General features: G+C 39.2%; 8 protein-coding genes across 13 annotated transcripts; 2 read left to right on the top strand and 6 right to left on the bottom strand.

Annotated features, from left to right (window-relative positions):
* Nucleotides 1-1,102: 1,102 nt before the first annotated feature.
* Nucleotides 1,103-13,979, bottom strand: LOC109042158 (protein TFG). The gene is made up of 8 exons (XM_019058749.2): nt 13,822-13,979; nt 9,124-9,237; nt 8,634-8,775; nt 7,385-7,657; nt 6,798-6,893; nt 5,628-5,774; nt 4,552-4,669; nt 1,103-2,730 (listed from the first exon to the last, which is right to left on the bottom strand). The coding sequence occupies exons 2-8, from the start codon at nt 9,226-9,228 to the stop codon at nt 2,637-2,639; spliced, it is 975 nt and encodes a 324-aa protein (XP_018914294.2). The 5' UTR covers nt 9,229-9,237; nt 13,822-13,979; the 3' UTR covers nt 1,103-2,636.
* Pus10 (Pseudouridine synthase 10) lies at nt 10,958-13,815 on the bottom strand. Its single transcript, XM_019058748.2, has one exon. It carries the CDS (start codon nt 13,468-13,470, stop codon nt 12,031-12,033), a length of 1,440 nt encoding a protein of 479 aa, XP_018914293.2. The 5' UTR covers nt 13,471-13,815; the 3' UTR covers nt 10,958-12,030.
* Nucleotides 13,980-17,237: 3,258 nt separating the features above from the next.
* On the bottom strand, nt 17,238-32,919 carry LOC109042224 (regucalcin). 2 transcript variants are annotated; one of them, XM_019058866.2, is made up of 6 exons: nt 32,448-32,919; nt 26,038-26,233; nt 24,658-24,864; nt 23,695-23,907; nt 19,651-19,763; nt 17,238-18,833 (listed from the first exon to the last, which is right to left on the bottom strand). In XM_019058866.2, exons 2-6 carry the CDS (start codon nt 26,201-26,203, stop codon nt 18,603-18,605), a joined length of 930 nt encoding a protein of 309 aa, XP_018914411.1. In that variant the 5' UTR covers nt 26,204-26,233; nt 32,448-32,919; the 3' UTR covers nt 17,238-18,602. The 2 variants fall into 2 exon arrangements, with proteins under 2 accessions (XP_018914411.1, XP_018914410.2); XM_019058865.2 differs by lacking the exon at nt 32,448-32,919 and adding an exon at nt 28,666-28,822.
* An 11,965-nt stretch (nt 32,920-44,884) lies between these two features.
* On the bottom strand, nt 44,885-189,620 carry Sytalpha (Synaptotagmin alpha). 4 transcript variants are annotated; one of them, XM_019058874.2, is made up of 10 exons: nt 189,291-189,620; nt 181,429-181,668; nt 156,546-156,724; nt 122,545-122,669; nt 119,029-119,354; nt 106,855-106,956; nt 77,271-77,391; nt 72,871-73,070; nt 62,481-62,598; nt 44,885-46,355 (listed from the first exon to the last, which is right to left on the bottom strand). In XM_019058874.2, the coding sequence occupies exons 3-10, from the start codon at nt 156,719-156,721 to the stop codon at nt 46,066-46,068; spliced, it is 1,458 nt and encodes a 485-aa protein (XP_018914419.2). In that variant the 5' UTR covers nt 156,722-156,724; nt 181,429-181,668; nt 189,291-189,620; the 3' UTR covers nt 44,885-46,065. The 4 variants fall into 4 exon arrangements, with proteins under 4 accessions (XP_018914419.2, XP_072156428.1, XP_072156427.1 ...); XM_072300327.1 differs by lacking the exons at nt 156,546-156,724; nt 181,429-181,668; nt 189,291-189,620 and adding an exon at nt 146,958-147,244; XM_072300326.1 differs by lacking the exons at nt 156,546-156,724; nt 181,429-181,668; nt 189,291-189,620 and adding an exon at nt 128,684-129,050.
* LOC109042230 (vesicular glutamate transporter 1) lies at nt 127,644-137,005 on the top strand. The gene is made up of 10 exons (XM_019058877.2): nt 127,644-127,816; nt 129,270-129,441; nt 130,324-130,557; nt 132,320-132,494; nt 132,961-133,094; nt 134,170-134,290; nt 134,667-134,797; nt 135,195-135,337; nt 136,308-136,428; nt 136,805-137,005. The coding sequence occupies exons 1-10, from the start codon at nt 127,770-127,772 to the stop codon at nt 136,964-136,966; spliced, it is 1,440 nt and encodes a 479-aa protein (XP_018914422.2). The 5' UTR covers nt 127,644-127,769; the 3' UTR covers nt 136,967-137,005.
* Nucleotides 137,236-150,695, top strand: LOC109042229 (sialin). The gene is made up of 10 exons (XM_019058875.2): nt 137,236-137,366; nt 137,933-138,104; nt 138,905-139,138; nt 140,127-140,301; nt 141,323-141,456; nt 142,581-142,701; nt 143,608-143,738; nt 144,363-144,505; nt 145,216-145,336; nt 149,029-150,695. The coding sequence occupies exons 1-10, from the start codon at nt 137,320-137,322 to the stop codon at nt 149,206-149,208; spliced, it is 1,458 nt and encodes a 485-aa protein (XP_018914420.2). The 5' UTR covers nt 137,236-137,319; the 3' UTR covers nt 149,209-150,695.
* Nucleotides 189,621-197,180: 7,560 nt separating the features above from the next.
* Nucleotides 197,181-225,456, bottom strand: LOC109042199 (glycoprotein-N-acetylgalactosamine 3-beta-galactosyltransferase 1). Of its 2 annotated transcripts, XM_019058830.2 has the most exons (11): nt 224,988-225,456; nt 217,323-217,391; nt 212,289-212,331; nt 207,766-207,904; nt 206,752-206,876; nt 206,298-206,450; nt 204,910-205,048; nt 204,359-204,477; nt 203,814-203,921; nt 203,072-203,229; nt 197,181-202,245 (listed from the first exon to the last, which is right to left on the bottom strand). In XM_019058830.2, the coding sequence occupies exons 3-11, from the start codon at nt 212,302-212,304 to the stop codon at nt 202,069-202,071; spliced, it is 1,134 nt and encodes a 377-aa protein (XP_018914375.1). In that variant the 5' UTR covers nt 212,305-212,331; nt 217,323-217,391; nt 224,988-225,456; the 3' UTR covers nt 197,181-202,068. The 2 variants fall into 2 exon arrangements, with proteins under 2 accessions (XP_018914375.1, XP_018914376.1); XM_019058831.2 differs by lacking the exons at nt 212,289-212,331; nt 217,323-217,391; nt 224,988-225,456 and adding an exon at nt 208,895-209,070.
* A 982-nt stretch (nt 225,457-226,438) lies between these two features.
* Mettl3 (methyltransferase like 3) lies at nt 226,439-239,336 on the bottom strand. Its single transcript, XM_019058899.2, has 12 exons — nt 239,126-239,336; nt 237,740-237,883; nt 236,404-236,472; nt 235,816-236,035; nt 234,587-234,750; nt 233,945-234,196; nt 232,889-233,057; nt 231,295-231,458; nt 229,936-230,080; nt 228,251-228,398; nt 227,527-227,705; nt 226,439-226,688 (listed from the first exon to the last, which is right to left on the bottom strand). The coding sequence occupies exons 2-12, from the start codon at nt 237,864-237,866 to the stop codon at nt 226,577-226,579; spliced, it is 1,749 nt and encodes a 582-aa protein (XP_018914444.2). The 5' UTR covers nt 237,867-237,883; nt 239,126-239,336; the 3' UTR covers nt 226,439-226,576.
* Between the last annotated feature and the right edge of the window lie 350 nt (nt 239,337-239,686).

Here is a 239,686-nt window from a genome sequence, read left to right as displayed (position 1 = left end):
CTACTGAAACATGTCTGATGATAAAGAGGTCACGGCATTGGAAGTTATTAAAAAATTTGCTCGACTTTTTAATCATTGGCGAGACACTTAAACTCGAAAATGTAATTTTCAGCCTGCCTTCTCAACAAGTTCAAATAATTCAGAAATCATGCAAAATCTGTAAAATTTTTAATTTCATTTCTAAACACTCAAATTACGAACCATTCAAAATTTTTGTTGCCCTGTACCAACAAAAATTTTATTGAGTCATTATAAAGTACAGAATGTCTACAGACTTGACCGACATAAATTCCCTGACTTGTCCTGGTTTTCTCTGACTTTCCACGAGGAAAAAGGAAAAGGAAGGTGTTTTGATGAATCTCAAAATCTGACTTTTCAACCTAACTCGACAAGAATCGTAGATAGAAGAATATTAAAAATTTTACCCTCGGGTACTAAGATCCTGTCCATCATGGATGGTCATAAATAATGTCATTCATTAAATTAATATTATGTAAAATGGATAGAAGGTTATACCAGTGCACGCACATTTCTAAGAAGGTATATTGTATACCTAGGTACATAAGGATCAGCGTTGTGGATGCATTTCAGACCTTGGCCCTTTCTTCAACACAAAATTAGTATACTTGAAGAATTACAGAAAATTAGGCGAATAATGACAAAGTGCGTAGTAATATGTCAAAATATCCAAAGCGAAATGGACAATAAGTTAAAAATAAATTAGGTACTTAAAACAAACAAATAAAAATTTGAAAGCAAAATATGTTCCAAAGGCCAACATTAATAGCTGAGTAGATCCACAATATTGATCCTTATGTAAAAATAAAATTTATTACCTTAAACTCGTGGACTGGTGTTAACCTCCTAAGTATCCATTTAGTTTATGACCTTAAGCATGATGCATTTCAAAAACTGATTTAATGTGATTTGTTTATAAGTAATTATTTAATTTCATTAAAATTAATCCCATTAGCGGTAATTCCTCTTTATATAATGTAAAGAAGTAACCTTTCAGAAAAAGAATTTCATGAAAGAAATTTAATTGAATACAAGTATACAAAATATTAAAACAATAAGTAACACATCAAAAAATAAAAATGAATAGGTATAGGAAACATTTTATTAATTTATAAATTTGAGGAAAAACATTTAATACAGAATGCAAATTAGACAAGATAATTACATGCTACAGATACTTAGATCACTTCTTGAATAGCAGGGTTATTTGAGAGACCATAAATTATACACTGAAACCGACTAGTAATTGTTGAGATAAAAATTTTAAATTTGTCAAGATATAAAACCAATCAACGATTAGTAAGTCAGCAGATATTCACTCAGCTGCAGTTGATGACAGATTTTGGGTAGATTCTCTCAATTCTATCTCACATCTCTGCAGCACGCTTCTTACAACCTAAAATTTACATTTATTGCTCACCTAAATTAATGATAAACATTAAAGATAAAAAAAGGATTGATTCTTTCATGTTTGTTCTGTTTTATCATTGATTTAACAAACAGCAGTGAGAGAGGACTCAAATTTTCTCTGTACAGGAATGTGTTTTAAGTATTAATTGATAAAATTGAGTAGACGGCCCCTCTAATTTTTTGCTTTAAGAAAGTAATGAAGTAAAACGCATCCATCCAAGATAAGTAGCATCTTTCATTTACCCTTCCTATCAGGTTTCCTTAACCTTCTGTCAATTGAATTTTCCATTTTTACTATTTCTTATGCGCATTCAAAATACAGTAAAGCTTGAGGCTCACCTGATTTCTGAGGCGCTTACATATTTAACAGCAAAATGATACAACCACAGAGTACTAGGTAAAATTTAATTGAAAAAGTACACCACACGCAACTCAGCACAACGCAAGAGGAACATTCATATGCAGTCGTTAAAAATAACTGATAAATTTTCTGCTTTCAATTGAGTCTTCTGCTTAATTTCCTGCCTCATGCCATAAAATGTAGGGTCAACGCCTGGGTCTATTTTTCAACCCTTATTTGTTCTTGCTTTGGTTATTATTGACAACTGCTCATTTTCTTCCTCCCTAATCCTTTCAAACTTCATCCGTTCTTTAGCTTTTTGCTCCTTTTTTTCATGAAAAAAGAGAACATAAGTTAATGCCAGCACCTAAAGTTGCAATAAACTCTGAAAGTAACATGCCTTTGACTAAAGTTTGCTCAAGTTATTAGCCTTGAATACGGCATGTTGATTGCCGATTGATGTCATAGTTATTAAAATGGGCAATTTTTTATTCCATCCCACTTTTAAAGAGGACATAAAATTCTATATCATTGGTAGCCAGGGTTTTAAATTATCAATGGTGTACCTGCACATCATACTGATGACTACATAACATGGCATAGCATTAATTGGATTGCTTCAAAAGTATTAGTTCTTAGGACAAGGTGTAGGTAACATTACAAATTATCCAAATCTTGTTTAACTTTTCAAGGTAAAATTTTTTCTTCAAAGTTATTGAAACAGAGTGAAAAACTTGATACATTTTCTTGAATATTTACAATATGTTAGATGGAAGAAATGAGAGAAATATTTATAAAATTAACATCACGTACTTTAGAAATGATGGGTAAGATAGAAAAAAATCTAAAATTTTTCAGAACAGATACATCATTGCGGTTGTGGCGGCACATTATACATGGTTTTCATAGTTGTTTGATCTGTGTAAACTCCAGAGGTGACAGGCGGCATAGATGTTTGATACCTGAAAAAATTAAATTCTCATGAATGAAAAAATCACAAAAATTGTCAGGAATTACAACTGCTCGGTTCCTATAAGCATCAAATTAGATTGTAAATAAATTTTTACAAAAAGCTTGATACTTATTTCTAGTGATGACTTGTTAAAAAAAGGGAGAGTGCAGCGCAGAAATTTCAAGACGCGCCTTAACTTAAAGCCTTCTTCAGTGTTCTTTTGGTGCATTTGAATCCTTAATTCTAGGATCGTTTTAAGATTATTCCCGGTTAGAAAAAATAGTAACGGTCATTTTTAAATTCCGCTTCACGGTTGAATTACGAAGGTTTCCCAGCAAGAAAAGAGTTCTAGAGTCTTCTCTTGTTTTCCTGGCAAACTGTAAATGCTAGGAAAAAAACCAATGATAACATTTAATTTTGAACACTTGTAGCTTCAATTTGAGCCCTTCTTTTTACAAATTGGAATACAGAAATCCTCAGGAGAGTAATTTTCCTGCATTATCATTGCTTTTATTACTGGGTTTAACTCTAAACTGCTTCAGAAAATATGAAAAACAAAAACAAAATTATGAAATCCGTGTATGAATAGCATGAATGGAAAATTTCATTGCAGATGGTTTTTTCCTCTCTTTACTTGCCAAAGTATCTGTCATCAAGATCTAACAACGGGCCAGTTGCGCTTGTCACAGAATTGTGTTTTCATGCTTGATTCTAGTAGATTACCTAAAAATATTAAGTTCTGTCCAAGCCGCAACTTTCTACGTTCAATATTAATCAAGATATCGGCCTTTGAAAAGTTGGGTTTTTGACGTCTTCGACCGCGGTAGTCCCCTTGGCTCTTGGTTTCTTCCACCTTGCTTTCATCCGCATTTCACACAGAGTGACCAGTGTTAATGTGTGTCTCCCCCGCTGATAAAACCAAGGTGAAAGAAACCAAGGGTGTCACTACCGCGATGGATGACGTCAAAAACCCAACTTTTCAAAGGGCGATATCTCGATTAATACTGAACGTAGAAAGTTGCAGTTTGTACAGATCTTAATATTTTCAGCTAAGCTACTAGAATCAAGCATGAAAACACAATTCTGTGACCAGCACAGCGGACCCATTGTTAAAACCATGTCACAAGCTTGTAAATCCTTTAGTCAAAGAATCCAGTTAGTTGATTGTCGGACCAATTTATCGGACGACTTTGCACTTCCTCATCAATCTTCATCCATTATCTTAGACAAGTTTCTTATAATTTTGAAATAATTTTTAAACTTTTTAATTTTTTTCTTCTTTTTTTTTTTGTAATAGATGAGAGACTGAAGGAGAAAAATATAGACTTTTAGCAGAAAGTGGGAGAACTCACCCGCAGAAGATTTGAAGCAAAGGGAGAAAAGTCCGATTTCCTGATAAGCCCCAGATTATGTAAGAATACTAGCGTTGTGAGGCTCACCGGCAAAATGGACTTTCTTTTCTTCACTTCAAGATGCCTCATTTATCATAGTTGGTCAGTTGAGCTGCAAACGTCGGGGCAGGCTTAACGTCCAATAGATGTATACAACAAGAGGGGAGACTCTGTAGACGATTCTGTTTTACTCAAATCAATTTACCAAGACAACTTGCTGCCAGTCAATAGAAAATGAGCTGTTCTTTCAACTGCTCCCACAACCAGCTTGCTAGCTGCATACGTTTCAAAGTTATTGCACCAGACCCGGTGCTCTAAGGACACCCTATGTAGTTCAGTTTCATCAAATAAGATCAAGGTAAGCATTTTCACAAGGAAGAGATGGATTAAGTCTAACAGCTGATGGAGTAAGAGTAATAGTAAAAATGAAGGTAAAATACCAGCTCTGAATGTAAGGTGATGAGGAGTATCCCATATTTCCTGTGTGCTGAGGTGACTGAATATTTTGAGTGTAGTACTGCATCTGTGCACTTTGCACCACATTACCAGGTGGAGGAGCTAAACGAAAACAAAAGAGATAGAGGAAGCTTGTTTATATTAGATTCAACTACAAAGGTTAACTTTTATAATTAAGTAGGGATAAAAAAGAGAAAAATAGGAATACACAAAATATGAATAACTAAGGCTAAAAATGAAATGATTTAAAAGGTTTGGAAGTTTCGAGGTCCTGACAACTCCAACATTAACTAAATTTTAAAACATCTGATTTTTAGCCTTAATCACCCATATTTTGTGTATCTGTTTTTCTAGTTTGTCATAGTTGGGAATTATTGTGCCGTTTTCATTCCTCAGTATTTGAGTGTGTACCTCAACAAGCATTTCTAAAATGATAACAAATGAAGACCGAAATATTTCCTCCTTACCAATCAAAGTCTTTGGAAATAATCTGAGTCCATGGACCCTATCTCGAAGGAATAAGTATTGATTTTTGCAGAGAACTATGATTAGTTCCTATAGTTAGTCTTTCCTTTTAAACGTTCTCAAACATTTTTTCACATTTTTAAAATAGATTCGCTACTCAAGAGGAGGAAAGAGCCAATTTTATTTTCGATTCTAAGCTCTAACACAAAGGGCATTATTCTTGAGGGTGTTCATTACCTAAAATTCATTTGAGTAAATACGTAAGGTAACTTGGCAACAAAAGATCTGGTAAAACTCGAATAGAACAATTCAGAGCGAAAATTTCAAACGATGAAAAAGCAGTAAAATATTCCTATTCCTACAAGAAGACAATCAGAAATTTGACGCAGTCATAGTTGACGTATCTCAAACATTCCTCCCTCTTTTATGGAAACCATTAAGCAGTTTTAATGGGGGAAGTAAGTGAGTGAGAGGAGTTGAAGACTAGGGTGCCTAACCTACTGGAAAGTTTCATATGAAAGAAACAGGAGGAAGCACATTAAATAATCTGTTTCTCCTGTTAAAAACTTATTCACTTGAAAAAAATTGTACGTACTTGGTTGAGGAGCTGTTTGCTGCATCTGCGCAGGAAGCTGTTGATCTTGGACAGGGTAGTTGCTCATGTTTATAATCTGCGGACTTGGAGCTGATTCTTGAGTTTTAATTTCCTCTTCTGAAAATTTGGGTTTTGTATCGTTTAAATCTGCAATGAAATAAAGTGAGATGTTTAAGAGCAACTTCCATTCATAGTTCAGCAAGTATTTTGAGGCATTACCAGCTTTATTGAGCTAGTCATCTCTTTTGAGGCAATCAAATACACTTTTGGGCTCATTGTCAGATCAATGATATATTTCATACTTCTGCAAACTCTACAGTCATCACTTGGTCCAAACTGTCAGTTCTGCACCTACCGGGTGATCCAGACCACCCGTCCCCCATCTCTATACAGAGAACCACTGAAGGCCAGGCCCGCCACAAGGGTGGGGATACTGGGTCTAGGGTACCGGAGCCCGGGCCTTGGACCCAGTATCCCCATCCTTGTGGCGGGCCTGACCCTCAAAACTCGATTTTCAGTTGTTTTCCGGCTAGAGATAGTGGAAGGGTGGTTTGGATCACCCGGTAGGTGACAGATGCTGTGCAACCTTGCCTCAACTCCTTTAGAACAAAAGGCACCGCATATCCAACGCCATAGAGAGGCTATGTTTGTCGTAAAAGAAAACTTTTAAAAATGCCTGAAAATTCACTTTTCAGCTCTGATTCTTTCAAAAATGGGCACAAAGAGAGTTTAATTTTAAAAAGGATCATGCTAAGTAGATTGTAAAGAACATCGTTTCAAATAATGAGAAAATTTAACCGTTGCCAAATTTCTTGATTTCCCATGCAGGGTCTTTCAAAAAAGAACATCGTTTCAAATAATGAGAAAATTTAACCGTTGCCGAATTTCTTGATTTCCGATGCAGGGTCTTTCAAAAACAATTAAAACAGAGCAGCTGTTTCAAATCATATTACATGGATAGTAACAGTCTATTCATTATTATTGGAATATTGAGGCTTGATTTTCATTTAAATTCCTTGTTTTATATTCATTATACCTAGTGGGTAAAGTTTAATCCTTACTTCTATTCAAGGTACAAGAGAACAGCCAAAATAAATTTCTGGAGAATACTTGCATGAGTCAGGAGTTGTTATTTTCATAAAATTAAAAAACAAACCAACTGTGATTTACCCTTTGTATTCCTGTTTAAAACTGTCGAACTGTCAGCATTGGGGACTGTTTGTAGAGGATCAAATTCTTTGCTGGCCAAATTCACCTCTGGTACACCTAAGATGAAAGAATAGAAATATTATGAGCAGAAAGTAAAAATAAAAGAATGTTCATTAAGAGAGAAACTGTGCTTGATAAATTTGCTACAATATAAGAGGATAAGGAAATTTTATGGTCAGTAAAATAAATGCGAATGTAAAATAACAATGTGATGATAGATGTTGCTGAAATATTCGACTACTAATGCAGTGCTAGATTGCTAAATTACTAATACATCTTTCAGAAAACATATCAATTCAAGATAGTTAAAAATTTCCTTCGTGCCTTCAAAATGAGGAGTAGCCTTCAACCAGTGTTCTTCATGGGATCATTATGACCCAAAAGGTTGAACTAACCTGAAGTGCAGATTTATTTTTAAGGCACATCCAGTGCTTACATGGCACCAGTCATATTTTATTACGGACCTCTAGATTTGTAAAGGCATTCAGTTATAAGAGGAATGAGGCACAAAATACAGGCAGACAACCTAAAATAAGAAAAACTCTTACTCTGCTCGCTGTTTGTATTTGACTTAATTTGTCCATTAGATGAGTTATTCTTATTCGTTGGCTTTGATGGGGCAGAAACACTTAAAGTATCCAGTAACTGATTTACACGATCTCTGATGAACCGTAATTCTCTTTGAATGGTGTCTAGTTGTTGGCTCTGGCAGATGTTTTGATCTTTAGAACTGTCCAGGAAGATTTGTAGCTTCAAAATCCGGCTATACTGAACAGCGTAGGATAAATCTGAGCTGTCAAATATTGTAATCATATCACCATCTGAAAAGAAAACAATTCAATATAAAGCATGATGATTTAAGGAAGAAGTTTTTTAAATCATGTATTAGTAAGAATTTTTAGGAAATAACAGGAGGCTTTCAAATACATTGACTCGTTTTCCAAGGTGAGAACAGAGTACGACAGGAGGTCTGCAACTTCGCAAAGAGATGCATGGTTTTACACTTCAGCCATTGATAAATATTAGAAATACCTGCGGTAAAATATAAATTGAAGGCCCTGAGGGAGGTATACAAACTTACTCTTATAAGACCTTAAAAAGCATTTTTTAGATCACGGTTGATTTTTTATTGAGTGCAGCTTTTTGCCACTCTTGAAACCTCTTGGCATGAGGTTGCAAAAAGTGATGGCTTTAAATTGACAGTGAAACACGTAACTCATTCATACACTTTATCGATGCTGAAGAGATTTCTAGTTGACTACAATAGGTTCTAAGAGGCACTTGCATTCATCTAGGTATTTCTTTTCCAAAATGCACCCCAAAAATTGCCTCTTTATTTTGATAATTAGCTGCTGGGTTTTCAAAACTACCACCATAGATGAAAGGCTTGGAGGACAAGAGGGAGAACTGCATTTTTTCAAGAAATTAAGATATTAAAGATTTCAACTAAAACTAGATAGTCTTGAAATATATTCTGTGAAAATTTCACTACAGTAATCCAATTTTTTAAGCATCAAGAAGTGAGTTTGAACTTTCTTGTTGCCATAAAGCTCCATGTAATTGTGACAATTTAAAATGTATTCCTTGAAATAGCAAAAACTGCACTTATCCCAGTTGTCTTCGAAGCCCTTAGATGAATTTTAACACTCCCAACACAGTAGGTGTGGATTCGTTGCCAACAGATCATTTCTTAAGGACGTAAATAAGGCGGTGCAGCCTTTCACCATAAGCAGCTATTGAACCCAAATTGGCCCTGTCCGAGACAAAACTTAAAACAAAAATAAAAAACCAAATTACCTTCATCCTTGTACTTAATGGTAATGTCATCATTGCTGGACAATTTTCCTCTAAACACACGCTGCATCATTAGTACTAACTCATCATAAGTAATATCATCATTGTGAATTGGAATACGCCGAACATCATCTCCTAATCGAACCTGGAAACGATAAACTGACTGATTATAAATCCAAACAAAAACTAAATTATAAAAACGAAAGTTTACTTATTGGTCTGAAGAATCAAAGAGGTTGGTTGATTTAATGGCTATTTTATGGCTTGAATGAAATTTTTCGACTTCTCAAAGGACAAAGTACATTAAAAACTATTCATTACTGTGAAATGATTATTGATAGGTAGGTACACTTCTCAAAAAGCTTTTGTTTCAGTGAGCTAAAGTATTTACTTCTATCCTTTTCTAGATTTCGCCGGATCACTGAAAACTGAAGTTAACTTGCTTGTAAAAATCAGTTTTACAGATATGCAGAACATTTTAAGAAAAACGTACCTTAATTATAAGCTTGCCACTCAAGTCTAGTTGTTGGAATGGTTGGTCAATGTTCACTTTTGGGTAAGACATGGAATTCATTTCTATGGCTGTGGACGAATGCATTTACTCGATCTGAAAATATGAATGAAATGAAACTTAATTAAAAGAACAGTGAAGTGAGATACTGCTATTTTATGGCAGCAGTTTCAAAGCTTCCTTGGACTTTTTGGTATTTTCCGAACTGAAACAGATAAGTAGGTACCTATGTCTGAGTTGGGTGTTATAAACACATTTTTAGCCGCATATATATAAATAAACAAAATAATAAATGGATAAATAAATAAATAAAAATAAAAATAAAAAATAAAAAAAAACTGTTGAAGGAGTCTTAATTTGAGGATATAGGTATCATGTGTATAGAAAAAAAATTGCCCATTTCTATCGGAGGTTTGTTAGAAAAATTTAGAGGGCAATCTAATAAGAACTCCAGATATACGTTTGCAATACCTACAATGAGGGAAAAAAAAAACTATTGATGCACTAAAGAATATTGCATTTAAATGTTTTGTGAACCAAAAAAAATTTAATGGGACCACAATCATTCTGCTGTCATGGGTTTGAAAATTAATTGATTCTGAAACAGAATTTTGATACTTTCTTACAGTTCTGAAAATGCCAACTAATCATGTACAGTTATTTTTAAATTATGGCTCAATTTCCAAGGGGGAATGAGGATTATTCATATTTTACAGAAAAAACCAATTTTGAAAGTGAGTGTCGATACTTCGATAAGATAATAGTGCAAAAACTTAGTAAATTGTAGGAAAATAGGCATTTGGTGAAATTTATCATTTCAGTAAAAGGCTTGTGTTTCCACTTTCCAATCCTCATAATCTCTTTTATAGCCGAGATAAAACAAATAGAGCTTGCAAAAGAAGGGAACTAGAGACCCTCTCTGAGATTTCTACGATTTTTGAGCTTATATAAGTATTCAACAATCTTGGATTAAACCTGAAGGGTATCATTGATCAATTTTTTTAACAGACAGAGGATATCAATTATTCTCATGAGATTCAGTAAAATAACACTACCAAGTTAGTATTTTTCACTAAAGGCATATTCTCCATGAAATATTTCAAATTTCTTGGTCACTAATATGAAAGAAATATTCACTCCACTTAAAATTTTGGAGTGACTTTCCGCATAATTAGTTGAATTTAAAATTTACAAAGGTTGAAAAACGAAGAGTCACATCGTTGATGGGCCACCAGCCCAAAACGCATCAGCATAGAAAATGAAATTATCGTCATTGCTTAGTGACCTTTTTCCAGTAACTGACCTTTATCTGTGAAATTAGTTTGATTAATTAGTCTTTCAGCATTTTTAAAGAAAATAGATGTATTTTACAAAAATAGATTCTCATGGAATGTAAGTGCTCCTTCCAGAAAAGAAACTTGAGCATTTTTCAAAACATATACCTACTTAAAAAGAAAGAGTTTTTAAACACACCTAACATTTTTAATGCCTGAAGACAACTTGTAATTTCATCAATGTTACGGTAGACACTTACTTTAGAAGATACTTTCTACTTTAACTTGCGACTCTTTTCTCTGTTTACAGGAGGTGAAAGTTAGAAAAGTTGACACCCTAAATTTTTAATTTTTTTTCTTTGTCAGAGGAAGATTTAAGATTGGAAAGAGGATTCAGATTTTATACTTTAGATGAAATGATGGATAGTTCTTTGTCATTCAAATATTATAAATGTAAATTTCTCATGCTGATAAAAATTCAGTTTATGGTTGAATGAAAAAGGAAAAATTTTTGGGAGGCCAGAAATTAAGAAGCGCTGAGATTAACAAGACATTTTTTTATTATTTATTAAGTTTTCGGCATTCTTTCCTCATGGTTTACAAGACGCACTGGACTGTACTCCTCATAATGCTCAGTTTCCATTACATGTTGCTTTTTAATAGATCATAATTTACATTGTGGTAGGTGGGTATTACACACAAGAGCTATGAAAAAGTTTGAAAACTTTTCACATTTTCACCTTGAAAAATGTATTTACAAGACACAAGATAAATTCTTATCATTTAAATACAAACATATTTTATTGCAGAAACAATAGGTATTAAATGAGTTTCTGATGATCCTTTTATTCATTTGTTGAGCTGTCAATCATTCTAAATGAAAAGGGCTGAAAAATATATCAACCCATTTTTACGGAGAGGAAAAATAATTAACTGCATATAAAAAAATCCCTAAAAATAGTACTCACATAATTTTCAACTGAACACTTCAGTTCTAAACAACTGAAAACAAAAGAATTTAATGGCACTTAGTAAGATGTCTCTGAAAGTGCTTGCTGACTTGCTCTCATATACCAGACAGCCTTTGAAATGGAAGTTGACATGATGCAAATATAATTTGCCAATAAAGATTCACGTCTTAAATTAAAGCAACACAAAGCAGTTTTACAAGAGGTGTGCAACACAAAAGAAGGCGGCTAAAAGCCGAAGTCAGGAGAGCAGTTCAATCTATTGCTGAAGGGTTGATTGGTTTTGCGAATCTGGGACTTTTGAATGTACCATTGTGTGCGAGTTTTAACCCTTAAGCAAAACTCCAAGCTAGTAACTAACTCCACCCCTCAGCCTTGACTTTTCATGTCATAGACTATGGTTCAGGTTGTTGTTTCCGAAACTAATCTGATTACATTATGAAATTTAATTGAGTAAAATTGAGACAGCCAGATGACATTATGAATAACACAAAATTCATTTAAGATTCACAGCTGATTCAATCTCCTCGATGAAAAATGTCCCGCTTAATTAGCACTAGATTTTACTTGGACTGTTTATACTACAAGATAGTAATATGTCAAGGCTCTCAATATTTGTAAAATTTAAAAAAAAAATAAACAACCTTCTACGATTCTGTGGGTGGCCAATCGAGACAAATATCAATCACATCCAATGCGAGAATGGAAACTTTGATACCACCTAAGAAGTGACCGAGACTTGGTTTCGTGCGACCAAAGTCACTATGAACAAATTCTTTAATGTAAGTGCCTGCTTGAGTCGTTATGTTTATTTTAAAAAAAGAGGGTCCATCCGGCAAAGTTTCTTTTCCAGGGATACCACACAGCTCATAAACAGTGCGTAACCTTGTCAACAGAGGTCTGCGATGCAAAACTCGTAGAGGTGTTTTCTGCTCTAAGTCAAAAGGTGTTAAGGAACTTAAGTGTTTTAAATCAGGCATTGGTCCCCAAACAACACAATATGCACAGTAAGACTTCTTTTTCTCTTCGTTATCTTTAATAAGGGCTAACTTTGATTTATCAATCAACTGAAGGTGATGAATCCTAATTAGGTCTCGCCCCAGGGTGTTGATTTCCTCTTGAAGGGCACTTAGTTGCTCTTTTGTCAGTTTGGTGACTTGTGGATTGATCAGTTCTATGTAAAAAGGTCTACCACGCCCCAAACACCTCACATCCACATCCTCTCGTCCGGAGGATCCGAACATAGTTTTGGTAGCTTTAAAGGCTTTTTTTACCAAATCAGTTATTAATTCTTCCACTGAGCTTTCCGTCTTTCTTTTTCCTTTAATGAGCCATGGTGTTTGAGACAAATTCCGTGACCATTTGTTGTAACGTCCACCGCAGTACACTGAGAAGTGGTGCAATGATACGTCCTGGAACTCTACAAACTTATTAGGCACCGGCGGTGGGGAAGGGAAGTAGTCTTCAAAAAGCCATTGTCTATAAGTACCTCGTAATATTTTATCAACAGCAGATTGGCTTATTTCATTATTTTTACGAACTTGCGAAAATTTACTGCAAAGAAAAAGGCATTCTTTCTCATCATCTGCGTAAACAAATTTAACTTTAATATCAAGTTCGGAATTTAGATCAAATTTCCGATTGACTCTGCTTGCTATTTGGGGCGCAATGATATCTTTCCATAGATTTTTCACAGAATTTGGGGGCCAAAACTCAATTGCTGAACAAAGTGCAGGCCACCTCTGACGCACAAAAGAGGAAAGAGAGTAAGACCTGAGTAAAAAACTAACTGGTAATGTTAAAGACACATTGAATGTGTCAGAGTCATGTCCCGAATCTAGAATGAAACTTGAAACCCTTGTTATTGTTTCTTCACAGATGGAGGGACGAAAAAATCCAAGACAGGAGATGCATGGGCTGTGTTTGACTTGCTTCCGTTTGAGCGGTTCTTCGTCTCCTTCGATCCTCTGATTTGTGATACACTTTTCATACACCGTTACATCCTTTTCATCAATGTATCGTAAGGCACAAAAACTACACATGAACATATCCGTAAGTTCCTTGAACATATCAGCTTTGACATCCATGCTTAAGTACTTCTGGAAGTTTGGAATGTTGAGAAGTCTACAAACACAGAGGGGGTTTATCACTGAAACTTTAACACAATCGAGTTTTGGAAAAGACAATGCTTGCAACACATGCTGATTGATCTCTGTGTGATTTCAAAATAGACTTGAATCCGAAGAATAATGAGTAACAATAAATTAGAATTAACAGAGTTGCTTGAACAGACTCCTGTGTGTCAAGCAAGCTTTCTAACCTCAATCGCTGACGAAATTTTGAGTGGCACGTTGTGAATTTATCGCGAAATAAACAACTGAAATTGAAGGGATGTTATAATTAAATAATGACGAGGAAATATAAATTGAAATATTTACCAGAGTTGATGAGAACCAGAATTGAATTGAACAGATCACGGCTGATAAAAGACTATGTTTACATTATGCAATGTTCGACGTTGTCAAGTCTACCACAGTGCGCAGTGGTGCCGGGAAAATTTCAAAATTAAGTATGTTGTATGCATTCTCATTTCTCCGGCCCAGAATTACGCATTTTGGGCCTCCATTAACCATTACTTACGCATCCTCACAATTTTGGCCAAACTTATGCGAATGATTAAATAAATCTACCAGGAAAAGTGTGTGACTTCAATTGTGCACACTTCGCAATTCGCGGGTTCCAGATGAAAAAAACAAGTCTCCGAAAACATGATTTTTCAGTAGAGGGAGAGAAATTTCTATTAAGTAGAATAAACAATTTTTATGCCTCCACGCCAGGGTCGGGTCTAGGAGGTGGCCACATGGGCCGCGGCCCATGGCGGCAAATTTTGCAATTTTTTCAAATATACGTATCAAAAGAATAAAAATAAAAATCGGATTCAGAAAAAAAATACAACCGAGATTAAGGTGATAAAATCTCTCCTTTCATGAGAGTTAAAGTATAGTCATTTCTAATTTGTTCGTCTTTCGGTGATACAAGAGACAGCACCTTTCATTAGTCGAATTAAGAGAGAAACCAAACACGCAATTTGGCCTGGAACGGCGCGGCGCAGAGAGCAATAATGACGAGGACTTGAGATGAAATGGAGAAGCCCTCGGCGCCTCGGCACGCCGCGCTGGTCGGTATGAAACACATATTAGCGCCCATGAGAATCCATGAGTACTTCACCCATTGCGTTAAACACAGTCTTGCACAGTGCGGTCAGCAGCGGGTGCCGTGAAACGCATAGCGCCCACAAGAGTGCAGGAATACTTCACGCATTGCGCCTAACGCACAGCCCGATCGCCGGTTCCCTCAGCGCCTACAAGACTGCATGAATACTTCACGCATTGCTCCAAACACAGTGCGGTCGGTGCGGTGGCGAAAGTTCACATTAACAGCATTCATGTTTACTCTTTCATAATTTGTTCGTTCATCTCTCATAAATGAAATGCCTTGTCCACACAGAGATAGGTTTATGGAACTTAACTTTCGCGGAAAGTTCCGTGAATTTTAGCTAGTGTTGACATGGCTTTCGCAAAAAGTGTGTCCAACACAAGTAAACGCGTCTTATGCACCCCTCCCCCTCCGGCACGCTCACTTGAAGCAGGTTTGTATTGATGTTTTAAAACGAATGAGAAGGGGACGGAAAAATTCAGGCGGCCAATAGGCGGCAAGTAGGTAAATCCGGCCCTGCTCCACGCCATGCCAATCTTACATAATACGTTGCTTTTAATAATGCTCATGCAGTAAATATGTGTAACAAAATGTAGTATATTTTTCAAAACCTTGAAGATAATAAATAACTTTTGGTCAAAAATATAAAATTGGTGTATGTCCGGCCATCTTCGATCAAAAATTCAAAGAGTAGGTATTGCGAACAGTGAACTGATTTTCTTTGGAACCATTGAATCAATTTTTTAAAATAAAACCCTAGCTTGTATGATAATTTCATTTTAAGTCTCATGCATAATTATATGCATGAGACTTCTGTGCTGTGAAAATGTATTTTCACTTCCAAGATTACTCTATCTCTTCATGTCTCGTCGAAAGACATGGTTAGACTTTTTTTCGACAATGACCCAGCGAGAAGGATCATCAAGCAAGAGGAACTTGTTTTTTACGACGAAAGGAGTCGTCATGTAACTTAACCACATACTGGTTATGTTGCGTGGTCGGGGTAAAATCCCCTTCAATTAGAGTTACTGCAACATGCCATACAAGAGCGATTACTGTAAACTGCCGTCCAAAGTATCCACGCCGGATCCCCATTCGACATTTTTTTGATATTTTTCTGACAAAATACTATTTTAAGAGGAAAGGGACAAACATTCATCCTTCATCCTTTATTTTTCTAGTCCATTTTGACATACCATTAGGAACTCAAAATTTAAAAAATGAAGCCTTGTCACACTTGGATTTTCTTTTAATAGAACAGTATGTGTGGAGGAAAATTACAAAATTTGTAATGGGGTTACGGCGTTTTTGCTGTGGACAGTGGCGTGGCGTGCTTTGCGATGTATCGATTGTTACGCCACTTAAACCTATGGTTAAGAATCGATTATTAAGGTGTTCGCTGCGAACAACCTGTCTACCCATTCTTTTCCATAGTTTTAAATGACTTAACAATCGATATATCGCAGTTCACGCCATGCCACTGCCGTGGACGGCAGTTTATACGATGAACAGCGCCTGTTCTGGGAATAGTTTTTTGAAGTCGAATAGAGTTCTCGTATCCACAAACACAAGGCATTCTCATCTCTTAAGACGGTGCCATTAATTTCTTCCTTAGAGGCGCTGACACAGATGGATGATCTCTTGTATAGGTAGAGTGTAAACATGCGGACGAGAAAAATAAAAAAATATTCACAATGAGATACAAATGTCCACGACAATAGGTAAAAACTAAGTGAACGATGGGAGAAATTTCTTCAAACGCATTGGGAAAATATGCTCTCTCGTGAACAAAACTAAGGACGAGCTTTGTATGAATAAAACAATGGTATTTTTTTAATTTTTTTTTTATTTTCTTTTTACACCAGAAACAAATAATATGTGCCGTTTTTGTGCAGTCACTTGCGAGTACATAGACTTTTTCAGTGAAAAAACCGTGAATGAGTGGAGTTAAGTTGCCGGCAAACAAATTCATGGTTTCGAGCATCGAAAGAAGATTTTCGTATGTGCGAATGAGGGCGTTTGCCCAAGTAAGCGGAGAGATGCAAAAATGGTGCGAAATTAACGTGATGATAAGCAGAGACTATGGCACTTAAAGTTTTCTCTTCCTTAAAATATTACACAATTTTTGTAAGTTTTATGAAATGTGCTGTGAAATCATTCAGCATAGACATTCAGTACTGAATACCTGGTAAAAATTGGCAGTAGAATCTGTGTTCCAAAATACCATAGACCTACAGCCGGCTGTAAGATTTCCAATAGCTTCTATAGCCGGCAACACAATTTCTTATAGCCTTTTATAGCCGATGGCGATTAAGCAACAGCTTGGCGATAAAGTGTATGCTGAACGTTACTAATTACGGATGCTAGGACTTAGTGAGTATTTGGACTACCGCTCTCTTTTTGGGCCGCAGTATCTTGATTTAATTTGCGAGGAAAGCTCCGTACTTTTGAAGGATGCCTGACATTTCTAATATGTTGGAGCGCCTTTAATTTCGTATGATACTGTGCAATACCTCTGGTGTGAAATAGTTGCTTCAAGCGCCGCGGTACGCTGCGGCGGGCGGGCAGCCAGCGCTGAACGCGCATTGGCGCCTGCAAACCTAACAGGGATACTTCACGCATTGCGCAATGCGTGTAGTTTCCCTGTTAGGTTTGTAGGCGCCAGTGCGCCGCCGCGCCGCGCCGCTCCGCTTTGTGTTAGGCTCTAATATTTAATCTCGCGGAGTCAGCGTTTTTCAACTAATGACTTTGAAATGTTTGCACACTCTGTATGGATTATTCTCATTTTAATTGATGAAAAAAAAATATGTAGTAAAGGAAAATATAATGTGAGTTTTGTAAATATTAAGGTGATTCCGTACAAACTTTAGGATTTACAAAGCACAAGAATTTCTACACAATTTCTTAAAGCCTTTTATAGCCGATGGCGAAAAAGCAACAGCCAGGCGATAAAGTGTAAAGCCCGGTGATAGGAACTATAGCCCGGCTGTATAATATTTTATCGCTTCGTGTAGCCCGGCCGTATGATTTTTTCCACTTTCTACAGCCAGCTATATGATTTTCTATCGCCCTCTTCAGTCGGCTATAAGAAATCTTATGGTATTTTGAAACGCAGCTTCTATCGCCAATTTTCACCAGGGTATTGAAATCCCCCTTCATTATTATGCATTTTCTATACGCAAATACACAAATGTTCTACCGGGTTTTTTTTTCTTAACGATCTCTATATCTTCCCACCTTACTACTCACATCGAAATCCAACATCACTTCCACTGTCTTGCTGAGGTAAAAATGGGGGTTTCAGCACTTCAACCTCGCAAATTATTGCGCATATCGATGGAGAAACTGCAGCAGTGCGTAATTCGATTTTTGACGGTTTTTAGTTAGCTGCATCAACGTGTGGTTGAAGATGTTTTCTATCTGCCATCAACAGATTATAATCGAAAAAAAATGGGGAAGTCACCTAAAATCGTAGAACTTTATTCGCGTATCTCGGATGTCATTGCAGAAATGCTTTTATCGTGATCAAGTGGCAGTTTCCGATTATACAATGATTGATACAGCCGAATGAGATCAAACTAAAGCTTCTGATGAGGAATTTTAAGTGTGAAACTCTTTCTCCGGTCTCTATATGATCAAAAGTTACCACCAACAAGTTTAAAACACTATTTGCAAAAATGCGTATCCCGTGATTAAGTGTAAATTCTTGCTGCGAAAACGTGAATCTCGGGATTTCTGCCGTAATTTCTAACTGTTCGCAAAATTATTCAAAATGCTCATGAAGTCTAGACAAGCAACTTTTTCTTGCTATCCTGAAGAGTTACTTTACTTCTACTGACAATAAGGAGGAATGTAAACAGTTTTTTTGCTCTCTTGAAAAATCGTGTTTTCCGGAGATACGCACTCTTATTACAGTTTCACGGTTCACCAGCGCAGCGATATTCACATTCTTTAAATCAGAGTGCTCGTGCATTTCAACGACGCGACAGGAGAGAAATGTAGTTTAGTTCAGTTTAATCGAAACGCTGGGTGTGCCTTTGACACCGAGATTGGTAACTTTGAAAGTTTGTCCAGGTTGTGGGTATTTATCTTTCGGGTTGTTCTTGAACTGGTTTGCACTCGTGACGTATAGTTCGTCCAAGTTCGGACCTCCAAATACCACTGACGTCACTTCCCAGCTTGGAATTGGTAGCGTGTACAGGAGTTTCCCCGTGTCGGGGTCAACTCGGATCACCTGGAAATTTAATATAGATGAGAAAAAATTAGAATATGAAAATTCGTACATCCAGTTGAAGAGAAAGTCGCACATACGAATGATGAAACAGAGCTCAAAAATGTCCGGAGAATTAAAAATAATGGGTCTTTAAAGAACTGAAAGTAATAGAGGAAAACAGATGTGTGAACACATCTTTCTAATATTCATTCGGTGATTGAAGTTAGTGTGTTTCATTCTGAAAAGTAAAAGCGGATAGCAGAAACCGATCAGCAGCTCTCGGTGAGCCTTCATTTAGAAGATTATGCAATTAGCGCTCGGCGACGTTCAAATAGTTGCTTGTCGCGCCGCGGCGATTGATTTTTCTGCGAATCATTAATTTTTACATTGTAGTACTTTTTTTTCTCTTTTTTTGCAATTTTTTTCCTTTAATTTTGACTGTACATTTTTACTTTATACTTCAACTGTATTCCCAAATTCACCTCTTAAGGTCTATTCATTGCAGCGCGGTTAGTACTAAAATGAATACACAATCCGTTTCGAAAAGAAAATTAATGTTGTGAATTGAAACGAATCTAAGACGTAAGTCCTCAGGCTTCTAGGTTTAATGTGAGCGTTCATCAACATGTGTATGTGTGCGTACACAATACGCACGATTTTATAGTATGTGAATAATTTTGATTTCTAATACAAATATGTGTAAATAACCATAACTCTCAATCAATAATAATATTATGTATGCGTGTAAGAGAGATACACTTGTTTATTTTTGACGAATAGGAAAGCAGAGCTCATGATGAGGTGCTCTGTAAAGGTTACCCGTTGTAATGTTCCTCACCTTTGCACCGGAGTAGACAGCGACCCATAGTTTACCTTCGCTATCAATTGTCATGCCGTCCGGGAATCCTTCCACGTTATTCGCTTTAAAGTCGAAAACTGTCCTTTCATTACCTGCAAAAATGAAGGTGAACTGCGGAAGTTAAAACTTGTTTGAGAGTCTATAGAAAGGAGGGGCATTAAGAGGAGAAGAGATTATTAAGAATTTGAATTCCTCCGAAGAAAGACGACCTTCCGATCAATGTATCACAAGCGCCATACGACGGTTAAAAATGTCCGCCGTCATTTTATTTTCTTTAAAGAGAAATTTTTCTACGAAGCTGTCCAAAAATTTCACTAAATTTTCTTAGTGCTGCCGCTAAAATTCAGTGAAATTTTCAAACAGATTCAACCAAAAATGTCTCTGCGAAAAAATAAAATGGCAGCGGAAATGTTTAAACGTAGCATGACTCTTGTGATACTTTGGCCGGAAGGTGACGATGTGAAGGAGGGCTTGGAATTGACTGCCATAATTAGTGTATTTTCCGAAGGAAATACACCAGTGTTCGAAACTCACTGGCGCCAACGCTCCAAATGCGCCTAAAAAATCGGCCAAGGCGCCTAAAAAATGAAGGCTCTGCGCCAACGTGGCCCCTAAAAATTGCCCCCTAAAAATCTGAATTTTCATGTCAGGTGATTATTCGAATTTTTCAACACTATACAAGTGAAAGCTTTTACTATTCTTCACGATTTTATCCTTTGCGCTTTTGTCTTCCCCAAGTTACAGCTACTTACTAGTTCTGTTGCGAAAACATCTTGCAACTAACTTTTTACGAAATGCACCGTAATACATAGGCAATAAAAAGTCAATTTGGCCCCTAAAAAATCTTCAATGGCGCCTAAAAATCGGGCTTGATGCGCCATTTGGCTCCTAAAACTCAAAGGTGAGTTTCGAACACTGAAATACACTATTTTTTTTATTTGTATTTACAATTTTAGGATGCATGATATGCATCACATATCTACAAATCGACGGTGTGAGTCCGAAGCTACGTATCTCATTTGCGGTGTTTGAAAATCTTGGCTCCTATTTTATTTCTCGAAAGGAAAACAAATCGACATTATTCTTTGGAGTCTTTGCAAAGTTTTCTTCGCACATGGAAGTAAAATCAGGCCAGTTTTTAAGAATTGCCTTTGAGAAACTTTCTATCTAAAAGATAGAGTATGATAGAAAGTCTGCGACGTTGCAAACCGAGATAAGTGGTTCCGGACTTGTATTGTCGGGAGGCTCTACTGCGAATACTCCTGCTCTATGTTTATGTTAGGTGTGCGCTAACATGAATAGGAGTAAAGCATAAGACTAGTTTCTAGGAACAGATGCTATTTGTTTTTGGCACTCGCAATTTCAGGTTATTCTTAGAAGGAGCTATTATTCCAGGTCAAAAAGAAGAAAGGAAAGTTTGAAGTGACTCTGTTGAATTAAAACTAAGTAAGAATTTCGCCTTTCATTCTGGTAATGAAAACTCTTATAATCCACTACTCATCATAATTTTAGGAAAAATTCCTCTGTGTCATGCGTAATAAAACATTTAAATTTTAATTCTCGGATTCTCTGCAAAAGAGAAGATCCATGGACAATCTTTAGATAATTATACGCTTCAAACTTGGATGCAATTTGCATCACGCCACCATGTTCGAGGACGCGAAATTCTCAGCGTTTGTCCTTTTGTGAAGACGATATGTAATTTACATCTAGGTAGTTTTAAGATTCCTTACCACATCGTTTCCTAGACTTTTTAATTTCTATGAAAGAATATGCGACCCCATTCTTGCCCAGAAATGAATAATGGATACTTTGAAAAAGGGCCTACAATAATTTGAAGCGAGACATGAGGATTTAATTCTTTCTTCGTGACGGTGAAATTATTTCCACGTGGAAAATTACTACGAATAGCAAATCCGCTCACCGTCCTCTGTGGCGAGGCGTGATAGGTAGTGGACCATCGATACTTCCCAATTTGAAACTATGGTAAAGAATCGATCTTAAGAGTACTCGTTGTGAATACCCTGATGCTCGATTATTTTCTGAAGGTTTAAATGGCAGATCAATCGATTCATCCAGTGGCGTGGCGTGCTTTGCGATATATCGATTGTTATGCCATTTAAACCTATGGAAAAGAATCGATTATTAAGGTGTTCGCTGCGAACACCCTGTTAATCGATTTTTCCATTGGTATAAAAGGCAGATCAATCGATATATCGCAAAGCACGCCACGCCACTGGATTCATCCAAAAACACGACACGCCTCTGATTTTCTTGTATAATGAAAGGGGAAATGTCAGGCTTCGTTAGAATATTTTTGTAACATTTTTAAGGATTCAGGGGCAGTGAAGAAAAGGCAAAAATGAATTCTTCCATATATTTTTTTTTTTGGTCACAGCTGGAGGACTGAAAATTAACCGCTATAAAAATGTAATTTTCTTGTAAAAGGGGATAGAAAAAGTGGGCTCGATAGAATGAGTCTCCCGTTACATTTCTTCTTGGACGAATTTTCCTTAACATATTTTGATCCTCGCGCTTTGAGCTGTAAAAGGTTCATAGAAATGCCAAATATTTTTAAAAAATAGAAATCACCTCATTGATCAAAGTAAACCTCTCCTGGAATCACGTGTGTACACATTTTGCAATTGGGAATTATAATTTCTGCCTCAGTTTAGAAACAACGTATGTACCATTAATTTCTCTATGCACATAAATTATTTCACGGATGAGCCAGAAATTGCAGTTCCGAACTGTAAAATGTAGTAAACTTCTGTTTTATCTTCTTCCACCCCCTCTGCCAATTGAATCAACGTATGCGAAAACGTCCGATGTCCAAGACGGTGTCTCAGGATTTGAGTAGACAATTTCGTTGTAACTTACCCTGGTAAAAATTGGCAGTAGAATCTATGTTCCAAAATACCATAGACCTACAGCCGGCTATAAAATTTCCAATAGCTTCTACAGCCGGCTACACAATTTCTTAAAGTCTTTTATAGCCGATGGCGATGAAGCAACAGCCGGGCTATAAAAAGTATGCTAAACGTTACTAATTACGGATGCTAGGACTTAGTGAGTTTTTGGAATACTGCTCTTTTTTTTGGGTCGTAGCATCTTGATTTATTTTGCGAGAAAAGCTCGTACTTTTGATGGATGCCTGCCATTACTAATATGTTAGAGCGCCTTCAGTTTCGTATGATACTGTGCAATACCTCTGGTGTGAAATAGTTGCTTCAAGCGCTGCGGTGCGGCGGGCGGGCAGCCAGCGCATTGGCGCTTACAAACCTAACAGGGATACTTCACGCGTTGCGCAATGCATGAAGTATCCCTGGTTGGTATGTAGGCGCCAGTGCGTCGCCGCTCCGCTTTGTGTTAGGCTCTAATATTTAATCTGGCGGATTCAGCGTTATTCAACTCATGATTTTGAAATGTTTGCACATCCTGTGTGGATTATTCTCATTTTAATTGATGAAAAAAAATATGTATTAGAGGAAAATATAATGTGTGTTTTGTAGATATTAAGGTGGTTCCGTATCGAACTTAATGATTTCCAAAGCACACGAATTTCTACACAATTTCTTATAGCCTTTTATAATCTATGGCGAAAAAGCAACAGCTAGGCGATAAAGTGTAAAGCCAAGCGATAGGAACTATAGCCCAGCTGCATAATTTTTTATCGCTTTGTATAGCCCGGCCGTATGATTTTCTCCGCATTCTACAGCCAGCTATATGATTTTCTGTAGCCTTCTTTGGCCGGCTATTAGAATTCCTATGGTATTTTGAAACGCAGCTCTTATTGCCAATTTTTACCAGGGTAACGACACAAGATGGTTCAAGACGTTAGGAGTGTTGAACAATTTTATGAATAATCCCTTAAGTGTAATTAAACGTTTACAAAAGAGATCGACCCTATTCGTCAGTGTCGTGGGACAAAAGAAACACACCGCAATTATGAAACCCTGTATTGGACAACGGACTTTTCGCATGCGTCGATTCAATTACAACTTATAATCGTGCGTTACTTACTGATGGTACCGCTGGATTTGTCATAATCATATGCTTGCACTTTAAATTTAAATGAGTCGATGTAGTAAAATTTCGTGTGATCTGGACTCCACGCGAGTCCGTTGGAGATGGCGATTTCTGAGAGATGTCTCTTTGGCTTTGATCCTTTGTCAAAGCTGTACAGATGGGACGAAAAAGGGTAGTTATCAACTTCACCAAGGTGCAGCATTGTCCCTGAGAAAGCAAAAATTCATAATATGTGTATGGAAATAATGAAATTTAAGGGAGAAAAGGACTCATAAAGCAGATTTAAATGTTTAATATAAATGAATCCATACATTCGACAAAATTAAATTTTAAACATTGAAAGTGACGAAGTTCTCCAAAATAAATATGACGCCAAACATACTCTTGCAGTAGATCGTAGGATAGGACCTGTTTTCTTACATCCAAAGTCATAATTTGGTCCTTGAATTTTTGCAAGGGAGGAATGAAGTATCAAAACTTCTTTTCACGAAAGGAGAGAAAAACACGTATTCACCTATACGTATCCTGCGCGACCAACTCAGCGAAATATGGACATAACGCCTTGATGCAACTATTCGTGTTCTGTGGATGTGCGTGTTGCATACACGATTATTTGAAGGCATTTTGACTTTCCTTGCCCGTTCAGTCACCACGCGTGCTGGCGACGACGTCGCGTCGCATCTGTTAAAACACCTTGATGCAACTATTCGTGTTCTGTAGATGTGCGTATTGCATACACGCTTATTTGAAGGCGTTTTAATTTTCCTTGTCCGTTCAGTATTTATTATCCTTAAGGTCACCTTCGCTGCGCCTCTCCGGTGCAGTGCTTATTACAAATCATACATGAACGCCATTTGAGATTCCAGACGTTGCCACATTGATTCGATAAGATAATATCTTATAAAAAATATAAGTCTTTATCGACGAAATAAATAGAAAAGTAGATGTTCGACTTACCCGCCCACAACCGGCCGGTGGGGTCCACCTTGCCGTCATTCAACCGGTTTCGTCCCCGGTCTTCCTCTGCGCTGCAAAGGACTTTGGTCGCAGTCGGTTTGTTGCTTTTCAGGTCCCAAACCACGTGCACGACGTCCCGCTCCAGGCCAACAACAAACTCACTATCCTCTTTACCCTCAACAGGTACGACAAATGACACCGTTTTTCCTGTCGATATCAAAGCAAGTCATTAACCGGCATAAAACACCATTTAGATCATTGCGATTTGAAAATGAAAAAATCATGTACATTCTTGGTTCTAGAGGGGTCCATCATGACTGTGCTGGCGTGCTACGGAAGAACACCGTATGAAAATTCGAGAGTTGCCAAATCTACCAGGGTTCAACATGTATTTCTGAGGAAAGTTATGCATATATTTTTGCTTAGATTTTCAGATATTTTGAAGTTAACTGCAAAAAAAATTGCCTGACTTTTAAAGAGAAAGATTCGAAAATTTTCCACTAAAATCGGTTCTTTTGTCGGAGAGTGACGTTTCCGTGAATCTGAGATTGTCGGCAACGTCCCTCTCCGCCTCGCTATCGCGGCCCGAGCGCGCATGCGTTTGCGTCTGCGCACTCGCGGAGGCCGGCAGCCAGCGAGGCTGGTCTCGCGCTGGCGGAGCAGGAGCAGTCAGTCGGAGAAATGATCTAGCTGTGGCTCATGCCTGCGATCTTCCTTCACTCAATTTTCACAGCCAAAACCCTACCTCTCTCTTTGGTTTGTCATTGTCATCCGAATTTTAGCTAGTTGCTCTCTTCTGCCCTTGTTGGCTGCTTTCTTTCCTGATCAGGAGCTACGCATTCCGACGTTACGCTATTTGCGGCAACGAAACGGAATCGCGGCAGCTCTAGACAGGGGGCCCAGCCAACACTCCCGTAGAGCCCTGGTGATCCCCACGAGGGGGATCCCCACACTTTATTGAAAGAAATTTGGCAACATCTGAAGGCTCATATAGCGTTCTTCCTTAGCACGGCAGTGCGACTGCGAATCAATGAAGATTGCGACCTCTCAACAAAAATCAGTTAGCCATGAAAAACTAGAGTATAATTTTTTAGTGTCTTATTAATAATGTTGCTTACAATCATGAAAAGTGTGGGCTAATCTTTATTTATTTACTCACTAACGTTTTCATGTCAGGCGTTATGCGTTACGCGTTACTCTTATGATTATATATTATTCATTTGATTTATTTCTTCGTTTATCTTTTTCATTTGTGAAAAGTAAACTTTTTATAATATCTTTAAAAGAGAGCCTTGCTTCCGGTTTCATCGTCCACTCTTTGATTAGATGGGGGTATTTTTGGTATCAAAGGATTCAAAGGGAGCTGTGAGGTGTACTTGCCTTTGAGTTTGCAATGACTATGCTCATTTTTGTGCGGGACGTATCGATGTATTGCCGACTCTACAATGTCAACATAATACAAGGTTTTGGTCTTTTCATCCCAGTGAGGTCCTTCTCCGAGGCTCAGTTGTGGTCCGATTGGGGTAACTTGAACTTTTGATGACATTTTGATACTTTTAACTGTTAGATCGTTCACCTATAGACAGTTAAAAAAAATATTAAAATGTAAAATAACCTCATTTTCATGGCTACCTGGGTAAAAATTGGCGATAGTAGCTGCGTTTCAAAATACCATAGGAGTTCTTATAGCCGACTGAAGAAGGCTACAGAAAATCATATAGCTGGCTGTAGGAAGTGGAAAAAATCATTCGGCCGGGCTACACGAAGCGATAAAAAATTATACAGCCGAGCTATAGTTCCTATCGCCGAGTTTTACACTTTATCGCCTGGCTGTTGCTCATTCGCCATCGGCTATAAAAGGCAATAAGAAATTGTGTAGATATTCGTGTGCTTTGTAAATCCTTAAGTTTGTACAGAATCACCTTAATATTTACAAAACGCACATTATATTTTCCTTTACCACATATTTTTTCTCATCAATTAAAATGAGAATAATCCACACAGAGTGTGCAAACATTTCAAAGTCATGAGTTGAAAAACGCTGACTCTACGAGATTAAATATTAGAGCCTAACAAAAAGCGGAGCGGCGGCGCACTGGCGCCTACAAACCTAACAGGGATACTTCACGCATTGCGCAATGCGTGAAGTATCCCTGTTAGGTTTGAATGCGCTAATGCGCGATCGCGCTGGCTGCCCGCCCGCCTCGCCGCGCCGCAGCGTACCACGGCGCTTGAGGCAACTATTTCACACCAGAGGTATTACACAGTATCATACGAAATTGCAGGCGCTCCAACATGATAGGAATGGCAGGCATCTTTCAAAAGTACGGAGCTTTCCTCGCAAAATAAATCAAGATACTACGGCCCAAAAAGAGAGCGGTTGTCCAAAAACTCACTAAGTCCTAGCATCCGTAATTGGTAACGTTTAGCATACACTATATCGCTAGGCTGTTGCTTATTGTTAGTCGCCATCGGCTATAAAAGGCTATAAGAAATTGTGTTGCCGGCTATAGAAGCTATTGGGAATCTTACAGCCGGCTGTAGGTCTATGGTATTTTGGAACACAGATTCTACGGCCAATTTTTACGAGGGTAGAGACTAATAATTATTGTAAGAATGCGTATCTCTGAGTGCGACGTTACAAATCTCTGCATGCTCTTTGCTGAATTCCAAAGCTAAGCTAAACTAACCGATAATTTTTCTCAGAGTTTTCTGTGAATTTTCTTGATCTTTTAGAGGATACTACACTGGAAAAAAAACACATTGGATCTAGAATCCAGACTCTTGAAAACATCGACAAGAAAAAATACTCTTGATTCAATCATATTTAAGCTTAAATCAAAAGGAAATCCGCTCAAATTAAGAGGCTTGGTTCTTGATTTAAGCAAAAATCCGATTGAATCAAGAGTATTTTTTCTTGTCGATGTTTTTAAGAGTCTGGACTCTAGGTGCAATGTGTTTTTTTTTTCCAGTGTATGGATAGTTTGCTTTTGAAAAAATAAAACATGTATGGAGATTTTAAGACGTCGCAATTGAGATATGGTTTTTTATTCAGCCATCATTTTTTCATCCCTTTGTCTGCGCCTTACGTTTTTATTTTATCCGAGCCTTTTCTTGGTACCTTTCTTTTTTCCCCTTTTCACAATAGTAAAAATGTTAGCTTAATATAGAGTTATTGGTTGAAGACTGTCCATTACAACCCTGATGAAAATTCATTTGGACCGCGTTAACAGAAAGGAACCAACCAACATCAGCTATTGCAAAATTTAACAAGGCAATTTAATTTTTTACGAGAGAACGTTTGTGTGGCTTCCTTTGAAAATTTTAAGCAATTTGCTTCACGCTATGGAGAAAATCCACTGAAATTTGCACGAAAATCCGCTCAACCGTTTTCATGTAATAAATTAAATTGCCTAATTAAATTTGGCAATAGCTGATGTGGCTTGGTTCCTTTCTGCTTAACGCAGTCCAATTCATTTCCTGATGTATGCTCAAACGCGCCCTCAAAATAGTGCATATGCAATACCAAGACAGCATGAATACTCCTTAAATGAGACACTTATGCTACTGTTACACATTGAATTCTCGCGTGAGGCGTGTCTTGTACGTTTTGTAGGTACCTATGTTTAACCGAGGACAGTTACAAAATATTGCATAATACGCAAACGGCCAAATCGAGGCCACTAGTGTAAACAAGGGCGCAGAGTGATTGATTGAAGGGTGCGTAGTATGCCGATCCTTTCCCGCCCACGTTTTCGACACACACCGCATCGATTTCTTTCTGATTTACTTCCTGGGTTTGAAATATCTGCTAAAAAGAACCTACTACCTTTGAATCATTGACCCAGTATAAATCGATCCGGATCCCAACAAAACTAATAATCTGGACGTACCTTTCACAAACAGAATTTTGAGGATATCAGAGGTATGAAAGAAAAAAAGAAAAAAAACGAAAGTAAATTAAAATTAGTAGCAGGGAACAAATAACGACGGTAGAAGTAGTTTTACCTTTAAAAAACACCGATGGAGCCCGAGTAGTCTTGAAGATGATTCTCGAAGCATATACTTAGCAAACGAATTGCACACTAGACCGAGAACATGCGATCTAACTAAATAAACTAAATATTGATTCTTTTTCAAGAGAAGTATTTGTTTCGCTGTTGATTTATGGTCAGGTATTAATTACTTTATTTTATCTGCCTGTTGGATAGGAAAACATTGGTTTGAACTGCCTATCTAATCTAACGACCCGACAAACGTAGGTACCGACTGGTGCCTTGAAATACGCACCTCCAGTTAGGCGGATTAAACTTTAATGGTGAACTTTAAAGTTCAAGATCTTTTGTGTTCTTATTAAATGAAGCATGGAATCCGTTACGCTGTTTCAAAATCTCCATCTACTATTTATTTTTTCAATAGAGGTTTTCGTGAAAATGTAAAACTTGGTGTAAATTAATAGAATTTCAGACTTTTTTAATAGTTACTTAACATGACAACAATTCGTCAACTTTGCTCAAAAAGAATGGTTAGAATAAATCATCAAGTTTTTAGAATTCAAGAGAGTTAAACCTGCGAGATGTAAACCACCTGTGACGTAATATTTACAAACAAGGTCATTTTAGGTACTTGTACAAAGGGCTGGACTCAATGTGGAGTTTCTGAATGTCAATCTTATCTCTTTTTCTCCCTTTTCTGTATCATGGAAATTTATCGGAAGGAGATAGGGGTAACAAACTGCTGTGCATTTCGACGGCAAAATGTGAAACCACGAATCTCAGTTTGCGACGTTGCAGACTTTATGTCATAGGTACTTAGCTGTTTCATCGGAAAACTTGTTCTCGTAATTTCTTGAAAATGTCCTTGACGTTTTTCTCTATTTGCAGAATATTCTGTATGAATTGCAAGCTATAAAGTTGGCTCGTTTCTCACCGAAAAAATAAAATAAGGACCGAGCGGAAATTTTGAAGTACCGAGATTGAAATACGCGGTTCCGCACTTCGCTCATCGATATGTTTCAAAAACCACGCATAAACGTCATGATAAGCATGATAACCGTCAATTCAGTTTAAAATAAGTTGAATGAAAAGCAAATGCAAAAGTTTCCTTCCAAAATGACGTGCTTGCTCCGTAAAAGGATTCTATCAAGGAGCTAAAGTTGAGGTGAAACATTTTAAATTCAAGGTAATCGAAACTTTAGATCCGGTCTGATCAAGGTTCGAAGCCACCAATGAATACTTAGTGATATTCTTCTAACTTTGAAATCTTGATGCTGATTTCTTCAAATTAGTTTTCGTGGGTTATTTCCGAAGAGAATGACAAATTTTCCATCCAGATCAATATCACATGATAATAAACGCACGCTCTCGCCCATTTATCTATCCCAGCGAGGAACCGTAAACTGCAGTTTATCAGACGTGTCCGGCTTCCCTCTGCAATTCCCGAACATCGCAAATAATAGAGGGAAAAACAAAGCAAAAACTTTCACCAAACTTTGATACAATTGCTCATTTGGACGCATTCAAATCAAAAGGAATCGTATTTATTTTGACATGAGCCCTGTCGAGCATGTACTCTTATGGATCTCAGGGCTTGTGTCAGAATGGATATGGTTCCTTTTTATTTAAACACGTCCAAGGCACCTGACTTAAGTCCACCAGTTAGCGATAAGATCCATGATAAATTCGATGAGAAGTTTCGGGGGATGCAAAAAGTGATGTGAAATGTTGGGGGTAAGTTTCGGGGTTTTCTCTCTCCACTATACCTTTCTTCCTTCCCGCCCTCTACATCCCTCCTCCTCGTCCGTATTGTTTTTTTCCACCTCGGTTGCATCAGTGATGAAAGCTACAAACTCAATATGAGCTTACAAGATAGTATTGGGCTAACGAGCTCTAGTGAGTTTACTAGTTCCGGCAAACTCACTAAGTAAAACGAGTTCATCAGTTCTTGATAATGCCAAAGTTTTCATCAAATATTTTCATTTAACTTTCAGAAGTAAACATGTTTTGGTTGATGACTAAAAAAACTTGTTAGCAATTTAGGGAATTATAATAATTCTCAGTCCACGAAAAAAGTTATTCGACTTAGTTTTTGGAAAATTACAGATGCCCCAAACGGCCTGCAATTGGCTCCAAAAGGTGGGAAAAGTGCATTCTGCTCAGATTTTCTTACTGAGCCGCGTTGTAGATAACGGAATTCGTGTTTCAGATTCGATTTTCTTACTGAGCCGCGTTGTAGATAACGGAATTCGTGTTTCAGATTCACATGCTGGACTTTCGCTCATAATTAAAAATGTGACTCTTTGAAAATGTATTTGAACTTTTCTCTCGTTTGATTTTGAACATCCAGCAAATATATTCCTACAATGTAAGACTTCAAATTAGAAATTACAAAAAAGAAAGAAAAAAAAAGTAGGTTGCATATAGACTAAAAGGTGCGCTTTTTAGTGAGTAGACTGTGTGCAGTGTAGAAATTTCTATCGTTCGTATCAGATCACGGATCAAGACTGGATCATCAATTTTTTTTTAAAAAAAAAAATAGAGTTATAATATATTTTCGTCATCAAGTGGAATTCCTCCATCCTAAGAAAATATAGTAGACAAATGTAACGCCAGTAATGATGCGTACTGAGTTCCAAAAATCTGAAATTATATAGTGGAAAATGTTTTCCCCAAGATTTCCTTTCAATATCCTAATCCGATATACATTTAATTTCTGTAAATGAAATTAAAAGAACAAGATAAAAAAAATATTTAAAAAAAAAAAAAACTCAAGGAACGGGCCACAAATAAAGGGCTCGGGGTTGGAGGCATTCATAGGCACAACTAGACATTTTTGCACTAGAGGCGTCTCGTTATATTGAGCGGCTACATACTCATACACAGTCACATTTGGACGTATTTTTGCCAAACAGAACTATGTGCATTAAGACATGACCCCTGAAACACATAAGAATATATGCATGGCAGGGCTCACGTCATAATGCACTAGTTCCGTTTGGCAGAAATACGTTCATTTTTCAGGGGGATACCGCGCGAGACACTTCTGGGCGGAGATCTGCCCCCTGGGACCCTCTCAGCAATATACCCCTCCCCTGGGCTTGATGATTGAATCCTTGAGCTTATAATTTGTCCTTTTGAATTTATTGAAGTTCGAAAAAACATGTTGAATTTAATTACGCCTTATGCGAATAAAAATAAGGCGTCTTATAAAGTTTGTAACAATTTAATTACGAAAAATATGAAAACATAACATGCACTGAGAGCTGGCAGGTTTATTATTTAGACAAAGTCTTCAGACAGCTCGTTTCAGACTATTTGAAAGCTGGGAACACCGAAGCCCCATAAGTAAACGTATGAAATCTAACCTCACCGACAGTTCACTATAAACTACTAAACTGGATAAATCAACGATTACGTCACGTTGGATTAGGTCATTTTGAGTTACGTTTATCAGTACCAAATTGAAATAATATTATTACGTTTAAATACTGATAACATATAAAGCTCAAATTACCTAATTTATTCGTGTGAAATAATCGTGTTATCACCGTACCGGAGCCAGTTCAATGAACTTGAGAAAAGCCCGCCGGCCTATGCTGATCGCCGATTGGTTAAACGTTGAGGTGGGCGCGGTTTTTTAGTTTTGAAAATAAAACGGCGATCGCACTCGGTGATTCTACCGACCCTGACTCAACACTGCGTGACAGACACGCAATGACGCAAGGTCATGTTAATTTACCCGCGGGATCTAATAAGCTGAAATCTCGTATGTACTACTGCAGTGATACTTACCGCGGATAAAGCGAAATGCTCCCCTCGTCCGAAAACACTGAGGCTCCGTTATCACCGACACTTATTTAAACCCTTCTCGGGGCAGCGTGATAAAAAGTAATCAGCGAAGCCGCCTCGAATTTTAACTTGATAACCGTCGGCGACGATGCTCGTTTATTTTTAACCTTCCTTCGGGGAGTTCCTTCCGAGCGCGCTGCGTGCATGGAAAAAACGCGGAGATTCTTACACTTCGTTCCAGTGGCAAGTACACCCTCCACTCCCGGTGCTTTCGATGCTAATTGCTCTAACTGGTGGGTTGGAACTGGCCGACCGGTAATTTGCACCACATCGGTGATTCGTGCAGTTTTTTTCGCCAAGGCGAGATTGGACGAAACACTGGCGTGGCTTCTGCAATTATGTAATTAAAGGACGCAACGCTGTCCCGATACCGCGGATGCCTCGGTCGTCGCACAACTTGTCAACGATTTTTCCGACCAGCATCGTCGCCATTCATCTCCTAGCCGAGACGCAACGCTCTCTGGTTGAGCCTCCATCAAACTTTTAATTATTCATGCGCTGAAGCCGTTTTCACACGTTTCAAGTGGGAGCCGCAAATGGCTAGATAGCCGTGGCTGCAATCGATTTTCAGCTCCGCGCGTCATCGATTGCACCGGTGACTCCATTTGCAGCGCCTGCATGTAATGTGAGAGAACGGCTTATAATTCCCCAAGTTGCATGTGGTTCTATTTTCTGTCTAGCTTTAATTTAGAAATTGTCTATTTTCTAGACAGAAAATTAAAATAGAAAGAAAATGGAAAGAAAATAGATATGTGTAAAATAGAAGTAAGAAAATGATTTAAAAAAACTTCTATTTTCTTTCTATGTTCCGGACACTCAATACAAGGAAAACAGACAATTTTGTTGTCTACATTCTGTGTTTTTTTCTATCTGTTTTCTGAATTTTAAATGTCTAAGAAATAGATGAAGAAAATATCCAATTTTTCTCTATTTCCCATCAGGTTTTTGGATATTTTTTCCTAAGGAAATAGCCCTATCAATTTTCTAAACGGGAAATAGATCCATTTTGTACACAGGAAACAGACCTATTTTCTTTGGTGAATAGTGACTCTCACTTTAAGTTTTCTGTCTAATTTCCATATGCTAGCTACTTTTTCTTTATTTTCTAAATTTTTTTTATTAATTTTTTTTAATGAAATATTTTCATTTTCTCACTTGGGTCCTAGTGTCTAGTTCACACACTTAAAATAAGGGATAGAAATGGAGGTCATCGGTGCGCAGTCGAGTGGTTCCCTGACATTGCGTTTTTTAAGCCGCATCCATCGAAATAAAAATGACTTGGTAAAACTGAAATTTTGGGATACCGGAGGAAAGTTCAGGATAGTTGGATTATTTTTCGCGATAAGGAACCACTATCTCTAGCTCTTTCGTAAAAGCACATATCTGCAAAGGGAAGGCAATAGCATGTATGTTGTTTCTAGAATGGGCCAGAAATAGTTGCTCCATATGGCGAATTGTAATCCAGTTTTAAAGTCCCAATAAGCAGGGCCGGATTAAGGGGATGGCCACATGGGCCGTGGCCCATGGCGGCAAATCTAGGGGGCGGCAAAATTTGCACTTGTTTTAAATGTAGGTATAAAAAAAAATTGAATTTAGAAAAAAAATTACGAACGAGAAAAGGCAACAAAATCTCTCATTTCCTGAGAATATAGTAATTTCTAATTTTGTCGTCTTTCAGTGATACAAGAGACAGCACCGCTTTAATTAGTCGAGTTAAGAGAGAAACCAAACACGCAATTTGGCCTGGAAAGCGCGACTTAAAGAGAAGTGATGACGAGGACTTGGGATGAAAAGGAGAAGCCCTCGGCGCGGCGGTCGGCATGTAACACTACACATATTAGCGCCTACAATACTTCACGCATTGCATCAAACACAGTGCAGTCACTGCTGTCAGCGTGAAACGGATAGCGCCTACAAGAATGCATGAATACTTCACGCATTGCGCCAAAGACAGTGCGGTCAGCGGGAAACGCTCAGCGCCTACAAGACTGTCGGAATACTTCACGCATTGCGCCAAACAGCCAAACACAGTGCAGTCTGCGCGGCGCGGCGGCGGAAGTTAAAATCATTATACTACATTTGTGTTTGTTCTTTCATAATTTTTTCGTCAATTTCTTATAAATGGAAGGCCCTGTCCACACAGAGATAGGTTTACAGAACTTAACTTTCGCGCGAAGTTCCGTGAACTTTTGCTAGTAGTGTTGACAGGGCTTTCCTAAAAAATGTGTCCAACACAAGTAAACGCGTCTTCTGATCCTTCCCCCGCTGGCACGTTCACTTGATGATTTTTATTGATGTTTCAAAACGAATGAGAAGGGGGCGGCAAAATACAGGTGGCCCAATGGCCCATGGGCGGTAAGTAGGTAAATCCTGCCTTGCCAATAAGTTGGAAAAAATCTCATAGATTAGAATAAAACTGAAAAAATGAATATACTCATTGTTGTTACCATGATGCGACCAGAAATACTGAATACCTCCGATAAATCTTCACTTGACGCTGTAAATTTCGCTCACAATCAGAGAATGTTTCCGGCGATCAGCCACTGTAACCGGAAATGCTGAATACTTCCGGTAAATATTCACTTGACGCTGCAAAGCTTGTCTCACACAACCTTGGTATTTGATCGGTACACGATCAAAGTAGAGATCTCAAAGTGGCACTAATTCTTTAATTTCTCCGCCGATGGAGATGTTGCATGTGTGAGGAATTCGCGATTTGACTGTTGATTCGTATGTGAAAGTTCGCGAGAAACACGATGGTGCTACTGGTTTTTTCTGAAATCAACTCCCAAGCTCAAAAAAGCTCTCAAGGTGAGGCCAAAATGGAGGGGAAATCCCACCCTACCCTGAGAGTCCACCTATACATCAAGACAAACTCTCCGTGCAAAGATAGGGAGCAAATACATTAGCAGGGTTGCCGTGTTTTCAGTTGTGGAGTCCCCAAATAAAGTGGCAGCCCTGTCAATGTATTTACTCCTTTTCTTTGCATGGAGAGTTTGTCTTGATGTAGACGTGGACTCTCAGGGTAGGGTGGGATATCCCCTCCATTTTGGCCTCACTTTGAGAGCTTTTTTTGAGCTTGGGAGTTGATTTCAGAGAAAACAAGTGGCACCATCGTGTTTCTCACAAACTTTTACATAAGTATCAACAGTCAAATCGCAAATTCCTCACACATGCAACATCTCCATTCAGCATGAAATTCTTTGAAAATTTCAAGATGTGATTCATGATGTGTCCCAAACACATTGGTCACCTTCAAAGATCGTCGGGCCGACATGACAATTGCTAAGAGGCTAACAGTCTACATTGCCATCGATAAGCTTTTTTGAGAGCTCTGCTACTTTGATCGTGTGATACGGGGGCATATCTATCGCGCGTAATGCGAGAGAGTGTTTCCAGAAATCAGTTGAGTAACCGGAAATGCTAAATAATTTCGGTAGATTGTATTTGACGCTACTTTTTTGGGACATCACTTTTTTGGTATCAGGGGGAGGTACCATTGCACTGGAAGTACTTTTTCTGCCTCATTTTGAAGTTAGACATTTTTTTTCGGCATTCCACCTTTAGAGCCTAACTCATGGGCGGATCCAGCAAATTGGCAACGTTGTTTTTCTCCATTTAAATCTATGGAAACTTATCGATTCTTCGAGGGGCCAGGTGCTCCGACAAGAATCGATTATTTAACATAGATTTAAATGGAGAGATGCGGTGTTGCCAAATTGCTAAATCTGCCTCTGGCCGAACTGCAGTAGAGCGCCCCAGCTCCGGTAAGGCCAGCGAAGGGTTTTGGGATCAGAAATAAAAGTTCTGTCAATTTTCAAAAATAAGTCCATTTTTGAGTGGGGCACGACCACTCGGATCAAATCCCGTTAGAGGTAGGAGTAATCTTACTATACAGTTTTATTTGGCTGATCTCTATTTAGCTAAATTTTGTTCGTTGGTTCTGATTTTATCTAGCTCACCGACCGCCACCAGAGTGATACGGCTTAAGTTCGGAGGGAATGCATGCGAGTGGACAGTGTCTAGTTCAAAGTTTCCAGGTAATTCATATCACTGACGTATGAGTTATCAGTTAATTTATCTTAAAATATTCGAGAAATTCTTCTGAAGGTTGTTTACATCCAATGAAGTAAGGTATAACTACTAACAACTGCATATAGTGACTCTGATACGATTGCGATTAGCACCTATAAAACATTTTTGAGAAAAAAGATGAGATCTAGGTAAATTCTTGAGCTCGCCGAGATAGAATTTAAGAGAGACACTAATGAGACACAAAGCCTAAAGTGGGCATCGTTGTTGTAGACAACATTTATTAAAAAATACACCATAATAAAAACTTAACAATGAAGTTATATGTATAGATATATTCTATTAAATCAAAGTTCTGGAGGAACAGTTTTTTTTAAAAAAAAAAGATAGGGAAAAAGATAACATAATTCAAATTACACATACCAAAATAATAGGTACTCTTAAAATGTGAAGTAAACTTTAATGGATAGTTTAGAATGAGTTTTGATTAATTGACTGTTCATTCCTTTTACTTATATTCAATACTATGCTGCAAATCCTGATGTTAATACATAGTTTTTTGTTTTTGTTTTTTTGGTTTATTTTATTCTACATTATTCACCTCCTTACAGGTACAGAAATTAGAATAAATACAAAGTAGTTGTGACACAACTTCATTCTATTAGCATACAAGTATTGTCACTCCATTTATTTTTTTAAAGTAAGGTCTTTAGAAACTAAGGAAGTACAGCTCGTTCTTCTTTTCAAGATTTTTTTGAATTCAAAGAAGAACTTTAAGCAAGGACATCTGTAGATTTCATTTGGAAATCCATGAATATCCTTCAAATAGTATTTTGCAGCATAAGCTGTAGGGAGACTAAATTTTGCTTGATATCATGTAAGCAAAAGTTTTTTTTTTTTTTTTTTTTTTTTTTTTTTTTTTTTTTTTTTTACAATCTGAATTTATGTGAAACACTCAATATCATCAGACGTAATGTTAATATCGTACCATATCTGTTGGGACAAGATATCGGAGGTTACAAATTTTAATACAATGCATTCAAACGTACGTGATCCGAAAAAATATCCCTTTCATCCATAATTTCTCCCTAAGACGACGCAAAATCTTCGCCATTCAATACCTACACAGATATGTAGGTTTGATTACGAGAGTATATTACCTACCGATGCATGCATAATATGTTCGGTTGATTGATAGTGGGCCTCGTAGACTGGCGGTAACATAACGAGAGAGTGAGTATGTTTTGCCTTCAACCTCTCGTGACGCAAGTGAGCTCTCATTTATCTCGCACCGACATCCCAGGAACTCTTGCCATGACGTATCAAATTGGAGCCAAACATCTGCAGGTCGATTATTCAAATCTCATTATTGGAAGATAATACGGTGCGGGCAAAGGCTTTGACATACTGGTCCCTTTTAAATGTTATGTTGAGCTCATGGATCATCCCCATGAAAATAAATTGCTGTTAATAGCGGTCGACCTTTGATACCCGCAAAAGCGGAGGATCCGAAAAATACCTCCTTGTGATTGGCTCGGTCCTCACCATAACCCAATTTTTTTGTCATAGGAACAAGTAAAGAATCATATTTCTCGAGTTCTGGGATCTAAGTGCCAGTGTTCGAAACTCACAGGCGCCAAACGCGCCAAATGCGCCTAAAAAATCGGCCATGGCGCCTAAAAAATGAAGGCTCTGCGCTAACGTGGCCCCTTAAACTCAGGATTTTCACAGGAAGTCACATAAAGAGAGAAAAACAAATCTATTTGAATTGAAAAAAACTCAAAAATTTCAGCACTACAAGTGAAGGCTTGCTTTCTCTATTCTTCACGATTTCATTCTTAGTGCTTTTGTCTTCCACAAGTTACAGCTACTTACTAGTTCTGTCATACGAAAACATCTTGCGTCTAGATTTTCACTAAATGCGCCGTAGTATATAAGCAAAAAGTCAATTTGGCCCCTAAAAAATCTTCAATGGCGCCTAAAAATCGAGCTTGATGCGCCACATGGCTCCTAAAACTCAAAGGCGAGTTTCGAACACTGCTAAGTGCCATCATCGGTCCATATGGACGTATTTCTGCTAAACGGAACAATGTGCACTAAGGCATGAGCCTTGAGATGCATAAGAATATACGCATAACAGAGCTCACGTCATAATGCGCAAAGTTCCGTTTGGCAGAAATACGTCCGTTTGACTGAATGTAGGGATCAAAAATAATGCTCAGTAAAAGCGTCGCGCAGGGAGATGTGGTTGTTATAACTTCATACGTCCTTTACGGCTTTCCAAGTCGCGGCTCGTCAATATCGAAGAGCGACTTATCAAAGTTTCTGTTACCGAAGGCGGAGGGCCACATTCTTGCGAGTTTTTCCGCTTGAACGAAAAGTTTTTATTGGACAACTTCCTGCGGCACTCTAACGCTTCCCATCGGGGGTTGATGGACCTAAGATTAGTCGGAGACTTAAATGAAGGAACGAGAGCCGATGGGCTTAATTGCATTGGAACGTTTCAAAATTTTATCCGACTGCTTCTTCTGAAACAGTTAGGTATATATTACAGGTTTCTCTTATCAGAAATAAAGCACCGCATCACCGTTCTACGGCAACGATTTCTCTGATTTTTGCGGCTATCTACATCTGATAATCTCCGAATAAGCCCGCTTTTTTCAGCTTTTATAATTATGATCCAGGGGTTTTTTTTTTTACTTAAAGTGATAAAGTTGCAAATGTTTTCATTTTAGAATGTAAATGTTTTGTTTTTGTCACAGTTCGTTCCAAAAATTGACCATTTTAAGCTAACTCACGAGGGCCCGCAAAGCGAGCTGTTGAAGGGCTGGGCGGCGTAGCAGCTTGGCGACGTGCCCCCTGGGAAACATCCATTGAGCGAGAATGGTTGCGTAGGGTGTTATGATAGACAATGAGCTCCTTGGCTACCGGCTACAGAAGACGAAGGGCATCACGTCAATTCGCCGTTACAAAAACGCCTTCAACTAATTGTATATGCAATGTGGACATCCATGAGGTACGAATAGTTGTATCAAGGCGTTATTGACATTTCCGCAAATTTTCATCATCAGACACACGGATAACTGGACAGGTTTAACTGGGATCAGCTCAAGTACACCAGACATTGCCTATTTTGCACTCATATTTTATTTTTTGAAAAAAAAGCATCCCTGGTAAAAATTGGCGATAAGAGTTGCGTTTCAAAATACCATAGGAATTCTTATAGCCGGCTAAAGAAGGCTACAGAAAATCATAGAGCTGGTTGTAGAATGCGGAGAAAATCATACGGCCGGGCTATACGAAGCGATAAAAAATTATGCAGCCGGGCTACAGTTCCTATCACCGGGCTTTACACTTTATCGCCTGGCTGTTGCTTTTTCGCCATCGATTATAAAAGGCTATAAGAAATTGTGTAGAAATTCGTGTGCTTTGGAAATCATTAACTTCGATACGGAACCACCTTAATATTTACAAAACACACATCATATTTTCCTTTAATACATATTTTTTTCATCAATTAAAATGAGAATAATCCATACAGGATGTGCAAACATTTCAAAATCATGAGTTGAATAACGCTGACTCCGCCAGATTAAATATTAGAGCCTAACACAAAGCGGAGCAGCGACGCACTGGCGCCTACAAACCTAACAGGGATACTTCACGCATTGCGCAACGCGGGAAGTATCCCTGTTAGGTTTGTAGGCGCCAATGCGTGTTTCGCGCTGGCTGCCGGCCTGCCGCGCCGCAGCGTGCCACGGCGCTTGAAGCAACTATTTCACACCAGAGGTATTGCACAGTATCATACGAAACTGAAGGCGCTCTAATAAATTAGTAGGTAATGGCAGGTATCCATCAAAAGTACGGAGCTTTCCTCGCAAAATAAATCAAGATACTACGGCCCCAAAAGAGAGCAGTAAACCAAAAACTCACTAAGTCCTAGAATCCGTAATTAGTAACGTTTAGCATACTTTTTATAGCCTAAATGTTCCCTCATCGCCATCGGCTATAAAAGACATTAAGAAATTGTGTAGCCGGCTATAGAAGCTGGAGCCGGCTGTAGAAATCTTACAGCCGGCTGTAGGTCTATGGTATTTTGGAACACAGATTTTACTGCCAATTTTTACCAGGGATCCCGGATTTACTTGAAAGAGCCTTGTTAAAAATGGGTCGAAATTCGCCCCTTTTTAGACCCTCGATTTTGCAAACGGGAATTGCGCCAAATTGTTGCATATGATGCCCTAAGTCTCTGGTAAAAATTTCAGCTTGAGTTGAAAAGTGGTTTCGGAGATACGGCGGGGGGGGGGGTGAAGTGGGGGAGTTGAGCGGCTGGCGTGCGCTATTTCCGCGGCTGTTCCTCGCCAAATCTTCGTTTTGATGTCACCCGTTACATGTTTTTTTATGTAATTTTTCGCGTACTTTCCATTTCTGGCCTTAAAAATTACTTACAACCACTTTCCAAGGCGCTAGGGGGTAAAAATAGGGGTTGAGCGGCCAGCGGCGCGCTCTTTCCTTGGCTGTTCCTCGCCAAATCTTCGTTTTGATGTCACCCATCACATGTTTTCCTATGTAACTTTTCGCGTACTTTCCGTTTCTAACCTTAAAAATTACTTACAACCACTTTTTAAGGCGCTATGGGGTGAAAGTGGGGGTTGAGCGATTTGCGGCACGCTCTTTCCGCGGTTGTTCCTCGCCAAATCTTCGTTTTGATGTCACCCGTTACATGTTTTTCTATGTATTTTTTCGCGTAATTTCCGTTTCTGGCCTTAAAAATTACTTAAAACCACTTTTCAAGGGGCCATGAATTTTTTTTTTTTTTAAGTTTTTTTTAATTGATTTCGTATTATTCCCTAAGACCTATTCGTGCCGTATATTTTCACGTTTTCTCAGTGCACCTCCCACGTCGCACGAGAATATACGCATGATTTCATCGGAACATAAATGTTTACACGCCAAAATGGCATGCAAAGACGAGCGTTCGTAGAACGGAGATGGTAGAATAATGGCAGAATCATCAAGTGAAGCATTAAAGCTTTCAAGAGGGGGAGAGGCACATTTTTAAATCGATAAGTTGCCATAGCTCTTAATTTTTCATACTTCTCTTGACTTAATTAGGGTGACGATTGGTCTCTCAGCGTGAACGTGTAAATGTATCTGTGGTCATAATATCCTTAAATACGGCGTGTAGGCTGGTAATGTCTGCTTTTAAATAAATAAGAAACGAAGTAAAGGACAGATTGTTTATTAATCAGATTAATGTACTGCCCGGGACATATCTCAGATTTTTCCCCATATTTGCCATGTCATTTTGGCGTGTAAACGTTTATGTTCCGATGAAATCATGCGTATATTCTCGTGCGACGTGGGAGGTGCACTGAGAAAACGTGAAAATATACGGCACGAATAGGTCTTAGGGAATAATACGAAATCAATTAAAAAAAACTTTAAAAAAAAAAAAAATTCATGGCCCCTTGAAAAGTGGTTTTAAGTAATTTTTAAGGCCAGAAACGAAAAGTACGCGAAAAAATACATAGAAAAACATGTAACGGGTGACATCAAAACGAAGATTTGGCGAGGAACAACCGCGGAAAGAGCGTGCCGCAAATCGCTCAACCCCCACTTTCACCCCATAGCGCCTTAAAAAGTGGTTGTAAGTAATTTTTAAGGTTAGAAACGGAAAGTACGCGAAAAGTTACATAGGAAAACATGTGATGGGTGACATCAAAACGAAGATTTGGCGAGGAACAGCCAAGGAAAGAGCGCGCCGCTGGCCGCTCAACCCCTATTTTTACCCCCTAGCGCCTTTGAAAGTGGTTGTAAGTAATTTTTAAGGCCAGAAATGGAAAGTACGCGAAAAATTACATAAAAAAACATGTAACGGGTGACATCAAAACGAAGATTTGGCGAGGAACAGCCGCGGAAATAGCGCACGCCAGCCGCTCAACTCCCCCACTTCACCCCCCCCCCCGTATCTCCGAAACCACTTTTCAACTCAAGCTGAAATTTTTACCAGAGACTTAGGGCATCATATGCAACAATTTGGCGCAATTCCCGTTTGCAAAATCGAGGGCCTAAAAAGGGGCGAATTTCGACCCATTTTTAACAAGGCTCTTTAATCCATTTATTCCTTTTGATTGAGGGAAAATTCACGGTAAGTTTAAATGCATAAAAAAAATCCGGGTAAACTGCAAATGCATTAAGTACCTACTGTAGTTCTCTTTAAAAAAAAAGAAAAATAAAAGGGAGGAAATTGGGCAGTCTAATTTTGGTCGAATCTATGCAAGTAGCGGCGCCAAGTTCAGCGATTTCTATGATTTTAAAGCCCTTCATCGTTGCCCTTTCATCACCAAAGCACATCATTCACACCCATTTTGCATAAAGAAAATTCGCAACCGTTTTCGAGTAAATGAATACATTTTCAAACGAAACTTCGCAATGTTGCAACGCAATTAAGTCCGTCTGGCTCTCCCCCTCCCAATCACCCTGATCCTTGCTCTTCAGCTTTTTTCGTTACTTCCGATCAAATCAAGACTGTTACAGCCGTGGCATGCAGGAAAATATGGATTTTCGTTCGTTCGATTACGGAGGGCCCGAGGTTCATCAATCCCAACCCGTTTGACTTAACTTAATTACTTCGACCGGTCGCTTGGTGTTAATTAACCCTGATACTCGTGGTGTTAGGGAAAATGAGCCATTTTCGACGTATTTCTGCCAAACGGAACCATGTGCATTAAGACGTGAGCCATGGAGACCCATAAGAATACATGCATAGCAGGGCTCACGACGTAATGCACATAGTTCCGTTTGGCAGAAAAACGCCCATTTATGTTTCACAGTGTGCGAGTATGGACTCATGTGCAAGAGAAGGGTGAGCCTGGAGCCGACCGATGAACAATTCCTCGCTCCTCCGGCGTATCTCTATTTTCACGTAAGCCCCGAAAAGCATAGAGTTATATGGAGAATAGGGCTCACGTGGAAATTGAGATACGTCTTTACGTCAGAGGAGCGATGAATTTTCGGGGTCTTGTCAAAGTTGATAACTAATTTCGAGTTTGGGTGCCTTACTGCATAATGCGGCGCTTTAAGTGCATCCATCTCTTGCAGTTAACCTCTTTAAAAGTTCATTCTCAAACGACTGATGGCCCGAAAGCCATTGGCGGATTCAGCAAATTGGCAACATTGTTTTTCCCTCCATTTAAACCTGTGGAAATGTATCGATTCTCAGAGAGATCAGGTGCTCCGACAAGAATCGATTATTCAACAGGTTTGAATGGAGGAAATCCGATGTTGCCAATTTGCTGGATTCGCCTCTGCCGAAGGTATATCGACAGTGAAAATGCGAGGACGCGTTCCTCAGTTTGCAACGTTGCAGACCTCTTGTAATCCTTTTTTTCTGAAGGGGAAACTAGTGAATGTCGTCTTTTCAAAACGTTGGTGGTATTTGTTCTCTGTGTTGGGAATATTCTATGAAAATTTCAAGGGATGTTGTTGGTTCTGTCTCCTTTTAAAACGTAAAATAAGAGCTGGTATTTGGCAACACCGCCATCGAGATTCACGTTTTAGCAGTTTCCCCGTTGATATCGATGACCATGGCCGAAGAATGCGTGCCGTCGCTGCAACGTTTCCAAATCTCCAATTTTGTTTTATTTTTTTAACCAAATCCTTTAAAGTTACTATGAATTAATAATTTTGAGTTAAAAAATTCCTAGACAATTTTTAAAAAAAAAAGCTGCTTTGAATGGAGAATTTAAGGTTGCAGTCGAAGGCACGCATTTTTCTAATCAATATTTTACTCTGATACGTCATTCCTACATTTCTCACAGTTTTGACTTCAGAATGACGATCCACGCGATGCTCAATGTATTTCCCGAGCTTTTATATTGTAATGTGACTATTTTAGCAGTCAAAATTACTCAAGGACAATTATTCAATAATTTAGACCTGTTAATACAATTGTAGCGTTTTCACATTTTCTAGTATTTAAGCAGTTACACAATTAAGCGATGGAAAAGCATTTAGCAAAAAAGAGAGAGAAAAAATTAATTGATTTTAATTTTAATAGCGTCATTGAATCTCAGAGCAACTGATTCTTATTTAGTTATTTTCATTTACCGCGTCTTATTTCTCATCTAGCACACTGAGTGTATACGTCAACATAACACACAAATTGGATTTATTTCTGATAAAGGCCAAAAATAAGAACAATATGTTTTGATTTATTACAATATCCTTGCGTTTCATGATTAAAGTCGAAAAAAACGTAAGCATCTCGATTTGCGACGTTGCAGCTTTCTCTTAACACATGCTCATTAGAAAAAAAGAACACTGCGAGAAATGGTCCTCTGGGATTTTTAATTTTTTTTTTTTTTTTTCTTTTTTTTTTTTCCATTTCATACAGAAGATTCTGTAAAAATATTAATCAATATCGTTCATTCAATTTTCTTCGAAAAAATGAAAATAAAAGAAAAGTAGCAGATAATATGAAACTTCGCAATTGAGTTACGTGTTTTTGGATGTATACAAGCATCACTACATTACCCGTTATGCGTTACGCTTGCGATTTTACGCCATGGCAAACGAGATTATACGATAGGAAACGTTATGATCGGAACGTTTTCTCTAGCACGGAGAGTCCAGTGGTGTGGCGTGCATGATCGATTATCGATATTTCCCCATTTGAAGCCATGGTGAAGAATCGATTATTAAGGTGTTCGTTGCGAACACCCTGTGTATCGATCTTTTCCCATAGGTTTAAATGACAGCTCAATCGATATATCGCAAAGCACGCCACGGCACTAGGAGAGTCCACTCATTTTCGCATGGCCAACGCCTCAACACAGATTACACTGAAAACGGCCGTAAGGAACGCAGCTAACAATTTCTGTCGTCAAGGTTGATCGCGACAAAATAATGCAATAATGCGATCAATTCAGGTTAGCATTTGCAGTCACAACGCTACCTCTCTATTAGACCCGCTGGTTTTGCTAGGGGCTTTATGTCAGCCAAATTTTTTGGAGGCTTTTAACACTACAACAAATCTAAGAGAATGGTATTGAAAGATCAAAATCGCCCCTCGTAAAGATTAAATTTTAAATGCATAGAGGAAGCTTCTTTGTTCTCCCAAACTGACGCCCTTGTACACGGAGAAAAGAACTTCGTGCGTGGGATCCGAAGTTGAGGTCGTATGGATCTCTGAAGTTTTCGGATGACGTATCTAAAAACTTGAGGTCCAGCTGCCAAAGTTCGGGTCAGACATCTGAAGTACTTCGATGTACTGAAGGGTTCGGGTCACACATCTGAAGTACTCAGGTACATACTAAAATGCCTCGATGTCTGACCCGAACTTCGGCAGCTGGACCTCAAGTTTTTAGAAACGTGATCCGAAAACTTCAGAGATCCATATGACCTAAACTTCGGGTCCCACGCACGAGGTTTTTTTCTCCGTGTAGATATCAACGTAGCTTATCAACTCATATTATCGGTGACGGGACTTGGCCCTGGGGCTTTTGGGCCGGGAGTTGCGCTCGTTTCAGTCGGAGAGGGCGAGCCACCTGGAGGTGTCGGTGGTGCTGGAGATGTCGTTGAAGATGTACTTCTCGTGTTCGGGGACGATGACGGCCCGCCCGAGCTCCGAGGTCCCGAGGAGGCCGTCGTGATGGACGGTGAACTCCACTTTGCACTTGCTCAGCGTCTCCCGGTTCATCGAGAAGTGGAGCAGCTCGTTGAACACCGGGCAGACCGTGTTCCGCTGCACGCTCGTCTTCTTCTTCCGCTTGTCCTTCATCTCCGCTCCCGTGATCTGCACCCGCACGTACGGATCTGCCAAAAAAGACAAAAGGTTCTTAGCGTTCTTAGAGGTTCTTACGAAGCAATTTTAAATTAGATTTACTTAAATTAAAAAAAAGAAGAGCTGAGGAAAGTCGGCCACTGGACGCCTTTAGAAGGAATTAGTATTACCGACCCTACTGCCTTTTATGAATCTAGTGCAACTAATATAACTCTTGTCCGAATGACCAGAGAGTAATTTTTTCCATCTTTTTGTCCATCTGCGCTGAAAAAAAAAAATCTCGGTGTATTTACCAAGAAAAAGGTGAAATTACCACGAATTCAGGGTTCTATTTGATCCCAATTTTTTCTTGGTAAAATTACCATTTATGGAATTGGTAATTTTACCAAGAAATCTCGATAAAATTATTGAACTTTCTCGGTAATTTTACTGGACCTTGGTAAAAACACCAATATTTTTTATCGGCTGTGGTAGAATTACCGAGATAAAATGGCAAAGTTACCGGGAATTGATTACCAATAAAAGTGGTATTCTTACCCGAAAAAAACAGTAAATATACCGGTTTTTAGGTAAGCTTGCCAGTCTGTTTTGGTAAAATTACCAATAACTGGTAAAAAGAGTGAGATGGTAGAGGTACCAACGAACCTTGGTAAAAACGCCGAGAAATTTTTTTTCAGTGTGGATACAGGTTTCAGGACATTCCGTCAACGATTTTTTGTCCGCGTGAATGTTTTGTCCAGTAGTTTACGTCCACGCGTAAAATAAGAGTTGTGTTGAAAGAAACTATAAAAAAATGAATATAAAAGGGGAAAAAACCAAAAGATGAAAGAAATAATTAAAGTGCTTTGGGAATCATTAAATTTGACACGGAACCACCTTAATATTTACAAAACACAGTTTATATTTTCCTTTCATACATTTTTTTTCATCAATTTGAATGAGGAAAATCCACGCAGAGTGTGCAAAGATTTCAACATCATGAGCTGGAAAACGCCGACTCCGCGATTTTAAATATTACAGCCAAACAGAGCGGAGCGGCGCGCGGCGTGCTACCGGCGAAGCGCGAGACGCGCACTAACACCTACAAACCTAAGGGGATACCTCACGCATTGCGCAATGCTTGAAGTATCCCCTTAGGTTTGTAGGCGTCAATGCGCGTTAGGAGTTGGCCAGCCGCACCGCGCCGCGCCGCAGCGTGCCACGGCGCCTCAAACAACTACTTCACAACAGAGGTGTTGTACGGTATCAAACGAAATCGAAGGCGCTTCAACATTTTAAGAATGATAGGCGTCCTTTGAGAGTACGAAGCTTTCCTCGCAAAATAAATCAAGGTACTACGGCACGAACTCCGCTGCCGAAAAAACGCGTGGATATGAACTACTAGAAGAACCAGGTGTACGGACAAAAAATCGTTGTCGAAATGTCCTTCAACTTGGATACACGGTAATTATAAACGGATACATGGTAATTCCATTGATGAACAATGGCGATTTTCCAAGTTGTCAACACTGTTTTTCTCCATTTACATCCATTAAAAATATCCATTTCAGGTGAGGCATGCTGCTTCGCCAAGAATCGATATCTTTTACACACATTCAAATGGAGGGAAAACAGTGTCGCATTTCGGCATTTCAGCACACAAATCGCCGTTTCCTGGACGGAAGAATGTGACTCAATTCTGAAATTGCAAAATCGACTCAAACTGTTCAAGTTTTTACAAGAATGTACCTGTGCAATTTTTTCCCCAGATTTTTCTGATTTTTCCCCGAAATCAGACGAAATATCAGTAAACTTTTTCATTAGAAATGCCCAAGATTCTTCTGATAAAAATGCAATTTGCGAGGGAAAATTTGGCAACACTGAAATAAAGTTACGTTTTTCCCGCAAGAGAAACAACGAAATGAGCTGGACTGCTTTTAACTCACACTTAAAGGGACGGACGCGGAAGCATAAAGCAGTGGAGAGGCGTCAATTACTGATCGATAGTTCCCCATTTGAAGCTGTGGTAGAGAATCGATTATTGAGGGTGTTCCTTGCAAACACCCGGTTTACCGATCCTTTTCCATAGCTTTAAATGGTAGATCAATCGATATATCGCAAATCACGCCGCGCCACTCAAGCGAATTTCACTGAAAACTCAAATCCGATTTTTTTTTCAACCAATTCGATAAATATCTCTCCCCCATAAAAGTTTACTCATGGAGGCAGAGTCTCTTTTCCCTGAGATATATTTCAAACGCAATAATGAAAACTGAATTTTTCCCAACGGGATGCGAAGGGGATTCCAGGATGCAGGGACGCAGATTTCCGGGACCGGGGTAAAATCGTGGGAGGATCCCGAGCGGTGTGCAGGAGCAAGGCGACCGTTAATTTTACGCCAACACAATGAAGAGCCCGGAGGTCCCTCCCTGGGAGAAGCCTCGACAGATTTTAATTCAATGAAGGTGAGGGGTCCTGTCAGGGGACGGACGGGGGCGCAGGGAGGCTTGATTCATCCCTCCGCTGTCTCTCACCTTTCCACCCCGCCCGCCCCGCCGCACAGTGAATCGAGTCAATAAGAGGGGTCAGACAAACTTTAAACTCCTTATAACTCCGTTTATACGAAACTTTGAAGTTTTAAAAGTGGCCCCACTGGTTTTCTCATGAAATTTCCTTCAAGAAACACCCCTTGAAATTTAAAATGTGACGAAAAAAATATAAAAATTTGCAGTTTTAGTAAAAAATTTCGTGTCCGACCTCTCTGATTGGCTCGATCCACTGTGCGCCGCCCCCAAGTTTCTTTTTCAGTAGCCTACATTTTTCACGGCGCTTTTCAGTCAATTCCCAACGCCGAGACTCGAAAAATCTATTTCCACCCCGTTTTAGGCGTCCGTCATTGCATGATGGAGGGCTCGACTGACCCAGGCTAGCCATCGCCGCGCAAAAATGCTAACAAAAGTGAAGGCATAGGATATCGGGTCATCCGAGGTTTATGAAACTTCCCCCGTTTTGAAGTGGCTATAAAGTTGTGGTCAGCCGGGGGCGGCGATTCTAAGGTACTCGTGGTTCGTGGAGTGCGGTCGCCTAAACTGCCTAGCCAGAAACGCCGTATAAACCTCCAGACGTTGCCAAATTTCCTCCGTTAAAATTCGGATTTTCAGGGAAATCTGTGAGTATTTCTCCTCCGATTTATCGTAGAATTATAATCGCAATTATATCTAAATTATCTGAAAAGTTCGTGAGGAAATAATCATAACTCATCTTGAAAATACACATTGTACTGGAGGAAATTCGGCAACTCTTGAATGCTCATGCGGCATTTCTCCTTAGCACGGCAGTAAAGTGCTGTTTTATAATAGTGTTCTTTTCTATCTTTGTTTTATGTCGGTGATATAAAATCTTGATGGTGCTTCCGGGCGGCCGCGCGCGTCTGCGCTTCGAGCGCGAGGAAAGATGAATCGCCTTCAATTTTTCGATATGCAACACGCATGTCCATCGAGCACGAATAGTTGTATCCACGCGCCTTATCAGCGTCGCATATCCTGATCTCGTCCTCACGCGCTTAGTTCCTTTTCTGTCTTTTGTCCTTAGAAACGGACGATCGTCTCTTTCTTCTTTAAAGCGAAAATGTTAATGGTGATGTTAATTGGAGGTTCTGGCTTATATGAACAGTTAAAGTAACATTAAAAAAGAAAAAGGGAGAAAATTGAGATACTAATAATTTTAAAACACTGCACATGAAATATTGAATGTAACAAAGTTCATTTTCAGGCACAGACCAACAGTTTTAACGTTTTTCGGACCATAAAATCTCATTTCATTTTTAAACTTTAAGCCTGTCTTTCATCAGAATCACAAAAATATCGCCAAACATGTTCATGGACTCGACCCTTCAGTTTCTTATTCTTTTCAAACTAAAATCGAGAGAAAAAACACGAAATCTTTCACCCGACATGATGCGATAATTGTTCTCTTAAAAGAACAGCAACAAAGACAGAAAATTATTATTAGTGAAATTATATAACATCATTATTCGTCTACTATCTAATTTTCCTTTAAAAGCTCTTCCCTTGAAATATATTCTCGAGGAACATCAAGCGGTTATTCTTGGAAGATTATATTTATTAAGTTACAGATAAGCATACTTAAACTACCTTCCTCTTTTATACAGCGGCTGAAAACTCTATTCGCCTGCAAATAAAATCGCTGAACCTTTTTCCCATCCCGGTAGGTAAATTACCGATAATTTGATGTTTTACCTCGCGTATAAGCAATGTTACTTGCCGCAGGAGAATCTAGAAATTTGCTTTGGGGCTAGATGTAGACACGTGCAACCGGAAATTCGAAAAACATGATTGTTTAAGTGCGCTTCTTCCGCACAACTCGTCGTTCCTCTGATGTAAGGCAGTGGCGTGGCGTAATTTGCGATATATCGATTGATTTGCCATTTAAAAATATGGAAAAGGATCGATTAACAGGGTGTTAGCGACGAACACCTTAATAATCGAGTCTTTACCATAGCTTCAAATGGGGAAATATCGATATACATCGAAGCACGCCACGCCACTGATGTAAGGACGTATCTCAATTTTCACACGAGCTTCGGAACGCAGTGAGCTACACAGAGAACAGGGCTCACGTGAAAATCCAGATACGCCCTTACGCCTTACGTCAGAGGAGCGAGCGTGTGCCTAATGTTTGCTTTTTAATCCCGTTAATTTCGTGCCTACTTGACAACGGTGTATGCTTCCGTGCTAAGTAGAAACGCCGTGTGAACCTTCTGGCGTTGGCAAATTTCCTCTAGTAAATCGCTAATTTTCGAGAAAATTTGTAAACATTTTCCTTCAAATTTGTCGGATAATTTTGCTCGCGATTACAAATAAAGTTCCTAAAAAGTTCAAGAAAAAATACTCATGGCTTCCTTCAAAAATAAACATTTTATTGAAAGCAATTTGGTAGCTCTCGGATGTTCATACGGCGTTTTTCCCTAGCAGGCAGTATTTTAGACGCATCAAACCTCTTACCGCGAGGCATCGAGTCAGGGCCCGGTTTTGAAAGGAAAGTTCAATATTTGTTGAAGCAGTGTGTTTTCAAATCGAAGTTTTTCGATGAAATAAAATAGTCAATGCAGAATTACTGAGCAAATGTGAGTAGAAACTGGGAAATCAATGCAGGCTGCGGAGTTAAGTAGCTCTCCATGCTTTGGCCCTTCCTTCATCGAATGAGACTCTTGTTGACGGACCCTGGTAATGGAGGTGCGGGGCAAGCGAGCTTGGCGGCATTTCGAGAGTGAGTCTGGAGAGTGAAAGCGGGTGAAGAAGGGGAAGCGACAAAGATAAGCCGCCATTCTCAGGAATTCATGAGAAATCGGTGCTTTTACTGTCGAGAATTCGGGGCCATGTTTCCACATCTGCAGAAAAACCCCACGCTCCGCCATGAGCTTACAATGCTTCATTCAAATGACATCAAGTTTAGTTCTAACTAGGGGGCTATGCCCCTGGCCGCTACGTGGCCCAACCCACAGAGGGCGCTTCGCGCTCTCTTAGGCCCGCGTCGACAAAAGAACGACCGAAAAAAATTAAAAGATTTTCATACCCGCCTCTCATGTATCCAATCTTTCTCTGGCCGGGAGCGATTGGACCAAAAGGAATCGATTGAAAAAATCGGCATTTATTTCAAACTTCACGCCAAGACTGAAACGGAACGGTACGGGGCGTCGCTTGTAGCAAAGGAGCATACCTCCGATTCACTTACCCTCCTAGCAGACCAAGATTCAATATTTCCCGTTTGGTTCAAATTTTGCCCCCCTTCCTAAGCGCTCTCGTCTATTCTTATATAGAAAAAAACCTGGGTCCTATTTCCAAAATCTGATTAGAGCGGGCTCATCTGGGGCCTATCACCTGACGATGACTGAAAAAATCATGGAAATCGGTCCAGTAGAACACTCAAACACGAACTATGACAAAAAATAAAAATTTGCATTGTTTCAATGGGAGAATTTGCAACTTTATCACGTAATTTTTAAAAAAAAAGTGGGTCATTTTTTCAAAATCTGAATAAAACGAGCTCATCTAGAGACAATTGTCTCTTGATAGCCGCAAAAATCATGAAAATCAGCCCGGCAAAACGCTGGAACTAAATGATACCAGATATGCAAATTTAGGAGGTCTCGGAGCTTATAGTATGGATGAAGCTTTCGCATGCAGCAGGGATTTCTGGTACAACCATTCAACCCTTTGTAAAATTTCCCGGGAAAGGAAACAGTAACACAGGCTTGCGTTTTCTCTAAAATCAACTCCCGGGCTCAAAATTAACTCTCCTAGTTTAGGCCGTGATTAAGGAGTTAACATGCCCTGTAAATCCATTCGATTTTCAATTAAGCTCCCCGCATGCAGATGTAGGGTTGAATACATCAGTAAACTTGCCATAACTGATGGACTTATTTGGGAACTTAGTGGTTACCACACACAGTGGTAAAACCCTGCCAATGTAATTGGCCTCATCGCTAAATTGAGAGTTTAATTGAATGCAGGACTGGACTTTCTGCTTAAAGAGTTGGTTGGCCCATCATTACAGCCTTAACTTTCAGAGCTTCTTCGGAGCTTTGAAGCTAATGTTACAGAAAATAATTGACGTTATTGGGACGCAAAAATTACAGAATTGAACACAAGAATTGTACATAAGATTGAATTGAATCAGTGAGAACGAAAACACACCAACTCGGTAACTCGAAATCGCTCAATTTGAATTAAAGACAGTTAATTTACATTAAAGTCATTGAAGTTACAGCATATGTTCCAACTTGGACCTTTAAAGTGTCCATAAAAGCTTGTCTTTCGGCAGCAAAAATCTTTTTCTTAATTTAACTTCTCCACCTATTGTGCAGTTTTGTCTGTGTTTTAATTATTTTCATTTTTCCGAGTTGGCGTGTTTTCGTTCTCACTGATTCAATCGTTAAACTGAAAATCTAAGCTGCATGAAGAACTCTATCATACAGTCCCATTGTTGGTTTTTCAACGTGTAGATGGAAGTTTACTATCTGCCTCCTGTGAATTTAGATTCGAAATCGGACTGCAAAAAAAAATCGGATATGCTTTTTTGCTGCCCCACTCTACCTCCATTTTAAGAGCTCCAATGCTGAGGATCCTTTAGTTTTAATAGGACTTGAGAATTTAACAATGTCATTTGCAACTTTCGAGTTATAATTTTATTGTGAGCAATATTTAACATTCTGCAGAGCTGGCAATGTTGGGAGCATTGTGCTCGCGCATAAAATATGATACTGTTGGCGCGGGGCAAACGTAGGGAAAAACGAATATTCAAATCCTTTCTGCTATCTCTTGAACTAAGTTTCGATGGTGCATCTAGAGGAACGTGTTTCTCAATTATTTACGACTCGCAAATTCGGAATTTTCATTCCGGCGGAAAAAACTGACCCTACTGCTTTTCCAGTGTTTTTTGCCTCACATAAATATTTTTTAAGGAGCAATTCAGAGTCCCGCCTGAAAAATTTGCTTGTCGTGGAACTTACTTATTTGAACCGCGACTAAGGCGAACGGTTTAGACGTAAGAATGGTTCTTATTCTTAGAGGATGTCAATAGATAGGACACAATAAATGTACGTACATATAAAAACGTCCAAAAATGCAATAAAAACTATATAAAAAAAAAAATTGAATTTTCGCCCTTTCAAAAATAGTAGACTCAACTAAGCCAGGGTGTCTACTAAAACAGGCTGGCCAAAAATAAGTACTTTTACAGTAATTTTTCAGTACATTCTCGAGAAATTCAGTACCTCCTTCGACAGAAAAATTCCGTACTTTTTCAGTACCTCCATTTGACGAAATTAAAAAAATTTCAAACATTGGAAATTGCGCCAAAAATGAAAAATGACAAAAAATTCCGTACCTTTTTGCGGAATTTCCGCACTTTTTCAGTACTTCCGGATCGCCCTTAAAAAATCAGTACTATTTCCGGACTTGGAGACACCTTGTCAGCTTCCTGACTTATCTTAGAATCCCGCATCTGCATACAGAAATCAACGGCAGAGACGTCGCGTTTAGAGTTAGGCCTTGTCTCCACGGGCCTTCTCACAAGATTTGTCCCAGGGAAAAATCCCACTTACGAAGTTGGGAAAAATATTGCGTTAATCAATATTTTTCCCAGTACCAAGTATGGTCCTTTTACTCCTAGGACCCACTGAGAGAGGAAGAAGAAGTGTAAACGAATTGTGCGATATTTTGTTGAGTACTCCATTGTTCAGGTTTGTTTAGTTAAAATAATGTGTCTTATTGTCAATTGAGCGCGATTATCATTTTAATCCCGGTTGAATACTCGACTTTATCTAATTTATCTACCCGCGCAAACTAGTCGCAGGACCGTATGAGCCTCGTCCCGTGGAGACGGTAACTGGGAAAAATCCCAGAAGTTTCATTCCTGCGATTCGAACTTGGGACAAATCCTATGAAAACGTCCCGTGGAGACAAGGCCTTATGATTCCCTTTTTGTCGTGGTGTCGTCCGACAGCCGCCCTAAGCTGACAACGCGGTGTGCAACGACGCTTGGGCCGTGGGAACGATTCCACGTAATCGTCTTTGAATGGCGGAGTGGAAATTGGAGCAGATTTTGAGGGAGCAGTAAAGAAAGAACTGTTTGTTATCACGTAGCTCCTGGTGGTTGCCGTCGATGCCAACCAACGGCGGAATGGGCGAGGTTTCTGGCCCCGACTCCTCCGCGGAAAACAATCGTGAACGGGAAGAGAGAAAGGGAAAGAGAGGGAGAGATAGAGACAGAAAAAGAAACGTGCGGAGAAAGACACACGCGAGAGGGCGGAATTTTTTGCCGGGCAATTTGTTTTTACGCGGCTTCTCTGTTTCTTCCCCGGCCCGTTTTTCGCCCCCTTGTTACGACTCGTTCCGAACCATCGCACGCCGCACAATGGAATGAGCCTTTGCAAGAGATCGGAGAAACACATCGGCATGTAACACATATTAGCGCCTACAAGACTGCATGAATACTTCACCCATTGCGCCAATCACAGTGCGGTGAGGAGCGTAGCGGTTGGCGTGAAACGTACAGCGCCTACAAGACTGCAGGAATACTTCACGCATTGCGCCAATCACAGTGCGATCAGCGCGGCGCAGCTGGATTAATTTGGAAACTTTTAAAGGAGGGTTTCTCGATTACTGGAATGGTTTTGTCGCCGTAACAGACAACACATTTTTCGGTAGTAGTAAGGGTCATTACTCGAATTTGTTGGCATTAATCTACACGGGGCTACGTGTTATAACGCTTTTCAGAGATTTATCGCTCTACTTTTCAATTTTAATGTATAAATGGCCGAAAATGTGCTGTCTGTTACGCTGACTTTTTACCACTTAACAGACTGCACATTTTTGGAATTTACATGATATTAATTCAGAAGTAGAGCAATAAATTATTAGAAAGCAGGGCCGGATTTAGGGGGTGGCCACATGGGCCGCGGCCCATAGCGGCAAATTTAGGGGGCGGCAAATTTTGCAATTTTTTTTAAATGTAGGTATAAAAAAAATCGGATTCAGAGAAAAAACTACTAACGAGATGAGGCGACAAAATCTCTCATTTCCTGAGAGTGTAGTAATTTCTATTTTGTCGTCTTTCGGTGATACAAGAGACAGCGCGGCGCGGCGCAGAAAGCAATGATGACGAGGACTTGAGATTAAAAAAAGCCCTCGGCGCGGCGGACGGCATGTAACACATACCTAGTAGCGCCTACAAAACTGCGTGAATACTTCACGCATTGCGTCGAACACAGTGCGGTCAGCAGCGGTCGGCGTGAAACGCATAGCGCCTACAAGACTGCATGAATACTTCACGCATTGCGCTAAACACAGTGTAGTCAGCGCGGCCCGAGCGGAAGTTGAAATCATTTACCCCCATTAATGTTTGTTCTTTCACAATATTTTCGTTCATTTCTTATAAATGCAAGGCATTGTCCACACAGAGATAGGTTTACGGAACTTAATTTTTGCGCAAAGTTCCGTGAACTTCAGCTAGTAGTGTTGATAGGGCTTTCGCAAAAAATGTGTCTAACTCGAGTAAACGCGTCTTATGCACCCCTTTCCCTCCGGCACGTTCACTTGATGGTTTTTTATTGATGTCTTAAAACGACTGAGAAAGGGGCTGCACAATACAGGCGGCCCATGGGCGGCAAGTAGGTAAATCCGGCCCTGTTAGAAAGCGTTGTAAATCGTAACCCTTTCAAGATTAATGCGAAAAAATTCGAGTGATTATCATTTCTACTAAAAATATGACCGAAAAATGTGTTGTCTGTTACGGCGACAAAACTATTCCAGTTATCGTGAAACCACCCTAATGCTTACATCGATTACTAAAGTGCGACACCACGCACCTCAATTGCGGTGTTTCAAAATCTTTGCTCCTGGTTTATTTTTTTGAAGAGGAACAAGTCAGCTTTATAGCTTGAAATGTATCAGAATATTGTGCTGTCAGAGAAAAAAAATCAAGAAAGTTTTCAAGAAATTACGTAAACATATTTTCCAAGGAATAAACAAAGTAGTATCAGTCTATAACGTCGTAAGTAGCTATACGTGGTCGCGTATTTTAGCCATTGACTTTTTTGTTAGTACTTAGAAAAATCTTTGGTTTTTGAACCATGCTGTTGTGAGGTTAGGTTAGGTTAGGTTAGGTTAACACACCATTAGTAGTGGTGGATGAAATAGTGACTTTTGGCTTTTGAACCACACAGACGTATAGATACCATACCATTCTTATAACAATTGGGTATCTTTGTATGGTTCAAAGACCGAAACCACTACTAATAGTTTTCTATATGAACATTAGTATGGTTCATAAACTATAGATTTTACTCAGAGTGAGGAAGTTTAAAAGTGGCTCCATATAGGTTTTATCGTAAAATTCATATATTCAACACCCCCTATGATGGGGGTAAAACTATAAGAGCAACGCGTAACGCATAATGTCTGGCGGGAAGAACTTCGGAAGGTCGAACCGCGAAGCGGTCAGGGTGCGTAGCCCCCCTTTAAATTTAAACGATGTAACGAAATAAACATCAAAAGCAGTTTTGGTCCGACTTCTTCCCCAAATTGGTCCACTGTGCGCTAAGGGGACGGATTTCAATTCCTCGACTTGGTGAACTCCTCTCGCGGTGACGTCAAGTGAATTTCCATGGAAGTCGGGAAGATTTTATAAAATTGATATTTAGTCAAATACCAGCGATTTTCCATGCGCTCGTAACGCCTGACACCTTCGGGGGCTGTTCATGATTACGTCGCACCGAAATTCGAAATTTTAGTCCTCTCGTCCCCCCTCCTTCCCACCGCCCACGATCCTCATCCCGCTCTCCATTCCCCTCCCTTTCTCTCCCCCCTGTTGTTGCACCCTCCTCAGCAGGCCAACAACTCCCACCCCCCCCCCTGGACAATCCTACACGAAAAAATTTAAATTGCCGATTTAACAACCCAATTGCTAAAAAAAAGTGACTGCAATGTTTCAAAGTAGATTTTACAAAGGAAAAAAAATGCTACTTTCACCACCATTGTAAGCTAATTTAATATCAGTGGCATTTTTTTGTTGTAAAATCTACATTGAAACATTGCAGTCACTTTTTTCAGTAATTGAATTGTCAAATCAGCAATTTAATTTTTTCCGAGTAACATATTAGTACCTTGGAAAACAAGGGTCACAATGGGTCAGCTGCGCTGGTCACAGAATCGTGTTTTGATGCTTGGAAAAATGTTGTTTGGACAGATCTTCTTATTTTTAGATAATCTACAGAAATTAAGCACCGAGACACGATTGTGTGACCAGCACATCTAATCCATTAACATTTGGGCCACATTATTCTATTAAGACATACTAATTCCAGCTCACTTTAGAAACAACGTATGTGCCACTATAGTGTTCCTATGCAGATAAGTGTTTTTACATAGTTCTTAATTGCAAAATGAAGTCCACTCCTTGAAAAAATCTATTTATTCGCACTCTCATTGTACATGGAAGAGGCCTCGTGTGTGTGATGTAAAATGATAACCATCGCCAGATACGAGATGAACTCCAAACTTGCGATTTGCATGAAAAATGAGGGCAGTTATTTTGAGACGAAAATATGTAATTATAACCCTTTTGCTCGAAGCTTTTGATTTAACTTCACGCACTGCTAGATTCGTATCCCTACGTTATAGGGTAATTTTTTGGCATTTTTTCAGCATTGCACCGTTATACTTATATCGATATCATTTCCTACCATGTCATTCACCTGAAGCGTTTCTCAAAGAAGCATATTGCCTCATAATTCTTTTTCAAAGTTATAAACCAAAAGCTAGCAATTTCGTGCTTAACCACGTGCGCACGCATGCAGAGGCGGATCCAGTAAGTTGGCAACACTGGCCAATTTACTAACAAACTCTATTTAAACCTGCGTTGAATAATCGATTCCTGTCAGAGCAACTGGTCTTCCGAGAATCGATATATTTCCATGGGTTTAAAGAGAGAAAAACAATGCTACCAAGTTCTGGATTCACCAATGTACACATGAGGTACATTACAAAACTGTGAAAAAGCTCGGTCAATTTTTCATCGGTTCCGAGTAGCCTTGAACTTGACTGATAAGTGAAATTTTACTGGGTGTGTGGTTAAATGAGCTCCTACACGGAAGGATAAATTGAGATACTTCTTATTCCAAGCAACTTTGAACGGGAGACCAAATTGCAAATCGATTGCTCTCTTTTTAGCCGGCAATTCGAAAGTTTCTAGCCCTCTCTCTCGACAAAAATAACTTCCCAGCTTGAGTGGCGAAAAATCCCTCAAGTGAGGAAGTGACAGCTCGCAGGGAAAGGTTAGGAAGTTCCGAAAGTTTTCTCAATTTCAGCTTTATCTGTCTCCTCGTAGTCGCACATCGTTGACCTCTCTTCGTTGCGTGGGAGAAGATGCCTCCAAGAGCAAGAATATGAACCTTCAATTTCGCATTAAAATCGGAAACGACATATTTTTCGGTGACGTGGCGTGCTTTGTGACATATCGATTGATCTGCCATATTCAAACCTATGGAAAAGGATCGATAAACAGGGAATTTGCGACGAACACCTTAATAATCGATTCTGTATGACAGCTTCAAATGGGTGAATATCGATTTTCACGCTTCGCCATATTTCGTCTCGGGCGGAAGTTCAGTGGTTCTGAGGCTTTAATTTTTGCCAGCTGCCAGAATCAGTAACATTGAAAAGTATACCAGTGCTCCAGATCCAAAAAGTACCTAGCTCACATTTTCGAAAAACTCCAGTTATGGCGCTCTCGAAATCTCCATTAACGCTTCCATGTGTCTGGAAAAAATGGTAGCCCTATCTTACACCGGTTATGAGTTACGAAGTTTCAGGAATTGTGATTTACCTTGGAATCAATGGGGGCGACGCGTGGTTTTCCCCTCAAACCGCGAAAAGATTAGTATGGAGTTAGGTATCTTTTGGTTCTGGGGTACTGATACAAAGGGCGTCTTGCTCATAAATTTGACTGAAATTATGCACGTTGAAATTCACTAACCTATATTCATAAGCGGTTAACGAGATGTATTGATGAACCATATTTGAAAATATTTACAAAATACACGTTATATTTTCTTTTAATACATATTTTTTTTTCATCAATTAAAACGAGAATAATCCATACAGGATGTGCAAACATTTCAAAATCATGAGTTGAATAGCGCTGACTCCGCCAGATTAAATATTAGAGCCTAACACAAAGCGGAGCGGCGACGAACTGGCGTTGCGCAATGCGTGAAGTATCCCTGTTAGGTTTGTAGGCGCTAATGCGCGTTTCGCGCTGGCTGCCCGCCTGCCGCACCGCAGCGTGCCACGAGGCTTGAAGCAACTATTTCACACTATTGCACAGTATCATACGAAACTGAAGGCGCTCTAATATATTAAGAATGGCAGGCATCCATCAAAAGTACGGAAAATAAATCAAGATACTACGGCCCAAAAAGAGAGCAGTAAACCAAAAACTCACTAAGTCCTAGCATCTGTAATTAGTGACGTTTAGCATACACTTTATCGCCTGGCTGTGAGTTGCTTAATCGCCATCGGCTATAAAAGGCTATAAGAAATTGTGTAGCCGGCTATAGAAGCTATTGGAAATCCTACAGCCGGCCGTAGGTCGATGGTATTTTGGAACACATATCGACGGTGAAACTACCAAACCACGTATCTCGTTTGCGGTGTTTAAAAATCTACGCTCGCATTTTATTTTTTTGAGGTAGACCAAATCAATATCATTCCTTGAAATTTTCACAGAATTTTCTCCGCACGAAGAGGAAAAATCACAGAAATTTTCAAGACTGGACGTTAAGTAGTTTTTCATTTAAAAAATAAAGTATGACAGGAAGTCTGCGACGTCGCAAACCGAGATACGTGGTTTGGTAGTTTCACCGTCGATATTCTACTGCCAATTTTTACCAGGGTAGAGGCAAAGTAATCAGTGCCTTTTTACGTATTAATTTAATGAAGTACTATTTATTCACGAATGGCTTGCCATTGCCGGCAATTGCCAGTTGCCTGTGACACTTATATACACAAATTCTGAGCAGAGAATTGGAAAAACGGAATAAGTCAGTCTCAAACGATATCAGTCTCGGATGCATGTCATGCCGTGGATCTTTTGTGTCCATTTACTGGCATTGTTAGATATAGGTAGGATAAAAAGTCGTTTCATTTTCGTTCATTAATTTATTTATTTGTTTGAATGAATAATTTTTCATCCAGCTTTTGCCTTTTTATTTTCATCTCAATACCGAAGCTTTGATACAAAACCGCCGACTGGCCTCAGACAAACTGCGACGATTAGTTTACCGTAAAACGCGGCTCGCAGAGTGAGCGAACTTTTTTGAGGGCTCCAAGCCACCGATGATCCATCAGTGTCACAACGAGGAGCCTACGCTGCCGTCCTAAGTAAAAATGCCGTATGAGCATTCAAATGTTGCCAAATTCCTTCTTTGAAAATGTCTATTTTTGAAAAAAGTTATGAATAGGTTTCCTTGAAATTTTCAGACTTATTAGGTTAAATTACGAACGGATTTCTCTGAAAAATCGAGAGAGAAATATTCAAAAATTTCCCTGAAAATTCGTAATTTGTAGAAGGAAATTTGGCAACGCCTGATGGCTCATACGGCGTTCTACCTTAGCACGGAAGTATGGTGAGCCGTAATCATTCTATTAAAGCATCCTGGGATTCCGGGACCGTGGAATAGGGCGGAGAGTGGTGTTTCACAAAGGAATATGGGAGGATTTATCAGGTCCTCCACAATTTTGCTTTACTGAGTGACGGATTCAATTACAAAATAGCTAATCATGTCTCAATGACGATCAGAAAGCTCCAGCTTTGATTCTTCAAAGATGGCATTTTTGTCTTCCTCCATTGACACCCATTATGAATATCGATTATAGATGATGCAACCTATCTGACTACCGTTAAGCGTTACGCGTTACGCTTATGATTTTCATTAGCGGATCCAGCAAATTGGCAATACTGTCTTTTCTCCATTTAAACCTATAGAAATGTATCGATTCTTGGAAGGGCCAGGTGCTCCGACATAATCGATAATTTAGCATAGGTTTAAATGGAGGCAATCCGGTGTTGCCAAATTGCTGGATCCGCCTCTGATGATTATATACGATAGAGTGAGATTGTAGAGGCATCTTGTTCCTTTAAATTTTAAAATACTGTAAATTCAACACTTCTATTGACTTGGCCGAGCAAAAGAAACCCTTAGAAATAAAATTCAGATAATGCAAGGCAATCGAAAAACTAATTTGAGGACAGTAATTTTGATTTTCAGTTTTCCATGCTGAAAGCTCTCCAATTCTCTCTAACTTAACATGTCTACATTTTGAGCTATAATTTGCTTTATTTATTTACAGTGAATCGTTTTTAAGCACTGTAGCGTCGCTTGAATTCTCGGTTTCTTTTCTTGAAGCTTAAATTTTGTACTGAAGAATCAACATTCGCAATTTTTGGACGCTCTTCGCGCCAATGCGCTACATTATGCAAAAACTTCTCCAAATTACAATCGAGTTATATAATTTTTTTCCGACCTTAGCGGCCGTTTAACCCGACTTCATCACAAACAATTGATACTGTAAATATGTAGAACAACACAAACTTACCGGACGATGATCGAGTTAGATCTACTACTCTTAAATTCCTAGCTTCTATTATATTCACATTAAGTCTTTCGGCTCCGGGAAGATATGCTAAAGACACACGGAGTTCTCCTAAATCAACCTGCAAACAAAATTTGATTTTTATAAAATTTAGAGCTCATATTTTGAAAAAAATGAATGGTGAACAGTAAATACTTTTGTGCAACAAAACGAGAAACGCAATAAGGCTGATTTTGGTTGTACACATGTTGTTATGACCTTGCTGAAAATTTTCCCATGGAAAACTTTCCGTTCTAGTTGCCCTCAAAGATTTTGTCACACATCGATGACATAAGCTTAAAAATATACCTAATTTTGTCGATCTAGGTGCCTCCCTGAAAACTTTAACACCATTAGTGTCATTGTGTAACCATTGTGTATGGAAAATACTGAATTCTTCATTCCAGCTTTATTTAAGAAGTCGAGTCTCAAAATTTCAGTGCCAGAATGCTGAACCCCGAATCCTCATTTTTAAAGTCAAAATGAAAAGAACCGCGACTGGCAGGTACTCACCGAGTCACATTTTGAAAAACATTAAGTTGGTAGTGGTTTTCACTTTAATCAGTCGTAAATGTCCTCTTGTCGAAAATACGAAGTCGAGAAAAAATATTTTGAACGTGAAAACTGCCGTTAACTTTATCCTAAAGTTGATTGTGAGTTCTATAGAGGAATAGAACTTGAAACCTCGATTTCCTGCTTCAAACTTGTTGCGCTTCGGTTCGTTTCTGTTAATTTTGGTCCGAAGCGAGGGTAGCTTGTCCGCATGTCGTCACCTCCCGGCCAAAGTATCATAAGCGCCATGCGACGTTTCAAAATTTCCTCCGCCATCCCTGGTAAAAATTGGCAGTAGAATCTGTGTTCCAAAATACCATAGACCTACGGCCGGCTGTAAGATTTCCAATAGCTTCTATAGCCGGCTACACAATTTATTATAGCCTTTTATAGCCGATGGCGACTGAGCAACAGCCAGGCGATAAAGTGTATGCTAAACGTTACTAATTACGGATTCTAGGACTTAGTGAGTTTTAGGATTTTTCAGTTTTCAGAGCGTTGAGCGGCAGTTAATTTTTTGGTTTACTGCTCTCTTTTTGGGCCGTAGTATCTTGATTTATATTGCTAGGAAGGCTCCGTACTTTTGATGGATGCCTGCCATTCCTAATATATTAGAGCGCCTTCAGTTGCGTATGATACTGTGCAATACCTCTGGTGTGAAATAGTTGCTTCAAGCGCCGGGCACGCTGCGGCGCGGCGCAGCAGGCGGGCAGCCAGCGCGAAACGCGCATTGGCGCCTACAAACCTAACAGGAATACTTCACGCGTTGCGCAATGCGTGAAGTATCCCTGTTAGGTTTGGAGGCGCCAGTGCGTCGCTTTGTATTACACTGGAAAAAAAACACATTGGATCTAGAGTCCAGACTCTTGAAAACATTGACAAGAAAAAATACTCTTGATTCAATCAGATTTGAGCTTAAATCAAAAGGAAATCCGCTCAAATTAAGAGGCTCCGTTCTTGATTTAAGCTTAAATCCGATTGAATCAAGATTATTTTTTCTTGTCGATGCTTTTAAGAGTCTGGACTCTAGATCCAATGTGTTTTTTTTTCCCCAGTGTAGGCTCTAATATTTAATCTGGCGGAGTCAGCGTTATTCAACTCATGATATTGAAATGTTTGCACATCCTGTATGGATTATTCTCATTTTAATTGATGAAAAAAAATATGTATTAAAGGAAAATATAATGTGTGTTTTGTAAATATTGAGGTGGTTCCGTATCAAACTTAATGATTTCCAAAGCACAGGAATTTCTACACAATTTCTATAGTCTTTTATAATCGATAACGCAAAAGTAACAGCCAGGCGATAAAGTATAAAGCCCGGCGATAGGAACTATAGCCCGGCTGCATAATTTTTTATCGCTTCGTATAGCCCGGCCGTATGATTTTCTCCGCATTCTACAGCCAGCTATATGCTTTTCTGTAGCCTTCTTTAGCCGGCTGTAAGAATTCCTATGTTATTTTGAAACGCAGCTTTTATCGCCAATTTTTACCAGGGATTTTATTTTTTTGCAGAGAACTTGTTCGACAAAGCTTACTAAATTTTCTTTGAGCCGCCGATAAAATTCTGTGAACTTTTCGAACAGATTCAACCAAAAATTTCTCTGTGAAAAAACAAAATGGCGGCGGAAATTTTGAAACGCCCTATGGCGCTTGTGATACTTTAGTCGGAAGGTGCCGATGCACATAACTTGTTCAATCAATTTGGGGCGAAACCATTTTTAAGGCCGGGACGATGTCTTAAAATTTTAGTAGACGAGCCATCTTCATCCCCTTTGAGCGCTAATAGATACGCGGCGTGACATGTAAGCGCCCCTATGAGAGCGGTTTTTTTGATAAATGGAACGGCCATTTATTTTTATCCTCGATTCAGTGACTCGCATAGCAGCTGTCACCAGGTCTAACGAAGCAGTTACCCTGTCCTGCGGAGCTAAGTAATGACCGGAGGGTTTCAAACAAAACGCTCCCTCCAGACGAATATTTCCGCGCCATTGCTCTTCGAGTTAAAAACAAATCGCACGAAGTAGCGAAAGACAAAAGAAAAGTCGCCGTTTTACCGCAACCGTAAGTTTTTCTTCGGAGGAGCCACCTCCATTCTGACGAGGACCCTGTCATGCATGTATTCTCATGAGTCTCAGGGCCCAGGTCATGGAGTAGACAGTTCTTTTTTATTTAAGTGCCTCCAACTAGTAGCCGGCGTGTATCTCAGTGCCGGCAAACCGATGTTTCATCTGAGTCTATAATATACTTTGCAGGAGACCAAATGCGTGCAAAAAGACAGTGCATTCAGTGCAGAATTTGAGCAATAATCCACAAGGAATACTTTGTTCTCGCAACTTTATTCCGCTCCCGCTCTTCATTTGAATTTCAAACTTGTCCCGATTTTGCCGCCAATACACTAGACGATCTGAGAGGTGCACCTCTCAAAGAGAAAAAAACTTCGGTCATACGAACCGAGTATCTGGTGTAAATATTTTCCCCCAAAACTTTTAGACAATCTTGAACGCAGTTCACTCTAGAATATCTAAAAATTTCGAGGAAAAATATGCTTAAATGACGTCAAAAACACATGTTTTATTAAAGAGGATTTCGCAACTCTCGAATGTTCATACGGCGTTCTTCCTCAGTATGGCAGTATATACATCACGGGAAACGGTCCTAAAGATGCAAAAACCTCCTTCTTTTTCTCTATAGTAAGAGCGGCCCCTACCCATCCCCTTTTCCACCCCTGAGCCCGAATAAAAAAGGGTAAGAAACCGACCCGACAACGCGGAGGGATGGTTGGCGTAACGACTTGAGCTCGGCGAGCGAGAACAGGGATTGCTCTTAACCCAATGACCGCCGCGCCATGCCCCCGCCCCCGCCCGCGTTTGCGCAGCTTTGGCGAAGGGGCGTTTTTCAATGTTAACGTGAGCCCTGTTCTCCGTATATCTCTATGCTTTCCGGGGCTCATTTGGAGATCGAGATACGCCGTTATGTCAGAGGGACGACGACTTGCGCTCGCGGAATCGCGTTCGCCTGTTTTGTTTGCTCCTGTTCTCCGTGTATGCGTCGCAGCGCTCTTCCGCGCCACGACCCACGACGCTCGGCTTACATCATTCACGCGCTGTCTCCTGTCCATGCCGGATCTTTTCGTCGCCGACTGACAGTCGATTGGAAGGGATGCCCGGGAGGAGGGGATGAAAGTCCCTGTTATGGTTCACCATATGGAACTTCTCTCCCATATACCTTCCATAGGTTGCAATAAATAAGAAACAAACGCGGGAAATGTGATCCAAATGCATAAAGAAACAAGCAGGAAGCTCCAACGCATTCGCGTCGGAAAGCGGCTCTGGCGACGGTAGGTAGTTGTTACGCGTTTACGGTTTCCTTGGTAACCTTTGTTTGCTATCAGCTGATGTCGAATAGTATGACTAGGAAGCTCCAACCACGGCATTCTTCGAAAAAAGCGCGAAAACTTATAGATTTGAATTTTCAAATTTTAAACGTAAAGTACATTTTTTCCAGTGCGACATTAAAGCACAGACCCGTTTTGAATTATTGACAGTATCACCATGATTCCAAAAATACACTACACAACATAGCATTCGCTCACAGGAAAAAGATATCAATTAAAATAAAATCAGTCCCCCCTAAACAGCAGAAAATGGCGCCGATTCCCATCAACCAACACGCGGTCTCTCCAATGTAACATGGTCCGTTGATACTCCCCAGCTGGGACCGTCCGGAATAGCAGCTCTAGTGCAAGCACCAGAGCCGCTAAAAAAGGAGGTGTTTGCATCTTGAGGTTTGTTTACCCTGTGACGTAGGTCGGTACAATCTGGCCAGCGAGACCCGGAATTCAAAGTATGAAAAATGGACCATAATGTCCCATTTTTTTGCTTAAATCAACTCATGATATAATTTCAAGCACTTTTCATAGAATGACTTTTTTCCATAAATTACACCATTTCCAAGAAAATCGATGATAAAAGTCGCTGTGCCGACCTACGTCATCAAAAAAATTCTAAGAAGCTCGCAATGCAAACACCTCCTTTTTTTCTCTATGATCCAAAGCAGTTAGTTGCGCTGGTCTCAGGATCCTGTTTTGATGTTTTATTCTTGTAGATGAGCTAAAAAAATTAAGATCCGTCCAAACTGCAACTTTCTACGTTCAGTATTAATCGAGATATCGCCCTTTGAAAAGTTGGGTTTATGACGTCATCCACCGCGGTCGTGACACCCTTGGTTTCTTCCACTTTGGACTCATTCATCGGATGTACTCACGCATGCACCGGTTGTTTGACTTAAAACACGGATAAAATAAGGTGGAAGAAACCAGGGATGTCACTATCACGGTGGATAACGTCAAAAACTGAGTTATTCAAAGCACGATATTTCTGTTGTCCATGACTTGTGCCCCCCCCCCCCCCTCCCGTCAACGTCGCACAGTAGATCCAGTCGATGGGTGTGGTCGGACGAAATTTGGAAACCTTAAAAACCCATACCCCGTTTTTACAAAAGTTTGAGGTCTTATTTTAAATGGTCCCATTGGTTTTTTCGTAAAATTTTCTCTAGAAATTACCCCTAAAAATTCAAAATTTGACGAAATAAACATATTAATTTGCAGTTTTAGTAAAGAAATTCATGTCCAACTTCTCCCATTGATTCGATCCACCATGCGTCGCGTCGGTTAAAACCCCTTGATGCAACTATTCGTGCTCTATGGATGTGCGTGTTGCGTACAAAAAATTGAAGGCACTTTGAGTTCCTTGTCTGTTCAGTCATGCGTAGCACCGCCTCCGTTCGATTATACCTGTAGGCTGCGGGCTAGAGTTTGCTATTTTAATCCGAATACAATCCGATAACATGGCGCAGATTCCTGGATCAAATTCTTGAAATAAGCTAATACAGTTTTGCTGTAAAACCTAAATTTCCAATACTGCCGTGCTAAGGAAGAACCCCGTATGAGCCTTCAGACGTTGCCAAGTTTCCTCCTTCCTAAAATTGTGAATATTATTTTCCAAAATTTTCTGACAATTTTGTACGCGATTTAATCTAAAATATTTGAAAATTTCAAGAAAAAATATGCATGAATGTCGTCAAAAATACATGTTTTATTAAGGGAAATCTGGCAACTCTCGAATGTTCATACGGCGTTCTTCCCTGGCACGGCAGAATAGCCAACACGAAGTGTAAAATTGTAACATTTTTTACAGCTCGTGCGGCACCGCCGTCGCGGTCTGCCTCCGCTTCTCCCGCACCAGACGCCCCGCAGAACCGAAGAGGAAACGAGAAGAGAGTGTTGAAAAAGCATCACATTCAGCCGAGCGGAATATTATGAATTATTGACAGAGAAACACAGACGCCCGCAAATCCACGCACACACCCCCGCAGTATCGTTGTAAAATAAGAGAAATGTTGCAAGATTAAGCGCTCTTTTATCCTTTGATATTAACTGAGCTCGACAAAGAAATCAATCATGGATCTGCTGTTTATTATGTGATCACCAAGAAATAGGTCAACCTCAGAAACGCTGCTGCGCTCGTAAACAAACGATGCATATTGCTTCAGACGGCAGTGTATTGAACGTATATGTAACGCCAGCAGCGTGGCGATAGTAGAAATTGATAGACGAAGCGATAGACAAAGCACACTGAAAAAAAACTATGGTTATAATTACCATATTAGTGGTGTTCAACATGCACCCTTAATTAGTAGTGGCCATAACCAATAATAGTGATATTTTTACTAGAGCAATCGTAATTTTACAAGTGTCCGGTAGTAAAATTACCATATAATGGTAAAAATATCTCTTTTATTGGTTATGGCAACTACTAATTAAGAGTTCATATTGAACACCACTCTATGGTAATTATGAACATAATTTTTTCTCAGTGCAGATAAAAGGAAAATTGAGCAATCCATGTCGCACGGCAAAAAAGAGGTAGAGGTTAGGTCCCAACTGTTTGATAAATTGGGCATTTCCAGTTAATTGCGGTAGTACCCCAATAAAATAGGGTACAAACCCAAATGTTGCGGTACAACCAAAATTAATTGGATATGTCCACATCATCCGACAAATTGCGGTGGTACCACAATATTTTAGGGGATACCGGATACCCCCTAACACTTTTTTTCCATCCTATCCAATTGGTTGAAGCGGGTGATTGTTATAGACTAAGAGGAAAGTTATGAACTAACTATAGTATCTCTCGTGGGTTGCTGCTGGTTATTACTCACTTTCTCCATCCATTGCAACCACCTGCGGGCTGATTATTAAATTGATAGACAAAGCTATAGACATAGAGGACATAAGGGGGTATGGAGCGATCCTATTGGTTGAAATGTGGGGTTCTTATGGACTAAAGGAGAAAATGATGGACTAACTGTCGAGTTTCTCGTGGGTTGCCGTTAGTTAGTCTATTACCAACCCTCCTTGTCCATTGCAACCACCAGCTTCCACCAATAGGCTCCCTCCATATCCCTCTTGTCATCTTTGTCTATAACTTTGTCTATCGATTTCAATAATCGGCCCGCTGGTTCTACCGATTTTCCGCGCCGTTTTTTCTTTGCCTTCTTTGCCTATCGTTTTGTCAGTCAACTTCAATGATCTCGACACGAAAACGAATTTTTAAGTTTGGCAACTGGGAGGGGACGCAAGATCATAGTATTAAATTGTAATGTATCTTGGGCTGCGTTGTGTTCGAAAAATGGAGGGCAGGCAATAAAACTAAGCGCGAGCAAGATCTCGACAGCAGCGGGTGGTCGACGAGCGCCATATCATCTCCAAAAATCTTGAGCTCTCGTGTTAGACTCGGTGGAAGTCGATTATACTCAATCACTCTGACAACAATGGAACCGTAGTTGCTCTCTTGACACGGAGCGCAAAATAATCTACATGTTTTGTGAGACTATGGAGGGATATTTCCGATAAAGTATTTGACTCGGTATCGAGAAATTGAACATTGATGAGAGTTGACTACTTTTTGAACCAATCAGAAACGAGGACTGGATCAGAGATGGATCTTGGTTCAAAATGGAGGTTGAGGTTTAAAAAAGGGGGGAGTAGAATCTTTTAAGCTTTCACGCGCCTACCCGCCGGCTTCCCTGGGTTTTTCCATCGGCTTTTCAAAAACTTCGCGCACACATTTCAAAATGGAGGGCATTTTTTCTTGTTTTCTTTTGATTTTCGACTTTTCATCCCTTAAAATTGCCCCTCCTGCCACATTTATTCGCGCCCACACATGGGTGCATGATCGATACTTTTCGGCACACCTATCGAAAGTTATTACGAGATTGAATGATCAAAATCCACGCCACTCTCTCATCATGTCAGGCAAATCGTCGTCCTCCCCACGAAAGAACGTAAATTCTTTTGAATGTTGCCAAATTTTTCCTCGGAGATTGCATTTTTACTAGGAGAATCTTTGGCATTATTAACTGGAAATTTCACAGATTATTATTCCTATTGTTCATGCAAAAATAAGAAAAATTTTGGACAAAAATTGCATGGGTACTATTTTGCAAAAAATTGAATTGTTGGAGTCGATATGACAACCCTGGAATGAAGTTACGTTCTTTCGTTCGAGACAAGAACCAGCAGCAACACTCATTTGAGGCCAGTTACGGATCAAGGAACTCCTTTCCTTTCTCTCCTACTCTAACAAAATTTAAGGGCTTTGAGGAAAAGGAGCATAAGTGTAGTTTTTGAAAAAAATTGAGAACCTAATGATTTCGAGTAAATCTACTCTTAATGCATATTTTATGAAAAAATCGCTATTTGATTCTAATTTTTAAGCTTCAAAAAGTCGATTTGAACTTTCTCTCCACCATAAGGATCCGTGTAATTTCGAAACTTCAAATCGCGTGTGTCTCGAAATAGCAACGACTGCGCGTATATGAGGACTTATCTGTAACAATAGCGGATGTGAAAAATTACCTTTGCGAAACACATTCAAAAAACTGTTTTGGCATCGAGAAAATTTTGAGAAAATACTTGAGATGTGATCTTCGAGATCTGTACATTATGCCAGAGCCAAACATATTAAATTTTTGTGTGAACAAAACATTTTTTTTAAGCGTGTTTCGAAAAGGTAATTTTTCACATCCGCTATTGTTACAGATAAGTCCTCATATGCGCTTTGTCCTCCAAGTCCCTCAATTGACCAAGGAAAATTATTGAGAAAGGAAAAAGCTTTAAGAGTAAGAAATCCCACATTTTTCAAATATAGTTGGAGAGGGGTACATTCAGCAGTTCAGCACTGTATAAATTGAATTCCTTTCGGGGGAAAGAAACGGACAGGTACCTTAAGAGGTGTCCTTCCAACCGTGCAGAACTTAGAAAAGATCCCAACAATGATTAATTCATCGAGTTCATCTCGCATCAGACTCTCAAGAGATTGAGATTAATGGAGTTGGAGGAACTTCAAGGTCTGAAATCACTCCAGTGCAGAAGCTTTTTACCCTTCGAATTTTTAATAAACGAAGGGATCCAAAAATTATCTCTCCCCCGGAGTTGTTGAAACTCAGATTTTAATTTTGCATATAATTTTGTCCTCTTGCGTATCTGGATGTATTCAATTTTTTTATTATACACGGAAAAAAAAACCTCGTGCGTGGGACCCGAAGTTTAGGTTATATGGATCTCTGAAGTTTTCGGATTGAGCATCTATGAACACTTTAGGTCTAGCTGTCGAGGTTCGGATCACACATCGGAAACTTCAGTTTTTACATCTGAAGTACTTCAGATGTAAAAACCGAAAGTTTTTCGGATGTGAGAACCGAAGTTTTTCGGATGTGAGAACCGAAGTTTTTCGGATGTAAAAACTGAGGCACTTCAGATGTAAGAACTGAAGTTTCAGATGTGTGATCCAAACCTCAGCAGCTGGACCTTAAGTGTTCAGATGCTCAATCCGAAAACTTCAGAGATCCATATGACCTAAACTTCGGGTCCCACGCACGAAGTTTTTTCTCCGTGTACCTGTGCCCCGGGGCCAGCTGATCATGACATACTGTATTGATGTTTAAAACGTACCCATAGACTAGATTAATTAAATGACTTCATTCTTCACATGGAGATACTATTTCTGGCTCATTTTAAAAACGACGCATGCGTTATTTGTTTCCTTACGCAGATAGGTGCTTTTATGGATGAGTTCTAAAACTGTGGTTCCTCATTGCAAATGTAGTCCAAATAACAATATCTCTCGAAAAATGAAGTTTCTGCGTACCCGGATTACAAAGGTAAAATATGGTGATTGAAATCATCTACCGCAGTAACATAAGCGGATCTAGATGGGGGGCGTAGAGGGTGTGGGCTCCCCCCCCCCCCGCCCCCTTTTTGCCCGAGAAAAAGGGGGAAGAAAAAGTTAAAGGGAAAGACGGAGGAGGAAAGGAACGACGAACAAATGAAGGAAGGGCACCTTATTTGGTAATTATTCATGACAAAATTGACTCGGACTGCACGATAGATGCTTTAAAGTTTCGAAAATTTTCTGTAGGAAGCCCCTCAGACTCCCCTTGTACCATTTCCGTTCGAAGTGTCTTTATCCGTTCATGCTACGGTGAAGGAAAACGTACCTTGATGGCCTGATAGATGGCGCATTTTACTTCTAAGAGAAGGTTTATCCGTTTCGATTGCACGTAGAGACTCGTGGGTTTCGGAAGAATCTTCGAGATTTGACAACTAGAATGCGATCCCAAGAGTTGCATGTTCACGCCATTTAAAAACACCTACAGTGTGAAGAGAACTGCCAAGTTTTAAGCAAAAGAAAAAAATGAAAAATAAGACTAAAAACCATCAATGTGGTGAATTTAATACCTTTGCATCTGGCTCAGCGCACGGCGTGAGTTTTTTCCAAAAGTCAATTTTTTCCGCTAGATCTATTTGAGCTAAAGGTATCTTCATTCCGCCGATGGCTAAATGCCTGGAATAGGCATCAAAGTCATAGATAATTATTTCTAGAGTCCTCCGTGCAATGGTCGTAGGTTTCACGTCGAACACAAAGTCTTCATCAAAAACTGAAACGAGAAAAATAAGTATTCAATCAGTTAAATTTAGAAAAAAAAATATAGCTTTCGTGTCTTATGATGTCAAGGATAACTTTTATTCTTTCAAATGATTTATAAATAAAAACACAAAGATAAAATGAAGCTTGTGAAAATATCTTACAGAAATTGTTGGAACTGAAACATCAAAATTCATGTGACACGCTGTGAAAAACGAAAAGCTCCAAAAGACTGTCATGCACGAGCGATGTTCTGCGCGAGTAAAATTTAATTTCCCAAATTGTGAGCTGCGTTCTGCATAAAGTTTCAAGGCGGGACAGAAAATAACGAGTTCCAGATGATCTGAACGGTGGAAGCTCAACAATTTTACAAAAATTGTGCAAATACATTTTCCATTTCTCCAACTCGTGAAACCATACCACAACTCGACGATGGAACTACCAGACCACGTATCTCGTTTGCGGTGTTTAAAAATCTCCACTCACATTTTATTTTTTTGAAGGAGATCAAATCAATATCATTCCTTACAATTTTCCCAAATTTTTCTCCGCACAAAGAGGAAAAATCGCGGAAGTTTTCACGAATTGACGTTGAGTAGTTTTCTGTTTAAAAAATAAAGTATGACAGGAAGTCTGCAACGTCGCAAACCGAGATACGTGGTTTGGTAGTTTCACCGTCGAACTGTAATTAAACACTTGCCTCGATGAAAAATGCTGATTGATTTCCTATTTACTATTTTGGATACTAAAATAGATCATAATTTCATACGTTTTGATTCATTTCTTCCTTTAAAAAAATGCCGGAAAATGTATTGTAAAAATTGCTCTGATAAACCACCGATATATAAAAAACACATATTATACTATTATTCTCCTTTGATTTATACATATTTTTCCCCCATCAATTTATATGAGAATAATCAATGCAGAGTGTGCAAACATTTAATAATCATGAGTTGAAAAACGCTGACTATGCGAGTATAAATATTAAAGCCTAACAGAGCGGAGCGGCCCGCGGCGGCGTGCTGCCAGCGCGAGAGGCTCACCGGCTCCTACAAACCTAAGTGGATACATCACGCATTGCACAATGCTTGAAGTATCCACTTAGGTTTGTAGGCGCCAATGCGCGTATCGTACTGGCTCCGTTCAGGTATAGCAAGGTGGGAATTTCTTGAAAGATAATTAAGTCCTGTTACACCAAAGAGGTGCGTAGAGAGTTTTAGTGAATTTTGTCTCATGCCATGGAATTGACGCTCCCCCATTTTTACCAAAACTCTTAACTATATATTATTCTCCGTTGGACCAAACAGACAAAACAAAAAAACAAGCAAACCCTCATTCTTCCAAGACTACATTTTCATCCAAAAACGTCGTGAGCAATTGTCGTTTGTATTTACATGTGGGCCAATTAACTTTGGGTCTCAACTGGCACGTGGACCAAAACTCCCGTGCCGAAAAAACGCGTGGACGTAAATTTCTGGAAAAAACAGGTGCGCGGACAAAAAATCGTTGACGAAATTTCCTATAACCCTTGTGCATCATTGGAGCACTGGTTTGTTTCTACGGTTGAAACGATGTGCGGAGAGAAATTTTGAAACACCGCAAGAGAATAATACCCGGTCATACAGTTTCACCGCCGGAATGAGCTTTCCTCTTTGTGCTCTCAACAACGACACAAAAATATTGTTTACATGCACAGTGCAGCGTCCTTCCGGCACGAAGGAATTTAACAAATTCCCCATAAGAGTGGCTCCGTCCGTTCTGAACACAACTCAATTACGGTGTATTTCCTGGAAAATGAGAATAGATCGCCTTAACCTCTGTAAGTTGCACTTCCGGTTTTGCGCTTTTGAACCCGAGCAGTTTCTGTGACTCGTACCGTTTTTACTGTATTGCTCAGCGGCTGTAATACTTCACAGAGATGCATTGTACGAGGAGAAGAATATACGACCCAATGAAAAGAAGAGATACTATGAACGCATTAATTTTAAAGAGGCCTGTCTCTTTTCGTTTGCACCGCAGCGAGACTTCCTTTGCATGAATTCATATCTGTGCTCACTGGAGGGCACAATATACAGTGTGTCTCACGAAAAAGGAGCCACCTTGAGTATCTGCCGAACGCGTTGGATTTTTTTTTTTTTTTTTTTTTTTTTTTTTTCGATAGTGCAATGTTTAAGAATTTTTTTGGCGGAGAGTTTGGTTTGATACGGCAATTTCATTGGGCTTGGGGAATTTTTGAAAAGAGCATGAAAAAAATGTTTCAACCTCTGCCAATCACTGAAAAATTGTCCGATTTACATTCGGTTGGGACAGGGTGGCTTGTTTTTTTCCGTGAAATTGATTTTTGAAATAAAAAAGTAGGGGTGCCACTTGAAAAGTTCGACTTACGGGTGGGGCACCCCCCGCCCTACGTCCCTCCCGCGGTTTGAGAAAATGTCAAATACGCCAAAAGGTGTCCCACTCGATATAAACGAACACGTCTTTTACCGTTTTTCGAAATTCCAACGCGTTCGGCAGATATTCAAGGTGGCTCCTTTTTCATGAGACACCCTGTATTTAATGATGTGTTTCTTACACAAAAATGTTTAATAAGTCGTTTTATAAAGTTTTTTAAAGGAATAAGTATACATTCTCAACCATAATTTAGCCTCATTCGGTCAACCGAAATACTTTACGAAATACGACAACTTTATTCCATGAAATTTGAGTACATGTTCAGTAGGAACTCAAACAAGATTACGCAAATTTGACACAACTCTCAGAGTCGCCTCAATTTGAATTTTAAATTCATATAGGCCGTATAAACTGATTCCGCATTACAGAACAAGACACGGTGTAAATGAGGAAACTTTTGCATTCATTAGGGGAGTTATTTTGAGACAACGCTCGATGCTTGAGGGGGCACAGATAGAGTCAAAAGTGATGCCTCTCATCAGCAATAATAACAACGCCCCTTGAAGTCGCGCAGCCTGTATTCGCCGCTCGGCCGCTCCTCTGACAAAAGGGCGTATCTACCCCTCGGATGAGCCCTATTTCCAGCCTAATTTCATGCTTCCTGAGGCTCAAGTGGAAATGAAAATACGCCCTTTCGTCAGAGGGGTTACGTATTTCCACCCGTGCCGTGCTCACTGTCAGCAATTCTCTCATGATTCAAAGCGCCGCTAAGTGTCTCATCGTTCCGCTGATAGTGCCGCCACCGCCGCAACCAGCCCCTTCGGTTCATTAACATGCAAACCGCGTGACTTTCAAATTTTCCCGCTCACAAATATCCCGCCGAATAGGGCTCACCCCCAAGCTACACCGCAGTAATATTATTTATCAGACGGTTTGATCTCGGAATGAATATCCGAGAGATAAAGGTAAGAAAGATGTAGGTCAGACGTAAAGAGCGTTTGAATGAAACACGTGGTCAGCAAACTTCAGGGAATGGTAGCTTACGTTGTGAATATGCTGTGCACCGAGTCGAATCGATTTTTTGCATGGGAAGTCTATCGGACCGTTTCAAACTTGTTGCAAATGTGCAGTCCGTTTTTGTATGGATGGATTTTCGAGAGAATGTGCCTGGAAATATTAATTTTGATTGCACACATGAACGAATATCGCGCTTTTTCCCCGGGAAATTCGCTCGGTTGTTAATTCATACGAAAATAAACTATCATCGGAAATTTTGAAACGATATAGTGAACTCCCGCCTTTGTGCAAATGATTCAATCAATGCAATAAGGCATGGGGAGGAATGGATTATAACAAACGTAAAACTATGAAAATCTTTAAAATTTCTCTCAGACATTCCATAGCTAAAATAAAAATTAGACGACAACTAGACAAAAACTGGAGGTAGCATTCGTAGAAGTAAAAGAACTAGAATGATACATGAGTGAATCGTAGCACATTTTTCATACAAATAATTTGACTGCATGCATTTATCGTTAACTTTATGAGAATTATAATATTTTTAAAAATAAATTGAATGAAAACATTCGACTAACTAATGCCCATTTTTGAAAAGTCGGCATTATGAAAGACTTGTTAATCATGTGAATCAATACTTCTCAAGAAATTTTTAAAAATCAATGTACACACTGTGCTAAATTTGAAGAATTAAGATAAATTCCATGCGCGGAAAGAATTAGGTACAGAAACAATAAATGCAAGCTATCATATTTAAATTGAATTTAGTTTGGATCGGGAATGCAAGGGATAGACGTCTTACATGGATTTAATGTTTTCCGATGGATTCTTGTTTGCCAGACATTCCCCTTGTCGGGCAGCAGTCTTATTTTTGCGTACGGATCTGCCGTCCCGCTGAAATCTCGGGCTTGAAGATCTTGCGCCTGCAACAGAGGAAATTCAAACAATCAAGATTCTTAACATGAAAACAGTTTGTAATTATAAACCGACTTAAGTTGAATAAAACGACGATTTTTTTTTTTCAGTAAAAGAGTTTATTAAATGTGATCTTCTTAAACAGAAATATACACAATCTCTATATAATAGAACGTAATGTGATAAAAACATAAAACAGGGTATTACGTTATTCCTTTACGAGGTAAGCAAAAATGACGATTAATGCTCAAAAGTCTCCACACCAAACACCGGAGTAAAAACGCCATTTTTGCGCTGACGCAACTTCGCTCAGTCGCGAACGCCAAGTGTACGAAAAATCGTGTTTTGATTTAGGTATTTCAAAATTTGATGGGCTTGGAGGACAAGGTATATTTTTTTAAAAAAAATTGAGGTATTAATGATCTCAAATAAAACTAGTTATAATGCATAATCTAAGAAAAACTCGCTCCCTAAATCCAATTGTTCGGCATAAAAAAGTCAGTTTGATCTTTCTTTTCGCCATAAGGATCTATGTAATTTCGAAACTCCAAATACGTATTTCTCGAGATAGCAAAATCTGCACTTAGGTGCCTTGTCCTCCAAACCCCCCATTTCTTCTCCGTACTTCATTTTTCAAATGGCCATCATTGGAAATATTTTTAAAGACATTTTCCGAAAATATTCTTTCAGTCACACAAAATCTTATGCGATGACATTGATCACTCAAATTAAAAGGAAGTTAAATGTGACAACAAATCTGCAACGTTGCAAAATATAATACGCAGTTTTTATTGTTGGTCTTGCCCTCGAATCCTCTTTCAACCTTTTTACCAACATAATAGTTGTTCGAAGTGAATTTGCCATCCTATCGTCCTCCAGCAATCCAACCTCCCATTCAAGCATCCCAATGATGGACAGTGTAGAAGTAATTATTCATATAATTTGTACTCTCAGTGCATAAAATTATCATTTTCAAATTGCAGTGCACCTTCACTTATGGTAAATTTTTGCCCTTTTCAAACGTCAATTTGATTAAAAAAGGTTTTAATCACACGCGCCAATCCCTTTTATTCAAACGTCAATTTACTAGAGTTGACATTTTTATAGAATTCCGACCCCCAGGATAAGTTCGTAGGTTTGAATTAATTTTTAAACCGAATCAAGGAACTGAAATAAAGTGAACTCGAAGAAACAAGATATAAGAAGGCTTTGAGGGAAGTTGACACAAAGAATGCGGAAGGGTTAAGCTCGGATTGAGGTCAAAAAAAACGAGGAAAAAATGAAGTGGCATGTTGTATAAACAGGCCTTCCATCTGCGAAGTTAATTCAATTTTTCTGGTCTGCAGAAAGGAGTAGAAATGTCGGAGTAAATTATTTATACGAGCAGTGTGCTGGCAAGAAGGTGGTCTCGAAGGAATATGAACAATAAGCACAGAGACATCTGCGTCTGAAATGGAAAAATGCTTTGGAGCTTACTATAGATAAAAAAGTGTTGGCAGCTAGGGCACACACTACGGCGAGGACAAATACTCATCTGATAGTATGACACAAAACATATTTGCAGAATCCATATAGGTATTAAGATTCATTTCAGGCATTTAAATATCATTAATCACAGAGCACCCCAAAGCCGTATCCCATGTTGAGACCCCATCCCAAAATTTCAAGAGAGACTTTCAAATAATACTTCTTCTTAATTTTATTGATTTAAGTTAATACATTGGCAATCCGGCACGGACTGGTGTAAGAATAGAAATTATGACGAAGCGTGGTATAGGGATGTCGAAGTACAGAAAAGAAACCCATGGGGTACTGGGGTACCATCCATAAGTTTATCGATGGCAAATGTGCAAACCACGTATCTCCGATGCGATGTTTTAAAATTTCCGATCCCATTTCATTTTTTCGAAGTAAATTAAACTTTGTAATCCATACAGAATATTCTGCTAACCAAGAGGATAGATCAAGGAAGTTTTCGAGATTACATTGATTAGTTTTTAGGAGAAAATATGAAGTATGGCAGGACACCTGCAACTTCGCGTAGGGAGATACGTGGTTTTCCACTTTGGCCATCGATATATGCGGAGTTTCATTTTGGCATTCTGATTTACATCTCCACCTGAGCTGATTGTAGATGATTTGCAAATATCTTCGACTTCATAGTCAATCAGGGCCGGATTAAGGGGGTGGCCACATGGGCCGCGGCCCATGGCGGCAAATTTTGCAATTTTTTTAAATGTAGGTATAAACAAAATTGGATTCAGAATAAAAAATTATCAATAAGAAAAGGAAACAAAATCTCTTTTTCCTGAGAGTATAGTAATTTCTAATTCGGTAGTTTTTCGGTGATACAAGAGACAGCATCTTTAATTAGTCGAGTTAAGAGAGGAACTAAACACTCAATTTTGCCTGGAGCTCAGCACAGAGAGGAATAATGACGAGGACTTGAGATGAAGAGGACAAGCCTTCGGCGCGGCGGTCAGCATGTAACACATATTAGCGCCTACAAGACTGCATGAATACTTCACCCATTGCGCCAAACACAGTGCGGTCATGCGGTCAGGAGCGGTTGGCGTGAAACGATAGCGCCTACAAGACTGCAGGAATACTTCACGCATTGCGCCAAATACAGTGCGATCAGCGCAGCGCGGCGCGGCGGCGGAAGTTAAAATTATTAAACCACATTTATGTTTGTTCTTTCATACTTTTTCGGTTCATTTCTTATAAGTGGAGGATCTTGTCCACACGGAGATAGGTTTACGGAACATAACTTTCGCGTCAAGTTCCGTGAAATTTTGCTAGTAGTGTTGACAGGGCTTTCGCAAAAAAATGTATCCAACACGTGTAGGTAAACGCGTCTCATGCACCCCTCCCCCTCCGGCACGTTCACTTGATGGTTTTTATTGATGTTTCAAAACGAATGAGAAGGGGGCGGCAAAATACAGGCGGCAAGTGGGTAAATCCGGCCCTGTAGTCAATGCAAATATAAATTCTATGAAAAATGTAAACTTTCGGCACCAACTGGCACCCGCGAGTGAGAATATCTGGGGCTGCCGCTGCGCAAGTTCCGGGGTCCTCTGAAAGTTTACTCTTAGGGTTACAAAACTTAAACATAATTGCTGGATATCTTAATTTTGAACAATGGGGCTGAGACAGGAAAAGCAAGTATGAATGACGTCGGTATTAGAGAGCGAGCCCTCTTGTTTAAACTTCTCGACTTTACAGGGCTAGTCTCTCAGACTGAAAATTCTATAACACCCTCATCAAGACAGTTTAGCTGTCGCTGTATGAAATCGTGCGCACTCAGATTGAGGGATCAAATTTTATTCATTCATCCTTTTGAATCTTCCCCTTCTCTTCCTTTACGTTTCGCCCCCTCCTAATTTGGATGGCCATGTTTCTTCATACATGATGAGTAATGTGATACGAAACTTTCGGAGATGTTTCCGGTAAATCCTCGGCTCTCCGAAAGAGTTTGCTACTGGCGTTTAGATATTACCTGCTAATTTACATTTATACAGTCCCACATTATACGAAATTAATTCTAAGAGTGTAATAAATTCCGAATTAAAAATGCAAGTAAGGGCCAAAGAACTGTAACTAAAAGCTAAAAGGTTTGGTGTCCTAAATTGAAGGCGTCTGCCTAAAATGTGGATTGAAGGCATCCAGCAAGACACTAATTGAGAGATGTCAGCTGCCGAAAGATTGACAGATTCCCATGGCACTTCGGCGTCGCAGAGCGTCCTAGTGCGCTGTAAAAGCAATTAATACGTAGAATTGTACTTCACTAGATTTTAATTGATTCGAAAAATTAGGGGATAGCCATGGAGCAGCTCTTTTGCCTGCAAGGTATGTTACAATTGGATTACTTTTTGCAAAAACGAACCACTATCTCTGGCTCTTCCATAAAAGCACCTTTTTGCATAGGGGAACCAATGGCACATATGTTCTTTCTAAAATGAGCCAGAAATAGTGGTTCCTTATTGCACAATGTGGTCCAATTAAAAAACCGTTCGTCTTGAGCCTGGTGTTATATATATCATGACAAAATATTTATACATATCTTAATATTTAATTTGAAAAATAGAATGAAATTGTGAATCAACCACTGTACTAATTGCGAGGGGCGTTGGTTCATTTGAAAGGTGTTGTTCTCAATGCTTCGGGAAAACTATAAATTATTTTCTGGGGTTCGTCCCCGATTTTTAAATCCCTAAAAACTCATAAATTGGATGAGGGGAAGTGGGGGTTTTTTGTTTTTTGTTTTTCGGAAAAGTTTTGTTGCTACGCATCTTACTTTACTGTTTGCTGTCTTTTTATCAGCTGTTTTCATTCAACAATCATCATTAAGTGAGGTTACTTCCAACACTCAACTGCCATCAACTTACATTTTTCTTTTCCCGGGTTTTTTTTTTTTACGGTTTTTCATGATTGATTCCATCTTTTTCCTATTGCCAATTTTTCCTCATTAAGTCAATAACCTCCAAGTTTTTTTTCTCATTTCCGATCAGAACTTTTCACGCTGTTTCTTTTCAATGTGTATTAATATGTTTATTATTAATTTCCATTTTCATTTCATCCTTTTTTTCTGATTTATTTTTTTTAATTTAAAAATTGAACTTTTCAGTTATGATTTTGTTAAAATAATAATAATTTTTACTAATTTTAATTTTATATTTAACAGTTGTTATGAGTGGATTTTTTTTTTTGAATGAAGTTAAAACAGGAGCAGAAAAAGAAGAAGAACCAGAAGGAACAGCTACTGAAGAAGAAAAAGAAGAAGCAAAAAAAGAAAAGACAAAAGGAGGAAAGAAGAAGAGCAAAGTTGTAGGAAATATAGGAAGAAAAGCAGGACAGAAATGGCAAAAGAAGAATCAACAATTTAATCGAAAAAAAGCAAAGTATTTAAAAAATAAAAAAAGATCTTCTTTAAAATTAGTTTGAAAACAAATGTAAAACCTAAAAAATAATTTTGTATGAAGATTAAAACAAAATTTTAGTTTAAAGTTTACTACATAAAATTACAATTTTTGAAAACATTTGTTATATTTATTCTCTCAAAAAAATAATTAGACCCGATTCAAAGACAAAACAGAAAATTAAATGAAAATAAATAAAAAAAAAAAACATGTGAAAGTGAAAAGTGTACAGGAAAAATAAGGGGCTGCGAAGCAGCCCCATAAGCCCCTAGTAGACCTTTAACTAAGAAAATCAGGAATGCAGATGCAGAAAACTCGAAATTTTTCCGAAATTGTTAGTTACGGTTCTTCAGCTCTTGACTAATGATATATTGACGCTCGTATCAGTGTGTCTTGATCAGAGATTTATTGGTGTATGTTTCCGGAGAACGCATTATTATTAAATTAATTTTCTCTTTTAAATTGTATCCCTCATCGCAGCTAGAACATTACCCCCAGTAAGTCTCACGACCAAATAATTCGTCAATGTTGGTTCTGTTTTAGCACATTTTTGGGAGGAAAGAATAGCTGTATGTGAACGATTACTATCCTTTATTGAAAGGAGTGAAGCAACCAGTGCTAAAATAGAGCCGAGTACATTTTAATTCAAATAAGCACATCGCAATGAAACTATAGTGAACCACTTATCACGGTTCGTGACGTCGCGTCGCAGACTCCCTGTCATACTTTATTTTCTAGATGGGAAACTACTCAACGCCAATTCTTGAAAACTTACGTGTTTTTTCCTTTTTATGCGAACAACCCTCTGTAAAAATTTCAAGAAATGATGTTGATTTGTTCTCCATCAAGTCAATGAAATGGGAACGGAGATTTTTAAACACCGCAAACGAGATGCGTGGTCTGATAGTGTTACCCTCGATATGTTTATTATTGGTAGCCAAATCAATATGTGTGGAGCTAAAACTTCCGGGAACAATTATTGAACGATTTGAGCTACCTCTGAGTTTGGTTTCATTCAGCATTCCAAAATTTTGTCGCGCCGCGAGGAACAAAGGTCAAATTATTCAGCCTGGTCCCTGCTGGCCCTCAAGGCGGGCTAATGAATGCCACGCATAGCTACCAATTTTAGCGCGAGGGCCTGAATAGTCTCTCGTGGTCGCCTACTGAAATAATTCGATTTATTTGCAAAGTTTGACGGTCAGGGTTTCCCGGATAATTATACGCGTAGAGTCAAGAGGAGGGTCTCTCCCACCTTGTTTACAGGGTGTGTTGCGTGGTTGCGCTCATGAACTTTGTTCTCGATTAATTATAACAATTATTCTGATGAGTTCTTGTGGTTGACGGTCGGCCGAATCCTACTTTTGTTGTGGTGAATTGAGTATTTTGCCCTCTTTCACCTAACTTGTTTTTCTTAGTTCAGTTTTTTATTGCAACCACCGAATATGATGCTTTTTTTCTTAGGTAAAAGCGCATACACAAGTCAAATAAAAATATCAGAATCCGCCAGAACATGGGAAAGACAACAAAATAGTAACTCGCTTGGAAAAATATTTGAAGGACGAAAATATGGGGAATGGCAAAATGTAGAACGACGAATGATGTGCAAAAAATTGGGCATACGTTCGAAAATGTCCCGGAAACAAGCTGAAAAGCATGAAAAATCTGGATATCCGTCAATTTTGATGAAGGCGATTTTCTACTGGAATTATTTCAACGGAATAAATTGACAAGATCTTATCAAAAATAACGAAAGAGCGAGCAAAATACGCCATTTTTCAAGGGAGAGTAAGGAGGGAAGTGCTGTAAAACGCAAAACCGACGGAAAGAGGAGGTGCGGGGGTCATTTATGTCGGAGTAGCCATCACGGCCTATTCTCCAGCATCCCTATTCTTTCTCTCTTCTTCCCCTTTCTCTCTTTTCCTTTTTCGTTGAATCCCTCATTTGAATCTGAGTATTCAAGAGAGATTACTTGGATTATCATGAAGTTCCTAGTTCTAGAATTAGCCCCCGCGGTCAATTCATTTTACTTTTCATTAAAGTTTTACCATTTAAATTTTAGGTCAATTCCTCAGGGGTTTTTTTTTTGGCGACAGAAACTGAGCCGAAAAATATTATAGGCTCCCCTCCCAGTGTTTCATGCTTCTTCAGGTGCTTTCAGAGAGCATAATCTGGAGGATAGGATTTTAATTTTTATTTCTTCCGTTTGTTATTTCTTTTTCTAATCAAAATTGGTGGGAATTTTCAACCTAGAATTTTTTCTTTTTTTTTAAAGAAAAAATAACAGTTATTTATGGAAAGAATATTGTTACGAGACTTATCAAATGAGTAGCAAACGGAGGGATAAGCCGTAGGTCAAACATTAAAAATAGTTAGAACATTTCCCGAGGTTTAAACTCTGACGTCACCTTCCCGCGTGGACCAGTTGAAAACAAAGTTTGATCATTACTCGGCAGTAAATCTTTTTGCTGAGAAAAGTGATAAAAATTATAGCTTTCTGTGTTGAAATGGTTGTCAAATGACTTTTGAGCCTCATGCAAATAGAAATACGCTCCTACGTTGGATGATCGACGAAATCTGTACGCTAATTTTCGTTAAAACTAAAATTTTTAGACGCAAATTATTGTGACAATGGAAAAAATCGGGTAGTCCGCTCTTTTCCCTTTCTTATCAGGGTAGTAAAGTAAGCAATTCAATACACGACTGAAATGGCATAGATGTCATGATCAATGACAACTTTCAGTGGTAAGTAACCACGTAACTGGAATTAGAGGAAAGAAAATTGGTTGAGACGTTTAATTCCTCATTAAGCTCAATTGAAAGGACGCATCTCTGCCTACAATGTGCCCACTAAATGTTTTGCGGACTCTACGTTTTTGTAAGGGAAAATATAATTTATGAGAAGCTCAAAACCATTTGCAAACAGTGTTTTTCGAATACCATATGAGGGATTGAGAGCCCTAGAGACTGAATCGAGTTGCAAGAATTCAAATTTCCAACGAATATTTTAATTTTCTTTTCTTTCTTTTTTAAAACATCAAGGGTGTATGTTTTACACCGAGAATTTTAGGAATTTTTGTGAAATCACGGAGAGGATTTACAAGAATCTCATATGAAAAGCAATCGTATTTCGTAATTCAATGATTATTGAACTACACTTTGCAACGTCGGGATGCAAATGAAGCTGCTCCGGCTCTGATCCCTTCAAATGGTTTCCTTCCGCAAGGCGCTGTCTATATTAAACACAAGAAAACAGAAAATCAGGTTGGAAGGTATCTTTCCGCGCGCAATGAATCAGCAGGCGGCAATACGCGCACGGACGCCTACAAACCTAACGGGCTACCTCACGCATTGCGCAATGCTTGAAGTATCCCCTTAGGTTTGTAGGCGTCAGTGTGCACGGCGCTATGAGATAACTATTTTAACGCGTAGGAGTGCGTATTACATAATCGACGGTTTGAAGGCGATTTATCCGTGCGTACATGGCCACCTATCAATCTATCTTATGCACGAATGCACAACCCGGCTCCTCTGTAGCTAACAAGGGGAGCTTCCCAAGTGTAACCGGAATTTCGAGTTGAAATTTCGCATGAAGATACTAGAGATGATTTTAGGGATGCCGTATTTTTTCGTTTTTTCGAATGGGGTCGGGAAAGCCCTCAAAAAAAGGGCTAAAGATGCGGAAAAAACGCGTGCGCTAGCGGCACAAGGTAAACGTAGGTGATAGAGGCAATGCATCCTTATCAGTACCGCATGGCCAAACGGTAGCGCGCTCGCCTCGCAGGCGGGAGGTCCTAGGATCGAATCCTGAACACAGCTCGTAATTTTATTTTACTTTATGCTTGTTTATTTTTCACTTACTTTATTTTGCACCATTCGCTCCGCAAACCGACTTACGAGGTAGAACACGTAGTGACTGAAGATTTTTTACATATGCTGATAAAAACTCGAAGTTTCTCTTGGATATAATTGAATAAACAAAACACTCTAAAACTCACCAAATTTCGTTGCCAAGCTGAATTTCCGGAGTATCAGTCGAATCTGTATCCGTATCTGACTGATACTCCGGAAATTCAGCTTGGCAACGAAATTTGGTGAGTTTTAGAGTGTTTTGTTTATTCAATTATATCCAAGAGAAACTTCGAGTTTTTATCAGCATATGTAAAAAATCTTCAGTCACTACGTGTTCTACCTCGTAAGTCGGTTTGCGGAGCGAATGGTGCAAAATAAAGTAAGTGAAAAATAAACAAGCATAAAGTAAAATAAAATTACGAGCTGCATTCAGGATTCGATCCTAGGACCTCCCGCCTGCGAGGCGAGCGCGCTACCGTTTGGCCATGCGGTACTGATAAGGATGCAGTGCCTCTATCACCTACGTTTACCTTGTGCCGCTAGCGCACGCGTTTTTTCCGCATCTTTAGCCCTTTTTTTGAGGGCTTTCCCGACCCCATTCGAAAAAACGAAAAAATACGGCATCCCTAAAATCATCTCTAGTATCTTCATGCGAAATTTCAACTCGAAATTCCGGTTACACTTGGGAAGCTCCCCTTGTAAGTATCGGGCGAAATTCACCCCACTATCGCCAGCTACGCTCAGAGTAAGTTCACCGTACTAAGTCTTATTTATTGAATGCATTGCTAAACACGTCACTAAAAATCATCGGGTGGAAATTGTGCTAACCAATGTAACTTTTTCGCAGCAAGAGACCAAAGCGGGACCTCTGAAATATTTTGTCACTTTCTATACGTTATCTGTGAGAAATGAGTCGGTTAAAACTACTTTACATAATACTTTTTCATGCGGCAAAAATTATTGATGTGCCAATTTCTATCTTATTACAGGATGTTCTTACGAAACAACGTGATATTTCAAAAGTGAGTGGATGGTTGATGTGAATTTGTTAACCAAATAATTCAGTCTAAAGTTTTTTAAAGATCATCGATGGACTCACGGCTCAGTAAGTTGTGCTACAGAGGAGAGGTGTAAGAAAGTTCTAACGTTGCCAAGTTTTCTTAATGAAATGCAAATTGCCTGAAAATGTTTTGTATTGCTCTGCTTAAATTTCCCACAGGATTGATGCGTGATTTTGATAATAAATCAGCAAATTTCGAGGAAAAGTACTCATCATTTTGAAGCCGTCCATAAATGACGACTGGCATTATTCCTATGTCTTATTCCTCACCGCACATACTCGCACCTAGAGGATGGAAATAATTCCTATTTTTGGCATGTTTGGCACCTGTAGTCCCCCATCAGTCCTTTCTATGTGTCTTATGTCGTTATTCCTCCAAATTGAATGTTACATTCTAGGAAATTTGGCATTATTTGAGTGCTCATTCACTTGGCACGGTGGCAATGACAATCATCCCGACCCTTAAGAAAGTACATACCAACAGCAACAGGTCGATTCTTAATTGAATTCGTCGCTCCTTCCGACGTAAGGGCGTACGAGGGGCGTTCAATAAGTAAGTATCCCCCCCCCCTCTAAAATCCATAAAAATGGACCAATTTTAAAAAACTTGGGCTCAAAATCTTCCTTAGGATATTTTGAGTTCAACAAAACAAACCGCAACAAAATCGGACTATGTGCGGCCGAACGCGAGCCGTTTGAACGCGCCGAGGTGCTCGACGCTCCCGCCGAATCTGCGAGGATTTGAAGTCCGCTACGGGAGAAGAGCTTCTCTGCCAAAGCCTCAGTCGTTCATCACTGACGAAAAATCAAAGAAATTTTTGTAGAATAAGGGGCTTACCTCACTTCTCCACATAACCAGCTCGATCCAAGCAAGTCTGATACTGAGACTAAGACTAAGAGAACAGCTTTTGGATGCCTCGTGCGTGGAAGTCTTTCAGCTGACCGCGGATGAAAGAGTGGACGGCTTGTTTGACCTCTTCCACTGATTCAAAATTAACTCCTCCAAATTCAGATTTCAGATACGATAATAAATGGCAAACACCACCATTTATTCCCGTTCCTGAAATCTGAATTTGGAGGAGTTAATTTTGAATCAGTGGAAGAGGTCAAACAAGCCGTCCACTCTTTCATCCGCGGTCAGCTGAAAGACTTCCACGCACGAGGCATCCAAAAGCTGTTCTCTTAGTCTTAGTCTCAGTATCAGACTTGCTTGGATCGAGCTGGTTATGTGGAGAAGTGAGGTAAGCCCCTTATTCTACAAAAATTTCTTTGATTTTTCGTCAGTGATGAACGACTGAGGCTTTGGCAGAGAAGCTCTTCTCCCGTAGCGGACTTCAAATCCTCGCAGATTCGGCGGGAGCGTCGAGCACCTCGGCGCGTTCAAACGGCTCGCGTTCGGCCGCACATAGTCCGATTTTGTTGCGGTTTGTTTTGTTGAACTCAAAATATCCTAAGGAAGATTTTGAGCCCAAGTTTTTTAAAATTGGTCCATTTTTATGGATTTTAGAGGGGGGGGGGATACTTACTTATTGAACGCCCCTCGTATATCTCGATTTGCACGTGACCCCTGTGCTCCGTATAACTCTAAGCTTTCTAAGGCTCATGTGAAAATAGAGATACGCCCTCGGAGGAGCGACGAATTGATATCGAATGACCTCGATCGATATATCGATGACCGAAGTACGAGACCACGTAGCTCCGTTTGTGACGTTGTAGAATTGATGTCAGTCTTTATATTCTCTTTGGAAAACTATTCAGCATCATTAATTGATAATTTCCATCATTTTTCTCCTTGCTTTGCAGAATATTTTGTGTGAATTCAACCTAAACACTTGGCTTGTATTGTCTTTAAAAAATTAAATTAGCGCCAGAAATTTTGAAACACTGCAATAGAAATGTGTAGTTTTGCACTTTGGTCATCGATGTAGCATCACCAAGATATGGATTCAACAATGGACCCACAGTGATGATTCTTAGAGTCAAGAAAACTAACTTTCGGATTGTTGAATGCCGGTCAGTTTTCCCACTTTAAACATCTCATTTTCACCCCGTGCTGACAGCTCTCGGCTCGGGCAACGAAACCGAGAGACTAGGATTCCTTCTACAAATCTCCTTTTGACCCCTCGTTTAAATTCAACAACTGAAGAAATCTCATTCGAATTAGCATTTACGAGGGGATTTGGCCACTCCGCTCCCGCATACACACCAGGGCTGCCGCGCTAAGGAAGAACGCCGTATGTACATTCGAGAGTTGCCAAATTTCCCTCGATAAAATGTTCATTTTTTAGGAAAATTATGAATATTTTTCCTTGAAATTTTCAAACGTTTTAGATCAAATTATAAACATAATTATCTGCGAAATTGGTTGACAAAGATTCAAAAATTTTCCTGAAAATTAGTGATTTTCTAGGGGAAATTTGGCAACGCCCAAATGCTCATACGGTGTTTTCCTTAGCATGGCAGGGTGAGAAAATATACGGAGCTCCAGCGCAGCGTATAGCGCGCCCAGATCCCACGCAACGCCTTAATGCGTCAATTTGTTTCGCCCTACCTGCGCCAAGGCGCCACACTGCCCTGAATTTAAATTTGCTCCCTCAACGCCGCGCCGCGCCGCGCCGGCATTGGGACTAGATTGTGCTGAAAATTTAGCACTTTTCCCCGCTTACTTCAGCGTAAAAAATCATCATGTAATTACACAGCCTGACAACCTTGCGCGCCGGGATCTTTGGGAGGTAGAAGTGTAGTGACCCTCCACCCACCTCGTTGCACGATGCTCCGTTGGATTTAAAACGTAAAGGAGGCCATGCCGTAACTTGAAATATATCTATGGCCAAAATTAAAAATCACGTACCTCCAACGCAGTAATCCAAAATTTCTGCTCCTGTATTATTTTGTCGAAGAGAGACATGCCAGCTTTGCAGCTTGAAATTTATACCGCAATTGAAACTTTGTGAGGTAAACTTTACCTTATCTTTAAATGGTGTAAGATCGAGTTTAACTGAAAGGAGCCATTTATTGGAATCAAAGGGGTCAGCTTTTAACTGCATGGAGGAATTCTGCATGGTCGACACTAAGCAGTTAGCTCCTTTCTCCATTCACGTCATCATTTCATCAATGGAGAATCTGAGAGGGAGGCGTCCCACGTCCCTTTTTATTCTGAATATGTTTCACTTTTCATGCATTCGGACGAGAGAGACCAAGTTATAAAAAAAAAGTTATGGTTGCTTGATAGATACGTTTATTTAAAGGTGCTTTTAACATTATTGAAAATTTTACTTCATTGGTCAGATAATGACAAACAAAGCTCCTACAGTTAATATTAAAGTTTATACTTTCGAACACAAAATTTCATTTTTTTTTTTTTTTTTTTTTTACATTCAGAGGAAGGAGTCCAAGTTATTAAAAATTCAAAAAAAGTCATGGTTATTCTTGAAAATTTTATTTCGTTGGTCAGATGATGACAAACAAAGCCCCTGCAGTTAACATCAAGATTTATACTGTCAAGCACAAAATTTTATAATATTTTGGAAATCATACAAGCACACTGCTTGCCCCCCCCCCCCAAAAAAAAATGGTTCCTGTCTGTTAAACTGAAGTTTCTCCATCGAACATTACAAATTTAGTTCTCAAGTACGTCATAAGGATCAAAGCTCCGGATGTCACAGAAGAACCGTACAATAAATAGACAGGAGAAAGGGGTCTACTGGGCTGAAATTTTCCGTTTTCTGCTCCGCTGAACGAAACTCTGTTTTCATTTTTCCTGCCTCAATCACTCGGTTCGATCTGTTTCAATGGCTTGGAGGCACGAGATCCCCTGGTGCGGCATTATGCCTATTTCCCAGCTACCTCACAATGCCTTCAGGTGTAGGTGCACTTCACTTTGAAAAGGGGAGCGAATACTTTTTCCCTAGAGCATACCCGAGTCAGTTAAGGTCTTTTATTCCGAGTCAATTGAATAATCTTCAAAAATATGCATACGTATCATACCGCATCGTTTTTCAATCAAATCAAAACGAGCGTTGGAGTTGATCACAGAAACTTTTTGAAACGGGCACGCCTTATGGCCGAACTGATTCAAAATATTCCACCGGTGTGGCCAGAGGCAATATTTTTGAGAGACTCCGCGCTGTTACCTACCTCGTGATGTCAAAATCACTTGCGAAAGTCAAAGTTCAGATTCACCTAATCATAGAAAAAATAGAAGAAAGTGAAAAAAAAAGAAAAAATAGAAAAAATAGAAAAAATAGAAAAAAGAGAAAAAAGAGAAAAAAGAGAAAAAAGAGAAAAAATAGAAAAAATAGAAAAAAGAGAAAAAAAAGAAAAAATAGAAAAAAAAGAGAAAAAAAAGAAAATATAGAAAAAAGGAGAAAAAAGAGACAAAAAGAAAAAATAAAAAACAAGAAAAAAATGGGACCAGACCGTGCTCAATTGCACTGGAATTTTACCACTGGAACGCGTTTCGACATTTTAGATGTCATCTTCAGCCGCGATTGACCGCGACTGCGGTTGTTAGTAATTCTCAAGGGTTTTCTATACGATGCATTTACAATCGTGTTCACCATGAAATCCTCGAAATACGGATTCATTCGTGTAGCATCATAGCAGCGTTGTAAAATGGTGCAAATTGCGGTGATTTCATCGGTAGTAATATGCGGGATTGACATCCACAATATTTTTTTAGAAATTTTATTGGTGGAAAATTTACACCTTTGGATAATGCGGTCATGCGACACGCCACACGGCTCACCCAAACTCCAAGGATTGTATCGTAAACACGAGTGTATAAAGGAGAAAACTCTTAAGAACTAATAACCGCAGTCATCGTCTGGCTTAATAAAGCTAGAGCGCCTGCAATTGTTTGTGTATGCAACACGGACGTCCCGAGAACACGAATAGTTGCATCCAAACCTAACCATTTAAAAAGCCGGAGCGCCTTCAATTTTTTCCGTTTGTGATGACGAAATGTGTCACTAGTTCCGTTCATACGTCGCACACTGTGGTATTTGACCGAAAAACCTGGCCAAAACCTCAATTTTAAATTTTTTTTTATTGGAAAACCAATGTGATATTCGAAATCTACACTGTTTTTTACCCTGGTAGACATGTATATACCATTTTTCGAGTGGCTCAATTTCCCGCGAAGAGACCACGAAGTTACCTAATTCTCAGCGATTATTTTGATATGTTTTGGCGCGCTACTTGTCGATCAGTTTACTTCAACTGTGCGGCCATAAAAGGGAACTTCGGGGATGTGCAACACATTCTTAGGGGTATATTCTACACAACTAGCCACAGTATTTTCGAAATTTCCTTTTTTAGTGATTTTCACAGGAGGTTGAAAAGTGAGGTAAAAGTAAACGTTTTTTTCGAAATTCAGAGTCCGATTTCTTTTTGCGCTCAACTGCGCTCAAGCGGTTTAAGGCGGAATGTTATAGTCCAAAGTGGGTATTTTCAGGATTCAGGGGTGACAGACTGAGGAAAACTGAGGAAATTGAAATTTTTGACCTTAAAGATGGACTTTTGAGCGATTTTCACAAACATGAATGGGAAAAATTATGTCGATACTAACGACTAAAATTGTATTTTTCCAACAGCTCTGACCCATTTAGTACCAAATTGGGTGATATTTGGTCACGCAACCTGTTTCTCTGGCCCCTACGCCCTCGAAAGAGGGATAAAAAAAAATAATTTGAAAGCGGATGGGAGGGTCACTTTAAAGTCTTGCAAAAGTGTTTAATCCGTTATCTAACAATCTCTTCGTGCATTATCCTTGAGTATAGACATATTTATGCCATGTTTTACTTTTACAGACAAATTTGAGTCCATGCGGCCGCGGGGTGGGGCTTTAAAAGTGGCCCTCTGGCACCATGAAATTACGCTGAGAGGCACATTTGAAGCCTCGTAAAAGTGAGATATGTGGTTTTGTTACGAATTTCGCAGTGAAGTGCCCTCACTTTGAGATGTGGACCATGGGTTAGGAAGGAACCCATCAAAATGAATCATTTTCACAGGTGCTTTCTGCCCTTACAATCGTTCTTATTATGATAAAACTCATTTTCATCTTATAATTTAACCTCAAATCATCATATGGAGGTCCCGGCACTTTCATACTAGCACTAATTTTGATTCAAAACTATCAAAAATCTAATATCTAGAATGATTCATATTAATTTTTTTGAGAAATGTACAATTACTCCTCAATGTGAGAGATCGGCTGTTTCGTCAAAAATTTTGAAGTGACTTATGCTGTTTTTAAAAAAAACCATAAATGAGGTATTAGAAAGTCCCTATTTCAAAAAGTAGACCATAGGTGAAGGAGAAACTCGTCTAAATACACCGCTTTAGTCAGATACTTTGCGTCCTTTTAAAGGCTTTTTGGAGGGCTTCTTGCACCCTCTTTATAAACTCTCCGCAAATTGTCATATGATGTGTTAGGTGGTTAAATTGTGCATATTATGAATTAAGAAGAAGTACTGATTGTAAAATATTTTTAAAACTCGTCGATATCTGGTGATAAATAGTTTTGGCCAGCTTTTCAGGTCCAATACCACAGTGTGCGTCGTCGTTGCACGAGGAAAGGGCGGGAGGTTTGAGTGTTTAATAAAATCATATTTAAAAAAAATAGGAATCGTTTCCAATTTCTTAGAGAACTAGTACACTACGACAAAGGAAGTTCTAGAGCAAACTCCGGGAAATAACAAGGATTACTTTTTTTTACCAAAATAACAACTACACGACAACGATGAAATTTGCAACGCTGCAGAATCAACGAGCGTATCTTTCTAATTGTTTTCATCAAAGTTAATCATAAGCGCAGACGTGGTTACCCTCATGTCAACAACACATGACAAACTTGGCGGTTGAAATTCTCCACTTGTCAACTGGAACTTCCACACACCATTATGCACTGGAACCCCGTTATTAAACTACTCGTACATCGAGAAACTTTCACGGATGTTGATCGACAGTTGCACCTCTAACTTTTTTCTAACTTTAAAAGAGGATGAACGTGGTTGACCCTCTCATCCCTGTCAAGGCGTGAACTTTTAACCTCCGACACGATGGCGTCAGCGCTGAAGCAATCGGAAGGGTGGAAATGAATAACAACGCAAGGTCCCGATTTTCATGCGCCATAGATTCTTCATGAGCCTGGAGCCCCTCGGCACTCGAGGTATTCGTGCTTACGTCATTACTTACTCCCACTCTTCATCAACGATTCGAAACAGGTACGAGTGTTTCATTCGGGAAATGAACGGTTCTCCGCGTTGTCGAATCGACGAATCGTGAGTTCTTCACTGAAAAAAAATTCTCGGCGTTTTTACCAAGGTCCGTTGGTACCTTTACCATCTCACTTTTTTTACCAATTATTGGTACTTTTACCAAGACAGACTGGTATGCTTACCTAAAAACCGGTATTTTTACTGTTTTTTTCAGGTAAGAATACCACTTTTATTAGTAATCAATTCCTGGTACCTTTGCCATTTTATCTCGGTAATTCTACCACAGTCGGTAAAAAATATTGGCGTTTTTACCAAGGTCCAGTAAAATTACCGAGAAAGTTCAATAATTTTACCGAGATTTCTCGGTGAAATTACCAATTCCATAAATGGTAAAATTACCAAGAAAAAACTGGAATCAAATAGAACCCTGAATTCGTGGTAATTTTACCCTTTTCTTAGGAAATTTCACCGAGATTTTTTTTTCAGTGCGAATCGTGAGTTCTTGAGGCCGGCCGCGAGCTGAAAACGCCGCAATTAGCGACTCTTGTTCGTCCCAGAAGTTAAATTAACTAATTTTCAGCCACAGTGAAGTGTATGCGGTAAGTTTAAACAAAGCCGCCAGAAGGAAAATTGTTTTAGTGGGGCAAAGAGAAGACCCAAAAATGTTCTTTTGCAGCGGAGTAAAGCCACAAAAGGATTTCTACCTCAGAGTTTGGACATAAAAGACGAAATTTTTGACCTTTTACTCTGTGAAGAACGGCATGATTACTGATATGCGGACCAGAGGCGGTCACAGACACATCAATCTGATCTCGGGGGGGGGGGGGGGGTCTCAGGTTTTGCCCCGAGAGTGACAATTTCCAAACTTTTCGACCCTCCCGTCTCTTTCGCCTTTTTTTTCTCGAAAGACTGACTCTTCGTTTCTTCCGCCTCTTTTCTCAAAGGGCCTTTTCGCTTTTTTTCGCCCCTGTCCCATTCTTTTCTAGCTCTACCAGCCATGCTAACCACATCACGAATAACATATTTACGGAGTTCCAAAAAACAATTATGTGCAAAATTCGATTCTGGGTGAGCTATCTAACCTAAAATCGCTATCAGTGGCGAGCCGTGAATGATCGATCGTCGATATGTCCCCATTTGAAGCTATGATTAAGAATCGATTATTAGGGTGTTCGTTGCGAACAACCTGTTCACCCATCCTTATCCTTAGGCTTAAACGGCTGATCAATCGAAATATCGCAAAGCACGCCACGCCCTCTAACCCCTATTCATAATGATTATTTAAATCGAAGTAAACCCGGGTTGTAAACTTGCAAGAATCGCCACCGGTACGAATTCAAAACATTTCGAGAGTCTCGACCTCCCAAAACTTATTGAAGATTTTATTCAACTGGACGTATTCATGCCAAAAGGAGCTTTGCGCATAGGGTTTTCGCGCAACATAGCTCCTTTTCGCATAAATACGTCCGAGCTAGAATGAGGAATTCCATGACTCTGCTCCAAAATCGCGTATCTCATTCGCAATATCCATAAATATCTGTACATACCTGTACAAGAAATGGACCGCGTTCAGCTTAATTGGACAATTTAATCTTTTACATGGAATCGGTTGTGCGAATTTTCTGCATAGTGCGAGGCAAATCCATCAACATTTTCAAAGGGACTCGCACAAACGTTCTCTTGTGAGGAATTAAACTGCCCAGTTAATTTGCAATAGTTGATGTTGCTTGGTTCCTTTCTGCTGAGCGCAGTTCAAATGTCACTCTATTATATAAAATCTTAAGAGCAACAGGTAACGCATAACGCCTCGAAGAGTCGGACCACGAGGCGGTCAAAGGGCGCAGCACCCGCTAATGGAGATGTTGCATGTGTGAGGAATTTGCGATTTGACCGTTGATTCTTGTGTAAAAGGTTCGCGAGAAACACGATGGTGCTACTGGTTTTCTCTGAAATCAACTCCCAAGCTCAAAAAAGCTCTCAAGTTGAGGCCAAAATAGAGGGGATATCCCACGCTATCATGAGAGTCCACGTCTACATCAAGACAAACTCTCCATGCAAAGATAGGGAGCAAATACATTGACAGGGCTGCCACTTTATTTGGGGACTCTAAAACTGAAGACACGGCATCACTGTTAATGTATTTGCTCCCTATCTTTGAATGAAGAGTTTGTCTTGATGTAGAGGTGTACTCTCAGGGTAGGGTGGGATACCCCCTCCATTTTGGCCTCAACTTGAGAGCTTTTTTTGAGCTTGGGAGTTAATTTCAGAGAAAACCAGTGGCACCATCGTATTGCTCGCGAACTTTTACACAAGAATCACCAGTCAAATCACAAATTCCTCACATTATGCAACATTTTCATTTATCGTGTAGTCAACCATAGGAATATGATGCGAAAACACTATGCTGCATCATGGCAAAAATCCACCTGTTGGGTAACGCGTCATTAGGGTGCATCCACTCGATGGAATGGCAACGAGGCTATCAATCGGAGTAGCCGTGCAACAGATAGCTCCGAGTCGGAAGTGCCGTGGCGGGGGGGGGGGGGGGGGGGGGGAGGGGGTTGCTGGAATGCGAGCGTCGCGAATGAACTTGGCTCGGAAAATATTAAAACTGGAAAGTTAACTGGGTTAACGACAGCTCTCTCGATCCTCGATAAAAGACTCCCGAAGAGACACTTTCAACCACTGCGTCCGCCGCACCTCTATCTCCGCCGCCACCGCCCTGCCTGCGTCCACCCCATCATGGGGCTCTGTAATTCAACCCCCTCCCACGCCACCCCTTTTCATTCCTCGGCTCTTAGCTCACGCGTCAGACAATTTCGATTGTAGGGCCTCCATTGGAGGCCTGCTTTTCCCTTCACTACGTATAATATTTGAAGCCGTTCCTATAACAGCGGGCTGATTGTTGAACTTGGTAGACAAAGCTATGGACAAACAAGACACACGGTATGTAGAGGGAGCCTTTTGGTGGAAGTGAGTATTCCAAACGAACGGGTCGCTCATGGACAAAGGAAGAAGGTAATAGACTAGCTAAAAGCAGCCCACGAGAGACCTTACAGTTAGTACATAATTTTCCCCCTTTGTCTATGGAACCACCTATTCTAACCAATAAGATCGCTCCATTCTCCTTATATCTCCTTTGTCTATCACTTTGTCTGTCAATTTTAACCATCAGCCCGCAGCCCGTTTTAGAATTTGTACTGCAGTTCATTTTTAATTTTTCACTCCCACAGTACATATTTTGAGTTCCATATTCATCACCGCATATTTAGAAGTCGCTCCTACACACTCTGACGCGCTCTGACACCCAAACGCCACACATGCCTGACTTTTCAAAGCTTATAGGGCAACTTACATATTAGAATATCTTTGTTGGCGCCCTGCTGTCATCCTTTCAGATAGTAGGTTTTGTGCCGTTTCCCTTTAAAAATTGTTGCTCACGCCTGTACGCCTGCTCGTATCTCTAGTGTGCAGCAGACTCAATGGACTGATTCAACGAGAATCAGCCATGCTGTATTCTCCGCTGTTCAAAATTCTCTCTCGTGTTTTATTTCTCAATAGCATAATGAACGACATACAGCCTTGAAGCTCTTTGTAAATTTTTTCTGGATTCTATGACTCGGGAAACTGCATGTCAGAATAGATCTCGGTCCTTTGTTTTTTTTTTTTTTTTTTTAATTTATTCATTAAGTCAGAGGAAGTTATAAAAAGTTTAAAAAAAATTGCATCCTGACTCCCCCCCCCCCGTATCAACCTCTGTTAAAAAATAAACCCCAAGAAAAAATTAGATATCGTTGAATATAGTTAAGCTCATTCTGGTCCAAGCCATGCAATAAAATGCATCTTTATCTCGTAAGTATTACCTAACGTTTTACCTCTGCCCACGTTAATCCCGGACCAGCGAGCTGCCGAGAATCGATGAGAGAGAAAATGCCTGTTTTTATAACCAAATAAAAAAAGCAGTTTCAGCGTAAACTCAGTGGTTATTCCCCAAGGAAGGAAGCTGAATAGTGTTGGGGTCGGTGGTCGTTCACACGTCGAAAATTGCTCGGAGATTTTGGCGAAAACCGACGGACTTCGCCGCGGAAAAAAAGAAGAAAAAAATCGTTAAATACGCTTTTGACCCACTTCTCGATTTTATTGGAAGCTCTACAGCCGCATATTGCTGCTTCCATTTTATGGGGGAAAGAAATCGGGAGGCGAAGGGGGCTGTCAGCGTGCAGCGTGCTGACAGATGAAAGCGACTTAATCTCACCATTTTAAGATCCCCAAGCTTCGCCATGATTAACTTATTTCACTCTCGCTTACGATCACAGCCGTGAACCAAACTATTTGTAGCATCCGGATCAGAGGTGATTCTTGCAGGTTGGCGACCCTGGATAAAGGCATGTAAAACGATAAAAATATATTGTAAGATGCTGCCTAACCCTATATAAATTTTTGTAATGGATTGAAAAGGAAAAAACAGTTTTGTACACTTAAAAATAGTCACCGACCCGGACTTGTAAAAGTCATTCAATAGTTCCAATCGACGATGAAAGTCCCAAACGACCATAGAATAATGCAAATTTTTAAAAATAATGCTTATCTATTAAAAAACATAATTATTTTATCCAAAAATCAGAATCTCGATCTGAGCGAGATTATTTGACTGAGAGGCCGAGGCATTTGATAAAATGCCTGATTTGACTAATTACCTGCAATTTATTCACGTGGTACTGAAAACTTTGAGCGGGGGGGGGGGGGGGGGGGGCACACGAATGGCGCATGAATCTCCTGTTGAATTGGTACGGATATGGTACGTGAGAGGCAAGGAATCTATAACAGTCGCCATAACGTATAATATAAACTTGTCACGAAAACGGGGAGGCTAGTGCAGTATCCAATTACTCTCTTAGATTTCCCTCGACGAGAACCCAACATCAGTATCGATGGCGGATAATGGAAAGTGAAAAGTGGTGGAGGGTGTACAGTTTTCCGCGGTTATACGGAGTGGTCACAAACTCTCAGATGCCCTATCTTCGATCCTCTCCTTCCCTGCCTTGTTTACAACACTACCACGGGTCGATTGTCGAACCGATATCGAATGACCTTGATCGATAGAAAGCATTGGTATAAGATAGGGATTCATCGGATAGGATCATTCAATAGCGATTCAATTCAACAATACACCCACTGGTCTCCACGGACCATCCTTTTCACTCGTCGCAGATACATCGGTATAAAGAGTTATATAATATATCAATTTTTCGTTTTGAAATAGGATGGTCTCTGACTGGGTCTCCAGCCTGAGGCTAGGGCTCCATGAAATATGTGCATATATTTCTCTGAAAGTACGCTATGTTAAACGAGTTTAAAAAAAAAAAAAAAAAAAAAAAAAAAAAAAAAAAAAAAAAAAAAATCTGAACCAAGAAAACTTTTAAAAGTCATCGATAAATTAATATTTTTCTCACGCCATATGCATGGCGCGCTTAACGTAATAAGAGATTGTTAAACTTGGGAATGGAGGCACGCAAGACAAACGGATGAAAAGAGGCTGAATATACAAATAAAATGTAGGCCCGATGTCTTTATATCGAGATTCAATATACCAAGCAGAAGGATATACAGAAGCAGGTAGAAGGATAGCAGGAGGAGAAGGATATACTTAATACATTTTATTGCCAAAGGCTGACTACGCTGTATAGATCATGGTGATTGATTCAAAAATCAAGCTACAAGCCAAAAAATAAACAAGTAATACTTCAAACTTCTTGTAGCTTGATTTTTGAATCAATTACCATATTTATTAATTGTTTCGACAGAGTAACCTTGAGTTCAGTGCTTACGTCTCTTTTAAACTCCGTTCACCCTTGCCTAAAAACTAGATTTAAAAAAGGAACATGCAGTCTATGACTCATACTTTCAGTCGACGTCGCGTCGGTTTAAGGCGCCTTGATACAACTATTCGTACTCAATGGATATGCGTGTTGCCTACAAAAATATTGAAGGCACTTTGATTTTCATTGTCCGTTTAGTCACCATGAGTCGCGGGCTAGAGTTCACTATTTTGAGCCCCATATTAGTGAGACTATAGATTATCGAGGTTTAAGTTTCTTATTGACAGAGTGGAGATAAGCTTAGAACTTAGGTTCCATGGAAACTCCGTTTAGTCGGCTTTCACCAGACTATTCAGGTTTATTCAGTCCGGAAACTCAAGTAAATGTTCGTTCCTTTTATATAGTTAGAAGCTATATTTTATAAAGTTTTACATTTAATAATTATTACATTTAATTGTATTTTTACAATGAAAATACAGTGTTTTATATTAAACTAAATAATTTTGTTCTACGTTTAAGTGAACTGTTTTAAAACTTCAAAATTATCATAATAACTTCACTAATATGCTTTTACAAAATTAGACGTATTTATGCTAAAAGGAACTATGTGCGAGTGGAAAGATGGGGGGCCCTCGTGAAAGCTGGATAAGAAACAATGTGGCCAGTGGATATAGTTCCTTTTGAGAAAATGGAAAAGTGGGATTTTCAATTCAATAAAAAGGAACTGAGCGCTAACTCGTGAGCCGTGGGCATGTGACAAGAGCCTTGTGGACAGGGCTCATGAGTTAAAGACCGCCTTCCTGATCGTCGTTGCCGCTGACGTCACTGGCGCTTTATATTTCCCATTCATTCTTATGGCCCGACCACTAACGAGCACACCCTCTCTTTCCACTTCCACATAGTTCCATTTAGCATAAATACGCCCAATTTAGGTTAGATTTTAGGAAAGGACCTAAATTTAAATCACATGCGCAAAGAAAAGCAGGACAAGTAGTCTTAAGACTTAAAACCCTCAGTCAACGTCGCGTCGGTTAAAGAGCCGCGTTGCAAGTATATTCGTGCTCTATGGATGACGTGTGTGTTGCATATAAAAAATTGAAGGCGCTGGAGATCCTCTTGTCCACTTAGCATCACCGCACTGTTGAAGTGAGAGTAGGAGGAGAGCAAGAAGTAAGGGTGGCACGAACTTATTGAGCAGAGCTCAAAAGAGGATGTAAATGCAATGGAACGTGAACAATTGTGCTAAGCATTTGTGTCCCAGACTTGTAGAGAATTCAACGAACATTGGACATGGTGAGTTTAGCGCGTGTCTTTGCAAACATTGACTCCTGCTGCTTCCAATTTGGCCAGCAAGGCGGCCTAGGCGCTCGGGCCGACCGCTTTGAGCGTTGCTCAAACATCGGGGGGAAAACAAGGGAATCGAAAATGATCCCGTGACGCGTTTTTACGAGGATGTAATGTTATTAAAAGATACGTTCCGCCCATTTGAGCTCAAGCGTGGCATTATTTATTCAAGGATCATATTTAATGTTCGTCCCATTTTCGTTCCATTTCCAGGTTCCACAGTGCCAAGCCTCATCCTCGAACGCTCGCTCTTGTTTCACCTGTTTCTGTTTGCGGGCAACGCGTCCGTGCTGTTTTCCTCAATCAGACGCAAGGAGCCCGTTCGGAGATAAATTGAACGGAATTAAATCGAAGAGGCCTCTTTGCGTTTGTGGTTTGTCTACCCACGTTATTTCTGAGTACCTTTTGTTCTACAAACGCGTCATCTCGAGAAGTTTGCTCCGCGCTTGAGGTGAATTTGTATATTATGGGAATCCAGCGACCTACCGATTTAGTTCTGAGAAATCTTCAAAATTTCTTTAACGATAGCTTATGATGTATTTTTTTTTTTTTTGCATGTGTCCCTTTCCCTTACCTGACAAAACCCGACCTACCATCATTTGATCTAACTTTACGATCAAAGCTCAACCTAAACCCGAAAGAATTTATACTTCGACGGTGCGACTTACAAACCTCACATCGTCGTCTCCCTCACGAAAGAACGGAACTACATTCCATTGTTGCCAGATTTCTCCGCGCTAATTGCATTTTTACAAGGAGAATTTGAGAATTTCTGACTGAGAAGTTCACTGATTTTTCTTCTGATCCCAAGCAAAAATCAGACACATTTTCAACGAAAATTATGCAGGTTTATTCTCGTAAAAAATTGAATCATTTAAGTCAATTTCACAACCTTGAAATGAAGTTTCGTTTCCTCGTGCGGAAAACGACGATATCGTTTCCGGTGTTTAAAAATCTCCGTTCCCATTCCTCTTATTCTTCTGAGAGCGAATCATTATCATTTTCTGAAGTTTTCACAGATTTTCTTCGCACACAGCAGAAAAATCACGAACATTTTAAATAATGAACGTTCAGTAATTTTTCTTTTATAAAACTAAGTATGACCGAGAGTGCGCAAAGTGCGCAAAGAAACACGTGGTTTGGGAGTTTCAACCTAGGTTTGTTTTGTAGCATACCTACTCGTCATCACACTACCTGTGTTGAGCTTTTACTGTTTGAACATACCGTCATCGGCAATTAATGGCAATATGTGTTGCTTTGCTCCAATTTTGAGTTCATTGACCACTATGGTCTGGGGGCGCCGAATTGTGGCCAAAAATCCGATTTTTGAAAGTACGAAAATCTGGCAATCGAGCATATAATCCTTATCTACATCCTTTAGTAGGTGTGAAATGACCCATCAAACCTTCTGTAATTGTTTTTACGATCAGATACATGGTGGCGAACTTCACATCCTCGAGGTAAGTAAACAAACGTGAGAATTTAATGTGCACGTTATCGTGTCTTGCCTTGTGTCGTTTGGTGATAAGTTGGCGTAAATCCCCGATCAAATATGGAAAAGAAAGGTGAAAGTAAGTACTTTTTGATGGTTTAATCGTTTTTATTATTAAGATTAATTTTATGATCACCATGAGACTCCAAAGTTTTGTCCTAATTTAGGCAAAAAATTGCCTTCACCTTAAGTTTTAGTTACCAGTAACACGAGGTAACACGTTCTCATTTGTGCAAAAATGTTGCTCATATGTTCCTCTAACAGGATATCACAGGTTTTTTTGCGTATTTTTGCGTCTGGGGCCTTTTTTGGTCATTTTAGTGAAGGACTTATACGATTTTCTGCGCAATCTGATTTCATTGCAGAAGGAGATAAGAGAGATGAGACAAGGTCAACGTTTGATATAGGGTGATTCATATGTATTTTTGGCTGCTGAATCCGAAAATGATATCAGTTTTTTTCCAGCACTTGCCAGATTTCCGGAAAATAAATTTTTTTTGCAAAAAACCTCATTTTTAAGCAAAATAATATTTTCTCCGGAAAAACGACGAATGGTGGATAAAACTTAGGTTTTTTTTTTATTCTTTAGCCTGTATACATAATACAAATTTATTAACTCGGCCCGCTGTGGTGCGTAGTGGTTGGAGTGCTGGCTTTAAGATCAACAGGTTCCGAGTTCAATTTCTGGCTAGGCAACCCGAGAATGGTAATCCGCAAGGTTTTAGGGTCTGATCTGGGTCTGGGTCTGAAGGCCCCAGAGGCAAAAAGATGCAAAAAAACCTATGATATGCTGTTAGAGGAACATTATGAGCTACATTCTTGCACTGATAAGAACGTGTTAGCTCGTGTTAGTGATAACTAAAACTTAAGGTGAAGGCAATTTTTTGCCTAAATTAGGACAAAACTTTGGAGTCTCATGGTGGTCATAAAATTAATCTTAATAATAAAAACGATTAAACCATCAAAAAGTACTTACTTTCACCTTTCTTGTCCATATTTGATCGGGGATTTACGCCAACTTATCACAAAACGACACAAGGCAATACACGATAACGTGCACTTTAAATTCTCACGTTTGTTTACTTACCTCGGAGGATGTGAAGTTCGCCACCATGTATCTGATCGTAAAAACAATTACATAAGATTTGATAGGTCATTTCACACCTACTAAAGGATGTAGATAAGGATTATATGCTCGATTGCCAGATTTTAGTACTTTCAAAAATCGGATTTTTGGCCACGATTCATTAGGCCTAGAATCTTTATAATAATTCTAACCATGAAAATCAGCGCAGAATGGTTGACAGCCTCCAATGAGTATAAGAATGTCAAAGCTATTTAGGTCTAAGTAGTATTGAGTATATCTAGAAAACTTTGCTAGCAGAGTTTGATGATCAAAGAGTAAATTATTTTTAAAAAATCGCTAGAAATGAAAATTTTTAGGGACAATTTTTGGTTCGGGGAGGGGGCGCCCTAAAGGGCTAATGCCATATGTCTTGCTAACACGAATATCACCATATTGAATGTGCAATTTTTTAACTTACGCTCCAGTCAGGATCAATAGACCGAAAAACATAGTACTGACTTGATTCAATTTCAATCATTTCTTCTCCTCTTATTTTTCCGGATTAAATACGTATTTTTGGGGCTTCTGCCCTGATAACCTCTTGATCATTGAAAAATAGATTTCATATTATAGTGAGACAACCTTCAAAACATTAAACTGACATTCAATTTGGTATTCTAATCATATTTTGGCTTTTCTTCTAATTTTTTGGTTTCAAGGGCCTGCCGCCATCTTGGATTTAAGAATTTTGCAAAACTAAGGTCAAATTTGAATTCAGCGACCCAAAAAACATAAGTACACCTAATTTCATGATATTCTGATCATTTCCTGATTTATGGCCACAATTCGGCGCCCCCAGACCATAGTGCCCTGGATAGTTGATACAAAGTTACGTTACTGTCAGTCACTACTTCAACTCCACTTTTGACAAAATTGGATCTAAAAATAATGCCAAAGAAGCACTTAATATTATATTAAACAATTTTAGAGTCCTAGGTGTGTAAGTTTACGCAGTTTAAGACTGTCATCTGGATTCGATTATTTAATTTACATGTAAAAAAGACGTCAGCCGGTCTTTTGTTGCAGTCTAGAAGTGCGCAAACTTATTTGGCGTGGAATCTGGTGTGACGTCACACGATTTGCAAGTGCCATTGACAAACATGAGGTAAAAGCTTCTAAAGCACGGGTATTTTTTATGTGATCCTATACATAGCCTCAGGATCATTACCCTAATTACCCATCGAGCGTCTGGCGACACTGACATCAAAAAATATAATCAAAAGTTTACCTAAAAAAGTTTTGTATGACTGAGCTTAAATGTTGGATGCGAAGCGTGGGATGCCAATGTGAAGTTTGATAATCAGCATGTTGAAACTTAATTAAGTAACTCTGCGAAGAATCTTCATTGTGCTGGTTCATCATTTCCAGCTTTTGAGATGTTAAGAGGATTAGTGAGAATTGAAAAGAGGGTAAAACTCGGCTGGCTCCAAATGAACATACCCACCGGAAAACGCAACTCAAGGAAGAAACCAGGAGAGACTAGCAAAAGTATGACGTCTAGATAAATTGAATCACCGCAACGTGCGTAACTGTTATAAGTGCGGATTCACTATAAAATTTTACGAGGGATTTCACGTTGCATCGAAGAGATAGGAATAAAGGCAATTGAGTGCTGAGAAAGAAATAGGTTGGGGAAATTTTCGATACATGATCTGAAGAAATAAGAAAGTTCCAAATTCCTTTCTGCCTCTCCTGCCCCCCCCCCCCCCCTCGAGACGAGTGCCTCGGCTCGACGACCCCAAGCCCAATGTGACGATTCTCGCAAGTTCGTACCACAATATTTTCTCCATCTAATTCCACTATAAATAATCGATTCTAGGTGGAGTAATTTACATCGATGAATATCGATTGTTTTACATAAATTTGAATGTGAAATCTTCACCATGCCACTTTGTGAGGAACGCCATTGCGCGACCAAAGCGACAAAATGCTATCTAATCAGGATGAATGGTGACAGACAACTCGGATTTTCTCAACAGAAACTCTTCGACAAAATTCTCCTTTTTTTAATAACAAAAAAATAAATAAAAAATAAAAAAATAAAAGAAGGAAAAAAGGGTACGGCATTTCCCCCTTCATTTTCTTTTCGACAAAACCGCAACTCATGGCACCCCCCTGAGGTAGTCAGTTGGAAACGCTATAAATATGCATTGCGAGATCCTCTATAATTGGTTGCATTTGATTTGCAAATGTTCGCCGAATTAAAGCGTAGGATGAACCGAGATCCGAGCCAAATGTGACGGAAATCTCAAAACTTATCGAACTTCTTTTGTCTACATTCAATTACAAAATTGTACGATAAATTTATAACATGGCAACATTGTTTTAAAAGGCGAGAATGCACCGCGTAAATTCATTAAGAGCTGACTCTAATCTTTGATAATTAAACCGTATTGCGGCACACTCTGCATCTTGATTTACTATTTGAGAAATTTATGATCAATTGCAAAATTTTCAGATAAATCTTCTGAAATTCAAATATGTTAGCACTGTTAGCACGAGCATTTATTCAAAGTACTACAGTTGACTTTTCCCATCGTCTAGTCGAGATGAAGTACATGAAAATTTGTACTTCCTGACACTTAAAATTAATTTTCGCAAAGTCTGTAGAAAAAGAGTGGCAATTAAAAAGCTGGACTCACCTCTATTAGTCTGACTGAGAGGTTTCCTGAGGTAGGGTCGTAGAAAATAGTCAAATGTACCGATCCTCGATACTCCTCCGGTTCGCTCAACGACTTTTGAGGCTTGAAAAATAAACAAATATTTTAGTAAAATGGCGAATCCTTCGTCGATTCCCGTGCCGAAGAACGTAATTTCATTTCAAAGCTGCAAACTTCCCTACACGAATGATAATTTTACCAGGAAACCGTTGAGCATTTCTAAGAGAAAAATTCAGCGATTTTTCTTTTAGCTTGTACGCAGAAACTAGGAAAATTTGGGAAAAAATTAGGGGAAAAAACAGAAATTGCACAATCACGTTCTTGTAACAAACTGAACTGATGTAGGCGATTTCGCAACCTTGGAATGTAGTTACGTTCTGCACCTGGAAATTAACAATTTTTGTTAACATACAAATATTAGTTTAGAAAGCCAACACCGAAGATGTTCTGGGGTTAACGTGAAAAAATGTAACGGGCAATTCGGTAAAAGTCAAAGTAAGAATTTTTTGTTCTTTGAACATGGGCTTAAAAATTAAATTCAGCCCAGTTGTAGGAGGGGCGTTTTTCAACTATTTGTAATAATGAAGGGACGTTTTTCGGGTCTTTAGGTTCCATCTTCAGCCGCGACTCGACCTATAAGGAATCTAAGGACCCGAGACGCGTCCCCTCATTTTTAAAAATAATTACGCAAGTGAGCAAGTAGGTGTTTATCAAAACTTTTGTTTTTTCTAAACATTGAGAACTTTTGTAGCCCCCTAACGATGTTCCTCAGTACTTTTTCCAGACTTGCCTAGCCCCAGGATTGCAAAATTTCATGAAAAGTAAAATTTTGGAATTTCACGTGAAATATTTCACGACATTTCAGAAATTTATAAAATATGTTAAAAAATACTGGTTCCTTTTCACGTTTCGCAAAATATAAAAGTTGTGACTTTCTTTTACATTTGTATGTTTGAGTGCGGGTTGCATACTGCCGTGCTAAGGAAGAACGCCGTATGAACATTCGAGAGTTGCCAAATTTCCTTCGATAAAATGTTTATTTTTTTGGAAAGTTCCTTTCCGCAATGAATCAGTAGGCGGCAATACGCGCACTGACGCCTACAAACCTAAAGGGCTACCTCACGCATTGCGCAATGCTTGAAGTATTCCCTTAGGTTTGTAGGCGTCAGTGTGCACGGCGCTATGAGATAACTATTTTAACGCGTAGGAGTGCGTATTACATAATCGACGGTTTGAAGGCGATTTATTCGTGCGTACATGACCACCTATAAATCTATCTCATGCACGAATGCACAACCCGGCTCCTCTGTAGCAAAGTATCGGGCGAAGTTCATACCTCTATCGCCAGCTACGTTCAGAGTACACCGTACTAAGTCCTATTTATTTTATTGAATGCATTGCTAAACACGTCACTAAAAACCTTTAGGTGGAAATTGTTCTAATCCTCTAAAGTAACTTTTCTACGCTGCCGTGCTAAGGAAGAACGCCGTATGAACATTCGATAGTTGCCAAATTTCCTTCAATTTTATGTTTATTTTTGAGGAAAGCTATAAATATTTTCCCTTGAAATTTTCAGAGACTTTAGGGGAAATTGCGCACAAAATTATCTGAAAAATCGAAAGGAAAATTTTCATAAATTTATCAGGAAATTCGTGTTTTATCGAAGGAAATTTGGCAACGCCTGGAAGTTCGTACGGCGTTTTTCCTTAGCACGGTAGCATACTCTAGCTCCTGAATAATATGAAATATTTCACAGCCTCGTGAAATTTCATGAAATATTTCACTAAAATTTCCAATCTTTCATTTCTTTCTTACGTTTCATGCCACCCTGCCTAGCCCGTCAACACTCGGCAAGAAGAAAACCGCTGGTGCGCGCCCTGAGGGCCTGCCCGAATCCAAGCCGCAAAATTAAATTGGCGGAACACTTTCGAGGTGGAAAATGAGAGACTCGGAGGGATAACAGTAAAATATTACGAATGTAAAACAGGGTTTGGCGCCCGACGGGATTTAGGGAAGGGACGTGGAACGGACGCGCGAGAAGCATCGCAGCTCATCACCCTGTTCTGTCGGGGAACTCACATCCTGCGGGATAGGCAAAGCGCACCATTAAGGGGTAATATTCCGCGGTAGTTGCGGCGCAGAGCGGGGCCTAATACAGCCGTTCTTAGGGAAAACCCCTTATGAGCATTCGACCGTTGCCAAATTGCTCCCGATTAAATATTTAATTTAGGCGTTATCTATGAAATACTTAGTTGTCTCATTTACCAATTTCACGATGTAACGCCGTGTGCTGGTTTTTATTTTAATTTATTTTTTATTTTTAATTTTTTTTGCAGTTGATAATGGTGCCGTAAGGTACCGAAACGTCCTGCCTTTATATTTTGTATTTTAGCCTTGTTTCCGCTTTTTCCTGTGTTTTCGATTGTCGTTTCCGTTTCGGGCTGCTTTTACATACCCTTTGTTTTCCACTCTATGAATATTTTCCCTCGAATTTTTCAGTAAATTTCCATATAATAGAGAATTAAGTTCTCTGAAAAATTGGAAGAAAAATATTCACGATTTACCTTAAAAAATTTCGTATTTTATTTGGGGAGATTTGGCAACACCCGATCGCTCATGTGGTGATTTTCCTGAGCATGGCAAGATAGGTCCCTCACTGAGGCTTCGTCGGCGAGACAGCGAAGGATAAAAGCTTTCGATGATCCATCTGAGGAATATAAAATCTAACTACGCTTAAGGTACTTACGTTACCGGAAACCTGTCGCTTTTTCCGGCCTACGTGCCGAGGCGAGCTTACACGGTTTGACACATCGGCGGAGAAGTGCCCTTAAAATCTCATGGGGCGGTTTCAGTTTCTGTTACCCTGCTTTTAATATGAATCTTTACGGGGAGTAAACACTAGTACCTTCCTTGGGAGGACGGCATGAACATTTGGAAGGTTCCGCGATGGCACCGCTCATGCCATGGCGCCTTCAATTTTGCGGACGCAACACGGACATCCATCAAGTACGAATAGTTGTATCTCTGCGCCGCGCCGTCATCAACGCGCGTCCTTTCCCTTGCTCTATTTCCATAAAGTGTGTTTTCGTTTGTCTTATTTGGACTGCATTTTGCAATTTGGACCTATAAATTCTGGCTCATCTGAAAAAACAGTTATGTGCATAGGGAAACTAATGGCACATATGTTGTTTTTAAACCGGGACGGAATTTATAGGTCCAAATTGCAAAATGCAGTCCATTTGTAGTGGCGCCTCAAAGGCGACGCGAGCAACATGAACAAAAATCAAGGAAATATTCCAGAAATTACGTTGACTAGTTTTCCTCGGAAACATTAAAATGTGACAGGAAGTTTGCAGCGTGGCAAACTGAGAAACGTGGTTTTAATTTTCGGCCATCGATATCTTGTTTAGGAGTTGACTGCCAGACTTTCCATTGTGCGCTTCCTTTAAATCGTGAAATTTTAAGAGAAATTGGACCGCGATGAGCAGAAAGGAACACCAAGCCTCATCAGCTTTTGCCAAAAATTGGGTAATTTAAAATAAGTTATATAATTAAATTAAGTTATATAATAATTATTAGCTGATGTGGCTTGGTTCCTTTCTGTTTAACGCGGTCCTTTTGGAAAAGTTCAAAAGGTCTTTACCGATAGCCACCTATGCTTAAAAATACATTTTCTTACGATCGACTCTTTCATGTTACTATTATAAGCAAAATTCATTGGCAAAAACCTACACACATTTTTGCCAAGTCTTTTTTGATGTTTTGTGGAAGAATTTTAGATCTGGAGCATTGAAAAAAACAAATTGCCGGAATTTGCCGTCAGGAGGAGATTTCTTTTGAATAAAGAATAATATCGCCTCAATTAAGCAAGTTTCTGCTTGACATAACGTCACTTCTCTGGCGTGAGGGCGTAGGTATTGCATGACTAAAAATAGAAAAGAAGAAAAAAGAAAAATAGAATTGAAAACAAGCTGCTGGTTCCAACACTACTGTGTTGGAGAGCTCGCCTTTGGGAAACTATTAACAACTATTAATGCTTTTTTCTAAAATTGTATACGTATTAAATGAATCTTTACCCAATTATCAGAGGTTACATGCCGATGCAAAATGTTATGACGTAATTTCATAAGTCAAATTTTTCACATTTCAATAAATAAAGAGAAATAAAGAGAGAGAAATGGAATTATCTTTTATGAATGTGATTTTGCGGCAAATGTTGCAATGGCTATTTTTGCCATCGCATTTTTGTTTCTGGCTTTCATCGTTGATAAGCTTTTTCTTAACTTGTCAACAATGTAATGAAACCATATGATTTAATTTTAATTTTTTTTTTTTTTAAATCAAGTCGCCAACTTGAATTAAGGTTATACTTTGTTAAGCTGGCAGTCTGAAATTCTGAATTTTTATCGGCACAGAGTTCAAAGAAACTATAATTGAGCACGGTTCGGAGGAACGTTTCTGCCATAATTCTTACACAATACTTATGGTATACACTAAGAGCGGAAAAGGAACTCACTTGAATTTTAGCGTGGAGCTCGAAAGACCACTTCAAGTCTTTGTATGCGAGTGGCTCAATGGAGCACATCACGCCTTTGTATGTATGCGGTGGCTCAATGGAGCACCTCGCGCACTATAAATAGCACGGAGCTCGAAAGAGCACTTCATGCATCTGTATTTTAAGGTTAAAACGAACTCTAAAGAAACTCAATGCGAGGCTCAAACGAACTCTCAAGCATTCTTAATGCGAGGCTCAAACGAACTCCCAAGCATTCTTAATGCGAGGGGCTCAAACGAATCCTAAAGCATTCTTAATATGAGGTTTAAACAAACTCTGAAAGGATCCCAATGCGAGTCTCAACCGAGCTCTCAAGCATGCAATTATTTTGAGGTTAATTAACCTTCTATGGTACCAATAACGGCAATCTTAAGGATTATCCATTAATTATGCGCAAATCTCAATCTTAGTCTTAGTAACTTAAAATTAATTGAACAAATTATTAAATCACGTCGAGGTCACCATGTTTTTTATTTTAAGAAATAATAACAATTGCAAGTACAACTGCACACAAAAACTGCATTGAAAAGATAAGAGGATGATAACATACAATTAGGTAATTTGCTATAAAACCATAGCAACATGCTATGATATACTCGGCCACTGGAAAGTGCTGCTCTCTAGTGTAGCAAACGAGGAACAATTAATCCTCAGTTGAATGAGGGAACGGAAATGTTCGACGGAGGAAAACTGTAACCCGCGAAAATTCAACTTTTAGACCTTGAAATCAATGGGATTTTGGCCGTTCCTCCGACGGCAACGAGAACCATCCATTTGTCGCCACGGACACTACCAATGCTAAAAGAAATCGATCGCAAAGAGCTCTCCCGAGTGGGCGAGCTCAAAATAGAGATACGCCCTTACGTCAGAGGAGCGGCAATACGCGACTTTCCTGTTGTGATGAGCATCTTTTCTGTGTGATGCGAGACAAATTTCTTCTTGGCGGCATGATTACCGGGACCAACTTTTATATAAGCGCTTTATCTTTACTTTGTTTTAAATCAAGTAAATTGAAATTTTTGAAAATGAAATTAATGCGATTTTGAAGGCACTCTCCCCGGAATTGATTTTCATTCTATGCAACCACCCCACAACCTCCCCTTCAACCCTCCTCCTACACGCAGACGGATATTACGAACGAACACGTAACAGCTTAGTTGAAAATAACTCCAAGAAGACTTTTCAGCAGAGGAAGGCTCTAAAGGTTGGAGTGGGAGACGGGGGTAAATCTTTCCGGCGCCGGGAGTTTCAAGTTGGTAATCTTGAGATAGCTGTAAAAAAGTAAGCGCGTTTACCAGTGTAAGAAGGAAATGTGTGAGCCAAGAAGGAGTCCACCTCCCCGAATGCTAATGAGCGCAAACGTACGTGAAATTTTAATTCTGTTGCATTTGTCCATTGTTGCTCGCTCTACGGTTTGACCTAAATTTGAACCTTCTGTGAACTGGCAATGGAAATACGGACAATGAGTCAATTTGATCACCAAGTTGCGTGTTTTAAAAATGCTTAAAATCCAAAATGAATTAATGTTTTTTTTTTTTTTTTTTTTTTGTTTTTTTTTTTATTCATTTATATCTTGGACAGGGCCGGATTTAGGGGATGGCTACATGGGCCGCGGCCCATGGCGGCAAATTTTGCAATTTGTTTAAATGTAGGTATAAAAAAATATCGGATTCAGAATAAAAAAATTACAAACGAGTAATAGCGACAAAATCTCCACTTCCTGAGAGTATAGTAATTTCTAATTTTGTCGTTTTTGTCAATATAAGAGACGGCACCTTAAATTGGTCGAGTAAAGAGAGGAACCAAACACGCAATTTGGCCTGGAACGTCGCGGCGCATAGAGCAATGATGACGAGGACTTGAGATGAAAAGGAGAAGCCCTCGACGCGGCGGTCGGCGTGTAACACATATTAGCGCCTACAAGACTGCATGAATACTTCACGCATTGCGTCAAACACAGTGTGGTCAGCAACGGTCGGCGTAAAACGCATAGCGCCTACAAGACTGCATGAATACTGCACGCATTGCGTCAAACACAGTGCGTTCAGCAGCAGTCGGTGTGAAACGCATAGCGCCTACAAGACTGTAGGAATCCTTCACGCATTGCGCCAAACACAGTGCGGTCGCTTTGTTCTTTCATACTTTTTTCGTTCATTTCTTACAAGTGGGAGGCCTTGTCCACACAGCGATAGGTTTACGGAACTTTACTTTCGCGCAAAGTTCCGTGAACTTTTGCTAGTAATGTTGACAGGGCTTGCAAAAAATGTGTCTAACACGAGTAAACGCGTCTTATACATTCCTCCCCGCTGCACGTTCACTTGATGGTTTTTATTGGTGTTTCAAAACGAATGAGAATAAGGGGGCGGCAAGTAGGTAAATCCGGCCCTGATCTTGGAACCAATACTTGAAGCTGTGTTTTGTTTTGACCGTGTTATAAAAGAAACATTTTCATATCAACATTCATCTCGTTTTGGAAAGGTACGACCGAGTACTAAGTTTTTAAATAATTAAATTTTGATTGTTTTTTGTCAATCTGAAGAGGGCTGTGGTGTTTCCAGCCGAAACGTCTCGGTGTCATTCGTCTTTTTAGCTTTGTTACCCGCTGCTGTAATTATTTAAACGCTTTGAGCAATTATCTTGTCAATATTAGCGAAGAACACAGTAGGACCGAGTCTAATAGGGTAGAACTAAGTCGCATTAAGATGAATCTAAAGGGGAGATTTGGAGTTGTATTTCTCCTGAAGAGTTGATGTTAGGGATAACGTTCGAAACTTTTTTTTCCAACTCTGAATTTTTGACAGGAGAAATTGTGTGACTAGCTTAACTCAATACCTTTTGTAACTCGTTTCTTTCTTGACGTAACTTGGTACTTTTCTGATTAGTTTAGTTCATTAGTGCGACTGGTTTTTTGGTGCAAATGAAACGTTCCTGTTCGTGAATCGTCCTCAAATATGAGATCGTAACGATCGGAAATTGGTAAATTATGGTTAAATTATGGATAAGCGTCCACAACTGCAATTAGCCAAAATCATTTTGCATAGACAGGGCTGAAATCATGCGCAGGGTTGCCACGTCGTTCGTTTCATGAAAACTTGTTGAAAATGTTATAAGTCGTCCAATTTTTTAATCTTCTACCGATTAAAATGCGCCAGATAGTACACTGTTAATGTTTATGTTCATAATGTCCAGAGATAAAAAAAACTCACAAGTACAATAGTATATCAAATGAAAAACTCTGCGTATAAGTTTTGGTTATGACGCCATCGCTGAAAAATGTGAAAATTGATCTATACGATTGAGTACATATGGCAACCTCGCAGGTTAGTAAGCTCATTAATTCACTGGTGATGATATACAAGCCTAGAATGACATATTTTGTATCTCAGCTGGCAGGGGATCAGCCTCCATGACCGCGAGATAATTGCAAGTGATGTTCACGAATGCACCGCGACCCGTCTCTGTTGGTTAATTGCTTCATGGCTCCGCAAATCCCTGTTGGGGCTTTTCATAAAATGCGAAACGCTGAAAATCGGGGGTTTTTCACTTCGACCCTCCCCATTGTAACATGTCTTCATCAAAGTCTACACTATGAACCAATTGGCATCGCTGCTTCTTGAACTTCCTCAAGTAGCTCCTTCAAGCATCTTATTCAACATGTCTGTTGTCCTTGGTTGCGTCGTCCCAGTTGAAGGCGATTATCTCTCTCTCTCTCGCCGTGAAACGCAAGACTCTGAATTTAAACTGTGCGTGCACTGAAAAAAAATTCTCGGCGTTTTTATCAAGGTCCGTTGGTACCTTTACCATCTCACTTTTTTTTACCAATTATTGATAATTTTACAAAGACAGACTGTTAAGCTTACCTAAGAACCGGTATTTTTACTGTTTTTTCAGGTAAGAATACCACTTTTATTGGTAATCAATTTTCGGTAACTTTGCCATTTTATCTCGGTAATTTTACCACAGTCGATAAAAAATATTGGCGTTTTTACCGGGGTCCAGTAAAATTACCGAGAAAGTCAATCATTTTACCGAGATTTCTCGGTAAAATTACCAATTCCATAAATGGTAATTTTACCAAGAAAAAACTGGGATCAAATAGAACCCTGGATTCTTAGTAATTTTACCCTTTTCTTAATAAATACGCCCAGATTTTTTTTTTTCAGTGCGGTAATTTTTTCTCAGAGTTCCCTGGAAAAGTTGGTAGAAAAGAAACTCCAGGAGTCATTTCAGTCGTTTTTGCAGGTTACATTCGCTTCGATCTGGATCTGTCGCAGATTCATGGACAAATCTAATTCTTGTCAAATGTCCGCGGAAATAATCAATGATTTTACGTTTGATTGAAATTCTGGATTTTTCTTGATTTTTAGCGAAAAATTGTATTAATATGTAGATAAAAACTTTTTGTTACAGGCTTGATCAATTTATGATTGTTTCTTGAGTTTTTAGCACTAAATAAAAATTCATCTCATAATTAATTGCTTGATGCTCCATACGATACAGATTAATTAAAAATGCGACGGTAAAAAATGATGATAAAAACTCCGTATTGTCAAATTTCAGAAAATTGATATTTTAATTAATTTTTCCTCTCTAAAAGTGCTAAAGTACTAAAAGTGCCTCTCTAAAAGTGCTTTCTCGTTAAAAACCAACAAAACTTGATTAGTATTTCTTAAAAATTGAACTAATTTGCCCAGACACTAGACAAAATGCCTGATTTGAACAATGCGAACTGAAAATTCATAGCGTATATTCTGGCAATCCTCTCAATATTGATTAACAATCAAGAGTGAGCATTGCACACAAGCGAGTCAGTGGTGCAGCGAGAATGATCGAATATCGATTTTTACCCATTTTGTGCCATGGTAAAGAATCGATTATTAAAGTGCTCGTTGCGAACACCCTTTATCGATCCTTTTACATAAGTTTAAATGGCAGATCAATCGACATATCGCCACGCCACTGAGGTGAGTTCTCACAATACGTCGTTCCTCTGACGTAAGGGCATATCTGGATTTTCGCATGAGTCCCGGAAATCATGGGTTTATATGTGAATAAGGGCTTACGTGGAACTCGAGATACGCCCTTACGTCAGAGGAGCGACGAATAGTGGGTCGCCCTTCGTCGAATTCATTCTTTCCAGACTCGAATTCTCACGCCCGATCAAGCCCCGATGGAACGGGAAGAATGAAAGCGATAAGTGACCGGGAAAGTTTAATTAACTTCATTCCAAAACAATATTCGATCCCAGCTGGCGCACTGGGTGAGGCGGCAGAGGGGGAGGTGGACTGCCATGCTAAGGAAAAACGCTGTATGAACCTTCAGGCGTTGCCAAATTTCCTCTGAAAAAATCCGAATTTACTGGGGAAATTTTCAATATTTTTCTTCCGATTTTTCAGACTATTTTGCTCGCAATTTAATCTCATCTGAAAATTTCAAAGAAAAATAAGCATAAATTTTGTCAAAAATACATGTTTTATCCGGGGAAATTTGGCAACTCTCGAATGTTCATGCGGCGTTCTTCCTTAGCACGGCAGTGGGGGTGGCTTCGACGGGGGCAATCTGAAGTGGGAGCGTAGACGGCATTTGGAATGCCATAATGTGCTGTCATTCATTGCTCCGTCTGTGGGTTTGAGACTTCGATCGGACTTCTCAACTCGTATGTCTAGGTTTATGTCTCTGAGACGGGTGAACTGCCCGTAAATAAATGACTGGTTTCGAAAATGCTTGGCTCTGAAAAACAGATTCCAGAAAAATGAAAAAAAAAAACCACATGCAGCTAAAAAAATGTGACGGATGGACAGTGTTTTTGGCGCGTGTCATTCAGTTCCTTAAAAAAAAAACCCAAGTCATAAATATGGAATTATTTGACACATTTATTCTAAAAGATTGACGTTTCGAAAACCTCAGAGTTGGGAACTTTGTGGAACAAACGAGAATCTCTAAGACGAATGAGCTTTCTATAAATTAATAACTGGTTTCGGAAAATGCCGAGCTCTGAAAAAAAAATTCAAGAATAATTAAACCATTCCGCATTCAACTCTAACATTTTGACAAATGGAATGTATTTTCAGACGCATGTTATTCAGTTCCTGAAACAGCCCTAAAGTCAAACACATGAAACTTTCCGATACTTTAACACTAAGATATTAACGTTTCCGAAACCTCGAAGTTGGGCACTACGTGAAACGAACGAGAATTCTTGTATACAATGTAAAAAGAAATCACATCTACAATGTCTGAAAATTTCAAAGGAAAATATTCATGACTCTCGATTAAAAACCCCTATTTTACCGGAGGAAATTTGGCAACTGGAAAATTGGAGTGTTGAGGGTTATCTCCTAAAATTGTAGTACTACCCAAAATTGTTGGATGATATGGACATTTCCAATTAATTTTAGTATTATTGAAACCAGTGGCCAAGCGTGAATGATCGATCATCGATATTTCCTCATTTGAAGCTATATAGAATCGATTATTAAGGTGTCCGTTGCGAACACCCTGTTTATCAATCTTTTTCCATAGGTTTAAATGGCAGATCAATCGATACATCGCAAAGCATGCCACGCCACTGACCGCAACTCAGATTACGGTAGCACACAACAACATTTGGATTTGCAACCTAATTTATTGGGGGTACTACCACAGTAAATTGGAACTTTTCGAACTAGGACTTACTCCCTACCTCTTTTTCCGTGTGGAATGTTGATACTATGTTTTCCCTTAGCACATAGGAGCATGCACATGCCACGTTAACGACACCCGACGCACAGTGGATCGCGTCAATAGAAGAGGTCGGACAAAATTTGGAAACTTCAAACGCTTTTAACTCCGTTTATACAAAAGATTGAGGTGCTCTAATTGGTTCCATTGGCTTTCTAGTGAAAATTTCATCTGAAGGCTCCCTTTAAAGTTTAAAATGTGACGAAATAAATATAAAAATTGAGACACTGGATGCGAAAAGGGCACTTCTCGGTTGCAGTGTTTCAGTGTCTCCGTTAATATTTCATTCATTGTAAGGAAAGTGATTGCATCCATTTCACTAAAAATTCTACTGAATATTCCTTATGATTCTACAATAATCTATGGAAAGAATTCTGGCAAAACCACCCATTAAATTCTTCTCCAAGGGATTATGTAATTAGCACCAGATATTCTGAAACACTACAATCGAGAAGTGCCCATTTCGCATCCAGTGCCTCAATTTGCAGTTCTAGTCAAAAATTTCTCACGAGTGAGTAGAGTTAGCCGGTGAGTTAATCGCGAACCTTTTTTTCCAAATTTAGTGGAACCATTCCGGCATAATTGTAGAGCAGAAGCTTTTGCTAGATTTCTCGATGTTTGTGAATGAGGTGTCTCTTAACGTAGCTTCCCATCATTTACTTATTATTTTTCATTAATTTTTTACTCATTCACATCTGTTGAGGGATCAGATTCAAAATCAGAGGCGATACAATATGAGCGAGCTCATTTTGATACACTCGTGGGGGTTAAAGACGCACCCCCCCCCCCCCCCCAAAGTCAAAAATGTCACGTGCGACCCCTGGAAGTGACTGGATCCACTGTGCGACAAAGCAACTCGTGGTAAAAGAAAAGGAACTCACCTTCTGGTAGAGGGAAGTGTCGATTTTTCGGTAATCGAGTTTGGTGTGCATGGAGGAGACCTTGGGTCTCGGGGGTGCGGGGGTGAGGATGATGTGGCGGTCGGTGCCGATGCAGGGCTGGTGGTCGCTCTGCGGCTGCGGGGAGGTCGCCAGGAGCGAGGGGGAGAGGGAGGGCCCCGCCCCAACCCCGGCCCCGCTGGACGCGGACGTGGACGCCACCCCCGCCGCCCCCGGCCCCGCCGCGGACGACGTCGTCGGGTACGGCGAGGACGTCGACGGGGGAGGAGTCGCCCTGCTCGAGACGACCGAGCCGTGAATCGAGTTATCTGCAACCAATCGGTGTTTGCACAGCGTTAAACGAAAAGAAAGGCTTCGTTCAGGGATGTACAGGGTGATCTGAAAGCCCCGTGCCACCCCTACGCAGTAGCGATCATTGGAAGTTGGCAACACTGTTTTTCCTCCACTTAAATATGTACGTAAAGTTCGTGTCCCGCGATCACAATGCTGCCATTTCCCGGAATGAATTCCAAAATTCGGAACTTTTCAAATGATCGGAATTTTCCCTGGAATATTCTGAATCCCCGGAGGTTTCAGCTATTATCGAAATTTCCTCAAATTTTGCGGTTTTTCGCCAGTTTGACCAAATATTGGATTAAATTTACGGACTTTTTTTTTTTTATCAAATTTGACGAACTTGTGAACTAAATCCGGGCGTATTTCGGAATTTTCCCCCGGAATTTTGGAAAAAATCGGAATTTTTCTCGGAACTTTGACAAATTGGAACATGTATCCGGAAATCGGAATTATTTCGGCATCTTTTGATAAAATAAAATGGCAGCAATGCGCGATCAAATGAACTCATCAAATGCAAGATGGCGGAGATGCGTCCTGGTTTCCGCGCAATCAAAAGTTGGCCCAATCATTGGTCAAATTGATGAATCGAGCCCGTGCGGACTTGCTCGAAAACCAGTCCAGTACGCATCTCCGCCATCTTGAATTTGATGAGTTCATTTGGACGTATTTATGCTATAAAAACTATTTTGCACATAAACCCTAGCCGCATAGTTCTTTTCAGCATAAATACGTCCATTTGATCGTGGAACAGGGGCTGATATCTGTCGATTCTTGGTGCGTGCGCCTAGGTCAAACGAAACATACTTTTGGGATCCGCCAACATTTTAAGGGAATCACCTTAAAAAGGGGGCAAAAACCGCAAAGGTTGTAAGTGCAGTGGCGATTTTGAAAGTTGGCAACACTAATATCCCTCCATTTAAATGTGCGTAAAACTATCGATTCTTAGTGAGGCAACCTGCCTCTCATAAAATTGATATATTTCATGGATTTAAATGGAGGAGAAACAAATTTGCCAACTTGCAAAATGCCTCTGCCCCTATGAACCTTGGACGGCGAAACTGCAAAAATGTGTATCTTGATTGCGCGGTGTTTCGAAATCTCCACTCCTATTTTATTTTTTGAAATGAGACATAGTTTGAGGTTTTCACAGAATATTATTTTTTAAAGAGAAGAAAAAATACTGAAATTTTAGAAAAGTAACGTTCTGTAGTTTTCCACGAAGAAAATCAAGTATGACCGGAAGTCTGCAACGCCGCAAAGCGAGGTATGCATTTTTGCAGATTCACCATCGCCTAAGGTTTTTCCCCTTTGCAAGGTGATTCCCTTAAAATTTTTTTTTTTTTTTTGGGGGGGGGGGGAGTCTCAAGAAGTATGTATCTTTTGACCTAGGAGTGCGCACAAAATTTCAAAGAGCCGTATGCAAAAACGACATTTTTCGCCCCCCCACTAAAACTTATTCAAACTTCGGCTATCAGTTACTAATACTGGAGCGCTTCTTTCCCCAAATTTTCAGACCCCCAAAAATTTTTGGGGGGCGCTAGAGGGGGTGGAAGTCAAAACCTGTGAACCTCGATATCTTTCGAACGAAACAAGATATTAAGGCCCGGTTTGGACGAAAAATCGTCTTAAATTGCATACTTTAAGATTCTAAAGGTCCAAATCCCAAAATTAAATTTTTAAATTATCTTATGTGCTTTTTTTCAGTTTTTGAGGAAAAACAATTTCTTTTAAACAGATTAAACTGAAATTTCACATTTTTTGATTTAAACCAAAACCTTGGGGGTCTGAAAATTTGGGGAAAGAAGCGCTCCAGTATTAGTAACTGATAGCCGAAGTTTGAATAAGTTTTAGTGGGGGGGCGAAAAATGTCGTTTTTGCATACGGCTCTTTCTATCTCGATCTGTTTAAAAGTTACACAGGAGTAATGCCGATTGAGTGGCGTGGGACTTTGGGATCACCCTGTATAAGAAGTGGATTGAGCTTGGCAAATGGGAACCAGGTTTTTTCCCGGAAAAGAACACCTTAGCAAAAAATTGACATTACAATACTGCCGTGCTACGGAAAAAAACTAACTAAAATATCAGAAAAATGAGGGAGCTTTGTCTTTTCACATGCTCGAAGCGCAGACGCGGCCGCCCACAAGGACCATTAAGATTTTTTATCACCGACATAAAGCAAATATAGGAAGCAAAAATAAGGAGCCCTAGTATACTGCCGAGCTAAGGAGGAACGCCGTATGAGCCTTCAGGCGTTGCCAAATTTTCCCCCGGCAAATCACTAATTTTCAGGAAAAGTTTTGATTGTTTGTGTACCAATTTCTCAGTTAATTTTGTTCGTAATTAGAACTAAAACGTCTGAAAATTTCAAGGAAAAATATTCATAACTCTTCTCAAAAATAAACATTTTATCGAAGGAAATTTGGCAACTCTCGAATGTACACACGGCGCTCTTCCTTAGCACGGCAGTATATTACAGCACTTTACTCCCGTGCTAAGGAAAAACGCCGAATGAACACTCGAGAGTTGCAAATTTTCCCCGACGAAATGTTTATTTTCAAGGAGAGTCATGACTATTTTCTCTTGAACTTTTCAGATAATTTAGATCTAATTGTGATTGAAATTCTCTGAAAAATTGGGGGTAAAATTTTCACGAATTTCCTCAAAAATGTGTATTTTATCAAAGGGAATTTGGCGATATCTGAACGGTCAGACGGCATTCTTCCGTATCACGACAGTCTTGAACTTGAAAAAATGCATTGTTTTAGCTGAGAGAAATGAATTTAAGGTTCCGTAGCACAATTCTCTGAGTTTTTAAGAAAAAGTCACCTTGTATCTACCTGAGAATTTCACCACTTCCATGACACGGCAGAATAGTATTTTGGAACATAGCTCGGCTGTAAGATTTGTTATACCCCAAATGTATGAAATTTCTTATCCGTTGCCCCCATAGCGCGGCTACTGGATTTTTTATTGACTAAATTAAAGGATTACTAAGAAATACTGTCACCGCGGGCTGATGATGATAAAATCTTAAAATTATGACCATCTTTACCAGACTTTGGACAAAAAATATGTCTTCAGCACATTCTCTGAAAGCAAAAGCACTATTCTAATCTCGGCTGATATAAGTACTATTTACAAGACTCAAATGATATTGACTCACCATCGCTAGACTCGTCGAAATTTTCTACGCTGGCCTGGCGCTGAAGATTATGCGGAACCCAAAATTTATCGCGGCTAGGCGATCGACTGCTTCCTGGTTCGCTTTCGATCATCAAAGCTTCCTGACTGCCAACACAAGAAAAGAAATCAAAAGTTACCTTTGAGAAAGAAAAAAATTTGCATCATCAGACATCCGGTGCCACGTGAAACCACAAGGGTTCGACTTGGAAAAGTTGGAGGGGAGTTGAAAGTGCATATCTGAGCCATATGGCTGAACTGACTACACAATGAGGATATTCTTAGCGCCCGTCTAAATATATGCATTTATTCCCGGACAATTTACGTGGCTGTCTCTCGTCATTTCACGCATCGCCACCCTCGTAACCTTGAAAATGCACCTGTCAGTGCAAGCTATTATTCCTTCCCTTCGTACAATGATAGCCATGAGCGCTTTTTTCCCCGCGTTTTCAGAGACTTTTTTTTTGCTTTGAAGAAATTTTACAGTTGATAAATTCCACATGTCACAGATATTTTTTGATCGTTGATACTTTACTGATGAATATTGTAGATTTCCAGCCATGCGCGAGGTATTAATAATTTTTCTCTCCTCACATTAGTATGAAGTGGGAATATTTTCGGCTCTACAATAGGATATACCTTGAATTAAATAGTTTTTAGAAAATCAATAAGAGGTTCATGTTGTTAAACTACTTTGTCCGGAAATTACCACGGTATAGTGGAGAAATCTTTTGGTTCACTTTGATGATTTTTCAGTAGAGGCAAAGATTACTTGTCAAACGACTGCCACTACAAATAATTAAAGCCCCTTAGAAACTCCGTTTACTAAGCTGCCACTCCTTCCTAAAAACTAGATTTAAAAAATACAAGAAATCTCATGAATTAAAACCCTTACAATTAGTCAACATCGTTTTAGTTAAGGCGCCTTGATACAACTATTCGTACTCAATGGATGTGCGTGTTGCATACAAAAAAATTGAAGGCACTTTGATTTTCCTTGTCCGTTTAGTCACCACGCCACGACAGCACCGTTCGCGGTTACAAGTCACGGACTAGGGCCTATATCTTGAGGTATTCGTTATTAATTAATGATATACTATCGAGGTTCATAATTAAACTTTTCGAAGTGGAATTGACGTAAGCACTTTTAAAAAAGTGGATTTTATTATATTATTTTTTTAAAAAGAAAATTTAATTCCTTGACATTTGAAATTTTAATATCTCGATTAAACCGTATCCCAAAACCTCCATAAACTGATTACCATTCATCGATCCCCATGCAAAGAACCATATCTACATTCCAGGTTGCAAAATTGGCTCAAAAATTCATTTTTACGGGAATGTGAACATAAAATATTTCCCGTTTTTTTCTTCGGTGAAATTTTCCGTTGGGAATGCACTAGTCTCCTGATGAAAGCATAGAGAGAAAATTGAAATTCTAAGACTTTAAAATGCAGCTGCAATTTTCCGTCTGGAAATTGACGAATTTTTAACGGTAAGGAACCGCCCTCTGAACTTTCATTAGTCAGTTCTAACGATACGAATTTAAAAGTGAAAAGTTTCGACTCCTTGCAAACACAAGAGAAAGGAAACCGGCGAAACATTGCAACGTTGCATCGGATTGATGTTTCATTCATCCGCAGTTGATCGGTTCGAGGTTCTATTGGAACGCTTTTCATTGCATGGCGCACAAGCGCGCAAAGCTGAATTACAACTTACTCTGAAGTCTAACTACCTGTTGGACTTCGTCACCGCCCGCCCGCTGAGCACGCTATCTGAAATATTCAAATTGCTCCTTTATTATTTCCCTTTAATATTTGTTTTTCGGTTCGAAGAGCACACAAGATCACGCACGCGATTCGCTTTGATGTTAACAATTTGTGCTCGGACTTTTTAATCAATTTCTACGGCTAAACGTTGCAAATGATATTACGAAACCCATTTCTCGTTCCCGACACAAACTTTTCCGGACGGGAAAAGAGCCATTAGATCCGCTCAAAGGTTATCTGGAACAGACTTTGAGTTTCCCTGTCAAATCGTCGTTTCCCGCACGAAAAACCATAACTACATTTCAATGTTGCCAAATTTCCCCCCGCAAATTGCATTTTTACTGGGAGAATCTTGGGCATGTATAACTGACAATTTTTCCGTTTTTTCATCTGGTCTCGTGCAAAAATCAGACAAATTTTAGACTAAAATTGAACATGTACATTTTGGTTAACAATCGAATTTTTTTAGTAAATTTTTCAACCCTGGAATGGAGTTATGTTCCCTCGTCCGGGAAATGACGAAATGTGTAGAAATCGGTGGTCATTTTAAGAATATTTGGATCCGGCTCAAAGGTGAACAATAAATACGCATTCCGCGTCCTTCGATAATTATTAAATAAATTCCTGCTGTAACTAAAGTCAAAGAGTGAAAAAGTTCTGATACTGAAGTAGGTGCTGCAATTGCCTCTGTTAATCATGAAGAAAATATAACTTGCACTCTTTTAGAAAATAGACGGAAATAGAAAATATATTAGTTACAATTCCAGTTTTACACTCCTGAAAATCGGAGTGTACTGAAGTCAACTTAATTCGATCAAATTGGTTAAATTTCCTTTGTGCTAATTTTTTAAAAGAAATAAATAAGTATAACCACAGCGCATAGCGGCGTCGTAACCTTCGCAAAATCTAACAAAAGTAATTTGTCGAAAATTCTGTCGAAAGTAAAATTCTCATTGACAAATTAAGTTAAAGTCGTTCGATTCTTAACTGAACAGTGGACACTTAATAAGTGCAACTATTCGTACGCATTGGATGCCTATATTGCCTACGACCGAAATTGAAGGCGCCTCAACTTTCGTCGTCTTCGCAGCAGCAGCGTGGAACGCCGCGCCGCACAGTGGATCGAGTCAATGGGGGAGGTCGGACAAAATTTGAAATCTCTAAAAGCTGATAGCTCTGTTTATACAAAATGTTGAGATTTTAAAAGTTGTTCCACTGGTTTCATGGTAAAATTTCCTTCCATAAGCCCCCTTTAAAATTTAAAATATGACGAATGAAACATCCAAATTTGCAGTTTTAGCCAAAAATTTCATGACCGACTTCACTGATTGACTCGATCCACTGTGCGCCGCTTGGGCTTCATGAGTCACTGGCGAACTGTTGCTCCAGTGAATGAGGACTACCAGAGACGTGAGTTCAAAGAGCGGGGGGGTGAGAAAGGGTTGTTTTCGGCGCCCCTCGTACACCAAGCTCCGTGAGCCTCGCTTAATGAGAGTTGAATTTGACTTCGCGCTGGAGCCAAAATCAGCTCCTCTGCACACTAATGAATATTCCTCCTTCCTCGGTCTATTGACTCAGCGACAATTGCGCTGATTTTCGGTCCTAAACGAATTCAGCAGCAAACAGCGAACTCAAAGCGACATTAGAGGAGTTGCTTTATTAATTGTCACCCCCGCAGCGACTTTGGAGCCCGCAACCCTCCACCCGGTCAACGAGAGTGGAATAATGGTCCTTTCGCCCCTCCGCAAGGTCCTGAGAACGTTCTTCCCTTACTGTTTGAAATCATAATTAAAATCTAAGAAAAAAACTTTATTAGTATAGGCGCAGGTGCCTCCTCTCAAGTCTACGATCCACCCAAGTTTACCAATTTAATAAGAGCTCGGGTAAATGTTATAATTTCCAGTGCGCGATGCCATGTTCCCTATTTCAAAAGCATCTACGGAGTGTCACTAAAACTATGAAGGAAAACACGGAAATGTAACAATGTTTCAGGGAGACTTGGAAGTTTTCGGCGTCCACACATTTCGCCATCATCAACATTTTTTCCAATTGATGTGATGAGAACCAAGGGGGCTTAACTGCAACTTTACAAAGTTCCATGAAAAGTTCATGAAATGTCGTAAATTTGTGTAAAAACGGGCTAATATAAAACGCACGGCTGATAATGACTCAAACGATAAGTTCGAAGATAAAATTTTAAGTTTGAAATATAATGCAATCGGAAAAACTCTGCTGGCTCTTACCCTTTCGGAGGGATGGGAAGGGAAGGCGAGAGGAATTTGTATTAACTTATTTTATTTTATTTTTTTTAAATATACCTAAAATTTATCATTTCCATCAAGGCGATTCTTCATTCAAATGACTTCATCGTTCGTTTTTTTGTGCGTCTGAGCTGAGCTTCTTAATGACTTTTCTAAGAATGTGCGATCGTCATGAGAAACCTAGGATACTCAGCAGTCCGTGATGAGACATATGATAAACAAGTATACACCGGGTGAAAAAACAAATGAAACCAAAATGTTTCGGCTGGAAAAATCACAGCCTCCCTCAGTTGAACAAAGTATAATAAAATTTAAAATAATAAAAAACTTAGTACTCGGATGCACCTTTCCAAAACGAGATAAATAATGTTGGTATGAAAAAATTAATAGCACAGTCAACACAAAACACCGAAAATGAACATCGATGAAACAAATCCAGTGCTTGAAGTTTCAGCCAATAGATTGCGTGCTCATAAAGTACCGTGAAAATGGTGGAATTTCGACGTTCCTCATGCTTCACACAACCATTTACATAATACCGCTCCCTCTCAGGAAAATAACACAATAAAAGAATCTTGTTCATGTTTTAAGTAGGCTCGGATTAAAAGCCGCGGTACACGTTACATTTGAGTGGAAAATGTTTTGAACGTTACTTCCAACATAATGTTGCCAGAAGCAGTGGATACTCGTATACGTTTCGCCTTTCGCGTTTGTCAACTCTTACAGTGGTGTGGCGTGAATTGCGATGTATCGATTGTTCTGCCATTTAAACCTATGGTAAAGAATCGATTATTAAGGTGTTCGCTGCAAACACCCATTGCAAAGCGCGCCATGCCACGGATCTCTTAATTCAGTTTCATGCATGTTTTTGAAACTTTATCCCTTAAGATATATTATTGCATTTCGGATGAAGTCACTTCTCTTGGGTAACATCGAATTACATACACAGATGATAGACTTGAGAAAGTTTTGGAAGAGGATTTCCCGCCTGCAAGTGCTCGAGCTCGACTCGGGGACAGATAATTCATTGTAATCGTAGTTCAGTGGATTACGGACGGCTAAAATTTTCACCTGAGTCGATTTTAACTTTCAGCACGCAATCCACGCCTTGTGTTGTGATCCGATTCAGCGGTGTTTCAGGGTTAACCTACCCCCAAAGTCCCCCTTTGATTTCTAGCATGGAGTGCAATACTGAGACTGACTTGCTGAAATCTCTGACCCTTGGGTAAGTTTGGAATCAGCAACATTAATACAAAAGCACGACATTTTTTGGTACTTGCTCTAAAGCTGCTCGTGGATCTCTTTATTCATTGTTTTGTGTTATCATAATTTTTCATCAGAGCTCAATATATTTGAATTTAGAGAGTACCGAATCCTTTGACAGCTCTGTGACTCATTTTTCTGGGAGTGCCCTGTGCTTCTAATGAAGTGATTGTTCTCACAGGTTTTTTTGCTGATTTTGTTATAGCCCAGAAAAAAAATATCTAAACTTGGTACACTGGTATGAATGATTAGGCAGAATCCTGCATGTTAGCAGTTTATGCTCTCTTCCTCTCCTGGGAATAACCCTCAGAAACGAAATTTCAGGATTTCACTTAGCTCACTCTTGAGTTCACTCTTTGTGCTTCTAAAGAGGGTGTTTTTCAACGAACTCATTTTAATACAAGCTCTGAGTATCTGGCTACGCACTTTAAAGGTAGGAACGCGGTATTCAATACATGCGTTTTTCACAAAATGAAGGTATACAGGCGTAGCATCTAGTATACATTACAGAAGGTCAGAACGAACATAAGGTCACGAGCAGAGGGTACAGAGGGTCCTGGCGTACATAGCGCAAATCGAAAAATAATGGACCGTTTATTAGCTGACAAGGTTATCAATAATTGAACTGCAGATGAGCTACTTTCGAATCATGCTGAGTTTTCGAAAACCTCGTGAGAATATTCCATCCCGAATAGAGACGAATTTTCGTTAAGATTGATTTACATTATTTTATGAAGGGCCATGCAAAAAAAAAAAAAAAAAAAAACACTGGAGGAAGTTTATTCCGTTCTTTTAAACGCCAGTTATGTAACAACGAATTAGTACTTACTCGGAAAAATTTAAGCCCACCTCTTCATAGATAAAAACATTTGAAGGAGCTCAGCTTCACACTTATTTTAGACGGAACTCAGGGGCTTACGTCAAATCCATTTATCTTTATACTTCTTCTTAAGGAATCGGCCTCCGAAATATTTATACAAAATGAATGTCTATTCCCTATCTTTAGGAGGGATTTGTTTCTCATACTCATATTAATATTTTATGAAAAAACTGAATTGGAGAAAAAGTGCATACAGTACTTTAAAAGGATACATTGCAGATCAAATATCACTCCAAAAAAAGCAGTTTGAGCTACCAATGACGCGATGACTGCACATTTTGAGAACTTTCTTTTTAATACAGAAAAGTCTTCAAGGTATAATCTTGATTATTAACACTCTTTTAATTTTATTTTACATAATAAAACCACAATTCTTCAAATAATTGTATGATTATACCATTCAGAATATTGCCATTAGCCCGAGTTAATACTGTTATAAGTATACATTATTTTTTTCATCGCCAGACTGTTCCGTGTATAAATAAAATACCCTCTCCGTATGAAAACTAATTACTAAATTCCGTTTTATTTACAGTACAAAATGGTATATTTTCAAGCGTAGACGATATCTAGTGGCGTTTCTAGCTTTCCTTGGAATTACAAACATATATGCTATCAGAGTGAATCTGAGTGTTGCAATAGTAGCTATGACTTCAGAGCAACTTTCAGTCGTGAAGCTTGAAAATGGAACCACAATCTCTACATTGGTTTGTAATATTTTCAATCCGTTAAGTTTATTTTCCAAAGGGTAATGCATTTCTCACGTGAAGCTAGAAAAACATCCGTCTCACAATTTGCGACTTTGCAAACCTAGCAAATTGTCAACCCGATTGTGAAACTTCAATTTTTTTCAGGGGAGATTCTATTCATGTCGACAATGCGGGGCCGGTAGAATTTTGTTCCTCGTTAAAACCGCAACATTTCGCATAATGTGACTTTCTCGTTTATTCTGCCGCACAGCGCGGCACAAAAATAGGTAAAAGACACTTAACTTTAAATAATGAAGACAGTGGCACCGACATAGGAAAACCCTTTGGCACTATCAAAGTAAAACACTCAAAGAATAAGATAATATTCTAGCTCAAGATTTTTTGCGTATTTTTCGAGAAAAGTTAATTTGAGGTAGGCAATCTCGAATTAGCCCTATATTAACAATGTAAAAGCAACGTGAAACACCCAAACTTTAACTTCAAATATCTCTGATAGTCGCAAAAAGTCGCAAAATCTTTTTGTGGGAAATGAATTTGGATATGTGAGGATTAAGAAAATGTCAACCACCCACAGCATTTTGCGTTTCGAGCGAGGAATCTTCATTTAAAGTTGTCGTCTTTTCCCTGCGTATTCCCAACGGACCAGTGATTCTCGACCCAATTTCCACCCAAATTTGCACTGATTTTGGGCGAAAAATTTGAAAATGAACCATCATTGTGAGTTAGAAATATCTTTAAGATGACAAACTCTAAAAAGATATATTCAGAATTCCAGTTGTGGATTTTTTATTTTTGTCCACAGAGGACCGCACTGTGACCCGGTGCAAGAGTGAAAAGCGCCAAATTTCGCAGGATGTGACTTTCTCGTTTATTGCTCAGGTGCAAGAATTCAACTGGGACTCTAAACTGCGAGGTCTGGTCCTCAGCTCCTTTTTCTACGGTTACATCTGTACGCAGGCCCTCGGGGGTTACCTGAGTCGGCGGTTTGGCGGTGCCCGTCTTTTCGGGATTGGCGTTGCAGTCTCGGCGCTCCTAACTCTAATCACGCCACCTTTGGCAAGACTCAGCGTTTACTTCTTGATCCTTCTCAGGATTCTCCAGGGTCTCTTTCAGGTAAAAGTTCAACTTTCATCTCACACCGTTATCAGGCACGTAGCCAGGGGGGATGGGAGGGGGCTTGGGGGACTCAAGCTCTCCTCCCCCCGAAAGCAAAAAAAAGGAGGAAAAGAGAGAAGGAAAGAGGAGACAGAAGATGAGAAAGTGCGAGAGAAGAAGTTTGAGACCGTCATAGCTTAAGAACTTAGGGAGTCTTTAAGTAACGTAAGCCATGTAAAGAGAAAAAGATATGTGGATGGTGAAGATCAAAGTAAGCTTAAATTCGACCTTCGCCATCTATATATTTTTCTTTCTTTACAGCATCCTGAGAGTCTAAAATTAAAGATTTTTTAGTTGGTCGGAAAATTTTGCGAAAAAGATGTTTCTTGCGGTTTTTAAGAATTTTCGTTTCTTTCCATCCCTCATGAGCAATTTTAGACCACACCCGTGGTAAAAATTGGCGATAGGAGCTGCGGTTCAAAATACCAGAGGAGTTCTTTTAGCCGACTAAAGAAGGCTATTGAAAACTATATAGCTGGCTGTAGAAAGCGGAGCAAATCATATAGTCGAGCTATACGAAGCTATAAAAGTGTATACAGTCGGGCTATAGTTCCTATCGCCGGGCTTTACAATTTATCGCCATTGGCTATAAAAGGCTATAAGAAATTGTGTAGAAATTTGTGTGCTTTGGAAATCATTAAGTTTGATACGGAACTACCTTAATATTTACAAAACACACATTATATTTTCCTTGAAAACATATTTTCATTTCATCAATTAAAATGAGAATAGTCCATACAGAGTGTGCAAACATTTCAAAATCATGAGTTGAAAAACGCTGACTCCACGAGATTAAATATTAGAGCCGAACACAAAGCGAAGCGGCGACGCACTGGCGCCTATAAACCTAACAGGGATACTTCACGCATTGCGCAATGCGTGAAGTATCCCTGTTAGGTTTGTAGGCGCCAATGCGCGTTTCGCGCTGGCTGCCCGCCCGCCGCGCCGCGCCGCAGCGTACCACGGCGCCTGAAGCAACTATTTCACACCAGAGGTATTGCACAGTGTCATAAAAAATGGAAGGCGCTCCAACATATTAAGAATGACAGGCATCCTTCAAAAGTACGGAGCTTTCCTCACAAAATAAATCGAGATACTACGGCACAAAAAGAGAGCGGTAGTCAAAAAACTAACTAAGTCCTAGTGTCCGTATTTAGTAACGTTTAGCATAAACTTTATCGTCTGGGTGTTGCTTAGTCGCCATCGGCTATAAAAGGCTGTAAGAAACAAAAATCATGAAAATCGGCTCGGTAGAACGCTGGAACTAAGCGTTACCAGTTACGCAAAATTAGGAGGCCTCGGAGCTTATAGTAAAGATGTACAGCCGGCTACAGAAGCTATTGGAAATCTTACAGCCGGCTTTAGGTCTATAGTATTTTGGAACACACCTTCTACTGCCAATTTTTACCAGGGACAGTCGCCACCTTCATAAAACATTTCCGTCTACTTCTCCAGGGTGACTACAATTTTAAGTGTTGGATCTTTTCCCCCATTAAACTATATCGGAGCTATTCAAGCCTATTTAAAAGAAAGAAAATCGTTGTTTTCTTAAAACATAGCGACTTCCTTTACTTCTTAGATTTTCCGTCAAACGGCTTTGGTGACTTGCAATCGGCCGATGAATGACATTGTCTGCAACCAATCAATACTCAATATTTTATTTAACGAAATGACGTCGTCAATTAAGTTTTGGCCACTATATTCCGATTGTATTATCCAGGGAGTGACGTTTCCATGCATGCATGCTCTTTGGTCAGAGTGGGCTCCACCAATGGAAAGGACTCAGCTTGCGTCCCTAGCAACCTCTGGGATCTATGTTGGATTAGTTGCCACCAACCCTACTTGCGGAATCCTTACCGAAATTTTTGGTTGGGAGGCCGACTTCTATGTCACAGGTACTGAAAATAAATCAGATTGAATTCACTAAAAAAGAGACAAGTGCCTTCACGTATTCTTACCTGAAAATATATCCGAGTATTCTGGGCAACACTTCCTTTAACCCACTCATCGCTAACGTGGGAGAAATTCAGACCCAAAAATCAGAATTTTCACCGAGAGTGAGGTATGGTATATATTGCAATATTATAGCACAATTTCTCTATGATATAAATGATTTATTTTCAATATATTGCGAAGAGACAACCAAAATTTAAAATTTTGAGTTAACATTCTAAATTACGGTGATATTCATATTGTTACTCTCTCTGAGACGTATGTTCTAAGTAAACTTAAGGATCCAAAATTCATTGGGACAACTTAAATATAAAGTTGACCAAGATACGGTTTAATCCTGACTTTCTTCATATATTTTCTCAAATATTTCCCTTTTTAATTTGAACTTCCCCCCGCCACAATTCACAGGCTCCATTGCCTTGATATGGTCAATAATATGGTTCTGGACTGTCAGGAACTGTCCGGCGGACGACCCTCATATATCTACCGAGGAGTTGAAATACATTCATGATTCTCTCTGCAAATCTTCGTCCGATAGTAAGGTAACATATCATTTTATGATTGATTACGTTAGTGAGTGAATCAGCTAAATTATATTGGCATGCAGCTGCAAGAAAATATAAATATACTGTTATTTATTTACCGATGAATGAAATAGTAAGAGAAAATAAACTTTAAAATTTACATAAAAAATTTACATCATGATGGCACGAGATTTGCTCAAGCATAATGTGCCATGTAATAGTCTAGCGAGAACCTGAAGGATATATATTTCCATGTAACTTGTTGGATATTTATTTAACCGTAGGAAGAGTTTGACCTGAGGCATTGCCAAAAAATAAATCTGAAAAATAAATTTACAGAAAAATTCCGATGGAACAATCAATGTGGCATTACATTCAATTTTCCTTTTATCGAGATATAAGATTTTACTCCGATAATTTTGATGCGTGAAGGATAATTCAGTATCACCATTAATCGCTCGAATCTTCACCTCCCTGGCATAATAGCGTAACTACACTCTCCAATGAATCCTGCCGTCTATACAATTAAATACTATTCCGGGCTCATTTCAATGTGTAGTTACGCTCTTTTGTCTGAGCGACGAAATAATACTCTCAATCAGTTGCTGTCCCAGGAACAATTACGAAAATAACATGAAGCTAATCTGATTTTTGTGCATCCAATTTTCACTCTACTTCTCACAGCAAGTCCATTGAATGGAAAGTTAGACAATTAGAATTAGGATTATTTGCTCTATGGACCAATCCGTCGCCTACCTGACAAAAAGGCGTAACTACACTCTGTATTGAACCCAGTCTTCTATACAATTCAGTGCTTTTCCGGGCTTACCTCAAATAGTAGTTACGCCCTTATGTCAGCCAAGCAACGAATCGATATTAAACCGTCACATGGCATGACTTGTGATTATATCGAAGGCGATACATTGGATATGATGCATCTAGGATGTTTTTGCTGAAATATGCTATAAAACGAAGCCATGTGATGATTTTCAGCACCTTTTTCGGTCTTTTCTCCGTCTTTTCTTTTCTGTCCTTTTCTTTATGATTCTTGTCTACCTCCTGGTGATTTAAGTGACTGGTATTTTGACTTTAGATGCCAATTCCATGGAGAAATATCATAACATCCATGCCTGTTTGGGCCATTACTGTTGCTATGTTTACTGGAGATTGGGGCTGTTACACGTTATTGACGCAACTTCCAACCTTCATGAAAGGTACACATAAATCTTAACGTTTAAAGCTCTATTATCAATTATCATAACAGCTATTATAAGTGGCGAATTTAAAAATTGAAAGACATTTAAGTTGCGAAGTTGTAACATATTACAATTATTGCAGGTGCCTTCAAAAAGGAGGACAGGCAACTGGCAGCATTGTCCTAACGTGTTTTTACATATTTTTGCAACTTACTGTGATTATTATAGCGCCTTCAAAAAGGTGCTTAGGCAATTTGCGATATTTTTTTTAAGTTGCGCTATTTTATTGAAATGTATTATTTTTTCTCGTGCCACTTGGTCGTATATCGCTGAATCGTTGCATTCTTTATATCGTCCGAACTTGCCTAAAACTGCGTGTTTGTCTCTTTTGTAGAAACCTTGAACTTCAATTTGGCCGAGGCTGGAATTTTATCAGCTTTACCTTATGTGGGTATGGCTCTAGTGATGCAAGTAGCTGGTTTCCTCGTTGACTGGGTGCGGTCTAATTACCTAACAACGAAGCAAGTATGTACGCAGTTTACTTTAAATTTAGAACAATTTTTTCAATTTTTTATATATTTTTCAAAATTTTGTTCACGGCTAATCAAGTGAAGAATCCATTTCCTCCCACTTTACATTACCGACATTCTTTCAACATATCCCTGCTGTCCTCAGATTTTATTTTTTAAAAACTGCCTTTTAACGATTTTAATTTTGTAAAATTTTTAACTAAAATTCTTAGTTTTATATGAAGGTAGTGCATTCATTAAATCTGCTTTTTCATAAGTGAGTAACTTGACACTATCAGCGTATTGAAAATGAAACAAAAAATGTAGTTTATCTATAAGCGCGATGAAATGTCCTATGCTTAAAATGTTTGATTTATAACTAATTATGAATTAATTGATTATTCTTGTTATAGACGCGAAAGTTGTTCACTTGCACAGCTTTTACTTGTCAAGCCATTTGCATCTTTGCCGTCTCTTACATGGACACGTCTGTCGGGGTCGTTTCCTGTTTGATCATATCTTGCAGTATAGGAGCTTTTGCTTGCGCTGCTTTCGAGTGAGTAACTTGATTTTATTTCTTTTTATCTGCAAAAACTATTTTTAATTTCCAATTTTATTGAATACCTTATACAGTTCAAGAAATAAGCAAATTTCAAATATTTAAATAATGATCATAAAGTATTTAAAATCTCACATAAAAATTCCTAAATTTAATTCGAGACATTACCATGACCCCACGTAATAACCAGTTTCTCATCAATCATCCCACAGTATCAAAATGGACCGAGTTTAACAGATAGGAACCGAGCCACATCAGCTATTGCCAAGTTTGACTGGGCAATTAAATTTGTTACGAGAGAACGTTTGTTCGGATTTCTTTAAAAAGTTTAAGGGATTTGCTTCGTACCATGGAGAATTTTCACTGAAATTTGCACGCAAATCCGCACAACCGTTTTCATGTAAAAAATTAAATTGCCTAATTAAATTTGGCAATAGCTGATGTGGCTTGGTTCCTTTCTGTTTAACGCGGTTCAAATGAAATTTGTGCTCTAATTCATATTAACACTCAACTTGAGATGCAACAGTCGTCCGCCAAACAGCATTACAAAATTACCAGAAAGATTTTTAAAAAACCTATGTAATCTCAATTTTTTCAAAATAGGGGCGTTCTAGCGTCCTGACTTCGAAACGAATTTTGGTAGCTATACAGGGTGATCAAAAAGTCTCGTAACATCCCTAAGTCCCTTAGAGCTCTTGGTTTTTTTTTAAAGGGATCCCTTTAAAGTTAATTGGGAGCGAGAGAGGACACTAAAGTCATGTCTTTGACCTAGAAACACTCACATATTTTCAAGCGTCCAACTCGATGTGTTTAAAAGTTACAGGGGTAACGCATAGATGAATTCTCGTCATCAGGAATAAAGCAATTTTAAATTTAAGGAAGATAAATTTATCATCATAAAACCAATCGTATATTGGCAGTGTCTACACTGTAGATTAATCGCATATATATTTTGAATATGTTTTAGTATAAATAATTTGGATATTGCACCGCAGCACGCTTGTGTTATAAAGGGTTTAGAGAATACCATCTCTTCAATGGCGGGAGTGCTCAGTCCTACGCTCGCAGGATATCTTGTTCAGCACAAGGTAGGTTGTGATTGGATACGATTTCTTTGACATGTGGCTCACTTATTCAATCAAAAAATAAGAATACAGAAAATTCGATTTTGTTTTTTTATAAAGCGCTCAGGATGACAAGGCATGATCGACTTACAACATAGCTCGATGAATATAGGTATCATGCACTATTGCCCTCCACGCTAATCTAGTGCATTTTCAGGTACTAATGGCTTATTTTGAAGGGAAATTGTATCAAAGGACTTCGTATAAAACGCAAAAACTTTATGAAGATCAATGCCCCCACCGAAGTTTTCGAGAAGGTATGTCAAAAATTTAAACCGTAAAAAAGATATTTAGTAAAATGAAATAATTGATTTTTTTGTTTGTTTGTTTAATGAAACAGGAGTCATCCGAGTGGAGAAATGTATTCCTGATTACTAGCTGTGTTTACATGTTTGGTGCTATTTTTTACGGTATGTTCGCTGACGGGGAGATCCAATCTTGGGCCGAAAACGAAACGCAGTCAGGAAAACGCAAAGCTGAACCGAAGGTAGCAGAGGTGTAAAATTAGAAACTGCAATGGAAATGCATCCGTATTATTCGCCCCCTGTGTTCACCATGTGTTCTGATAATGAAGAATACGCCGCGCCGTATACATTTCAAGAGATACCAAATTTCCTTCGATAAATTGTGAATATTTATTCATCCGCTCATCGGTAAAAGTAATGTCGCACTTTAGTCGTCGATATCGCTCGGCGAGTACTCGATCAACTTGAAGAAAGATTAAATTTCAAGGGGCTGCGGGCGGCTAAAATTTAAGTTGAGACGATTTTTCCTCTCAGCACTTTACCTGCCTCTTGTTGTGATCGGATTGTGGCACCTCGCGCCACTAAAGTTTCAGTTTACTTGATTTTTGCCATGGAATACAACAACAAGACTGACCTTCCCAAACCTCCACTCCATGAGTAAGTTAGAAAATTAGTAACATTAAAACAAAAACATGATATTTTCAGAAAGTTATTTAGAGGCCACGTGTTTATTAATCTATGCATGTATTCATTGATTCATCTACTTATTAATTTGGTCTCAATACCAGTCATGTATTGAGTTCAGTCAGCACGTCTCAATTTTTTTAAGTCATTGAAATTGTAAATTTAAATTTCCTCCTGTCTTCTTTCACTCCACAAATATACGTATATTTATACCTTCGTATCTCATATTTGTCTCATCTCTTTTTTCCTTCTTTTGTGCGAAACTATGAAGTAAACATAAAAAATTATTTCGGATGTAGAGAAAGAAAAAAATTATTCTACAATCATGAACATTTCCAGCGCTTAGTGTACCTACATATATTTGGTGAAAGCCACGACTAGACAAAGTCTGTTAACCACGACAACAATAATAATTGAAGCGGTCTGAAGAAGATTATCTTATGAAACTGTTGTTCCTAACTACACCAGGCTTTCTCACGCCGATAACCAGTCGACCACTTTATGTAAAAACAGAACACTAATTTCCGTTTCATTTACAGTTCAAAATGGTATATTTTCAAGCGTAAACGGTATTTAGTGTCATTTCTGGCTTTCTTTGGATTCATGAACATGTATGCTATCAGAGTGAATCTGAGCGTTGCAATAGTAGCTATGACGTCAGAGCAAATTTCAGTTGTGAAACTCGAAAATGGAACCACAATCTCTGCAATGGTTTGTAATAACATCATTTACCGATTATCAACTGAACACTGGTGCCAAATGTTGCGTACTATTCCAAATAGGGCTCTTGTATGACGCGAGGATTTGCGATCTAAGTAAATTTTCGCGATTAACACGATGGTGCCACTAATTTTCTCTAAGACAGGCGCCTAGGCTCAAAAAATCTCTCAAATTTGAGACCGTCATTGCGAAAATCGTTCACATTACTGTGAGAGTTCACCTATATCTAGTCAGATTCTCCATGTAGAGGTAGGGAGCAAATACATTAGCAAGGTTGCCGTGTTTCCGAAGCCTTGGAGTCCTCAAACAAAGAGGCAACACCGATCATAAAATTTTACGTGAGTGAAAACTACTTAAATTGGAAATCCCTGTGACATGCGGGAGTTTTATTATCCCAGTTCCGCCTGTATTAGACGCACACACTATAGATTCACTGTATTCTATCTGCATTCTGCCAATTACCTACCTATCACCACAGAACGGAATTAGATTAATGTAATCAATTTGAATGAACTGATGTATTAATAGCATAACATGGCATTCATCTAGGAAAAGAAGATGAACAACACATTTCAAGGACTTTAAAACAGAAATACCCTGCATAACGAAGTCTATAGGAATGACCATACTCTGTCTATAAAGGTACTCTAACCTCCTTCCTCCCCCCTCCCCGGGGGATCCGCCTATGACTGTTCGAGGAGCGTATTCATTTTGGATTTTTGGGATCCTCAAGATGTTTGTCTTCGGAAGAACCAGATCACATAATTTGACTTTCTCGTTAAAATTCATAGGTGCAAGAGTTCGACTGGGACCCTAAACTACGTGGTATGGTTCTGGGCTCATTTTTCTACGGATACATCAGCACGCAGATCCTCGGCGCGTATCTGAGTCGGCGCTTCGGTGGTGCTCGCCTCTTCGGGATCGGAGTCGCAGCCTCAGCGCTGTTTACCCTGATCACGCCGCCTTTGGCCAGACTCAACGTCTACTTCTTGGTCGCTCTCAGGATTCTAGAGGGTATGTTTCAGGTAAATTTCCAACAGGCAACTGCCGCCATTCTAGCTTACAGCATAAGACCATTATTTTCATCAAAGGTGAAACAGATTTGGATCTTACCCCGCCAGAGTTGCATGTGTGGGGAATTTGCGATTTGAGAATTGATTCCAATGTAAAAGTTCGAGAGAAACACGATGATGCCACTGGTTTTCTCTGAAATCAACTCCCAAGCTCAAAAAAAGCTCTCAAGTTGAGGTCAAAATGGAGGGGATATCCCACGCTATTCGGAGAGTCCACCTTTCTATCAAGACGAACTCTCCGTGCGAAGATAGGGAGCAAATACATTAGCAGTGATGCCGTGTTTTCAGTTTTGGAGTCCCCAAATAAAGTGGCAGCCCTGTCAATGTATTTGCTCCCTATCTTTGCATGGAGAGTGCGTCTTGATGTAGAGGTAGACTCTCAGGATAGCGTAAGATATCCCCTCCATTTTGGCCTCAACTTGAGAGCTTTTTTGAGCTTGGGAGCTGATTTCAGAGAAAACCAGTGGCACCATCGTGTTTTTCGCGAACAGTTACATGAGGATCATTAGTCAAATCGCTAATTCCTCACGCAAGCAACATCTCCTCCAACATTGTCCATTTGTCGCTCCTCCAACGTAAGGGCGTATTTCGATTTCCGCAAGAGCCCCCGAAAGCATAAAGTGAAGTATATGTAAAACAGGGCTCACGAGGAAATCGAGATACGCCCTTACATTAGGGGGGTGACAAATTCTGATAAAAAAATTCAAAAGAAGGGAAGTAATTTTTTTTTAAAAAAAAAACACTAATTTTCAGGTCATTTACTATTTTAAATAAATTTTTTTCGATACGAAAACTTACTTTACCCTTTTCTTTGCCCAACACGAGACTTCGGGGACTCATGATTTACTGACGGTTGACATGCTTTCCAACCCATCAAAAACTCTGATTTCATTACTGAATCGCAATACTAACTTTTGATACTCTCCATTGTTTTATCAAGGGAGTGACATTTCCGTGTCTTGATGCTGTTTGGTCACAATGGGCACCGCCGATGGAAAGGACTCAACTTGCGTCTATTGCAACCTCTGGGATCTATGTCGGATTAGTTGTCACCAACCCGATTTGTGGGATCCTGGCCCAAATATTTGGCTGGGCAGCCGACTTCTACGTCACAGGTAACCAACAATAAGTCTGCGAGAATTCATTTGGAAAGACGGAGTGTCTTTCAGTTTCTTTCAAAGTGGTATGACTCTCAAAGAAAAATTCATGAAAAACAGTGGATTGTGATTCATCTTTTTACGCCAGCACGGTGTTGAGGTAAGAAGACACAAGCCTCTAAAATCAAATTACACAAGCATAGCAACACAACGAAATGAAAAATTCCTTTCTGATAATAATTGCTTACAAAAAATACCGCGAAGATTTTAAATTTTAAAAATATGATGTCTTAAATAGACACGATGCACCTGGTTCCCTTGCCGCAAAGATAATCTACCAATGAAATGATCCACAGGAACCAAAATTACTTGAGTTGACGACAAAATTCAAATCGGCAACGATCCGGTTTAATGTCTAGTCACTGTATTCCATATATGTATCGATCACAAAGCGGCCCTCCCCGCACGAGGAAACGTAACTGCATTTCAGAGTTGCAAAATTTCTCTTCGCAAAATCCTCGTTTATCAGAAGAGTCTTGGGCATTTCTAAACTCTAACTGTCAATCTCACAGATTTTTTTTTTCTGATTTCATACAAAAATTAAGGAAATTTTAAATGAAAATTGCGCAGGTGCATACTATGCACACTGTGCCATTGTTTCTAATCGTACCAAACATAGTGCCGCCGCCGGTCGGCACGAAACGCGTATTAGCGCCTACATAACTGCAGAAATACTTCGCGCATTGCGTCTAACGCAGTGCGATGAGCGGTCGGCACTGATCGCATATTAGGATCTACAAGGATCAAGCATCAAAACACGATTCTGTAACCAGCGCAACTGGCCCTTTTGACCTCCAAAACATTCAAGTTGATTATTTTGGATCGAGGGTTTGCTTTCGCTTTTTTTGAAAACTGTTCAGGTGCACACTTTCAAAACGTTGAATTATTTGAGTCGAATTTGCAACTTCTGGATGCAGTTACGTACCTTCGTCCATAAAACGACGAAATATTCGAACGTCTTTACTTTAACAATTTACAGGTCTCATAGCTTTATTTTGGTCAATAATATGGTTTTGGGTCGTGAAAGACCGACCAGAGGACGACCCTCATATATCCACCGAAGAGATGAATTACATTCATGCCTCTTTGTCCGGCTCTTCTTCGGATAGCAAGGTAATAGATCATTTTATGACAATGCCTTTCCACGGGGCTTGTATTACTGATCCAGCATTTGTCACGTTAAACTAAGTTTTGGTTTTTATTGGTGTGTTCTTTTCCAACACAAGAAAATCCAAGTTCTTTTAGTGCATGAAACAGTAGGTACAAAGAGCATTAACAAGATTTTATGAATCCGCAAGACAACCTGAGATTTGTTCAAGTGCACATTGACGGCGTAAGTCCGCAATCACACATCTCGTTTGCGGTGGCTGAAAATCTCCGCCTCTATGTTATTTTTTAAAGGAGAACAAATTGACATCATTCTTTGAAGTTATTTTGCAGAATTTTCTTTGCACAGAGAAGAAAAATCACGGCAGTTTTAAAGAATTGCCGTTGAGTAGTTTTCCTTTTAAAAAATAAAGTATGGTAGGAAGTCTGCGACGTCGCAAATCGAGTTATGTGATTGCCGACTTACACCGTCGATATGCTCTGTAAGAATGGTTGCCTTGCTAACATCTGAAGGGGGAAAGTGCATCGAAGAACCCAATTCTCACGGTTCAACTCTACCTATTTGAAAAATGGGTATATGTGACAGGATAGTAGAATAGTTCTGGGTCCACATTGCGGAGAATCAAAGCCAAAAAATACAAAAATCAGAATTGAAGCCACAAAATTATCTTCAATGAGTTTTAGTGCAAGAATAAGGGAGGAGAGTGTTCAGCTGATGTGTATGCGGACTTTGACGTGAGGTACGGACAAAGACCGCGTAGAAAAATACCGATAAAATCAAGAAACTAGCATCAAATTCAAAACTTTAACATTAATTTAACACTATACAAAAAAACGCTGTGAACAAACTTGAAATTGAGAATGGTACTTGGTTTATTCACGCAACTTTAACTTGTGAAATCTTACAATATCATTATTACTCAACTCATGTTTTCGAACCGACTCTATCTTACGGACTTGTGAGTGTCGAGGGTGATCCGTTAGATCCGAAACATAAAATCTATTTCATGAAAATATGTTCTGAAGCAATGACGTGGAATGATTTTCTACACCTTTTTCGTCTGTTCTTGGTTTCAACAAGATTTTTTTTTCCTAATCAGCGATTTAAATGAGTGGTTCTTTGACTTTAGATGTCAGTTCCATGGAGAAGTATTTTAACATCAATGCCTGTCTGGGCAATCGCGGTTGCCATGTTTACCGAAGATTTGGGTTTTTACACGTTGTTGATGCAACTTCCAACTTTTATGAAAGGTATACATCTCAATATTTAAACATTTATGAGCAATTCATTATGTTATGCATGATTTCCTCAGTCTGTATGTGTTACTGAACTTTTCCGATTTTCACACTGGAAAAAAAAAGACACATTGAATCTAGAGTCCAGACTCTTAAAAACATCGACAAGAAAAAGTACTCTTGATTCAATCAGAATCTAGCTTAAATCAAGAACCAAGCCTCTTAATTTTAGCGGATTTCGTTTTGATTCAAGCAAAAATCCGATTGAATCAAAAGTATTTTTTCTTGTCAATGTTTCCAAGAGTCTGGACGCTAGATAGAATGTGTTTTTTTCCAGTGTAAGACGAAATTGTGTTTTCAATTAGGATGTAGAAAACAAGTTTCATAACTGAATCAATGCGCCTTAATGCTTGATAGGAGTGAATCTCACAGTGATACGAGCAAATAGACTGGGTACATTTTACAATTATAGACGACAATATCTGGCTCATTCGTAAAAACACTTATAAGAATAGGAAAATTAATGGTACATGCCTTGTATCTAAACTGAGACAGAATTTGTAGCTCCTCATTGCGAAAAGAAGTCCAAAAAATCACAAAGTCTGCACTTTAGTTTCATCTTCATGCGATGTCCGCCATTTTTTTTTTTTCATCCTACGAGGTTCATGAAGCTGATCAAGCCGATAAAAATGAACCCTTCAGAAACCAATCTTGATGGGCTTCAATATTGCAATTATGGACCTTCAATATTGCGATTATTCAGAAAAATATTGAATAGCAATATTGACTAAAATATTTTAATAAGTTCACTTTTTACTGCGATTTTTTACCACTATGTTCTTTGGTCATATTTCACTTAAATCATTCCATTCTTAATATCGTCAGGGATCGTATAAAGTTGCACGTTTGGTAAATTTACAGAAATGCTGAACTTTGACTTGGCTGAGGCTGGGCTTTTATCAGCTTTACCTTATGTGGGTTCGAGTCTAATGATGCAAATAGCAGGTTTCTTCATCGACTGGGTACGGGCCAGCTACCTAACCACTAAGCATGTGAGTCAACTGATCAGTTTAGGCCCAAACCCCAATTTCTTTATATTTTTAAATCTTCAATCTAATTACTCAAAAAATCAAGAACTAACCTCTCTTCATGAAAATGATCGACATTCTTGTGACACCAATCCCTGTTTTCAGAAATTGAGGAGCTTTCCGGAAAAAGGGCACATAGCAAAAAATGGTGTTTGAGAAAAATGCATTTGAAGTTTCCATCATTATTCTATGGTCACTGACTGTGACTTATAATTGAAATCGGGAGTCCAAGGAGCGATGTAAGTTATCATCAGTGACCGGAAAGTAATGATGGAAACTTAAGATGTATTTTTCTCACACGCGATTTTTTGCTATGTGCCCTTTTTCCGGAAAGCTCCTCAATTATTTTCTAATTTACTTTTTTACTAATTTAATTTTTCGGCAACGGTCTTTCGAAAAAGGTTTTTGTTTTTTTTTAATTTTTCTGGATGAAAAAGTTGACAGTGTCCAATCGCAAAAATTCGCCTATTATCTCAGGACTTCTCTTCGTAGCATGTACCCCATACATCACCAAATTCTGATTGGACGGACACTAATAATTTGCTTCCGAAATACGAGTATGTAATTGATAATAATTTTTGTTTATAGGCGCGGAAGTTTTTCCTTTGCACTGCTTTTACCTGTCAAGCCATCTGCATCTTCACCGTCTCATACATGAGCACTTCTGTAGGGGTCCTTCTCTGTTTGATAATATCTTGCAGCGTTGCAGCTTTTGCTATCTCCTCTTATGGGTAACTTAATATCAGACTTTGTTTTATCCTCAGTAGCTTTTTTTCTGTGTAGATGCATTTGTGGAACCTTCCACAGTATCAAATCGTAGTAACATTCCTCGAGAATTTTGAATACAAAATTAATCGAGGAAACTTTTTCCCGACCTAATATACATATGATTGTCTAAGTCTGCTACTAGAAACAAGATCCTCCTGATGTAACATTTGCCCGGATAAATCTCATCGGTGGAGCCAGCAAATTGGCAATATTGTTTCTATACTCAATTTAAACGTATGGAAATGTATCGATTCTTGGGAAGGCCAGGTGCTCCGACCAGAATCGATTATTCAACACAGGTTTAAATGAAGGAAAACCAGTGTTGCCGAATTGCTGGATCCGCCTCCTCATAAATTTTTCTCAAACGGGCTTAAATATGATTGAATGGTTTTAAATCATCATATTAAGAATATTTAGAATACTCGATCTCGAATTTCTCATAACAAGGGCGCCACAGTGCCCTAGCTTCAAAAATCTCTCTACAGACATCAGAGCTACTGATAAAATGTTCGTCATCATGTGGACAGCTTCGTTGTATAAATTTCAGGAGAAAAAGTTTTTATTAAGGAATTGATAGAACCTGAACACATTTTCTACTTACTACTTTCTACTTTTCTACTACTACCTTTTCTACTGCTTGTAATCAATCAACCGCGTATTGAATGTGTTTCAGTGTAAATAATTTAGATATTGCCCCGCAGTACGCTTCTATTTTGAAAGGTTTAGATAACACTTTCTCTCAACTGGCGGGAGTGATCAGTCCCACACTTGCAGGATACCTTGTTCAGCACAAGGTTTGTAATGCTTAATTACAATTTCTTTAAAATAAATCATCCATTTCAGCCAAAAAAAAATAAGAATATGATTCAGTCATTTGATTTTGCTCTTTGCAATAATTAGGATAACAAACCGCAATCGACAAACAACATATATAGCCATGTTTAAATGTAATGAACCATACATATAGTGACTCTCTGGCCCTTCATGCTAATCAAGTGCATACTCAGGGATTTACACCTTGCATTATAAAACAAGAATAATCAAAGAAATTTGAATAAAGGTATAAAAAACCTCTAAAGATTTTTTAAAAATATGGGGGTAAAATTAACAAGGATTGGCCTTCTATAGTGCCTCTTCCCCTCAATCTCACTTGATAAAAATTGGCAGTAGAATCTGTGTTCCAAAATACCATAGACCTACAGCCGGCTGTAAGTTTTCCAATAGCTTCTATAGCCGGCAACACAATTTCTTATAGCCTTTTTTAGCCGATGGCGATTAAGCAACAGCCTGGCGATAAAGTGTGTGCTAAACGTTACTAATTACGGATGCTAGGACTTGGTGAGTTATTGGACTACCGCTCTCTTTTTTGGCCGCAGTATCTTGATTTAATTTGCGAGGAAAGCTCCGTACTTTTGAAGGATGCCTGCCATTCCTAATATGTTGGAGCGCCTTCAATTTCGTATGATACTGTGAAATACCTCTGGTGTGAAATAGTTGCTTCAAGCGCCGCGGTACGCTGCGGCGCGGCGGGCGGGCAGCCAGCGCTGAACGCGCATTGGCGCCTACAAACCTAACAGGGATACTTCACGCATTGCGCAATGCGTGAAGTATCCCTGTTAGGTTTGTAGGCGCCAGTGCGCCGCCGCTCCGCTTTGAGTTATGCTCTAATATTTAATCTCGCGGAGTCGGCGTTTCTCAACTCATGACTTTGAAATGTTTGCACACTCTGTATAGATTATTCTCATTTTAATTGATGAAAAAAATATGTATTAAAAGAAAATATAATGTGCGTTTTGTAAATATTAAGGTGATTTCGTACAAACTTAAAGATTTACAAAGCACAAGAATTTCTACACGATTTCTTATAGCCTTTTATAGCCGATGCCGAAAAAGCAACAGCCAGGCGATAAAATGTAAAACCCGGCGATAGGAACTATAGCCCGGCGGTATAATTTTTTATCCCTTCGTGTAGCCCGGCCGTATGATTTTTCCCACTTTCTACAGCCAGCTATATGATTTTCTGTAGCCCTCTTCAGTCGGCTATAAGAACTCCAATGGTATTTTGAAACGCAGCTCCTATCGCCAATTTTTACCAGGGGCCATGAATGTCCCCACCAAGTTTTTTGAAGAGCCATACGCTGACAAATTGTCAGTAAACGTTTGTAGCGTCAGGGCTGAGCTAAAAAATATGAGTGGACTGTATATAGGCGGTCACCTCTCTCTCCGAAAACTGAATCCCCCCGAACCTAAACGTGATGGCGCTCAGCCGATCATCTTCCCAAAACCCTTTTCGTTTGGGAAGATGAGGCCATGCGGCGGTGCTATGCGGCGGTGAACAGCGGTGGGCTCCAAGGCCGAGGTCTCCACATGCGGTGGCAAAGGAGGCGGTAGTGACAAAAGAAAAATGCGGCTTACCGTGCAGTACAGCTAATAAAGGAAGAAAGTGCTAATAAGAAAGCGAAAGAACCAGAATGCTAATAAAGAAATCCTCAGGATGCGGAACAGCTAAACTCCAAGCAGCTTCGACGTACAAGCAGGACGTGACCAACAGACAAGCACAGAAGCACTAGAAGCACTAGTGACCTACAAAAACCGGCACGGTCAGCTGATCGCAAGCAGCGTGGTGCGCGGAGCGCCCTCAGGCGGCGGTCGGGCGAAGTTCGCTAGGAACAAACGCCGCGGAGAGAGACAATACGCCGCGGTGCAACGCGTGTTGTCCGTGTGCGTATTGCGGGGGAAACTTCCGAGTTTCCAAATACCTGGTGAATCCGCTGTGGCGGGAACATACTCCCCGGGCGGAAAAAGGTCCAGGTAGGTAGCGGGAGCTTGAAAAGCTGCGGAAAAACGCTCAAGGAGCGGCGGTAAGGCAGGCTGAGCCTGGCGGAGACGTGGGTGGTCTACTGGGTCTACAAGACCTCGTAGACCGCGTCAGGCGTCACGATGGCACTGGGCTTGTCCCAGTCGGCGGCCAGTCGCTGACGGCGGTACAAGAGGCGAGCCTGGTACACTGGAACCTCAACGTCGTTTTCCAGGTCATCCACCACTGAAGCGATAGGGTCGGCGAAGCGCACGGACTGCGCCGGCCGGCTCCTTTCGGGAGCGGAAGAACTCTGGGTTGACTGCCGAGTCAAGAGGGTCGTGGCACGAGGTTCTACCGTGGGGAAGGCGTGATGTAGAATTGAATGGTGCCGTTCTCGGCAGAACCGACATTTCTTCGGACATTGGCATCGGCTTGCCCGATGCGTCCCCAGGCAATTGGAGCAGCGGTCGTGGGACTCCACAAGTTGGAGTCGCTCCGCCGGGGCCAAGGTCAGGAGCTCGGGGCACGACAGCGAAATGTGCTCATGATAGCACCAGACGCACCGTAGGGTGCGCGACCGAACATGGTGTGGCTGCCTCGAGCGGGAAGTGTCAATAACAACACGACGTTCATCAACAACATCAGAACGGTGGCGACGTCGCTCCTCTGCGCGCTCTTTGCGCTGGTGACGTCGGCGGCGGTCGGCGGCGGTGGCGGCGCGTTCTTGGCGACGCCGTTCTTCGAAAGGTCCATAGGTCCATCCATGGTCCGCTATGTCTAGGTCCATGGATTTCTTTATTAGCATTCTGGTTCTTTCGCTTTCTTATTAGCACTTTCTTCCTTTATTAGCTGTACTGCACGGTAAGCCGCATTTTTCTTTTGTCACTACCGCCTCCTTTGCCACCGCATGTGGAGACCTCGGCCTTGGAGCCCACCGCTGTTCACCGCCGCATAGCACCGCCGCATGGCCTCATCTTCCCAAACGAAAAGGGTTTTGGGAAGATGATCGGCTGAGCGCCATCACGTTTAGGTTCGGGGGGATTCAGTTTTCGGAGAGAGAGGTGACCGCCTATATACAGTCCACTCATATTTTTTAGCTCAGCCCTGACGCTACATTTTGGTCCCTCGGGCCGGATGAACCAGCGACCTATGGATACCAGGATGCGGAACAGCTAAACTCCAAGCAGCTTCGACGTACAAGCAGGACGTGACCAACAGACAAGCACAGAAGCACTAGAAGCACTAGTGACCTACAAAAACCGGCACGGTCAGCTGATCGCAAGCAGCGTGGTGCGCGGAGCGCCCTCAGGCGGCGGTCGGGCGAAGTTCGCTAGGAACAAACGCCGCGGAGAGAGACAATACGCCGCGGTGCAACGCGTGTTGTCCGTGTGCGTATTGCGGGGGAAACTTCCGAGTTTCCAAATACCTGGTGAATCCGCTGTGGCGGGAACAACGTTTTTCTACATATTATACCACTATTATCGTCTAAATTTTTTTACGACGTAAAAAGGCGTTTGGTTCATAGATATTTTTATAGGTTCCACCTAATTTAACCGCCTGTCGTTAATTATGCACTAATTGTAAGTTTTTTTCCCCTACTCCATGATTGAAAATCATTATTTCGCTAAATTGGACGCAGTGATTGTTTTAATTGTTTTTTGTTTTTGTTTTTATTGTTCAATGAAGCATGAGGCATCCGAGTGGAAGAACATGTTCCTGATCACCAGCTGTGTTTACATGTTTGGTGCTATTTTTTACGGTATTTTCGGTGACGGGGAAGTTCAGTCTTGGGCCAAGAACGAAGCGCGTTTACTGAGAGGTAAAAATGAGCCGAAGGAAACCGAAAAACAAGAAGCAGAAGTGTAAAATAAGAGACTGCTTTGAAAATACATCCGCGTTCTCCGCTAGGTCCACCCAATGTGTTCAATGTATGTTTCGTCGTGATAATGATGTACACTGTAGAGGAGTCTTCAGTCTTTTCCTTCGATAATACAACATGTAATACAACATTTTGTAGAGGAAAAATTGAAAAATGGAGAATGCAGAATGCAGAATTGAGTTACGGCGTTTTTGCTGTTGCAGGCAGTGTACTAATTTCGTTTTTTCTCAAGTTCTAAATAATTTCGGACGACTTCATTAAACAAGCTAGAATAGGCTGAGGCTGAGATAGAACTGAATGGACTTGAGGTAGTTAGACGAAGCAACAATGGCACAGGGTGTCAAAAGTCGAAGTTTTGAGAATTTGGGAAGGGTGAGGACTGGAGACGGCCAGAATGAAGAAGTCAAGAAAGCGGAAAATTGTTACGTCGGTGGGCTGGAAGAGCGTCAAGCGAGGAGTTTAGCGCGTTTCAGAGCCGGGCCGATTTGAAGCGCCACCACCACACGGCCACGCGACTTTCCACGCAATAATGAATGGAGCCGACGCACAATGGTTTGGATCAATAAGGGGTTGAAGAAAATATTTAAGAGCCTTCTAGCATAAGATAGGGGCTGTGGAGGAAACTAAAAGTAAAAATTTTGAATGGGCCATACTGCCGTGTTAAGGAAAAACGCCGTACGAGCCTTCAGGCGTTGCAAAATTTCCTTCAAAAAATAACCAAGTTTTGGGTATATTCGTGAATATTTTTCCTCCAATTTTCTGGAGAATTTCGGCCGTAATTTGATCTAAATAGTCCGAAAACTTCAAGGAAAAATATTCATTATTCTCTTTTAAAATAACTATTTTCTGAGAGGAAATTTGACAACCCTCGAATGCTCATACGGCATTTTTCCTCGATACGGCAGCATAAAACACGGTCTGAACTAGAAGAAAGCGGCACATTTTTTTCCCTTCAAAATACACAAATGTAATATTATAATGCTGTTATAATGTTTTTAACACAGATCATAGCTACGAATAACATAATTTGTATTTTCGCCATTTAACTAATGGTGATTAAAAACACTCGTATCAAGTTCAGGAGTTGATTTCCCAACTTCCAGTTGTAAATTTCGTTTTCCTCGTGAAATTTTGAAGAGAAAACGTGATTGTTGCCCAGATGTTATAGTTCATACGTTGTTTGGAGGCCTATTGACTTCTCTAACATATCGATTCATAAACTTCGATTTGCTCATCAACTTTGTTCAAACGATGCAAATCGTTGGCTTATACGTTTTGATTTGATCAAGACACAGGTGTATGTGTTTTTACGGAAATATAGAATGTGATACTGAAGAAAAAATGTATGTGTCTTTAAATTGCATCCTCACGAAATATATCCTCTTAGTTTACTTACCTATTCAAAACTAATGTTTTCGTATGAAATTATTAGATAATTATTATAAATAGATAAGTGTAAAATTATAATGCAAAACACGATTTTTATTCGACTTGCGCCCCCCCCCCCCCCGGGCCTTAAATTGAGATGTGAAATTCAACATCGTCCTGACGATATGGGTTACATCCAGGAGTAGAAAAATAAGCCCTGTTTTCAAGGATTCGCTAATCTATTTCGACTACTTATCGACAGTTAGTTACGATTCTTGCAATTCAGCAACAACGAGTTTTGTCTTTCTAAATGTTTGTAAACTTATAAACGTCAATCGAGACATGCTGTTTCACCTAGAATCAATTATTTTCATTATTTTTAAATGAAAAGAAACCAGCTTGATTGCCAATGTCTGAGCAGTACAGGTCTTTTGTTGAATGGCGTCTATTATGTAGGAACCAACTTGTTTTTCCTATCTCTGGAGACAAAATCCCTATTTTAATTTTTTAAAATAGGCAAATGCTATGTAATACGCATTTATCAATTTGGTACCTTCCTAATAATCACCGATCATAATGAAAACTACCTGCAAACGTTACAACGTCTCGTTTTGCAAATTGGGACAGAGCGTAGACGTTCATTCAGAGAGCGCACGAAAATTCGGCGCGCCTTCATTTCACTACTTATGCAACACGGACCCCCGTCAAGCCCAAATAGTTGCATGCGGAAATCACGATTAACATCGTTAAGTTATCTCGATCCCAGGCCAAGAAACGGCTAGAGTAAATGAATGTGTTTGCTCAACTCCCGTCCTTGGTTCGATCTCAATTTCGTTGACTAAAGGAACAGTACTACCTATCTGCAAACTGCCTATCTATTTCGCAGGATAAGATTAAACTTCGCCATTTTTGTAATTTTGCGGTCAGATTAAAATGAAAATTTCCTTTACATTAAAACGTCTTTACAGCGATCCTATGCCAAATTGAAAAAAATTAAACACATTAGCTTGCATATTCAATACTGAAGAATGCGGCAAAGTCGTTCTTCGCAAAAATTAACCCAGGTGGGCGGCATTGTTCCTCAGCCCTCGATTTGCTTCTCACGTCGAATGGAGATGTTGCATGTGTGAGGAATTTGCGATTTGACTGTTGATTCTTACATAAAAGTTCGCGAGAAACACGATGGTGCCACTGGTTTTCTCTGAATTCAACTCCCAAGCTCAAAAAAAGCTCTCAAGTTGAGGCCAAAATGGAGGGATATCCCGCGATATCCTGAGAGTCCACCTCTACATCAAGACAAACTCTCCATCCGAAGATAGGGAGCAAATACATTAGCAGGGTTGCCGTGTTTTCAGTTTTAGAGTCCTCAAATAAAGCGGCAGCCCTGTCAATGTATTTGCTCCTTATCTCCGCATGGAGAGTTTGTGTTGATGTAGACGTGGACTCTCAGGATAGCGTGGGATATCCCTCCATTTTGGCCTCAACTTGAGAGTTTTTTTTGAGCTTGGGAGTTGAATTCAGAGAAAACCAGTGGCACCATCGTGTTTCTCGCGAACTTATACATAAGAATCAACAGTCAAATCGCAAATTCCTCACACATGCAACATCTCCATTCTCAGTAAAAATGCTCAGGCCGATATTCATCAGTCATCATTTTGCGAAATTTACGTACAACAAGTTGCTCATCAACCATCATCAGGCTAAAAGCAGCGTTGACCTCCATGACTTAACTTTTGCCTCACCCCCATTACATTGCTTAGATTATTAGTGCGAGGCCCGTAAAATCGTCGCTCCACTGACGTAAAGGGCGTAACTCATTTTCCATGCGAGCTCTGTTCTCTATAAAAGCCCATGCTTTCCACGACTCATGTGGAAATAGAGATACGCCCTTACGTCAGAGAACAACAAAGTATGGTTTCCCTGCTTACACTAAAGAATGTATGCCGGGAATACAACCCAAACTTGATGGGAGACCATACTGCCGTGCTAAGGAAAAACGCCGTATGAACATTCGAGAGTTGCAAAATTTCCTTCACTAAAATGTTTATTTTTGAGGGAATTTATGAATATTTTCCCCTGAAATTTTCAGGGACTTTGGTTGAAATTGCGAATAAAATTATCTGAAAAATTGAAGGAAAAACACTCATAAATTTACCGGTAAAGTCGTGTTTCATCGTAGGAAATTCGTCAACGCCTGAAGGTTCATACGGCGTTCTTCCTTAGCACGGCAGCGTGGTGATCGTAAATCCCCGAAAGTACAGAAAAGTTGCGGCAGCATACTGCCGTGCTAAGGAAGAACACCGTATGAACATTCGAGAGTTGCCAAATTTCCTTTAGTAAAATGTTCATTTTTTAGGAAAGTTATGGATATTTTTCCTTGAAATTTTCTGGAACTTCAGGTGAAATTACGAACAAAATTACCTGAAAAATTGGACGAAAAATATTCACAAGTTTACCCGAGACCAATCGGATTTTGGCAACGCCTGAAGGTTCATACGGCGTTATTCCTTAGCACGGCAGCGTAATCCCTGATCGTAAATCCCTGAAAGTACAGGAAAGTTGCGGGAGGATACGTCTAATGAATTCAAGGCGTTGTTAGTTTGTTACGAGTGTACGGCGAAGTGGCTCCTCTGCCGACCGGATCGATCGCTTGTTATTGTCCTTCTGTCACGCTCTGAATGCACACGGTCCCGTAAAACTCGTTAAATATCCTATAAAATGTCAAAGGGTCCGCGCGAACACGAAGGCTGTCTGGAGCGCTGAGATACTCGAGGAACTTGCAATTAATGGGGAAGACGATGCTGCTACTCTTTGAGACGCAATCTTTCCCGAGAAAAACAAACGCCCGTTTAAAGCTTCGCTTAGACAAACGGTCAATCTTCCCATTCGGAAGAGACGTAGCCTCCTCCCGTCAAAGTCATAAAAATGGAGATGAAGCTCTTTTTCTTCGCGCGCTTTCTTCTCACGGCAAGAGTTAATAGACGAGCAGTATTGCGGGTAAGCGTTTAAGATATATCTCGGCGGCTTAAACTAGACACACGTACCTTAAAATGCGGCGTTGCAAATTTCCTCTCGTACCTTATTTTTAAAGGAAAATAGTTGAATCGGTGTGAACGAAAACACACCAACTCGGAAAAATGAAAGTAATCAAGACACACACAAAACTGCACAGTGGATGAAGAAATTAGCCCAAGAAAAAGATGTTTGGTGCCGAAAGACAGGCACTCACGGACATGTTAAAGGTCCAAGTTGGAAAAGATGCGCTAACTTCAATGACCCTCATTAAAATTGACCGTCTTTAATGAAAGTTGCGCATTTTCTAGTCATCGAGTTGGTGTGTTTTCGATCTCACTGATTCAATTCAATGATACACATACTATGAACAGGGCCGGATTAAGAGGGTGGCCATATGGGCCGCGGCCCATGGCGGTAAATCCAGGGGGCGGTCAATTTTGCAAATTTGTTGAATGGTATGAAAAAAAATTACAAAGAAAATTAGAAAAACATTACAAACGAGAAAACTCGACAAAATCTCTCATTTCCTGAGAGTATAGTAATGTCTAATTTTGTCGACTTTCAGTGATACATGAAACAGCACATATAAGAGAGAAACCAAACACGCAATTTGGCCTGGAACGGTGCGACTTAGTGAGAAATGATGACGAGGACTTGAGATGAAATGGAGAAGCCCTCGGCGCGGCGGTTGGCATGTAACACATATTAGCGCCTACGAGACTGCACGAATACTCCACGCATTGCATGAAACACAGTGCGGTCACTGCGGTCAGCGTGAAACGGATAGCGCCTACAAGACTGCGTGAATACTTCACGCATTGCGCCAAACACAGTGCGGTCGGCGCGGTGGCGAAAGTTCAAATTAAACAGCATTCATGTTTATTCTTTCATAATTTTTTCGTTCATTTCTTATGAATGGAAGGCCTTGTCCACACAAAGATATGTTTACGAAAGTTAACTTTCGCGCAAAGTTCTGTGAACTTTTGCTAGTAGTGTTGACAGGGCTTTCCCACAAAATGTGTCCAACACGAGTAAACGCGTCTTATGCACCCCTCCCTCGCTGGCACGTTCACTTGATGGTTTTTATTGATGTTTCAAAACGAATGAGAAGGGGGCGGCAAAATACAGGCGGCCCATGGGCGGCAAGTAGGTAAATTCGGCCCTGAGTACGTATGAGACGTAGCACGACAAAATTGAATGGAATCTCGAATCGCACAGTGCAGCGAGAAACCGGGTTAAAATTGAAAATAGCGATTTTCAATTGGACTACATTTTGTGATAAGAACCAACTATTTCTGACTCATTATCAAAACAACATACAAGTCATCAGTTTACGTTTGCAGATACGTGCTTTGATGGATTGAGCGGAAGTTGTAATTCCCAATTGGAAAATGAAGTCCAATTGATAATGTTCAACACTTTCCAGTAATCTCAAGACCACTGGGACAAAGTTTTAAGCCATAATTGTCATAATTTATGACGTCATTGGCAGTGGCGAGGCGTGAATGTTCGATTATTGATATTTCTCCATTTGAAGCTCTAGTAAAGAATCGATTATTAAGGCGTTCGTTGCAAACACCCTGTTTATTGATCCTTTTCCATAGGATTAAATGGCAAATCAATCGATGTATTTCAAAGCACGCCACGCTACTGGTCATTGGCCTTTGAAGTGAATCGTTGCCAGAACTGGCTTGACCAAATCGGCAAGCTTAATAATAGCAGTTTGCTCCAATGCACGGTTTTTTCCCCTCAAACTTTGAACTTTCACGAAAGGGTCAATTTTTGGAATTTGTAAGTCTTTGACCTAATAGTACGGAGTTCGCCCCTCCTTCAATTGTATTTCTCTCACTTTACGGCAAATTTTGTCCTGCTGCGTCCCATTGCATGTTAAAAGGGACAATGTGCATTGAGTTCATACTGGGTCATTGGGTCAACACTGCGACATAGCTCCTTTCAGAGGTGTAATCAGTCAAGTTGGCATTTGTTTACATTCCGTTTGCAAGCGACCACGATACAGTCGTCCAATAGGGACCGAGGATTGAGTATGGTCACGATCGGGCTGCAGCCAATCCTCGATCGCTATTGGACGACTGCTTCGCGGTGGCTTGCAAGCGGAATGTAAACAAGTGCCAACTTAGCTAGCTGAAGTCACCTCTAGCATCATATACATAAGCTCCGAGGCCTCCTATATTTGCATATCTGGTAACGCCTAGTTCCAGCGTTCTACCGGGCCGAATTTCATGATTTTTGCGGCTATCGACGGGCAATTGTCTCTAGATGAGCCCGTTTTATTCAGATTTTGAAAATATGACCCGAGTTTTTTTATATTACGCGGTGAAGTTGCAAATGCTCCCATTTAAACAATATAAATTTTTATTTTTTTGTCATAGTTCGTTTGAGCGTTCTACTGGACCGATTTCCATAATTTTTGCGGTTATCGACAGGTGGTAGTCCCTATGTGAACCCGCTGTAATCAGATTTTGGAAATATGACCCAGATTTTTTTTATAATAGAGTATACCTGGGAGCTTAGACAAGGGGCAAAATTTGTCGGAAAATTGAACTAAGCGGGAAATTGTGAATCTTGGTCTGTTAGTATAGGGTAAGATAAGTGAATTAAAGGTATGCTCCTTTACTACAGACTTCCAAAAAGTAACGAAACGCTCCGTTCTGTTCGTTTCGTCTCATTTTATTATTGGCCTTAAGTTTGAAATAAATGACGGTTTTTTTATTTGATTCGTATTAGTCCAATCACTCCCGGCCAGAGGGAGATTGGACAAATGAGAGTCGGGTATGAAAATCTTTTCGTTTTTTCTTCGTCGTTCTTTTCTCGAAGCGGGCCTAAGAGAGGGCGAAGCACCCTCTTGGGGTTGGGCCGCGTAGCGGCCAGGAGGCATAGCCCCCTAGTAAATCATAATATTCACAGGAAGAGGAATTCTTACCTGACATTCATTTCAGCCGTGTCCGCCGTTTCCAGGAGATTCTTCTCGAACCAGTTGAGTCTGTACCGCTTAGCACATGCCACATAGATGAGTGTGATGGCGAAAAGCACGAGCAAGAATGATGTGAAAGCGTAAACTGCCAACGATACTCCATTGATGTTGTGCTCAACATCCATGGTCTGAAAAAAAATGCATCCAACTTTGAAAATTTATCCTACTTGGTAATCAATGGGAGACAATTTTTAACGGCGAGAGTTATTTTTCCTGAAAATCTTGACAGAAAATACTATAAAAAAATCTCTGGGAATGGTATATACTGGAAAAAAACACATTGTATCCAGAGTCCAAACTCTTGAGAACATTGACGAGAAAAAATACTCTTGATTCAATCAGATTTGCCATTCCTAATATATTAGAGCGCCTTCAGTTTCGTATGATACTGTGCAATACCTCTGGTGTGAAATAGTTGCTTCAAGCGCCGTGGCACGCTGCGGCGCAGCAGGCGGGCAGCCAGAGCGAAACGCGCATTGGCGCCTACAAACCTAACAGGGATACTTCACGCGTTGCGCAATGCGTGAAGTATCCCTGTTAGGTTTGTAGGCGCCAGTGTGTCGCCGCTCCGCTTTGTGTTACACTGGGAAAAAAAAACACATTGGATCTAGAGTCCAGACTCTTGAAACCATTGACAAGAAAAAATACTCTTGCTCAATCCGATTTATGCTTAGATCAAAAGGAAATCCGCTCAAATTAAGAGGCTTGGTTCTTGATTTAAGCGAAAATCCGATTGAATCAAGAGTATTTTTTCTGTCGACGTTTTTAAGAGTCTGAACTCTAGATCCAATGTGTTTTTTTCCAGTGTATAGTAAATGTAGAAAAATAAATCAAACCATTTTTTCAGGTACACTGATCTACAAGGATAGGTTCGAGGTGCTCGAATACGTATTGCCTCAAAAGTTCACCTGAAGGATCTCTTCCTTATAAACTGACGGATTATATCTTAAATCGAAAATTTTAGGAAATATTCGTCACATCACAAAGGAAATTCACGATGAATTTCGAAAGATGATTCTCCCAATTAGGCCTTCAGTGTATGAATGAATATGTTTCTATAAAACTGCGCAACTTTGAAATGCAATTTAGCTATCGCCCCTTCGTCCGCTATACTTCGATGAAATTAAATTGACAGAAATTCTGCAAACTTTGCAAATCCTTATATATTTTCGAGTTTTTCTTCGTTGATATTTTCCGAAAAATGCTAATTTCTCCCGTTGCTCGTAGTGGATAAATCGAGATGATTTCTTAGATAGCCAGGCTAATATTTATTTCATTTCTTTGGTTCGCTCTTAATCGATTTTAAGTAAAGCGAAGTATCGGAAGAATTCTCAAGCTCGACTGCTGATACTTTTATGTAAGACTTTTTGCGTGGTTTACTGTTTTATGAGAAAAGTTTCCTGAACTTAGTAGCATGCTCACACTTTTATTAAGTTTGCTTGTAAGAGTATGAGCAATCTTGAATAACTCTATGCATGTTATTGCGACGGCAGCAATCCACAAGTTAACACGATTTTTTCCTCTTGTTTATGACCTCCCATCTGTGAATGTCGTGAATTATAATGGCAGACAGTAAACTACATCATTACGAGCGTAGTTTTCAAAAGAAAATAGATCAAACAGTTGGTTATAGTTCCGCAGTAAACATCTGGATTGCACCTGAGAGTTTAGGGGATAATATTCACCACATCCCGGTTAGTTAAAGTGTAATTGTTACAAAATTTCATTACGCGTAGAATCCTTTTTCGGTGGACTTACGTTGTTTTAAAGTTTGTAAGATCACGTGATCATTTTTAGATATAACATCTTTCCTCTTAATTTTGTGCACTTTATCCAAAGCCGTCCTTGCGGGGAAAACTGAATAGCAAAGGAGTATTTATGGCGTGGGAATGAATTAATTATCAATACAATGCCACTTTGAATTGTCGCTAAATGCAGAGGTTCTAGATGAAATGTTGAATACTTCCTGCATGCACATAACTTAATTACTTAAATACCCATCTTAGATGAAAAATTTTGAAATGATGATTGTCGCAAATTTCATCAGAAATTATCTCCAGAGCGACGAACGTTCAAAAATGACTACCTATCTAAAATTTTATAATTACGAAGAATACATTTTCATGAGTCATAAGAGCCTGTTAAAGTATAGCACTGGATCTTCTAAATAAAAAATCAGTTTTCCCTTCTTCAGCAATAAAATTGAGTAAAACTGCTACCTTGCCTATTTAAGTTTTATGTTTTTTTTTATAGAGGATGAAAGTACAAGGTTTCACGACATTTTGTCAACGCTTTTTTGTCCGCGCACCTTTTTTGTCCAGTAGTTTACGCCCACACGTAAAATAAGCAACAGTGACTTAGTCCAAGCGTTATAGTTTAGTCGGTATGTAAAATTATATTTACAATATGGAAATGAGAAATTGAGAGAGGAGGAGATGTTGTTATGGTTGTTATTACTTTCTCCTTTTGAATCATCTTTTTAAATTGTCATTGGTGAATATTTGGTTTTATTTCTATCCTTAAAATATTGAATGTACAATATACCTTATATATAGGTAGGTACTTTTTTTTCTTTTTTCTTTTTTCTTTTTTCTTTACGAAATTATTACTTCATTTTGAAAACATTTATATTTTTAAAACGTGACAAATATTTGTAAAACCTTTTCCAAGCTACATTAATCTCAATAAGCCGCAGTTGTGCCGACAGAAACTGCAAAAATGAATAAAAAAGGGGAAAAAACCAAGAAGCACGCAATCTTTAGTTTTAACCCATTTGTACATCGATCTTTTAGAGTCAAATACGTCAAATTTTGAGCGTTTCATTGCGCGTACACCTCGCTGCAGCACAATAAAAGCACAAAATGTAAAAGAAAAAATTAAAGTGCTTTGGAAATTATCAAATTTGACACGGGAACCACCAATATTTTTAAAAAAAAACACATTAGATTATTATTCTCCTTTGATAAATTGATACTTATTTTTTTCCCATCAATTTAAATGAGATTAATCAATGTAGAGTGTGCTAACATTTCAAAATCATTAGTTAAAAAACGCTGACTATGCGAGTATAAATATTAAAGCCGAACAGAGCGGAGCGGCGTGCTGTCAGCACGAGAGGCTCACTGGCGCCTACAAACCTAAGTGGATACTTCACGCATTGCACAATGCTTGAAGTATCCACTTAGGTTTGTAGGCGCCAATGCGCGTCTCGCGCAGGCCGCTCGCCGTGCGGCGGCGCCTGAAGCAACTATTTCACAACAGAGGTGTTGCACAGTATTATACGAAATTGAACGTATTAAGAATGACAGGCATCCTCTAAAAGTACAGATCTTTCTTCGCAAAATAAATCAAGATACTTATCGTACACAGGAAAAATCCAAGAGCCTTTAGCTGAGCCAGATATATAGAGGTTTATCCGGTTCAGGTATAATAAGGTGGGAATTTTTTGAAAGATAATTAAGTCCTGTTACACCATAGAGGCGTAGAGAGTTTTAGTGAATTTTGTCTCATGGAATTGACGCTCCCCCATTTTTACCAAAACTCTCAACTATAAGCTGCGTTGCTAAAGTCGCCGGAGAGCTCTCCGGAGAACTGGGAGCGTAGAGTCTCGGAGAATTACCCGGAGGGTTGACGTCATCTCTCCAGTCTCTCCGCGTTCTTGGGTCCGCCGGATTCTGTTTTGTTTACACTTCAATTTTAGGTTAAGTTTTTATATTCCCAAAGTTAAAAATGAAATCCACAAACACTTTCATCTTTAAATATTTGAAAATTCTAAAACTCATTGCATAAGCAGAAAAAAAGGCGCGAGAATGCTAAACGCCTATGCTTACGTCAGTCTACGTATCTCTCCGACCTCTCGAGGTCGGAGAGCTGGAGAGCAGTTTGGAGACTGACGTAGCATGACGTAGCAAGTCTCCGGGTAATTCCTCCGGAGTCAGAACAACGGTTGTTTACGTCTCCGGGTAACTCCGGAGAGCTCTCCGGCGACTTTAGCAACGCAGCTATATATTATTCTCCGTTGGACCAAACAGACAAAACAAAAAAACAAGCAAATCCTCATTCTCCCAAGACATTATATATTTTTATCCAAAAACGCCGTGAGCAATTGTCGTTTGTATTTACATGTGGGCCAATTAACTTTGGGTCTCAACTGGCACGTGGACCAAAACTCCCGTGCCGAAAAACGCGTGGACGTAAATTACTGGAAAAAACAGGTGCTCGAACAAAAAATCGTTGACGAAATGTCCTATAACCAAGTACAAAGAAAATAATGGGAACACAATGAAATATTGTCTCCGTCCTTCACGTGAAAAACTTTTTAAAATCGTTTACTGTATACATACTTTTTCATTTCGATATTTCTGTTGAAATATTTTGTCGTAAAACTGTAACAGGTAAAAAATATCAAACGTGGAATGTTGCAGATGCACAAAGGTGGTTTCAGATCGAATTAGTATAATACAGGGATCGGATTTTAGCTCAGTCTTAGCCATTTTTTCGAGAAGCCCTCAATGACGCGTCGCGTGCTTTGCGATGAATCGGCTGATCCGCCATTCAAACCTATAAAAAAATAATCGATTATCAGGATGTTTGCAACGGACAATTGGATAATCGATTCTTTACCATGACTTTAAATGAATCAGTGAGTTCGAAAACACACCGACTTGGAAAAAAAAATTGTTCAGGAGACACCTAAAACTGCGCAGCGGGCGAAGAAGTCAGTCAAAGAAAAACCTTTTTGGTGCCAAAGGACAAGTACTTAGAGACTTTGTAAAGCACCAAGTTTAAGTCGATACACCATGTTTGATGACAGAGAATAAAGCGTTTAAAAATTTCCGAGTTGGTGCGTTTTCGTTCTCACCGACTTTCAAATACTGATTTTTCAGTCTGCCCAGAAAAATTTATATTTTTCGACCTAAATAACGCTTGAATATTTATATAACTTGTTGGTACAAGGTATACTGAACCAAAAAAAGAAAACCGCAAAATCGGATGGTCACCCGTTTCCCTTGAAATGGCCAAAAATTGGTATCTCCGATGAAATACTTCGATTTTTCCCTTTTCCCGTCGCTGTTTCGAGCACTTCCGATTGCAATTTCGAAATTTCCTTTTGCGTGCAGATGTTACTATCCATAGGTGTTACTAAACCGTAAAAAAGTGAAAATAAAAAAAAAATCCGAGTTGGTGTGTTTTCGAACTCACTGATTTAAATAGGAAAATAGCGATAGCAGATGTCGATAGCGACAGTCGGGTAGGTAGAGGGGGAGCAAGCTCTATAGAGTCGGTCTAAACGCTTCGGTTTCCCGATTGCAGGCAACATAAAAGGCGCTTGATAGAAAATGATAGCTTACTCGGAGCATAATCACAGTTATTTGTGAAATGTGCGTTTAAACGTGAATGGGAGCTACTCTTATTTAGGTAGGCTAATGCAAAAGCGTCAAAGAGCTTCATTTTTTTACCGCGTGAGCCACCGCGTTATCCCAGAAGACCTACGTAGGAGCTTTGATTGGAGTGCTCAAAGACCCTATCCGCAATGGGCCTGTTGCAAACTTTTGCTAGAGCAAAACTAAGAGTTGTTTCTTATAGATAATGCCTCAAAAATCACGATGAGCGCATCGGCAAACTCTGAAATGCACTCATAACTTCACAAACTGGGTAAGAAATTTGCGGTTTTTTGAGCTTCCCGCTTCAAAAACGATACTACGGTACAGGTGAACATTTTGTTAGAGGAGTCGTTCCATCGTCGGCAATAATCATCATAGCCGACGCCAATCCGCCAAAACACGTTTGATGGGACGAGATAACACCTGAACTGGATTAGACCAGATAACAATCGGTGTGTTAACGTTCATATTTTCCACGCCCGAATTGATTGACCTTGAACTCTCCTTGAATTACGCGCGGAACTGCGTGCAAGCGTCGGCCATGATGAATATCGCCGACGATGGAGCGACTCCTCTAACAAAATGTTCACCTATGCCGTCGTATCGTTTTTGAAGCGGGAAGCTTAAAAAAACGCAAATTTCTTACGCAGATTGTGAAGTTATGAGTGCATTTCAGACTTTGCCGATGCGCTCATCGTGATTTTTGAGGCATTATCTATAAGAAAAAACTCTTATTTTTGCTCTAGCAAAAGTTTGCAACAGGCCCATTCATCGCGAATTGTGATCTGTAAACTGATGGATGTTGATTTTTTCAGCTTCTCTCTCAGTCGGCTCTCTGCAAATCTGCTCAGTGGCACAAGAAAAAAAGAAAAAAAAACGGCGTCTTTGGGTACTCGTGTCAAACGTATACCTTTGTTGAATCTTTCGATTTTTATGTCCGGCTTACGGACTACGTACGGTTGTGGCGCGTCTTTCTGACATGGACGTATATGTAAAATAGCTGGAGCGCCAACAATTAGTTGAATACAACATGGATAATGGATATCCATTAGACATTAAGCAGGAATAATAGTTGCCTCTATAAGCGTTGGGCTATCCGCAAGGACTTGCCGAGACATTTCTTCACGTCAATATCACGCTACCGTCAAAATTATACAAACATTACCGTAATACCTTCGTCCGCGACGTTTTTCGATTGCTTCTTGTCAGACTTTAAAATCAAAAAACATTTTGGAATCTTCATTTTTTTAAACCGTCTTGAAAAAGTTACAACAAGTACTTGTAAAACGTTTGATTTATAGTAGGCCCTGGATTCTGAATAACGTTGCGGTATAATTACGTGAAATGGTGCTAGGTCCGCATCATTACGCGTGGAAAACAAAGCCAAAAAGTCCCAAAAATTTCAATTAGAGTCAACAATTTTGAGCTCTAATGCTAAAGTTACGATTAGATTAAACAAACAAGTAGGTAGATATGGTTAAGGAATTATTGTTCAAATGTAAACTAAAAATCATTGATAAATAGATAAATGCCGAAAAACTCCAAGAGGTTACAATTTTTTTTGCAAACGATTTTCATTTGTTTCCAGAAGTTGATAATTGGTAATTTCTAGTTCTGATTGCGTCACGGAAAAAAAATTAATAAATAAACGAACGGTGTTATAAAAAAAAGAATGATGGTACGTTGTAACCACATGGTTATCTCAATTTCGGCGAACAGTTGTGTTCTTTGTTTTTTTATCTTTGATCTGCCTCGGTTAGAAGAACAACAGGGTGGCATGACATCAATGGCATTTATACAGGATCAGCTTTTTGCGTTATTTATAAAGTTTGCATCTCTCATGGAGAAAAATCCCGATGAAAATATGACGGGTAAATCGTGTCCCCGGCTGACAAAAGGGCGTAACCACACCTATAAAGATGAGCTCGGGAAAGCATTGACTTATACGCACTACAGGGTTCATCGCGAAGTCTAATTACGTCCTTACATCGGGAGGGCGACGAAATGTTTGAAACGAGGGATGCCGCACGGTGGAACGAGTCTTTGGAAGAAATCGAACATGAAGTTGCCCTACGCTGTTCGCATATCCTCTGCGCGTCTGCCACCGATCCTGTTGCCCCTCCTCCCCCTTCCTAAATGCAAATTAACATTCTACTACCCAGCTTTCGTATAAATCTGCGTTATAGGTACGTGAAAATTTCAGCAAGTTCGTGATTTCCAGTGGAATTGATGCTTTATTTCGCTCCCCCCCCCCCCCCCCCCCCAACCCGGCCACTGGCACTGAAGTGTGCCCCTGCCAACAACGAAATCATTTTATATTTCTCAAAGCTATGTGGAGAAAAATCGTGCGAAATATTTTTTTAATTCCTCAGCAGCCTATTATGAATACCCATAATAATGTCCGCCTCTCATGAATGGTAAACGCTCAATACACCGAAAAGTGGTTGGGAGGTGGGATAAAAAATTACCTCAATTCGATCTCGTAGTCACAGGGTGCTACATCAGCAAAAACATGAAACAAGAAAATTTATATATTTCTTTTTTGCACAATATTTGGAGCACAGTGGCCGGGTTGGGGGGGGGGGGAGCGAAATAAAGCATCAATTCCACTGGAAATCACGAACTTGCTGAAATTTTCACGTACCTATAACGCAGATATATACGAAAGCTGGGTAGTAGAATGTTAATTTGCATTTAGGAAGGGGGAGGAGGGGCAACAGGATCGGTGGCAGACGCGCAGAGGATATGCGAACAGCGTAGGGCGCGCGCGCTCAGCGCGGGGCTAACTTTGACGAGCCATAGCTCGCGATCTAAACGTTTCCCCAAGTTTGACAAATATTGTACGTTTATCTCGTCACAATTTTAATAATAAGGGGTGATTTTTACAGAAAATTTTACGAAAAAACCGATGAAACTACTTTTAAAACGTCAACATTGCGTATTCATAAACATACACGCTTTTAAAGTTTTTAAATCATGTCCGACATCTACCATTGACTCGACCCTCTGTGAGCCGGAAGGACGCACTTGGTTTCACTCAAAGCAGACCCTACTCACGTATGCAGGCGGAGGAGTTTCCGGGGAAAATTCGTAACACGCCGTTGCTAATCCGGCTCGGGCCCTTAAAATTATTATAAATAAATAAATATATGAATAAATAAACGACAAGCGCCCTCTGCAGCGTGTGAGCGACAAAATTGACACCCCAGATTTGAAAATAAAACCAGAAAGAGGGCGCAGATGTGTCGTGGGAGTACTTGCCAGATTGACGTGAATTATTGATGGGAATCAAAGAGTTTTTGCTGTGCTAGGGAAGAACGCGTAAGAACATTCGAACGTTGCCAAATTCCAAAATTTAATAGATTAACTAATCATCAGAGTATACTTATATATAACTTATAAAATAAAATAAAAAAAAACAAGTTTAATCTAATTCTTAGTCTAGAAATAATTCAACAAATATTAACTATGGAACTATAACCTACTATTTTTGGAATACCTAACACAATTATTTAATCCTTTTAAACCCCCAAAAACTGAAAATTCGAACTCATGGAAATGACTTTATAAAGTCATCGGTAGTATTGAAATTATAAAATTTTTAATAGTAATCATAATTATAATTACAATGAAAACAACCAAGAAATCAATTGGAAGTATTTCTGTCAAACGAACTATGTGCATTCAGACATGAGCCCTGAGACTCATAAGAATATGTGCATAACAGGGCTCATAATGCACATAGTTCCGTTTGATAGAAAAACGTCCAATTGCCAATCGATTCTCTTTTATTATTCCTCGGTAAAAAGTTTATTTCGTCAGAAAATTTCAAATGTTTTTCCTTCAAACGTTCAAAATATCTTCGATTAAATTGCGAAAAAAATTGTCTACAAAATTAAACCAAAATATTAACGAGTTTCAAAGAGAATTAGTGTTTTATCAGAGAAGATTTGGCAATGCTCGAAGGCTCATACGACGTTTTTCCTCACCATGGCAGGTTTCGAGTGTTTATTCGTTCTGTCGGGCGGCCAGGCTCGGAAATGCGATAATCTCGGCTGTCCTGTCAAGCTCCGACACGTCATCGTTCCGCTAACGTAAAGCCGTAACTGCACCCCGAGGTGAGCCCCGCGCCCCATTTAATCCTATGCAATCCGGGGCTCACGCGGGGGGTGGGATCACGCTTTTACATCCGCGATGTCCACTCTCTCTCCTTCCGCGTTTCGAATCCGAATCCAAATCCGACCAGATTTCATTTTGTTTTTAATGATAATATTTGTTCCGCTCGAAAGAAAACACAACCCGCTGCTCCGGACCTCCGTCGACCATTTTGCCGCCCGACTTTTCGAGTTGTTGGGACGTGTTTGCGGATAAAAATCGAGTACACCTACGCTTCAAATAAATAATCGTCGCTGGTAACGGTGCAATCTGTTTCTAGGACTTTCGGGGTGTTTACATTAATGTTACAGATTGTTCCTGTGGCTCGATATGGTCTCGTAGGATCACCTAGAGTACCTTTACAGACAGAGTATGGCCATTTCTGTGCCGGTTCTTCATTGGTTGCGAGAATATAGGCTGACACGATATTCTTACGGCCTTAAATAAACAAACAAGATGGCTGTTATCAGCAAGCAAGTTTGAGGTTAGGCACATCTTACATCCTCCTGTGATAAAGACGAAAGGCGATTTAACAGTGTTTTCGTGTGTTTTTCATATGTTATCCGTAGATATGCTAGTTTAAATTGTAACTGCCGTATAATTAAAATTTTTGTCAAATTTTAGCTTCTTATCAATGTTACGATGAGTCGCCATCTTGTTTGTTTATTTACGGCCGTAAGAGCACCATGAAGCCTAAAAACTCGTTGACTCATTTTTATATTGTGTAAGGTAACCTTAAAGCAGGCCTCAATAAGTACGAAGATTGCCGACCCAGGAAAGAAAAATGTTAATACTGGTTCATATTGAGCTTGCGGCTGTGTTGACGTATAGTCTATTTATTCTACGCACTAGGTCTCATGGAAATTAAGACGATACGTAAGCTGTGCTAGGCTGTGCTGGAGGGGGGGGGGGGGGCTAAACCAATCAATCGTATATGAACAACGTAAGACCTGTTTTTGAAATTTTTGTTGAATAAAAATCGAACTTCAGATTAAGGGAGTTAGGCGTGACTAAGAGTGTCGGTCACCTTTTTGCTATCGGGACTTCAGTAGGACGTCATTTGCCTCGACCGGGGGTGGCTATCGCCACTCTTGATCACGTTTAAAGTGCAACATTGGTGATGCAGATCTGCCTCACTAGCTTTTCGTTTCTATTAAAGCTCAAAGAGTTGTTGACGTTTGAGAATGAACAGGGCGAAAATCTTTATTTCCAGTGGCGGGAGAATCAAACGCGAGGTGAAAATGGGAGAGGGTTAGAGGAATTAGTCGTGAGAACAGCCGTGACGCAATGAACTGAACAAGATAATCGAGTGAAAAGCACCAAACAATCAAAAGGAACCCTGAGAAGAACGTGAACTGTTTTTTTCTCCAGCCTCTGCCCGGATCTCTAATTCCGTTATACGAGACCAGCCTCGAGCAAAGACTAGTTTCTCCGTGGAGGGGAAACGGAATTAAAGGGGCGACCCCGACTGTGACAACTTTGAAAGTCAGTTTTAAGTCCCATAGGAGTAACGTGAGAATCATCCTGGAGTTGCGTCAGGGAAAAAAAATCCTCACTCTTGTAACTTAACACTTTATAGCCTATACAAAAGCGTTCCTCACTCTTGATGGTTTCGATAACCAATGTGTTCCTCATGACGGAGGAGGCCTAGATTTAAAAAAACAAGTATGAATACTCGTAAAAACCCCAGTTGAAAATATTCGAGGACTTTCTACACATAGAATTTTCTCCTCTATTCGACAAATGAATCAAAGAGAACGAAAACACACCAACTCGAAAAAATTAAAATAATCGAGATACATACAAAAGTGCAGTGAAGGAGTAGGTAAAGAAGTTAGTCTAAGAAAAAGATTTTTGGTGCCTTAAGGCAAGTACTGAAGGACTTCAAACGTCCAAGTTAGAACACATGCGGTACTTCAATGCCCTTTATGAAAATTTACTGTCTTAATGAAAAGCGAACATTTTCGAGTTACCGAGTTGGTGTGTTTTCGTTCTCACTGATTCAAATGTTCATATCACTTGTTTCCAACACCAGGCTTTTCTCAATAGATTACGTTGCCCTGCAATCCTCGTCAGATAGTGATCAACTCCCATGATCTTGTCATGTTATCTCAAAGCAAAGGATCTTCAACAAGGTCAGGTTCAACAGTGTGAGTGAGCGACACGACATTGGCGGAATAGGGCGAGGCATTGCGAGCTCACACCTCGCGCCGGCGCGCCTTCAATTTTGCAGACGCAACGCGGACATCCATCAAGTACGAATAGTTGTATCTCTGCGCCGCGCCGTCATCAACACGCGTCCTTTGCTTTCAATCGCACTATTTCCATATTGTGTTTGTTTCCGTGCATATTCTCTGCAGTGGTGCTTCAAGAGCTATGTGAGCATCACAGTCGAAGGTAGAAGAGACGACTTTTTGGAAATTACGATCGAATGAGCAACTTACTCTCTGCAATGACAACTCCAAAGTACCGAATTTTAATTTTTTAATGTACATTAGTGAAACTTATCACCAACACTCTGAGACTCTGACTAAATGACTCGTGCGTCGAGTCGCAATCTGTTCATAGTATTATATTTTTTATTGACACGAACATCTGGATTACATTCCGCAATAAAGAACCACTATCTCTGGCTCTCCCATTAAAGCACACATCTCCATAGGGAAACCAATGCATGTATATCGTTTCTAAAATGGGCTAGAAATAGTGGTTCCTTATTGCAACATGGGATCAATCTTATCGCGAGCGGTGATATTCAGCGTGCGGTGAAACGAAGGGCCCCAATTAGAGTACCTGGCACAGCGAGAGAATGGACAGATCGCTTCATGGAGGGCTTAAGGCCCAAAAGAGCAGCCGGTATTCTAATACACACAATTTTACTGTCATCTTCAGATTCCAATCCAAACAAAGATGGTCAAAAATGTTCCTAAATGAGCGTTCTTCCTCAAAAATGAGTAAGTTTATGCAAAAACTGAGTTAAATACTCAAGATAATATCATTTCTCTAACTATATATCCCTTTCCTGATACGCACAAACCCATAAATAAAATAAGACATACTTCTATAAAGTATCAAATTATTATTCAATTATTTATAGTCCAGCCCATAAGGCTAAACCTAGCAATCAAGTAAATTAATAAGACCTTCATATACTTCACTAGATAAAAGATTTGAATTATCTATAATTGAAATATGAATCCAATAGCTTGTATTAGCTTGTATACACTAAGGACGGGTCGCGTAATAATTGTAATAATAAATTGTTCTGAGTAATTTGAATTCATGGGTTGACTGCCCATTTCTGCTGTGCTAAGAAACATCGCCGTGTAATCTTTAGACGATGCTAGATTTTCCTTACTAAAACCCGACTTAACTGGAAAAAATTTGAATATTTTTCTTTCGAATTTTTTAAATAATTTTGTTCGCAATTTGATCTGACGTACCTGAAAATTCCTCGAAAAAATATGCATAACTTTACTCAAAAATACATGTTTTATTCGGAGAAATTTATGGCAACTCTCGATTGTTCATACGGCTTTTTTCGTTAGCACGGCAGTTTTGGCCTCTAACTGTATTCGCGGAGACATCGGTGAAGACCTGATGGATTTTCGGAGTTCACATCGCTCTATACTCTCCCTATACTGCCGTTCTAAGGAAAAACGCCGTATGAACATTCGAGAGTTGCCGAATAGCCTCCGATAAAATTGTGTTTTTTGAGGAGAGTGATAAATATACATCCTTAAAATTTTCAGATACTGTAGATTGAATTATCAATGAAAGTCTGTGAAAAATTGGGAGAAAAATATCTACAAGTTTTCCAACAAATTCGCATTTTATCGAAAGAAATTTGGCAACGCCTGAAGCTTTATACGGCGTTCTTCCTCAGCACGGTAAATTACGGGTACTCTAGTCCCGACGAGGAACTTGGCCCGAATTTGGGAAAATAAGCGGAGTCCATGCAGAGAACGTGGGCACAATAACGTTGCTCCAACGTAAGCCATCAATATCGTGGCTCAATCGCGTGCTGCCCAGACTTGTCGGTTAAGCTCTCAAGGAAGAACACTTTGGATCGAAATCCGGGAGCGTTGACTTCCCTTTGATTGATAATTATGATCAGAACAATCATCATGATGGAGAACCTGCCACCGACCCGACCATCGTGTCGGGCTGCTGCGTGTTTTTCGTGTTTCGGCACACCCACACACACACACATACACACCCTCTCAACCAACCCGCCTTTCAGAAAAGGTGGCATTTCTTCCCGCTTTTTTCTACACGGAAGTCAAATACGCTTCCTACGCCAGCGCTCCGAGCGGTTGGGGAAGGATAGTTTTAGCGCTGACAGGTCTACGATACTGTCGTGATAAGGAAAAACGCCGTATGAACATTCGATGGTTGCCAAATTTCCTTCGATAAAATGTTTGTTTTTGAGGAAAGCCAAGTATAATTTTTCCTAGAATTTTTAGCAACTTTAGTTAAAACTAGCTGCTTCAGCTCGCTACGCTCGCTTGTGCCGCTGGCCGGGGGCTTCGCCTCCCGGACCCCCAGTTACTGTCCCCCATTCCGACAGTGACGCGAGCCAAATTTTGCTACTACAGGTAATTAAAGGACTTCCTTGAATACGATGTTTTTTGTACGCCTATAGTAAATCGGTCCAGTAATTTTCGAGATCGAAGTAGCACAAACTGTCCAGCGGCAAAGACGCAAAAATGTTGTTATCAAATCGAGGTCAATTTCGCAACGTCGGTCGCGCAAATCGAAAAACCAAGAGGTGCTGGTACATTTGCAAGTTAAGAGCTTTCGTTTAAAACAAACTCGAGGAAAATCGGTCGGGTAGATTCCGAAATCAAAGGAGGACAAAAAAAGCCTTAGGATATTAAATATATAAATTGCGAACAAAATTATCTGAAAATTGGAGGAAAAATATTTAAAAATTGTCTCTAGAATTCGTGATTTACAACAAAAAAAAACTTGGCAACGCCTGATGGCTCATGCGACGTTCTTCTTTAGCACGGCAGGATAGGTCACATGTTGTTTATTTTTGTCTCGGTCGCTGATGACCGCTGCGATTCGGGAAAAAATGTTTTATTTTTACTCTCGGAGGGGTAAAATGCCATGAGGGAACCTTCAAAACGCTGAAAATACCACCCGCCCACCCGAAAATACAGTAGTTGCATTTCTCGGTGTTCACACCCCAACCTCAGATCTCTTCCGCACGATTATCAAAATAGACCAAATAAGATTGTCTCCACACATTCTCTCCGCAAGAAACATGCCGGCAACCTCTTGGCTTTCAAAAGTTTCAACAAGCACCTCTACTTATGAATGAGTAACTTTATTTATCGCACTTTATGCCACCCAGTGGCGTGGCGTGCTTTCCGATCTATCGATATTTTCCCATTTGAGGCTGTGGTAAATAATCGATTGTTAAGGTGTTCGCTGCGAACACCCTGTTAATCGATCATTTTCCATAGGTTTAAATGATAGATCAATCGATATATCGCAAAGCACGCCACGCCGCTGATGCCACTCACAGAGACACTGTAATCTTGCCCAAACATTTTTGTCGAGTACAGTTTCTAAGACTACCTTTTCTCACACATCGCGCCTGATAAGCTTCCTTTTAAAAATGGATAACAGGAGTTGGTGGCTCTTCCCGTCACGAATCCGTCCCCGAATTGACCGTTGGGTTATCTCACACATGTCAGGGGAAAAGTAACACGAGAACTGAATCAAGAATGAAAGATATGTCAATCCATCTGATGTACGATCTCAAATTTACGATTCCTTCCGTCTTTTTGTAGACGAATAATTCACAACTTCTTTACGTCGGCAGTGCTAAGAATGACAGCAAAAATACTTTAGAGAGATGTTGGGTAATATCTTCAAAAGAAGTGATAAAGGTATAAATACACGGAAAAAAACCACGAGGTTGTTTGATGATATGGACACTTCCAATTAATTGTGGTACTACCCCAATTAATTATGGTAGCACCCCACTTAATTATGGTAGTACCCCCAATAAATTAGGTAACTAACCCAAATGTTGCGGTACTACCACAATTTGTTAGAAATGTCCATATCATCCAACACTGGAAAACAAAACACATTGGATCTAGAGTCCAGACTCTTAAAAACATCGACAAGAAAAAATACTCTTGATTCAATGAGATTTTAGCTTAAATGAAGAACCAAGCCTCTTAATTTGAGCGGATTTCCTTTTGAGTTAAGCTTAAATCTGATTGAATCAAGAGTCCTTTTTCTTGTCAATGTTTTCAAGAGTCTGGACTTTAGATCCAATGTGTTTTTTTTTTCCAGTGAACAAATTGGGGTAGTATCACAATTTTAGGGGATAACCCCTGACACTTTTTTTCCGGGTAGTAAGTACCTGAAAATACAATGCAAGCTCTCGCGGTCACGGCAACGTTCTTGGGAAACCTTTCGAGGCCTCCTTTTAACCTCCCACGATTTAAGAGTTTTATTGGGTGTTCTATCTTGTGGCTACTCCATTAAGGGTGCTCCTTATTTCCCATTTATTTTATGGACACAAATGATGTCTCGAGTTTGTAAGTACTCATTTTCAGCGCGTGCTATGCTGCGATATGTAACCTCTTTCAAAATTTCCTCCGATTCTGAGGTAAATCTGCAATTGACGGAGCCGCAAAAAAAAAGAAATTATCTCATGTTGTTATGGTCTAAAATTTCCGAAATTTTCACAAGAGGATTCTAACATATAACTTGTCTTACAATTGATCCCGCCAATAGTAAATATTTTAAACACAAAAAGATGATACCTGCATTCAAAAACTACAAAATTTGTTTCGTCTTGTTTACCCCGCATGTTTGTCTGCCTTTAATTGGAATCAAACTATACAAGTCATTAAGTCATACCCACACTGACATGTCTCAAAATTTTGTCAATCTTGAAAAAAGTTTCAACATTTTGTCAATCTTGGAAAGATCACACAGTCTGATGCTTGTTTGAAGTGTGACCCGATTCTAAAGTCCTAGGCCTGAAACAATCTTTGACTTTTCTTTTTTATTTTATTTGAATAAATGTGTGCTGTGTTTGCTAGAAGGGAAATCAAGCGACACAAGCTGTTGCCAAATTACACTCGACAATTTTTTTTTTTACGAAAGAACATTTGTATATTCTCTTAAACTTCTCAGGAATTTAGCTGTGTGCCACAGAAGAGAGCCTCTGATAAACACAAGAATATTGGCACAACTGTTATCCTGTGAAAATATAAATTTTCCGAATCTCAGGAGAATTGGTACAATCATTCTCGCGTTTGAAAATAAAAATTTTCCATAGGAATATAACAGCCGATGTCACTTGGTTCTCTTTCAAGAAACATTTCTTAACTCTCCTGAACACGGGCAGCACGAGACAAACAGTGCCAAATCCGAACAAAGTCCTCCCACCTTGTGGCGACGAGCGATGCGATGCGGCGACGCTAAGAGCACATCAAAAAAGCAAAGCGCCTTCAATTTATGCGTACGCAATACGCATATCCGTCGAGTTCGAATAGTTGCATGCAGGGTTACAGGCGTTGAGATCGAAGTCGCGCCGCACCGCGTCGCGTTGCCTCTTTGACTTTGGTTCCCGTCGGCTAAAAACTGATCGTGTATCATCAAAAAACACGAAGACTGTCAGAAATGGGTACCGCGGTTTCTTTCGTCCTGGTTTTATCGTAAATGGACAGTAAGGAGTCGATAAAAATGTGAGCATTACTGCAGCATGATCAATGAACCCAAGATGAAAGAAAGACGTCAATGGATTCACAGATCAAAGAACGATTCTGCAACTTGACCGAGTTCATTAGAAAGGAACCAACCCACATAAGTTGAAACTATGAGGAAAAGATATCTGAAGTTTTATTCCTACTTAAGACTCAATGTAGAAAATATATTTTAACCCCCGTTTTCACAAACTAATTTTTGCTTTTCGACTTTCGGTTTTTGGCGGGAGGAAACATACGGCTAGTGAAACCTCAAAACATTATTAACTCAATTTTTTTCGAAAATGTGGGTTGGTTCCTTTCTGATAAACGCGGTTTAACTAACACAAGTAACCTATAATTCGTCTACAGTACACTGGAATATAAATGAATCAGTGAGTTCGAAAACACACCAACTCGGGTTTTTTTTGATTTTCACTTTTTTACGGTTTAGTAACACCTATGGATAGTAACATCTGCACGCAAAAGGAAATTTCGAAATTGCAATCGGAAGTGCTCGAAACAGCGACGGGAAAAGGGAAAAATCGAAGTATTTCATCGGAGATACCAATTTTTGGCCATTTCAAGGGAAACGGGTGACCATCCGATTTTGCTGTTTTCTTTTTTCGGTTCAGTATACCTTGTACCAACAAGTTATATAAATATTCAAGCGTTATTCAGGTCGAAAAATATAAATTTTTCTGGGTAGACTGAAAAAATCAGTATCCGAAAGTCGGTGAGAACGAAAACGCACCAACTTGGAAATTTGTAAACGCTTTATTCTCTGTCATCAAACATGGTGTATCGATTTCAACTTGGTGCTTTACAAAGTCTCTAAGTACTTGTCCTTTGGCACCAAAAAGGTTTTTCTTTGACTGACTTCTTCGCCCGCTGCGCAGTTTTAGGTGAATCCTGAACAATTTTTTTTTCCGAGTTGGTGTGTTTCCGAACTCACTGATTCAAATGCAACCTTTACTTTTCGATTACAGCAGCTTCTGCGTGATTATCAGGCAAATCTGTGCAGAGGAAAAACAAAAGTTGATGTAGATCGCGTGAAACGAAGACGCAAATGTTCCGAAAAGCGATCGATTGAGTCTTATTGAAAGTGGTTATGTCATTGTTATTAGATCCAATTCGATAAAACGGAGAGTTCTCATGCTGATGTCGCGCGACTTTTCTGCCGTGCTGAGGAAGAACGCCGTATGAACCTTCAGGCGTTGCCAAATTTCCTTTGATAAAACACGAATTTCCTGGTAAAATTATGAATATTTCCCTTTCGATTTCTCAGATAATTTAGTACACAATTTCACCTAAAGTTCCTGAAAATTTCAAGGGAAAATATTCTCAAATTTCCTCGAAATTAAACATTCTATCGAAGGAAATTTGGCAACTCTCGAATGTTCGTACGGCGTTCTTCCTTAGCACGGCAGTATTAGCATCGATTCGGAGGCTAGCTTCCGCTTAAGATCCTGACACGGATTGCCGTCCATTTCTCTAGAGGGAGCGAGAAAACTGTCTTCCTTGTCCGTCTCTATTCTAAGAGATCACGCAGACAAAATCTATAAACGCGGATACCAGGGGCGAGGCGTGAATGATCGATTATCGATACTTCCCTATTAGAGGCTGTGCTGAAGAATCGATTACTTAGGTGTTCATTGCGAACACCCAGTCTATCGATCCTTTCCATAGGTTTAAATGACAGATCAATCGATGTATCGCAACTGATGGATACATGAGCAACTTCAGCTGAGACTGCTCGGAAGAAGGCGCCAGGCGTTAATTTGGCGTCTCCTGCCCTGCTCTCCTCCCCCTTCACCATCCAACCTCCACCCACCATCCCCACCCATCATCCCTTTGACCCTTCCTCTGTCTTCTCTCCTCGGCCTGTTTTATCGTTCCGTCAAACGCGAGGAACTGTATCGAACAAAATTAAACAGGAGATAAGGGATGTTCACAAGTTCACGTTTAGGGCGCGATGTGTGATTGATTTTTTTTATCTCCTTTCACTTTTCACCTCTTGAAAACATCTGCGTGTACGCGACCACGAAAACGTTCTATTCTATCTTCCACTTGAAAGAAACTGTGCTAATCGGTTGTATGAATATTGAATATGGATATGATTATTCAATCGGTACGTTTGAACGTTTCATAGGAAAATAAATAGAATACAAAAACTGCAAAGAGATTTTCATTCGAGGATTATGTTTTGTTTTTTATTCACAGTGGAATCTCGAATATCCGCGATTCGATTATGCGCGATTTTTATCGGCGACTTTTTTGTGTTAAAGTTAATAAAATACAAGTAAAACACTAAAAGTTGTGATAAAATAAATTATGTTTACCAAATGGATCGCTAAACCTTGAGTTCTTTGGAGAACGATGTTTATAGCAGCAAAATCTCAATCTTCCTCTCGTTTTCTTTTGATATTGGTTCGAATACAACGTACTTCAATGTTGAGGAATTGTTGCATGTTAACTGTAGATAACATTCATGAGCTTTGATTTTTTGATTCTAAAGATGACGTTCGACTTTTCTTTTGTTTTCATATGCAGGAGGTGTAGAAAGGCATTTTTCGGAAGTCGTAGAAACTCGTGCTTGCTTCTGATTGGGTGCCGGATGGCATCATTCGGTGAGGCGCGAAACCGGGGCGACTTCAATTTGCGGAAAATTTGCCTTGCGTATTTCTCGGTTTCTGGGTTATTCTTTGCATTTATAATGTACGCATCATGTTCTTCGCATCATTTACCTCTCGAAAAATGTCTCCGCAAGTCAAAATTCGTTCATGATTTAGTGACCCATTCTACTTATTTTGCGGTGAAAGTCTTTATATTAATTACCTCCGATGATTTTTTCATTCCGGCGTTAGAATTTTTTCTGGATTTTTAGGCCGTGTACATTTCGGGCTTCCGCCCGTCTTCAGGCCAGTGGCTGGACTAAAACTGCCACTAAAATCGTGATCCGATCTGATCCTAAAATCGTGCATAATCGAATCGATGCTGAACTGCAAATCGATGCTGCTGCTGATCGCTCAGCGCGGCGGAGACAAGGAAAAGAATCGGCCTTCAGACGTAAGCTCTTTAGAAATATAAAGAACTTGAGACCGGCATGAATAATGATAAGCATCAAGATTAATGATCGGAAGTCCAAAAGGGTCGGAGGGGGGTGAGAAAGGGGCCAAAGGAGATAAAAAGAACTTGGTTCATAAGACCACAAAAAAACCCGGACTCATTAGAGTGGGCGGGGAGTGGGAGAAGGGTCCCGGATTAAAACCGCGAGGTGAGCGGCGCAACTGATAGAGGGAATATAAAAAAATAAAAAACGCTGGGACAGCGGGAAATATCGGACGAATGTAACCACCGGGGTTGCGCGGGGAGTTCTGGTCCCGCGGGAGGGGGCTTGTTCGTGTTCGGAAAACGAAACCCCGATGGACCGAACGGGGTCTGAATGATGACACTACGTTGGAGGCATTTTGGGATCGGAACCTGTTGGATCCATTGCGTTGTTTCAATATTTTTTCGACGGTTAATTTTTCAGGGCAGGTAGATTATCAGCATTGAGCGCTGGGTTAGGTAAGAGTTTTGCACAGAGTTTAGCAGGAGAGAACCAAGTCACGTCAAGATGGAACCGAAGGAAAGAGATTTAAGGTTCAGTTCCTCGATAAGGCTCAATGTTGAATGTAAATTTCTATCCCTCTTTTTACATTCGAAAGATTTTTCTTGGACTCGAAATTTTTGGAAAGAGAATAGGCTCGGATAGACACAGAAAAAAAAGTGTTAGGGATTATCTCCGAAAATTCTGGCACTACCCCAATTTCATGGATAGTATGGACAATTCCAATTAATTTTGGTAGTGCTACGGCTCAAGTTGGGGCAATACCGCAACATTTGGGTTAGTAACCTAATTTATTGAGGTGTAGTACTACAATTAATTTGAAATTTCGAAGTTAGGACTTAACTCCTAGCTTTTTTTTCGTGAGGGCAATAATATTTATAATTATCATAACAGATTGACATCTTCATGTATAATATATCCAGAGAAATTCGGCGACATTCTAATGTTCTTACAGCGGTTATCTCCAACTCCGCACTGCTATTTTTCCGTCCTCGACGGCCACCAGCAGCGTAGCGTGATTCTATATATATCGATATTTTCCCATTTGAAGCTATGGTAAAGAATCGATTATTAAGGTGTTCGCTGCGAACACCCTGTTTATCGATCCTTTTCCATGGTTTTGAACGGCATAACAATCGAGATATCGCAATTCACGCCACCAACGGCCACATACTCCGGGTCATTTTTTCTCAAAATCTCGTAACTCCATTAAAATAAAATTACAAAAATACGGAGTTTGCTTTTATAAAGCTTACTTTAAACAGCGCTTTTTTGTTCTTTTTCTTCTTAGAAGCGATGACCGAGATGATGTGAGGGGCAGATGAAACGGCATTTTTCCCATCCTTCTGAGTGCGACCTTTGAGCATCCGCGTCTGGCATCCATGCATCCCATCGACTCGTAATTCTCATCCGCACCGGGGTAGGATTTAGCATTTGACATGATTCATTATGCGGCTAATTTATGATTTTTCCCCTTCTCTTTTGGCCCTCTTCTAGAGTTATCGATCTCTCACCAGAGCCGTTCCCACGCATGACCCGAGTTTCTTTCTCGACGATTTGTTCCTCTAAGAACTCACTCATGCATACATAATTCATTCTCCGTAAAACCGAACAGATTTCTAAAATGATTTAAGAATACTCATGGCTAAATGCAAAAAATGCGTATCTCAATTGACCTGAGTTCATCAGAAAGTAGCCAACCCACATTTTCGAAAAAATTGGGTTTAGAATATTTTTGAGTTCCACTCGTTGTATACATTCCCCTGCGAAAAACTCAAAGTCGAGAAAAAAAATTAGTCTGTGTTTAGAGGGGTTAAAGTTTATTTTCTAGGCCTTATGGAGAAACAAAACTTCAAACCTCTTACCTCAGTTTCATTTTTATGTGGGTTTGTTCGTTTCAGTTAAACTCAGTCCATTGCACTCCATTTTGTAAATAGGAACTACCTACGGAGTCCATGCGGACAAGGAAAATCAAAGTGCCTTAAATTTTTTTGTATGCAATACGCACATCCATAGAGCACGAAAAGTTGTATCATGTGTCAAGGCGTTCTACCTAAGCAACGTCCATTAGAGGTACTTACAAGTCGTGAGACTGATCGTTCTCCTTGAAACTAGTTTTTCGGCAAGGGTGGAAGTAAAGCTAACGGAGTTTTTAAGGGACTTAAGTACAAAGCTCAATCCCACTCTATTATTGTGAAAAATAACCCTCATAATCAATGCGGGCTTAAAAGAGCGAACTCTAGCCTGTGACTTGTGGCTTTTTTTACGATTGCTTCATTTCATTTAAGGAGGTATAAACCACGTCTTTTTCGTAAATTTTAAGTAAAAGGCTTTGTACATAATGAAAAATTCTTATTACATCATCAATTTTAATACTTGAAACATTAGGTCAGAAACGTCGTTCTCTCATTTAGATTAATCAGTGCTGAAAGCAAATTAAACTAGTCTCCACTAAAAAGAAATGCCCAGAAAAATGCGAATACCGTGAAGTCTAGTATGTAAAGGCCTAAAAAAACCAAAATGCACGTGTCCATAGTGAGACCAGGCTGAAAAACCTAAGAGATATTTTGAAAGGGGGAAAATATACGACTGACTAAAAGGAGGTTTGGTGAACCCACCTCGGAGAGGAGAATTAGAGGATTGCATTGAGCCTCCTACGATCCTATGAATTATTAACTTGGATGCAATGTTCCAGCGGCCCCCCTCCCACCTGCATCAGAAATTCGAAGCGAAGCTTCTACTTGTTTGGTTAAGTGGGTATTTAAAATGTATGAGGAGTCTCAGAATTGAGCATTTAAAAATATACATCTATATTTCCCTCCGCAAAAAAAGTTGAATTGTACCCTTTTCCTCCTATTTTGCGTTTTTCGTTGAATGATACGACGGAACAATACCTCCTAAAAAGATCAAAATGCATGATGTCATCTACCAAGTGGCTAAAATTGCGTGACCTCCAAAATGAAGGAAAACTTGGGCTCTCACTCGTTAGAAAGGAATACTTGTTTATGCCTACATAGATTTCTAATATAACGATGACGAAATCCCCAAACCACGTATCTGGTATCTCGGTTTGCAACCTTCCTGACTTCCTGTCATGCTTCATGTTTTAAATAGAGAATTACTCAACATCAATTCTTAAAACCTTCCGAGATTTTTCTTGCCTAAGTGAAGCAAATTCTGAGAAAACTTCAAGGAGTAATTTTGATTTGTCATCTTTTTTTTTGACCGCAAATGAGAAACGTGGTTTGGGAGTTGCACCGTCACTATGCTGGTAGCTATACCGGCTTGAAAGAAATCATAATGAAACGAAACAAAACATTTAAAAACCCCTTAAAATGATAGTTTTCAAAATTTAAAAATACATTACATAGTGATAGATGTTATACTTGATTGAAGCAAATACTATGATGCGTTCATGGAAGGGAGCGCATCTGGCACAGGGTTACAACTTTTCATGAAAAATAAAATCTTGAAATTTCAAGTGAAATACTTCATGAAATCTCAGAAATTTATGAAAGATATCGGAAAATACAGGTTCCTTTTCAGGCTTCGTAAAATGTAAAACTTGTGACTTTCTCCTATTTTTGTGTGTTTGAGTGCGGGTTGCATACTCTAGCCCCTGAAAAATATGAAATCTTTCACAGCCACGTAAAATCTCATGGAAGATTTCACTGAAATTTCCAATCTTTTAACTCTTTCTTATTCTTACGTTTCATGCCACCCTACGGGACGATTATTGAAATTGATGGACAAAACGATAGACAAAGAAGACATAGGGAGTATGGAGCGATCTCATTGGTTGACATGGTTGGTTCTTATCGACTAAGGAAGAAAATGATGGACTAACTGTCGGGTCTTTAGTGGGTTGCCGTTAGTTAGTCCATTGCCTACCTCTTATGTCCTTGCCACCACCTGCTTCCACCAATATGATCCCTCTAAATCCCTTTTGTCGTCTTTGTCTATAGCTTTGTCTATCAATTTCAATAATCGGCCCGCAGATCTGAGATTGGCAAATGGACAAACAGACCAGCGCTTGTCTGATCCCTGATCTATCTGGACGTATTTCTATCAAACAGACCTATGTGGAGGTGAGAAATATGGGGTGTGCTCCAGGAAGCTGCATAAGAAGCAATGTAAAAGTGGGCGTGGTTCCTTTTGAAGAATTGGAAAAGCGGGATATTGCATTCTATCAAACAGACCTATGTGCAACTGAATGCGGGAGTCATGAGCCGCGGGCAGGGCAAGAGAGCCTTGTGCACAGGGCTCATGAGTTAAGGGCTCACTCCAACGATCTCCCCGTTGTGGCGGAGCTCCTTCGTCGCCGCTGACGTCACTGGCGCACAATTATTCTCATGCACTCTTACGCAAAGAGAACTAACGAGCACACCCCATATTTCTCACTTGCACATAGGTCTGTTTGGTAGAAATACGTCCATCTGTGTGATTGAAAGGGCACGTACCTTGGAAAAAACTAGGTGATGGAAATCAGGGACGACAAAATCGCTCGTGGTCCCTCCTCGGGATCGATAGCAATCGTTCTCGGCTTAGATCACTCAGCGACGGAGAGTTTGGGGGAGGCCCTCTATCCTCGGGTCTTACAGTCATCTGGTTTCCTCTTGCCTCGATTCACCCGGCAGTTTCAGGAAGGGAATCATCTTGTTCCCCCACTGATTAGACCACTCCAGAAATTGGCCTATGAACTGAAAAACAAAAGAGATACTCGCTTAAAAATGTGTCCGTCAAACGGAGACCTGTGCATTCACATTACTGCCGTGCAACGCAAAAACGCCGTTTCACATTTTTTGGAAACAATATGTATCAAAGCAGAAAAATTTGTGTACCTTGGGACAATGTTATTACAGAATTCTTTCGCAAATACTATCGAGAACCTAACCTGAAAATTTAAGGTGCATAGGTAAAACAGTATTTATTTTATAAAGTGTTAAGTTCCAAAAAACGAGGGAAAATTTTGATGGATTTACGGCGTTCTTGCTTAGCACGGCATCTCCATGGCTAAAGTGTGAAACAATGTATCCCAATTGCGGTGCTTCATTTCCGCTCCTATTTTATTTTTCAAGGAGGGACAAGCCATCTGTATAGCCTGAGTTTTAAAACGGATATTCTGTTTACAGGGAAGAAAAATCAAGGACATTTTCAACAAAAATACATTGACTTGTTACCCTTAGAAATATATTAAAATGTGACAGGAAGTTTGCAACGTCGCAAACGGAGATACGTGCATTCGTGATATCTCAATGTTTATGATATTATCTCTTCGCACACTAACACAGGAGAGGATTTAGATCGGAATGAAGATTGTAGAATGTAGAATGCCATGCCTAGGAAGAACGCCGTATGAGCCATCAGGCGTTGTCAAATTTTGTTTATCGAATCTTGAATTTTCAGGAAAATGTGTGCATATTTCTTTCCCGATTTTTCAGGGATTTCGTTCGCAATTAAATCTACGACGTCCGGATGTGTTAAGGAAAAATATCCATAACTTTCTTCAAAAATAAATATTTTCTGGCAACATTCGAATGCTCATACGGCGTTTTTTACTTAGCACGACAGTGCAGTGCAGTTTGATACTCGGCGTTTCATTTGTACGTAATTTTGCCAAACAGAACATTGTGCATAATGACGTGAACCCTGTTATGCACGTATTCTTATGGGCCTCGGGGCCCATGGCTTAATGCACATAGTTCTGTTTGGCAGAAATACGTCCATTTGATCCACAGAAGTTATTTCCATACCCTAGCAGTGGCGTATACCATACCCGCCGCCGCCACCGCTGGGCGGGGGGGGGGGGGGTGCAGCGATGCGAGGGGCGCAAAATTTTGGGATAAGAAAACGGGAAAAAGAAGGAGAATAAGAAATAGAAAGAAAAGAAAGAAGGAAGAGAGGGAGAGAGAGAGGCAGAAAAGATGAAGAAAGAGGAGAGCAAGGAGAACAAGTACTTAGGGAAAACAATTTTTGATCATGCAAACATTTCATGTAAGTTTCACATATTTTCATACTTTTTTGGGACTTGAATTTCCACTTCACTTTTCTTTCTATTCTCATAGCCATATCTTTGATTTCCTCCAATTTATTCAGATCTGAATGACTAGATGGGCAGGGGGAGGGGGGTGCATCGCTCAAAACTTCTGATGTGAAGGGGCGCAGCCGCAGATCGGCGGGGGCGCGCGAAGATTTCTAGGTACGCCACTGTGCCCCTGAAGCCGCATATTCGAAGTCCCCGGAAGATTGTGTCTCTCGACTCGATTCTGTTCGCGGCGGGCGGGGGTGATCTGGATGGGCATTCATAAAATTGGGGAGGGCCGATTTATAGGGTTCAATTTTGAGCCGGGATCTGGAGAACGCACGGGGAACGGCGGCGGGTCGATGCACGTAGCAGCTGTTACCTCGGCATTCGCTAATAACTAAAGCTCCTGCGGGTCGATTGTTAAACCGTTATCGAATGATCTCGATCGATAAATCCCTATCTTCACAATGCAATATATCGATCAAGGTCATTCGATAGCGATTCAAGCATCGACCCGCTGGTAACGTGAGCGTCGTTCCGCGGCTACCGATAAGATATCTCAAGTACGTGCCCGCCCGGACATCCCGGAATTCCTATCTCGCGCGATTACCTCGGCAGCCAATCGGATGCGAGGAAAATTACGCCACGGCGGCTCGAGTTTCCACGAAGGATCACGAGTTACGGAGAAAGGTATGAATGAAGCCCCCGCGAGAGTGGAGGATTTGTGATTCAACCAACACACATATCGACGGTGAAACCACCAAACCACGTATCTCGTTTGCGGTGTTTAAAAATCTACGCTCACATTTTATTTGTTTGAAGTAGTCCAAATCAATATCATTCCTTAACATTTTCACAGAATTTTCTCCGCACGAAGAGGAAAAATCACAGAAATTTTCAAGACTGGACGTTAAGTAGTTTTTCATTTAAAAAATAAAATATGACAGGAAGTCTGCGACGTCGCAAACCGAGATACGTGGTTTGGTAGTTTCACCGTCGATATGTAAAGTTAAGGACTGCCGTGCTAAGGAGAAACGCCGTATGAACCTTCAGGCGTTGCCAAATCTCCTCTGGCACATCACTAATTTTCAGATTTGTTTTTAAATATTTTTCTGCCAATTTCTCAGAAAAGTTTGCTCGTGATTTGATCTAAAATGTCTGAAAATTTCAAGGAAAAATATTCACAATTTTTCTCAAAAATGAACGTTTTATCGTGGGAAATTCGGCAACTCTCAAATGTTCATACGGTGTTCTTCCTTAGCACGGCGGAGGATTTCTCTGGAACGCACCCGGGCGATTTCACGATAACCGTTATCGGGAAATCCGTTTTCCCGTTATCGGATAACAGAAAAAGGGCTGTATGCAAGGTAAATATGAACTGCGTTAAACGGAGAGGAACCAAGCAAGCTACATTAGCTATTGCCTGATCTGATTGGGCAATTTAATTTTTGACATGAAAACGGTCGTGCGGATTTGTGTGCAAATTCAGTGGATTTTCTCCATAGTACGAAGCAAATTTCATACAAATTTCAAAGGAATCCACACAAACGTTATCTCGTAAAAAATTAAATTACCCGGTTAAATTTGGCAGTAGCTGATGTGGCTTGGTTCTTCTCTGTTAAATGCGGTCAAAATGGACCGAGTTCATCAGTAAGGAACCAACCTACATTCTCGAAAAAAATGAGATGAGAATGTATTTGAGTTCCGCTAGTTGCATATTTTCCTCTGCCAAAAACTCAAAGTCGAAAAAAAATTTTAGTTTGTGAAAATAAGGCGCTAAATGTTACTTTCCGCATTGATTCTTATGGAGGAATAAAACTTCAAACCTCTTTTTCTCAGTTTCAACTTGATGTGGGTTGGTTATTTTCTGATAAACTCGGTCCAAATTAAAGCACCATAAGCAATAACATATTTGTAATTTTTCTGGAAAATTTCACGATGTAAATTACACAACGAAAAACCTAGAAATCTACTCCTGAAGAAGATAGCGACGGCCAAAATGCGAGACCATATCTATTAGCGACGTTGCAGACTTCCCGCCATACTTGAACCTCGTTTAGCGGAAAGAAACCAAACCATATCAGCTATGGCCAAATTTAACTGGGCAATAAAATTTTTACAAGGGAATATTTATGCAAATTCCTTGGCGATTTTTAAGGAACTCACCTCGCACTATGCAAAAAATTCACTGTAACTTGCACAAAAACCCGCACAACCGTTTTCATTTAAAAAATTAAATTACCCAATTAAATTTGGCAAAAGCTGATGTGGCTTGGTATTCCTTTCTGCTCAACGCTGTCCAATTTCTCTTTAAATGTCACGATTTAAAGGAAGCGCACAATGGAAAGTCTGGCAATCAACTCCTAAACAAGATATCGATGGCCGAAAAGTAAAACCACGTTTCTCAGTTTGCCACGCTGCAAACTTCCTGTCACATTTTAATGTTTCTGAGGAAAACTAGTCAACGTAATTTCTGGAATATCTCCTTGATTTTTCTTCATGTTGCTCGCGTCGCCTTTGATTGAGGCGCCACTACAAATCAGACAAACGGAAACACACATTATGGAAAAGAAATAGAGCAAAAGAGAGGACGAGCGTTGATGACGGCGCAGAGATACAACTATTCGTACTTGATGGATGTCCGTGTTGCGTCCGCAAAATTGAAGGCGCCTTGGCACGAGCGGTGAACTCGCTATGCTCCACTCTTAAGATTTTGAGAATGACGAGGCCTGAATAAGGATCTCCTATCCGCGGCTGTCTTGACATTCGATTCTCTTTCTTTTTTTTATTCCATCTCTGATTTTTTTTACGATGTATTTGTGGAACTATACCTGAAGCTCATCCGTACCAGGCCACCGCACCGGGGCCCCATACAAATCGCGCCGCGCGGAGCACTTGTTTTTAGCAGGTCTTGGGTCAATTAGACCTTGCTTGGTCATCGTTAAAGAAGCAGAATCGTAACAAAAAGATACATACATCTGCGGCCTAAGCGCGAAACCACGTATCTCTGTATGCAACGTAGAAGACTTTCTATCATACTTCATCTTTTCTTTGGAAAACCAGTCAACGTAATTTCTTAAAAACTTTCTTGATTTTTTCTCTGTCAGCGGAACATTCTGTATAAATTCCAAGATATACAGTTGGCTTGTTTCTCTCCGAAAAGTATAAAATAGGATCAGAAATTTTGAAACACCACAAGTAACATATCGACGGTGAAACTACCAAACCACGTATCTCGTTTGCGGTGTTTAAAAATCTACGCTCACATTTTATTTTTTGGAAGTAGACCAAATTAATATCATTCCTTGAAATTTTCACAGAATTTTCTCCGCGCGAAGAGGAAAAATCACAGAAATTTTCAAGACTGGACGTTAAATAGTTTTTCATTTAAAAAATAAAGTATGACAGGAAGTCTGCGACGTCGCAAACCGAGATACGTGGTTTGGTAGTTTCACCGTCGATATGTGGTTTTGCTCTTCGGTCATCCATATGTTTGGTCCTCCGCGAATTTAACAACTTTTGGAGCTGTATGAAAAGGCATAAAAAATAATAAAATTGTAGTGAAAAAAAAAATTGTAAGCAATTGTGGAATACATGCAGTTTTATCTGTTTCTATTGCGGGATTTTCACGTATGCGTCACACGTTTAAAAAAATAAAAATAAATCTTACAGATTCCTCACCCGTGGCGTTTTTAACTTTTACGCAAGTTTGCGCAAGTTGTGTACGTAAAAAACTTCGTTATTGCGTGGAAAAACGAACACTCAAACAAGTCCGTCAAAGGGGTTTTTTCACGCCATTTGCTGCGAGCTATGATATACCAACCCCAAATACAAGGATAACAAAAAGGAACTCCGGGCATCGAAATTCGACACATAATTTGCAACTTTGTCCGAATGGTGAAAGAGTCTGATTTGCATGCAGAGGAATGTTAGCATGGAATCGTTTTTATCCAGAAAATTGATATAGCGCGACAACAATAACTACCCGTACTTGCAGGCTTTTTCCAAGGAACGAGTCTAAGTACGAGTGTATACGCATGAGTGAGTACGAGTTTAAATAAATATATGTTATATTGAAATGCACGATTTCTTTTTATAAATGTTGAATGGTCCTCTCTTGTTAAACGTTCCCCGCATTTCAGGACATGGGTCGTTTCAGTTACAACTTTTACGAGTAACAAACGCTCTGCAATCTATATTCCCGCAACAGTTAAGCGCAACGGCGTTTATTGACAGGTCTGTCAATAAACTGCCAGAATTCGATTTACAACGCATAACGCAATACGGTATAAACACGCAGCGTGGCGCAATAAGCTGTTAATGAGGGGGAAAAGTTTAAAAATAAAATAATTTGAATTGCAAACTTTTCAGCCGATCCCCTAAAAATATACATAATGCGGCTCAAAATATACCACCTCAGCTTTTCGAGCAAGTTATTCATGAGGCCATTATTTCAACACCAAAAGGTTGAACCCTGGGAAATTTTTGGTTTGGGTTAACAAAATATATACCTACTAAATTTGGAGGAAGTCATTTATGATCCTTATCGCACTTAACTTAAGAATATATGCTACGATGACGACTAAACTTAGATAGCTCGAAACACCCTCAAAACCATCCCATATGCATACCTGGCACATTGTAAAAAACGGACAGGTTCCGTGAATGAAGAGTTTGGAGTGATATATTTGAGATTCTCAAAAACTGCGTCTGAGGTAAAAAAAAAAAAAAAAAATCGTTGCTTTATATTAAAAAAACGTCCGAAAACGAATAAGGAGTTTCCTCTTAGAGTGTTCTCGAATTAGATATTTCTTATTTTTGACGAGAAACTCTAGAGTGGGATCAAATTAAATTCTTCATATTCCAAGGGCGCAAACTAATATATCATTTTTATAGGAGAATTTTGACAGGGTACTTTTTCTTTGATCTTCATGACGCTACAAGATATCAAATTAGATACGTACCTTTGTCTAGTTCACCGTCAATAAAGAGCCCTTTCATTGAGTTATTACTTACATACTTCTTGAATTTTGAGAGCCGAAAAATTCATGAAAAAAGATTTCCCTCTTTGACCATTTACTAATTCTTTTAAAAGCCAGCGCAGAGACCCATTTAAAAAAAAAAACGAATTTCTATTATATATCTCTTTTGTGATGTAAAAGCCTCACTCAGAGAAGTAAATGGACAATTTTGAGACAATTATATGAGTTTGATCATCGACGACGATTCTATGGTATCATACTTCACTGGTACCTATACATATAGTCTCCTGGTGACATTTATCACCTTGCTTATACCGGTTATTACCTCACCTTGCCGGTGCTTATGCTTATAGTGAATGATACCACGAGTCTGGTTATCCGTACCCAATAGTATAATTGTGTCTTGGAACTCTTGTGTCATAAATCAGGGAGACTTATAGTAGAATTTTCCATACTTTTTTCTCAATGCTAAAAACATATCAAGTCAAAATACTGTTCGTTTCCGATTGGCCGTGCAATTACGAAGTTTCAAAAACATTTTAAAAAAGAGAGATTTTGAAGAAAAAGAGAAGAAAAAAACTTTAACGGCCGTGTGAAAAGAAAAGAAAAGTGTTTTGACGAGAGCTGTGAGAAGGTTACTGTGAAAGCGGCAATGCCCTAATTATTCCTTAGTCAGACGAAAGGAAGTAACTCCATTCTTACTAGGAAAACAGACTAAAGCAACTTATTTTTACAAAAATGCATCGGAGTGATCTCTGTCCAAAATTTTGATTTGTGTAATTTTCGTGATTTGAAAACGTAATTTTCATTTGACTGCATGCAATCAAGAGGAAAACCAGTGGAAATTTCAAATAGAAACGCCCGAAACTTTCCAAATAAAAATTGCGCAAGTGAAAATTCGTAACGTCTGAGTGCAGTTACGTTTCTTCGTTAGATAAACGACAAACTTTACTCTAATTCAAATTTCTATCCAGATAATCATCGTATTATCGAACGTTATCGTGTAACATTAATGCAATTCGTTTAGTTTTAGTTTTTAAACCATGTAGATAGATACAAGATAATACTTGTAGTATATGTAGTTGTAACGCCGTTTGCTTGTTTTTATTTTAATTTATTTTTTATTTTTAATTCTATTTTAGCAGTTGATAATGGTGCCGTAAGGTACCGAAACGTCCTGCCTTTGTATTTTGTATTTTAGCCCTGTTTTCGCATTTTCCTGTGTTTTCGATTGTAGTAGTTACGTTGCATTTAAATAAAGTTCCTTCAAAAAAAAAAAAAAAAAAAAAAAAAAAAAAAATCTATCCGTACAAACCTTGCATCCTGCGCACGTTGGCGACGAAATCCAAAATCCTTTTCGGCCACGTGTGGGGGGAGGGGGGTTAAGGGAGGGTCGCGGATGACGTCAGGCGAGTTAGGGGGGGAGAAGTGCGGAAATTTCGGTAGCGCACGGATCGGATCCGACCATATGTTAGGCGACTGGCCGACGCGCGGGAGCGCGGGGTGAGAGGAGAAGGGTGGCGCGGCCTGAGCGGTGCAGGGCTCGAAGAACACTGGCGTTGGAACGCGAAAGTGAAATCGGCGGCGGGTCGCGGGTCGTGGGTCGCGTTCTGTGCCCCTTGTTGCGCTTGTTGCCGCAGCAACACGGCGCACAACACGCGCCCTCGGCCTAAACGCTCCGCGGCGGGGGCGGGGGGATCGGACGTCAACGATCCCGGCTCCGGTCCCAGCATCCGATCCAAGGAGCAACTCACTAAAAACGCCTAAGTAGCTCCAATGCAGTGTTTCAAAATCTCCGCCCTCATTTCATTGTATTAACATTGAAAAATAAGTTACCGGCTGTGTAGACATACCGTCCGTTCCGGGTGCTGGAGCCGTAGCTCCGACTGCTCCGGGTTTTATACCCGGAACATTTCGCCAGTGAGCCTGGAACGCGGATGGGAGTCTATACTGCCGTGCTAAGGAGGAACGCCGTAAGAACTTTGTAGGAAAATTAGCGAAATTTTTAGTTAGAAGTGCACAACCAGTGTTCGAAACTCACCTTTGAGTTTTAGGAGCCATGTGGCGCATGAAGCCCGAATTTTAGGCGCCATTGAAGATTTTTTAGGAGCCAAATTGGCTTTTAGCCTATATATCACGGCGCATTTAGTGAAAAGTTAGACGCAAGATGTTTTCGTAACAGAGCTAGTAAGTAGCTGTAACTTGGGGAAGACAAAAGCACAAATGATGAAATCGTGAAGAATAGAAAAAGCTTTCTCTTGTGGTGCCGAAAATTTCGAATAACCACCTAATATGATTTCTAGGGGGCAATTTTTAGGGGCCACGTTGGCGCAAAGCCTTCATTTTTTAGGCGCCATGGCCGATTTTTTAGGCGCATTTGGCGCGTTGGCGCCTGAGAGTTTCGAACACTATACTTCAATAATACGAATGAGCGTTTTTCAATTTGCGAGTTGAAATTCTGCAATAAATGTAAATGCAATTTCTCTCTTCGGAAAGAACAATCTCTCGATGGTAAAGTTACAGCATTATTTCTCCTCTGCACGAGAAAGGACTCTTTCACAGACCAGTGGTGTTTCTTCATTACGACCTTAACTTTAAAAGCTTTTTTGTAGCATGAGGGTAGATTTTAGAGAATCAGTGGCAATGTTGTATTCCTCGCAAAATTTTTCAAGAAAATAGATGGATGAATCGAAGATCTCCGACTCGTGGAGGAACTCCATTAGTGAACAAAATCTCATCAAAGTAAGTGGTGGTTATGTGGAAGTCATCAGAGCGGAAACATGTAAAGTTCGGGATGTATAGAAATAAGAGTTCGCATTCAGTCGTTCCTCAGACAGCTCTCTCTTTTGGCGGGCCTACATCGATGGCTAGAGCGAAAAATTGCGCACCACGAATTGCGAGGTTGCGGACTAAGCTGCGGTCTTGCATTTAAAATTTTAGAAGGAAAATAAACAATGGTTTATCTGAACATTTTCCTCTTTGATTCAGAAATATGCATGGAAAATGTCAAGGAGATATTTCGGATGGTTTTGGAAAATCCATTAAAACTAAGCTCAATTTTGCACAGTATATGCTTCGTGAACGCAAGGAGCAAAAATTAATGTGTTGTCTCGAAGGGAAGTCAAAATGTTTAAAACGGCCCAACATAACGTTCACGATAACTGAACCGACCAGAGCGAAAACGTTCCATGTCCAGAGCGGTGCGGCTCGTGATTTGCGTGGGCGATGTTATCGTAACTGCGGCCAAAAGTTAGTTTGAGAGATGCATGGCCGGATTAAGGTGGTGGCCAAATAGGCCACGGCCCATGGCGGCAAATTTAGGGGGCGGCAAATTTTGCAATTTTTTTAAATATAGGTAAAAAAAAACTGAATTTAGAAAAAAATTACACACAAGAAAAGCGTCTTTCGGTGACACAAAAGACAGCACCCTTAATTAGTCGAAAGAGAGAAACCAAATACGCTATTTGGCATGAAGCGACGCGGCGCAGAGAGCAATGATGATGAGGACTTGAGATGAAAAGGAGAAGCCCTCAGCGCGGCGGTTGGCACGCATTGCGTCAAGCACAGTATGCGTTCAGCGGCGGTCTGCGTGAAATGCATAGCGCCTACAAGACCGTACGAATACTTCACGCATTGCGCCAAACACAGTGCGGTCTGTGCGGCGCGGCGATGGAAGTTTAAATTATTAAACCATATTTATGTTTGTTCTTGCATAATTTTTACGTTCATCTCTTACAAATGGAAGGCCTTGTACACACAGAGATAGGTTTACGGAACTTAACTTTGGCGCAAAGTTCCGTGAACTTTCGCTAGTAGTGTTGACAAGGCTTTCGCAAAAAATGTGTGCAACATGAGTAAACGCGTCTTATGCACCCCTCCCCTCCCCCTCCGGCACGTTCACTTGATGGTTTTTATTGGTGTTTCAAAACAAATGAGAAGGGGGCGGCAAAATACATTCGGCCCATGGGCGGCATGTAGGTAAATTGAAAAGTTAACAAAGGAGATCGGCCTTGTTAACAGGGTTGCGAGTTCAATGGAATTTCAAAATTCCCTGACTTTTCGGAAAAATTTCCTGACCATTGGCGCTAGGGTTCCCTGACTGCTCACGAAAAAAGAAAAAAATGTATGAACAGCTATGCAAACTTTGAAGCACCGCAATTATTGCATGTGCGAGGTTGAAACTTGCAAATAACCCGACGAAGACAATTTACTTGTTGCCTGGAAATATTGCAAATTATTCCACGTCTAAATAAAAAAATCAGAAGCAAAAAGGTAGAAACAACCGGATCGCAGGCAGCGCACAAATTGCGAATTCAGCACTCACTTTGAGGCAGAAAATCCCCCAAAAACTTGGCAACGCTTAGACGCGGTGCCGGTACGAAAAAGAAGATTTAGCTGTTGAGCCGCAGCCCTGAAAATTCCCCTGACTTTCCAGGTTGTTTCATAATTCCCTGACTCTTCCAGGATTTCCCTGATCCTTGCAATGGCGTTTTTCCTTGGAAAGGCAGCATAGTTTCCATCCCTAAACTACAAATTCTTCACATCGCTACGTTAGGATAACGGTGCTACATGCAGCGTGCCACTTGTAGCGGCGCGCAGCGCCCAATCACCTGGAAACGAAATCGCTACTAGTTCGCCTTCAAATTTAGTGATGCAACCCAACACCACACCGAAGTTAATTAAGTCGCATCCACCGATTAGCTGTACTCTGATGTTTCTACCTATCCTGAGAACCTATTCCTTACATTCGAGGAATTATCGATTAGTTGACCGACACATATTGCCATGCTAAGGAGAAACGCCGTATGAACATTCGAATGTTGCCAAATGTCTCTCGAAAAATTACGTATTTTCAAGAAAAGTTATATATACTCTCCTGTGAGAGTTTCGGATGATTAATGTAGTTCCGATTGCGAAAAAAACGTATAAACTAATATTTAGATCGACATTATATCAATGTTAGAATCGATTGTTTAACATACATTAAATGAAGAAAAAACAGTGTTGCCAACTTGCAACTGGGTAGAGCGTCTGTGCTCAAATGAGGGCTGCCTGATCATCATCTGCACGGCGGGTATGATTTTTCAGATGAAAAAAACCGATAGCAAGGCGTTAGGTATTCTTTTAGGAGCTATTTGCAGAGGCAACCTGATGAATAAAAGATATCTTCATATACATTTCTCATCTCTGAATACGAAATTAGAGGGAGAAATTTACACTTCGTCGTCACGGGGTGAAGGAGGAGAAATGGAAGGGCGAAGGGGAGGGGGCATAACACCCGTGGCTGGAGGGCACGCATACGATACGCCGCGATGCCGCACAGTGGATCGAGTCAATAGGAGACGTCGGACAAAATTCGGAAACTTTAAAAACTTATAACTCCGTTCATACAAAACTTAGAGGATCTAAAAGTGAATCCGATGGTTTTCTCGTGAAATTTTCTGCTAAGAGTACCCCTTGAAATTTAAAATGTGACGAAATAATAATCAAAATGTGCAGTTTTGGGCAAAAATTTCATGTGCGACTTCTCTAATTGACACGATCCACTGAGCGACGCGAGACGAGAATCACGATTCACGCCTTACGTTAAGGAGTAACGCTGTATGCGCAATCCTGTGTTGTCCAATTTCTTCCTCAGAAATATTAATTTTTGAGACAATTGTTATGCGCATTTTTCCTTGAAAATATCTGATTCGTAGATAAAATTGAGAACGAAACTTATTGAAAAACAGGAAGAATAATCTTGACAGGTTTCAAAGAAAATGTGTGTTTCATAAAACAAAATTTGGCAACGTCCGATTGCTCATTGGGCGTTCTTTCTAAGTGTAACAGCACAGTATTACGGCACACAGTGGAGCGAGTCAATATAGGAGACGTCGGACAAAATTTGAATACTTTAAGCGCGTATAACTCCGTTTATACGAAAAATTTAGTCAAAACTTTCATGCCTGACCTCCGACCTCTCAAATTCAAATTGACTCGATGCACTGCGCGGCACTGCTTTCCTCAATGTCATAGCACATACGAATTGCAAGCTAATAATCGTCGCCGTTCTGACTTAAGGGCGTGTCTCAATTTCCATGTGAGCCCTATTTTACATGAAAAGCATGATTTTTTGGGCTCATATCACTCAGAAATCGAGGTGCGTCCTTACGTCAGAGGAGCTACGATGAAATGAACAGATTTAACCAGGGCCGGATTAAGGGGGTGGCCACATGGGCCGCGGCTCATGGCGGCAAATTTTGCAATTTTTTGAAATGTAGGCATAAAAAAATGGGATTCAGAAAAAAAAATTATCAATGAAAAAAGAGGACAAAATCTCTCTTTCCTGAGAGTATGGCAATTTCTAATTTTGTTGTTTTTCGGTGATACAAGAGGCAGCATCTGTAATTAGTCGCGTTAAGAGAGGGACTAAACACGCAATTTGGCCTGGAGCTCAGCGCAGAGGGGAATGATGACGAGGACTTGAGATGAAAAGGACAAGCCCTCGGTGCGACGGTCGGCATGTAACACATATTAGCGCCTACAAGATTGCATGAATACCTCACGCATTGCGTCAGACACAGTGCGGTCAGCAGCGGTTGGCGTGAAACGCATAGCACCTACAAGACTGTAGGAATACTTCCCGCATTGCGCCAAATACAGTGCGATCAGCGCAGAGCGCGCGGCGTGGCGGCGGAAGTTAAAATTATTAAACCACATTTATGTTTGTTGTTTCTTAATTTTTTAGTTCAATGCTTATAAATGGAAGGTCTTGTCTACGAAGAGATAGGTTTACGGGACTTAACTTTCGCGCAAAGTTCCGTGAACTTTTGCTAGTATTGTTGACAGGGCTTTCGCAAAAAATATGTCTAACACGAGTAAACACGGTTTATGCACCCCTCTGCCTCCGGCACGTTCACTTGATGGTTTTATTGATGTTTCAAAACGAATGAGAAGGGGGCGGCAAAATACAGGCGGCCCATGGGCGGCAAGTAAGTAAATCCGGCCCTGTATTTAACCGAAATCAGCCTAACTGCATCAGACTTTGCCTAATTTCCTCTGATGTTTTATGTAACCAAAGATGTTATTATGTTTTAGAAAACCAAGCAACACCGAAATGAACTTGAAATTTAGTAGGGATAGTTTTCATAATCTAAGGTGCAATCATAGAAATTTTGAGGGAGTAAGGCAGTTTACTGCTCCTGTTAATTTGTGCAATGAGGGCCAGGTACAGTTCTGCAATTGGATTACAAGTCACAATTATTAGGAACTATATAATTTCTGGCTCATCCGTAGGTAAAAACACGTACGTCGATAGAGAAACTTGTGGTATATACGTTGTTTCTAAACTGAGCCAGAAATGTTAGTTCCAAATTGCAAAATGTACTCCAATTTAGGGTTAGAGATGATGGAAAAAGTTTCTTTCCTAGTACTGTGTTGTATAGTAGTTGTTAGTAGTGCTAATTAGTACTTAATAATTGTAGTGTGTTGCCTAGACAATGCTGTCAGTTCACATATCACGACGAATGTATTATTTAACCCTTAGATGCCCAAGCCACTGGTAGTCAACTTGATCTGAGGCTTGCTTAAAACACGTACCCCGCGAGTTGTAGGAAACTGGTACGTTGGTTTTAACCCAATTGTCTCTCTACAGTCCGTGTGAAGACACAGAGGCTTAATTATGTACCTATGATGCGACTGTTCAAGTAAATAAATGAAGGCGCTTTGACGACCACATATTATTCCGTCTTTAATTTAACTCCATTGAAATAGTCATACCTGCATCGGCATGCTGACCGACGTACATTGCATTTGAACCGCGTCTAGCAGAAATGAACCAAGCCACATCAGCTGATGCCAAATTTAACTGGGCAATTTAATTTTTTACGAAAGAGGGTTTGCGCGGACTCCTTTGCAAATTTTTAAAACTTTGCGTGGTACTATGCAGAAAATTCACTGAAATCCGCGCAGCCGTTTCCATGTAAATGCTATATGTAGATATGGGTTTAAAAAATTATCATAATAAAATAATCAATCATCAAATCGAAAAAAGAAAAAAATCGAGTGTCAACACAGCCGCAGATAGGAGAGACTATCCGGGCCTCAGTTTTTAATCTCTCTCTCAAATCCAAGCGATACCTCATTGGCAGCTTAGAGCGGAGCATCGCGAGTTCACGCTTCGCGCGAAAGCGCCTTCAATTCTTGCAGATGCAACACGGACATCCATGAAGCACGAATAGTTGTATCTTTGCGCCGTCATCAACGTGCGTCATTTCCCTTGCTCTATTTCCATTTTGTGTTTGTACCACTTTGTCATATTTGCAGTGTTGCTTCGACGGCTACGTGAATACCCTAGCCGAGAATAGGACAGACGTATTCAGGCCCGATTTTTTTTTTTTAAAAAAAAAGCCGGGATAAGTCTTGAACAGAAAATGCCAATCTCCACCTTCCTGGCAGAGAGAGGTAACTCTATCTAACACAAGCATTCATTGATGCCAACTGAGAGCGTTACAGTGCTTAAATACGGACTATCCAGCGGGCCGATTATTGAAATTGATAGACAAAGCTATAGAAAAAGACGGCAAAAGGGATATGGAGGGATCCTATTGGTGGAGGCGGGTGGTTGCAATGGACAAAGGAAGTAGGTAATAGACTACCGAAAGGCAACCCACGAAAGATCCAAAAGTTAGTCCATCATTTTCCCCCTTTACCAAAAACAACCACTCGTTTCGACGAATAGGATCGCTCTATACCAGTGGCGTGGCGTGCTTTGCGATAAATCGATTGATCGGCCATTTAAATCTATGGAAAAGTATCAATAAACAGCAGCAGCGAACGCCTTAATAATCGATTCTTCACCATATCTTCAAATGGGGAAATATCGATGGTCGATCGTTCACGCCACGCCACTGCTCCATACTCCCTACATCGTTTTTGTCTATGTCTTTGTCTATCAATTTCAATAATCGACCTGCAGGTCTAAATAAAATGCAAAATCAGTGACATGACGTGACATGATCATCATCTGACATGACGTAAAGGCGTACCTCAATTTCCACATGAGTCCTGTGCGCCGTAAATCTCTATGCTTTCCGGGGCTCATGTGGAGGTGGAGTTACGCCCTTACGCCAGAGGAGCAACAACATGACATCCTTAACCAATAGGTAAATTGAATTCGCTTTAGACTTTCATTTTCTCGAATCAAAAAAATCAATCAACAATATCAATAAAAATACAAATTTATTCCAACTCAATGCAAGTTTAAGAGACAAAGTTACTTCATCAATCAAACAATAGATTGTAGACTAGATTTTTAAAAGACTACAATGATCATGAAAACACTTTTGATCAATAACAAAATGAAACTGATATGAGGCTAGTTCTTAGATGGAAAATATTGGGGGGGGGGGGGGGGAGGCAAAAAGCTGAAGAGTAAAAGGGAGGAAACGATGTAGCCTTCATATGAAGGAATTGCTAGCATTGAATGAAAAAAGAAGGATATAGGTTGATTTAAAACATCTCCACCAACTCAGAACAAAGCAACGTATTCAATGTTATTTAATAAACAAAAAAATCTAACAAGCATTATAACCCATTTACAAACAAAATTCCGATTATGTTGTGAGGAAAACACCAGGATACTTTAAAAGCTAACGAATGTTCTTTTGGATTTTGAGCTCTACTATGTATGCTCTGAAATCTCAATTAAATACACTTATTAATATCGGACTTGAACGACTGCACACTGCATGGAATCAGTCTTACAGTGCAGGGAGAATATTTCTGTTCTGTCACAGTTCAATTTTCCAAGTCATGATTAAATCAAAAATATTTACTCAGCACAGTAGGTAGCAATGAAAAAATTACATTCTTCATGAGTCAAAAATAGGCCGTTTTCTCTTTCTCCTTTTATGGGATGAAAATGGGATCGACGCCTGAATTTTTTTTTTATGGAGCGACCAAACGACCCCTAAAAATTACCATCAGTTATAAATCAAATTTGGCAGATTCTCATCTTTTGCAAAAACTGCTTGCATTCTGGTAGAAAGCCTCTTTACTCAATTAAAGAAAAGAGCTGATCCAATGACAAGAGGCGAATTTTCGCGAGTGGATTCGGGTGATCTTGACTTAATGCCATCCTCCATACCAAAAAACGGAATTCCCTCCAGGCAATGGTGCCCCAGAAACATTTGGTTTCCATGTTGGCAAAAATGACAACCACATCGGAAAATTTTGACCCACCTTCCAGGGTGGGTCAAAAATTGGATGAATGCAAACGTTAGCCAAAATTCATTAAGAAACTGGGCGTTTACTTCTTGACTGAAGTAGACCGATTCTTTTCTTTGGGTTGCGATCCTGCTGATCTGGTCGAAAAAGTTGACCAAATCCACTCGCGGAAATTTCCCTTAACAGGACGAAAAAAAAGAATAGTGCGTATAGTTTTCTGCAACTTTATCACTTGATGGAGACAAAACTCGTGCATTTTAGAATTTTTAGGGGATTGTTGAAGGCTTCCTTTTTATTTCTCTTTTTTTAATCTTTAAATGCATTAATCAGACAAAAATTTAACATTCAAAACCTAATGCAATCCTTGTATGTATTTGGAGTTTTGTAAAAAAAAACTCCATTACAAAACTAATGGTTAGCTTGGAGTATTATAATTCCATAGTTTTGTTATTTTAAGTCTTAGGACATACTTCAGAAAATTGAAAGTTTCCTCTTTCTACTTCAATGATGATCAACAGTGAACAAAATATTTTCATTCTAACCAGATTTTAACAATTTATTTTTACACCCACTTTTTATGCTACCAGTGTACCTAGTGGGACTAACAGGGTTGGTAACCGTTTAATGATATCAGAACATTACTAAAAATAAAATGACACAAATTAAAACAATAAACAAAACAGCATACTTAAACAAATGAGATCTTATCCTAAGGGCAAATTTCCGTTGATCTGAAAACCAAAGAGACCTGAGCAGCAATCCAGTTGCTTGATTTTTGTCATGATGTAAGACACTGAGATTCAAACCAACTGGAGTGAGGGACGTCGAAACGGTTCTAATCTGAGCTTGAAAGCAAACAATTTAAGAATAATGATATTAAATAGATGATTAAAACTATTGATAGGATTGTGACTCAACCCATTTTTTTAAACATAATAACAAAAGAGTGGAAAAAATTATCCGAGAGGAAACAATGTTGTGAGTGCCTTGACTATACTGAAAATAGTAAGAGGAGAGAAACGGAACTGATACCAAGTACTCCCTGTCATTCACGCAATACAGAATAATATAAGAACAGTAGAAAGAAGTAAATTGCACCCATTAAACACAGAGGATCCCTTTAGGCAAGTTGTGAGTTCTTTAGCTACATTGATGTGTTGAGGGTGAGCACAGTATGTAAACTATGCTTTCAGAGAAAATTGACTTCAACCTTGGCTTGATTACAAGGCGTCTAATGGACCAGTCTTATATTTGTCTTCACTATTCGCATCTTTATATTTCAATTTTTCTTTTAATTTTGGCGTGATATTGTTCTGCTTAACATTCAAAATAAGAATTGAAAATAAGATGAAAAATGTACGGTAAGAGGCTACTTTCCCCTTACATACTGTGCCCTTTCTTGGCAGGAGAGTATAAATGCTTTTTTTGTATCTGAGTTACAGAGAATTGCGATGAGACGCTTTTTTTTTCGTCCCAGGTCCACTATTATCGTCCGGACCGTTCCTCGAATTCACGCTTAGATCACTTTTCCGAGGTGGGTTACATGCAATCCTGACCTCTGGCATAACCTCTTGGAATGCTCAGATAACCAAGATAACCTGTTCCATCACATTTCATGGATGATAAAAAAAGCCCTCTAGAGACTTTAAAAATGCCTCAGTTCCGGCTCTCTTGCATTCATATTTTCATGCCATCTATCTAATTTTTTTTGCAAAAACCGAAGCCCAAAATCATTACTGAAGCTAAAGACTATCATAATTTGAAAATATTATACTCCTCAAGAAATCTTAATGTGAATGCCTAAATTTACGTTAGAAGAAAGGAGTATCTACATAGACAAAGTCTAATCTCACTGTTGACAGTGCTGCAGAAGTTTGATGGAGAAAAATGAAGGATAAATGTGTCAGATGACCTCGGTATTAACATTAGAATAATGACCAATGATTCAGGAATATTTCAACAATTTCAAAACACTTGAATAGTACTTACATTAAAAAATATGAAAATGTATGCATTTCTGTATGATAAATTTGAAATAGGATAAAACTTTCATGTTTGAGGCCCTCTGAGAAAAAAGTACCTTTTTCAATTTGAAATGAATCGAAGTTTGTTCGACTCACTATTCCTTACAACTAAATGAGGTAAAAAATCCAAGCAAGCAGGAAATATCATATCTTTGGTAAGGTCTTTCACTTGTATCAATAGAGCCAAATATACAACTTAATTAATCAATTTTAACCTAAAATTAATTCTAAATTTAGTAAGGAGGGCCTTCCATAATATTTTTGCTTCTTGTGTGCAAAGACAGTCTTGAAACTGCCTTCATTTTAGGAGTTCATCAGAGAACAGTTTCACACTTCGGTAAAAACTAATTCATCTGTATGGCACAAATGAGAAAAAACAGGAGAAGTTAATCAGCAAAAATTAATACAACATTTTAAAAAACATGGAACATGATAATCATCATAACAAATGAGTATGCATGTGGCACACCTTGAATTTTTCAGAGTGTTGTTTTGCCAACAGGCAATAATAAATACAAATTCAGTGTTGGGGACTTGCTAAGCGGCAGTAAAAAGTTTTAGGAAGAAAAAAGAATGAAAATAAAACCTGACAACTTCGAATGAAGCTGTTAGTGTTGACAAACTGCCTACTCAGAATCACATCAGTTTAACTCGTGGGAGGAAAAAAATTTCCTGTTATTTACTTTCCACTACACACACCTCTTTTTAGAGAGGGTTCACAATTATTAAGATTTTCAAACAATATAAATATCATTCATCAAACTGAAGTGGTACTATATTTTAAAGGTTTACAGCTGGAAAATTATAATGTTGAAGTCATAAAAGAGAGACACCCTGATCTAGAGGAGAGTCTACCTCTAAACTCGTTCTAACTTTCCGTGCAGAGATAGGACTCAGTACTTGTCAATGTTGCCAGATGAGCTGCAAACGAGATATTAAGTATTCATTCCGAAAATGATCAGTCTATATTTATGCCACTTTTCTGGGCAATATGTGCCTATTAATTAAAAACTAGTGATGCTTTTATAATTACGATCCTTCGATGAACATCTTATAATCACTCACAAAAATTGAGTCAGCAAAAGTTTGAGGTTAAATAATTGGTGGGTGAGGTCTAAAAATAGCTGTGAGTGGCACCCAGTAGTGACCCACTTAATGGTTTATCATTTGTGCTTTTGTAGGGAATACAGAATGGAGAACTGTTGTATTCTCTTCAGAACTGGTTGGGTACAATTGGTATCCATTTCGACAGATTCATTAGTTTCCCAGTAGAGGACTCGTAAAATTTATTCTTGATTGATTTTTTTCTATCAATAGGAAAAATGTGTTTCAAATTTAAAGTGGAAAAGAGAAGAAAAAAAATGTATTTTCCTGTTTAGGATCTGTGATTAAATGCATTGACACAAACTTGTGCGCCTTAACAATGCTTCGTATAGTTTATATCAAACAAAGACATTTGTAAAAAAGAAAAACTGAAATGATAAAAAATATTCAAACGTATAAACTAGCCAAAAAAAAAATTTTCTTGCAAATTTTTTTAGAGGTCAAGATGCCAGAATAAAGGAGCAAAAGGTACAGCACAAAACTAGTCCTAAATCACAAAATCCTAATTTAAAGACATACATTTTTTTTAAAAAAAAAAATAAAAAAAAAATAAATTATTTCCTTTGAAGCTTTAGAAATTTTTTGATAAAGAATAAACTTTTTCCGAAATTTAAACTTAAGGTGTAAAATTTACAAGATATCGGCAAGAGCCCCTACTTGGGATTTTAAATAGTGACACATTACTTCACAATGAAGTAGAATAGCCACCTAATGGTAAACACAGCAACATTATTGCCATGACAATCGTTGAGCAGTTTAATTAGGACTAGATGCAGTGTCGGTGGCATTGAAAACAGGAACGATATTCGTTTCTTCTACCAGATGCGTTATTCCATAAGGCCTTAAATGATAAATTAAATATTCTAATACATACATTTGGTTGGGTGAAACATAATGGAATGATATTGCAGTGTCAGAGCAGCAGTCCATTCCCTAGAGAAAAAATGAAAGAAAAAATAAGATTAGGGATCAAGTTTGTAAATTTTTAAAATTCTTACAAAGTTTGCAAAAGTTTCACGGTACAAAAGTATTTCTGATATAATAAGCTCATAAATGAAAAACTTTGAGACTTCGACATAAAAAATCAGATTTTCTCATAAAAGAAATTTGGATTGTTTATATTTTTGGGTCATTTCACTTCACTCTATCGAGTTATTAAAATGAAAGGTTAAAATTACACTATCATAACAAGCATTTACTCAATTCAAATTGTGCACTGTATTACTACACATTGTTTAATACAAGGATGCAGAGAGTTCTGATCCTCTCCTCAAATTCAATTAACCTCTCCTCATTTTTAGCCAAAATGCATGCACAATGTATGCATAACAGGAGATGGTAGATCAAATGGAATTTAATGCAGGAGTGACACTGGCTGACTGAAGTTCAGCAAAATTAATTGACGTCAATGGAACAGGAACAGGAACAAAATTTGAAATTATGAAATGGCTATTTCTAAAAAAACAGGCTTCACATATAGCTATTACTTTTATGCCTAGTTTAAAGAAATTATGCATGTTAAAATAATATTTTCATCTAACATTTATTACCTTTTGAGCTCCAATTTGGCTACATATTTTTTTATTTTTTTAAAAGTAACAGACCATTCAACATCAGAAATAAACGAATGATTGCTTGTATCCTAATGACTTAATTTTGCATTCTGGCAGTATCTCAAAAAAATTTCTGGCATGCATTGCAAATAGTAAGATAGCCTTCAAGAATGATGAGACGAAAGTATAATGGAAGATGATCTCACCTCTGACACTGGATAGTAAATATATGACCAGTACCAAAAACTAGGATCTGTATGTCCAGGAATTAGATGATGTTCTGGAACAAACGGAAAGAATCTGCCACGTCCCAGGCTATCTCGGCTATCAACTGCTTTTACTCCTAAATTTTCTAGACATATACCTGTAAGGCAAATAGATAATAGACTTAAAGTATGAAATATCAAAGCTAAATCATACCTGTCACTGAAAATGATGATATGAAGTATCTCAGTTCCTTTCCACTGTTTTTTTTTTTTTTTTTTTTTTTTTTTTTTTTTTTTTTTTTTTTTTTTTTTTTTTTTTTTTTAAAGTAAATTAACTTACAATACAACCATTAGTTTCTACCAAAAAATCCTCTGCAAAGTGCAAACACTGTGAAAACGATAAGAACCAAATTAGTGACTAGAATTGTTGCTCCAAAGGCTCATTACAACTTTTTTAGCTTATTCGTTGACCTTTGAACCATTTCCTCTACTCCCATTAACACTTTAAAATCATCCAACACTTGAAAGTCACACTTGATATCCATCTCAGTTTTTTTATTCATCAACTGAAGACCATGAAAAAATCTTGATTCCACCACTGTATTCATTTTGACTTCTTTCATGGAAACTTAAATGACTTAAAAGTTAGAATCCGCCCTTGAATAAATATTGCAGGTATTCATCTTACAAATTGATAATTCTTTCTACACAAAAGTATTGGATAAAAGCAAAATACAATCACCTATTTCGACATCCTCTGCTCCGCCATCATCTTGGCGGCATAATTTGGATGGAGAGAGAATACCTTCTTTTACAAATTTTTCGACTGCAACTTTACTCAAAACATAACCTATCAACAAAATAAAAAGAATGATATGAATGACATCACAATGAGAAAACCTCGTGCTACACTGTGTTTTAAACGAAATTTTGAGGAGAAAACATACACCATAATTCTTAAATATGGACTTTGTCTAGTGGTCCATTTTGACTGTCAACACTTAACAGCCACATCAATATTCCATTTTGATGGCCTCATTTAAATTGTGGGAACCAAGCCAGATTGGATTAAAATAAATTAAGAGATTTTTCAAAATTATCGATTATATCATCATCTATGAGGTGCTAGGATTAGTAGAGCAACATTAATGATAAGGACAGGTATACATCAATAATTGTGTTTTAAAAACATAGGATAAAAAAAAAATGTTCCCATCTCGGTAAACAACAAAATTCAATTATTTTTTGTGAGATTTCGACGAGATTGAAAGGAAACAAAAAAATTACCTGCACCACCACTCATGTAGCCCTGTTTCACAAATGGCTTAAAACGGCATCCTAAGTAGAGAGGCTCATTTGCATTATATGCTGTCAGCAGATATCTTAAATTCTCCAGTATTACATACCTAGAAACATAAAAAATTATGAATCAGAACCCGCTGCAATATTTGTTTAAAAATGCTAGGGATTGGACCTGAGTAACCAAAAGATAAACTTGGTTCACACACACATGAGGAAAGTTCTCGAAATTTGGCAATAGGTCATTTGGGTGGCTTTAGCTGGAATGTCCTTCAGAAGAGCATTAAACAAAAATAAGAGGAGTATAACACCAGGGAAGAGGAGACAAGTTTATTGTAGCTTTTAATTGATTCTCCTCTCCATTCAGTTAAATGCTGTGACAATCATTATAATATACTTCTGGGTTTTTTGTAGGAGTTTTAAAATTTAAAGGCAACAATTTGTCAATTGAATCAATAATTATTTTTCACGAAAAATAAAAATATATTAATAATGAAAAAAAAAAATAGAAATGAGGGACAAGTAAAGACAAAACTCACGTGTCGTCGTCTGCTTTGATCACCCAGTCATACTGATCCTTATAATGTTGAAAAATGTACTTAAAGGCCCCCTTCGTCTTACCCCAAAGTTTATTTCTTCCCTCTCCAACATCTATCTTGACTGTTGGTAATGAATCATCTGTATAATAATAAAAAGAAATTGCATAAGAATTACGAGCATTATTGTTGACATACAAGGGGGTGCAAAAACTTCTTTATCATGCAACCCGCAGTTTACGAGCAAAATTAGAAATGCAAACCAGCAATTCCAAAAATGCCTGGGCCAGATGGCACTGGCATAAAAGTCACACAAATCTGAGAGATTATAAATGAGGAGCAAAGAAAAGTATGGCTAAAAAATAAAAAAAATTGAGATTTTCAGACAGGAGAGACATACTAAAAGAGAGGATAAGCAAAGAGCCTTCCGTATCCCTGACATATCGTCACCTTCCAGCCAAAGTATCACACGCGCTATACGACGTTTAAAAAGTTCCCAGCTATTCTATTTTTTAAGAGAGAAATTGTTGGTTGAATCTGTTTAAAAATTTCACTGAATTTTATTGGCAGCACAAAAAAAATTCAGTGAGATTTTCGGACAGCTTCGTTGAACAATTTCTCTGTAAAAAATAAAACAGTTGTGGAAATTTTTAAACGTTACATGGCACTTGTGATACTTCCGCCAAAAGGTGACGATATGAGGAATAGAGGATTTTCAGAGGAGGAAAGCACAACACATACAAGTAAACTGAAATATTAAGTGTTATGCCACAATGAAAAAGAAAATTCTCAATGATTTACACAAAGAATTGAGGACAACATTAACAAACTTACTTGAAAATCACAACATTTCCAGAAGGAATTAAAAAATTAAATATTCCAATAAATTTAAAATTGATATCAATAGAGAGAAATTTATAGGAAAACGAAAAAGGTTGAAGAAAAAATGCTTTAAAATAATAAGATAGGAAATTTAGATTGAAAATATCTGTCTCAGACCCTAAATAGAACTATTCAGTTTCTGTGACTCAAAAGTATCGTGAGGAACAGCAAAAGCTTCATTCTTTTAATAGCGACTACAAAGTATGTTGTGTACAAAAAACCCTCTGCTTGAAAGTAAAAAATTATTGGATCATCTATTCATGGGAACAATTTGAGTTAGGGGACTGTTCAAATATTACGCAACCCTCTCCCACATAAGGCACACCCTTTTTGAATTACAAGGATGCCCTGACCTCCTTCCCCTCAGATTTTCATGAAAAAAACACAGAAAGTCCAACAAATTCTTTTCATTGGAATTTTTTTTCTTGAAAAATACATTCACACACTTGCACATATTACCCACCCACACTTACACATAACCACATTTTAAAAAAAAATAATGAATATACCTTTTTCGGAGCTGATGAACAACAGGGTATTACAGCGTCTTCCCCAAGTAGCCTTGACATGCTGAGCTTTGACTTTATGATTCTTCGGATTGGTCAGCACCCAACATAACACTCTAACTCTACCTTTCAGTTCATCTGCCACTTCACTTTCACCTGAAATCATTATAATCACATTCAATAAAGAAGAATTATACGCAGGATTTTTACTGGCATTATCTATTTTATTTAAATCACAATGCTAAAAATATTTTGTAAAGATTCTATTGAAGGAAATAATTTCGCCTAAGTAAGTCCAGAGAAGATTTTGAAATTACATTAGAAAAATGTAAAATTCTTTCTAAAAGCTGGGAGTCTTGGGGTTACGACCAAAAAATTTTCTGGTTTTTTTTTTTTTTCGTTTTCTAAGAGGAACTTATTAATGGATGGGCAGAAAGACAAAAATTGGCCACTTTACCTTTGTGAAATGCTTCATCGTGACCATGACCTCCAACTTCTCCCAGGGGCGCTTCTACCTCTCGTTCATCGTCATGGAAATGTTGATCTGGCGGGACATGACTGTCTGATTCTCTACTAAGATACCTATAATATAGCAGAAACATATAATGCAACAATGTTAGTGCTGGAACCCTGCACAAATGCAGCTCAATTACATTTTCATCAAATCTTGAAGAAAATATACTCCTAAAAAATCAAGGCACGCTAAAGGGCGCACCAACGCAGTCTCACCTATCAATGGAGCAAAAAAAGAAATAAAAATTATTATGCCGGGGGGGGGGGGGGGGGTTGCGCCAATGTGCCCCCCCCCCCTCCACCCACCGACGCACACACAAATGATACAATATTGTGAGTTTAAAAACCCAATATCAAATTATTATCAACTGAAGTGAGGGTATAGTATTTAGTAAGAGTCAGTCCACTTACTATAGGTCGGGTTCCCTGATACAAGTACTCTATGACGTAACGAATTACTCAGAACTGGGTCCTCACTACAATCCACTCATTTTCCTGCCGGAGCATTTCATGCTTCGGTTTCATTTGAGCCATACTTTAAACGGCTGGTTCGGTGATGTATGTAGTCAAAAAGAATTAAAGTTTAAAATTGGAAAAACACTAGTTCCGCTGAACATCATATTTTCTTCATCAAATTTACAGGGGTTTAATTTTTCGAATCCAAGTGCCTGCCCCCATAAGGTGAGGTGCAAAATCTGCCCTCAAGGGAAATTTTTGTGCGAAACGACGACGAAAAAAAAATTCACAAACAATACCGAAGATTCAACGATCTTTTCGACTTTCCGAGCAAATTTTTAAAGGTGAAAAGAGAAAAAAGGTCATTACTTCGAAAAATTTGGGAAAGCGAGGAAATTTTTCGGAGGTGAGTGAGGGGAAAATCCCGGATCGTGTGAAATGTCAGGCCAAATGGCTCTTTTTGCACCCCTGCACAAATATTGGATTACGTGAGTGATCTTACCTTGGCGGGAGTAAGGGCACCTCTCGTATCGTAGCATAGGTCAGAGATAAGAGCATGTAGGCACACATAAAGCCAAAAAGACACCCTATACAAAAAGTTACTATGAAAGTCCGCCCGCCAGAAAATTGTTTTATCATACCTGAAAAACGACAAAAGCGAAACATTAGCTGAGGGACTTCGCAGACCAATAATGGACACAGATAGAAAAAGCTGTCGGGCTTTCACGGGATTTTGCCGAGTAAAAGCGTCATGTACTCAGATGAACCCTGCCACGTTTGTAAGGCAGGCATGATTTTATGAAACAGTATGAGCTCAATCTGATTTCAGTAAAATGCTAGAGGCATGTGTAGGAGGAAGCAAAATTCGGGAGAAAAAGTGAGGATTTGCTCGATGGAGGGGGACTTGGAAATTCTTTTAAAAACACTGTTAAATTAACCAATTATATTCAACAAATATCACGTTGGGAATAACTACATTCTGACTGATGCGTTTGCAGTGATTTGGGCCGATTTTTTTCACAGATGAATTATTTTTACTAGTTGCATTAAGTTTCACTCTTTTATGAGAGGGGTGATCATTGAAGCTCTATCCATGAGAAAAGTAGCAGATTAAATATGCTTCCATTATGGTTAGTAGAGAAACTTGTGACAATGTAGGTACCACTAGACGAGGTAAGAATTGTAAGCACAGCAGGACGTGATATTTTATCAAAATTTCATTCCGAACACTTTGAACGCACTAAAAATATCGGTGATTAACACATGCGGAGAGATTCGCCATTATTGTTTCACACCAGAGTTAAAATATCGGTGGTTAACACATGGGGAGAGATTCGCCTTTATTGTTCACACCAGAGTTAGAGAATTGGACTACATTTTGCAATTAAGAACTACAATTTACGGCACATCCGTGAAAACACGTATGTGCACGCGGCAACTAATGGTTCATACGTTGTCTCCATACCGAGCCAGAATTCGTAGTTCCCACTTGCAAAATGTAGTCAAATTCAAACTTCCCGCTCGCAGAGAAAACACAAAATCCAAGTCATGGGAACGAACTTTATCTTAAAATTCAGCACGTAATCAGAAAAAAGATCCTGCAAAAAGACAAGAATATTTCAGAAACTTACTGAAATGTGTTGAAAGTCCACTTTAATTCCAGGAGACTTCGGTTTCCTCTCCGAGTGAGAAATTAAAATCGACAAGGTGGAAAACGCTAATTACCTAATCATAAGTCTGATTGTTCATTCTACGATTCTCTCCTTTTTCAGGATAAACCCAGGCCTAAGTTGTAAAATATTTAAAATATCCGCACTAACATGTCGGAGTAGGTACATTGAAAATCCCAACGCGATTCCTCCTTCGGGAACTTATTGTGATCGGCAACGAATGGCTTTGACAATAGTTTCAACTTAGTCGTAATTCTCGAGATGCCACAGACTACAGGCAACTCGTTCCCTGATCGGGCCGTCGGCGTTGATTGCATCTCCAAGTGCGGGCCATAAAACAGCTTTGAATCAACAAAGCCGTGAAATCATAGTGATTTTCCTTTTTCGATTCTTAGACGGAGGAACTCAACTAGCTCTCAACGTTACGACACTGCCACTCACAAATTCTGTTTGTTCTTGGAAACCGTTTGGCATTTCTACAGTGTGACAAGGGCTGCATAACGTTTGCGCACACTTTTTTTACCGATAACGTTAGCGCACACTTTTCGCGAATATCATTTGCGCACACTTTTTACCGCTAACGTTTACGCACACTGCACTATTTGGCAACGCTTCAATGATGCGTCAGTAGCATCGCTTCGTGATAAGACAATTCAACGGACGGATAATTTATAAACGGACGAGGGGAAATTTTCATTTAAATAAATTCCAATAAGCAATCAATAAGTAAATGAATAAATAAGTTAATAAGAAGAAAATAGAAAATGAAGAGAGTTAAGACAATAAGGTATATGGTTACTCACAGATTTTTCGCTGTTACTTCAGCTAAAAATGCTGTCACTGTCTTCACCGGAATCATCTTCAGTGGAAGGACGGGTTTTAGGGCTGTTTTCAGGGCAGGTTGCATTTGAAGAGCAAGTTTCATCAGCACCATTTTCAGAAATGGATTCATCAGGCTCGTCTGCATTGAAAGAGTCATTTACAGCCTCCGGGTTATTTTCTTCGTCTGAATCATTTTTGTCGGGGTATTTAACTTAACGAACCATTTCCAGAAACTCTGTAATTTTCAGGTCCTTATCGAGATACGAATTGGTTAAAACAATAATTTCATCATCTTTTTTTTTTTGATCATTCCGTTTAGTGAACACCTCATCATTTCGCACAGATTTAATTTTCAAAGACACTATATTCTGAGCGTTAGAAAATTGTTGAGAGGCTTCGTAGACATTCGGATGATGATAGTAAAACTCCCCGCAAAGCTTGCTGTTAAAGCTTTCAACGCCATTTGTTGTCGTACAAGCGTCGTAAGTGAGAGGGCTTGCCCACACATCAGGTGGGAACAATGTAGTATCAATGTAATTTCGCAGGATGCAACTAAGAAATTGAGGAACGCCGTTTACATTAGGTGCAGTTGCGCCCAGTGTGCGCATCTTATCATGAAGCGATACTATGACCGCCCGGATCAAAACAAACTCCGGTTTTCGGGTGACACGCGTAGCATCATTGCAGCGTTGCCAAATAGTGCAGTGTGCGCAAACGTTATCGGTAAAAAGTGTGCGCAAATGATATTCGCGAAAAGTGTGCGCTACCGTTATCGGTAAAAAAAGTGTGCGCAAACGTTATGCACCGGTGACGAGTACACTGGAAAAAAACACACATTGGATCTAGAGTCTAGACTCTTAAGAACATCGACAAGAAAAAATACTCTTGATTCAATCGGATTTTTGCTTAAATCAAGAACCAAGCCTCTTAATTTGAGCGGATTTCCTTTTGATTCAAGCAAAAATCTGATTGAATCAAGAGTGTTTTTTCTTGTCAATGTTTTCAAGAGGCTGGAATCTAGAGCCAATGTGTTTTTTGTTTTTTTTTCCAGTGTATTATGGATTTCAAAATTCCCTGAATTTACAAGGAACATAAAATTCCCAAATTTTCCTCTGGCTTGTTGATGCTTTCATCGGCATGATTTATCATAAAAATCTCTTCATGAAAAATTTTAAGCGCCAAGTTTCTTCGGCCGTGCTAAGGAAAAACGTCGCATGAACATTCGAGAGCTACGAAATTTCCTCTGATAAAATGTTTATTTTTAGGGAGAGTTTTTATACTTCCTCTTGAAATTTTCAGCTAATTTAGATAAGATTGAAAACAAAATTCTCTGAAAAATTGTCGGAAATATATTCTCAAACTCACCAAAAAATTCGTATTTTGTCCAATTAAAATTGGAAACGCCAAAGGTTCATACGGCGTTTCTTCTTAGCACAGCAGTCTTGAACTTAAAAAAATGCGATGATTTGGCTGAAAGAAATAAATTCTGTGGCGAAATTCCCCGACTTGTTAAGAGCTTATCACGCCATATCTAACTGAAAATTTCGCCACTTCTCCTTCTAATGACCCGCAAAAATCTGAAAATTTTTGAATAAAAATAGCACAGCCAATTAGCAATGCTAGGTACTGCAGTAAAAAATTAAATTGATTGCGTCAATTTCTCAATGTTGGAGTTTACGTTCCTTCGTCTAGGAGACGACGATTTATATGAGAGCACGCATCTCAAATGAGTGGCTCAAAATTTTATTGACATTTAGGGTATCCATGGTTGGCTGTGGTGGATGGTGGAACACGGAGTTGGGGGCTAAATCAGTACAGAGGTAGTAGACGAGAGGTTACCTGAGTGTCAGGATGTCTAGTTTTTTTTCATTTTGTGACATCCTGGTGAAATCCTGGTTTTTCCTGATTTTTGACTGCTAAATCTTGCTTTCATAATTTTTCCAAGTCCTGACTTTTTGCGGAGAAAAATTAAGATTTTTGCATAAGCGTATCCAAAAGCAGAACTCTAGAATTAAGTTCTGAGAGTTAAAAACAAGTGCGAATTGAAAAAATCCGATCGGTCGGCCGACCTTTCTCAAATCCTGATTTTACGACCGACTTTTCCTCAAATCCTGATTTTACGACCGACTTTTCCTCAAATCCTGATGAAATCGGGATTAAATCATGATTATTGGCCTTAAATCCTGATAAAATCGGGAAAATCCTGATGCTAAACACCCTGGTGATGTAAACGATTTCTCTATGAAAATAATACATGATGCATAGTTGGCTGCAGAGGGTACGCAGAACTTTAGACGATGTTCAGAAATTGTGCTCGGACAACTGAAAGAAGAACCGTTGGCGGATCCAGCAAATTGGCACCATTGTTTTTCACTACTTAAACCTAAGGAGATGTATCGATTCTGGAGGGGTCCAGGTGCTCCGACAAAAATCGATTATTTACCATAGGTTTAAATGGAGGAATTCGGTGTTGCCAAATTGCTCGATCCGCCTCTGAAAAAAAATTTAAAAAATAAAAAGATGAACCACTTACTCATTCTTTGTAGCATGGCGGATCACTGGTTTTCCAATGCTTCCTACAAAAAGAGAGAAGGAAAATCAGAAGAAATGCTTGTGAATGAGCTAATAGTGCGTAGTGCCATTAATACAAATTTTACGTCATAAGCAGCAACAGCCGCAGAACAAAAATTGCACTGTTGAACTGAACATCCAACATGTTAGTCGGCTGTGCTGAGAAAGAACGCCATATGAGCCTCCAGACGTTTCCAAATTTTCTTTGATAAAGTAAGAATTTTCAGTGAAATCTGAATACTCCTCTCCAAGTGAGTTTTCAGAGACTTACATTTGCGGTCAGATCTACGTAAATTATCTGAAAATTTCAAGATAACATATTCATAGCTCTCCTCTAGAAATAAAAATTGTATCAGAGGAAATGGGAGTCTCGAATGTTCATACGGCGTTTTTCCTTAACACGGTAAAATGAAGAGGAGGGGGGAGGGGGGGGGGGCGGTAAAGTTCAACATTCTATAACTGCCTATTCGCGTGAAGTAATTGAAGTGAATAGAAGAGGAACATAAAAAATATAAAAAGGAAAAATGAAAAAAAAAATTATTAAATGTAGGAGTACGTAAAATTTATTCGGCTCCCAATCAACTATTGGCTTAAAGGCGCCTGAAGTGAGGTAGAACATACAAATTTTGAGTAGTCAAGAGAAGATAAAGAGTGCATTGAGAGAAAAAAGAAACAGGGGATGTCGGGGAAATAATGATAAATATATTATGGGAATAGTAGGTACGATAAGATGAGAAATTTCAATTTTCAACTGTAGAGTATTAAAAAATTTAAGGATATTAACTGATAAAATTAAGTGTTAAAGAAATAAAAATAAAAACAGAGTCGAAAGATAATTTGGGGAAAAACGTCACTGGAAAAGTAAGCATCCGTCTCGGATGTCTGAACTGTACGGAAAATAAATATTAGCCGAGTTGAGCCTCCAGCCAAACATAGTCACAGAATTGACTATTTAACACCCAAGTGCACTTCACTCCAACACTTTTTTTTCTCAAAACCAAACCGAGCCAATTTAAAAATCGAACGAATACTTCGGAAGGAGTATCTGTGGTATCGGGAGAGTGCATGCGTGTTGATAAAGCGATTTTCCGGGACGTGATTCTCTGAAGGATTTTTTTCTTTTGTTTTGGTTTATGGCAGGGTAAGAGGAAACAGCCTTGCTCCTGAAATAGTTGGAAACAACTTCCAATAGTTCCAACGCCACTTCTCGCACCAGGATCATCGATGTTTTAACTGCTCTTCGCTTGTGAACCGCGGACTTTATAGATATCGCTTTTTCTCCACAGGAAGTGAACGACCGAAAAAACGTGATTACGAAAATTGCCCGGGGCAGTTCAATCAGAGGTTCTAAGTGCAACGTTGCACCATGTTTTTTTTCGCGCCCTATTTAAGTCGTTGGCCTTAGTTTTTCAACAAACAGCCTATGCACATAAATTAGAATTAGCACGTAATTTGATATGTACGATTCCAAAGTTGGGTAAAGTTCTAGATTAGACGCTACGGTTTCGAAAACGTAGGCCGGCTTCACACACTGAAAATGAATAATCGGTGTCGCAGTTGGATGTTGACCCTCGAAACTCATTTTCAGGTATTGTTCGCTTTATACAAAGAAAATATTACGACTTTATACAAATTTAAAAAAATTTACAATATAACGAGTAACTTTAAGACTCAGGCCGCCATTTTATAAACAGAAGTAAAATGATGGCTGATTAGCCCCGATTTTATCGATCGCTGAAAATTGCGTGTTGTGGCCCACTTTTCGGGGCACTACTCAACGATGCATCGGTGACCTCCATTTTCAGCACCCATTTTCAGCGTGTGAAGTAAGCATGTATTCTTCGCAAATTGAACTACTTTTGGCAATTAGGGACTACAATATCTAGCTCAGTTTAAAAACAACGTATGTAACATTCGTTCGTTATTTCTACATAAACGTTTTTACAGATGAGCCAGAAACTGTAGTTCCGAATTGCAAAATGTTGTCCAATTTTGAGTTCCTTGTTCTTTTGTACCACTCTTATCAACATCTCATAAAAGTGAATCGATACTTGAGAGTACTGAACATTTTTTCGAATGAAGATGCAAGAGAATATATGTGTGAGATGCAAAATATTCATGTATATCAAAATTTCTTGAATTTCCGAGGGAGGAGCCCAAAGAACTGGCTTCAACCATAAAAATTCCTTGGTATATTGTCAGGAGGGGAGGCGGGGAGTACAAAAATAAAGCTTGGGGTTCTTTACGCGATTGAGCACAGGGGAGAATTCCATAAGCGCCGCCATCCGCGGCGCGCGGCGGCGTGCTGCCAGCTCGAAACGCGCACCGACGCGACGCCTACAAACCTAAAGGGATACTTCAAGCATTGAGCAATGCGTGAAGTAGCCCTTTAGGTTTGTAGGCGTCGGTGCGTGTTTCGCGCTGCTAGCAGCTTGCCGCGCCACGGCTATCCCGGCGGGCGGGGGGTGAACGATTTCTTGCGGGGAGAGCTTCCTGCTTCCTGGCGGAGAAACTCCTGCATAGGGCATTTTTTTTTTTTTAATTTTCGACTTTTAAAATTACACAATGGTCGTGTTAAGTAATTAGTGAACTCTCAACCCTAGATGAAGTGCTATTATGGAGACGCGGATCGTGCGCCATCATGCGCGCTGCGGACGGCGCAGGGCGGCTCATAAAATTCTCCCCTGTGCTCTGTCGCTCTGTACGACAATAGGTATGATCCTGTATGTAGAAGTAGAAGCTTAAATAGCGGTAGTTCTTCATAGCTGCCGCGCTTTAAACCATGCACCAAAATAAGAAAAAAGTAAAAGAGAGAGTGAAAAAAAAAATTCCTGACGAACTTTTCATTTATAGGCGGGAAAAGACAAGCGCAATTCAATCTTTCAAAATTGATCACTTACTACATTGAACGATTTCGATCGATAAAGCCCTATCTACTCACATTAGAATGTTATTTGTGGATCGAACCAGTTATGTTCCGAATGATGTAAGCGCCACTGACACAATTGCGAGAGAAAATGTATTATTCAATCGTATTCGGTCGGTAAAACCTATAAATTCAAACCTACGTTTAAAATTTGAAATAAAAGAATTTGATATTTTCGAACGTCGTTCGGTTGTGAAAAGCACCATACCCCATTTTTGTCAGCACTTCCGTCATTACGGAAATAATCGATCCAGATAATATTAATCGAGCCTAATCTAATGAATCAAGCATGTCAATCGAAATCACTGCAACTCCATCTAACGGGCGCGATACAACGCGGGAAGTACTATTGATGCAAGCACCTGGACGCAACTATTCGTGCTCGATGGACGGCTGTGTTGCATACACGAAAAATTGAAGGCGTTTCGTATTTTCTTGCCCGCTCAGTCAGTCAGCTCTGCTCGTGGGTCGCGGCGTCAAGCGCGCCATCAGCGTTATTTGATATAAATGTTTGACGTTTGTTGAATGTTTGAATTTGATGTTTTGTTGCTCTGTTAAAATGTTTCGGTGGCTACCAGTATTCACGGCGTTGTACTGAGAATTTTTGGAGACATAAAGAATTTTGCTCCAGTACCTATGGCGGGAATGCAGGCTTGATAAAAGTGGTATTCTTTTGGTCAAAGATTCGAACAACATGACATAGGCCAAGAAAGAGATGATACCACAATTAAACTTGAGTCGGAATTAAAAATGAAATACAAGCAGCTGAATTAAGGGGGGGGGGGGGTGCAGGGAAGCTATGCTCTTACTGTTGCAGTTCGTAACCGTTCAATGATCTGAAGTCAACCGTAATAAAGGTTCTTCTGTGATGCTTTACATGATTTTCATTTTTGACCTTATCGATAGCATAGAATTAGTTCGAAGGGAGTTTCTAGAGATTTTAGGGATTTACTTCGTTAACTCTACAAAAATTTGGTCGATTCCTTTGAAAAATGAGTTCAATTTTGGATAATGTAATTTATTTCGTGCCTACATGAGAAGGGTACGACATAAATAAAACGATTACTTAGAGTGCGATCTCCAGGGAATTGCACGTGTAATCTAATTATTTTTTTTTTAAAGAGATGACTTCAATTTCTATTTTAAATCAGCGGCTACTTGCGCCAGGTCTATTCAATTTCCAGACACGGTAGTGATTGTGACTTTACTATATGTGTGCAATACTGCCATTCAGTATGTTTAAATGAAGGAGTGAAGGGGGGGGGGGGGGGGGGTAAATGACTCATCGAGAAATTCGATATGGAAAGAAAGAAACTTTATTAGATAAGTAAATAAGTGAATAAGTTTTATCAACGCCTCCGCGCGATGATCCGATGAAAACCGCGAAAGTTGTTGGTTCACAGTTGCCTAGACAACTGATAATCTGCTCCCTTTCGATTTCTTTTCAAACTACTTGAACAGAGGCTACGGGGAGAATCACTTGTGGATCATCCGATCATTTTCAAGATTTTTCTAAGTTCATCAAAGGTCATCGGTGTGATCGGACTACATTTTCCAGTTAGGAATTATGTATAATTTCTGGCTAATTTCAGAAAAAACATACGCAACGTTGGTTACTTTAAGCAGATGGATGATTTTACGGATGAGCAAAAAAAAAAGTTCCTTTTTGAAAAATGAAGTATAATTCGTCTACTCGCTTTAAAAAGCTCATTGCTGATAGTAACATGGTTCAGAGGCTTGAACAGAGGCTACGGCGAGAATTTCTTAAGATCCGTTCCTACATAAAATATATACATTTTAAGATGAGCTGTTCCTCTTATTACCCTCGCAACTTTAATTAAGAAAATGGCATTGGCGGATCTAGCGAATTGGTAACATTGTCTTTTCTCTATTTAAACCTATGGAAAAGAATCGATTCTTGGAGGGGCCAGGTGCTCTGAAAAGAATCGATTATTTAGCATTCGTTTAAATGGAGGGAATCCGGTGTTGCCAAATTAATGGATCCGCCTCTGGCCACAACGGGGGAAAAGAAAAGAGGAGGAAAAAACAAGTAAATTATGAATGTCGTACCGGACATGACAGAAATCAGCTTCCAGCGGCGGAGCCACGGGAGAACAGAGCTAATGGTTCCTCAGCGATCTGAAACAGACGATGTAATACATTTAATAAATGGCAATAAACTTGTCAAAAATGAAATGAAATAATATTAAACTCTGAGGATTGAATGAAATGCAGACAGATAGAAAGACACTTCCTCTACTCGCAGAGGTGGCAAGAAAGTAACAATTTCCAGCAGTATAATACATGGTGGGTGATCCAGGGTTAAACGGCCAGACTGCAGGAACCGAAACACCCCCAAACCCCTCTTTAAATTTAGATTTCGATTTTTTTAAATCATTTATGAATTCAGGGCATAACAGTACAGGAAAGTACAAATTTTCATGAGATTTGGTTCACAACCGTTGCCAAAATTTAGGAAAAACTATTTACCTACTTTCCGAAATTTTTGGGGGGTTTTTTTTGTAGTTCCGACTTGAGGCACTTTCGGAAAAAACTTTATACAAGAAAAAAGTCTCATTTTGACCCAAAGAACATGCTCCTGCAGTCTGGCCATTTAACTCTGGATCACCTTGTATAAGCTACTTACACGGAGAAAAGCTGGATTCACTGTAGCGAATTGTTGAATCGATGAGGCGATTGATTGCACCTGATAAAATTTTACTTGCGACAGCCAATTTCCTTGCCGAATTGAGTTTTTTTTTTTTTTTGTTACACGTACAACCGGAAAAATGTGTTTAGTTCAAACAAGAAACATTTCGTTATAACACGTTTTAACATGTAAACATGTTTTGTCCAGAGCCAGGGATGAATCACCTTATGTGTTGGCGTGTTTTCTATTTTTTTAAGTCCTATACGCGCCATGGTGCAGAGTTAATACAACAACGCTGCGCAGTACAGTTATTTCACTTTTTTGTCCCCCACCTTAGGGCCCTTCTACCCGACTCCGTTAAAAAATAATCAGGGATCTGGTGACCTGCAATGCTCTTACTTTCCGCCTAGTCGCAGCTCAAGATCAGTTCTTCTGATAATGGGAGTCAGTCGCAGTCAGTCCGTGCTTCCTTTATCAAGCGCTGGTGTGACTGTACTACCGAGCTAAGAAAGAACACCTTATGAGCCTTCAGACGTTGCCAAATTTCCTGTAATGAAATATGAATTTTCAGGGGAATCTGCGAATACTTTCCTTCCAATTTTTCAGAAAATTTTACTCCTAACCGGATCAAAATTATTCGAGAATTTCAAGGGGAAATATTCATAGCTCTCTTCAAGAATAAACATTTTATCGGAGGAAATTTGGCGACTCTCGAATGTTCTTGCGGCGTTTTTCCTTACCACGGCAGTGTGGTCATGTGTCAAGTAGAAGAGAACGAGTCATTCGCGGCTGCGCTATGTGAATCGTTTTAAGTAATTGTTTTGATAACATGACACCCCCTCCGCTCCGGACAAGAAGAGCAATTAATACCAACTCCATCACTACTGCTTAGATAGTGGAGACATTCTGCACAGGACGTAAATTGAAAGTGCATGTTGAATGCAACGCATATCAGCAAGGATCAACTTTTTGGGAAAGCATAGCGACTACATTAAGTTAAAGGAATGTTATTATTATGTTGAGAGAAAGACGTCTCTTCATCATTAGTGAACGTTCAGAGGAAGAAAGGCCTTAGTTTTTTCTTGGATTTCAAAATTCCCTACTTTCCTTTGCCTTAAAAAGACGGATTTGAACATAGATTATTTCCTGACCTTTTAGAGGTTATTTTTTTCATTTGTTCGTTTGTTTTTTTTTTTGCGTGATTTCTAAAAAAAATTATTTTCAAAACAATACTAAGCGCAAGGTCTCTGAAATGAAAAAAAAATCTAACGATATATTTGGAGAAGAGAAACTTTAAAGGTTCCGCAGCGAAATTTTCTGACTTTTCCAGGTTCTCCCCAACTTTCCGAGAACTTATCACCTTGCTGGACTAGTCTAGTCTTAAGATTTCTTAGTGTCAGACGAATAATTAGTGACAATTTGACGGAGGCGGATGGTTTGTTCAATTGTCCGCTCGGACACAACCGAAGAAGTTCATTTTTCCCCCTTTTTCTTTTTCTTTTTTTCTTTCTTCAAAATCCCACATTTGGACTCGCTGCTTACATCGGTAGCATGACAGTTTGGCCGGGCATAAAATCCGACTCGATCACAATTCAACGCTGCCGTGCTAAAGAAGAACGCCATAAACCTTCAGACGTTGCCAAATTTCCTTTGTTCAAAGATGAATTTCCAGGAGAACTATTTATACTTTTCATTTCAATTATTCACAGAATTGTATTCGCAATTTAATGTAAGGTATTCGAAAATTTCAAGACATAATATGCCTACACGGAAAAAAAAGTGTCAGGGGTTATCCTCCAAAATTATTCTACTGCCTAAATGTTGGGTGATATGGACATTTCCAATTAATTTTGGTAGCTCCGCAATTCAAGTAGGAGTAGTACCGCAACATTTGGGTTAGTAACCTAATGTTTCGAGATACTACCACAATTAATTGGGAATTTCCATATCATCCAACAGTTGGGACTTAACCCCTGCCTCTTCTTTTCCATGATAAATATGTATTAACGTGTAAAAATGTATTACCGCACTGGTAAAAAAACACATTGGATCTAGAGTCCAGATCTTGAAAACCTTGACAAGAAAAAGGACTCTTGATTTAATCAGATTTAAGCTTAAATCAAAAGGAAATCCGCTCAAATTAAGAGGCTTGGTTCTTGAGTTAAGTTTAAATCTGATCGAATCAAGAGTATTTTTTCTTGTCGATGTTTTTAAGAGTCTGGACTCTAGATCCAATATGTTTTTTTTTCCAGTGCGTGTAATTCCGGTTAAATATGTACGATATTTTTAGTGTAAGTTATAACTTACACTAAAAATACATATTTAACCAAGGGACATTGGACAGCATCCGAAGGTCCATACGGCGTTTTGCCTGTATAGAACGGTTCGACGCACAGAAGGTTCGAGTCGATAGGAGAAGTCGTACATCATCTGGAAACTTTGAAAGCTTGTATTTTCGAAAATATGAAACAAAAAGGTTTCAGAGTGGTTTCATTGGATTTTTCGTGAAATTTTCATTGAGAAACACCCCATGAAATTGAATTTGTAACAAAAAACACATGCTAATTTGAAATTTTGGCAAAAAATTCCATGCCCGACATTTTCTACTGGCTCGTTCCACTGAGCGACGACTCACCATTCATACTAGCACCGCATACCGACCATCCCGCAGAATCGAAACCCACGTCGAAGATATAGGTCGCGTCAATCATTGCGCTTTCAAATCAACTTTAAACACCGTTTTCGAATAAATGGATAATACAGCGAGAGAAAAATGCGATGTCACGCTGCGGTCGAGCATTTGAAAATTGCAGGGTGCAAACAATTAAGCGATTTTTTGCACGTCCGCAGTCGCAGTCAGCGAAAGGATGTGCGTTTCAGCGTTGGGTCATGAATGCAACTGACGAAGCTGTGTCATCACAAAATAAATCAGGCCTTCCTTCACTGGTAAACGCTTTTTCAAGATTTGTCTAAGTTCATTGAAGGTCATCAATGTGATCGGATTACATTTTCCAGTAAGGAAATATGTATAATTTCTGGCTAATTTCAGGAACAACATACGCACTATGAGTTACCTTATGTGGATGGGTGATTTTACGGGTGAGCAAATAATAATATTTCCTTATTGAAAAATGAAGTTCAATTGGACCGCGTTAAACAGAAAGGAAGCAAGCCGCGCCCGTGGTTAAATTAGCATACAATGGTGGTTAAAGTAGCATTTTTTTGTTGTAAAATCTACGTTGAAACGTTGCGGTCACTTTTTTTTAGCAATTAAATTGTTAAATCAGCAATTTAATTTTTCCGTGTAGGCTCGTTCTGCTCACTGAGCAACGGTTGTTGACGGAGACATCAAATCGTCGCCTACCTATTACGTGGGGGTAACTACACTCTGCAATGAACCCTGTCTTCCATACATTTGAATGCTTTTCCGGGCTCATCTCAATGTGTGGTTACGCCCTTATGTCGGCCAAGCGACAAAATTTGTCTATAGTAGCCCCATAGTACCCAATCGCCTCCCCTCCCTCCCCCCGCCAAAAAAAGGGGATGAAAAAGTGAAAGACCTCATTAAAAAATTTCGCTCTGAGAGGGCGGATTTCCAATGGGGACGGCGCCCTTTCCCCATCCCGTCTCTACTTAAGGCGCCGAGGTGTAACACTGTTACTGTGGTTGGAAACCTCTCAGGATGCCGGTTTTACACCTTGTATAAACACCATCACGATCATCGCTCGAAAACAAACTACTTGGTTACAGGTGTGCAAAAGCATTAACCCATCTGCTAATACATTACTGAGGCTTTTTTCATTTAGTCCTCTCCCAGAACTAAGCATTGACTCCGCCCTATCATTTCAAACCCGAATGAGACTAACACTAAAAAATATTTAATGTTTAAAAGTTGGATTTCTTGATGGCTCCTGCAAGGATGTAACATGGACTGAAGTGTTAAGGATCTTTCCGACATGCTCAGACCATACACCAGGCTATTACCTACGCACGAACAGCAAACACTTCCAAACTCCATTTTACCTGGGTGTTAAAAAAAATAAAAAAATACTAGGTATAAAAATTAAAACGCCGATAAGTAAGGCTTCATTCACCCCCTAACATAGTGGCCAGCCACCCACATACATTTCTAAGAATTGCATTGGCATACTTTTTCCTACATTCTTTCACGACCACGTTTACTTGTTTCAGTCATAACTGTGACGACTTAATACTTCGCTCACATTGTTCCTTACTCACTAAGACCAGTTCGCCTTCAAAATCTCGTTAGGCAATATGAGCGGCTTGGGAGCAGCAATAGTTGCTCGCAGCATTTCGGCCACGTTAACTTGATTAATTCATAGCTGAGGCTGTTTTTAACTTCAAAAAACTTGGTAAAAAAGGGTACTCGATGTCGATGTCGCTGATGATGTCAGAACGAAACGCGTCTGCGAGTTTTAAAAATTGCAGTGCAAGTGAGAATCTTATTACCCCTTTTTTAAAAAAATTTTTTTTGCAAAGTTTATGAGCACGGGTCCTGAGTTTTTTTTCACTTTTTTTGTTCCTAACTTGTTCCAACCAGTTTGCCTTCAATATCTCGATAAGCAACGTGAGCGGCTTGGGAACAGTGATAGTTGCTCGCTGCATTGCGACCACAATTTCTCAGTCTGTCAATAGCTGTAGAGGTTTAATACTTCACCTCCATTGTTGCTCACTCACTAACGCCGGTTCGCCTTCAATGTCTTGTTAGGCAATGAGAGCGACTTAGAAGCAGTAATAGTTGCTGCAGCAGTTGCGTCATGCTTGTTCATTGGTAGCATTAGCAGACAAGTGCTATACCCCCTTCATTCTAATAAAATTACTTTGGATTTGTCTAGATAATATGAGAGGCAGGGAGAGTAAAAATAGGCTGCAACCAGAACATGTTAGCCCAGTAAAAACCTGCTTCTAATGTTACTTATTCCATTATTACCTATCCTTCAGTTGCTCGATTACAATTTTCCTACTTTGCCTCCTACACAAACAGCACAGATTGGAATGCATCGCAAACAGATTGGGAGCCATGAGATCCCGTTTATCTCTTTCAATTTCGTGGAGGCCTCGATGATACCTATAATATTATAATATTATACGAATATGATATTATACGAATATAATATTATACGAATATGAGAGTTGCAATTCCTAGAGGGTCCCTCTGTTGCTTTGCTTTTGAAGCCCCTGTTGATAAATCTAAATATTGCAGTTTTGATTCTATGAGGCCCCAAGGATACTGCTGACACATCTACAGGGCCGGATTCACCTACTTGCCGCCCATGGGCCGCCTACATTTTGCCGCCCCCTTCTCATTCGTTTTGAAACTCGATAAAAACCATCAAATGAACGTGCCAGCGGGGGAGAGGTGCATAAGACGCAATTACTCGTGTTGAACACATTTTTTGGGAAAGCCCTGTCAACACTACTAGCAAAAGTTCACGGAACTTTGCGCGAAAGTTAAGTTCCGTAAACCTATCTCTGTGTGGACAAGGCCTTCCATTCATAAGAAATAAACGAAAAAATCATGAAAGAACAAACATAAATGTGACTCAATGATTTTAACTCCCGCCGCCGCGCCGACCGCACCGTGTAGGACGCAATGCGTGAAGTATTCACGCAGTCTTGTGGGCGCTGGCGCTATGCGTTTCACGCTGACCGCACTGTTTGGCGCAATGCGTGAAGTATTCATGCATTCTTGTAGGCGTTATCAGTTTCACGCTGACCGCAATGACCGCACTGTGTTTGATGCAATGCGTGAAATATTCGTGCAGTCTTGTGGGCGCTAATAAGTGTTACATGTCGATCGCTGCGCCGAGGGCTTCTCCTTTTCATCTCAAGTCCTCGTCATCATTTCTCTCTCAGTCGCGCCGATCCTGGCCAAATTGCGTGTTTGGTTTCTCTCGTAACTCGACTTATTGAGGGTGCTGTCTCTTGAATCACTGAAAGACGACAAAAGTAGAAATTACTATACTCTCAGAAAATTAGAGATTTTGTCGCCTTTTCTTATTTGTAATTTTTTTTTTCCAAATCCGAATTTTTTTTATACCTACAATTAAAAAAATTGCAAAATTTGTCGCCCCCTGTAGATTTGCCATCATGGGCCGCGGCCCATGTGGCCACCCCTTTAGGTAATCCGGCCCTGGTCAGCCTTTAGCACCCTCATCAATACGTGACATGAAGAGACTTTTTTCAGTGATCAAGGGATCTACTGGTGGAAATCTGTTAATCAACCTTATAAGAACAGTCATGCCTTGGATCAATCATTTTGACGGTGTATAAGTCAGCAATCACATAACTCAGTTTACAACATCGCAGACTTCCTGTCATACTTTATTTCTTAACCGGAAAACTACTCAATAGCATTCCTTCCGACTACTCAATGACTACCGTCATTTTTCTTCTCTATGCAAAGAAAATTCTGCAAAAACTTCAAGGAACGATGTCAATTTGTTCTCCTGTAATAAAATAACATACAGGCAGAGATTTTCAGGCACCGCAAACAAGATAAATGATTGCGGACTTACACTATCTACTTATTTATGAAAATTAATTTAATTTAGAGGTTAGGATTTGGGCGCAGAACCCATTGATTAGGGAAAAAGATTCATCGATTCGCTCCTTCATTGGACAGTACTTTTCAGTAATGAGGGTAGTTCTACCAGTTCTACTGTCGTCACTGACCAGTCAGATTAAAGTTATAGATTGGTGATCTGTTGTACCTCCGATCAAAGAGAGAAAAAACCTCAGGAAAGGAAGACAGTTGAAAAATATCTCCACTCAATGGAGCGAGCTGTGAATTACGCATAACCTGACCAGTTAAGGAAATACAAAGGGTTCATGCAAAACTGTGAAAATAAGACTGTATATGGGCTAAAAGGCATTAATTAAACACAGCGGCTATCTATAACTAATACTGCGCTCGAAGTGACAATGCACTACTACTTATCCGAGAGAGTAGCACAGCCAATCTTTGTCATGAAAAGAGGCTGCAAGATGCAGCCATTTCAACGGAAACTGTCTAATCACGTGCAAATTTCATGAGGTGAAAGAAAGAGTGATTGTGAACTCACCAGGGAAAAGAGACCGAAAAAAATGAGGTTCATTGTTCCTGAGAATGCTGTTTCGTTGATCTCAAGAGGAGCTTTTCACTCAAGTGGTGAACAATAAGAATTCCGAAGGGTGTAAAGAACTGAAACTGAAAGTTTTAAGAGAATCAAGAAGTCATTTTGCTTCCAAATGGAGCACACAGCACATTCAGCACGAGCACAACACTGGACAGTAGACAGCACGGTTGAGAGATCGGTTAGTTACCGATGTTTGATCATTTCCAGATCAAAATTTGTAGAATTGAATACGTATGACGTCTTTGAAAATTCGGCACGGAAGCACGGAGAAAACGCGTAAGTAGGAGTACTTAACACAGTAGTTACTTTCCGAGGCTTTTCAATCGGCAACCTTATCAATTATCAATTACAGTTGCCCCCGTATCACTCAATCACTCATGAACACTCACACCGAGATGTTCATCCGTCGCTCGTCTTGACGTGAAATACTGAAATGACGTCATATTGTGGCAGCTGTTACGAATATATTTCAATTATTCCTCTTTTCGAACAAAAGGAATTTTAACGGCAAATTCTGAACCAGACATTATGATTGGTTCAGACCAGTTCATTCCATTTATTCCGAGTTTAACCAAAAATCGCGGGAATTTCAAACCAAATCCGGATATCCGTGTCTTTTAGACATTTCCGGTCAACCAGAGTTCCAGTTCTTAAACCGGAAACGGATACTCTTTTTGAATAATTTGCGTGCTCATACCGTAGCCGCAATCGTGGCTACAATGACCTATAGCGGCTATGGCCTTACCGAGCATATTCTAATCTTTCTTGAAGTTTTCCAGTCCGATTAAAGATCTGTTTTCATGGTTAAGGTGATTCGTCAAGCTCAAGTGACGTGGTCGAACTGGCATGCGATACATCGTATCGATTAAGTGAAAAATCTCGGCGAATTTTGAATTTTTAGCAAAAATAAGGACGATAGCCCATGCGCATGAGCCTAAAGAATCATTCGAAACCCAAAAATTGGCAAAATTCAGAGAAATGAAAGTAGAATGGTGTTTGGAAAAAAACCTCGCATTCGATTCAGTTATCGATTTCTGTAATGAATGCGAGGTTTTTGTCCAAACACTATTCTGCTTTCATTTCTCTGAATTTTGCCAATTTTTGGGTTTAGAATGATTCTTTAGGTTCATGCGCAGGGGCTATCGTCCTTATTTTTGCTAAAAATTCAAAATCTGTTGAGATTTTTGACCTAATCGATGCGATATATCGCATGCCAGTTCGACCTCGTCACTTGAGCTTGACGAATCACCTTAAATGCATTTCAACAGTGAAACTGCAGGAGCGTGTATCTCCGTTTGCAGCATAGGAGGCTTCCTGTCATAGGTACGAGGACAGCTTCTTGATTGAAAGGTAACAAATTTGTCTCAAATAAAGTGGTATTTAAAACAACCAAAAAAGTTCTTATACAAAGATCAATTTAATAAATTAATACATAATAAAAACAATCCATTGGGGACACTGTACATACACTTAAGTATAAAATTACAAATTAGTATCACAGACAGTAGACTTTCAAACAGTTAAACATAATTTAGTCATGATTTGGGAGGCACCATGCAATTTCCATCAGGATAGCGTTCTTTAAATGCTTGTATCAGTTCTGGATCTACCAATCGAACTCCGTCCACTTGATTTCCTAGAGTGATCCTAGAAAAGTAAAAATTGAATGGCCTGATTACAACAATGTTCAATAATTCCTACATACAGCCTTGCAAAAACACTCAAATATAATTGTATAAAAATTGCAATTTGATTGTGAAAGAAAAATTGCAATTAAAGAGGAAAAATCAGTTCAATAAAATTATAACAGATCCATGTTAGGCCTGTGCCACCTTTAGCAGGCAAGCTTAAAAATTGGTATTACCTCATTTTATTTCAATTTTTGTTACGAGAAAATTGCAATTTGTTTACAATTGCAAGAACTTGGCCAATTGTTGCAGAAAAATTACAATGATGGTGCAATGTTCTTGCAATCGAGTAGCAACTTTTTTGTTAAAAAATGCTACTTGGGCCTGAGGAGGCAGAAAAATGAATGAAAATAGTACCTAAAGAAAGCAGTAGTTAATGGGCAATATTTGGGAGTTGTTAACAATAAAGATCCATTCATGTCCACTTTTTAAAGGCAATAACTTTTCCCGGAAAATAATTAACATGTTTTTCTGGGATGTGTATCTTGGCGGGAGCATTCCCCCCTGCAAATTATTTTTCTAGGCCTCTGATGACTTTTAACTGCCTGCACATGATAGACTTTGCGGTTTTAAAATGAAGCCTTACGAGAGGATTTTTGCTGAGTAGACAGTAGGCACTCATATTTTTTTTGCCAAAAAAACAAATAATATTGTTGTTCGTGCAAGATCATGGATATGGAGAGAAAAGCTCAGCAATTCTAAGGCCACCACACACCTACAGACATTACTTAGCAGAAGATTCTGAACACTCCTGTGAATAAAGGAGTGAGGAAAACTCTATTACATAATAAACTTACCAATTCGGTTGAACATTGTGAGGTCTCCCAAAAAGTTCTATTTTTCTGGTACCAGGGGAGAGTCTTTCGATTATCCCATAGATTTCATCTGGTTTATGACTCGTGGCTCGAACTTCAGCTACAATTACATCACAATCGAGACCCCTATTTAAATTCATCGGATTCCCCTTCATGCCAACCTGCAATCACAAGAAAGAATAATTAGCTGAGCTATATTGGTTTGATCATTTGCAAATCAATTATGTTGAATTGAGAATTTACACACAAAAATTTTATTGCTTCATCTGAGAGTGCTTAATGAGCTGAGTTCGCAGTATTTTTCATAATTTTTTTCTGACATGGGAAATTAGAGATAATTAGATTTAAAAGTGAGAAAATCACCCCCCCCCCCCCCATGACGTCAGTTGGCAGCATTTTCAATTTGAACGCATGCATTTGAGCAGATTAGATTATTTTGTCATATTTCCTCCAATGGTTGTCCAATTTAGAAACCAAGGATATCCTCGAACTCAGTTTTCCTGACAGTACCATTTTAAAGATGAAATTTACAAAAATTCAGACCCCTGCAAAGTCTCTATTCTGAAATTATTGCAAACCTACATGTCGAATACTGCAAAAATTAAGCAGCAACTAAGTCAGTTTAAAAGCTTGCTTTTATAGTGAGTAGTTGCAAGATGGAGCATATTATGATAATCTAAGAGTATTTTAACGCTTATGAACTTACCAAACAATGTTCTTTTCCATGGTTGAGCCAATGACCAGTCCGTCCTGTTCTGATTATCCTTTGCAGCTGATTTGTTTTCACCCAAATCAATTCATCTACACGTTCGTAGCCCCACAACATTAGACACTCTCTGCCAAGTTCCATTGCTCTGAAAAATTCATTATGATATTTCAAGATGAGAGTGTACTACAGCAAGTAAATTTACAATCAGTGCAGTTTTAATAAAACTGTATGGGCCTTAGACTGCAATAATTCAAAGGACCCTGCACAAAAATTCGAAGATTTTGGCACCGGTTTTTTGTATTTACACCCTCCTGAGTAGCTGGACTTAGAAATCCAAACTATCCTTGTGTCATGAATAGGAAAAGCAGGACTAAAAATTGAATTTTTGATATTTTTGCATGTGGTTTTTCATGGAAATGTGGGTCTGTTGAAATGTGTGTTCGGACGCTGCGCTGTACTCAGTTGCTTTTCTTCCCAGTCAGGCAAGAGACAAAAACTCTCCTCAATCACCAATCAGATAATACAATATTTCTAATTTTCTACTGAATGATGCTCTTAAAACTGCTGGAAAAATTCGCCTTTCGCTTTTTTTCCTGTTTTTCTTGAAATTTGAGGAAACTTCAGTTATAAATCTTATCATGCCTGAAACCCATTCCGCCGAATTCTTTGGTTTTCGTGTTTTCCTGTCATAGTTTAATTTGTTGAAGAACTTTTGAAAAAATTAAGGATTAGATAATTTGTTTATATGAAAGCAAAATAGCACTTTCTACCTGTTTATTTCTTCTGTAAATTCCCAATAATCAATTTTTGAAGTTTTTAATGGCCTGAAAGAATCCTACTTGTTCTTCCCTCATTAAATCTTTATTGTGCGAGAAGATTAGTTGTCAATAGCTTAATCATTCACAACAGATTTTTTTCTGCGATAAAAAAGTTACAAAATTATAGTGTGAACTGCATTTAAACTCAATTTTATTGCAAATGCCTAACAAAGTTCTTAATTGTGAGACGGTATCAGAGACTAATAATTGAAAATAGATAATTCAGTTTGTGCAAAAGTCACATTACATTTGACCCCAGTTTCAAAACGAGTAAGACCAGATTTGGGGACAAGTCAGATGTCAGCGCTTGACAATACTGTAGTTCGATGAAAGGCACCTGTCAATAACATGTTATGCCATGCAATTTTTCTACATTCTGAAGTGAATTTTTTGCATAAACACTTTAGTAAAAAAGACTACAAAATTTATTATGGGTCTGGCTCACATATTTGATATTACCATCAAAATTTTTTGCTAGCCGACCCACTGAGTTTCCATGGTAATACCATTATAAAGCGAGTTTTCTTTAGAGGATCGGTGATACTTTTGTGCCCGAACCTGTGAGCTGCCATTCTATTTGAGTTCGGAACTTCCGATTCGGTGAATAACAAATCGCAACGATGCAGTGGTGCGTGATTAGGGTACCACCTCGCAAGGTGGTTCTAAAAAACGTTCGACCGATCAAAAACCAACGGATCTGATTGGTCAAATCTAGTAACAACGGTGTCCATGAGTGTTGGTTATTGATGAGACAAACCAGGCCAAAACTTCCCAAAGAGGTTCGGAACTTAAAATAAAATTCACTTATATTGTGACATCTTATTTGCCATTAACAATATTGACACACAAAAAAGAACCTCTTACCGTCCAGTAACCCAGAGGAAAAGAAGACCATCATCCTGCAGCTGCGGGATCCCGAGTTGTCGCATTTCATCATCAGACATAGTTCCGTATGGTAATTCCATGTGTATGTCCCACGGTGGATCTGCCATAATAACAGCAAATTTACCTGTGAGTGACAGAAAATATAAAAAATGTAACTTAGTTAGAAGTCAAAATATTTCAGTGGCAGTTTTGTCTGCACATGAATATGGGGCAGAATTTCTCCAAATAGGTGACATATCTTGAACAAATTGAGGAGGCAGATTTTGAAAATGACTACCTTATATTTAATTTTCAGTCTCATTTTGCTGAGTCAAATTGGGCAAAAGTAAAAAAGAAAATCCATCATTTTGAGCCAGTCTTGGTTCCGCATCATTCACTTTTCCTAAGCCCGTAAATGTGTTTATTCCTTTGGAAACCACCCCATTTGCTCTCGAAATTTAGGGAGGAGGGAGGGTCAACTGTTTTTAGGTCTGATCAACTTATTTGTGAATCCTCCCTCCTTTCCCTCCTTAAAGAAATACGATGATGAAACTCCCAAACCACATATCTCGTTTGCGGTATTTAAAAATCTCTGCTCCTCTTTTATTTTTTTAAAGGCGAACAGATCAACATTAGTCCTTGACATTTTTGCAGATTTTACTTTGTACAAAGAGGAAAACTCATGGAGGTTTTTGGGAATTGACGTTGAGAAGTTTTCCATTTAAAAAATAAAGTATGACAAGAAGTCTGCCACGTAGCAAACAGAGATACATTGTTTCGGTTTTCGCCATCGAACAGAGATTTAATAAATGGAACCACAAGGCACCAGGAAGTTAGTTTTAAATGATGGGACTCTCAAAATTTACTGCACATTTCAGTGGCAAAAATTTTCAAAATTTGCTTTAGTTTGAGCCTTGGACTTCCCAAACAAAGTGGCGACCCTGCTAAATGTATTCATATTTACTCCCTATCTATGCATGGAGAGTTTGACTGAAGTTTCTCAGCGTAGTGTGAGAGATCCTCTCCATTCTGACCTCAATTTTCAGAGCTTTTCTTGAGCTTGGGAGTTCGTTTCAGAGGAAACCAGTGGCGCCATTGTGTTTCTCGCAAAATTTTTTAAAATAAAAAGTACATAATCACAAATCCTTGACTCATGGAAGAGCTCCATTAAAGATCAGGAGAGACTTCTAACTAAATACTGGTTGCTTTCAAAAATAGTATGCTGTGTGCTATAGAATAGTGTTGCTTTCTTTTTAATCGTGACTTAAAATTCCTCACTCGGCATTTCCAAGGGAAAGCTTGCGTTCCGCTACATAAATACAGTCATAAGCGCGCAAATGAGTTGGAAAGTATCGTTACCTAAAACAGTCATGTCTAAGTAACGAAGATCACACTGCACCCACTGTGGAGGATACAGTATTGTTTTATCTTGAACTAAAAGCTTCTTTTCAACAATTTGCAGACTCTCATCTAGCAGTGGATCTTTTGACGTTGTTGAGCCATCCACTTCGTAATGAACATATCTGAAAATCAGAATCAAAAAATGCTATGAAAAGACACACAGAGGAGATCCGATCACTGAGAATGAGAACGATTAAGACAAGACTAAAGGTAGTATAAGAAATTATACATGATTACATATTCCTTTACTATGTTCTTTTTTACTCCTTTCTAAGGTGGCGATGAAATTTGTATCTCCATCATGGCAATGTCATAGAAAGTTTTAATCCCACCAGATCGATTTTCCCCACAGGCGATCATTTTTCTTCCCAGAGTTTAATCAATTTAAATCCAGAGTATATTACATTGAACGCGATGCCAAATGATACATTTATTGCTCTTGATTTTACTTTGAGAAAGAGCTAATGGCGACGTTAACGCCTGTGAGCAGATACGACAGACAAGTTTCCAGGAGAGCAAAAACCGCATTTCATGCCAAAATTGTCCGTTTCTCGTTTGTGATGAAATTCAATGACTATCACACTCAAGATTGGTGTAATTTGCATTAGTCTCAAAGTTATAGACATTTGAGGTGAAAAAAGTCAGGAGCTGGCAAGAATGCGTCGCGTCAGCTCCATCTTTGCTCAGGCGAGCAGTGATATCAGCGATGACGTCAACACATGAATGCAAGGTTACCTATGTGATTGTTCATCAGCCAACAGAAAACACCATGTTTCCATCAAAACTGCCTTCAAGATGAATATTATGCAAAAGGATGTGCATCAGTAATGCAAAATGCATTCAATTAAACAGCAGGTGCGTCATAGAGAGATGGTTGAAATACATCATATTTTTAGGATCACCAGATTTCAACATTTGGAGTCAAACCTCCTAAATTTCAACCATAGATCAAATTTTTCAGAGAAAATTTTTTGTTTTGATTTAGCATAAAATTTTGAGGCCATTGCAGGTGCAGAAGTGCTTTTCTTTATCGATTTTGAAGCAGACTTTTCAGGGTGAAATATTTCATGACTTAAACTGTTTTTCTCTTGAAATACCGATTTTTCAACCTCAAACTCTGAGACATACTAGAAAAGTCAATTTTTGGAATTTTTGGGTGTTCACTCTGAAAAATGATACAGATTGACCCCTCTAAGCAGTAACATCCTTATCTTAAATTTTGTCTTTTCACTTTAAATCCCCATGCCTGGTCTAAAGAAGGGTTAAAGGGTTAAAAGTTACAGAAGGATAACAGAATAATTTTTTTTTCTCATCCTAGAAGTGACATTGTAAGAGAGTAAATATTTGACAGAATACCCTTACTATTTATTTTTTGGGACATCCTTTTCTCAAAAACAAAAGAAGGTTTTGAGGAGTTTAATCCACTTACGAGTTGCAGAATTAAGCCTCTTGACATAAAAAAAATTAAGTAGATTTAATGATGGAGAATTAAAGTCAATGGAGCTTTTTCCTGAGTAGGAATGAAGAAAACATTAATGTATGAGGAACTTACTTGCAAGTGTCCATGTGAAAACATGTGTTCAAAAAGGAACAATCACCTAAAGATTCATCCGTATGACTTTGGATAATTTTCTTGAAATGCAATTTTTTACAGTGCTCATTTCCAACCCGTAAACATTCAGATTTCGTTCCATGTGGGCAAAATTCCATAACTTGAGCACCTAAGACAGATAAGAGCAACAAATGATGATGACCTAGCACATTTTGAAAGGGGAAAAGATACAGCTTTAATAAATTCAAATTGCTATTATAGGAGCTTAGAATAAACATGGACAATTTTTTCCAACTCCCAACAAAGAGTGGAAGAGTAGGTTTCAAAGAGTAGGAAATTCAGCTCAAAAATGATTAAAAAACGAATAGTCGTTTTTCTCCAGAGTAAATGCCGGACTTGTTGATGTAGTGGTCAAGACAGTCTCCTGCCAGTGCTGAAGTACCAAGTTCAATTTCTAGTTAAGTTTGTAAGTTTTTTTTTACATATTTTACTTTTTCTAAATTGTCTAATAAGCTTTCTGGACATATTTTTGCCAAAGAATACTACTTGAAAACATATTTCACAATATGGATGTTTGGTCATTATACTGCTTGAGACAATGACCACATGACTGAACTGGTTACCTGAAAATGATAGGTGAAATTTCTGCCAACGTTATGTTTTTTCATGCATGGTTGTTATTTATCTGCAAAATTTGTTTAAAACTTTCCTCTTTGTTTATAGATTCTTTCTGCTCATTCATTTTTAAGGTAAACTTTAAGAATATGACAAAAGAGGCAATAAAAAACTATGAGAGTGTAACTTCTGATGATTTTCACAAAATTTTGGGAGGAAAAACTCCAACTGAAGGCATTTTTAGAAAAAACTTTCTACAAAAAAAAAGTCTCACTTCGATCTATTGGACATGCTCCTTCGGTCTGACCATTTAGCCATTAGACATCTTGTTCCATAGGTCCCTAAAGCGCACTCATGGTCTTGGGCTGTTGGCGTTATGACACATGGAGGGGAGGCATATAATTTTCTTCAACCTTAAGTAAAGCAAATATTGAAAATTACCTCCTTGTGATCGAAAACGTTCCGCTAAAGACCTTTCTTTTGCAGTCGGTTTATTGAGAAGATCCAGTATCTCTTCACCCACTTTTTTCACCTCTTTTTCCCGAGCTGATGGCATAGACAACAAGGACATAATATCTGTAGTTTCTGTCTCTTTTTTATCTTTTATTTTCCCGGAATCTGAAGTCTGTTCTACTTTTCCATTTGACTTCAATACTTTTGGTGCCGGCTCCAACTCTTCAGGGTCGGTGCTCCCTGAAAAATTTATTTAACAATGTGAATTACAGCAGTTAAGCAAGGCAACGTTAAACTTCATACAATAAATCTTTGGTGCGAGAGTGTCTTAATAACAGCTCTCTGAGCCCTTTTAATCTGCTTAGGTTATTTGAGATCCTTTTTTAATGTAAGAAACTTCACATAAAATGTAAAATACAAAATTCAGACAATAAGAAAATGTTCATCCTAGTTAAGATGAGAATCTATGAACCAAAAACAAAGTGCCTAACCGAGGTGCCCTAGTGAATAATACAGATTTATGTATTTCCGTAATTGGTTGGACCCATTTAGCAAAATAATTTGACCAATTCATTTTTTAGCACAAGATACTGGAAAAAAATCGATGCACAAAAATAATACAACTTGTACCTTTCTTTCTTTTGGTTTCATCAGACGAGTCTTTGTTCAACACTTCTGACTCACTGTCTGACTGGTTTTTACTAGAGAGCTCATTGACCATGGCTTGAAGCTTTGAGTGTTCAACCGAGGTAACTTCTAAAACAGCGATTCCATTTTGAGTGCTTTCTTTAACACTGAAAAAATTAGAAGAAAGACTCCATCAATAAAATTTAAAGACATAAATATGTAAGTTAAAATTAATATTATATGCCAAGAAAATATAATTACTGATCACAATAGCATAAAAGTGAAAGTCTTACGTTAAGTCCACGAGTTTAAAAAACGACTTAGTCCAGGGGAAAGGTTATGTTACAAAAAATGTGATGAGAGATGAAGAATTCTAAGCTAAGAAAATAGAGCTCTTGCAAGCATCAGAGGTTTGCGATGTAAGTTTTTTTCGTTCAGTAAAATTTTGGAAGAAACAATGGTGCCACTTTTTTTCACTGGGACGAATTCCCAAGCTCTAACAGAGCTTTCTAAGTAGAGGTTGCAATGGAGGGGATCCCAACGGTACACTGAGATTCCACCTGGGCGATCTCCTCCATCGTCGTCTCAAGCCTCAACTGAGAGAGGTTTTTTGAGCTTTGGAGTTCGTTCCAGAAAAAACCAATGACACCATCAAGTTTCTCTGGAAATTAAACACACAAAAAAATACTTGAAATATAAATCCCTGACGCATGTAAGAGCTCCATTTCTTCAAATATTAAAGATTTGAAACAAAGAAAATGGCAATCAAATTAGGCCTTTAAAGCATTGGATTCAATCAAAAACAATAAAACTTACTTTGTTCTAATTTTGATACGCAAAATTGTGAGAAAATTTTTTTGAAAATAAATTGAAGGTGCACACTGACATTGTGAACGAATTTTGAGGATGGATGCCCAGTAGAGAATCCTTTCAAATGTATTAATTAGCTTAAAATTCAGCAACGTACGCATAAATCCCAGGGGATTTTAGATAAATTTTGGGGAAAATTGTGAAATGACAAGTGCAAATTCAAATCAGTCTTCACCACCAAAGTAAAAACTTAAAGCAAACTTACGACAATAATAAACTGAATCGTACAAAAATGCATTGATGTTTCATTTTTTGTTGTTACTCTTGTTGATCACAACTGATCACAACTAATCACAACTGATGATCCTTTTAACAGAAAAAAATTATTATCGAAAACAGAAAGAGAAAAAGTAGGTCCTTACTTGATAAGCTTTTGAGTGGCAAATTTTTGAAGTAAGTTGACAATTCCAGTATGAGTGATCAGGATTGAGCCAGGCTGCATTTTGGAGACTGTGGTGGTTAAAAATAACGATGTGACTGGCAATGATAGAGCTAGCTCCGTGAGACAGTTTAGTAGATGCTGCTCGGCCGTTGGATCACATTTTGATGAGTCATCGCTGATTTCAGAACCATCAATTTCATCTATGAAAAAAAAAAAGATTTTAAGGAGATTTTCAGAACTCAACATCTTATATTATTAGAGTATTCTTATTAAGGAAATTTTGATTAAAATATAAAAACATGCAAGAGGATTTTTTGCACTATTCTTATGGCAAGATGATACCGAATAAAGTTATCAAACTAAATCCTGATTCAACTTTTTTGGCTACCAATGAACTACACTTCAAGATGCAATAATATGTAACCATCTGCTCTTAAATTTCATGCATTGCCAAGGTTAAATATGAGCAGCGATAAGTTTCAAACTACCTCCTTGGAGTCTTTGATAAAAATGTTGAGAACATGATTACGTCCTGCAGAATTCAGAAATGTTCAGTAAGAAAACTTACCTAAGCTTTTGGAAATAATAGGTGATCCTATCTTGATAATGCCTAAAGTGTCCGCAGATAGTATTTTATCTAAATATGTAGAAAAGGTAGAAATTAGTTGATACAGAACAGTAATCATATCAAATAAAAGTCATGAAAAATATCGAATGAAACTGGCATATGATAAATACATATAGGAGATTTGGTGATGGTATTCTTAGATGATGCACCAAAAATACCTTTATGACCATAGGAGGCAATTAGATGCGTTCTCTGGAAGGACCAGGTCAACTGTTGGTTACCCGATGAGTACCGTTGAGAGTTTGACGATTGTTCTTGAAAACTTGCTGACTTCTCACTAATAACCCAATGACTGTCATGGCGGGGCTTCAGCCAACGCAGTTGCCAAGCACCTTTCATACGTGTTGGGCAAAGCTGCTGAGCATTGAGATAACCTCAATGTCTATTTGAGTCGCCATGTTAGTCACATGATGAAAGTTTGTCATCGGGTAATCCATGAAAAATCAGCATCATTTTTTCTCGGATGCATCCAGAGAACGCATCTCTTCAATATGGAGACTTCGCTGATGCTTGACAAATATTTGACATTGCGACAGCTTTACTATTCTCTTGAATTTCTTTTGAGAAACACTGACTGCAGTCCAAATATCAATGGCTAAAATGCAAGATCACGTACCTCCGTTTCGCAATGTTGTAGATTTCTAATCATACTAAGTATATTTTCTCCTTGCAAAACTAGTCAACATAGTTGCGCAACTATTGAGGGTACTTTGTGCAACTGTTGAAGGAAGAAAGTGTTGCAAAAATGTTACACTTATAAGTGAAACTTTCAAGGTTAGAAACCTCAAACAGTTGTTTGCCTTTGTGTATTGATAAACGCTGATTACAAGTGAAGCCGTAGTTTACTGCGGGTGTTTTATTCCTGAGCGGTTATTGTTCAGAGATATTTGTATACATTTCAGAATCAATTTTATATTTTCGTTTGTAGCATATCACTACAGCAGGAAATTAAAATTTTATCGAATATATTTTCTTTTTACCCATATCTGTGTTACGTTGTTGTTTTTTGTTTTATACCTGGTCAAAATAACTCAAAATATTCACCTCCCGTTCATAATTATCAGTTCAGTTACCTCAGTTGACATTGTTTAACCTAAAAAAATTAATGTTGTTCAAATATTCCTGCCTAAAAGTTCTAGGGGCACATGCGTGTGCGTCGAGACAGGGAACTTTGGTTTGTGCAACAAACTCGTGCACCTAATTCCCTCAACAGTTGCGCCGTTGAGACGAGGCTTTAGTTTATTTAATTTACATGCTCATGAGGAAAGATACCAACCTGCTGATACACTACTTGCAGACTGATTAAGAATGTCTTGTCTTTCTTTTTTCCTCTTCTGTAATTTTTCTCGCAAGCTGTTTCTCTTGCTTTTGATTGCTTGGATATCCTCCCATGCATCTGACATTTTCTCTGAATGAAGGGCTGCAAAGATAAAAATAAGGGGTTGAGGATGAATTGAGATGCATTGAGGTTGCTATATTTTTGTGGCTAGACCACCACTATATTTCAAATACAAAATTCGTTCAATTATTTAACTGATACAGGACTATACGTGACTTTCACAACCTAAGGTTTCAACAAGAAAGAGGGAAAGAACGCTCAGAGGAGATAAAGTTTGCATTTTAAATATATTTCTTGGAAATTGGGAATGGGTTTCCCAGGCACCAGTAGAAACATTGATTGAATCGGTTCCTGCAAAAGAGTCCGATGTTCAATGCAGTGTTTCAGAGAAGCAAGGGTTTTTTTGCCCCACGACAATGGTTATTATGATTATCTCTTCAGTAAATATTTTTTTACTAATTTTTTTGTTTTTTTTGTTTTGAATTCAATTTACTTATTAGTATCAGATTATACAATAAATCACAGGACTTTCAACTATTCGGTTACATGGTCGCTGTCTTAAACTAGTACTAATGACATAATAATTAAGATTAATCTGATAAGATAAGCTAATTTAAATATGTAAATATATCAAAGTCCCGCCTTACATGGCGTTGACTAGATTGAAATTAAAAATAATAGTACACTAAATTTAAAACTAAGGATGAGTGCAAAAGCTAAATTTACAGAGTGCAAAAAACCGATTTTTTTACTAATTTGTTACTAATTTGTAATGTTCGAACATCTTAAAACAACTTTAGAAGGTAAGTTCCAATTAAATTGCCCATACAAATACTGAAATACTGTTTTGGACAGCGGGCATTTTTGTGCGAGCTGATTCAACTATACGAGCATATTGTTCCTGATCACTGACATAAGCATATTTCAAAAGAGTCAAGCCATTCAAGAAACTCAGACTTTCCAGCTAACTATCGATTTAGCTTCTAGAGTCCATGCCAAGTAAGTTTACGCACTTCCAGACAGCGACAGAAGCTCCGCCATTTGGATCCTTCCATTTACTTTACATGTAAAACTAACATCACACGAACTACTGTTGCAGTCTAAATGTCGTAAACTTGTTCGGCGCGGACTCTAATCCAATGGAATCCTCACGGGGGCTACTGACTATATATGACTGACACGTAACTGTCCGACCCGCAAGATTGGAAGGTTTCTTTTTTTTCCTTCATACCTGGCCAAAGAGAATTGAAATAATCCGACATGACCGCTACAGTCATGCAATGACTTTTGTTAAGTTTAGAAATTGACAGAATTTAAACTTACAAATTCAGATGCAGAAATTCATACAGCCGCCGAAGAATGTACTTGCGTACTGCGCAGGGCTGGAAATACTAGTTGGACTCCAAAACCTAGACGCACAAGTTTAAAACAAATAAGAAAGGGGAAATCTTGAGATATTTGAATTACAATCAAGACTTTACATACATTTTTCCTAATCAAGCTGATCTAGTGATCAATTTATTCCACTATTTTGGTTGATATTTCTGCCTACTTGGCAACAAGGAAAAACAAAAGAATACATCTTCACCAACACCCGAAATCAAAACAGTCATCTAAGATGACTTTCATGAAATTCATCGATCAACATTGTTTACATTCTTCCTGGGTTTGGCTTTTTTTTGGAGTTCTTAATACATATTAAATTTGATTAAAAGTAAAGTATTTCCAAGATAGTACGCTGTTGCACTCACTATATGTAAGTACTCATCATCGATTTTTTTTGTATCGCACACGTGTTGTCTTTCAGAAGTGGATCTGACAATGTAAAATGATAGTGGCTCTACCCTTGCTGCATCTCTTCTGCAGCCCTTTTTCACTGGGGAA

The sequence above is a fragment of the Bemisia tabaci genome, chromosome 5 (assembly GCF_918797505.1).
Source record: "Bemisia tabaci chromosome 5, PGI_BMITA_v3".
In the NCBI taxonomy this organism is placed as follows: Eukaryota; Metazoa; Arthropoda; class Insecta; order Hemiptera; family Aleyrodidae; genus Bemisia; species Bemisia tabaci.
The sequence above is the reverse complement of the archived record's forward strand: the minus strand, read 5'-3'. Positions and strand labels throughout refer to the sequence as shown.

Excerpts from the sequence above, each read along its gene's own strand:
- LOC109042158 (XM_019058749.2), bottom strand. The coding sequence starts at position 9,228 with ATGCATTCGTCCACAGCCATAGAAATGAATTCCATGTCTTACCCAAAA. Across the intron at positions 5,775-6,797 it reads TTTAAACAGGAATACAAAGG|ATTTAAACGATACAAAACCC; the intron begins GTAAATCACAGT and ends ATTTCATTGCAG. Across the intron at positions 2,731-4,551 it reads TCACCTTACATTCAGAGCTG|GTATCAAACATCTATGCCGC; the intron begins GTATTTTACCTT and ends TAATTTTTTCAG.
- Pus10 (XM_019058748.2), bottom strand. The coding sequence starts at position 13,470 with ATGGATGTCAAAGCTGATATGTTCAAGGAACTTACGGATATGTTCATG.
- LOC109042224 (XM_019058865.2), bottom strand. The coding sequence starts at position 28,719 with ATGCTTCGAGAATCATCTTCAAGACTACTCGGGCTCCATCGGTGTTTT. Across the intron at positions 26,234-28,665 it reads TCCATCGGTGTTTTTTAAAG|GTGAACGATCTAACAGTTAA; the intron begins GTAAAACTACTT and ends AACTGTCTATAG. Across the intron at positions 18,834-19,650 it reads CTGTCTACTCCGGTGCAAAG|GTGATCCGAGTTGACCCCGA; the intron begins GTGAGGAACATT and ends TTAAATTTCCAG.
- LOC109042230 (XM_019058877.2), top strand. The coding sequence starts at position 127,770 with ATGGAGTGCAATACTGAGACTGACTTGCTGAAATCTCTGACCCTTGG. Across the intron at positions 127,817-129,269 it reads CTGAAATCTCTGACCCTTGG|TACAAAATGGTATATTTTCA; the intron begins GTAAGTTTGGAA and ends TTTTATTTACAG. Across the intron at positions 134,291-134,666 it reads ACTTCCAACCTTCATGAAAG|AAACCTTGAACTTCAATTTG; the intron begins GTACACATAAAT and ends TCTCTTTTGTAG.
- LOC109042229 (XM_019058875.2), top strand. The coding sequence starts at position 137,320 with ATGGAATACAACAACAAGACTGACCTTCCCAAACCTCCACTCCATGA. Across the intron at positions 137,367-137,932 it reads CCCAAACCTCCACTCCATGA|TTCAAAATGGTATATTTTCA; the intron begins GTAAGTTAGAAA and ends TTTCATTTACAG. Across the intron at positions 142,702-143,607 it reads ACTTCCAACTTTTATGAAAG|AAATGCTGAACTTTGACTTG; the intron begins GTATACATCTCA and ends GTAAATTTACAG.
- Sytalpha (XM_019058874.2), bottom strand. The coding sequence starts at position 156,721 with ATGGATGTTGAGCACAACATCAATGGAGTATCGTTGGCAGTTTACGCT. Across the intron at positions 77,392-106,854 it reads TCTCAGTCAGACTAATAGAG|GCGCAAGATCTTCAAGCCCG; the intron begins GTGAGTCCAGCT and ends CCTCTGTTGCAG. Across the intron at positions 73,071-77,270 it reads TCGGAAAACATTAAATCCAT|TTTTTGATGAAGACTTTGTG; the intron begins GTAAGACGTCTA and ends TTCTCGTTTCAG.
- LOC109042199 (XM_019058830.2), bottom strand. Across the intron at positions 205,049-206,297 it reads GTTCATCAGCTCCGAAAAAG|ATGATTCATTACCAACAGTC; the intron begins GTATATTCATTA and ends ATTATTATACAG. Across the intron at positions 203,922-204,358 it reads CTACATGAGTGGTGGTGCAG|GTTATGTTTTGAGTAAAGTT; the intron begins GTAATTTTTTTG and ends TTTTGTTGATAG.
- Mettl3 (XM_019058899.2), bottom strand. The coding sequence starts at position 237,866 with ATGTCAGATGCATGGGAGGATATCCAAGCAATCAAAAGCAAGAGAAAC. Across the intron at positions 236,473-237,739 it reads TGCAAGTAGTGTATCAGCAG|ATAAAATACTATCTGCGGAC; the intron begins GTTGGTATCTTT and ends CTACATATTTAG. Across the intron at positions 234,751-235,815 it reads GCCACTCAAAAGCTTATCAA|TGTTAAAGAAAGCACTCAAA; the intron begins GTAAGGACCTAC and ends TAATTTTTTCAG.